At 47.0% G+C, this 286,253-nt stretch overlaps 4 protein-coding genes and 4 long non-coding RNA genes across 21 annotated transcripts; 6 read left to right on the top strand and 2 right to left on the bottom strand.

The window, feature by feature from the left end:
- Positions 1-28,985: 28,985 nt before the first annotated feature.
- Positions 28,986-43,681, top strand: LOC122219219. Its single transcript, XR_006202312.1, has 3 exons — positions 28,986-29,044; positions 33,318-33,500; positions 43,557-43,681. It is a non-coding gene; the product is annotated as an uncharacterized LOC122219219 (long non-coding RNA).
- A 2,805-nt stretch (positions 43,682-46,486) lies between these two features.
- LOC122219218 lies at positions 46,487-55,208 on the top strand. 4 transcript variants are annotated; one of them, XR_006202310.1, is made up of 3 exons: positions 46,487-46,636; positions 52,009-52,330; positions 54,317-55,208. It is a non-coding gene; the product is annotated as an uncharacterized LOC122219218 (long non-coding RNA). The 4 variants fall into 4 exon arrangements; XR_006202308.1 differs by having other exon boundaries at positions 46,488-46,636; positions 54,320-55,208; XR_006202309.1 differs by having other exon boundaries at positions 46,489-46,636; positions 52,009-52,271.
- Positions 55,209-70,175: 14,967 nt separating this feature from the next.
- On the top strand, positions 70,176-121,134 carry EZR (ezrin). 2 transcript variants are annotated; one of them, XM_042940206.1, is made up of 14 exons: positions 70,176-70,324; positions 71,211-71,298; positions 95,869-95,952; positions 100,625-100,720; positions 101,647-101,921; positions 102,513-102,596; positions 103,559-103,705; positions 111,022-111,118; positions 115,987-116,150; positions 116,472-116,602; positions 117,253-117,413; positions 117,765-117,857; positions 119,435-119,686; positions 119,801-121,134. In XM_042940206.1, the coding sequence occupies exons 2-14, from the start codon at positions 71,287-71,289 to the stop codon at positions 119,963-119,965; spliced, it is 1,761 nt and encodes a 586-aa protein (XP_042796140.1). In that variant the 5' UTR covers positions 70,176-70,324; positions 71,211-71,286; the 3' UTR covers positions 119,966-121,134. The 2 variants fall into 2 exon arrangements, with proteins under 2 accessions (XP_042796140.1, XP_042796141.1); XM_042940207.1 differs by lacking the exons at positions 70,176-70,324; positions 71,211-71,298; positions 100,625-100,720; positions 101,647-101,921 and having other exon boundaries at positions 95,894-95,952.
- Positions 121,135-121,410: 276 nt separating this feature from the next.
- On the bottom strand, positions 121,411-217,880 carry SYTL3 (synaptotagmin like 3). Of its 6 annotated transcripts, none has more exons than XM_042940204.1 (17): positions 217,524-217,880; positions 204,760-205,038; positions 202,360-203,010; positions 199,587-199,805; positions 181,535-181,599; positions 163,214-163,265; positions 162,108-162,177; positions 159,883-159,961; positions 155,530-155,654; positions 148,208-148,339; positions 136,652-136,830; positions 131,307-131,409; positions 127,217-127,387; positions 125,327-125,432; positions 124,213-124,318; positions 123,105-123,325; positions 121,411-121,740 (listed from the first exon to the last, which is right to left on the bottom strand). In XM_042940204.1, the coding sequence occupies exons 3-17, from the start codon at positions 202,467-202,469 to the stop codon at positions 121,631-121,633; spliced, it is 1,848 nt and encodes a 615-aa protein (XP_042796138.1). In that variant the 5' UTR covers positions 202,470-203,010; positions 204,760-205,038; positions 217,524-217,880; the 3' UTR covers positions 121,411-121,630. The 6 variants fall into 6 exon arrangements, with proteins under 6 accessions (XP_042796138.1, XP_042796134.1, XP_042796139.1 ...); XM_042940200.1 differs by having other exon boundaries at positions 148,208-148,342; positions 217,524-217,877; XM_042940205.1 differs by having other exon boundaries at positions 123,120-123,325; positions 148,208-148,342; positions 217,524-217,877.
- On the top strand, positions 211,193-213,944 carry LOC122220547. The gene is made up of 2 exons (XR_006202928.1): positions 211,193-211,542; positions 213,157-213,944. It is a non-coding gene; the product is annotated as an uncharacterized LOC122220547 (long non-coding RNA).
- Positions 217,881-220,659: 2,779 nt separating the features above from the next.
- Positions 220,660-228,619, top strand: DYNLT1 (dynein light chain Tctex-type 1). Its single transcript, XM_042940198.1, has 5 exons — positions 220,660-220,765; positions 223,650-223,691; positions 227,124-227,247; positions 227,626-227,703; positions 228,217-228,619. Exons 1-5 carry the CDS (start codon positions 220,739-220,741, stop codon positions 228,285-228,287), a joined length of 342 nt encoding a protein of 113 aa, XP_042796132.1. The 5' UTR covers positions 220,660-220,738; the 3' UTR covers positions 228,288-228,619.
- On the bottom strand, positions 222,768-281,770 carry TMEM181 (transmembrane protein 181). Of its 5 annotated transcripts, none has more exons than XM_042940194.1 (17): positions 271,172-271,318; positions 269,357-269,460; positions 262,758-262,813; positions 260,880-260,970; positions 259,090-259,211; positions 255,770-255,880; positions 244,980-245,060; positions 243,131-243,230; positions 242,423-242,553; positions 242,125-242,216; positions 240,868-240,925; positions 238,468-238,570; positions 237,812-237,863; positions 235,555-235,637; positions 234,373-234,462; positions 232,955-233,021; positions 222,768-222,807 (listed from the first exon to the last, which is right to left on the bottom strand). In XM_042940194.1, exons 1-17 carry the CDS (start codon positions 271,240-271,242, stop codon positions 222,783-222,785), a joined length of 1,437 nt encoding a protein of 478 aa, XP_042796128.1. In that variant the 5' UTR covers positions 271,243-271,318; the 3' UTR covers positions 222,768-222,782. The 5 variants fall into 5 exon arrangements, with proteins under 5 accessions (XP_042796128.1, XP_042796129.1, XP_042796130.1 ...); XM_042940195.1 differs by lacking the exons at positions 222,768-222,807; positions 271,172-271,318 and adding exons at positions 229,215-232,533; positions 281,628-281,770; XM_042940196.1 differs by lacking the exons at positions 222,768-222,807; positions 271,172-271,318 and adding exons at positions 229,215-232,533; positions 280,721-281,192.
- Positions 235,916-237,815, top strand: LOC122220544. The gene is made up of 4 exons (XR_006202927.1): positions 235,916-236,037; positions 236,483-236,757; positions 237,007-237,377; positions 237,613-237,815. It is a non-coding gene; the product is annotated as an uncharacterized LOC122220544 (long non-coding RNA).
- Positions 281,771-286,253: the final 4,483 nt, after the last annotated feature.

Raw genomic sequence — 286,253 nt, 5'->3', positions numbered from 1 at the left:
TAGGATTACTGACTGCTTTGGAGATTCTTTAAGACCCAAGACTGTTCCAGTAAAACCAAGACAGCGCATTGAATTTGTATATTAGGAAGCCGATAACTATCTATAGAAAAAAACTGGTTTGAGCAGTACACCAGGCCAAGTCCCATGAATCCTAGTCACTAGTTGTGGGAGGAGGGTAGCACCCATGGGGTGGGGGAAAGTATCTGCAGAATGAGAGCAACTGCAGCAACATCCTTAGAGTAGAAGTCACCACATTTTTCATCTCATATCTCTATCAGTAGGTTTTCCTAAGTAATGTTTTCCTTTATTTGTAAATGGTACCAAAAGATGGTTTATCCTCATTGAGAATATTAATAGTATACGTAATATAATAGTAATAGTATATATAATACTAATAATATTATAGAGGCAGCAATGTGATTTAAAATGTTTCATAATTTTCTTTTTTTTAAAGTTTATTTATTCATTTTGAGAGAGAGAGAGAGAGAGAGAGAGAGAGAGAGAACCAGTGGGGGAAGGGCAGAGAGAGAAGGGGACAGAAGATCCGAAGTGGGGTCTGTGCTCACAGCAGAGAGCGCCATATAGGGGTCAAACTCACGAACTGCGAGATCATGACCCGAGCCAAAGTCGGACATTTAATGGACTGAGCCATCCAGGTGCCCCTGAAATGTTTTATAATTTTAAAAAATATCCATTTAATACTTTAATTCAAAAGTCTGGTTTTAAGTTCATTTTATTTCATTACTTGCATTTGATGGGTGCCTATAGCTCAAAAGATGAATAGAACCAAATGGCAGATATCATTAACTATGTTTGATTTACCATACTCATGTATCAGTCCCATTCACCAATTACACAAAGGTTTTTTTGTTGAAATTCTGCTACTAAATGTGAATCCTCTCTGGTACCCATCAGTTATTCTTGCAAACCAATCAGAGTGTGTTCCACTTTTATAATTTTAGCAAATAGTTTGAAAGCCTGAAGTTTTCATTTGGGACATTTTAAGCAGGTTAGAAATTTCTGTTTCCAACTTCTGAAATGGGAAAATATGAAAATTTTAAAAAGTGCCACACATCATTTTCAATAACAAAATCACATATTGTAAGGGTAGGGCTAACCTGTAGCCTTAAGAGATAACATCTTTGTTTTAACATTATAGGTTAAGAGACAACAGCCTTATCCTATCGATCAAGGGATGGATTAGCGCTTGATTGGATTGGGGCAAGGGCCTGCTTGAACTGTTTCCACCTGGGAACTATTCCTTTGTTCTGTTCCCAAGTGATAATAAGATGATGTGGTCGGCTATAAAAACTCTGTACTCTGGCTGTTCAAGACCTCACTCTGGTCAAGAGTTTCGGTCCGATCAATCGGTTTGCCTTGCCTCTCATTGCAATAAACTTTGTTGTGACTGTCACTGGTGCCCGTAGCATTCTGTTTCAGGAGTCGTGTGGATGCAACAATATGACAGAAATAGTTCCAAACATATTTTGAAAATGTTCTCTAGGGGCCCCTGGGTGGTTCAGTCGATTGAGCGTCTGGCTTCAGCTCAGGTCATGATCTCACAGTCCGTGAGTTCGAGCCCCGTGTCAGGCTCTGCACTGACAGCTCAGAGCCTGGAGCCTGCTTCAGATTCTATGTCTCCCCCTCTCTCTGCCCCTCCCTTGCTCATGCTCTGTCTCTGTCTCAAAAAAAATAAATGAAAACATTTTGAAAAACCATTTAAAAAAAAAGAAAATGTTCTCTAAACTTTTACTTATTTTTTTTAATGTTTATTTATTTTGAAGAGAGAGAAAGAGAGAGACAGAGGGTGAGTGGGGGGCGGTGGGCAGAGAGAGAGGGAGACACAGAATCCGAAGCAGGCTCCAGGCTGGGAGCTATCAGCACAGAGCCTGACACAGGGCTCGAACTCACAAACCATGAGATCATGACCTGAGCCGAAGTCAGAGCCTCAACCGACTGAGTCACCAGGCACCCAACTTTCTTTTACTTATTTTTGTTAACGTTTATTTATTTTTGAGAGAGAGAGAGAGAGGGAGAGCACAAGCAGGGTAGGGGCACAGAGAGAGGGAGACAGAGGATCTAAAACAGGCTCCACACTGTCAGCACAGAGCCCGACACGGGCTTTGAACTCACAAACCGTGAAATGAAATCAAAACCGTGAGCTGAAATCAAGTCAGAGGCTTAAATGACTAAGCCACCCAAGTGCCCCTAAACTTTCTTTTAGAAAGCAATTACTGACATACTCAATGTTAAAATATCTCCTTTAATTATAAAGGATCAGATCAAGCATTTTTTTTCTCTTGGTTTTCAAAAATAGCCTCCAGGAATTGTATCTTTGAGAACAATTTGTCGTGTCAGTAAACATTAGCAAATATCGAATACTGCCTCTTACCGAAGAAATTTGTGTAACTCATCTGCAATTTCCATAACTCTTTTATGAGAGCTAGTGTGCATCCATCCACAGGGTACAACAGATTTTCATAGTCATTTCCTGGGTCATCAAAAACCTCTGCAGATAACCCCAGTTTAGAGGGTTTTTTTTTTTTTTTTTGCTTATACATCTTTATGGAGGCATAACTGACATACAATAAATAGCACATAATTAAGAGAGACAATTTGATGAGTTTGGACATATGTATATGCCCACGGAATCATCACCTGAATTAAGATAATGAACACATCTATCACCCTCAAAAGGTTTCTCCCGCCCCTTTGTCATCCATACACATAGCTCATCCTCAGGCAACCACCGATCTGCTTTCTGACTCGGCAGATGTGTCTGCATCGTCTAAAATTTTATACAAATTGAGCCACACAGTATACACTTGTTTTGTTTGGCCTCTTTCACTCAGCCTACTTATGTCGGGGCTCATCCATATTGTATGTGCAAGAGTTGACTCTCCTATCGGCAACACCGGTGCATTGCAGTAATGGCCACCTCTCAATTCGTTTCTGTGTTCGCCAGCTGAAGGGCCATAACCTCGTGGTCCAACCCCTACTTGGGATGTGAGCTTCTGATTCCTGTTACATGAGTGAGTCAAGATGGGAAAGATAACTTATCTCCTCCAAGGGGCTGGGGGAATGCTCACATCCAGGAAGTGGGGTGGGAGACATGCCAATATGTAGGCCTGATGTCAAGTGTGGCATAATATTTCTACAGACTCCCCACTTCAGCAGAAGGGGAACAAGCAGCCTGGACGTTCCCACATGAAGGAGAGCGTTCTCTGGGAAGTGATGAGCCATCTTTGTATCTGTGACCGATCCAAGCTCAGGTGTGAATTTCTGTGGTCCTCTGTGAAGTCGAGCTATTATGTCTTCTAAAACATCCTTATACCCTGAAGGGGGGAAAAAAAGTGTGTGTGTGTGTGACAAAAATGCGAGGTCTTTGCTTCATGAGATTCTTATCAAGAAATGGCTGGCTGGCAAAGTTCACGTGAACATGCCCATACTTGATTTCGCATGGCCTGTCATGGAATAACCTCTGGGCCCCACGGAACGGACCTAGGATTGGTTCATAATTCAAATGGGTAATTCGATGAAGATGTTTAATGGTCTACCACAATAAAAGAGTAATCCTAACAGCTCCAAGCTATTTCTAGCACTGATCCTTACCCTAGAGGACTCGACCAACTACATCTACGTGTTTCCTGAGGAAAGAGCACAATTGGAAGAGGGCAGTCTCTCCATTCGTTTTTACCTCTCTGACCTAAGACGAATCTCCTTATCAGAAGTCTGGTGGGTAAGCCACAGAAGCTTCTCCTTTCCCCGGGCAGGGAATGACACAGCGGCTGAGTAGCCTGCACTCTCACTACCCAGACCTTCTGGCCAGGCTCCGTACCGGGGGAGGGGGAATGAAGAGAAGTGGGGGCAGGGGGGAAGAGAGGGAGAAAGGCTTCAAATGACTTTTTCAAAAATATTTTTTAATGTTTATTTTTGACAGAGAGCAAGAACATGAATGGGGGAGGGGCAGGGAGAGAGGGAGACACAGAGAATCCAAATCAGGCTCCACATTGTCATCGCAGAGCCTGATGTGGGGCTCGAACCCACGAACCACGAGATCATGACCTGAGCCTCAGTCAGACGCTCAACCGAGTCACCCAGAAGCCCCTTCCAATAACTTTAAATGCAAACCTAGTCATCTTCTGGCCCAGTTTCTTTCTTTGGACCAAGAACTTACTGCAAAAGAATTCTAAGGCTAACTGAGTATATATTCTAGAGTTCCTACCACTGTGCCCTCATCAAAGTGACTGGAGTGGGGATGACTGGTCAGAGATGAAGGCACAGCCCACTTGTTTGTCTGTCTGTTTGTTTTTAAGTAGGCTTCGTGCCCGGCTAAGAGCCCAACCTGGGGCCCAAACTCACAGCCCTGAGATCAAGACCTGAGCTGAGATCAAGAGTCAGACGCTTAACTGACTGGGCCACCCAGGCGCCCCTGCACACTCACTTTAAACACCCATTTGAACCACAACAGCCTTCCCCCTGTGTGTGCAGGTTGCGTGTCGGAAACATCTAAGGAGAGGTGCTCAGCCTGAGGCCACCTTCAAGTCTCTATTAAACAACAACCCCCAGGGTGGGCTGCGGGACCAAATCCCTTTCCTGTGCTAACGTTCTGCCAGGTGCTAGGAAGAGACTTGGAGAAACCGGAAACAATTCTGCAAAGGCAATCTTTTTAAAGATGTTTCTCAACATTTGTTCCATTTCTACCTTGAAATCCACACCCAGATCGTGTCATCACGCTTTCTTCCCTCTTCACACATGCACGGTGTGGCCATTTGAACGTCCTGCTGCTGCTCAACTGAGGGCCACGGGCCGTCTTGTTCGCCCGAGTGTCCCTGGGGCCCACTGCAGCACCCGCAGCCAGGAGGAACACGAGAAGAAGTTATAAATGAGTGACTGAAGAAATTCACTGGATAGAGGTGCCTAACTGGCTCAGTCAGAAGAGCGGGAGACTCTTGATCTCATGGTCATGAGTTCCACTTATTTATTAAATAAATAAAACTTAAAAAAAAAAAAGAAACTTGATGGATGGGTGGATGGATGAGTGGATGGGAGGATGGACAGTGTCTGATCAGGAGGTGCTATGACTTAGGAAGATAGCATGGCCCTTTGGGAGGCAGGATAGGAAAACTACTAGAATCCAAAGAAAAATCAAGAAGACTCTGGCAGAGGGACTGAAGTGTAAGTTCCCCACTGCAATCACTCAGGGGTCTGCCCTGGGTAAGGTGCCTTTAAAGCTAGTAATTATTAATTTTTTATTTTATTATTTTTGAGAGAGAGAGTGTCGCTCCAAGCTGTCAGCATAGAACCTGCCGGGGGAGGGAGGGGGGTTGTGCAGATTGCCAAACCCAGGAATGGGGAGATCATGACCTGAACCGACGTCGGACACTTAACCACCTGAGCCACCCAGGTGCCCCTAAAGCTCATGCTTTTTAACAACAAGACCTGTTATCTGCTAGTCTGAGGCATCTACCGTGTCTCCGACTTCCAGCGCTCAGCTGAGTTACCCTCTAGGACCACCGGGCTCCATGTGGGCAGGAATCTCTGTTTTGAGTAGCTTCTATATTTTGCCCACATATTTATTATGAATACAACATATTTCGAGCGTCTAGCACAGTGCCCAGCACATAACACATCCCCATTGTATGTTTTTTGAATAAGTGAATGCAGTCAGAATGAGGAAGTCACCACGGCTGTGGTGAGAGCCCTTATTCTCTGAGCAACCTGATATTTTTTGTGGTGGAAAGTAGATGCAGATTTTGAAAACACAAGGCTTTCCTGTGACTTAGGTGAACGAATGACTGCAAACAGGGTCTACAAAGGAAAGCAGTAGAGTGGTTGGACCCGCTGCCTGGGCACCAGGCCCAGCTTTGCCCCTCAGGAGCCTGAGGGGCCTGTGTCCCCGACCGCCATGTGGGCCTAATGGCAGCACCTTCCTCTCAGCGTTTTTATGCGGATGAAGGAAGTCAGCTGGTTACAAGCACTTAGAAAAGGGCCCGGTGCATCCCACTAAATACTATGTGCCGTGTTTATGAGTGTTTTTCGGGATCCCATGAATTTGCAGAAATCGTATGCAATTATTACATGAAAGAAGAATGCTGCATTCTGTCACCTCACAACTCCCTCCGCTTGTACTAACAAGGTCAGAGTCCCAGGTGGCATCTTGGTGAGAGTGACTGCCTTGTCCCAGCCCGCAGTCCTCGGGGTCACCTGCGTGGTCCACGTGAGGCAGTTGGGACATTAGTCCATCACCTCTGTACTTAAAGCCAGCCCGACGTTTGGACTGTTAAGAGGGAACACCCTATAAAAAATAACACAAAGGCAAAAGGGGTGATTCACCTGGATGACAATATAGACGTTGAGCAAGGGGCCAGGTTGTTCCCAAGTGGCAAGTGAAAATGCCAGAAAGGCAGCCTGCGTGGAGCTTACCATGTTAACCTTGATCTGTTTTAGGCATTATCGAAGAAAGGAGCTCTGAGGGCACATGGCAGCTTTAATCAATAGCTCACTGTTCCATATTAGAGATGTTTTTTCCTTCTTTAGTGGAATTTTCCATTAGACTCACTGACAATGTTTCATGTCAAATAAGTAATGAATTGAGCTGAACAGTCAAGGCTGCGATGGGGCGATCCAGTAAGAAAGGCCACAAGCAAGTGCCAAAGGCACAGGTCAACACGCTATTACATCCCTGGCATATTCAGTTCCTAAAATGCAGTCACAAACATAAGGACTCAAATGAAGGTAAACTCTGAAACTCACAATTCAAGAAAATCCGGACATTCCTGGCCCTTATTTAATTGCTACATCTCAGGAGAACAACCCCAGCCACTAAGAGGCAACGCCCTCGAATTGCCTTCGGAGGAACCTTTCCAAAGCCCTAAATTCAAACAGCTGGAATTACCATTCCAGAACCATCCGCTCAGGCTTTGAAAATGAGAGATGTGCCTCCTCCTAGGAAATGTACATTTTGTTTCACGGATGGGACACAGTGTTCTGGACCTCGTTTATTCTCCATATAAACAGGATTTTTTGAGAATCACATGTTAGCCTTCACCGCGGACACAAGTTACTGCAAATTCATTCCCATCGCAAAAGGTTCTGAGTGTGCAGAGGAAGTTAAGAATAAAAGCCTTATAACCAAACAACCTCTGCTCCCAAAGTTCCCAAAATTCCAAATAAAGAAGATTTTGGTGTGAAAACATCACTAAATTCCATTTTAAACATCCGAAATTCTTAAGAAGAGACTCAGCTGGGGGAGATGAAGTATTATAAGATAAATGACAGAGCAATGAAAACTTGGTGGCTCAGGTAGCAGAGGGCAGGTAAGTCAGCAGTGTGTTTGCACAGGACGAGGAGGCACCTGCCCGGTTTCCTAAGTTCTGCTCACATGCAGAAAGTGATATGGACGTCCCTAGCATTTCTAACAACTACAGGTAGATTTTTTAATTTATTAATGTTTATTTATTTTTGAGAGAGAGAGCATGAACAGGGGAGGGGCAGAGAGAGAGGGAGAGAGAAAGAATCCCAAGCAGGCTCCAAGCTGTCAGCACAGAGCCTGACAAGGGGCTCAAACCCATGACCATGAGATCATGACCCGAGCTGAAATCGAGTCAGACACTTAACCCACGGAGCCACCCAGGTGCCCCTACAGGTAGTTTTAAAGGAGGAGGAAATCTTTGCAGAGTGAAGCCTTGACTCTCAGGCAGCCACATCTTCAAAACTCTCGGGGTTCCAAGCTGGGCCCCAAACAAGAGATATTATGCACACACATACTGGCATACAAAGATACCTGGCATATATTTGCATCTCTATTTTCTAAACCAATTAAATATGTCTTGGCCTTGAACCACCAACCTGGCAGAAAATCCTGCCTGAGCTGTGCTTTGGGGATTCCCCTCTCTCTGAGCCTTTAGGCTCGTGCAGGAACCCCTGGGCCCCAGCAGTCCAGAGAACTGGAAAAAAGGCCACGTGGATGTCACGAAGGCCGGTTGCACATGCTCCTTTCTGACTGAGGATCAGCATGAAGATCTAAGCCAAGGCTTGCAGGTCAGGCTGGCTACTCTCCAAGGGCACGTGACTCAGGGGACCCATCCAACACCCTGTGGATATGCAGGGCATAGTTTTGGAAACTCCTATGGGCCTAAACTCAAGCCATCCCCCGCTGCCCACCCCTCCTCTTCCTGTCCAAGAAGCAGCCTTCTTCCTCTGTACTCGTGGTGGAGGAGGTGTGGGAGCAATTTCAGCCTCCTAACTGCCCTCCCTCAACTAGAGGGGTAACAAGATATTACAAACCACATGCCTGAAAGCAAAATTTTGGGGTGTTTTGTCCCTACTGTGTTTGTTTGCTTTTGTTACTTGCCAACACTTAAAAAAACCTAGAATTTTCATGTAGATATCCAGCTTCCTATTTTCTATTTAAAAATCAGGTGCTCTGGTAATAGTGGGGTGCCTGGGTAGCTGAGTCGGTTGAGCATCCAACTCTTGATTTCAGCTCAAGTCATGATCCCAGGGTCATGGGCTAGAGTCCTGTGGGATTCTCTCTCTCTCTCTCTCTCTCTCTCTCTCTCTCTGCCCTTTTCCCCTGCTCGCACACTCTCTATCTCTAAAATTAAAAAAAAATTTAATGTTTATTTATTTTTGAGAGAGAGAGACAGACAGACAGACAGAATGTGCATGGGGGAGGGGCAGAGATCGAGGGACACACAGAATCTGAAGCAGGCTCCAGGCTCGGAGCTGTCAGCACAGAGCCCGACGCGGGGCTTGAACTCACGAACCGTGAGATCGTGACCTGAGCTGAAGTCAGACGCTTAACCGACTGAGCCACCCAGGAGCCCCAAATAAAAAAAAATTTTTAAACAAAAAGGTAAAAATAAAAGTCAGGTGCTCTGGAAATAGCAGGTGCACATTCGCACATGCCATGGCTGGTGGGAGCTTTGCTTTGGGACAAGAGTTCCCTGCTTGCCACAATCTCCACCACTCTCTATTGCCGCACTGGGGCTACGTCACAAACTTACATTACCTACTTGTGAGAATTGAATTTTACAATTCTTGATCCAGGCCTTAGGACATAAACGCTTGGCTGCCTTTCTGAGAACAGGAAAAGGAACAATTACATATTCCTATCTGGGAATCAGAAAAGGAACTCTCAGATTTCCCAAAAGACAAGACAAAACATAATGTCTCAATAGCTTATCCTGTCATTTACACACAAATATGACTCCTCTGATGGCAAAGCACAGGAAGGCCTAAGCGCCAGCAACCACGAACTTGCCCATTGCACATGGCACGCAGCAACTGATTCGTCCAACCGTTAAGAAAAAAAAAATCATTCTGATACTTAAAGTGATAAGATGGACTTTGTTAGGGACCATCTCAATATGTGTGGGGATCGCTGCAATGGGCTTTTGCAGTAATACAACAAGAAAAGTGGGGATTTATAGCCAAGGGCCAGTGGGGGTCCGTGGATGGAAAGCTGACCAGGTGGAAACATCAGAAGTGAGGAAGATTTGGTTAAAAGGAGCCAACCGGATCGTTGCTGAAGGCAGGCTAGGTGAGCAGGCATCCATTGCCTGGGGGCTGGGGGGTGAGGAATCTGGTCACACAGGACTCCACACATCACTGCAGGGGAGGGGGTTGCTGGCTAAGCTAACCTAGGCTGGCAGGCCCAAGGGCCAGGCCTACTTGAAAAAGAGAGGAGCCAGATGCGTACCCCCTTATAGATAGTCCTCTCCCCGGAAGACCAGAAGGGTCATCACCAGCCGGCAATGTCTATAAAATGGCAGCCTTTTTCTGCCCCAACTCAAGGAGCCACGACTGAAGAAAAGACTGAAGAAAAGACGGGAGAATGTGAAGAGCAGGACAAATTCCCAAAACAGCAGGGTGGGGTTTGTGAAAGGCGGCACTAGAAGTGACCAATATCCAAGCAACCTGGCTGGCTCCCGCAGGAGAGCATGTGACTCTTGATCTTGGAGTCATGAGTTTGAGCCCCACCTTGGAGGTAGAGTTGACTTAAAAAATAATAAATAATTTTTAAGAAAATGACCAACATTAACAGTGTAACCCACAGTAGAAAGAGAAAAGCTAGCCTAGAAGTGACAGGGGACATGGGCTCGCACTGCCACTGTCCACCGAGGGAGGCTATGCAGCCCATACAAGTGTGATATCACAACACAACAGTTGAAGTCAGGAGATTGCGTCGCACATTACAGGAAAATATTAGAATGCAGAAAGTTAAAAGGTTGTTGGGTAACCTCCCAATATCCATCTCATCCCCTTAACCAGAGTGACAAAGTCCCAGAAGTTCTTGGGAGTGAGTTTTCCAATGCACCTGAATCTCGAGGAAGACTTGAAAGAGGAAGAGGCCCCCTTCCCTGGGCACCCAGGCCACCGGATATAACCCAGCGTGGAGCTCACCCTGGTGCCCCAATACAGTGAACCATAACCAGCGTTGTTTGTCCCTTTTATTGGACAGGCTGGCAGAGATGTGCCACTGAGGGCAGGAACCAGGGGTCTGCCTCGCCTGGAGGACTTCCATCTGTCCAAGGAAGACATTCTCTGTAGACACACTGCATGAGCAATGCACTTTGGCCTTTGAAACATCTTTCAGATTTACAAATCTCATCCTCCAGACCCTTGAGCTGCAGTGTTAGTCTTTAGAATGCAGCTACTCTTGACAAAATGCACACCCAAAAATGAATAGCTACCTACCTTCTAGAACCCCACCCCACCCCACCCGACCCCCCAGCCTAGCCTGGCTCCTCTCCACCTCCTTCACTTTCTAAGCTGCAGGTTTTGGCAGGACTGTTACGGAGACCACGATCCATCACAAAGTCAGGGAAAAGAGAAATGTGATTTATTCTCTCCACCCACCCCCCTCATCAGGGTTACCTGAATTTCTACAGGTAGACGTAGAGGGGCCAAATATGCAAGAAAACTCAGTCATCAGAAGTCCTGTTAGTAATAAATGACTAAAGAAGAGCTTTCCTTTCTTCAATCCTCAGAGCCCTCTTCCCCTCAGAGAAGTCCACAGAACTGGAAAGATACAGGAGACAAAAGAGGTAAAGAAAAATCTAGGGCAAAAAAACAAAGAAGTGGAAAATGGCAGGACAATGTTCTTGAATGCTAAACCAAGCCCCGATTAATCAAACGCTTTGAATGTGAATCCCCAAGTCAATCTTTTCTTTTTCATTAAAAAGAAAATGTCTACAGTCTAACAGTTTAGAGAACAGGTCTAAAATAGAATTGAAAATGTAAATTCAAAAATTTGTTACACCTAACTGAAGCAATAAAAAAAAAAAAAAAAATGCGGGGAAGTGAAAGTAACTAAAATTGGCTTCCCTCCTGCTTTGTTTAAACATTTGTTGATGTCTGCTTAGAACCGAGCCAGAGAAAGGATGAACAGGGAGGGGGGCGGGGTGCCCGCTAATCAACTGTGCACTGGAACAGAGAGGGGGCAGGGGGAGGGCCGGGAGGGTTGGGGCTCTGGCCTAGGGTACTACTGCTCCCTCCCCCCACCGCCTCCCGGGCCTGGGCACCTCCACCTCTGAGCAGCCGCCTTCTTTCCACCTGCAAAGCTGCCTCCCGAGCCAAACTGCCCTTAGGAAGGTCTGTTACCGCGCGGCCTATCAAGCCCACAGCCTTCCGGGTTCAGTGGCTGCTAAGTCTTTTTAGATGTTAATTTTATGATTCGCTCAAAGGCTTTCCAGAGAAAGAGGCTTTTTAAGTAACGAAAGAATCTAGTGGGTTTTAAAGCCTTGGCAAGCTGATTCAGATCGGTCTCTGGAAAGGTACAAAAGCATGCTGCAGAACTGGTCTGGCTTGGAACTGAAACCTCACTTAGGAGAAAAAGCGTCCCACACGGGGAGGCGCCGCTTCCAGGAGGGAACTTAGCAAGGGGCCCGTTTCCCAGCGTGGCTTTTTTATCTCAGGAGATTTCCTCCCTGTCCTGAGACACTGGGAAGAATCACCAAATGAAAACTCCTAGATCTCAATACATAAGATGCGTCTCAACGCAGTACAAGTGCCTATGGCTGGATTGAATTCGATGAAAAACCATTTTTCACCAGTCTTGTCCAAGACTCAAACCTGGGACGACTTTTAACTTGCCGTGGAATTTTCTTTCCATTTGCAAGACTTAAGTGTGCAGCAAGTATGTGCTGGTGAAGGGGCTAACACAGCCCTGAAAAACCACACGAGACCGCCGGCACCGGGAGCTGCAGGGGTGGGGGGAAGTGCAGAGGGGCGCATGCTCTCCCCCTGCCCCCTCCCACCGCAGTCACCACGGAAGCCCAGCTGACCCATCCCCCACACAGGCAGCGAGGGGCTTAAGTGGCTTCTTTTCTTTCTTCCCCCTTTTTTTAAATTTTATGAAATATTTCAAACATACACAAAGGCATAAAAAAGTAATGCAATCAGTGCCTTTTATCCTCCACCACACAGCTCAAGGAATAAAACATTTCAAGACGAGTTCCCAACGTAATTCTAACCCTAACCTAATTCTCTCCCTTCAAGAAGCAACTCCCACCTTGAACTGAATTCTGCAGGGGCCCTGTCTACATAAATAATTTGAGTTGCCCATATTCATGTGTCAGCACCACACTGGCAGCCCCGTCTTGCTCTGCGCCGTGAAAGAGAAAGGGCAGCAGCCAGCTGGAACGGTCTGCTGACAGCCCTTGCTGGAACCTAGCTTGGCACAGAAAGGCACAGTCTAGAGCTCCTCTGACATCTGAGCAACAACGTGTGCTGTGCAGGGGGCTGTGAAGACGGAGGTCCACGCAGGTCTCTGTCCAAGCGCTGACCTCCCTGCCCACAGGGCAGGCAGCCCCAGTCCCAGGCACTGGTGGGGGAGGTAAACCATGCCAAGGAAGGTGATCGAAAGTACAGGGACTCCTAGACAGGGGGACCCAGGACGGGGGTCCCATATTCCCCAGTCGAAGACTGGGACTGGTATATATGTCTGGGACAGTATGTATTCTTCTGCAGTTTACATTTCCACGCAGTATTGTGAGATTTATCCATTCAGTATTCCACGATCTATCCATTCTCCAGATGATGGTAATTTCATGTTTGCAATTTTCCACTGTAAAAGAGTGATATTTTAGATAGTCCTGTACATGTCTCCTTGTCATGTGCAAGGGCTTGTCTAGGCTATGTACCCAAGCGAAGAATTACTGGGATCTCGTCATCTCTGTATTTTTTCAATTGGTTACATATTTAAATATTACTCTACCAAGCGGTCAGCAGATTACATTCTGGACGGTTTGCGTCTCATCCACGCCAGTAGTTGATCCCATCGAGAGTTGGAATTTGCATCGATCTGAAGGGTATAAAAGATTTCATTGTGGTTTTAATGTTCTTTTGCCTGATTACCAGGAACTTTCTCTATTAGTTTTCCATTTTGTTTTTGTCTTGAGCGAATTGCCTGTCTTTTTCCACTGGGTTGTTCATCTTCCTGATTAACAGTTCTGCATGTATCCTGTCTATTAACCTTTTGCTGCTGGTACTTGTAGATAAAATACGTTGCACGTAACTTCTCAGAGTCGATGACTTATCTTTTTATTCCTGAATTTTGTCATGGGATGAAGTTTTGAAATTTAATACCAGGAAGTTCTCAATCTTGTTATTTATGCTTTTTTTTTGTGATTTGTAAGAAGTCTTACCATTTTTTCTTAAAGGTGGAAATTTTTGTCTTTCCTATTAGGATCTTTAATCTACCCTGGGACTGATTTTTATTTATAATGTGAAGATGTGAAGATTCAATCTTTTTTTTTTTAATATGTGTAAAACTTACACTTTTTTTAAAGATTTTATTTTTAAGTAACTTCTACACCTAACATGGGGCTCAAACTCACAATCCTGAGATCAAGAGTCGCATGCTCTTCTGACTGAGCCAGCCAGGCGCCTCTGAAGATTCAATCTTATTTTTTCCCATCTGATTAACCAATTGTCTGCACACCATTCTTTCCCCACTGATCTTCCATGCCTTTGGAGGTTTATCAAATTTCCATGTACACATGGGTATTTTTCTGTGCTTTCCACTCTACACCATTCATCTACTTGTCTGTGTCTTCACCAATGCCACTCTGGACCACTTATCCTAGTAAACAATGCTAAACCTGTGTTTCTTCTAATCTAGTTATCCTGGCACTTTGTTTTTCTACAAAATTGTAAAATCAGCTTGTCAAGATCCCAGAAAACCCTGGTTTAGAATTTTTTTTAATGTTATTTATTTTTGAGAGAGAGAGAGAGAGAGAGAGACAGAGCGCAAGTGGGGGAGGGGCAGAAAGAGAGAGGCACAGAATCTGAAGCAAGCTCCAGGCTCTGAGCTGTCAGCACAGAGCCCGACGTGGGGCTAGAACCGTGAGATCATGACCTGAGCCAAAGTTGGATGCCCAACAAACTGAGCCACCCAGGCGCCCCTGGTTTAGAATTTTATTAGGATTCAATTAGAATTGAATTTAGATAGATTTAGAATGGACAACTTTGTGAAATCATGTTTTCCTATTTTCCTTACATATATTTTTTCATTTTTTTACTTTCAATTTTTTCATGTCTCTTATAAACAGCATATAGATTTGTCAAAAATCAATCTAAAATTCTGTCTTAAGAGGCAAATTTGGTCTATCAATATTTTTTATTAGTAGTACTAGTATTAGTATTGATATACTTGGGATTGTTTCTATTTTGCCCTTTCCCCTGCTCATTTTATGCTACCATTTTTTTTTTTTCTCCTTCTCTACCTTATTTTGGATTAAGAAGTTTGACTTAGGGGGTGTCTGGGTGGCTCAGTCAGTTAAGTGTCCATTTTGGTTCAGGTCAGGTCATGATCTCACAGTTCGTGGGCTCGAGCCCAGCATGGACCTCTCTGCTGTCAGAACAGAGCCAGCTTCAGATCCTCTGTCCCGTTCTCTCTCTGCCCCTCCCCTCTCATGCTCTCAAAAATAAATAAGCATTAAAAAAAAAAAAAAAAAAGAAGTTTGACTTAGTTGTTTTCCCTCCACTGGGTTCAAACGTATATAGTTAATTCCATGGTTCTCAAATGTTAGTGGCATCAGAACCACCTGAGGACCTTGTTGAAACACAGATTGCTGGTCTCCAAACGAGCACTTCTGATTTAGATTTCTGGGACAGAACCCGATAATTTTCATTTCTAAAAAATGTTTCTCTGTGCTGCTGATAATACTGGCCCAGGGAGCACACTTTGAGGAACACTGCTCAAATTCTATTCTTTTAGTGCTCAGCCTTTGATTTCTAACATTCATAATTAACAAAGCATAGAACTAATAAGTATCTAGGCTATTCTTCCCAAAAATATGAGGACTTTAAAATATTTGAAGTCTAATTTTCCTCTCCCATCACACATGTTTTTGTGATCCAGGATTTTAATCTGACCTTGTCTTTTAACTCCCAAATCAGATCTTATTGTAGGCTGAGGTTACAAAGACCTTCACATATGCTTACCAGTTTTGTTCACTCAGTTTTGCTTCTTGCATTTAAGAACTTCCTTCTGGAATTATTTTCCTTCTTGTGGATCACATGCTTTAGAAGTTCTCTCAGTGAAGCTGTGCAGGCAGTAAATGCTCAATAGTTTTTGCTGCCTTTGTTTGTTGTTTTTGTATTTGTCTGTTTTGTTTGTGGGGGTGTTGGGGGGGAGGTCTGAAAACATCTTCTTTGCACCCACATTCTTGAAGGATAAATTAGCCAAACGTATAATTCTATTTACCAGCTACTACTGTGTCTCTGCATTTGGAAGGCACCGCCCCTCTCCTGCCTCCACTTCCACTGTTACCTTTGAGGAATCTGGTGTTGAACTCACTGCTCTGCCTTCATAAGGCACCTGTCTTTTCCGTGGCTGCATGTGGTTCTGGTTTTCTTCAGTGATCTCTGTACCATGGTGCTGAGTCAAGGTGTTTGTTTTATTTATTCTGCTTGGGACTCGCTACTATTCACGAATCTAAAGACTCATAGCTTTTAGCAATTATGAAAAATTGCCAGAAATTCTCTTGTTGAAAAAAAAAACACCTTTTACCTGTTCTCTCCACTGTTCTTCTGGAAGTTTTATTGGAAACATATCTGGTAACTCCTGCCTTTTCTCCATTATTTTGTTTCTCTGTGCTGTGTTCTGGAAAATTCTTCAGCTCTAATTCGATTAATTCCCTAAATCTTTCTTTAGATATATCAAATCTATTTAATGCATTTGGTGATTTGTTTTTTGAATTTCATTGACTATACTTTCAAGCTCTTATTTTATTTGGTGCTTTTTCAAATCAGCCTAAAACTAATCTGTGCTATTATAAGTCAGGATAGTAGTTATCCTTAGGAGAGGTATGGGTAATGACTACAGGAAATATGGGAGATGTTCAGATTGTGAAATTTCACCAAGCTATACACTTACAATTTGTGTACTTTTTGGCATGCATATTATACTATTATATAGTATCTCTTGTTCCTTTCTTGTGTATAGTTCACTTTATTTTTATTTTATATTTTTAAATTTTTTAAAATGCCTATTTATTTTGAGAGAGAGAGACCGCAAGCAGAAGAGGGGCAGAGAGAAAAGGAGAGAGAGCATCTCAAGCAGGCTCTGCACTGGTAGCTATCAGTGCAGAGCCTGATGCAGGGCTCAAACTCAGCAACAGAGAGATCATGACCTGAGCAGAAATCAAGAATTGGTCACTTAACCGACTGAGCCACTCAGGCACTCCTCTTGTGTGTATTTTAAATTTAATGAAACATTTTAGACATTCTTGTCTTATAGTCTGGATTTGATAAATCCAGAATCATAAGTTTTTAGGAGTTTCTGTTAATTTTAATTTATGGCAGGTTGTTTCTTCATCTTTTTAATTTTGGAGCGAGACAGTATATTCAGCTGGAGTTTTCCTATAAGGCCTAGATTGAGGCTGTGTCTCCCCAGAAAGATCTGCACAGCCTCTGTGACATATCCTAAATTGTTACCAACTCAGTGTAGATTCAAACCTCAAGCCCAAAACCCATACAAGTGGCAATGTATGGTTATGAATTCTCAGAAGCTCCTTCCCCGCCCCAGGACACCCCGCCTCCGCACCCCCCCACCCCGCCCGGCCCAGCATGGGCAAAGACAAATTTCGTTATTTCTCTTTGCTAAAAGTCAGATTTTTTTTTTTTTATTCAGTCCATTCTTTCCCAGGGACATAGCCCTTGGGGCGGGGGTGGGGTGGGGGGGGGGGTCTTCAAACCCTCAGTTTCATCCCCCTAACGAGGCATAGGCTCTCAAACCCACGCACCATCCAAGCACCTAGGTTACCAGACTAAGCACCCGCGCAAGGCCTTAGCGTTTGATTTCAAACCCCCGTTTCCTACTCTCTTTCCATTTGTGGCCCCAGGGAGTCTCCACGACCTCCTCCTGACCTCATATATACTTGATAGGATGTTTGTTGCATTAACTTAGCATTTCTAGGTATTTTGTGACTTGGGTTGTTTTCACTCTGTTGCTGTTGTCTGTTCCGATGGCAGAATTAGCAGCGGTCCCGGCCTACTTCACAGCGCGGTGTGTGTTGGGAACAGGACCCAAGGCTTCATTCTCAGAGTTGTTTCTGGAAGCCTAGCGCAGGATTCCTGCTCCTCCAGCCCTTCCAGGGATTCTGTAAGAAGCTAATTCCCTTTGTCTAGCTCTTCCTCCTTAACCTAGAAGGAGTGCTGGGGCACCTGGGTGGCTCAGTGGGATAAGTGTGTGACTTCAACTCAGGTCATGATCTCACAGTTTGTGGGTTTGAGCCCGCGTGGGGCTCTGTGCTGACAACACGCAGCCTGCTTAGGATTCTCTCTCCTCTCTCTTTGCCCCTCCCCCTGCTCATGCTCTCTCTCCCTTCTCTCAGAAATAAACATTAAGAAAAAAAGAAAGGAAAACAATAGAAAGAGTGGTTTCTGTTATCTACAGCTGAGCCCTGCCTGACAGACATCAAGAGTCTCAAGACAGAAGAGGAGGTTAATAAATACACAAGGGTTTGACCACATTTGTAATTGAAGAAACGCAAATTAAAATGAGATACTTTAAATTTTTTAAATTACTTTTCAAAAAGGTCCATTTCACCTATATATTGGCAACTATTCAAAACAAAATGCCCGGGATGGTAAAGATTTGAGGAGACAGAGGCCCTCTCATTCACTGCTGCTGCTAATGGAAAATTAGTACAACCTTTCTGGGTAACAGAGCTTTAAAAACGTATACAACCTTTGACAGAGTGATTCTACTTCTGAGTTGATCCTCGAGGAATAATTAAGTAGGTGCACAAAGACTTAATTGCAAGAGTGTCCAATGAATTATTGTCTGTAATTTTTTAAAAAGGACATGATCTCCTGTGGAACAATGGAGGGCCGGCCAAATAAATTACGGCACATACATCATACAGAACATCATCCGGACTTTGAAAAATCTGCAGCACAAGAATGCTAAAGACCAGGGAAACTGTTGCCAATATGCTAAATGGGGAGACCGGTGACAAACAATATGCACAAGATGATTCCTTTTTGGCAAAATAAGAAGCTGATAAGATTTTCAACATATCTGCAAACAATATGCATCTCAGACATTATTTTGAACAAAAGGAGTCAGATATGAAAACTTCATCTTAAAAGAAGCCCAAATCATGTTTGCCTTTTTGTGTCTGGGGAGGAGAGGAGTCAGGGAAAAATGGATATTGACTGGAAATGAACATAGAGACATTTCTGTGCTGGAAATGTTTCGTACCTTGAGCTCAAATGTAGTCATACAGGTACCCACAAATGTAAAACTGTATTGAGCTATGCGCTTAAGACAAGTGTGTTTCGTGCACCTTACTGTGTGTGTGTTAAAACATGAAGTAAATCTTTCTGCCAGTGCATCCCTGCCCCCAAACACCACTACCGCACGCTGGAGCCTATGGTCAGTCACGTGTTGACTGTATGGAGAGAGGTGTGACAAAGAGATAGTCTGTGTGGCGGTGGCTTCTGTCAGGCCACATTCCTCCCCGAGCTGCCCCTAGAGCTATACCAGCTGCCTTGCCTGTAGAGTCCAGTTAGAACCTTCCTTAGCCATTGGATATGCCCATCTTCATGCTGAGGTTTGCCCTGGTCTCTGCCCGTACCCATGCGGATGACCCCAGCTGAAATCCTCTGAGGGCAAGAAAAAGGCAGAGAGAAGGAGGATGTGCCCCAGGAGAGGAGGGGGTTGAGGGTGAGAGGTGGGGAGCACAGACACTGAAAGGGGTCTAATTCTAGGAATTACCAAGCAGGCACGGTGGTTAAACACCTCCCATTGCAAAGGAAGGAAGGAAGGAAGGAAGGAAGGAAGGAAGGAAGGAAGGAAGGAAGGAAGGATGGAAGGAAGGAAGGAAGGAAGGGTAAAGGAAGGAGAGAAGGAGAGAGGGAGAGAGGGAGGGAGGCAAGGAGCATAAAAGATTTCGGTGATGTGCACTAAAATAGAGTTACGGATGATTTTAATTTTTTGCTTGTCTGTATTATCTAATTTTTTTCAGCAAATGTATGTTATTTTTGCAATAAAAAGAAGAGGGTGTTTTGTTTGTGCTTTCCAGTACTTAAACAATATGCCACAGTAGGAAGTGGATAATATGTATCAGTTCCCAAAAGGTCCTGTTCAATTTTGATCAAACGTCAATGTGCCCTGATCTCGATCTCAGGTCAACCCACTCTGGTGTCTGATCATCCTGGGCAATTTATCACCTTTAGGATTGTGCAAGAAACATGATTTTGCCGGGAGCCTTTTTCTCGATAACAAATTACTAAAGATAGAGCCAAGAAAAAACGTTGTCTGGCACACAAATGATCAGACTGTGCATTACTCCAGCACTACACACAGCGTGGATCCTGGCACAGAGCTGTGAAGCCAGCTTTCCCGGCTTTCCATGCTTTCTCCCTTTCAACACTTGTTCCCAGGAAAGGCTCTACAGACTCTTTAAAAGCACTTGGAGACCGCTCAGGATGCTCAGAATCTAAGGAGACATTCTCTGGAGATTTCTGCAAAATAAGTCAACTGCTGCACAGGTGTCTTAAGGATGGCACAGGAAGTCTCTGTGATGCCTTTAAGGTCAGCCCATACAAGCTCCGCCCACTCTGCCACTCAAAGACCCTGATCCAACTCCATTCCCCACTTATTGTTCTTACTTCTCTGTTCCTGACCCGGATAGCCTGGTTGTTGTGGGGGGTTGTTGCCACAATTTAAAATCACGTAGATGTTAGGGTGCTTGGGGGGCTCAGTCGCTTCCCTCTCAGGTCATGATCTCATGGGTTTGCGAATTTGTGCCCCACATCAGGCTTGCTGTTGTCAGCAGAGCCAGGATCCTCTGACCCCCCCCCCCTGCCCCTCCCCCACTCACACACACACACACTCTCTCTCTCTCTCTCTCTCAAAAAATAAATTAAAAAAACATAAAATCATGTCAATGTTGACATAACGCCATTCTACACTCTGTTTGGTGATTATGTGCTTCTGAAAAGCAAGTCTGAGGTGACCTGGGATGCCCAAGGGGCTTCTTTGCAGGAGGTGGGCTTACCAAGTCCTAGAAAGGTGCACGTAGTTGGAACAGGCCAGGAGATAGTTTGCAAGGGCTTGGAGGCAGGACTATGATGAAACCCCATCTAGCTGGAGCAGAGAATTTAGGTGGAGCTCCTCCCCAGAGGCCAGATAGAAGCTCAAGCCACATTTAATGATAGGACGGAAGGGAGGGTAGGATCTAGGAGAGCAGCTGATTAATTTGGATTTTACTCTGAGCAGCCCAGTGATAAGCTGGAAATGTACTTTAGGCAGATAGATATGTGTGGGACAGATAAGGAAGGGAGAAGTGGCAAGGAAGAAGCTGGGCTGGAGGCTAACCTCCCAGAAGAGGGAGGACTTGGGGAAGCAGTCATAAAAACAGACATTGCAAAATAAGAATCATTGGATTTTAGTGCCTAACTGGATGCAAAGGGTCCCAAGCAGGAAAGAATCAGTCAGTGCTGACATATAAACCTAGGGAAATTTGATTCACTCTCTTGCCTCCTTCCCATTCATTCATTCATTCACTGCTCATCAATTGAGCATTTACTATGTAGCAGGCCCCGTGCAAAAGACGGAAAGGAAAAAGATGGATAAGAGAGATAGCGTCTGCTCCAGAAGTTTATAGCCTAGTGCAGGAAAAGATAGAACATAGTTATAAAAATGATGTGCAGGGCCACATGCCCAGGGTATTGCAGAGCATGGAGAAGGGTCTTTAACCCCTTATGACAGGTTGCCATCTGCGTCAACACCTCTCCCCACGCTGGCTCACTGCCAGGACTTTAGATGAAGGCAAAAGATGCAAATTCCGAAAGGGCTAAGGGTGGAGTCTCTCAGACCTCTGGGAAGGAGGAGTAAACGGGAAGGAACTCAAGAAGCCTGGCTTCCTTTTCTGAGCACCCGGTGTGGTGGGTGGATCCCAACCGTACCAGGTAACCACGTATTTGGTTAGATCCCTGCTTAGCTTTTCATCTACCTTCCTCCCACTATTCTGAAGATAATGCTGAGAATACTGGATATTGGAGTTGGAAAAGAACATCTGATATACACAACCTTATTTTGTAGATGAAGAAACTCCCCTGGCAATTTCAACCATAGCCAATTTCAAACCCCATGGCCAATTTCATATGGCTTTTTACACCTCTCCACTTGCTCTCACCAACAAAACTTAACTATATTGATTGGGTCATTAGAAAGCTAGGTGATGAATACACAATACTGTATTAATGAATCACAGAATGGTATTAAGACCTATAATGACTTTTTCCTTCTAGGTTCATTTATATTTTGTAAGAGAAAGTTCTTAAATGCCCTTAACAAAAGACAGGTAAAGAAATGCATGCCCCCAGGTAAATACAATCAGGTAGGAGCAGAAGAGGTAAATAGGCTATCAGCAGAAGGGAGTGAGAGCTTCTCTGATTTCACCCTCCACACCCAAGTCACTGCCTCCTTGGATTTCTATGAATGCAGCTAATCCTATACATTCAAATTCTCACATGGACCAAGCTGATGGTGGTATGATCTAATCAGGAGAAAGGGCAGGCGGAAGATAACAGTCGGGAAGGCAAGAGGACACTGAAGAAACAAGACAGGAGTGATGCTACATCCCTAAATTGGGATTTGAAACTATTTCACAAAGTAAGGTATGTAATGTCAGTTGCATATGAGAGATTTAGATCAATGATTTGGGGTCAGAACCCCTTGGAAGCATCAAAAGATGGGCCCTCTCCTCCTAGTGCTGACAATGATGAGCTGGGACCCACCTCCCCAGGGCAGGTTGACTCTGTTCTCCAGTCCTCTGGCCTATCTTCCTCTCCAAACAGTGCACAATGTTTGTGCTGCACCAAGGCCCAGCCAAAGGGACAGAAAGGCTGAAATCCAGCTCAGGCTCAGCTCACCAATCCCTATGTCATGGCCAGGTCTTTATCAGTCCAGAGAAAAGAGTAACTTTTCTTTTAGTGATCTAACCAAAGAAGTGTCTGTTTCTAATTTGAACGAAGGTATATACAGATCAGGGGCATCTATCGATCTCTTGCCTCACTGGAGCCTACAAAAGACTAAACTGATGTCTTTGGAAATAAGTAAGGTAACCTCAGTCACTCCCAGGACCCATGACAGACCATGCCAAACAAAAAACAGTTCTGAATTAAAAACACACTGGAGAGTAATCTCCTTCATCACTCCAAGTCTCTTGGAAGGTGTCCACTATCACCACCGCCATTCAACATTGTACTGAAGGTCTCAAATAATGCAATAAGGCAAGAAAAAGAAATAAAAGGCATAAATATTGGACAGGGAGAAGTAAAACTATATGTATTTGTAGACGACATGATTATAAACATAGAAAAACTAAAATAAAATGATAATTAATAAATTCATCAAAGTCACTGTCTATAAGGTTAATACACAAAAATCAACCATATTTCTGTATATCTACAACCAAAAATTTGGAAATAAAAAAATTGAATACCATTTACAAGAGTATCAAAACTATAAATACCTAGGATTAAATCTAACAACAACAAAAATTGCCAGATCTCTATACTGAGAACTGCAACACATTTCTGAGAGAGATTAAAGAAAACCCGAATAAATAGATATTCCAACATGAAGGAAGAAGGGATCTATACAGTAGATAGATGTATCTTTGACTTGAAGTGATATTAGTTCTAATTAGGCTGTGAAATGTTAAGACTGTGAAATGTACATTACAATTCCTAAAGCCACCACTAAAAACATATACAAAGACATATAATGAAAAATTCAACAGAAAATTAATATGGAATATTAGAAATTATTCCAATAATCCAAAATAAGGCAGGAGAGAGGAAATAAAGATTGAAAAACAGGGAAAAAACAAAAAGAAATAAAATTTTTTAAAAAAATAATCTAAATCCAGACATGTCATGTCAATAACTACATTAAACACAAATAATCTAGAGGAGCCTGGGTGGTTCACTCAGTTGAGTGTCCAACTCTGGATTTTGGCTTGGGTCATGATCCCAGGTTCATGGGATTGAGCCCCGCTTTGGCCCCTGCACTAAGCACAGAACCTGCTTGGGATTCATTCTCTCTCTCTCTCTCTCTTTCTGCCCCTCTCCCCTGCTCCTGCTCTTTCTCTTGAAAAAAAATTTTTTTAGTTAAAAAAAAGAAGAAACCATAAGTAATCTAAACCAGGGTCTGCAAATTTTTTCCAGAGAGTGCCAAAGAGTAAATATTTGGGGATTTCTGAGTCATATGGTCTCTGTTGCAACTACTCAATTCTGCTTTTGTAAAGGAAAAGCAGCCAAAGAAAAGCTATAAATGAATGAGCACAGCGATGTTTCAATAAAACTTTAGTTACAAAAACAGGCAGCTAACCAGATCTGACTCACAGGCATAATTTGCCAGCTCCTGATCTAAATATGCAAATTAGGAAATAAGAGATTTTCAGGGTAGTAAAAAAACAAGACCAAACAATACGCTGTCTACAAAACAAAACACACACACACACACACACACACACACACACACACACAACACCTCATCTTAAATATAATGATAGAGGTAGGTTAAAAATGAAAAGATGGAGGGGCACCTAGGTGGCTCAGCTGGTTGAGCATCCGACTTCGACTCAGGTCATGATCTCTGGTTTGTGGGTTCAAGCCCCATGTTGGGCTCTGTACTGACAGCTCAGAGCCTGGAGCCTGCTTAGGATTCTGTGTCTCCCTCTCCCTGCCCCTCCCCCGTTTGTGTTCTGTCTCTCTCTCTCTCTCAAAAATAAATAAACATTAAAAAATCTTTTTAATGAAAAGATGGAAACCAATGTGCCATGCAAACACTAACCAATAGAAAGTTGGAGTGGCTAGGCTAATATCAGACAAAGTAGACTTCAGAGCAAGAAAAATTACCAGGGATAAGAGGGACATTATTGCTGAAAGACAATTCTCTAAAGACTCTCTGAACACCTTGTGAGCAGATCTGACCCAGAGGCAACGACTGTCTTGGATCTAGATTATCTTTTCAAGGATGTTTGTATACAGTCAACAGCACTGGGAACAGAAACAGTGCTTCCCTCTCAAGTAAGACAGCGGCTAGTTTGCTTCCAGTCCGGGATAATAGCGATAGTATCTCCCTTTGGTGCAAAGGTCAGGAAAATTGCAAAGATTTGGGTTCCCTAATCACAGGGATCTTCTGCTGTGATTCAAGGAACAGCCTGTGCGGGTGCCATCTGGACGATGGCTGCTTCATCCCCTGAGAAATGGGGCTTAAGGAAGCAGCACAAATGCTGAGTGTGGCTACTGCTCGTGGCTAATAGCATCCTGTGTCTTCTGCCAGCATCCATGAAACTGTGGCAGGCTAACGCAGTAGCTTGCAAGTGGGGTAAAACCTCGTAGCCTTCACTGTCCTTGCAAATGATAAAACGGTCACCAAGATAGCACAGCCATTCTAATATATGCACCTGACAACAGAGCTTCAAAGTACCTGCAGCAAAAATCGATAAAATGAAGGAGAAATGGACAAATCCAGAATTATAGGTGAAAAGTCCAACACTCCTCTCAATAATCAACCAAACAAGTAGACAGAAAATCCGGAAGGATACAGAACTGAAAAACACCATCAACCAACTAATGTAATTGATACTTGAAGAACAGTTTGTTTAATATGTTCTTCCTGAGGAACACTGACCAAAAGAGAGATATCCAGGGTTATAAGACAAGACCTGACACAGTTAAAAGAACTGAAATAATATAAAATACGTTTTATGCCCACCATGGAAATCAGATATCAGTAAGAGAAAGATAACTGGAAAATCTTTGTACTTAAAATTAATCAACAGAACTTCTGGTTTCAGGTCTCCTGGAGGTCCAGTCTTAAAGGGTCCTCACATTTTCCTGGACTTTATCTCCAGAAGCCCCACTATGCTTTTAGGCAGGAAAATTAACCATTTTGAAAAACACCCAAAGATGTCTCCAAGTAACAAAGGCCTGCCCTCTTAGGGAAACTACCAGAGTCTTATCTGATTTGAAGGAATGGCAATTGTCCAATTCTAGGCCCCTCAAGCCTTCATGTCTCAGGTAAGGAGAGAGGAAAAAAAAAAAGGTTAAGAACTGCTTCTAAAGGTCACAACCCAAGGACTCAGGCCCACTAAAAACAGATTTGATTATATGATTACAGAACACCTCCCTCCCCTCACATCTTACCACCATATCCACAGGGCTCCGGATACATTCAGGGATTACAATGGACAGAGCTAGCTGCAAAACAGTGTCTATTCAAGGAGTTCTTAGGGAAACCCAAAGACAACAGGGAAGCACAGAAAAATAAGGAAACTAGAGGAAGCGTCTCGTACCTACAACTATAGCAAACTAAACGTAGGCAACTCCTGGCCAGATTAACATAAAACTTTACTCTAAAAGCCTGATCACCCCAGTTCCTCTTACCTAATACATTATGTCTAGCATTCAGCAAAAAATTACCAGGCATGTTAAAAGGTAAGAAAAAATATAGTTTGAAAAGACAAAGGGAGCATCAGAACCTGACTTAGAGATGACACAGAGTTTGGAGTTGTCAGATAGGGACTTTTTAATAATTATGATGAGTAAATTGAGGACAACAAGGAAAAAGTAAACATGTAAGAATGATGGTAATAAGCACACAATATGGCCAATGATTGTTCACACAGATGCAAAGTCAATTCAGTAGAAGAAAGTCTTTGAAAGGACCTGTATCCAGAATACATAAATAATTCTCAAAATTCAATAGTAAAAAAATAACCTGTTTTTCTTTTAATGGGAAAAAGGCTTGAATAGACCTTTCACCAATGAGAATAAATGCATCTCAAACAAGCCCATAAAATAATGCTCGACATTATTAGCCTTTATAAAATGGCACATTAAAACCACAATGATATACCACCATCTCCTGTTAGAATCACTAAAATAAAACGTGACAATAACAAGTGCTGATGAGGATGCAGAGCAACTGGAACTCTGACATTGCTGATGGGAACACAAAATGGTTCTCTCTGGGAAACAGTTTGGCAGATTTGTATAAAGTTAAATATATATTTCCCAAGTCACCCAGTAATGCTCTCCTGGGTATTTAAACGTAAAGAAGCCAGACTCAAAAGGCTATTCACTGTATCATTCCATTCATATGCTATTTTGGAAAAGGCAAAACTATAACAAAGAACAGATTCATGATTCCCAGAGATAACAGGTGGCAGTAGGATATGACTACAAAGGGAGTTTTCTGGGTGATGGAACAGTCTGGATCCCGATTATGGTGGTGGTTACACTATTTACACATGTGTCAAACCTCACAGAAGTGTCAATTTTTAAAAATTCAATGTTATTGTACGTTCATTTAAAAAAAGTAAAATAAAGATACCATAAAAAACTAAATAGCAGGCACCTGGGTAGCTCAGCAGTTAGGCATCCAAATTCGGCTCAAGTCATGATCTCACGGTTTGTGAGCCCATGTGGGGTTCTGTGCTGACAGCTCAGAGCCTGGAGCTTGCTTCAGATTCTGTGTCTCCCTCTCTCTCTGCCCCTTCCCTGCTCGTGCTCTGTCTCTCTCTCCCTTAAAAATAAACATTAAAAAATATTAAAAGAAAAAAAACTAAATAGACAAGGCAGACTAGGAGAATATATTCATGATACACAATGCTTAACAAAAGACTCATATTCAGAAAATACAAAGCATTCCTAGGAATCCTAGGGAAAAGACAGACAAGTCTATTTTTCATGAAAAAATGTTACCCAAATGGCTAATAAGTTATAAAAGGGGCTCGACATCATCATTCATTTGGAAATACAAATGAAAACCACAAGAAAATACTGCTACATACTCAGGAAGGATTTAGAAGACTGTTAATGCCAACTGTTGGCAAGGATATTAAGTAACTAACTTTCAAAAACTGATTCAACCTTTTGGGGAAACTGCTAGGCAGTGTCTATTAAAACTAAACACACACCTATCCTATGACAGAAATTACATACCTGCTGCTACATACCCAATAAAATCGAGTGCATTTATTCACCAAAAGACTGTAAGAATGTTCACAGCAGCTTCTTAATAGCCCAAAACTGAAAACAACCAAATTAACCATCAATGATAGAATTGGATAAATTAATTGAAGTGTATTCATACAAAAGAACACTGCCCAACAATAAACAAACTATTGATATATGCAATACCATGCATCAATCTTACAGACATTATGTTGGGTGAAATAAACCAGACAGGAAAAAAAAGCACACTTCTTGATTGCCAATTATATAAAATTTAAGAACAGGCAAATTAATATATATTAATAGATTGCAAATAGTGATTACCTCTGGGGTGATAAGCATTGGCTGGGAAGGAGCAGGTGGAAACCTGGGGTGACTGAAACGTCCTACAACTTGATCTGGGAGTTGATTTCTTGTGTATACATACATAAAAGTTCACCTACGTGTCCTCTTAAGTTCTGTGCAGGTTATTATGTGTAGGTTATACCTCAATTAGAAAAAAGAAAAATGAGGGATGAAGGAGAAAAGAAAGAAAATGGAAAGAATGAAAGGAAGAGACTGAGGAAAGAAGAGAGGGAGTAAAATTGAGGGAGAAATTAACATGATCACCCGGGCGGGCTGGGGAGGGAGGGGCTCCTGAAAAATGTTACTGGGCATCTACTGCTATCTGCATCTTAAAGATGGAAACGCTCTGAGCTTTGCTGATGTGTTCAGGGTTCACAGAGCGGATGTGTGACCCGTGCAGAGGCTGGAACCCTGATGTGTACGACGTCAAAGCCTTTTTGTTTCCACTTAATAGCTCAAAAGTCACCTCCTCCTAGAAAGGTGACCTGGAGAAATGCCTTCCACCCTGCACTGACCTCTTCCTCCAGGGAAGGACGTCTATCTTACTACCATAGGCCTCGGCTGGGCGTGGACCCTCTATCTCCCACCCACAATTGTGAGCCTGCACCCAGAGGGTAGAGCCGCGCCCCTTCATCTAAGACTTCTTGCAGGGCTCAGCGCCGGCTAAATTAACGTGTTCTCGGGTGGGCCCAGGAGTCGCCCCTGGAAACTCGGTTGCGGTCTGCTCTTTAAACATGCCCTTTGATTACGCAAGCCGCAGGTTGCGGTCGGCGCTTCTTTCCGACTTGGAACCCAGTCAGGAGAGCAGCCACGACTTGTATTGAACGAGAGCCCAGAGTCGGGGTTACACGGACCGCAGGTTCCGCGACCTCGGGAGAAGCGGCCGACTGCCTTTCCGGCACACGTCCTGCGGAAGCAGGTGCGCGCCGGCCCCGCCCCGCTCACCTGCGCGCGCAACCCCACCCCAGCGCGCGGCTCGGAGACTCCGGCTCCGGCACGCACGCCTTTATATGGCGCTATTTTTGTCACGCGCCCCGATTGGCCGGTTGCGAGTGACGACACGCTCGCGCGCCGCGGGGCGGAGCCGAGATCCAGGGGAGGGGCGCTTCCGGCGGGACCGGCGCCCCCTGAGGGTGTGTGTTCCCGTCCCAGGCTTCGGCAGTCTGTAGGGATACTCCGTGCCCACTCCGCAATCTGTCGGGTGCGTTATGTTTTAGTGAAAAAGGCTGTGTGGCCTAAAGGGCTACTGAGAACCGCACTAACTCATGCTTCTGGGAGGGAGTTGCCAGATGGCATTATACTTTACTTCTTACAAACCACATGGTAGAAACAGCACGAACCTTACCAGATGCCAGCCCGACGCTGCTCCCGTGTCATTTCCTGTCTAGAATCGCTTGTCAGCCCCATCTGCAGACCTGTCTTTGCCATCCTTACCTCTCCCTTTGCTGAAACAGCCCTCTGAGGCCTCTGTGCTTCCTCTGACAGTCGCTAGGCCTCACGTCTTCTCTTTCCTCAGCGCTGTCATCTGTCATCTGTCTGTCTCTGAAGCCAGAGGAACAAAACACTTCTTAGAAGTCTCAGAAGGCTCTCATTTCCACCGTATTCACGTCCCATATCGTGATCAGAGCCACGTCTGGCCTTTCCTGCTTTTCTGGCTGTCCATCGATCAGGCCGCATTACTTAGTTCTGAGTCTCCAGGTTTTTCTGTTTATTTTTGGTGACTGGTTTTGAGCTTCTTTGGTAAAAGTTACTGAATAAATGCCAACTGTGGTTCACCGAAAATCCTTTTAATACTACATAAGCAGAAAGGACCATTCGAAGCCACTACTCCCTGTTGGATGATAACTAAGCTTGAAAGAGTTTCTGTTGATGAGTCCTGATCCTCCTTAGAATCACCTACCCTCACCTCTGGGTATAAAGCCCATAAAGGCTCTGTGATTTCCTTAGCTTACAGCCTTGATTGTCATTTGCAGTTGGGTGTAGAAAGAACATAACTTAGTGACAATTGAACATGAACAACATCACTAAAAATTGTCATTCATTAATTTCAATGTGCCAGGCATTGCCAGTGCTTCAGAGGTGTTTCCTTTAATCCTAACAAAATCGCCACCCATGGCTTAGATACCATTATTATTATACCCATTTTACAGAAAAGGAAACAAAGGCCCAGAGAAGGTAGAATAATTTGATCGAAGTCACATGTTAGTATAAAGGCAGTGCCAGGATTCTTACCCAAGTTTGTCTGACTCCAGTGTTTGTGCCCTGAATTACTAAATTCTGTGGTTCTTTTATCCTTGTCATATCTAATTAGAAATCCAGTCTTAGGCTGGCACAGAACTGAATTGAGATCAGTTCGTAAGTGTTATAAATCCTTATTAAGATGTGCGTACTGCTGCTGGCTTCAGAAAAGAATTACTACTGAGGGAAAATAATGGTGCCAGGGGTCTTAAAAATCTCCGCTTCCCTGGAAAACAGATCATATGAAACCCGCAGCACAAAGTTTTTTAAAAAGATTCTGGATCCTGCTGTGCTCATTAATACGGAGACCGGACTGTTTACAAAGTGGTTCACTTAGATCCACTTCGCTGGTTAGGAACCAAGAAGCAAACTGGTTAGAAGAATGACTTTCAGGTCGTCTGGGTTGCTCCATTGATTGAGTTTCTGACTCTTGATTTCGGCTCAGGTCATGATCTCAGGGTCATGGGATTGAGCCCCATGCTTAAGATTGTCTGTCTCTTTCCCTCTGCCTCTCTCCCCAACTTATGCTCTCTCTTTCTCTCTCTAAAACAACAGAAGAAGGAGAAGAAAAATGCTGTTCAAACATTTTTCTACACTTTACCCTATACAACTACCAGAACTACCTAATGGAAGTTCCAAATACAGCAGACAGTCAGTGGGGACTCCCCCCAGGACTGGAGATGATCCCCAGACTATCACTCACCCTCTCTGGTTAATGCTGTGTGAATTTCCCAGTTTCTCTGAAACTCATTTTCCTTATCTGTAACCTATTTTGCTGAAAGGATGAAGTGAAATATATGAAGTTCCTGGATTCTTTTGTGGTGTATATAGATATTCAAAAATATTAGTCCTCTTTCTTGCCCCTTCCCCTGAGTGTTTAAGAAGGAAAGCACAAAACTGTGATGATTATGCCTTTATTGTTTCTTCTAGAGAGCTACATTTACCGTACTGAATGTTACAGTCAGGTGGTAATTTACATTAAGACCAGTTTTACCATCCATAAGTTTATTTTTTTTTAATGTTTATTTTTATTTTTGAGAGAGAGACAGAACATGAGCGGGGAAGGGGCAGAGAGAGAGGGAGACAGAATTTGAGGCAGGCTCCAGGCTCTGAGCTAACAGCACAGAGCCCAACGCAGGGCTTGAACTCACGAAACATGAGATCATGACCTGAGCCACCCAGGCGCCCCAACCATCCATAACTTTAAATGTCCTTATTGAAACTTCAGTAACATCATTTTCAAATATCAGCTTCAGCTTTAATTGTGTCTGCCATTCATTTAACAGTTACTGAAAATCTATTAAGTAGAAAACATCAGTTTCTTTAGTAAAGCTTTCTGAAATATTTCAGCAGAATAGCCTGTTTCACAAATAGGCATTAGGCATACTTTTACGGTAATAATGACCTGTTCTTTCTAACTGGTCCCAAGCTCCAACTCTGACTATAATTCTTAATGAAAATGATTTGGTCTGGTAAGACCAAAAAGAAAACAAACACAAAGAACTAAAAACAGCACGAGGCATTAAGAAAAATTAAAGGTTTTCTAAAATATGTATATAATTTAGAGGATGTTGTTCTCTTTGAAAGTCATTCATTTTGTTAATTGATCTTGCATAATCATTGTTTTCATCACTGCCAGTCAAAGGGAGACTTTTACAGCCTCTTCTCAAGTTTAAAGCTATAAAATGTACTGCGCGTGTGTACATGTGTGTGTTGCACAGTGAGGTAGCAGTGAATATAACTTCAAAACTGAAAACTGCAAAGCATTACACATCCAAATAGGTTTTAAGTGAACTGAGTTTCCAGAAACTCACAAAGCATTAAGTTTAACTAAAGGATTTAAGGGTGAGCGGAGCTATTTTTTCCTAACTCAAAAATGTGTGACTTAGGCAGCATGTTCTTGACATCGAATATCTTTTTGGATTATTTGATTCAGTCAGATGAGCAGCCAATTCAATAGAAAAGAAATTAGACGAACCCGCTTTGTTAGACTACATTAACCCATATTTTTAGATGTAGCAGTCTTGGGGCACCTGGGTGGCTCAGTCAGTTGAGCAACCAACTTTGGCCCAGGTCATGATCTCACAGTTAGTGAGTTCAAGCCCATGTTGTGCTCTTTGTTGACAGCTCAGACCCTGGAGCCTCTTTGGATTCTGTGTCTCCCTCTCATTCTGCCCCTCCCTGACTTGTGCTCTGTCTCTCTCTCAAAAACAAATAAACATTAAAAAAAAAATTTTTTTAGATGTAGCGGTCTTCAATAGAACTTGTACTTTAAGTATGAGAAATTAACATACAATTATATGTAATATGATATGAGAAATTAATATATAACATGTAATATACAAGATCAGTTATGGCAAAAAAAACCCTGATGCTATTAGCTACAAAAATAGTAATATGAACTGAGCGTGTAATGTAATAGATGCTGGCTGCCAATGTGCTTTAATATAATGGTTTTGATTCATTTTTTTTTAATGTTTATTTTTGAGAAAGAGAGACAGAGGGCGAGTGGGGGACGGGCAGAGAGAGAGGGAGACAGAATCCGAAGCAGATTTTCAAACTCATGAACCCAGAGATCATGACCTGAGCCAAAGTGGGATACTTAACCAACTGAGCCACCTAGGAGCCCCTGATTCATTCTTTTAACTCCTTTCATTGCCAGCAAGAGTGATTTAAGGTGTGATTCACTCAGATTATTGTTTGCTCCAGTAAAGGACTGCTTTTGAAAACCTGTCTATGCCCTAATGCTTTACTGTTGCCCCAATACAACATCCTCTGTTGACAAAACCAAGGAACCAAGCAGTAGCAGGTAATGGAAGTGTTTCCTACTATTGCTAAGCAAGTGAACACAACCCCCACACTGGAACCTGAGCCCATGAGAATCTACATTTTCAATGACACCTTTGAAGCATGCAAGCATTCATTCATTCCCTATTTTATTCATTCAACAAATAAGTCTCGATCTCTGTATATATCGCAAGCACACAAATAAATCTGAGTAGGTCATGGTACCTGTTACTACTGGCTTGCAGTCTAGAGGAGATAAGAGATGAATAAGCAAATAATACAGCTGAGAACTAATTGGTACAATGGAGGAATGTGAGTATGTGTGCAAGGACATAGAAATGGAGATCATAGGCGCAAGGGCTCCGGATGCGGGGGGGGTTGAGAAATGAAGGTGGCCAGAACGCAGCAGCCTGACAGCCACACAAAAGCATCTGCCCACCATTTTGCAGGTAGTGTGGAGCCTAAGGAAGTGAAGAAGATATCAGGAAAGCAGCTCCCCGGGGTCTGCAGACTGGCTTTCCATGCTGTAGTACAGACGGGAAGAAAAGTGGAGGACTCAGATCCGGAATACAGTTCTTTTGCCATGGCAAGGTGTTTCACTGTTTCTGCCTTACCCAAGGTGACAACTTCAGGTGAACTTTTGGGGGTATTTTTAGGGAAATTATTTTGCCAGACATCAATCATTGTTCTCCAATAGTAAAAAAAAAAAAAAAAAAAAAAAAAAAAGAAAAAGAGCTCCAGTAGCCTGGGGGTAATTACCAGTTTTATTATTTTATTTTATTTTATTTTATTTTATTTTATTTTATTTTATTTTATTTATTTTAAAGGAGACAGAAGTTTATTGAATACACCACAAGAGAGCAGCAGGCAAGACAGCACAGGAGAAGCTGTCTACCTACTTACCACATTTAATACATACAGTATTATAATATATTTAGGGGCGCCTGGATGGCCCAGTCTGCTCAGAATCTGGAGCCTGCTTTGGATTCTGCTTCTCCCTCTTCTCTCTGCCCCTCTCTTGCTCATGCTCTTTCTCTCTCTCTCTCTCAAAAATAAATAAACATTTAAAAAAATTTTTTTAATAATATATTTAGACGTGGCCTTTTGTTTAAAAACTACAAGTTTGAGGCTTACTGACATTGCTCACTTTACTGTGAAATACACGATGATGCTTTCTGCTGGCACACACTTGGGAGTCTATAATGGCTTGTTCAAGGCCTTAGCCAGCAAGGCTACATTACGGAATGCCACGGTCGTTAAAGGGACACATTCTTTTTTTTTCTTATTGAATGTTTACTCATTTTTGAGAGACAGAGAGAGACAGAGCCCAAGTGGAGGAGGGGCAGAGAGAAAGGGAGACACAGAACCCGAAGCAGGCTCCAGGCTCTGAGCTGTCGCACAGAGCCCGACGCAGGGCTCCAACTCACAAAGAGAGTTCGTGACTGTGAGATCACGACCTGAGCTAAAGTCAGACGCTTAACGGACTGAACCACCCAGGCGCCCCTTAAGGGACACATTCTAACATAAAAACAATTGCCATTGGTAAGATTAAGGCTGAGTATTCCTGCCAAGAGAATCGGTAGAACACAAGAAATGCATGCCATGGAATGAACACCTGAGACCAGTTTAGAGGTACATGTGAGCTGGGAAAGATGCTGGTTACTGATTCTACAAGAATGGCTGTGTCCAAAAACTATGTAACTCAAAATCCAATAGGATGGAATATAGAAATGTTCCCAGCCATTTGCTGTGCCTGGCACTGGGGAATCTTAATTATTCTCTTGATGCCAAAACTAAAGAATTATATCACATTGGATGGATCTGGGCAGAATGGTTCATGACAATAGCAGTTTATACCAGGAATCTTAAAAATGCCTGGAATGCAAGATAAACCCTTCCCTGGTTAAAGTCAGCAATCATTAGATATATTCACACAGTCCTTAGCCACCAAGCCCTTTTCCAAAGTTCACTTCAGATGACAAGAGATCAATGTCTGAAACATTGTGGTGATTGCCATGGGACTCTTGGCTAATGGGATGGATGGATAGATAGGTAGATAGATAGATAGGCAACAGACAAGTAGGGCAGCTTCACCAAGTAAATGAAAGGCCTTTTAAGAAGGAGCTGGTTCACACCACTAGAAATAGGTTGTTAAAAAAAAAAAAAAAAGAGGGGCGCCTGGATGGCTCAGTCGGTTAAGCGTCCGACTTCAGCTCAGGTCATGATCTCGCAGTCCGTGAGTTCGAGCCCTACGTCAGGCTCTGTGCTGACAGCTCAGAGTCTGGAGCCTGTTTCGGATTCTGTGTCTCCCTCTCTCTCTGACCCTCCACCATCCATGCTCTGTCTCTCTCTGTCTCAAAACTAAATAAACGCTTAAAAAAAAGAAAAAAAGAAAAAAAAAAGAGTCAAGATAGGCAGACTTTGAAAAAGCCTGATGTCCGGCTGCTGTCTAGAGTTTTCCTAAGCATACTCCAAGAATTGGAAGTTTCCAAGGGGGAGCCAGTGACATTCATTCTAGACCTGGCCACATGACAATTCACTTGCCAGTAGAAGGGTACTTTTCTGAGTAATTACTCAATTAAAATAATTTCAAACTAGGTGTTCAGGACTGAAGTTTCTGGTAGCAAGTTGGACAGTCGAATTTGAAAACATTTTCACCACAAAACACCTACAAATTCTAGTTAAAATAAAGCAAACTTCTCTTTAAATGCATATCTAAACTAGCAAGACATGATTATCTCAGGGCTTGGGGATATTAGGATGTCCTATTTTATCCCTATAGATAAAGTTTGTCACAGAGTTTGTGAAAAGTGAAAGACACAAAATCAAAATTTCTGAAGTCACCTTCTTCTTCTTTTTTTAAAATATTTTATTTTTAGGTAATCTCTACACCCACCCTGGGGCTTGAGCTCAGGGCTTGAACCTGAGATCAAGAGTCACAGGTTCCACTGACTAAGCCAACCAAGTGTCCCTGAAGTCACCTTCTTAACCTGTTCCCTGTTGTTGATGTTGCTTATCGTCAAATATAAAGTATATACAATCCATAATATTCTCATTCTAAAAATAAAGCAAAGCTCTTCCTTCCTTAAAAATTCAGTTGCAAAGTCCTTGGGATCAGTGGCCCATACAAAGGTGTGTTGTGCAGGGCAGTGGCCTGGCAGAGTCAGGAGATTGGCTTCATACAAAGAGATTGAGCAAATAAGCAAATATATAGAGGATAATGGGGGTGAAGTTTCTCACTGTTGAAAAGAGGAGTTACAAATGTGGAAAGGGGAGAAGCTAGAATGAACCATGTGGTATTGCACTGGAATTGGAAGTATTAATAGGTACTGGTAGTTATGTGTGTGTGTGCGTGCGTGTGTGTGTGAGAGAGAGAGAGAGAGAGAGAGAGAGAGAGAGAAGGAGATTATACAGATATTTTCTACTTCTGACTATGGAGAAAGCCTAAAGCAGTAAGACCCCAATAGAAATGAACATCCCTAGCACCAAAATCTTGGTTTCTAAAGCCCATTCGCCACTAAAAGCAACCAGGGTTCCCTGATTCCAGGGCTGAGTCAGGGAAAGTATAAGATGAACCTTTTGTTGGAACATTTTGTTGGTCTAGAAAGTAAAGCACTCAAAGTAGGATGAAGGTAAGTAAAAAAGACACGGAGGCTAATTTGAATAGAGCCTCACTAGCCGAATCTGGGACAATTCAGGCATCAAAACATATAATGGTAATAAGAGAATTATAATTGATTAAAATAAGAAACCCATTGAATAAAATAGGCAACCATGATTCTATACTGAGATAGATAGATGATAGATAGAGAAGAGACAACTTAAAATTATTGTAGCATGCCAACACATAAATGTAGATGGCATGATACAATTCTGGTAGAATTTTGGTAACCATCATCATAATAATTTAAGCAACAAACTTCGATGGATGTTAAGCCAAGTGAATGAAAGTTTGAGAAGGAATGAGATATTTGCATAGTCTCAAATAAGTTCTTATTAGAAACAAGGAGCAAATACATAAGTTAATGGTGGAAAAACCCAACAGATACCACCTGAATCAAGTCATCAAAGTTAACCTCATTTGGTGGCTATAGAGCAGACATGCCAAGTCTAAGAACCACACTGCACACAGTCAGTCCCAAGAATGGTGCAAGAAACTATAAAGATAATGAATATGTTAGTGGGATAGACCCCAAATTCTTTGCCAAGAAGCACAAGAAGAGCTTCAGGAAAATGCAGGCCAACAATGTCAAGGCCATGAGTGTGCATGGTCCGAGCCTGTCAAGGTCCTTGTAAAGCCCAAGGAGGTCAAGTCCAAGATCCCAAAAAGCATCAGCCCCAAGTTCAGCTAATTTACCTACACTGGCCATGTCATGCTTAGGAAGCATGCTGATGCCCACAGCACCAAGGGTCTCAGACTCTGCTGGACAGAGGCCAAGGCCAAGGCTCAAACCAAGCTCCCAGTTCTAGCTCTGGCTCTAGCTCAGGCCCCCTAAAGGTGCCTACACCCCACAAAGGCCCTGCAGTAGAGGCTTCCATGTATCAGCGTGAGGAAAGAAGGACTGGTGTCTTCGTAGGCTGCAGTCCTCCTGTGCCATTTGTACAAATAACCAGAGGCGGGAGCTGTCAAGAAATAATTAATATCATTGATAATGGGGCAAATAAAATCATGTGCCACCTGACAGGATGCAGTGTGGACACGAATCGCTTTTTTGAAATTCCTATCAAAAACGCCTAACTTGAATCTGATTATGAGAAAACATTAGACATACCCAAATTAAGGAACATTCTACAAATTTAATTGGCCTGTAATTTTCAAAATGTCAGTGTTTTGAGAGAAGAGGAAAGACAGAGCAACCATTCCAGATTGAAAGAGATTAAAGACCCCTGACGGCTGAACGTACCACCTACTCCTGGCTTGGACCATTTGACTATAAAGAACAGTATTCAGTTGGTGAAGCCTCAATGACATTGATCGTAGTTGTAATGTTCCAGTGCTGATCTCCTCATCTTGATGGGTCGGTTGCGGTTACACCGAACACTGTCTTTGTAGGCAACGTACGCTAACGTTTTTAGGAGTAAGGGGAAATCCAGCCTGCCACTTACTCTGAAATTGTTCAAGAGCTAAAAAGTTCTCGGAGTTATTCCCGCGACACTTTTGTATTTTTGAAAGTATTAAAAAAACACAAAAACCCAAGGACTTCAAACATGTAATAAGTTTTTACTGCAATGGCTCCCATTCGTTCATTAAAGCTGTAGTAGGCACCCCCTAGGCGCTAGCTACATACAGTGCGTATGGTCACCCTTACTTATCTGATCTCTGCCCCCCTGAAGAAAAGGATTCTGAAAAGTTGGGCCTGGCAGCAAAAATTGACTTTTGAGATCAAGTGTCTAAGTCAGAATCTGCAGCACACTGAACGCAAACCATTCATTCTCTCCATTGAAGCATTTCTCTCGAGATAAATCCAAGGCTTTATTTGGGCTATCCCTTTAGGTACCCTTTTGGTATCAACTGCACCCACTTTTGAAGGAGAACATACTCTGTAGAGCGCTAGAGTTCCAAAGGGTGTATGCACCAGGCAAACACATTTGTTTAGAGCCATGCTTCACATGCAGAGATCTTATAATAAGGCCCCAGAGAACAACTGTGGGCTTTACAATGCACTCTGGAAAATGGTACAAGGTTGTTTTCTTGGTTTGTAAAAAAAGTTTATTTATTTATTTTGAGAGAGACAAAGATAGCTCGAGTGGGGTGGGGCAGAGGGAGAGGGAGACAGAGAATCCCAAGTAGGCTCTCCATTGTCATTGTGGAGCCCTATGTGAGGCTTGAACGCAGGAAACCATGAGATCATGACCTGAGCCCAAAGCAAGAGTCTGACACTTAGCCAACTCAGCCACCCAGGCACCCCCAAAATGGTACCAGCTTGTTAAGCCTAGTAACGACTTACTGCAATATTTCCCTCACCTATCTATGCCTTGTAGGGAACATCCCCTGTATAAAATCTACTAAGTGGGCACATGTAGGTACTTCTCCAGATACTGCTGACGTTCCCGACAGGGACCCCCTAAGTCTCCTCTTCACTCCATCCTCCACAGCACCACCCACCTCCTGCCAATCTCGAGGTCTCATCGGTGGAAACACCACAGTCCTCAAAAGGTCACTCTTCTATTTAGGTCCTCCCTGGCCTTCCCTCCCCTCAGGCTTGTTCCATCCCCACTCCAGTCAAAGTGAACTGCTGTCCCTGAAGAGGGCACACGCTTTCATGGCCACCTTTTTCCTCCACATCCTTCTTTCACAGCCTGGCGTGTCTTCTCCCCTCTTCTCCCTGTGGCAAACTTCTCCTCTGCCCTCAAAAAACAGCCTGACTTCGTCCATTTGGGCTGCTGTAACAAAACACCACAGACTGGGTGGCTTACAAACAACAGAATTGTATTTCTCAGAGTTCTGGAGGCTGGAGGTCCAAGGTCAGGGCACCGGCGTGGTCATGTTCTGATGAGAGCCCACTTCTGGCACGTTCCTGCTGTGTCCTCACGTGATAGAAGGGGTGACGGAGCTCCCTGGGGCCTCTTTTATAAGGGCACCAGTCCCCTTCATCAGGCTCTACCCTCACAACCCAATGATTGCTCACATGTTCCACTTCTAGTACCGTTATCTTTGGGGTTTGAGAGTTTAGCATAGTGAACTGAGGGAGGCCCGTTTAGATCATAGCCCCGCCCAAATGTCACCTCCTCAGACCATAGCACAGCCCAAATGTCACCTCCTCTGTGAGGTTTTCTCACCTCTCAGAGGTAGACTCACCCACTTCCTCACATGCATCTGGGGCACTGAGCACTCTGTTCTCACTTCTACCCTCATGGCCTTCAGTGTGTCCATCATCCCCAGTGGCTTGGAAACAGCCAGAGGCAGGGGACACATTCTGCTCATCTCTGTAGAGCCAACATCCTTACATCCGTGCCTGGTGTATGGTTGGCGCTCAATTATTTCAATAAGCCTTAACTATTAATAACAATAAAAATATCAACAAGTATCTATTTACTGGATCCTCTGCCAGGTGATTTCCTAAATAAACCAATAAAGGCAGCGGCTAAAATGCATATAGGACCCAGGGAAGGGTAGGGGGGCTTCTGGGAGACTTCCTCCCTGAAGTAAATGTGAGTGACATAACTGAATTGTCGCCTTGGACTGAGACCTGGCAAAAGGAAGTCCCTGGGTGGGAGGGGCTCCCAGCTGGTAAACTTTGGTCAGCCAGAGGCCACTGTGGGAGCCTCCTGGGGTGGGTGTGGGGGTGGGGGTGAGGGTGGGGGTGGGCGTGGGGCCCCTCAGGAGGATGGGGCAAGGAGACCCAGCCTTGGTGCTAGGCAGGAGAGGGGACACACAGCTTAGTGAGGATGGGTTGCCTTGTGTCTCTTTACCTCTAACACTGGGAAACCTCTTTGCATGTGAGCTCAGTCCTGGAAAGAGCAGATAAAGAGCTGAAGTAACCAGAGGCCCCGATGGCCAGGTAAAAACTTCACGGGTTCACATGCAAATCCATCTGAGGAAAACACAGAGCATGGCCATTTGGCCTTCAGATGGTTTGCCCTGCCCTGTTAAAGAGAAGAGGAGGAGAAGAAAATTGAGGATGAAAAACTGCCAGAGACTTTGGAAAATAAATCATTGCTGTTTAGACTCTGCCCATTTTCATCAACATTCGCAGTTGCTCTCCAGAGGTCTGGCCTAACTGGGGCAAGCATTGCCTGATACCTACCATTTATCTCTTGCTTTAACTCTCAAAGGGAAATATTTGGAAAAGGTGAGGCTTTCTGCCCAAAGAGCCTTAGTGGCTGCCTCCAGCCCTTGGCTTGGAGCAGAGGGTCAGGGCATGGGGTACAGGGGGCCCTGGAGATACCTGGCATCAGGAAACCTGGGACTAGTGAATCCCCATCCTGAATCTGGGGCACCTGGGGTTAGAACATGTCCTGCTATCCTGTGGCTGAAACAGAATCTGCCATTTGGTGACATTTCAATGACATAACAGGCTTTTGAATAACTTTTTTCCACTAATAAATTAGTCTTGAGAACCCTGAATCATTTCCCCTGTTTATGCCCAGGGTCAGGGACAGTCTTGGTCCTTCCTAGACCCTGGGCGTGAGGCTTTCTGCCTCCTGTTAAGCGGTCCACTTCTCCAGTCCATTCCAGCATCACTGGCCAACCTGCACCTGGGGACACGAATGGGGAAGAAGGGAGTGCCTGCCTCAACCAGGAGCAATCCGTTTGGGATATGTTGGCCCAAGGCTCAGAGGTAAATAGGAAGTCACTTTCACTGTTAATAATAATAATAATAGTAATAATATCGGGGCACCTGGGTGGCTTAGTCAGTTCAGTGTCTGACTTCGGCTCAGGTCATGATCTCATGGTTAGTGAATTCCAGTTCATCGGGTTGTCCGCTGTGAGCACAGAGCCCGCTTCAGATCCTCTGTCCCCTTGTGTCTCTGCCTCTCTCAAAAATAAATAAAACATTAAAAAAATTAATAATAAGGGGCACCCGGGTGGCTCGGTCAGTTAAGCGTCCGACTTCGGCTCAGGTCATGATCTCGTGTTTCATGGGTTCGAGCCCTGTGTCTGGCTCTGTGCTGACAGCTCAGAGCCTGGAGCCTGCTTCAGATTCTGCGTCTCCCTCTCTGACTGCCCCTCGCCCATTCACACTCTGTCTCTCTCAAAAAATAAATAAATGTTAAAAAATGTTTAATTTTAAAATAATAATGATATCAACAAGTGTTCTATTTGCTGACTGCTTATGCTGTGCCAGGCCCTGAACTAAGCCTCTTATATACCATCTCATCTAATTACTATCCCCATCTTTCAGACCTGCCTAGTCTCCCGGCTACTGAATGGCAGAGTCCGGTTTCCAAGCTCCTAACTGCCCGAACCCTTCAACTTCCCCAAGAGCACCTGGCCAGCTAATCCTGGTCCTTACACAAGGGGCCATTGCCATTCTCCCTGGAGTTCATCGGGTCACCCACCGCCTTACCAGGGAGATCTGGGGTATCTTTCCTCTCCATCCAATCTCACCACCAAGACCCGTCTCAAACCTCATGCCCCAGGTCCCCCCGACTCTCCCAGGGTTGATCTCCACCGAACACCCCTCTCGCATGTTGTCTGGCATCCCAGTGCTTGAAGTGTGGTCCACGGGCAGGCAGCCTGCGTTCTGACAAACACAAATGCAGAGTCTCAGACCCTACCCTAAATCCACATTTTAACGAGGCCCCGGGTGACGGCATGCACCCAGGCTCTCTGTAGTTTAGGTCTTCCTCATTTATCAGTGGTTTTGTATGGTCCCAGAGCTGTTTGTTGGGTGGCATCTTTGTCATTTTGGAGAAATGACAAGTGGAATGTTGGTTTGACCCAATCACTGACGACTACCCAGATTGCATACTGGGAATAGAACTGGTGACGTGGGGTTCTTGCTCCCAGAGTGATCACGTCGTAAGCCCCTTGAATGGCAGCCTAACCGTCAGTATTATCCCAAGGCCTCCAGTCGTCTCTCAGACACTACCTCCCCCTGACCTTTGTTTGGGTCCCGGAGGTGCCGAAACAAGCACTTGTTTATGGAGGGGCTTATAGGGGCCTGCCAGAAGGTTCATGAAAGAATTGACACTTTGATTTTTTTAATGCTAAAAGAGCATTCTCTCCTAGGGCTCTGACCCCACATCTCAGGTGTCCCAATTGCCCCAATCCTGGGTACATTCTTGGTGGCATAGCAGCGCTGAGTCACAGAAGGAGCCACCTCCTGCGGGCTCTGGAATTTCAGAGCCCTGTTTATAAAAGAGTTTATAGGAATCCTGTGGTCTCCGCCCAGCTACTGCCACAGTCCCCTGACTCATTGTTCTTCTCCAGAGCTGTCACTGCCTCTTAAATAGCTCTCGATTTTTAAAATCACCTATTTAACAGTGTGCCAGCCCTTAGAGAACAACTATATATTTACTCTTTCCCGCTTCCTGTGGGAAGGGTGGGGCCCACCGCTGACTGCTCTTCAGCAGTTGCTATGATTCATCCTGGGAGTGAGCGCCTTGCAGCGGGGCGGGAAGTGATTTGTGTGGTCTTTGGAATGCAGGTAGGGCCTTACCTTCTGAAGTGTTTGCTGATAAAGGAGAGATGTGGGAAGGCAAACCTGTTATATAAGAGCACTTGAGTGTTTGTGTGTAGCTGCCCCCCAGCCCCCACCCCACTGGAGGAGAGGGCAGTCTTTTCTGACAGCCTTTGGCAGGGTCAGAGCACCAGAATGTTCTCTCTGTCATGAGAGTCAATGCCTCTCCTTGGGTGCAGCCCCAGGCCTGCCCTTGTGGGAAATGAATCTCCTCCAGGCACATGTGTTTGGAGTCAGAGGGCCTTGCCTGGCTCCCCACGAAGGGCTTTCAGGGAGCAGGTCTGGAGGGTTAAGCCTCAAGGCAAGCCCCGGGGGAGGCTGGGCTCAGGTGCAGCACAGGCCTAGGCCTAGTGCAAGGACGGGGAGCTCTGGGGCTGAGCCACGCTTGCACTCACTCACATTTGCAAGACCCTTAGGCCTTGGTGTGAGCGAGCCCCCGACCAGCCCGGAACAAGGCCAAGGAGAGTGTACTGTGAGAGGCAGCAGGTGGGTGGAGAGTCCACACCCGGCATGGTGACAATCCCAGTGTCAGGACTTGCTTTTCCCTTCTCTGTTTCACAGGTGGCTCAGAGCAGGGTCGAGAGAGTGAAGTCTGGGATTAGCCTGTCGGTTCCAAACTCAGTTCTGCCACATGCTGGATGCAGAGTCCTAAGGCAAGTGACTTAACCTCTCTGTGCCTCAGTTCCTTCCTCTATAAAAAGGACAATAATAGGGGTGCCCGGGTGGCTCTGTCGGTTGACTGGCCGACTTTGGCTCGGGTCATTATCTCACGGTTCGTGAGTTCAAGCCCTGCATCAGGCTCTGTGCTGACAGCTCAGAGCCTGGAGCCTGCTTCGGATCCTGTGTCTCCCTCTCTCTCTGCCCCTCCCCCACTGGTGCTCTGTCTCTCAAAAATAAATAAAAACATTCAAAAAACTTTTTTTTTTTAAAAAAAAAAGGACAATAATAGCACCCACCTCACAGGATTGTTGTGAGGATTAAGGGATTAATCCATGTAAAGAGCTTAGAAGAGTGGTTAGCACATAGCAAGCACTTGATGAAATTAACCATTATTCTTTGGGAACAAAAATCAGTGTTCCAGAGTGTGGCAGGGATGGGGTAGGGGAAATATTTTAATCTTCTCAACCCAGGAGACAAAGTTCATCCAAAGATTTTTCTTTTTTAAGTGTATTTATTTATTATTTTATTTTTGAAAGAGAGAGAGAGAGAGACAGAGACAGAGCACAAGTGGGGGAGGGTCAGAGAGAGAGAGGGAGAACACAGAATCCAAAGAATCCAAAGCAGGCTCCAAGCTCTGAGCTGTCAGCACAGAGCCTGACACGGGGCTCAAACCCACAGACCATGAGATCATGACCTGAGCCAAAGTCAGACATCCAACTGACTGAGCCATCCAGGTGCCCCAGTTTATTTATTTATTTTGAGAGAGAGAGAGAGAGCACGTATGTGAGGATGGCAGAGAGAGAGAGAGAGAGAGAGAGAGAGAGAGAGAGAGAGAGAGAATCCCAAGCAAGCTCCACACTGTCAGCACAGAGCCCAGCGCGAGGCTTAATCTCATGAACCAGGAGATCACGACCTGAGCTGAAACCAAAAGTCTGACACTTAACCCACTGAGCCACCCAGGTGCCCCTCATCCACGGTCAAAAAGAAAAGAATGCCCGGGACACGTCACTTCCTATTAGTGGGGAAACATTTTCAGAGTACGTTGTAGTGTGGTAGCAAAGGCCTAACTTTGCTCTAGGAGAATACAATATCTTGGGAAAAGATATTGAACCTGTGGGCTGGTTCTCAAGTCTATGTACTTTCCATTTTTCAAAGTATCTCAGTGGTCTCCTAAGATTAAAAGAGTATCAGCGTTCTAGCGTTCTGAATCTATACCCAAGCGTGTCTGATTGCTATTTCTATATTAAACATATGACTTTTACATTCGGAGGAAGGACACGTCTCTAAATTAAGGGCATCTAAATTTTTGTCTCTTTTTGTAATACCTATAAGGCCAATCACCACTTCATTTGCAGAACCTGCCTTGAATCTATTTGAAATCCATATATTAGGAAAATGCAATGCTATATTAATCTTTGTGCTTCCATCCATTCTTCCATTCAATGAGCATTTATTAAGCATCTACTACATGCCAAGTTCTATGTCAGATGCTTTAAGGCTGTAAGGATGCAAGAGATCTAGGGCCCTATCTTGGGAAGACTGTAACCAGTACACAACCTACACGTGCTATATTCAGAATCAATAAAAGAAGAAGAAATAGAGAAGATACCGTAACATGTTCGCGTCAGGATTAGCTAACTAGTTTGAAATTATAACATCAAATCCAATAACATTTCCAAATGTGAAGATGTTCTCTCGATTGAGAAGCTCAGAGGCCCATTCACTATTCACCTGGGGGAGTTTAGAGGCTTGGAGAGAATGGCAATCACACAAACCACATCCAGACAAACCAGACAAGGGTCCTCAGCTGAGAAAAGGAAAGACTCGTGTCTCCCTGAAGCAAGTGATTTCTCAGGTGGCAATGGGAAACAAATCAAAGAATTCAAAAGTAGATTCGCATTCCCTTTCGTAAACACTATCATGACAAATTAGTGTAAACTCCACATGTACTTCTTTTTTTTTAATGTTTATTTGTGTTTGAGAGAGACAGAGACAGAGACAGAGTGTGAGCGGGGGAGGGCCAGAGAGAGAGAGACACACACAGAATCCGAAGCAGGCTCTGGGCTCTGAGCTATCAGTACAGAGCCTGACGTGGGGCTCGAACCCACGAGATGTGAGATCATGACCAGAGCCGAAGTTGGAGGCTTAACCAACTGAGCCACCCAGGCACCGCCACGTGTACTTCTTGTACCAAGAAAATGCACGGCTTTCATGAAACCAAAAAGAGCACCCCAGTTGTTCAGAGAAAAGGAATTGTTGTCACATAAAGCCTATTGCCTAGCAACAAAACAGCACACCTTTCTTCCAGCCATGGACACACACAGCCTCGCCCTCTTGCCTGCTCATTCCTCCTGACTGACAAATACAGGGCTCTTTTGATAGGATCTGGGGTTGGGAGAACTGAGTTTTAAGGTTCTGGCTTAAAAACACCAATCAGTATGAAGTTTTGAAAATAGCTAAGAATTTAATCATGCAGTCAGAGCCTCTGAAAAAGCCACAATACAATAAAACAAGAGGACCATTGGGCTGAGTTCCTTTTCTGTTTTGTTTTGTTTTGTTTTGTTTTGTTTTGTTTTGTTTTGTTTTGTTTTCCATACTGACAGTTTCCCAGGAGAGTCACTCTTCTCCCCCGTAGCCACAGGCACCAAAGTCCTTCTCTGACTTTCATGCTTAGAGTGAAAATGGAGGCTTGCAACCCAGCACTTCTCTTCAGACCTTAAATCCATTGGTGAAAACCCATGCCCATCAATGCCAGCTTTATTTCATTGCCAAATGCTAAGTCACAATGAGCAACTTACCTCCTTTCATACGTAGTGTATAACAGAACCATTGGACAGAATGTTTGGAAGCAAGTTGTTAACCAACATTCTATAGAACAGAGTGTATTCAGTGATGACTCACAGATAAATTACTTCACCCTCACGGACCTCAAACTGGGTGTGCCATTTGCTGTAGATTGACTCAACGCTTAACCCTTCCAGGTATGGAGAAATCCCACTTGCCTTCTTTCCCCCACGATACCTCAAGTGCCTCTGAGTGGTGGCAGACACTGCTGGGTAGGAACAATAGCTGTTCACAAGGGCTATCTCATCACAGAGCACGATTACTTGTTTCTCAATACATGTTTCAGCTATCAGTGGGGCATTGATTGTGGGAAAATGCAAATTCCAGCAGTTCAGCAATTAGATGCAAAAAACAGGAGTAAAGCATCTCTAGCAATGTAAGCGGTTTTACATTCAAGAAAAGCTCAATATTCTCCAACATGTTACCCCATCCCACTTGTTATCTGTTCTGAAAGACATTTAACATGTCTTTTTCCCATCAGCATCCAAGGTCTTCGAGGTCTTCAACTTTTTTTTTTAAGTTTATCTATTTGTTTGAGAGAGACCGACATGGTGTGAGTGGGGGATGGGCAGAGAGCAAGAGGGAGCAAGAGAGAGAATCCCATGTAGGCTCCTTGCTGTCAGCACAGCACCTGATGCGGGTCTCAAACCCACAAACCATGAGATCATGGACCGTGAGATCAGGACCTGAGCCAAAACCAAGAGTCTGACACTCAGACCACTGAACCATCCAGGCACCCCAACGGACATTTATTAAATGAGCCACCCAGGCACCCCAGGTCTTCAACATCTGATGCCAACTGATGACCTGAGTAGGAGGGATAGGTCTGTATATCTCACTCAGGTTATGCTCCTTCTTTTTGTAAATGTTCTCTTGTGTAAAAAAAAAAAAACCAGGGACACCACTGTGGCATTAATATGAATACATGCAGCTTTAGTCATGAAAGACATACTCCCCCAATTTCTTTGTGATTTTATGACTTGTCATTTTCTTCCAATCTTCTTTCCTCTGCTTAAGATCAGTAATAATAGGAGTCTAATGACTTGTGATAATAGCAAAGGCAAAATATTTAATCCCAGCCCTGAAATGTTGGTATAGTCTTAAGACTGTTCATGGAGGGCTGATGATTTCTGCAAGAACTAAGAATGATCTAGAGTCACAAGCTGACCCAAAAGGCTAGGGGAGTACTTTTTTCTCTTTTTTTAAGATGTTAGTTTTTAGAGCAGTTGTAGGCTCACAGAAAAATTGAGGTGAATGCACAGAGAATTCCTATATACCCTTTGCCCACACATACACACAGCCTCCCCCGTTGTCAGCAACCCCCACCAGAATGGGACATTTGTTGCAGCGGATGAACCTACATGGGCACACTGTCATCATCCAAAGTCCATAGTTTACATCAGGGTTCACTCTTGGTGTGGTACATTTTATGGGTTCGGATAAATGTATAATGACATGTATCCACCATTATAGTAGCATACAGAGCAGTCTCGCTGCTCTAAAAGTCCTCTGTGCTCTACTTATTCATCCCTCCCTCCCTCCAACCCCGGGCAACCACTAATCCTTTTACTGCCTCTATAGTTTTGCCTTTTCCAAAATGTCATATAGTTGGAATCATATAGTATGTAGCCTTTTCAGATTATCTTATTTCACTTAGTAATATGCTTTAACATTTTCTCTACATCCTTTCATGGTTTGATGGCTGATTTATTTTTAGTGCTGTATAATATTCTATTGCCTCATTGTACTAACCTTTATTCACCTACTGAAGGACATCTCGGTTGCTTCCACATTGTGCCAATTTGAATAAACCTGCTATAAATGTTCATGTAATGGGCTTTGTGTAGACACGAGTTTACAGCTCATTGGGGTAAATATCAAGGAATATGATTGCTGAACCATATGGTAAAAGTATGTTTAGTTTTCTAAGAAACTGCCTAGCTGTCTTCCAAAGTAGTTGTACCATTTTGCATACCCACCAGCAATGACTCAGAGTTCCTGTCGCTCCATAGCCTCACCAGCATTTGGTGTTGTCAATGTTTTGGATTTTGGCCATTCTAACAGGAGTGTAGTGGTCCTCATTTTTATTTTAATCTGCTGCGTTTTCCTGATGACAGAGGATATGCAGTATCTTTTCACATGCTTATATCTTCTTTGTGAGATGTCTGTAAAGGTTTTGGCCGATGTTTCAATCAGGTTGTTTATTTTCTTATTAATGAGGGAAAGTAGTTGTAAGGGGTAATTCACTCTCTTCATCAGCTAAACACCCAGATGTCTCAGCTGTGCCTGTAAACTCTATGGTGCAGTGAAGCTCTACCTCCTTCCAGAATGGTCCTCAGGTTGGCACAAAGTGCTCAGAGGCTAAGGGCACAGTCTTGGAGACCCCAGACTCTGTACCCTTCCTACTGGATAACCTCAGGCAAGTTACTTGATCTCTTTTATGCTCAGGTTCCTTCTGCATACAAATTAAGATCATAATAGTTCTCATGTCTAGGGGTTTGTACAGATTAAATAAGATAACATTGACAGCACTCCAGCATAGTGCCTGACACACCAGGTAAGCACTCAGGAAACACTACTTGTTATTAATAAGAAGTGAATCATGGGAAGGAGTTATCAAGTGAAACTGGGTCTTGAGAATCCCCGTTGGCCGGTTTGGTTTGTGTGTCGGTTGCTAGAAACACCATAACAAAATCCACAGATGAGGTGGCTTCCATAACAGAAATTTATTTTCTCACCATCCTGGAGGATTGAAGCCCCAAATCAAAGTGTCAACAGTGCTGGCTTCTCCTGAGGCCTCTCTCGTCGGCTGGCAGATGGCCTCCTTCTCCCCATGTCTTCCTTGGTCTTCCTTCCGTGCATGTCTGTGTCCAAATTTCCTCTTCTTGTAAGGACACTGGTCATACTGGATTAGGTCCACACTAATGACTTCATTTTAACTTATTTACCTCTTTAAAGACCCTATCTCCAAATACAATCACATTCAGATGTCCTGAGGGTTAGGACTTTAGTATACGAATTTGAGGTGGAGGGGCACAATTCAACAGATAATGGTTTGGAAAATCTATCTGCTTTGGTCGGGCTTTTTCAAGAAAATGGCATAAGCTTTGAAGGGACCAGGAAAAGGCAATCTCCCTGCTTTGCTCTACCGAGTCTGAAGTCTGCTTTCTGGAGCCTGGCACATGAAGGAGTCAGCACTATTAAATGGAACAAGCAAAAGGTGCCTTGATAAATGGAGTCCTCTAGAACACAGGCCAGCTACCAAATCCCACAGCCCCATGTGTTATCAGTTGAGTTGCATTACCCCAAATGTGACCTTATTTGGAGGTAGGGTCCTTATAAAGGTAACCAAGTTTAAAATGAGGTGTTTAGGGTGGTCTCTAATCCAATATAACTGTGTTGTAAAAGGGGGAAATTTGGACCCAGAGACACACGCAAAGGAAGATGGTGTAAAGACACATTTACAAGCCATGAGGGAGGCCTAGAATAGGTCCTTCCTTCAGCCCTCAGAAGGAACCAATTCCACTGACACCTTAAGCTAAGACTTCTAGCCTCCAGAATTGTGGGAAAATAAATGTCTGTTGGGGCGCCTGGGTGGTTCCGTGGTTGAGTGTCGGACTCTTGATTTCAGTTCGGGTCAAGCCCCCAGGGTCGTGGGATCAAGCCCCACATCAGGCTCTGTGCTGAGTGTGGAGCCTGCTTAAGATTCTCTCTCTCCCTTTCTCTCTCCCCTCCCCGCCCCCTGCCCTCCTCCACTCCCGCTCTCTCTCAAAACAAATAACATTAAAAAATAAATAAATAGGGGCGCCTGGGCGGCTCAGTCGGTTGAGCGCCGACTTCGGCTCAGGTCATGATCTTGCGGTCCTTGAGTTCGAGCCCCGCATCGGGCCCCTGTGCTGACAGCTCAGAGCCCGGAGCCTGTTTCAGATTCTGTGTCTCCCTCTCTCTGACCCTCCCCCATTCATGCTCTGTCTCTCTCTGTCTCAAAAATAAATAAACGTTAAAAAAATTAAAAAAAAAAAATAAATAAATAAATAAATAAATAAATAAATGTCTGTCACTTAAGCAGGTAGTTTGTCACAGTAGCCCTAGCAAGCTATCGTGCCATGCTTCCTTTCTGTACCTGACAGCTATATGTTGATGGTATTTAGGCCTTAAGATACAATGATGAATAATTTACATTTCCTGTCCTTAAGAAGCTCAAAGGCTTTGGAGGGGTAACAATTACATTAAAAAATCATTTGGGTTGGGGTGCCTGGCTGGCTCAGTCCATAGAGCACGTGACTCTTGATCACAGGGTCATGAGTTCAAGCTCCACATTGGGTGTGGAGCCTACTTTAAAAATCAGACAATCAGGGGTACTTGACTGGCTCAGTTGGTAGAGCCTGTGACTGACTCTTGATCTCAGCATTGTGAGGGATTATGAGTATGAGCCCCATGTTGGGGGTAGAGTTTACTTTAAAAAAAAAAAAAACTTAAAAACACCATCTAGGTTCAGTGTGGCTGGTGTTCCATTTCCTTGTTGGTCAGGAAATAGGTTTTCAGGTTTATTTTAATTTGGTGTCAGAACCCTGACTCTGGCTAAGGAGGAGTCGTTCTCTGTGGGGTGAGGGGCAACATTAGACCTCCTTTAGCATCCTGCCAACTGCCCTCCTCACCTAACTCCCCATCCAGTCTAGCCACCCTCCAATCCTTCCGGCACACAGGATCAGAGTCTTTGGGAAGACAAATCAGGTCTTACCACAGCTCGAACCATCTCACTCCTCTCTGGCTTAAAGCATTTCAGTGATTTCCCGTTTTCCAAACATGAGCATACCCCCCTAAAATGGCGTATACGCTGGCATGGCCTCCTGGGTCAGCTATGCTGACCTTACTCCCCCACAAGAACCTGGGTTTGCTGCTCCTTCTGCCTGAACCCCCCTTCCCTCCTCTCTTGACCTGGTCAATCTACCTCCCTCCAGATCTTGTTCATTCATCCATCATCGCTCCTAGAGAACTTTCCTTGAATACCCAACTTAGGGCAAATCTCACATGGTCCTCTCCAGCACCGGGTACATCTACCTCCTTATCATAGTTGAGATTTTTTAATTTATTGGTGCAGTTTTAAGCGCTATGAAAGCATGTCTATATCCATTCACTATAATATCTTCGGCACTTGGGTACATGATTGGGGCTCAATAAATATTGTCTGAATGAATCAATGAATAAGTGAGTGAGTAGGTCAGTACTGACCCCTAGAATTTCCAATTTGGGAAGCAAGCTATCGTATTTGAAAAATAGTAAAGTATTAGTGAATATGAACACAGTACAGATTTGAGCATCATTGTAGAAACAAACTTTTTGCAAAGTTGGTTAGTATTAAAAAGCTCCTTATCTCTGGAAATCAGCTTCCTCCTATGGCTTTGAGTACATTTTCTGAATATTTACTTAATTGTCTATTCGCTAAAAAAATCTCTCACACATGTTTAGAGAGATTTTAAGTAATTCTAATCCCCTCATTTTTAAACAGTCAGACACCAGGCACCAAGTTAATTGATTTCATTGCCAGACTGAGAATTCTCCAAGCCTTCTGAATTTAATTTAAACTGATTGCATACTGAATGAGTTTGAAGGACTGTAAAGCAAAAGTGCATCTGCTCCAGAACTGATCTACCAAACGTTCATTGGGTTGTGCTGGTGCGAAGAGCATTCTGCGTCTAGCGGCCCAGCCCCGGAGGACGTGGTGATCTACTGCGCGCACACGGGTATAAACGAGAGTCACCGTGCAGCAACGTAAGTGCTACCCAAGGAGGGTTCAAGATGCTATCAACCTCTCACAGCAAATGGAAAATGTTAGACTTAACACAATCACCCCAACCCTCTACATTTGAATGAGAATCACGATTGGAGAAGGAAACACCCTGAAAAAAACCAAGATTGAATTACAGTTTACCTAACAGCAGAACAAATAGTTGGGCATTCGTCTTTCCTCACCTTTAGAAAACGTGAGCTAACTGCTTCCTTTGTCAGCTTGCCTGAGAATGCCCCTTCCACTCTTGTCATTTCTTTGTATTTCCCTCCCTTCCTCCCTTGGCCAGGGCCTTTCTCCCGGGATGTAATTATGTTTTTACTTTGTAGTTGGTCTTTGGCCACTGAGTTCCCTCAGGAGAGGAACTCATATTCCCTAAATCACCTGACTTTTCAGTATATCCTCCTTGATTCCTGGCTTTCTTAAAAATACAAATAAACCAATTCCCTATTAAAATACTTAAGAACTTGGAGTGGACAGGGAATTCAGAATCCTAAAATACAGGTTCAACCTTTCAGCTATTTTGGAGTATTTATAATGCAGCTCTCTAAACAACATGGAAATTGGGATGGAAATCAAAACTGTTAGCCCGTTCAAGGCAGACTTTCTAACTGTGAGATCATGACCTGAGCCGAAGTCAGACACTTAACCGGCTGAGCCACCCAGGCGCCCCTATAAGCATAATTTATTACTACCTACTTCTCTTCTGACCCCATTGGACAAAATGGCTCAGGTTAGTCAAAATGTTTTCCTCTGATATATTTTTAAACTGTCAGGTCCAATTAAGTTCTCGGTATATTAGCAAGTAAAGCTATTTTATGGTATCTGCTTTCTTTCTTTCTTTTTAAAGTTTATTTATTTATTTTTGAGTGGCAGGGAGGGGCAGAAAGAGAGGGGGAGAGAGAGTCCTAAACAAGCTCCTTGCTGTCAGTGCAGAGACTGACTCTGGGCTCAATCCCATGAACTGTGAGATCATGACCTGAGCCAAAGTCAGATGTTCAACCGACTGCACCACCCAGGCACCCCTTCCTTCCTTCCTTCCTTCCTTCCTTCCTTCCTTCCTTCCTTCCTTCTTATTTTTGTTTTTTAGTAGGCTTCACACCCAGCATGGAGTCCAACTTGGGGCTTGAGCTCATGACCATGAGCTCAACACCTGAGCTGAGATCAAAAGTCAGATGCTTGACCAACTAAGCCACCCAGGTGGCTCATTCAATCACCCACTGCATTCAGAATTTATAGAAAGTAGAGTTTCTTGTTATGTAATTAGCTAACAAGAGATGTCCCTTCCTGAGAGGAGAGGTGGCTATGCAGGTGGCCTGCTAGTGGACAGTAGTCTCTTTTGCTCTCTAGGTCACTGTTTGTTTGGACCCCAGCAATTGACTCCAGAGCTAATCATATAGGGAGAATGATATGATAAGCCAAAGTCACTCACTCATGCATTCGTTCATTCAACTGATATTTATAGTTGGTGCCAGGCACTGTCCTTGACCTTGGGGAAACAGCAGAGCACACCGCAGGCCAAGTGCCTGCCTTTATGGAGTTTACATTCTAGCAAGTGAAACAGACCATAAATATATAAACAAGTAATGATGTACTTTTATGTCCAGTAACATTAAGTGGGACAAAGAAATTAAGGCAGATGAAGGGGTCAGAGCTGATGACAGGTGATATGAGGGACCTATTACTGACATATCCCAGTTTTGAATTAAAAAGAGGCCTGCAGAAATGCTCTGTATGTCTTGATGTTTCAGGGCCTGTTTGATACTCCAGATTCACATCCAGGTTACGGTCAGTCACAAGGATCTACAATTAGCTGAATTGTAAAGGTACACCACTCTGAGTGTCGCTTGTGAGTGACAGAAAACCCAACTCAAACAGGTGTGGGAAAGAAAAGAGAATCTCTTGGTTTGCTTAACTGAAAACTTCAGGGGGGTTGGCCAAGCTGGACCCAGGAGTTCAAATAATGTCATTTGGACCCCAACCTCTCTTCTCTTGGGTATGCTTTCTTCTATTTTTACTTCATTTTCAGCAGGGTCGAGCAGATATCTGAATAGCTGAAGTCCATCTCTGTCTCCCAAGAGTTAAATCGACAAACAAAAAATGGAATTGAGTCCCACTGAAAGAATTGAAGATCTCTGCTGAAACCAGTCACTGTGGACAGGGGGATTCCACCTCCTCACTGGCCATTCTGAGACACGTGTCCAAACTCAGAGCTAGGGTTCAAGGCAGCTCAGCAAACCACATGGGCCAATGATGGAACAAGGCAAGCGCTGGTTCTGTTACTGGAAGAACGGGGAAAGGATGTTGGGGAATTGAAATCAAGAAACGTCCATGATCGCATATAGAAACTCTACTCTTTTACATCCTCTCCAACACCAATTTCGTTACTGATGTCACAAATAACATCTTTTTATATTTTGTATCCATTAACATGGGGGTATAGTTTGTATTTTGGGCTTTTATCCTTTGAATCCTACACCAAAATTAAAAGTGATTTATACACCTCCATTCCAATATTACGGGATTATGTATTTGTCTATGTATTTACCTTTATCAGAGAACTTTATATTTTCATGTGCTTTGTGTTGCCATACAAGTCATTTTCTTAAGAGGAAAGTGTGTATACACATACACACACACACACACACACACACACACAAATATATTTCTCATTTTGGCAAAGTCCTTGTCCTTCAGTTACCTCGGGGTTTGTTATTGTTCTGTCTTATGGATTTTTTAAAAATAATTTATGATCTTTTCCTTTAAGCTTGAATAATTTTCAAGGTGCTTTCAGTCTCTTGTTGCTTTTCCAGAATCTTAGGTCACCCAAACCTAGTCTCTGAACTTAGCAGAGGTAAATAATCTCCTTGCCTTAGAAAAACTTAACCGCAAAGAGTCTCAAATAAATTGTTTTCTCCTCAGTGTGTTTCTCTCATTGATTGCACGGCTCAGAACCCCACCAAAATGTAACATCGTCTGAGATCCATGCATGGTGAGCATTTAGCGGGACCATGCCCAGTGTGGTCCTCTGCAGTGACATGTCCTGTTGCGGAAAGCAGAGGTCCCAGAACCCTAGAGATTTTCTGCAGAGAAACTTTACAACATCACTTCCTGGAAAGATCCCTGGCTGGGATCTTTTAACGCACCTTGTGGAACTCAAGTGGGAAATCCAACTTTCTGAAAGTCTAAAGCAGTTGTGTTATTCAAACAATTAGGGATTTAAACAATTTGAGCTATTTTTAGTTTGTGCAGACCACAAAGTTGTAAATAACAAACGTAAAGGCTTCATGCTGGGCATATAATATGGTTTTCTAAAAGAAGTTGCCGTGTTCGTTACCACTGTGGGGTTAGAGGTATGGGAACCTGCCAACAGTGGTATGTTTCCTGGATGTCATACAAGCTACACCTGAAGTTTTAGGTACCTTTTACGGCAAATTAAGTGCTCTCCAATAGTCTCTGCATTGAAGCCTGTTCATATGGTTTGTTGGTGAAATTATTGGGCAGCTTTTGCTGATAATTATGAGGCTTCTGAACTTAGAATCCACTTTGACAACATTCTGCTGAGACTGCATAGGTCCCTAGACACGCCAATTGCATGCCCTGTATTGCAGAGTTTCCTTACCTGGGTAAATGCAAATGTGATCAATAAATACAGAACCGGAATGGAAACTGAATGTGGTAATCAACATACCAACTGGGATCCAGGCCATAACTTTTAGAGCTTGCTTTTCTACCTGTGGATCACCTGCTTCCCACAGTTTTCTCCCTTCTCTTTATCTGACCCTGATCTCTCTCGCATTAGAAAAAAAAGACACCAGGCATTCTTCTTATCGCCCCAAAGAATGTGAGCTCTTTATTCTTTGACCTCACCACACGTTGTAACTTTCGCGGAAGTTCCTTAGATCTGCGCAGTGTTCCAGTTATCTATGCACATCGTATCCTTGCCCTCACTGGCTAGACTGAAGGATGTAAATTTAATCATGAAACTTCCCACGTTTGCAGCGTGTGTCGGTGTTGTGCAGCGCATATGTTGTCTGGTGCGATGATGTCCGACTCTTTTTTTTTTTTTAATTTTTTAATATTTTACTTATTTCTGAGAGAGAGAGCTCGCACAAGCGGGGGAGGGGCAGAGAGAGAGGGAGACAGAAGATCAGAAGCAGGCTCCATGCTGACAGCTCAGTGAGCCCAATGTGGGGTTTGAGCTCAGGGACCGTGAGATCATGACCTGAGTGGAAGTTGGATGCTTAACCGACTGAACCACCTAGGCACCACCTTTTTTTTTTTTTTTAATTTATTTATTTATTTTTGAGAGGTGGGGAGGGGCAGGGAGAGGGAGAGAAAGAATCCCAAGCAGGCTCAGCAGTGTCAGCACAGAGCCCAACGCAGGGCTCGATGTCATGAACCCTGAGATCATGACCTGAGCCGAAATCAAGAGTCGGACCCTCAACCAACTGAGCTGCCCAGGCACCCCTAATGATGTCTGACTCTTAAATGTGTGGTTCCTGGATGAAACTCCATCATTATCTTCTTTCCTGAAAATGTGCTTCCCACTTTGGTACATCTCCTTGAAACAATTTTTCAAGAAATTTCAAGGAGTTGGTGATTAGTCTACAGTGGAAATATTTGTCTAGTATGGAGTCTAGGGAGGCCAGACGCCAGGTCAGCATTTTTCCTGAGGAAAAGGAACCCCCTTGAAACAGAAGCATACAATCTTGGGTGTTCATGAAATAGAGAAAGAATGAGGGATGCCAAGTTTCATCCTATGGCAGATGGATGTTGAGCCTCAGACATATTTTCTTCTTTCTAAGAGTAATTAATGGATTTTTCACTTCTGGTTGTGAAAATGAAAATAAAAACAAAGCAAAGCTGTGATGGTCCTCTGCAAATTTGGATACGCTCTGGAAATGTCCTTTCAAGGGTTGGCAACCTCAGGACATAAACAGCTGGCATTTGAATCATGTTCTTATTTGATAGGGCAGATTTTACCAGCCCCACCTGATACAAGAGAAGACTGCAATCATGGAGGTCACCCCAGCTACTCCAATGTAGAGTTTTCTTTCAGCCCCAAGTCTCTGATTCCATCTCCTGTGCTATGCCCACTACCCACCCTCATCCTGTAGAAGAATCTGATTCTTCACAGAAATCATGGAGGGTCCCAGAGCAGGAGGTCAAGCTCTGGTTGCTTGCTTTTCATTCCAGCCTGAATGTCTCTTTCAGGACGATGCTGGGCCCCTCTGGTCCCTGTCTTCCAGGCCCCCATTCCCCAGAACATGTGCGCACGTGCGCACACACACACACACACGCACACACACGCACACCAGCTAGAGAACAAAAAACAGGGTGTAGGGTCCTGCCTGCTCCACCTTCACATTCTCACAGAGCCAGCCAGGATTCCCCACTGTGAGGACGGGAGCCAGAATCTCCTGCCATCCAAGCAGGGACAGGCAGTGGCCACCATGTCACCTCAGCAATTCCCACGATGCCAGGGGTCGGCCTAGAGTCTCCAGGGCTTGCTGGCCACTGCCTCTCCCTCCCTCTGGAGAAGCTCATCAGTTCAGGTATTCTGCAGGCCTGCCAATTTAGTAAATATTTATTAGAGACAGTGACTCACATTTATTTATTGAGTCTCTACCCTGTTCAACACACAGCAGTACTACCTACTAATTAAAATTTGCCGGGCGCTCACTGAGCACATGAACGGACATTAATATCACAATAGCTCTAGGTGTTGTGGTTATTTTACAGACGAGAAAAGACAAATGGCTTAAGGATCTTGCTCAGGTTTTACAAGAGGGTGAGTGACAAACCCAGGGCTGTTTCTCTCCACAACTACCCGGCTGTAGGCAAGGAGCTGAGGATATAGAAGATGGCGGCCTAGATACCATTGTCATACCAGGCGTGATGGGTTGAATTGCATCCTCCAAAAAGACATGTTGAAGTCCTGCTCCCCCATACCTCAGAATATGAGCTTATTTGGAAGTGGGGTAATTACGGATTAATTAGTTACAGTAAGATGAGGTCAGATTGAAGCAGGGTGAACCCTTAATCCAATATGACTGGGTTCTTATAGGAAGAAAAGAGACACGGAAAGAAGGGGGCCATGTGATGACTAGGCAGAGACTGGATAATGTGGCCACAAGCCAAGGAATGCCCAGGGCTACTGAAAGCCAGAAGAATGGGGAAATCACTGGGAGGTGGTTTCTGAGGGAGCACGGCCCTGCTGACATCATGATTTCAGCCTCCTGGCCTCCAGAACCGTGGGACAATAAATTTCTGTTGTTTTAAGCCACGAAGCATGTGATGCTCTGTTATGGCAGCCCCAGGAAGCTAATAAACCAGGTTAAATGAAGAGTGTTTTAATAGGGGTATGCAGCAAGTAATATAAGACTGAGTCTGTTGGGGCACCTGGGTGGCTCAGTCGGTTAAACATCCGACTCTTGATTTTGGCTCAGGTCACGATCTCACAGTTCATGGGATTGAGCCCAGCATCAGGCTCTGAGCTGACAGCACAGAGCCTGCTTGGGATTCTCTCTCCCTCTCTCTCTGCCCCTCCCCTGCTTGTGCACTCTCTCTCTCTCTCAAAATAAATAAACATTAAAAAAAAAAAAAGACTTAGTCTGTTATGTAAGAAAACAGAGTGGGAAGGCCTGAAAAGAGAAAAAAAGCATGCTCGTTTGCACTTAGTCTTTTTTTTTTAATGATTTAAATATTTTTCTAATATTTATTTTTGAGAGAGAGTGAGCACAGGGGAGGCACAGAGAGAGAGAGAGAGAGAGAGAGGGAGACATAGAATCGAAAAGCAGGCTCTGTGCTGACAGCAGAGAGCCTGATGTGGGGCTCATGCTCACAAGATCATGACCTGAGCTGAAGTTGGCTGCTTAACCAACTGAGCCACCCCAGCACCCTGTACTTGCTCCTGAAGGGTAAGTAGGCTTCAGGAAGTGAATAGATGGGGCAGAGCGCTGAGCACCACAGCCAGGCCACGGAAAGGCACAAGCCCAGGCACAGAGGAGGCGGCCTCTGACCCGCCTGGAAGGGGAGAAGGCCTGTGTCAGTGCAGTAAGGGGGTGGGGAGTGGTTGTCAGGCTGTTGTCCCCAGCCTTGTCTGGCACCCCTTCCTCAATGAGGGGTCCAAGTTGTCTCCTCTGGGCCCAGGACCCATCTTGCCCTGAAGCAGCTTTACTCTGCGGGACACAACACCAAGCTAGCCAAGGTCTGCCCCCTTTCCTGCTTGTTTTTATGACACCTTCAGGTTCCCCAGTCTCCTTGTGCTGCTCAGTCTAGTAACCAGGTTACTCCATTCATTTGCAGGTCCCCTCCCTGGGAATCGAGTCCTTCCTCTGTTGCCTGGGCCCTGGACCTTCCCGGAGCCTGGTGACTCCTTCCAGGACCTTCTACCCATGATCACGCCCACTGAGCTGCCTGGTTGTGCCCTCTGCCCAGCTGGGCCAGCCTGTCTGGCCCCACAGATGGCCTGGTTCCAAGTCCCAGTTCCTCGCAGCCACTCCAGCAGACCCTGCCTTGAGCTAGAGCCCTGAAGGTTTGCGAGCAGGAGTGTGACATGATCCAAACCATAGCTCCAGCTGCCGTGTCAATGTTGCGCTGAAAAATGGATCATGTGGAAGCCGTATCTGGCAGGAACAGGGTGCTTAATGAGTATTTGTTGGCTCACCTAACAGATTAAAAGGCAACAACATGAAGATTGTTGTGATTGTCCAGGGCAGAGGTACTGAGCACCTCAATGTGGCCTTGTTTCATTTCATTTTATTTTATTTTTGTAAAAGTTTATTTATTTACTTTTGAAAGAGAGAGAAAGAGAGGGAGGGAGAGAGTGGGGTAGGGGTAGAGAGAGAGAGAGAAAGAGAGAGAGAATCCCAAGCAGGCTCCATGCTGCCAGTACAGAGCCTGACTCGGGGCTCAAACCCACGAACTGTGAGATTGTGACCTGAGCTGAAATCAAGAGATGCTTAACCGACTGAGTCCCTCAGGCACCCTGGCTTTGTCCCATTTTAGAGACAGATGACAGCAGGACAAGGGACTAGGGGCCTTGGGCTCTATGATGTAGAGGGGAGAGTGAGGGCTTTGCTGTTCAATCGTCTGGCTCCAGTCCTGGCTCTGCTGCCATGGGGAAGTGACTTCGCCCCTGGGCCTCAGTTTCCTCTCATGGCACATGTCATGTGAACACCCACCTGTCAGAAGGACTGGAAGAGTGAGTGTGGAGCTTGTGACTGTTGACGTATGTGGTGGTCTCTGCCGTGGGAAACGGGTCAAGGGGTGGTAGACCCTCACCCCAGCCTCTAATTGCTTGGAAGAAGAATCCAAAGAATAAGGCATCACCGAGGTTCTTAAGGGTCTGGGGCACCTGGAGAAGGGGGTTACCTGGCAGGCACGCAGACTCAGAAAATAAAACTAAGGCGGTTGAGAAAACATAGACCAATTACACACATGACTGGATCTGGGTGCAACAAGAGAATAAGAAGTAGAAGCCCAGGGGTGCCTGGGTGGCTCAGTCGGTTAGGCGTCTGACTTTGGCTCAGGTCATGATCTAGCGGTTTGTGGGTTTGAGCCCCGCGTCGGGCTCTGTGCTGACAGCTCAGAGCCTGGAGCCTGCTTTGGATTCTGTGTCTCCCTCTCTCTCTCTGCCCCTCCCCTGCTCATGCTCTGTCTCTCTCTCTCTCTGTGTCTCAAAGTTAAATAAGCATTAAAAAAAAAAAAAAAAAAAAGTAGAAGCCCAAAGCCAGCCGGACTGCCCTGACGCACATCGTGGTGCCAAGTCCCAGAGTGTTCGGTCCACACAGACCCTTGGGGCTGGCAGACGGCTGGTGTGGACCGAGTGGCTCTAGCTGGGGGAGAGAAGGGCTGGATGCCAGGCTGAGAAAATAGATGCGGGAGTCAGGCCAGAAAAGAAGAGGTGGATATGAGTGGAATTGTCCAGATCCGTCCAGAGGGTGTGGATGGGCAGAAGATAAGGAGCTGAGAATGAGACAGATATTTACACCCAGTCTGACTGCCAAGCGGGTGCTGAGCCCCTCCAGGGGCGATGTGGCCCGCAGCCTGCCTGGCACAGCCGTGGAGTGGAGCCGTGGACTCCCAGAGCACCTGGCTGTGGACAGGGCCAGGCTGCTCTGCCAGTTATCCTCTCAACTGGCAAGCCGGGCACAGTCCTGGCCACATGCCCAGGTCCCTTCTCAGCAAAGGGGCCCCGACACAGCGTGCTGCATTCACTTTTTCAGAGGTTTGTGCTCCAAAGCTTCGTAACAATTATAATTGAGTAGAAATGAAATACCACTCTGAGTTCTACAACCAAAATTTTAAATTTGTAAACAGAGAGAGAGAGAGAGAGAGAGAGAGAGAGAGCAAGCAAGTAGGGGAGGGGCAGAGAGAGAGGGAGACACAGAATCTGAAGCAGGCTCTGGGCTCTGAGCTGTCAGCACAGAGCCCGACGCGGGCCTCGAACTCATGACCTGCGAGATCCCGAGCTGAGCCTAAGTCGGACGCTCAGCTGACTGAGCCACCCAGGTGCCCCATTGAAGTCTTTAATGAGGAAAGGTTTCGTTGTCTCAGGAGGCATTGGGAGAGTCCAAGCAGGAAGTTTCTGGCAGTCTGATGGCACTGGAGGGACGGCCATTGCTTTCCGCTTGTGTGGAGCAGCCTGGGGGAGAGACTAGGGGTGCCTTTATAGTGTGAAGCCACCTAATACAGAACGCTCCTCTTTCCCACCCTGGTTTCAAAACAGTGGAGAAACACCGGAAAGCTCTCCTGTGCTAAAGCAGCTGATGGGAATGTGGCCTACATCTGCGGGCAGGTGGACATCCTAGAACCACAGAATTAGAGGGGTATGCCGCCCTCCCAGAGGTGGCCCTGCACCACGTGGGCCTCCCAGCTGGGGCCCGAAGGGGCAGAGCCCCCCTCTTGGCCGGTGAGCTGGCCCCAAGAGAGACAGAGACAGGCTTCACATGACCAGGTTCTCCTTCCAAATGAAAGCCTTCTCCATCGAGGGGACAGGGGAGGCCAGACGCATTACCCTCGTGGAGCTCCCTCAGAGGGAAGGAAAGAGTCTGTCTTCCACACGGAAGTGAGGTAGGTGTTCCTTAGTTATGGGATCTTCTCAGTTGCAAGTTCCAGAAGGCACGGCCAGGCTTTGGGATAAAGGAAAGAGGACGGATAACACCAGAATTCTGAACTTTGGGAGAGTCACAAAACTCAGTTTGTCAGCGTCTCTACCCATTTGATCACTACCGGCTGGCTAGCACCCGGCCCAAAGTCATGAAACCCGGGACGGAAACCCCAGCAAACTCGGCTCTAAGACTTAACATAGCTTTGGGATCCAGGGTAGGCTGCTTTGCTTTCTTTCGTAAACAATTTCAAAATAAAGGCAAGTCTCGGGAGACGCATGCCTAACATCCCAGGTGTGTGGTAGGTGGGTCCAGGAGGAGAAGCACGTTCTAGGAGGGCTGGACATCTTGAGAAAAAGAGGGCTGCCTGGAACAGCGGCTCTGCACCGAGTACCCACATGGCGTGCTAGGTCGTCTCTGTGGCCTCCCCGGGGGAGGTTTTGTGGTGACAGAGATCAACCAGCGGAGGAGCTGGCCAATGACAAGGTTGTGAGCCATTGCTAGTCTAGGTGCAAAATGGGCTGTTCTGGCAAGGAGATGTGCAGAAACCCAGAAGCTCCTCTAGCTTGGTGGGTGCATATGCAGGGCAAGGGGCCGGGCAGACAGCTCGGACGGCACCATAGCAGCCATCGCGGGGAGGACCTGCCAGGGAGGACCGGCACACAAATGAGGAGATCCCTTCCCTGAACATCCCTCAAGTCTAAGCCCTTGAGTTATCAGCCGTGCCAGACAATCCCCAAAACAGAAAGTATGACCAGAAGAAGTATGTGCAGAACGGAAAGACTGGATAGCAAGGCCTGGGGACCACCTGTTTTCTACCACATCCTGACGTGTGGAGAACAGCCTCTCCCGGCTGCTGCCCACAGGGCAAGAGCATGTCTGCAATGACAGCACTCTGGAGCCGGGGGGCATGGGGGGGGAATACTACATGCACGGCATTGAACCCATGTGCACCACAGATAATCAAGCCGGTCTGTAGGGCACAAGGCAGTGGATGTACACACCCAGTCTACAGACATATTTTGTTTGGCTTGCAGCGTGTTTTGGAAAAAAAAAATTTAACTCACTGCCAAATGTAAGAATTGGGAAATTTCGTGTCAAAATCAGGATTTCAAGCTTTTCTTGAAAGGGTAGACATGTGGCAGGATAGGCTCACATTCTAGCCTGGCAATAGCCATCAGCAGAAACCGAGGGGTGGCTGGTCCTCTAGACGGTCCTGCTTCTCCAGTGACCACCATTCCTTCAGTCTGGCTGCTTCCCCCCTGTAGCATTCTCGTCTATAGTGGGGTCTGCGGTGGTGTGCCAACAATCCCAGATAACGGCGGGTTGGCACCCGCTCCAGATCTTACAGTTGTCTTTGGATGTCCAGCCATCCACGCATTCCTGAATCCAATTGGTGTGTGTGGGGGGGGGTCCGTTGAGGACCAAGTCCCAGGAGGTGGCTTGGAATTGCAGACTGGCCAAGTGACAATGCCAATTTCATGGGAATTCACAGGAAGTCTGCTAAACCCCCAACAGCCAAAGGCCAAGTTTTATTAAGTGTGATCTTTAGGGGTTTCATCTGTCTTGCTCCCCCCTGTAACCCACTGCATGACGAGAAGCAGGAACTCAATAAACATTTGCTGAATGACGTACATGGTCCATGTTTCATCCTAAAAGCATTGCTCAAGATGTTATAAAGATGAGTTCATTCCGTAGATATTCAGTAAGATCCAGCCAGGTCAGGTAACCTTCATCACCTGCTACAGAAATTTGTCTGCCCTGTTACCAACCAGGTTTTGCTGTTGTTGTTTGTTTGTTGTTGTTGTTTATTTTAAGTGCCAAATCTTCAGTGTATGTTCAAATCTCTAGGATCCACACATTTCAATGCTTAGTGAGATAATATAGTCACTACAAATGCGCAGGGCTCTGTGTTTGATTCAGCCCAATAAATATTAACTGAGCTCCCTTTATCTGCAGGGTTCTGTTCTAGGTACATGAGCTACTAAGAGAGCAGACTCTGGCTTTCCCTTCAAGGAGCTCATGGTCTGAGTAGACAGCAATCCAAACAAATGCTAAAGCTACCTCTGTCATGCCGGACATTTCCAGCTCATTAACCGCTTTATTAACTTAGCTTTTGTGAAACCAAAAAAAAAAAAAAAAGAAAGAAAGAAAGAAAAAGAAAGAAAGAAAGAGTCATGATAAAAATGTTTATGGTTGATTATATTCTGCAACCAAGCACCTGATTAATAATAAGTAATTTATTCGGGACCTAGTCAGCTTTCACATTAAGTGTATTTTTTTTTCCATGTAAAGCATTAAACCAGGAATGGAAGAGACACATCAACTTTAGAACAGGGGCTTCTCCAGGGGAGGGCTAGGTGGGCTTCAGTGCTTTCTTTTTTTCATGAAATGTGAAGATAATGTGATAAAATATTACCATTTGTTAAATTTGGATAGCAGGTACATAGTTGTATATTGAATTATTTTTTGAAGATGAAAACATCTTGGGGCGCCTGGGTGGCTCCGTTGGTTGAGTGTCCGACTTTGGCTCAGGTCATGATCTCATGGTGAGTTCCAGCCCTGCATCGGGCTCTGTGCTGACAGCTCAGAGCCCGGAGCCTGCTTCGTATTCTGTGTCTCCCTCTCTCTCTGCCCCTCCCCCGCTCATGCTCTGTCTGTCTCTCTCTCTCTCTCTCTCTCTCTGGCAAAAATAAATAAACATTAAAAAAATTTAAAAAAAAAGAAAACATTTTATAATTTTTACAAATTATAAAACAACATGCTTCCTGATAATACAGAGGAGACACAAATCCGTTTCCTGGGAAAACTATCGTTAGGAACAGCATGGGTTCCACTTTGTGCCCTTGGGGCCCCTGAAGGATGTGGCCCTGTCTGTCTCTGGCCTATGTGACCCTAGTCGGCTATATTTGGGTTATTGTCTGTTCTTTGTAATATTTCTGCCTCTTTGCCATCAGGCAAAGGCGTCAGGCGTTGCGTCTTACTGCTGTCAGGGTGTCTGCTCATACCTTGCCGCCTCCTTTCTAATCTGCTGTGTCCTGGGAAAAGAGCTCATCAAACTTGTTAGAACCCCAACTAAAACTGGAATGAAGGGAAACACAGAAAGAGTCTTAATAGATGAATTGTTTAAACAGTTTTCCCCCACCATCATCTGCTTTTCAAGGGTGTTTGGGGATCTAAGGAAGTCAAGCGTTTTCCAGGGCACAGCAGTAAGGCGTGTTGGAGAGAAAACTAACCTGACTCCTGTGACTTCGATACTAACTAGCAGTGTTCATTCATTTGTTTATTCAACAAATACACATTGAACGCCAACTAGGCGCCAGGCACTGTTCTAGCTGCTGAGGGCAGAGCAGCGAACAGACAGACAGGAGGAGCTTCAATTCTTGTAGGGGAGGCAGAAAACAGCCGCAAACAAGCAAGACACAGCAGAGAGCGTGAGGTGCTCTGAACACAGCACATGAGGTGAAGGAGCAGGGAGCGACCTGGGAGGTGGCACTTCTTGTGGAAAGGTTGGGAAGTGCTCTCGCAGAAGGCAGTATTCGGATAAAGGCCAAGTTGGCAGAGATGGGGGAAGGGCATTCTAGGCAGAGGGAGTGTCACATGTGAGGTCCCTGAGGCAGGAATAGGTTTGCTACATTCACGGAACAGAAACTCTGGACAGCTGGGCACAGTTAGCACAGCACCAAGGAGACCAACAGCAGGTGCAGGTGGAGAAGCAGGCAGGCAGGGATCCTGAGGGGCCGAGGAAGGGGTGTGAATGTCATGCTAAAACCCACTGGCTGGGGAGATACCAACGGGGCACATTCTGCGAAGCCGCTGGTAGGTCTGCTGGATCGGAGGCAAGACAGATGAAGGATGAAGTGGGGTCAGGGGATGGAGAGGAACTCAGGCTGGCTTCTAGGTTTGGGACCAAGCAACAGGGCTTGGATGCGCCTGCTGTTTGCCAAGAAGGGGAAGGTTGGGAGACGGGAGACACCGAGTAGAGAGTTGTTCCTGGTGGGGGAGGTCGGGGCTGGGAATGCTATGTTAGCCTTGGGACTGGATAACATGGCCTAGGAAGTAGCTGCACACAGGTAAGGGCCCAGAAATGAGCTCTGGGCTAAGCCTGTGGTAGGAGGTTGGGGAGAGGGCCCTGGAGACGGGAGAGCGGAAAAAACAAACCCTAAGAACAGAATGCTCCCGGGGACTGTTATGTGTGGGGAAGGCTGCTCAGGAGAGGGGTAAGATGAGGCAGAGAAGTTTGGCCCCTGGATTTAGCAAGACGAAAGTCACTGGCTATCTTGACAAGAGAAGTTTGGGTGCAGAAGTTAGGGCAATTAACTTAATTTCTGTAGGGCTATTTCCTCTTTGAAGTGTGGGTAATGGAATAAATGACATCTGAGGTCCTGTCCACTACCTCATTGTACAATTTGTAAGCTGGATTAAAAAAAAAAAAAACTCATAAAATGATCAGAGATAAGAAAAATGAGAAAAGATGCTATACTAAAATTTTAGGGCATTTATTAGTTAAAAAGTTGTGTGGTCATTAATACGCTTCTACATAAAACCCAGTAAGGCTATTTATGCAATGTTTTAAATAAGCTAAGGAAACTTTAAAATAGAACACGGAGTGGCCAGAATTCTTAGCAGACCCGAAGTATAGAAGCTGTTCGATCAAAACTACCAAGAGACTCCTTCTAGCTTATTGGCTGAGAAGTCCCTTAAACATGATCTCTAGACACAAGGCAGTGGCCACCTGTCGGGCTGCCTGAGTTCTTACCCCTCCTTTGCTCTTTCACCCACCGTCCTGAATTTTCACACAAGGTTATTGAGTCCTGAGAAATAACCCCAATTCTTGTTTGGCCAAGGGCACCCTACAGTCTTTCCTATTGCCTGTTGCCTATTCTTTTGAAGTGAGAGAGACTAGAGACTGTCATACTATTTGTGAACTTTGGTCGAGATAATTCAGCACCAGTGCGGAGACAGGCTCGGAGGTGATCTCGGAGGAAACCTGCCCTCGAGGGATGTGCCTGCTCTTGTCCTTGCTGTTGTGTCTAAAGCCACCTTGAGCTGCCCTGACTTTAGTATAAACTTGCCTGAAGAACTCCAAGCGATTTACCAACGGCCTTTCACCAGGTTCAGGGGGAGACATAGGATTTCCCTCATCTAGCTAAAAAACGGAAGCCCTGAAATGAGGAGAGAGTCAGCCGTTCAAGGTGATGGGCAGGTTCAACGAGAGCAAGGAATGGAATCCAAGACTCTCAGCTCCCAGTCTCCTCACTTCTTTCCGTGACATGGGGTACCAAATGTGAACAAAATCATGATTTACAAATACAGGGGGATAACTTTACAAAAGAAGCATGAAGGGAGGGGTAAGTAGTATTTGTCAGGATCCTAACACATCCTAAGTCAGCTGTTCTCAAATTCTGGTATACATCAGACTCACCTGTGAGCTTGTTAAAGCCATAGATCCCAGGGTTCACCTGAGGCTTACTGACCTGTCATTCCTAGAGGGGCTCTTTGGATGATTCTAATAATGCACACTGAAGTTTTAGTACCACCGTCCTAAGCAATTCTCATAGATGCCTTGGAATTCAGTCTTCTGTGTGTCCTGGGGCCACAGGAGGGAGAGTGGGAAGGGGTTTAGGTCCGAATGTCAGATGAAAATAAATTTCTCCTGGTAAATCCTCTGAAAGCACTCATAAGATACAGCACAAATGTTTTTTGTGGGGGCGGAAAACCCTGTACATGTTAGTATAATGCTTACAGTTAAGATGTGAATACGTATGCAAACCATGCCTCTATGCTATTTTAACTCACACAGGAAATTATGCCTACAAGTCAAAACTAAATGCTCCACTCTATGACTCAGTGACCCAAGAACACCATGGAATATGTATTATTATCTCCATTCTGCACATGAAGAGCTGGGAGCTCGTCACTTTAAAAGACTCGCCCCAAATGACCGGGACCAGAATTCAGACTTAGCTCTATTTGCTTCTGATCTTTTCTTTTCATTAAACTTTTTGAGATTATCTGTAGATTCACATGATGTAAGAATGTGATCTTTTCATTTGGACCACGTTGCCACAGGCCAGTTCATTTTTAAGCATTTCCCTGAAGGGCAAAGTTCGGAAATGCTCCAGAAGGTCTTAGGGCCACTGCTATTTCAAACATCCAATTTAAAAGACGATAAACTGGGTAAGATTAAAAAAAAAAAAAAAAAAAGATTAGAGGCCTATCCTATGAGAAGAGTTGGGGACCAAACATGGCTAATGAGACTCCAGACGGTGATAATGAGCTAGAGATAGCGTGCTAGGAGTGACCAGTTCCATCCAAACTATTATCACTGGAGGGTATTTAAATCTCTTTTCATAGTTCCTACCACCTTTACATCTCATTTTAATATAAAAGAAAGTCTCTCTTCAGGAACACACTTGTCAGAATACAGGACAAAATCTCAGAAAAGGCCTCTGGCCACACCTGTGCCCCTGCAACGCTGTGGGCCTGCAGCTTTGGGGGGGTTACCCCGTGAGCCATCTGTCCCTGTGACAGGTTAGGCCTTACGGGGAGGTTGGCACTGTGCGAGGCACTTTGCATGCATTATCTCATTTAACCCCTACCTGTCCTTGCAGGAGGTGCTAGTCGCATCCCCGGTCGACAGACGGGGAAACTGGGCCTTAGAGTATGGTGCTTTGCCCAAAGTCACCGGTTACTGTCTGTGCCAGGATAGATTTGAGCACTGTTTTAGGCATCCTCCACATATCACCTCTAATCCTCATAACGACCCCATGAAATAGGTGCCATAACTGTGCCATTTTACAAATGTGAAAGCACAAACTAGCTCAATAACTCGCTCAACTCACGTAGGGAGTTAGTGGTGAGCCCAGCAAAGGAATTCAGGAGAGGCTCTGCTCTCAAGCATTGAGCCAGCATCACAATCACCTGGAGGGCCGGGAGACACAGATTGCTGGGCCCTAGTCCTAGTTTGTGCTTCCGGGGGGCGGTACCTGTGACTTTCCATTTCTGCAAGTTCAGAGGTGAGGTCGACGCTGCTGGCCTGGGAAGCACGCTTAGAAAACCACTGCCTTAGAGTTAGCTGTCTTGATCACTGAGTGACAAATCCTACTGGCCACCAAAGTCCATGTGTGTGTGTTTTTAAAATGTCCTCTGGAGAACCATCTGCAAAAAAAAAAATATTTAAAACAATCCCTAGAATTCCTGCCTATGGAGATTTTACCGTAGCTCTGAGTTAGTCAAGTCAAATTAGACCACAATGTGCCTGCCCTTTAACCGGAGCGTTCAGCCGTGGAGCGTCTTCTATGCTTGTGTCCTCAGCCGAATCCGAAGGCAGGAGCTCCGACCACGTGCACGAGAACGGCGGCCCGCGGGTCTCTGAACCCGGCCTCGTCCTGGTGCAAGAACTACAAAATGACCTGACCACAGGGGCTGCCCCACTCTAAAACGGCCCAGGCTCCCCTGGGGCCGCCGGCTCCTTTGGGTTTACGTTTTTCCCCCCCTCTGTCCGCTGTGGAGCGAACGATCTCACACCCCTACATCTGCCATTAGGACTCGAACCCTAAATCCGGCAAAGTCCTCCGCAAGGCAAGGGGACAGGCAGCGAGAAGGGAAGGGTCTTTACGACACAGGCGGCGGGGGACGCGCCCACCGGGTCCCCGCGCCCCTCGGGAGGCGCCCGGCGGGGTGGGCGTGGCGTGGTTGGGGGGCTCCGGGCGGCGTGGGCGGGAGGCGCCCCGGGGCGCGGGCAGCGGCCGCAGCCATCTTGCGCGCCGGGTGCGCCTCGCAGGTCCGGCGGGCGGGGCAGTTAGGGGCGCGGCCCCGGGACCCCGCCCCGCCGAGGACTCTCGGGAGCGCGGGCCGCGGGCTCACTTCGCCGACACACCGACAGCCGGGAGCGCAGCGGTCTCCTGCAGGCGCCGCGGGTGAGCCGGGAGCGCAGCCGAGGCCGGGGGGCGGAGGGCCGGGGCCGGGGGGTCCGCGCCCCACGGAGGGGGATCGTGGCCCGGACTCGCCGGCAGGTGTGGCGGGGCCCGCCCGGCGGAGGGGGCGGGGGACTTGCGCGGGAGCCCGGAGCCGGTGGTGCCCGGGAGGAGCCGGCGTGGTCCCCGGGCCGGTGGGGTCCCTCGTCCGGCCCTTGGCGCACGGTTCTCTCTTTCGGCCCAAGTAAGAGGCAGGTGAAGCCGAACCTTCCGGCGTGGCCGCCCCTGGTGCTCCAGACCTTCCTCTTTCGACTCTGTCCCCGGGGGTGCCCCACCCAAAGTGCCCGCGGAGCCCGGGCTGCGCGGACGCGCGTCCTGTCCGCGCCCCTCCCGCCTCGCTCGGCCCGTGGCCCTCTGGCCGCTCCGGGGCGGGGACCATTTTTTAAAAAGTGTTTCTCAAAGGCTTGACGGTTGCGGTTTCAGCCCTGGGGCAAACGGTTGCTTCACAAAGTGAAACTTGCTGTCGGCTGCGTTCCCGCCTGGCTTCCTGGAAGTCCGAGAACTACCCCGGTGTACCCCCCCACCCCCACCCCCACCCCCACCCCGCCCCGCTTCCGCGTCCCCGAGCGGGACCCCGCGCCCCCTCCCCGCCGCGCACGTCCCCCGCCGGGGTCCCCCGCGCCCCCCTCCCCCGCGCGGCCCGCCCCCCCTCCCCGCAGGGCCCGCCCGGCCCGCCGTAATTGCAGGTTGGGCGGTGACTCACGCCGGCGCCCGCCCGGCCGGTTCTTAAGCAGCAGCGCGCGGGGCGGGCGCCGAGTGTCGGGCGCGGCGGCGGGAGGAGGCGGCGGCGGGCGGCTGCGCGCTCTGAAGGGCTCTCCTCTGCCTGCAGGTCGGGAGCGCGGTCTCAGCTGCTGCGGCAGAGTCGAGTTTCCAGGGGCTTGAGGAGAACCCGCCAGGAACCGAAGATGCCGAAACCAGTAAGTGACCCAGCGTCGGGGCGGGTCGGACGCTGCGGGCGTTCTCGCCGGGCGGCGCTGCCTGGGCGAGGTGCTGGGGCTCTTCTTTGTGCCACCGGGGTTCTCGTGCAAACGGCGAGACGGCCGGAGTGGGGAATTGTCTCCCCTCTTCGGGATTCCTTGGTCCTTTTGTGTGGAACTCTTGGGAAGTCCACTGTGCTGCCTCTCTTTCTACCGCCTTTTTGTTTTGTGAACGCCCCCCTGCCCGCCCGGGTACTTTATGCTCTTTTGTAAAAGAAAGTTTGGTCTGCTTAAAAAAAAGAAAAAAGTGTATTCTAATGCAACTTGGGAGTTTTTTTTTTAAAAAGAAAAGTCGGGTGGCTTCCGAAGGCACATCAACTCCGAGTCCCTTTAAGCACCGGAACCCAATTCACCCCAAGTCTGCCTTTGGTGCTTTAAAGGGCGTCCAGCTTCGAAGACCCCGTCTTTCTGGCGGGCAGCTTCCTGCCAGGCCTGTGAAGTTGTGCTCTCTTAACCTGGGAATTTGCTGCTGGCAGCAGGATTCCTATCTCTGAAAGCGGTTTAGTAATGAACTTGAATTGCAGGTGGAGGAAGGTTCGTTCCCCTGTGCTCCTGGTCGTGCGCTCCTGGGCTACATCATGAACGTCAGCTGATTCTGGTGCCCGCACCTCTGTCCCCTGAATCTGATTAGGCCGCTATCAGGGTTAGATTGCTGGCCAGGCCTGGGGTGAATCACTTTCACTGAAGTTGTGGCAGCAAACAAGGCAGGTGCTTTGTGACCGGAGTTTCTTGGAAAGTTGTATAGATTTACCTGCTTTAACACAGGTGAACGGTGACCAGATGCTGCAGAGAGGCTTTAACTTTTTTTTTTTTTAATGGTTTTAAATCATGATGAAGAAAATTTCTGGATTCATGAAAAATTGCAGTAAAAGATACATGTGGGATTTTTCTAGTTTTCCAAACAATTTGGTTCTGTAGTCGATGTTTATGTGCTTTTCCTACCATGAAGTCGTAGATTCTTAATAAAAGGAGCTCTTTCTTAATAAAGTCTGTACTGTTAGGTTAAATAAATTACTATGTTAATATGCTATCAGAGTCAGAAGTCAATATAGTTTTGCCTGAATTACATGATTAAAATCATTCATGATGTAGAAATTTTTTTTCCTGCACAAATTTATTTTTTCTATTTAAAAAAATTTAGAGAGCACAAGTGGTGGGATGGGTGGGGGGTGGGGGAGAGAGAATCTCAAGCAGGCTCCAGGCTCAGTGCAGAGCTGAAGCAGGTTCCATCCCACGATCTGGGATCATGGCCTGAGCCAAAATCAAGTCAGGCTCAACCGAGTGACCCACTCAGGGGCCCCACAAAATTCTTTTCATTTCCACTTGCACATAACATCCAGGCCTTACAATGCCTGTGATATAAAAAGTGACCTAAAAACACAACCTTACTCGGGGCACAGCCCCCATGCAGCCTTTTGAGCTGTGGTCAAGATATTACTGTAGGTATGGTTTTCTTTATTTCACTAAAAGAAAAGATGCAGAGTTCAGCTTTGAAGATCTCACTCTGAAAAACGTCAGTAAACCAGTTTCCTGTTACTGCTTTTCTTTCTCATTTCTCAAAGTGAACCGTAATTTCTTTTGTTCTGTTTTTTTGTTGTTGTTGCAGTAAAATAATACATAATATGCAATTTGCTGTCTTAACCATTTTTTTCAGTGGCATTAAGTACATTCATCCATCTGTAGAACTTTTACATCTTTCGAAACTGAAACACTGTACCCATTAAACACTAACTCCCCATCCCCTCCTCCAGCCCCTGGCACCCACCCTTCACTTCCTTTTTCTATGACTTCGACTGCTCTGGGTCTCTAAGTGGAATCACACAGTATGTGTCTACTTGAGACTGGCTCATTTTAGTTTAATGACCTCAGGGTTCATCCATGTGGTAGTATGTATTAGAATTTCCTTCCTTTTTAAGGCTCTTTGTATTTCTTATGGCAGGCATATTTTAATTGTATGTGTAAATATAGAAACATCTGAGTAGTTGGGGTTTGAGGCTTCTTCCTGATCCTTTGAATTTAGTATTTTTGATTGATATCTAAACTGAGTAGACAACTTTATAAAAACAGTGTAAATGAAATATGTATTTGCTGCTTTCCCTCTTAATACTGCTTCTCGAATTACTACTTGCTAGAAAGATTGAGTGTTCTCTCTGGCAAGCATCTGTCCTGCAAGCTGCGTGTGCAAAGTGTGGGTGGGTGAGGCAGCTTGTCTTCAGGGAGCTTATAGTCTGGGACCTGAGCCCAGACACATGCAAATGCTAAAATAGAAGCTGGGTCACTCTGAGTGCCACCAAAGAGGGAAAGAGGCTTAAGTCAAGTGCAGCACAATTAAGAGGAAAATCATCCGATGGGGAAATGGGTGGACTTCATTGAGAACCCTTCAGCTGAGTCTTGCTCAAGGCCTGTGGGTAGGATTTGATCGGCCTGGGCACTCAGAAGGAGAGCTGTTGTCTGGTTTTACTTTTCCCACAACTGCTTTGGGGCTCTACTCATGTGTGACTTGTAGACAGACTTCCAGGGAGAATGATCTGAGGCCTAGAAGGCACTACGTACGCCCTCTGCTCAGCTGATATGTTTGGCCTTGTGGGTCCTTCTTAATTTGGAGAGAGCCGCGGTGGGGGGGGGGGGGGCGGGTTGTGCCCAGGGAGCGGTCTCAGGAAGCAGTCTTTGTGCCTGTGGTTCAGCCACGGGTGACCTGTGGTATCCTTCCTCCTTACTTCTTACTACCATAGTTGCTCTCTTCATCATGATAGGAAGGAGGCATAGGGCGGTAGGAAGGAAAACCACAGCAGTCAAGCTTAGGAATGAAAAAGGTGTTGCATTTAAGGCTAAGCTCTCAGAATCTGTTTTCTGAGTTTAGCCGTGAGCTGTCTTAAGTGGTACTGGCAGATGCCGTAGATGTTCCTTTCTAAAGTTTTGATCTGGAAGTTTCTGATATAAAAGCAAATATTCTCTTCAGTAGGAAAACTGTGAAAACAGGTTCAAGATTCCGCCTTTTGCCAAAATTTGAAGATAATTTCTCAAATTGCCTTGTCTCTCTGGGAGTATATTTTTTTCCCCTTGGGTAGATACCCAGTATGGAATAAGTCCTTGTTTCTTAGCTTGTTTCTGCAGGTTCATTGTCTATAAAATGGGACTGCCAGCGTCCTTAATTCATATTGTTGTGCGAGACAATTAATGTCCACTAAATATTTCAACAGGCACGGGATTTACTGAATATACACTGATAACATTTTCCATCCCCTCCATCAATTGAGAAGCACACATGGGATATGTTTTGTGTATCCCTCCATCTTCAAAATGGGCAGATGGTGAATTAGCTAAGATTTTCCCATGTGGTGGTGGGAAGTGCTGGCTAGGATTAGTCATTTGTCATCATCACACTGTCTGTAAGGCACAATGAGTCTATTTGTACATTCATCCATTAGTTCAGTCATTTATGCGTTACTATGGTAGATGTTGAGGTTACCAAGATGAGCAGGCACAGAAATAGTCCTTGTCATCATGGATTTACAGTCTGTTGAGGGGAACAGACAACAATCCTAGAATAACTTGATTGTGTACCATGGCATGCATGTGGTGGTGGTGGTTGGGGGGGAGAGTTAATCGGGCAGGACAGGAAGGCACTCCCAAGAGGCAATGACTATTCTGAGCAATGTAAAGAATGCAGGGCCATTCACTAGGTGAAAGAGGGAGGCAAGGAGTGTACCAGGCAGAGGGAACCCACTTGTGCAAAGGTCCTGTGGTAGAAAGGGGGGGGGGGGGTAGGATGAGTTCAGGGTTCCAAATATGGACGAGTATAGCTAGGGAGAAAAACAGGCCAGCTGTGCCTAGCCTAGTAGGTCTTAAGAGGGCATTTTTTCAGGGCTTAACTCAGGGGGAAGCACTTATGGGTGTTGATTGGAAGGAAGTGACCTGATCAGATTGGCTTCTGAAAGGTCACTGCACCTGCAACATGAGAATCAGTAGGAGGTGAGAGGTGGAGACTGTAGACTGTTGGAACAGCCCAGGTGAGGGGTGGTAATAGGATCGACCAAGGCAGTGTGATGCAAGTGGAGAGAGGTGGGTGTTAGGGAGCTCCTTGGGAGGTATATGTGATAGGACTTAGTGATGGATTGGATGTGCAGGGGCAGAGGGCGGGTAGAAGGCCGACTTCTGGCTCCTGGCTTGCATAACTGGACGGATGGTAGTGCCATTCACTGAGATAAGGAACCTGGAAAAGGACTGGGTGTGGGAGGGAGGGTTGAGTTTGGTTTGTACTTGCTAATAAATTCGTGACTGTAAATGATGAAAGGAGTCCCTTTGACTTCTCATTATTATAACCGCTACCTCCTGAAATACAATATAGATGTCAGTGTTTTTCTTAAGCTACAGTTTTTTAAGTCCACATAAAGTAAAAGTAATCCACCGGCTTCTAATTTTTCTTCTGAGTGCGTGTACACATTACACATAAAGTTAAAGGTGAGGATTAATTTAGTGCCGTGTTCTCCGACTTTAGTATAGGTAATTATCTGGAGATCTGAAGATTCTGGAGTCTCTCACAGTTCTACTGAATCCCCATCTCTAGGGCCAGGTAGGATGTGCTTTCTAGTAAGCTCTCCAGATGGTTCTGAAGTGCCCCCAGATTTTGGGAATTGCTGATTTCATAAGAAAGGGACAGTTTTTACATAGTTCTCCCTTTGGAACCCCACCAGTGCGGTGAGGCCCTCTTGATACTGGTGGTTGTGTGTGAGCAGAGACCAGAGCCTGTGGTGTGTTTGGGGGGGGGGGGGGCAGCAAAATCCAGTGTGATTCCAGAGCACCCATTCAGGCAGATGTTCTTGTAGGGAACATCTGTGTAGGAGTGGATACACAATCACCTTCTTAAAGTTCCAGCTTAAATGCCTTGGGTGCCATCATTGGTATTTGGAATGCGGCTGGGGTGGGGATAAAGGAGATAGCTGGATGGTTATCAAACTCCAGAAAGACTAGCTAAGATGTCCAATTGAATCTCTCTGATTTGAACTTCTCTCTGTGGGGGTTTGGTTGTGGAGCTTAATTTGGCCGCGACTGGTGCGCTGTCTCAAATTTTGGCTGTCTTTGTTTTTAAAGGGGAAGAAAAGCCAGCCGTTTTCCATTAAATGGCAGGGAAGAAAGAGATCCCATTCTTAGGTTCCTCTTTGCTCTTCAGGCCTTCCACACTGGCCTCACTTAGTTACTGGTTTTTTGGTTTTTTTTTTTAATGTTTTATTTATTTTTGAGAGAGAGACAGGTAGTGCAAGCAGGCGAGGGTCAGAGAGCGAGGGAGACACAGAATCTGAAGCAGGCATTAGGCTCCAGGCTGCGAGCTGTCAGCACAGAGTCCGATGGTGCGGCTCAAACTCACGAACCCTGAGATCACCACCTGCGCCGAAGTTGGATGCTCAACCGACTAAGCCACCCAGGTGCCCCTCCTTAGTTACTATTCTAAGTAGTAATGTGATTTCTAACAAAAATTTCATAAACTTACAAATGCTTACAGGTTGGGTAAGGAAAACATTACTATTCTTACTGAATTACCATAATTTCTTTATTTTACTTAAACTTCTGTTTAAGTGTCTTTGATAATTTGAAGATTCTTAGGATGATTCAATATATGCCTGCTTTCTTAAAGTATTTAGATGTTTTACCTGCAGTCTTAAGCAATAAAATTCAGTCTGCTTTCAGAATCACTGAATGCATATTTTATGCATTATATTTTATTTCATTTCAGTAGTAACTGCATTTGGGATTCCCCAGCTACTCCAATTAGTTTTTAGTTTAAGCACTAAATGTTTGGTTGCCACTGCTAATTACATGTGAGTATTTATTGAAGAGACCAGAAGGTTGCATTATTTTCCTTCTAAGAGACTTACCATCTGTGCCTGTGGACATAAGGAAGATCTTATTCTAGATGTCTTTTTAAAGTTTACTTATTTTGAGAGAGAGAGAGGGAGCACAAGTGGGGAGGGGCAGAGAGCAGGAGAGAGCGAGAATCCTAAGCAGCTCAGAGCCCTATGCAGGGTTTGAACTCAACAAACCTCTAGATCATGACCTAAGCTGAAGTCAGAGGCTCAGCCGACTGAACCACCCAGGCGCCCATAGACTTCTATAAATGTTTTTTTGTTGTTTTGTCTTTGGTTTTTTTGTTTTTTAAAATTTTTAACCTTTATTTATTTTTTTGAGACAGAGACAGAGCATGAATGGGGAAGGGTTAGAGAGAGGGAGACACAGAATCCGAAACAGGCTCCAGGCTCTGAGCTGTCGGCACAGAGCCCGACGCAGGGCTTGAACTCACAGACTATGAGATCATGACCTGAGCCGAAGTCGGACACTCAACCGACTGAGCCACCCAGGCGCCCCTGTTGTTTTGATTTTTAAAACAACTATGCTATAATGTGAGTTGGGGCGTTATGGCTAAAAATGCTTAATATAGCTATTATACATATTTTTTCCAAGTAAAAATGCACAGCCATATAAAGAAGAGTTTCATAATTAATTTGGTATTTTACTTGTACTTTGGCAAGCTTCTAGGAACCTCAATTTTGTCCTCTGTAAAATGGAAGTGAAGTTTTTACATGAAAAGAATGTTACATAAACAGACAAAGCTTCTATGAAATCCAAATAATTTTATCTCCAGGTGCTGTTTCTTGTGTACATTTTTTCCTGGAAACGAGCTTTACAAACTTTTCGGTGTAACAGGGAGCTAAAACTAAGGGTTTTAGTTTCCAAGTTGCTATTAACCAGGTAAAGTCTGTCACTAGGCCTTCTAAGAAAAACAACGATATGAAGTGTTTGGGTTGTGTAGTAAAAGGGAACATTCTTTCTCATCCTCTTGTAGTTGTGCAAATTCCCTGGGAGGTCATATGGGCTCCTTCCTTACCCCATTGAAGGCCTGTTGTATGCCATTACATTCTGAGTGCCAGAACTATGAAAAGAAATAAGCTAGATTGTTGCCTTTAAGGGATTCTCAGTCTAATAGGGGAGTCCAATATGTAAGCAAAGAATTCTAGTGCAGCGTAGTATGATGATAGAGACACCTACAGAAGAGCAAGTGTGCCCTGGAGGGCTAGGGAAAGCCTCTCAGCTGGTGAGATGCTGGGGGTGGGTGTTGACGGATGCCTAGGAGCTCACCAGTACACAGGAGCAGAAGGGAATTTAAGGCAGCAGCACTGGGCAGTTCTATTTTCCTTCGGTTGTGAGTCACTTTTCATTCTCTAAGCTGTTTTTAATACCGACAGGTAAATGGTAATACGGTTCAAAGAACGGGGAAGGCTGCATTAACATAGTAATTACCTTTTTAATCTAATGTATTTGAGAAAACCTTAAAAGCAGAATGAAAATTTCCTGACCCTGACCCAACTTTTATTGTCAGCAGAAAGGAACAAATACCACCGAGGATCAAACTATAATAGCCAAGCATAGTAGATTTTGCTTACCTTTTTGTTAACTATGAAGACACTTTCCACGTCCTATTTTTTTTTCTATTTTTGCCTGAAAGCCAGTTTTAAGCTTTCTATATCAAAATCATCGTGTCAGATATTGTCACAAATAATTGCTTTTACTTTAGGTGGAATAGTAGGCCAAGGCCAAATCTGGCTGTGACGGTTTTGGTAGGGGATACCAGCTAGGAATGGTTTTTACATTTTTATTTTTTTTTATTTTTTTTTATTTTTATTTATTTATTTTTTTTAAGTTTATTTATTTTTGAGACAGAGAGAGACAGAGCATGAACGGGAGAGGGTCAGAGAGAGAGGGAGACACAGAATCGGAAGCAGGCTCCAGGCTCTGAGCCGTCAGCCCAGAGCCCGACGCGGGGCTCGAACTCACAGACCGTGAGATCGCGACCTGAGCTGAAGTCGGACGCTCAACCGACTGAGCCACCCAGGCGCCCCGGTTTTTACATTTTTAAAGGGTTGTTTAAAACAAAAGAACAGCAATCTGCACCAGATACCAAAATGGCCCGCAAAGCGTAAAATACTTATCTGACCCTTCACGGAGAGATTTCACCAACCCCTGCTTTCGGATAAAAAGAATTACTGTTAAATATGTTATCCTTGTATATATTTTATGACTAAGCTAATGTTTTGAAGCAGACCCACACCAATTATTCCAGTTTTTAAAAATTTCTTCTCAGAGAGCAAATAATCTGCTTTCTTAGCCAGTATTAGGTGTATCACAGGCTCTGTGCCTGGACAGGTATTGGGAAAGCTGTCATCACCTAGAAGCAGGCATGGTTGGTGTTGAGGTGATACTTTAAACAAGGCTGGTCCCCCAGCAGGTCTTTTGTTCTGTGGAGAAAGTGCTAGTATCTTGTGTCACACTTGCTAAGCCATTGTATAATGACAGATTTCTGGCGTACACTAAAAGAACACAATTTGTATCTGATATTTGAGTCGAAAGCAGAATATTATATAAATGAGTTTTTTTTTTTATCACTGACAGTTTGAAATTAACTTTTGAAATTACTATCGCCTATGTGAATTTCTGGCTATAGAAGGTTTTATAATTCAATCCCTAATTTAGACCACTCTAAAATAGAACCTTCTCACTGTCCACCCTTTAGCCCACTTTATTTTACTTAATAGAACTTAGTTCTATCTATAACAATGTTAGATACTTGGGGTGGGGGGTGTTTTTTATTTTTTGTGTTTTTTCTTTCCTGGCCATGAAGCAAGATGCAAAGTGGCTGGAAAAAAAAAAAAAAAAGGCATTGTTACCTGCTTCAAGAACAAACTTTAAATTCCTACTTTATTGGCTGACCGACTAGATAAACATGCCTGCCTCTGACAGGGTGTTCTGCGGTGAGCTTGTCAACCTCCCTGTGCCCTGCCCCCTCACCTGTGAGACACTATCCAGGGACCTACCTCCCAGGTTCTGATGAGGCAGGACAGGAGAGCCTAGCACCGGAAGCTTCTGGCCCCGTGCCTGGCACCTGGGCACCGTCTCTTCTCACCATAGAGAACGGAGTAAATGGCAGAGGAACTCTACTTTACTAAATTCTAATCTGATTAAAAGCTTTTGTAACTCATGATGGGCATTCTTTTTCTGACTTAGCCTAATAATGCAATATATTTTCCTTTTGCTACAATGAACATCACCCCCCTCCCCCCTTCTGTAACCTCCACTTGTTCATTAACAAGTAGAGCACCTACTATGTGCCAGGTTCTTAGCTTCTAGGGATACACTGATGAACAAAAAGGGGAAAATCCCTGCTTCCAGGGGCGCCTGGGTGGCTCGGTCATTGAAGCCTCTGACTTTGGCTCAGGTCATGATCTCATGGTTGCCTGGATTCAGGCCCCACGTTGGGATCTGTGCTGTCAGCAGAGCCCGATTTGGATCCTCTGCCCCTTCTTTGCCCCACCCCCTCTCGTGCGGGCTCTTAAAAATATTAAGAAAAACCCTGCTTCCAAACCTCTAACATAAAGTCAGGGAGTGATAGCAGCACTGCTGTTTGTTGGTTTTCATCCAGGCTTTGCTGAGAGCCAGAGGTGCTTTTCTTCTCTCACTGACTCTTTGTTGGGTGACCAGTTAAAACGACTGGGCAGAGTGTGGTTTGTTTTTGTCTGTTTTGTTGTTGTTTGGTAAATCACTCTTGCATTGGGCAGTGAGCCAAGATACTTGTCTAAGAACTTGTTTTCAAGTAGGTTTGATGATAAGCATGTCATCATTTGCCATGCCCTTGTAGATTCTTCCATCATTTCTCAGGCATTGAGGTTCAGGGAAAATTAATTCTTTTTGAATAATATTTGGACTTTTGCACCATTACTGCATCCATAGGTTTCTTGTAAAATATGTCTTAGAGGGAGAGCCAGCCATGGTTATTAAAGAGAAAATTGAACCACGGATCGCTTGGTAAAAGCTTAGAACATAAATATTATTTTGGAACCACCTCTTTATGAAAATACGTTATGTATATTAGTGTAGTGTTCTTGTTAAGGTGTTTCATTGCCTTGGTTAAATAATTACGGATGTTGCTTCTTCTTGTTCAAGTATCTGCTTACATAAGTGGGACTTAGATGGGGAGATAGGGTGGGGAAAACTGGATGTTTGTTAAGAAACTGGCCAAACAGGGCAGCTTGGAAATACAGTATGATGACAAGGCTGCAGAGTGCATGACACAATTCGAGGAATTCAACTGTAAAAAGTTTTTGAGACAATGGATAATTGAATATTAACTGAATTTTAAATATTAAGGAATAGTTTTGAATTATGTTGGAAGTGATAGTGGTCTGGTGGGTAACACATATACACACATGTATGTACTCAGAGTCCTTTAGAGCTACATACTGAAGCTTTTACGATTGAAATGATCCTGTGGCAGCCTAAAAAATGCCAGCAAAAAAAAAAAAATTTATCTTAAACTGGAAGAATATTTGAATCGAGAATGTTAGAAAGTTAATGGCATCCAGCTGGGTGACGGTACATGAGGGGAGGGGGGAGTCCTTGTACTGTTCTATTTTTGTGAATGTTTCAGATTTTCCAAAGTAAAGTTTGTTTTTTAAAAGCACATAGGGGTGAAAGGGAAAGATGCTGTCACTTTTACAAACCCGCCAAACGCTGGAGTGGTTGGAGGGCAAGCAGGAAGGGACGTCTCTGCCCTGGGATCTGGAGTCCCAGGCGGGTCCTGCTGAGCGTCTCTCCACAGACCCCCAAGTGGATGCGGTTTCTTGGGAGACCTTGGGTGTTCTGATCAGATGAGTGACTGACCTAACCCCATCTGGACCCTCTCACCTCCCACATACATATTTTATTCAAGGGGGACCTCCAGTCCACATTGCAGTTGATTTGAAAACACACAGAAGTGTTTGTTCCCAGCTAGTTCCACTTACTCTGTATTCCCACAATCTTGGGGGTGGGGTGGGGGTGGGTTGTGCTGTGTTCTGAGCCCTGGCTGGAAATAGGTCATTGTCTCAATGGCAGCATTTGCGCAGCTGAAAATTGGAAGTGAGCGTAAAGCGTGGGGCATTCCGGGGCAGGGTTTTGGAGCACTGGGACCATGGGTAGGGGTAGGGGCGGGACGAAGCAGCACAGACCTCCCCCGCCCCCTTCCCCTCCACTAGTTATGTGCATAGGTGTAATCCATCCTGGACCTGACAGACCAGATTGTGACCAAGTATAAATTGAAGGCTTTTGTTTTTGTTTTTCCCCGACACTTAGTGTAATTTCAGAAACGCTGGGCCGTTTAAAGTAAGTTTGGTTGAAATGTGCTTATGCAGGCAAATTTTGTAAGGTTTCTGATTTCATATGGAGTTTTAAAAAAGCTAATGGGGTCTTGCTCTCTGTTTTTGAAGATGTCAAAAGTAAGGGCTTCTTGGTCAAGTTCAAATGTATTTTGCCTAAGCTTCTTACAAGGGAAATGTTCTGTACCCCAAAATATTACGGCATATGTGGTTTTAACACTTTTTATTTTTGAAATACTCTTTACACCCAGCATGGGGCTTGAACTCACAAACTCAAGATCAAGAGTTGCATGCTTAACCAGCTGAGCCATCCAGACACCCCTACTGCACATGGGATCTTTAAGCAGGGGCAAAGATTTGTCAAAGAAATGGCACAAGATTTAAGTACAATTTATCTTTTATGTCCTTGCCTAAAACAACAGGTTAGTGAAAAGAATTCTGCTTGGATACTTCTATTTTTTCATAGGCTTCCCCCCCACATCACCCCCCCTCCCCAGTAGGTTAGATAGGAGAAACCCTTCAGAGACTTGTAACTTTACAGAGAAAACATTCCAGGTGGGTAGTGAAGTTTAATCTATAGGCCTTTAATTTCCTGTATTTTATGAGCCTAGACTTAAAAATCATTGCAGCAAGTGATGGCCATCCTGGCCCTGTCCCTTTTCTTCTTTTATGGGATCCTCAGTTTGTGGATATAATTAACCTTCCTTTTCAGTGGACTAAATTGATGCTGAAGTATGTATGACACATCTAGCAAAACTGAAATCACGTGTTACAGAATCAAGACTTCACAAGCTTATTAGGTAAAGAGAAAGTGACCTTTGAGTGGGGAGAAAAGGATGTAGACAGCATCTGTGTTTCTGGAAAGAAAGAGTTTCTTTTGTGGAACGTGACATTCTTTGATCATTGCCTCCCCTTTCCTAGGTCAGGTGTCCAAGCATTGTAGCCAGTTTAGTGCCCATATTTAATCTACACACACAGTGTATGTCATTCCTACTTACAGACTCTCACAAAGAAGCTTCTTTAAAACGCACAGCTGTGGGGCGCCTGGGTGGGTCGGTCGGTTAAGCGTCCGACTTCGGCTCAGGTCATGATCTCGCGGTCCGTGAGTTCGAGCCCCGCGTCGGGCTCTGTGCTGACGGCTTAGAGCCTGGAGCCCATTTCGGATTCTGTGTCTCCCTCTCTCTCTGCCCCTCCCCTGTTCATGCTCTGTCTCTCTCTGTCTCAAAAATAAATTTAAAATGCACAGCTAGTAGGCGTCAGGAAAATGATTTTTATGTGCCCTCAAGCTGATAAGAAAATGTCCACCAGTATTCCTCTGCAGCACAGGTCATTGGAACTTGGGTGAGAGGGACGATCCTTTCATTTTGTCAGATGTCTGGAAAGCAGTGTCTTCCTGCCTCTGTTTCCTCCTTCTAGAAGCGGTGCCTGAGCCCGTGAACAGAGGGGAGCACGCAATGTTCCCAGCTCAGTTTTCAAGTAGTGGGAACTGACCTTCTTTTTAGTGGGGCTGCTCAGAAAGTTCCCTTCTAGCTCTAAGGTTGTGATTTTCTCTGGTTATAATGAGTACAAACAAGACTGGTTTGTCTGCTTTTTGTATTGCAGCTCTGCTTGACAGGAAGTGGGTCTGGGGGCAGGAAGTGGCTTATTTTCAGAAGCAAAAGGAGCCATTTAGAAAGACTTGGGGTTTCGTTACGTGCTCTTGAAATTATGCGATGGTTGATCTGGGCTCTTCCTTTTTGTATATCTATAATTTTACATAATTTTATCCTGGAATTTGGAAATATAAACTTTTCAGAATTGAAAACGATTGAGTTATTGGAAGATACAACTTTAGCAATAACATTTAGAAGCCCTATAGATACAAATAAGTATTTTTAGTAGCTGATTATCAAGTTGAGGAAGTTGCATACACTTTTCTGGGCCTCAGTTTCCTCAGCCTTTCAAAGAAAGTAGTTGGACAAGGATAACTTTTCACCTCTCACCAAGCAGTACCCATTTAGAATCTCCCTACAAGATAGTTTTACCTTGTCACTACTTTTGTTGTTCCACTTACAATGTATGCATTTATGTAACATAAAAATATGATACAAAATATAATGTGTAGAGATACCTGAAACATGAAAGTTCTTTGGAAATCCCAAGACCCAGCTGTGATGTTAACACTTGCCCTATTGTCCACTGCACATTAAAAATTTGACTTTTCTAAAGTTAAGAAAGGAGGTAAAGGGTAGATAGTGTTAACTCTTATTATGATTAAGTTACCCTCAAAATTCCTTAAGTGATATCAAATTCTTAGCTAAAATGATGTTGGTGCCCACCTCATGGTGTCAAAACGCTCTTGGGGTAGGAGGCAGGGGCCTGGCACACCCACCCCTGTATTTCCATGGTCAAAAAAAATTTTTTAAGTGTTTACTTTTTAGAGAGTGTGCGCACACGTGCGCGCAGAGGGGGGTGGGGACAGAGGGTGTGAAATGGGCTCTGCGCTGACAGCAGAGAACCTGATGTGGGGCTCAAACTCGAGCCGTGAGATCATGATGTGAGCTGAAGTCAGACACTTAACCTGCTGAGCCACCCAGGCACCCCATCCAGGTTAAAATTTAAACTCCCATTCCCTAATACTAAGGACTGTGCTTAACCTGAACTGAGAAACTCTACTTACAGCTACTTGGTAGATAATGGAGTTGAGCTGGCTATTTGTCATTGAACTCTGTGATTGTGACCTTACTTTTCATTAGTAATTAGCACCTGGGCAGATGTTAACCGACCACTGCTTTTTTTTTTTTTACACCCCCACCTAGAAGGAATAGGAGGGGAGGGCACAGGATTGCTTTAATCCAGAAGGATAGTGGCCCATCCTGAGGCACTAGATTGTGGCAGGTTAATTTGGTTTCTTGATAGATACTCCCTCCCTATGGGACATTCTCAGGCTCCCATGAGCTGTTAGCATCAGTTCACATGTAGCCAAGCTTGAATTGTCCAGGGGAAATGACTACCATCACCAGGAATGGAGTATCTGGAGCCCCGTGATGGGCACCATGAGACGGGAGGACAGCCATCAGCAGCGTCGCCCAGTCCTTCTCTGTGACTTTCAGTGCTTCCTATTCTCTGGAATAGTGGGACCACCCGCCCATGGTTCCTGGGAAGGTTCCAGGAATTACTGAGAACCGAAGATCAGCACTTTGACCTCTGTAGAATTGCTGTATATTGGTTATCAGAGCTGTCAACATGGACTCTTGGTCAGCCTTAACATTTGATGATTTTATTATTCCTGTTACAAGGCAATAAAAGACTGGAAAAGACCAGTATGTTGTCCTAGTTTTGTATAACTATTTGAAAACTATCAGAACATGAGTTTTATATCTATTCTGCCCTTCTGTCTTCAATGGTTTGTTGTGCTGCAGATAAAACGATGATGCATAGAAGAATTTTTACTGAATTCCCTGACCATTTTTGTTATAATCCAGCCTCTACATTTGCAAAGGTGGTTGACCGGTTCTCTTTGGCATCTGAAAATGTTCCTGCCCCAATCAACCAATTTGTTCACTGCTACTCAGTTTCTTTAATCTTGAAATAGAAGAACATATAAAATGATGTGATTGGGTATAATTTAAATGTAAGATACACAGGAGCTCATGGGGCGCCTGGGTGGCTCGGTCGGTTAAGCGTCCGACTTCGGCTCAGGTCATCCTCTCACGGTCCGTGGGTTCGAGCCCCGCGTCGGGCTCTGTGCTGACAGCTCAGAGCCTGGAGCCTGTTTCAGATTCTGTGTCTCCCTCTCTCTGTGACCCTCCCCCATTCATGCTCTGTCTCTCTCTGTCTCAAATAAATAAACGTTAAAAAAAAAAAATTAAAAAAAAAAGATACACAGGAGCTCAAAAGAAAGGAATGGCAGTATTGTGAGTCATTATCCATTGATTTGCAGGTTTGCTGTTATTGTTATTTAATTAGTAAAATGTATTTATACTGCTTTTTCCATCTTCTCTGAAGGTCTGGTGTTAAGAGCTAGCACAAAACGTGTATCTCTGGAATTTTAAACTTTGAGCCCAGCCTGCTTTGGGCGTGTGGTGACATGTGGCTCTGCTGGTGGTGGGAAATTTCAGGAGGGACTGCTGCCTCCCCAGCTCTGACCGACTGTGGTGCTGGTGTCGGGTCATTATGGACTTGGCTCTGTTTGATGCACAATCGTATTTTAAGGACCACATTTCTATTTTACTTGTCTTCTCTCTGTACATCAGTGTTGTGCTATTGTGGTAAATACCTCCCCATAGCGATGTACCGGTTTTTCTTTTGGCCTCTCTATCCTTAAAAGAATGGTATATGACAGCAGGGTGGTTTCTGGACTGGCTTTCTTCAATAAAAGCCGGGCTCATCTAATTATATGCTTATTAGAAACTATAACAATGTAGAATATGGTCACTGGATTTTCAGTGGCAACTACTTCTCTATAATTTTGTTGTTATATAAACAGTGTTACTGGGAGCGGCGATGTCCATTTGAAACAAACATTTTATATCCTAGGTAGAAAAAAGTTATCTTTTAAGTAGTAGTCATTACCATGATCCCCTAAAAAGGGCTGATGATCTAGAGGGAGAAAAGCTAAAAAATCTACTTGCCTTTGGGGCTTGGCTGAATTCATGCGTCAGCATTTCTACGCTAAGCTGATTAAGGTTTGCTAAGTTAACAGTGAAGTTTACGGAGCTTGGTCATTTGTTAGCGTTTGTGAAAAATGACCACTGTGTGTCATAGCTAAATGTTAGGATTATTTATTGAGTTGGAGTATTGCTCATAAGGACTTGATCTTTATCTCAAAGGTCAGGATCCAGAGAGATGACCAAAATAGGGCGTCCATCTGTTGGGATATGGAGTATGCGGGATGGGAGAGCATAGGTCTGTAACTGTTTTTAGTTCTAATGAATGAAAATTTAGTGAAGATATTTTTACGTAGTGGATTATAAATAACAGCAATAAATGCATTAATTTGGCCAAGAGGTGTTGTGGCTTCTCGTATGTTCGGGATAGTAACCTCTTGCCCTGAGAGCAGTGGCTGTCTGGGGTGGCTCACCTGTGAGTTTGGTAGAGCGGTGTCGACTTATGGGCTCCATCCCAACTTACTGAGTCAGACTCTCTGGGCCCGGGGCCCGGAAAGCTGTGTCAACAAGCTCTTCAGGTGAGTCTTTTGCGTGTGCAGGTTTGTGGAGCACTGAGGACCCAAGGAGTAGCTTATAAGGTGCAGCTGGCTGTATTTCTTAAACGATTACCAAGGGACACCAGATTTCCTACAACATGTCTGATGTGGCCACGTCCTTTGGGCAGCAGTGGACAGGGCTCTGGAGGTGTTTGTGTTAAGTAGCTGTAGCATGCCCGGCACCATCTGAGCTCAGTGTCGAACAGAAGACTCGGCCTCCTGCCTAAAAGTTAGAGCAGGAACACGATTTCCTTGGGAGAACCCTGAACAAGAGCCTGGGTTCTCCCCTCCTCTCCTTGGTGGTGAACGCCCAGTTGTCTTCCCTCATGTGTAAGGGGAAGGAGTTGACTAGAATTCACGATGCTAGAAATACTGCTGACTTCAGAGAGTAAGTGTGGGAACGTAGGATTCAGAGTGTCTTCTACTGTGTTCACATCAGTTTGGCAGCTTGGACCGTCTTCCTGTGAGCACATAGAATATTTTCATTTACAACTTACAGCAGTAAACTTAAATTGAATTTTAGTTTTTAAAAATTCATTTTTCTGAGTTGCTGGGCTGGCTCAGTCGGCGGAGCACGTGACTCTTGATCTCAGGGTTGTGGTTTCAAGCCCCACATCCGGTGTAGAGATTACTTAAAAATAAAATCTTTTAAATAAGTACATACATAAAAATTCATTTTTCTTTCGTCTTTATTTTCCCCTAAAGATTTTTTATTCTTATCATTTTGAATGCCAAACTGACAGTAGTTAGTATAGTTCATATTTGCAATCACTAAAGCAACATGGAGCTAGTTAATAAGATACTCAACCCAAATGTCCCAAATGGTGAATGGATGGACAGCAGTGATGTATCCATACACTGGAATGTTCCTTGGCGATAAAGAGGGAAGCCCCAGTACAGGCTACATCATGGATGAACCTCGAAAACATTACACTGAGTGATGGAAGGCAGAGTGTTTATACGCCCTGTTGAGAACAGGGAAATCTATGGAGACAAAAAGTAGATGAGTGTTTCTCAGGGCTGGGGAGGCAGGGGTGACTGCTAATGGGCACCAGGTTTCTTTTAAGGGAATGAGATGCTCTAAAATTAGATAGTGGTGCTGGTTGCATAACTCTGCTGAAAACCACTGAATTGCATGTTTTAGATGGGCGAATTGTGTGTAAGTTATATTTCAACAAAGCTGTTATTAAAAAAGAACACATAATGACTCAACATGAAAATCAAAATACAATAGTCTCTAATTATTGAATTACATGAACCAAAATAGCATCTCAGAAAACTGTTATAAATCATTTATTATCTGTTGTGAGAATTTTTCCTTGTTCCACTTCCCTGCTTCCCCCATTTGTGGGAGAAAGTTTACTGTATCTACTTCCTATCGGAGCATTTCTAAGTATTTGAAAGGTCTTATCCAAATATTTGAAAGCTGTTAGAAGTTGCTGAAGTGGCACCTTCAGAAGAAGGCTGGAATGTTGGAAAACAGCACTGACATTTTTAAGTGATTATGAAAGGTCAAGCTCTCGATGTAATCTTGGTGGTGCTTGGATGGTTCTACTGAGGCTAATTTTTGAGTAAATGCAGGTGTGATAGTATAGGGATTAATCTGGTACCACTGAATCCACTGCCTGAAATTCAAACATTCAACTGTTACGGTTTGTATTTCGCTTTGTATTTTAAATGGTTTTCCTGCTTAAGTAGGTAGAAAATCACTGCCAACTTTCTTCCCCCACCCGCCGACTAGAATGAAGTCTGACTGCCTTGCCCAAGAAGACAAACGAGTGCTTGCCTGTAAAGACTGTAGAGGAATTGATTGATCTTGAATGTTTCCTTCTTGGTCTTTAGTGCACTATGAATTTATTCTGTAAAAAGTGTGATTAGAGAGGTAATTTTTTTTTTTTTTTAAGAGAGGTAATCTTAAACCAAATTCATTGTATTTCAGAAGGAAATGGGCACTTCCCAAAGGAAACATTGCGGTACTAGATTTATTTACCAAAACAAGGGAAAGAACTGGCAGATAATATGACAGCCATATGTGGGTTAGAAGTAAAATACAGTATTTCATTGTCAATATCATTTTTATGCCTCTCAGACTCTTAGAAGGCATTTTAGATACCATTTTGATCAAATAAACTGGGAAGACTTAGAAACCATGTTTTCCAGAGTACATTCTGAAACATACCAGTCCTTTGGGATATTCCATGGAAGAAACTTCTGTAGGTAGAACATTCCTGGGGAACTTTGACTAGGACACTGTCCTGGGGTTTTGCACCAAAGATATTAACACAACAAAGACACTCAAGCCTTTCCATTAAAGAAAGAAAAAGAAAACAGAAACCACCTTAACATATGTGATCTCCAGATAGCCCCCCCATTTGTATCACCTCTTTGTCTCCCTATGAAGTCAGATAATGTTCTACAGAACTGCACCGCCCCTGACTTGGGTGGTGTCAGAAGCCGTTCAGATAGTTTTTTAAGTTACAGAATGTTACAGTTGGGAGATCCCTCGTAGATAAAACGTTTCCAGTCACAGGACTTCATATTACAAATGAGGGGAAGGGGCTTTCTTCAGGATGTGGACCACTGGGCAGGGATTGGCCGGGATGCCTAGGGAAGCGGGTCTTGGCCCCCTACCTGCTGTCAGGCCTGTGCTTGTGGTTTCTCAGCTTTCTGGGGGAGTGAGCAAAGGGAACAATGGATTTCTTTCTTTTTTTTTTTTTTTTTTTTTTTTAAGTTTATTTATTATTCTGAGAGAGCAGGTGGGGAGGGGCAGAGAGAGAGAAGCCCAAGCAGGCTGTGTCAGACTTGGGGCTCAAACTCCTGAACCATGAAATCATGACGCAAGACAGAATCAAGAATCAGACGTTTTGACTGAGCTACCCAGGTGCCCCAATTTATTTTTGTTTTAATAGGGTAAATTGTTAATTGAGTTTATTTAAAAAAAAAAATTTGTGGTTTAACACACTTATATTCTCCTCTTGGAAAAAGAGGTCAGTTGCATCAGAGCAATAAAACGTGTACTACTCTGTGTCCAGCCAGAGAGTTGCATTTTCCTTCCTGGAAATGTGAAATCAGGTATGAGCTTTCCTTTTGCCCATGAAAACCATCTCCTGGCCAGCTTTTAGTAGCGTCACAGTTGGCTATTTTTCTCTCATCAATCTTTCTGGTCCGTCCACACAGCTTTCCTAAGAAGAAGTCAACCCACCTGTTTTCACAGCTCCAGCCTTCATTGCACTCCTGCACCTCCCTGATGCTGTTGGACTTCAGACCTGGCATTTCTGAGGCGGAAGGGACCTCGGGACTTCTAGTCCAAAACTTCAGCTTGCAGACAAAGCGGGGTGTGAGGCCCAGTGGGAGGAAGTTCTCAGGCTACAACACCAGCTCTCAAACCCGGGCCCCCTGGCTGCTGTTCTCTTGCCCGTGTTTCAGTGATCCCCGAATTCAGCTGGTTTTCTTGGGCCGAGGCTGAGAAACTCAGGCTGCACTGGGGATTCTGATAGTTGGACCCATTTGGAAATAACTGTGAATGGGTGCTACTTGAGACCCATCTCTATCGATCATGTTGTAAGTGACAGAAGGGCGAGAGAAGTCTGACTCCTCTGTCTGCAGTGCCCATGGCACCCAGTAGGCACCCAGGCACCCAGTGAGCGAGCCTCCAGGGCATGCCATGTGCCCGCTAGCTGGGGTGGGTTGCCAACAGTGAGATAAAACCACTATGGTTCATTGGCATGTAGTGTCACAGTTTTGAGCTGAGCTAATCCGTTAGAGCAGCAAATAGAATTTTTTTAGAGTAGATTATTAAGCAGAGGGAGGACAGAGACAGCATTACAGTTAGGTTTTCATTGACTTCATTAACTAAGGCAAAGATAGGTCTGTGTGTTAAATTCCCTATCAGATAACCTATTCGTTATCTAGTCAAGAGGCGTGGCTCATACACCTGTGAAACAGCAGTCATTTCATAAAAACTAAACATGCATGGCATTTTGCTTAGATTTAGAGAACTTTTACTGGCCAGATTTGTTCTTGTTTTAGAAATAAAACTTTTCATTCCTATTTTTGTTTTTATAGCCTTTGTCTCTTTCAAATACAGACCTGCGGCATATACTAACATTCTAGTAATCAAAAACTCGCCTGTCTTACTGAAATGAGAACACAAGTTCCCCACTAAGCTAGGCTGCTGGGGCAAAAAGAAGAAAGATTTTTCTGCTAAATATGGCCAGTGTGGAAAATCTGCATTATACTCATTAGAGCCTCATTTTTTTGGATGTGTTCGGGCATCTTCATTAACATGTTTTCTTGACTTGTGTCTAAGCAAGTCCTCTTACTCTAAAATTTATGACATGGCATAGAGCAGCAGAAAGACCTCATTATTTTTAATCTGTGGAGTTTAAAATGCTTTTGCTAACTTAACTCCATTATCTAAAGTTATTTATGAATTCCCATTATACGTAGTGGGGTATGGTTAAGTCTAGTTCCTTCTATGTTGTAACATTTTAGAACTCTCAGTATGGCTTTGTTTCTTCGTTTCAGTTGGAGTAGCACGGGGAGGGAGACATGAATTGTTGAGCTGCCATCTACACCGTCCACGGCATGGGGCATGTGTGTGTCTGTGTGCACGTGAGGGGGAACTCGAGCAAAACTCAACTTGAATCACTGTCATCACCCCTAAACAGAGCAGAATGTTTAAAAGGCTTTCAGTATTGTGTCAAGCCTGAGAGAATCCCTGCCTTTTGGGGTTAGACTTTCAGTGACTGACTGCATGCTGTCTATACACACGTATCCCACACATTACTATGGGATTTTGCTGCCTTCAGCAGATGTTGCCTTTGATAAGAAAAACTTAACCTGGGGGTAATTACCAGGACAATAAAAGTTGCAAACCGTGCATTCTTTCCCCCGACGTTTGCACACAGTTTGGGTTTGTGTGATGGTGTGTTTTAAGCCTGTGGAACCATGCTCACATTGATCATGCAGGACCACACAAGCCCACTTTATTTCTGTGGCACCGTTGCAGATACGAGCATCAGCTTCCATCCCAGTACTGAAAAGAATTGCTTACCGTGGAAACTCAAGACAAAGAGAATTAAAAAGGAGAGTTGGGATTTAGACATGTTTCCTTAATTGCTAAAGTCTGATTTCTTTCAAAGGTACTGGATAAGTGGATCAAAATATGTATATAAATGGTCTTGTCATCTGAGTAAGTGCTTCGTTTTAAACTTGGATACAAGTTTGTGCCATATTTCAGTATTTCATTATTAAAGATCTATAAAATTGAAAATAATCTTAACAGGCTTTGTAAACCCGGAGCTCTATATCCTGCTTCTGATGAAGACAGCGCCTCTCTGTGGCCCTCAGTCTGGGTAGCAGCCTCCCGTTTCCTCAGCATCTGGAAATGATGGGAGCACTTTTAGATTGTCCCAGGGACTGGGGACGCTTGTGTTTAAGTAGGTGGGCTCAGACCTGCACTGGAGATAGTCTTGGCAGAGCGAGCACCTGTGCCCGGAATGCCATTCATGCCCCCATGAGAAACACTAGTGGGGCAGTGACCTCGTCCAGGAACACGCACCTGTGACGCAGAGCCGCTCGGCCACCGGTCATCATGTATTGTTCGTTCACGTGTTGTTTAGGGTTCCTGAGATATCTCGTCCCAGCCTCCGATCAATATTGTAGAGCATGCACTATATATGAATATACACGTATGTTGATAAAATTCATTTGATTTATAATTTGGGGGAGGGAGATTGAAAATAAGAAAAATTCTGTTGTGTCCCCAAATCAGAACTGGAAATTACTCCTTTTGACAGGGCCAGGAGACCAAACGATGGAGGAAAGCCTATTTGTTTCCTGTTATTTGTCCCAATTTTATTTGCTACTGCAATGCCAGAAAAACTTAACCTGATCTTTAGGCTCACTGTCTTTGTTGGAGATTCTGTACCACACTTCATGCTTGCCGGTGGGTGTTGGGCCTCACAGAAAGAATTCTCTGGAAAGACCAGACCGACTAAAACTTGGCAGAATGGCTGTGTTGGAGCTGTGGACGGCAGAGTAGGTCCTTGTGGTGGTTCGTGTACTTTGTGGAGGTTATGCAGACCTTCTCTTCATGCTTCATTTTTAAGAAGTTTACTTTCTACGGACTACTGGTCTGTTACCCCCATCCTCAGTAAAACTACTCATTTTACTGGATATTTGCTTTTTCGAAGAGTTGTGTGAACTTGGAATCAAATGTAGATCTGATTTAAACCTTAAAATCATTTTCTTTTAATATTCCTGGTAATCAGTTTGCAATCAGTGAATCAGAAAAGCAGATCGAAGACCCCGTATTTGTGGGCCTCCGCCTTAGTTTTGGGTGTGATGTATCCTTGTGGGCTTATGAGTGTGTAATTGGAGCGGCATTCGTCTACTGGAATGTTTGACTTGGGGCTGCTTTTTCATCTCTAATATGTGCATTTGGAACCATAATTGAGAAAGGTACTTTTATCTTCTGCTTCATAATGGCCGTTTTGTAATTATTAAAAAAATAAATTATTGCCAGCAGGAAAAGAAACTTAGGTTTTTATGTTTTAATATAGTTGAAGAATTTACAGTATGTTTCCTTTTGCTTCTCAGTAAACTCGAGTTTTTTAACTTGTACACTTGAGATTGAAAGGGAGACTTTTCTTGAAATCCTGGAAAATTTGTGCCTCCCTTCTCTTTACTATCAACCAGAGAACCTTTAAGACACAGTGCATTGTATCAAAGTATCTCTCCACTATCAGTCTTCAGGGTTAGGGGAAAAAAAACATCCCTAAAGACTGGTTTTGTTCCTAAAGAGACAACCAGAGTGGTGCCTGCTAAGCATGTGTAGTGTGCCAGCTCTCCTTAGACCTTTGTCAGCAAAGCGTTAGTCCTGTTGCTGTGTCCCCGTGATATTTACATCTGAGGAAGGAGGGGTTTAGGGTACACGTCTATCCAGCTACTTACGTATGTCACTCGAAAAATGGTGAAAAGCAAGCGTTTCCTAACATTGAGCATTCCGGGGTGCCTGGATGAGGCACTGGTTGAGCGTCTGACTCCATTTCGGCTCAGGTTGCGATCACTGGGTCGTGGGATTGAGCCCCACGTCGGGTTCTGTGCTGAGTGTGGAGCCTGCTTGGGGTTCGGTCTCTCCCCTTCTGCCCCTCTGTCTCTCCTGCTCACATGCGCTTGTGCTCTCTCTTGGTTAAAACATAAATAAATAAAAAATAAAAAAGATAATCAAGCTTTACTCTTGCTGTGTGGTGGTGTTTTTCTTTAGGACAGTCACATAAAGTAGTATGTTGTCTGTTTCATACGCTAGTAAATTTGGGTTTTCTCGAGTGATATATTTGAAAACTACTTGGAAATGAGTTTTTTAAACAAAACACTCCATGGGAATGTTAGAGACCTCGTTAAGGCCCCTCATCGCCCCCACCTCAGTTCCTTGTGCTCCGACCATCTTGTGATCTGTCCGTCCCCATGTCGTACTTCTGTCCTCTGCTGGATGGCTCTCACAGGTTTGTATTGATGGGATGTGTGCCGTTTTGCTTGTCATGGCTTTCATTTCTGAAGCGGTTTTCCACGTTTCTACCATCTTCTTAATTAGCATTTCAGTTACTGCACAGTATCCTCTTTTGATGTATCATTAGTCATCTGACCGTTTCTCTTTTCACTATTCAGTTTCTGGTGTTTCTAAACCTTCTGGTATATTGCTTGCTCCTTCTCTGTTCCTTTCACTTACTGTCTTGGTCTGACTTCTCAAGGAGGCTGGCCAGCCCACTGGTGCCTTCCTTGGCTGTTGTGAGGGTCAGTGCGAGCTGGTGCACAGAGAAACGTTAAATGTTTATCAAGGTATTTTTGTAGAGAACCAGCTTAGACCTAAGTGCGAATGTGCTTTAGTAAAGCAAAGGAGGCCTGCGTTTGAGTCCAAACTGTGCACACACTGAGACTCAGCAGCTGTCCACTGTGCGTGGACACTCGCAGCGTGTGAGTGTGTGCGCATGCGTGTGTCATGACAGCACGAGAATGGATGTCAGTGAGGAATTTACTCTTGCCATGTTGCTAAGTAGCTTTGAGTTTATGCCGACGGCTCAGAAGATCATTACAAAAAAGGAGCACCCAGTTAAGTGTAATTCATTTCGTTCTGTTTTCTAGATCAACGTCCGAGTTACCACCATGGATGCGGAGCTGGAGTTTGCCATCCAGCCAAATACAACAGGAAAACAGCTTTTTGATCAGGTTGGTCTTTGAGCTTAGGAGGGAGAATCCCCATTTAGAAAGTTATTTTTTGCAGATCTGAATAATTTTGCTGAGCATATTGGTTTGCGGCTTACTTCTTTTTGTAGAGGGGAACATTTCTCCTTCTTCCAGGGGGTTCACACTGTTGTAAACACCCTGCATGAGTAGCCCCTGTTCACAGCCCTGTGACAGGAAATTTGGGGATGCTCTGAAGTCTTCATCAGCACGGCCCGTGAGCTAGGCAAGGCAGAGCACGTCCACATCCCTGCATATTTATTTCTTCTTGAGACCTGAAGGTGGATGCGGAACGCTGATCATAGTGAGCCTCCCAGAAAGCGGTGGTAATTCTGCCATGGAACAGTTCCAGGTTTTGGAACAAGATCTGCTTCTCTGGGCTAAGTAAAGTCTGCTCTGGGGCCAGGGCTCCAGGAGGGCAACGGGCGCAGACATGAGTTTACAGGTCCCTTGAGCTATAGCCTGCCTGGCTGAGAGGCCCCGCTGATGGGACAAGTGATGTTCTGAACCCTAGCACTAAGTCCAGAAATTGGAGTGGGTGGTGATCAGGAGATGAGGGAGGGTGGGTGACTTCTAGCAAATTTAGAAGGTGTAGGGGACTCCCTCCTGCATCTGGTCATATCTCCTTCTTGTCCCCAAAAGTGAGCACCCGGTAGGTTCATCCCCACTATGTGCTGGGCCAGCACTGGTGTGTGTGCCGGGCTTCGTGGGGTGGGCAGGGACACCTCCGTTCTGCCTGTGCTGCTCGTGTGAGGTCATTGCCTGGCTCTGCCCATACCCAGTAAGGACAGAGGCATTTACTCTTCGCGGTCAGGCTGGACTTGGGGCAAAAACCTAAAGGTTTCTTCTGAAAGAGAATCCTGAAGTAAATTAAGTGGAGCCAGCCGAGCCCTGTGTGGGTTGGGTCAGTGGTTCGAACGTGGGCCATACCAGAGTCCTTGTCTGTAAATGAGCGGTGGGGCTGTCCTCAAGTGACTGTTCTAAAGCGGAGACGGAAACTGGGGGTTTTAGTTACAGAATTTTGACGCCTCGGCCGTTTACCTGCCCGGCCTCCATCTGCCTTGTTTGTTCGCGTGTCGCTTCTCCGACATCACGTGAGGAGTCCGCGGTGACACCGCTGCCAGTGTCCGAGACATCCGTGTCTGCCCGTGGGACCCTTTGGAAGCGGAGGGAGCGGAGCGAGCAGCGAGGCCTGCCCTGCTCCCTGAGATAGTCCGCTTGGGTGGTCCGGTTCCACGGACGTTTTTAACCGCACGCTCGTGTGCTAGGCGTGAATGGAGCTGCGTACCGCTCGGGCCTCCCCCCGCTTCCTGGTCCAGGGTGCCACGTTGACAGAACTCGGCACGCTCCTACATGTTGAGCGATTGTGCTCATTTGGTGTTTGCGTTGGTTTGGCTTTTTTCCCTGCGTTGGTTTAAAAACGGGTATTTTTATTAGATTATCTGCTTAACAGAGGCATGGAGCTGTGGATTAATAGGTATACAAAAGATGGACCCTGAACTCGGTCGGTAGGTGTGGGTTATTTTAAAAACGTATTTAATAAATCCAGTCAGCATGCCAAGTCTGGATAAATTCAGTATCTAAATTGTTCCAGAGCTCGTTAGCCCCATCAGCCACATGCAAGCGCGATGATACTGTTCCCCTCCCCTGAAAGTCAAGTCCCCAGATCTGTGTGCTAAACAGAAAACAAGGCCACATCCCACTTGAACCTCTGTTCCCAAATCATGTTTCCTGCCTGAATCTCAGCCAACCTCCAAGACGGGTAGTGAGATTCTACCACCAGTCAGTTATCAGAAAGGGAAGTAGCGGGAGACAGAAAGATCCCGAACTCCGCCTTCAACGGTAGGACCTGGGTCACAAAGAACTCTGATGACAGAGTTCATATTTAATTTCTTTTCAGTTTGGTGTGTCCCTAAAGAAACATGCGATATAATCTGAGGGTGCTGAGGTTGGAGCTGACCTGGAAGGCGACTGACTGTGTGTGTACATGGACACATGGAAGGACATGGAAGTTAGAGAAGAGAGTTGCCTGAGGTCATAGTGCTCACCAGGGCCCGGGCAGGTTCTGGCTGTGTGGCATCGTAAGCCTGCTCACACTTGTCTTTTTGAAGATCCGTTTGTTTATCCTTCCGTGTCTTTCCAAGGCAGCACATGACACTGCGAAGGTCCCGCCTTCCCGTGAGTAGGTCATCAGGGGTGCCCTGGGTGCTTTCCGGGGCTCCTTCCCGCACCCCAGCCAGGCTGCGCGTGTTTTCTTCTCGATGCCTTTGGAGTCTGTGTCCTTTTCTCAGTTACTCCACCTGATTCTAGGTTTGGGCCAAACTACCAGGCACTAGAATATGGTCCTTAAGTAGAAGGGGTTGAAAGACACTTGAGAGGTAAGCTCGTCCGAAGCCTTCTCTCCCACCGCATGAGCAACATGAGTCTCTTCTGTGGGGCCCGGCCCGTCCCCGTCCCCGTCCCCGTCCCCAGTGCTCTTGCTGGGTCTGCCTGGATTCTAGTCCAGGGGCCTGACTTGACGGGGGGCCTCCCAGGCCAGCACCGCACAGCCAGGCGAGATCCTACGGTTCCGGAGGCAGTGAGAGAGCTGTGACTCTGGGTGCCCTTTGTTTCCATCATCACAACCTGTGTTCAGCTGTCACTTGAGGTGGAGTCAAGTAGACTTGTCCCTGCATTTTCCATTCCAAACTGCCATGTAAAACACTGCTGAAGCAGAAATGAAGGAATATTCTCCACCCCTGTTCAAATTCCGCTTCTGTGTTGCGTATCTGCTTTAGTAAGCCAAGGATATTCGAGGGGAAGGGTGAAGTGTGTTTTTTCAGGAATATTGGATTTCCCTTGTAAGGAGGACTTACGGGTTGGTTTTTGGAATGGACTGAAGGAAAGCAGGTTAATTCAAGTGTGCCATTTTGGGGAAGCCATAGAAATAGAAGTAAGGCTCTAAAATATACTCTGCGGGCAGTTACCCTGGAGTGAGAAGATTCGTGCCGCAGAGACGTGTGGCAGATCGGGGTACCCAGGGTCAGGCGTTTCATTGTGCAAGGGTTCTGTCCACAGTGTGGTTCTGGAGTCTGTGATCTGCTTTGCCAAGGGGGCTGGCTGCCTCATAGCAGAGGGGAAGAGAAGTCTGAGCTGTGGCTGCGGCTATCAGCAGGGGTCTGACCCGGTGGGAAGGGAGGTGGAGCAGACAGAATCCTCTCACACTGGTTGGCACCCAGGCTAAGGCTCCAGTTTGGTGCATGGAGTGGAAAGACCAGATGCTTCTGTATGTGGACCTTTCATAGGTCGCTCTGAGACCACCCGAAGAGGAAGGCAAGGCAGGTTTTATATCCAGATGCTGAGACGGAGGTTTATAGAGAGTGTGAAATTAGCAGGATTGGGTATGGAAAACCTGGTCTTCAGATCAGCGTTCCCTGCACTTAGCTACCCTGACAGGACTTAGGCAGGGTTCCCAAGAGACTTGGGAGTCAGCACAGAACCATCCAGGTTCTTCCACATCGTGCCATAATGGGGCCCCGCCCCCCTCCCCCCATGGGAGAGTGGAACGAGTGGGATGGGAACAGGTCCCTCCTGGGGGTATGATGACCAGGCTCCTGGAGCCCCAGCAAGTATCTGGTCCCCCAGCAGAGGAGAAGACACGCTCCCAAGCAGGAGTCTATTTGGAATTTCCAATTTTATTTTAAGCAAATGCTCCAGATACCTGATTTGTCATTTCTCATGCGTTTGGGTCTCTTTCGCTTTATGACATTTGAAGAATGGTAACCTTTTTATATAGAGGCTGAGCATTGTATGTCATGGGACTCAGCATTTAAACTGCAGCAAAGCCCTGGGACTCAGTTGTGATGATGTGTAACAGGTGTCCCCAGGAAGTTGCTTTTCTGTTCCTAAGACAAAAGAATAACCAGGATGGGATTCTGTCTGTAGTGGACCACAGGAGACTTTTTCTAGTGCTGTGGAGAATTTTAAAATGTGAAATCCTTATGATGACCTAGGGTTGAATTACACCTTCCTATATCAGAATTCCAAATTTCTGGAGGTTGAAGGAATGCTAGTCATCCCTTGGTGTATGAAGCATAACTCCCCCGTCCCCCCTTTCCCTGGAAGTTTGCCCCCATCTTTCTCCTGCCTCTCTGGGGACTGCTGTTGCCCTGTTTCCAGTTAAGCAGAGGCCTGGGCCACTGAGAAGCAGAGACAGGCAGCCAGGGAAGACCCAAGTATTCCTTTGCTTCACATTAGTGACTTTCAGCCCCTTTTTCATGGGAGCACACCTGACAGGGGCATTCACACTGGGCCACACACTCTCCCTGGTGTTCCCTGGTGGGGTCCGGCTGTGTGTGCTCGCTCCACCCCAGCTGGTTGTCTTTACTTGGCAAAGCGTGGGTGGGGTAAGAGGAGGGGGGGCAAGAGTTTACAAGGTCTTACGATTTTCTGAGATTTAAAGTTAACCCTGAATCTGCTCAAACGTATGTTAAAAATAAGCCATTCATGGCTTTGGAGGAGCAGCCTCTGTTGGTAACAGGTTCCCTGGGATGGTGCAGGAGAGGTGTGTGCAGTGGGACCTGACACCCGGCACCTGGCTCTCCTGGCGACCCTGCTGTGCCGTGTGCCTCCTGCCCTTCCAGACGTCAGCCTCTGCCCCTCTGTCTCATTCACGCAGGTGGTCAAGACCATCGGCCTTAGGGAAGTGTGGTACTTTGGCCTCCAGTATGTGGATAATAAAGGATTTCCTACCTGGTTGAAACTAGATAAAAAGGTAAGTCAGAGTTAACTATTCACAGGATATTTGGGTGTTGGTCTGCTCTGCTAACTTTGAAACTGGAACACCTTCTTCTGTCTTTTGTTTTTTGTTCTTTTTATTTGTGTAAAAGTTTCTATAGACAAAAAGGTTACAGGTTTCCAGTAAATGGGGATATTGGTTGGAAATTAGATCCTGGGATTTCTCCTTACTGCCCACTCATTGGAGCATATGATAGTTAATTGCTTAGCTTTTAGTTGACCTTAGTTTTTTTTCCCCAATGAGATTGTTAATCTTCTAGACCATGAATCATTCACTGTTTTGTAAGAACCTGTTGTTGCTTTGTTTGAACCTGTGATAGATTATCTTTCAACTCGAAAGACTGGATAATTCCATTAACAACTGTAAAGAAAAGCAGGAAGCTTAAATGTGTTTTCCCCACACAGTTTGAAAATGTCCCTTTTCCCAAACCTGTGTCTTCCTCCCATATTACTATGGCAAGCCTGAGGGCAATTAGAGATGGCAATAGGCAGGGGGGTACATGAGCAGTTATTAAACATAAGTTCCGTGGTCCATGGCTCGACTGGCCGCGCGGGCAGATGCCAGGTTCACAGGTCACTAGGCAGGCCTTTCTGAATTTGAGTTCTCTGGAATTGGTAACATTGTTCCCAGAAGTTGGGGCTGGTTCTAGTGGCTTGGTGAGTCCCTAACTGGCTGCTGCTAGACTTCCAGCTAAGTATGGGAGGGCGATAGGACTTTAACTGGCCCTTTCTCGTCTTACGTGCTAAAAAGGTGACTTTCGGAGTGAACGCTATCTCCTGAAAACTGGCCTGCATGATCCTTTTGAGCCGGTGGTTATGACCTGTGTTTAGGGAGCTGGGGTGGGGGGGGGGGCGGTCTCATCCTCTACACTTGGCAGAGGGCATTTGGCTTTTGTCGTCCAGGTGTCTGCACAGGAGGTCAGAAAGGAGAATCCTCTCCAATTCAAGTTCCGGGCAAAGTTCTACCCCGAAGATGTGTCTGAGGAGCTCATCCAGGACATCACACAGAAGCTTTTCTTCCTCCAAGTGAAGGAGGGAATTCTCAGCGATGAGATTTACTGCCCTCCTGAGACCGCGGTGCTCCTGGGCTCCTATGCTGTGCAAGCCAAGTTCGGAGACTATAACAAAGAAACGCACAAGTCTGGGTACCTCAGCTCTGAGCGGCTGATCCCCCAAAGGTGAGCACAGGGTGGCCAGGCCCGGACGAGAGTGGCGGGTTGCACCCTTGAAGGGCATAGGTAGTGTGTGTGAGCAGAAGCAGTCGGCAAGCACGAGGGTAAATGCTTCTTGAGGCTGGGGCTCTAGCACCCGCTAATCTGCGTGCTGGCCCGCGTGTGCTCTGGCCGGTGTAGGCACTGACCCGCCATGGCCTCCCCTCAGGCACTGATCCACCTGTACAGGGTCTGTGATAAAGAAACGTAGCAGGATGGGGACCATTCCTAGCTCTCCCTAGCGTATAATGATTTGGCCCCATTAAATCTGTCTGTATTCACTGATGGTCACATAAATTACCCCTTTTGGAAGAAGAGGCCCCTGAAAATATAAAATACCTTTTTAAAATTCTCCAGCGAGACTGGGTATGTCTCATTCCAGGTTCTAAGTCTTTCAGGTCGTTAATGGTCAGAAATGCTACGCATCAGGAAGTAGAAACACTCCGTGTGGTCTTATTTGAAAGAAAACTCTAGGTTTGCAGGTGAGCGGTGGCCTGCTGCTTGCCTTCTGTGGCCCTTTGTGGTGACAGTTCTGTGCCCTCTTCCTTTGCAACCCAGAGTCATGGACCAGCACAAGCTCACCAGGGACCAGTGGGAGGACCGGATCCAGGTGTGGCACGCGGAGCACCGCGGGATGCTCAAGTGAGTGCTGGGCGGCCCCTCCCTCCCGCCCGGCTCCTTTGCATGGAGTTCAGTTGGGGTCCCCAGGGTGGTGCTTCAGGAACCCCGCGGGGCTGCAGCCTGGGTGCCACAGAGCAGTGAAAGGTAACGGTTGCACAGGAGGTTTTCCCTAAATAAAGCCGGGTGTTCCTGACTGGGGTAAGAAGCAATTTGGTTCAAGCTTAAGGCCCTAAAGTCTTCTCCCTTGTTTGTTTTAGAGGAGAGACCGTCTCGTGTCTAAAACACTGTTCTAGTCAAGGGGGAAAGAGCATTATTTTTCTTTCCTGTCATAGAGGTGCTGGCTTGTTCATTGTCTGTAAGGTGTTTCCTTTCAAAAGTGTATAAATGGGAAAAAATTGATCCCAAGTGAGAACCCCTTGCTATTCAGGGAACATGAAGGAGGGACATGATGTGACATGTGGCTATTAGGTGTAAGAAGCGGCCACATTCTGTTGCCCTGGATTCTTCATCTCGGGCGTCACGAGCAATTCTCTGTCCCCCCCCCAGCCTCAGAAGCTCATTTACAGTTTGGGCCTCACAGCCGTTGTGTCCTTCGAGTATCCTCTGTCCCGGGCATCTCTTGTTGGAGGGAAGGGACTCAAAGCCTAAGTGGCAAGTGCTGGTGAAATAGACAGTGGGAGTCCCTGCAGCAGTGTGTGGGCAAGAGAAAGATCGTGCCTACCGATACAATTTAAAAGGAAGATCTTTGTGTCCAGAGAAAGTAGCATGAGTCCGTTCAGTCCTTTCAGAATGTCTGAAGTGCATTGGTGGTCAGCATCCAGGACAGCTTGGGGCGCAGGCCTGGATAGTCAGCAGAGGGGCAGCCGCTAAGCCACAGCTGTGAGCCCACCCTGCACAGCCTGCCTGAGGCTGAAGACCCTGGTAGCAGATTCATGGCTCGGGATGCGGCTCTAATGACCACGCTTGTTTGTTCCGCCCGCTAGAGACAGTGCCATGTTGGAGTATCTGAAGATTGCCCAGGACCTGGAAATGTATGGGATCAATTACTTTGAGATCAAAAACAAGAAGGGAACAGACCTTTGGCTTGGAGTTGATGCTCTCGGACTGAATATTTATGAGAAAGATGATAAGTGAGTTGAACTTTGTAATTATCTTCGGTGGGTGGGGTATCGGGGCTGGAAACGGTGGAGAAAATGGCATCTGTGTGTGTAGTGTGTTTTGACACATTTGTCTAGCGCATGACTCTCTAAGGGCTTTTCAGCTGTGATGTGCCCACGTTGTGTCCGAGGTCAGCTCGAGGTGTATGCCGTTTCTCTTCCGTCACTGTAGCCTGTTCACTAGCCCTGGTGTGTGCTGACCCGTGACCCCACATGCCGGAGCTGCAGGAAGGCCTCCTCTGCCCATCTGCTGAGGCCCAGCCACCAGCTGCCCATAGGCACCAGCACACCCACAGATACCACCCAGGCAGCCCTAGCTGTGCTGGTGGCTTAAGGCTTGTGCTAATCCAACCAGGGATGGTTACAGTGCTATCAGAGACCTTAAGGTTCTGTAAACAGTGGCTTATGTACAGACAGTTTAGCTAAATCCTCTGAGCCTGTGAGAGGTATCTAATTGCCCCGTGCTAGCTGTGTGCATTGAGTAAGGTCTGCAAGAGCCAGAGCCAGTGTGGAGCCAGCTGGGACCTGCGGCTTCCTTTGCCCTTCCCTGTGGTTACAGACACTGCACATGGGTGTCTGCTTTCCGCCAGGGAGCTAGATACACAGAGAAAAAGATCTGAGTCAGCGGGGGCAAGGTCTCCATGGTGTCTGTGGAGAACACATCTCCTCCCGTCGCAGCTCTTCTCCATGTCCGGGCTCTCGGACCCCCCCCCCCCGCCAAAACCCTCTCTCTGGCCTCCATGAAGGGCATGCTGCTGCCCACGACTGGTGATGTGGTGATGTCACGTGAAGAATCGGTCTTCTTGCCAGAACCCAGGGTACGGATACCTTTGACTTGGGTCAGGCAGAGGCCCATGGCAGCCCTTCCCAGACCCTCCCGAGTGCCAGAATTGGAGGAGGACGGTCACTCTTACTGGAAGTTATGGTTCCAGTCAGGGAGGACTCTGGTTATGGTGTAGGACCTGATACGCTTATCAGAGAATGGCAGGAACTCCCCCAAGAATCTAGAAGTGAGTTATTGAGGACTCCTGGTGTGCTGCTTCCCCAAGTGTGCTGGCAGCAGTGTTGTAGGGAAACGTCAACGGTCCGGGAGACTCCAGAAACCAGCGCCTGGTCCTTCCGGAGGCGCCTCAGTTGGAGCATGGTGGCTGGTAGCGGGCGGTGCACACACAGTGAGAACGCGGTGCCCTTGTGGGAACGTGTGTGGGAAACTGCCTGTGTCTCTGCACTCATTTCTTGAATGAGCAGATTTTGTAACATAGCTGTGGCCGGGGCTGTCCGGACAGGTTTTTCCAGCTGCAGGAAACAGCCACGGGCAGGAACTTGCTGATGTCAGCTGGTAACTACCTCCAGCCCACGTTAAATGTTAATTTTTCCCCAAGTAAAAATTAGAGTTGCACGGCTCATTCAGTCGATCCCTGCTCTCCTCCCTCTGCCCCCACCCCCAGTTTACCAGTGAAACTGACAGTCCTCTCAAAGGGGTCTTCTCCCCAACAAAGACTGGGGCGTAGGGCGACCTCACTTCTGCCTCGGAGGGCACCCCTCTTTTCAGTTAGGAAGAAACACTTCGCCAGACATTCGGTCACCAGCGGGCCCAGGTGGTTCTCCTCGCCAGCAAGGATGGACAGCTTGCTTACCAGCGCCAGCAGGACCCTGCCTCGAGCCTGAGCTGCGCCGGGACAAGTCCTGGCTGTGGCGGGTGTTGGGTTACCCCCCTCGGTGCAGGGCCAGCAGTGAGAACTGATGTTCATGGAGCACTGTTCATGTGAGAAATTGGATCTTTTGAGTATGTAAGTTGGGTGATGAGAGACTTAGTGCACCTGCAGATAAACAAATATACCTTTATTATCCCTTTTTAGAACTAAATATATCCTGGTTGGGAAATGTCTCTTGAGGTCCCTTTTCAGTGTGTACGTAACCACGGAGTGGGAACGCGTGGGACGGAAAGCATCTTAGTCTTTTTCATTCTGTAAACCGTAGATGAAGAGGGAACAGAGGAAGTTCCCATTAGTGTGTCATGTGATCCTACCTGGCATCGTCAGACCCAAAACAGAACCGTGAGAGGAGTGCGCCCTTGCCCCCGCGTTTTTCAGTCCTGCGAGAGCACCTCTGTGCTCCCAGGGCTCACCCTCCCCCACCCTCCTCTCCTTGCAGCCTTCCTGGTCCTCCCAGGGGCAGGAGTCTGCGCCGTGTGACTCTCTGGGCCCTTGAAGGGAGCGAATGCTGCAGAGGGCTGTAGACAAGCTGGGGCCAAACAAGGACCAGTGTCTTTCTCCCTTAAATCTCTCGCTCAGAGTGGTAAATCACACACACTAATCTATACTTGTTTTGTTAGCTTTATTATGTATATAGTAAGCCAGTGGTTATTGTTAGGTTCTATAGCATACTGGTTATATACGGCATACGTACACTACAGCGTATAGTATATGCAGTACAGGATCGTAAAACTGTAATACAGTATATATAGTATTTTATGTATCATGTAGATACTTAAGAAATTATTTCCAGTTTCTAAAATTACGCTCATAGACACAATATGTTAATTTCGCCTCCACCCCCAACCCCCCTTTTTGTGTGTATGTTACATCTTTGTGCCTTAGTGCTAACAGGTTACCTATATAAGAGAGGAGAGCAAAAGGCAGTTCTTTGGATTTGTGGGACTTTTCTTTTACCAGATATGCAATTGTCAGCTACTTCTCTCCTTTCTGGTCTTTGGAGCCCCAACTTGAACGTGGAACAGAATTTCCGGAAAAACCTCCTAGTCTCTTACAGAGACCGTTGAAGGGAATACAGCTAATACACTGAGAGTACAGAGTTTAAAAGTTCCCCTCAGACTGGCGGAGAGGAGGGTTTGGCCTCTGCGTGTCTGGATGTGCATGAGGGCCGAGGGAGAAGCGGTAGGACCTGGTTAGGAGTGGCTGGCAGGAGGTGGGCACAAGGGACGCGTGGGGACAGTTCCTTGACACACCTGCCCTGCCAAGAGGTGGCGGCACGCCTGGATCGGCCCCTGCTGGTTCAGATCAGGATGTTTGCTTCTGTTGTAGGAGTGCCCGCAGAGCCGTCTGTGGAGCCCACAGTGACCTCCAGCCCCTTCCAACACCCCAGACCTTTTCTGAATGTTTTCAATGAAAAATTTCAAGCAAACCACAACATGGAGAGGGTTTTATTGTAATGTCCCATGCCTGCAGAGATTCTGTCCTTAGCGCTTCACTGCTCAGCCTCACGTCACTGCAACCTCGGGCCCCTTTCTTCCAGATACATTTCAGAGTAAATTGCAGGCATCTGTGTGCCTTCCCCAAATGCATGTTGTTTACTAGAGCTCTTGCTTGTCTTCTGATGTAATATTCAAGTACATTGAAATGCACACTTCTTAAGTGTTCATTTGTTGAGTTTATTTTTTTTAAGTTTGTTTATTTTGAGAGAGAGAGAGAGAGCAAGCAAGCAAGAATGGAGGAGGGGCGAGAGAGAGGGAGAGAATTCCAGGCAGGCTCTGCACTGTCATTGCAGAGCGCAACGTAGGGCCCGAAGTCACAAAACGATGAGATTGGACACTTAATGTACTGAGCTACCCAGGCAGCCCCATTTGCTGAGTTTGAACAGACATGTGCCTGAAAAATTCAGACTCTTGTCAAGATACAGAAGAATAGTATCATCACCCCCCACCTCCACCTGCATACTTTGAATTTAAATTTTTTAGCCATTTATTTTTTTTCATTTGACATCATTTCAGACTTTAAAATTGTTCCAAAAGTAGCAGGTATGAAGAATTCCCGTATGCTCCATGTGCTAACATCTTACATAACCACAGTCCAGGTCAGTGTTGACACGATGCTTTTCACATATACAGACCCTATTTCCATTTTGCCCAGTTGTCACTAACGTTCCTTTTTCTACCCCAGGATCCTGCCCAGACTCACACCTGCACTTAGTTGCCTCCTCCCCAGTCTTGACCTTGACACTTTGGAAGACTACTGGCCATTAACTCTTTAGAAAGTCCCTCAGCTTGGATCTGTGTCGTGTTTTCTCAGTTAGATTTGAGTTTTGCCTTCCCGGGGCCTCTCACGAGGCAGTGCGTGGTGTGGGAATATTTTACCACTGCTGGTGGTGTTAACTTTGGTGTCTGGTCAGGGTGCTGTCTGCCAGGCTTCTTTGTGAAGTTACTGTCCTTCCCTTTGTGGTCAGTAAGTACATTTCAGGCAGACACTTGGGAACTATGTAAATACCCTGTTTCTCATTATACTTTAATCTTTTCTAGCATCCATTCGCAAGTCTTAAACAATTATTACTGTGGTTTTGAGGAAACAGTGATCCCCCCCACAAAAAAAAAAACAAACCAGAACATTTCTTTTACATGTATGGTTTCTGAACAGAGTCCGTTTTCTACTCATGGATATTTTATTCTACAGGCTATAATCTATTACTATTATTATTTTGTTCAAATTAAGATTTGCCTTTAGGATCCCTTTTGAGTTGGCTCCTGTGCCCTTTTGATATGACCCCATTTTTAATTTTTTTTTTTGTTTATTCATCTTGAGAGAGAAATTTGTGGGGGAGGAGCAGAGAGAGGGAGGGAGAGAGCAAATCCCAAGCAGGCTCCACTCTGTCAGCACAGGGCCCGATGTGGGGCCTGAACCCACACAACTGCAAGATCATGACCTGAGCCGAAACCAAGAGTCCCAAGAGTCAGTCGCTCAACCAGCTGAGCCACCCAGGCACCCCAGACAGACCCCGTTATTTTTTTGAGCACTTCTTTACTTCCTGGCTCCTCAAGATGTTCCAGGATCATCTTGTACTTTTCCTCCTCCAGCCCTGGAATCAGCTGTTTCTCTAAAGAGCTCTGGTCCCTGTTTGGAGAATCCCATTTTTTAAAAAAATATATAGTCCTATCTCTGATCCTACAGTTAGGTTTCTGAACGGCTGTAAACTGTTATATGAGGTTCCAGAGTCTTAAAAAGACCGACTTTACAGACACCGCAGAAAGCAAGCAGAGGGCTGGAGGGCATGGTGACCGGACGCCTGCCCAATCCTTAAAATTAAAAGAAAGATGCCTGTCTAACCTGAAGGTCCAGGTTTTCTAGGATTAGAACTGTTTTGAGAACCCCATATAAAGCTAGGAGCCTCAGGGCTGCCTGGGCGGCTCAGTCAGTTAGGTCAACTCTTGATTTCGGCTCAGGTCATAAACCCCACAGTTTGAGGGTTTGAGCCCCGCATCAGGCTCCACACTGATAGCCCAGAGCCTGCTTGGGATTCTGTCTCTGTACCTCCCCCACTCACACATGTATGCACACTCTCTCTCAAAATAAACTTAAAAAGAAGAGGCAGAATCTTAAAAAAAAAAAAAAAAAAAAAAAAAAAAAAGAAAAAAAGCTGAGCACCTGAGATCCTTACCTCCTTGGCATTCTGAGTGTTGGAAATCTGGCTGCAGTGGTGACTGCACAGGTGAGAAATGAGAGCCCTCGTGCTGTGGAGCGGGTGCTACGAAGCAGCAGATGTCTACCTGTTGTCCCCCTTACAGCCATGTAAGGACCTGGGTTAAAGCCAGCAGTGGGACTAGGTGGTATCCTGAGTTCCTTTCCGGTGCTCAGAGGCCTACAAACAACGTCACCTCTTTGCTCAGTAGCAGAGTGAACGTCTTGCGTGTCTGACTGTGTGAGGCATGTTGGCCAGATACGTTTTAGCAGGCATTGGTGACCCTGGAGGACAGAGCTGTAAGAAGGCGAATGCCAAAAAGGACTGGCCAGTGCCCTGACCTCATTCCTCCAGGTGTGTGGAACTGCTGTGTCCCAGAAGAGCCATCTGTGAGGCTTGGTGTCCTCTCTTGGCCATCAGAAGCCACCCTGCCACCTTGACCTGGCTTGTCATAGCAAACCTACATTGCCCATCAGTTTTTATTTAAACGTGTCGGTAGGCAATTGGTTTCTCTCCATCTCTGCTTATTTTCTAAATTGAAAGTTTTTATGAACTGGGGGAAAGGTTGGGTTTTGATGGTAGGATCTTTGGATGGTGGTTTGAGGGTCTGTCATTCTAGATGGTGTCCATGGTAATATGTTGAAAGCATGGGGCGAAAGAGATGAAGAACGGGCGGGTCGTGTGGTAAGAGCCATGTGGTTGGTCTTAACCCTCTGGAGAACTTCTCCTGGGAATGCTAAAGAGCCAGAGTTTGAGCCAGTGGTGGGCTAGTAACGACCAAGCAGGGAAGTGCTGGGGCTTTCCTCAGGGGGTTGTGGGCCTCGTGCTGTCGTAGAAGTTGGAGGAGGACACGGGAGGGTGTCTGGCCAGCCGGGTGAACATGCCATGCGCCCCTAAGATGAGACCCAGAAGAGCAGAGTCCATACCAAGTCCTCATCAGGGACCTCAAACAACTGTAAATACATGCAACCCAGCCCTGGAGCACCTAATACAATGAGCAAGTCCTGACACATGAAGGGGAAATAGACAACAATAGGTAAGAGTAGGGACTTCAGTACCCCCCTTGCAGCCACGGACAGATGATCCCCACAGAAAATGAGCAAGGCACTCTTGGAGTGGAAGCACACCAGGCACTTTTCTGTTTCCATCAGCAAGCAGCCGCTCTGAGTACAGCATGCCTAGAAAACCTAAGACATGAACTTTGACATCAGAAAGCTTACCTGCCTGGTCTTCAAAGAGCTCAATAAAAACGGAGGAATTGGGAAAACACGAAGAGAATAGTTGATGTAGCACAAGAGACTACAGGGCAAGAAGAGGCAAGGCTGTTGAAGGAGGCCGAGCTGGCCTGAGGGTGTATGTTTGTGGTGTAGAGCGGGGAGCTCTACTGGCCAGGTGGGCCGTGGGACGGGTGTTGAGGGCCTGAGTGTGAATCAGGAGCTCCATCGGAAGCCTCTTGGATGCTAAGTCGAGGCCCCTGGATTCCATCCTGTGGAAACAGGATTCCTGTGTTGGCAGTTTAGAGGAGAATGGATTGACTGTAAGGGAAATGAATCAGACCCAGTGGCTAGAAGTGGGGTTCTGGGCACAAGGACCCAGTTAGGCTACAGGAGATGGCTGTGCAAGCTGTCACAGGGTGAAAGGGTGCACCGGGTTGGGAATCCGAGTTGACCTGGAGCTTACTGGCTGGGGTGGCCCGGTGCAGGTCTGCTGGAGCCTGGACCTGACCTCACCTAGCACAGGTAGGAACTCTGGTAACAACGTGTGTTATATACTGTGCTTCCTGGGCTTTATACTTTTTCAAATTGAAATAAAAATTCTAAGAATAGATTTGCAATCCAAATACACATCTAACTATCCCCTTCCCTCTTTTTTAACCTCAGGTTGACCCCAAAGATTGGCTTTCCGTGGAGTGAAATCAGGAACATCTCTTTCAATGACAAAAAGTTTGTCATTAAGCCCATCGACAAGAAGGCTCCCGTAAGTTTCTATGGATTCTAGGCGAGGGGTTATGGTTTTCTTATAGCCAACTATGTTTTCCGGGTAACAGTCTGATTTCTCTGGGACAAGGAGCTGGTGATATTCAGGATCCCTTGTGTGGTACAGGGTAAACAAACTGCCAGCAGGTTACACTGAGGGTCAGGGACCCCTTGCATCATGTGACTGACTGCTACAGGAGAGGTGTGCTGGGGCCCAGGTGTCTGTCAAAAGCTAGCTGACTGTATCCCCTAAGTTTTCAAATGGTCTTCGTTCCTTATGAAGAAAAGGAGAGTTCTGAGTCATTGACCAAATGATAAGCATTTCACGAAATGTTGCGTTTCTGGGCTTGTGAAATGTTCGTTTTCCTGTGGGAAAACCAACCTGCCTCCAGATGGTGTACTTGGGGTGGGGGCTCTCGTCGGCACCTCCTTGGAAGCCAGCTGGGGCACGAGTCTCAAGGGCCTGAGTTGGCTTTCTGAGCCATCTTTGCAATTTACCGCATTACGAAAAGTCACACCTGCATCCAGAGCACCGCGGGTCCTCCTGTCCCCCACCTACATTCTCTTCCGGGACTGTGCCCCTCTGCTTTTCTCCAAGCACCTTCTGCCCCCTCCAGTGCGCTTTACGCAGGTGCCTTCGCGTTGGAGCTGATGTGGGAAGTGGGTCCTCGCAGAGATGAGGCTGGTGGGACACTCTTCCTGGGAGGACTTAGCTAGAAAAGGGACTTCATTTCCTGCAGTCTGAAGAGCGTAGACTGTTAACTAACAACCGCAAAGACCGGTGTGTGCGGGAAACGCATTCGGTTTTATCGGTGATTCTGCTAATGTGTAAGCTTTCAGCTATTTGGTGAGAAGATTTGAGACGTACATGCTGTAGTGTGACGGAATGAGTGAGGATTTTGTCTTCTAATCAGAAATCTGGTTCTTAAAACTGTCACTTAAAGGATTCTCTCATCCCGTGAGCCTGTTAATGATTTTTACAGAACTGTAGATCGTAAAGGACTTTGTGTCTTGGTTACAGTGTTGGGCTTAGAGAGGCCAACATGGGCTGTGGTCCAGGCCAGGGCGTCGGGAGCCTTTCTGGGCCGGGGCCCCGCTGGGCAACGAGTGACCCACGTGGAACAGTGAGCCGCGTTATTGTCCAACTGCCCCTCCCCACGTATCAGTTAGTCTGGCGTAAGTGAAAAACAGACGTCCTGACGCTGTTTGTGAAAGTATTTTCTCCTTTATTGAAAACGTTTCCTGCTGTTTGTAAACTCTTGACCCCCTACTCTGTGGGTAGTTGCCCAGTTATTTACAATTAAAACAGCATTTAATACAGAGTTGCGAGCTCCATGGTAACAGGCCACGTTAACATGCAGCATCGCAGCCCAAGGGTCACAGTGTCCCCATGTTACCATGGGCCCTGAGGTGGGGCAGTTGGGACAGTGAGAAGACCCTCAAGTCCTTGGGTAGGCTGCCGTCTGCCCACAGGGTGGTGCTCAGTTTTCAAAACTGTTTAAAGAAGTTTGGCAGAAGCAAGAATACTGGACTGGACTACTTAAGGATTAGTGTGTGTGTGTGTGTGTGTGTGTGTGTGTGTGTGTGTGTGTGTGTGCGCGCGCGTGTGTGCGCGCGTGCACGCGCGCGTTTCTTAATTCGGCTTAAGTTTAGCTTTTGAAAACCTGAAGAATATTTCCTTTTTTTTTTTATTAAACTTATTGTCAAATTGCTTTCCATACAATACCCAGTGCTTATCCCAGCGGGTGCCCCCCTCAATGCCCACCACCCACTTTCCCTTCTCCCCCACCCCCATCAACCCTCAGTTCTCATTAGTTGAGTCTCTTATGGTTTGCCTCCCTCCTGAATATTTCCTGATCTTAAAATTCCAAGCAAAGGTTGAATCAGCTGAGCATACTTTTACTATATACTAGTTCTGTGTGGGGCCGCTGATTAAAGAAAAGGCGAGAGAAGCACTGGTTGGTGGCATACTGCGAGCAGGCTCTTGTAGGATTGTGCACACAGCATGGGGTTCCCGTCCTCATGGTCCACGTTCTAGTGCAAGAGACGGATGAAAACAAGTACCGTGCTTTCCGGCTGTGAATTCGACAGTGCGGTTATATTTAGTAACAAATCAGGGTGAGGGGACGGGGGACGGTGTGACCGCTCCAGGTGGTTGGGACTGCCTCACCAAGAAGGTCGACCTTGTCAGGCTCCTGTCCGGGGGGCGGGGGGGGGGGGGGGGGGGCAGGGGTTCCAGGTGAGGAGCTGGTTTGAGGGGACGCGTCCCCGTCCCCCTCTGCACCTCGCCAGGGTCGCTCTGCTCCTTCCTGCCTCTGCGGCACTGCCCGGCTTCTGGCCCCGTACTCAGGGCCGTAGAAAATCCCGTCGGCCCAAAAGACAGACAAGGAAACGCCAGAGGTCCGGGCTGGCTCGCTGGTGTGGCTTAGGATTCCTTTGCTGAGGCTGACTCGTGGGGGGCAGTTTCCGTGGCAGGCTCACAGACGAGCCACTGTCGCCCGGGCTCCTGGCGACCAGGCGTGTCCCTTCTAAAAAAGCTGGCTCTCCTCCTGCCGGCTGGGACACTGCAACGAGCACGAGAGTGCTCGGAGCCTGCCCCCTGCCCGGTCATCCTGCGGGGGCAGAGACCGGCTCTGCCTCCTTCAAAAAGGGCTTTTTGTCCCTGTGGCCTCATGGAAGAGTGAGGGCTCCGGCAGCTACCTGTTTAACTTAGGAAAACCGCCGTTTGCCCGGCCTCCTGGAGGCTCCTGGGGCTCCTCGCTTCACAGCTTTCCGGCTGCGTTTCCATCTCCTTCTCTTGTATCCTTAGGGACTTGGATCCGTTCCCTTGAACTCGCCTCATGCCTCGAGTTTCAGGTTTAGGACGTCCGTTCTCTCCAGGGTTGGGAAAGTCCGCCCCAGGTCTAGTTGGTGTTGTGGTTTTGCATGAGGAGGCATGGGCTGGGTACTTGGATTTAGAAATCCTTAAATAAATACTGGTTTCAGTTTTTGTTTTTAACTTGAAGTCGGAAACCAGCCTCCTTCAAAGGCAGCGTAGGAAATTTCCTCTGCTCTCAGGCTGTGTGCAGAGCTTGACTCAGGGTCACCTGCCGCCATGACGCTACCGCAGTTTCTGTCCCTTGACGTCTTTGTAAGGAGGAGTTGGTGCTAATCGGAGCTCCTTTGCAACGCTTAGCCACAGTCGACATCTTTTTGGGTAGCATGCCCGCGCGGCCCTAACAGAAGATCGTTTTCTCTTGTGTAACAGAGATAGGTGCGCGGTGAACACACCTGCTTCTCCCAGCTCTGCAGACACTCCCTGGGAAACCCGATGACTTCGTCACAAGTGTGTGGAAGCCCGAGGAGAGCCCCCCACCCCCGGGAACTCCGTGGGCTCTCGGGTTCAACATTACTGTCTTTCCAGCATTTCTGGCACAGATGAAAAAACAGAGAGGCTACATAGGGCCTTCGGGGGCGTGTTGCTCAGCTCAGTGGCATGTCCCTTCGGGTTGCAGAAGCTGCTGTGTCTTTGTTTCATCTACCCTTCCCCTGTTCCCCTTCCCCTGGTCAGAATCTGGATGCCAGGAGCCCCGTACTGAGAAGAGAAAGGGGAAAAAAGCGGAAGCAGACTGGCATTTAAAAACAACTTCTCACCGGAGTTTCTAAACCCTCTCTCCCCTCCCATCCCCTGCATTAATCACAGCAGTAGCTGGAGCTAGGAGGCAAAGTCGTGTGTCCTCCCTGTGGCACATCCCAGACTTCTGTGCTCATAGTCCTAACGTTCTTGGATGCTTTGTTTGGTCTGTTCTCTTCAAAAAGGTTCCGCTTTCATAAGGCAACCAGCACTCTGTCTGAGCCTCTCAACTGCCAGACCCCGTTCTGAGTCCTGACAAACAGGATCTGAGTTAATCATCTCAGCAGTCCAGTTAGATTACTGTCCTCCCCACTGTGCAGCTGACAGTGTTCAGCCTCAGAGGAAATGACTCACTCAAGGTCATAGGCTCAGCCGTGGCAGCGCTGTGTAAACTTTAGCACCTGGTAAATATAGGGTATTAGTTGGGTCCTTGAGACAGAGATGGATGAACACAGGCCTGCTGGCAAGGGAGGTGCCTGTCCAGTGGAAGATGGAGACCAATACAAGTCAGCCGAGGAAAGTGTGGATGACCCCCTCAAGTGCAGGGGGCACGGGAGGGGTCGCAGAGACCGGAGATGATGGCTTCATGCCGTCTCCTGATGTGCCGGTACCCCTGGGTTTATGGGATTGGACAGTACTTCCCAAGTAGCAGAGATGCTTTGAGCAAATCTGTTTGGGGCACGAAAGTGCAGTTCAGGTGAACAAGGGGTAGGCTGGAGCCAGAGCCAGAAGCCTCCACACACGCGTGCCCGGCCACGGCATTTGTACCTGGTCCTGGAGCTAAACAGGCTGGCGTCAGGCGTCCGGTAGTGACCCGATTGACAGCTGGTGGCAGTGTAGGAGGTGACGGTTGAGGCAGGGAGACAAGCCGCACCCCAGGCAAGACTTGGAGATGGTGGCTCTGGGGTTGCTGGGGATGGGTGTTACCTGCAGACCAGGCAGCACGGGAACCGGGGTGCTGGGTTTCCCAAGGCCGTAAGACCCTGCCCTAGAGAGGGGCTTCGTAGTCCAGCCAGAGGGGTTTCAGTGCGCGTGTACACCCGCAAAGACCACGCACACTTGCTCCCTTTGTTCCGGAGAATCCAAATCCGGTGACACTTGTCTGGCCACTTGTCCCTGGCTTTTCCTTGAAGCCCCATTGTGGCCCCATTTGTCCTTTTGGAAAAGGTTATCCGGAACTTTGTGAAGTCGGGTGTGGAAGAAGACAGCCAGAGGAGGGAGCTCCCCCTGAGGGTCGGCCCTGTTCTGTTCTGTAGGACTTCGTGTTCTATGCCCCCCGCCTGCGAATTAACAAGCGGATCCTGCAGCTGTGCATGGGCAATCACGAGCTGTACATGCGCCGCAGGAAGCCCGACACCATCGAGGTGCAACAGATGAAGGCTCAGGCGCGGGAGGAGAAGCACCAGAAGCAGCTGGAACGGTGAGCGGGAGGGAGGCCAGCCGGGCGGGGCGGCGTCTGCCTGGGCTCACTGCCCGCGGGACACCCGGGCCCTTCCCCATCGGAGGAGCCGCGGGCACCTCACCTCACGCGGGCCAACGAGGGTGGAGCCGCCTCGCTGCGGGCCGGGCAGCGGGAGGGCCCCGGGGCGGTAGCGCCGGGGGTCGCTGCTGCCACGGCGGAGTCCCTTCCATTGGAGGGCGGTCCTGGACTGGGCACTGGTGACATGGCAAGTGCCTGCCAGCTCCTAGCCTTCCCGTGCCCCCCCCCCCCCCCCCCCCGCCCCCCCCCGCCCCCCAACAGGCAGCAGCTGGAAACCGAGAAGAAGAGGAGAGAAACCGTGGAGAGAGAGAAGGAGCAGATGATGCGGGAGAAGGAGGAGCTGATGCTCAGGCTGCAGGACTTCGAGCAGAAAACCAAGAAGGCAGAGAAAGGTGGGTGTGTGCTGGGCACTTTTGCCGTAGGCCAGCGTCCCCACGGCGAGGGCCAGGTGGCCGGGCAGTACGCTCACAGCCAGGATGGTCTCCGGTGAACACGGCACCCACAGTAGAGGCTCGCGGACCAGAGCCGATGACGAGGGGTTGGATCGGATGGTTCTGTACGGTTCTAAGTGCTTTCTGCACATCATCCGTTTAAATTTCCATTCCTCACTCCTTTGGGGTTAGTACTGAGTTACCCCATTTTCCTGTTGAGGATGTTAAAGTTTAGCGGGTAAAACAGTTTGCCCAAGGTCACACGGCTAGTGACTGCCCAAACCATGCCACGTGGCCCTGGCCTGTCTTAGAAACTAAAACTTGGGCAGGCGGTGCGGTTTCTCCATTTGCCAGGAGAGCCTGGCCCTGGCCGGGAGGGAGAAACCCTGCGCAGCAGTTTCTGACCACGGTGAAGATGCCGACGTGCGCAGCAGGAACGCGCCCCAGGGTGCTTTTCCCTTCGGTGTCCGTGGAAGCAGAGGCCCCGGTGCAGTGCTTTGTAGTCCGTGGGGTGGTTCCCGCCCCGGCCCCCATCCCGTGCCTCTGGGCTGGGAATTCGGGGCCCCTGGCCGAAGCCGTCGAGCAGTCCTGGGTCTGTGCCCTCTCTCCAGAACTCTCGGACCAGATTCAGAGAGCCCTGCAGCTGGAGGAGGAGAGGAAGCGTGCACAGGAGGAGGCAGAGCGCCTGGAGGCTGACCGCGTGGCCGCTCTGCGGGCCAAGGAGGAGCTGGAGCGGCAGGCGGCGGATCAGATAAAGAGCCAGGAGCAGCTGGTACGAGCTCCCTGAGTTGCACGAGGCTGAAGCACGGAGAGGCCGCCTCTGGGGATGACACAGTGACACCCGCTGTGTCATCCGTCCTTTGTGTCCGTGGCCGGAAAACCCACCTGCTCGAGGGCTTTCAGCCCGGTGGGAGAGGCCGTCCCGGTGGGTGGACCTCGGGTGGTTCCACCGTGGTCGTCCGAGCGAGGCCTCGAGGACACAGTGGGCAGCAGCGGCCGGGGAGGAGGCGGGGACGAGGCTGAGTTGCCCACGGGGCCAGTTGCCAAAACGCGTGGCCGTCCGTCGGCAAGAGGGCTCTGGCCACAGGCCCCGCGGTAACCGGAGCTTCGTGCGCCCCGCCAGGCCGCGGAGCTGGCCGAGTACACCGCCAAGATCGCGCTCCTGGAGGAGGCCCGGCGGCGCAAGGAGGACGAGGTGGAGGAGTGGCAGCACAGGGTGAGTGTGCGTGCGCCAGGCTGGGGCTGGCGGCACACGGGGTCCCCCGCCGACACCAGCCCCGCCGTCGTGAGCCAGACCCCACACCCCGGGGGCGGGCTCGGTCTGCCCGGCAGGGAGCCTCGGGTTCACTTCCGCCCACCTTGCCGTGCCCCCGCCCCCCGCCTCAGACCGTTCGGCCCCATCAGGCGCCAGCTTCAGACACAGCTGCGTGGGTGCCCCTGGCAACGGGCCACCCAAGGCCTCCTGCCCTAGCGTATGCAGCGTGGCACCATGCAAAGGCCCAGGCTCGAGGTCTCAGGATGCAGGCAAGGGTCTCCACTCTGTTCCTCCCTGTGTGATAGGACAGGGGCCTGACCTCTCCAAGCCTCAGTTTCCTCGTTGCAGATCAGGACTAATAGCCAACCTGTAAGGTTGCTCTGAGGACCAGCCTGCAGGGGGTTGAATGAATTGTAGCTGTAACAGTAAGAACCATGTTCCGCTGCAGTGTCCGGGGAGCCGGTCTCTCCAGCTGGGAGTCCCCCACACCCAGCGGAAAAGCATGGTCCCCGGGGGAGCTTTGGATGTGGTTCCGTGTAGTCATCTGCTGAGCTGTGACAGCCCCCCACACGGACCTCCCACTGTCCTTCCCTGGTGCCTCCCTCACCATTCGGCCCCCACGCCCCGAACCCAAGTTGCATGCAGATCTCCGGTCTTTAGGTTTTGGAGAAAGCACTCATTATAAGGTATTAAGTGGCAAAAGCTGATTTCGAACTAAGCTCATCTCCAGGGCTGGAGTGGCAGCAAGGTAGGCATGATTATTTGTACCGCCAAGAAGTTGCCGGAAGGTTTAGGGGTAATGGCAGGTAGGAAAGTGCTTGAACACAGTGCAGGCAGGCAGTGAGGAGCTTAATGAAGAGTGGCCACACCAGGAAGGAGAACAAAGCTGCACTCTAAAACACTATAGTGGCTTTTTCTGGTGGCTACAGGGTTTCTTGTTTAGTAAGTTCCCTTTCAGAAACCTATACAATGAACATATTCTAGAATTAGGCACAGAAGAAAAGTATGGGGTTTTTAAAAAAAATTTTTTTAGTATTAATTTTAAGAGCGAGAATGCAAGTGGGGGAGGGGCAGAGAGAGGGAGACACAGAATCCGAAGCAGGCTCCAGGTTCTGAGCTGTCAGCACAGAGCCCGATGTGGGGCTCAAACTCATGAACCGTGAGATCGTGACCTGAGCCAAAGCCGGATGCTCAACCAACTGAGCTACTTAGGCGCCCTAAGAAGCTATGGTTCTTAAAGTCGACCCCCTGGCATCAGTTTTTTTTGTGCCCTGGGCACGATTGAGAACTGCTCAGAGGATCTGGAGCCCCAGACTCGGGAAGAGGCTGGTCAGACCCTGCACAGGGACACGTGGTCCCCTCCTCCGCTCCGTGCCGCTTAGGCTCATGCACCCAGCCCGCCAGGGGAAGGGGAGGCGAGTGGCGAGACGAGGTGCAGAAGCCTTCGTTGGCTTAAGAAAAGGGGATTCTTCCAAAGATGGTCTAAACACGTGGTTCCACGTGACGAGTGGTCACCTGTGTCCCGACTGCTTTCAAAGGCCAAAGAAGCCCAGGATGACTTGGTGAAGACCAAGGAGGAGCTGCACCTGGTGATGACCGCCCCCCCGCCCCCGCCCCCCCCTGTCTACGAGCCGGTGAGCTACCACGTCCAGGACAGCCTGCAGGACGAGGGCGCAGAGCACACGGGCTACAGCGCCGAGCTCTCGAGCGAGGGCATCTTGGATGACCGCAACGAGGAGAAGCGCATCACCGAGGCCGAGAAGAACGAGCGGGTGCAGCGGCAGCTGATGGTGAGGGCAGCGGGCCGGGGGGCGCCCCTCCTCCTGTCTCCCAGGGTGGCGCTGGGGCTGTCCCCGCACCCACCTCTCCTGGTCGTGCCTGACCTGTGCTGCTTCACATTGTAGACCCTGACCAACGAGCTGTCCCAGGCCAGGGACGAGAACAAGAGGACCCACAACGACATCATCCACAACGAGAACATGAGGCAAGGCCGGGACAAGTACAAGACGCTGCGTCAGATCCGGCAGGGCAACACCAAGCAGCGGATCGACGAGTTCGAGGCCATGTGAGGCCAGGACTGGGGTGGGGTGGGGCACAGGGGTGGGGCCTCACATCTGGGCTTTGTGGGGGGATCGCTGGCAGACTCCAGAGCTTGCATTTGTAGTTCTTTAAATCTAGAATTCTCCCCCACCCCCATCGAAGTCCAGTTAGTAGTTATGTCAGCGGGAATATTCTGGGGCTGGGATCAGTGGAAGCTTCCCTGGTTTATTTTTCCCAATTGTATCATTGTGCCAAACAGGCCTGGTTTCATTATTACTGTTATTGAATCACCTCCTGGTCTTTGCCTACAGCAGGACTGAATTAAGGAAAGATGCCTGTAAAGACAATGCTGGCATGTGTGATACGAGATTCCCTGTAATTAAAACCACATCGTGGCTTATATTCTGTGCCATACTTTTTTCTGTATTTGAAATTAGCTCAAGTTGATTTCTGATTTCTGTGAAGGATCCATCTTTGTATATTTGTTTTTTGAGGGGTGAAAATTATCTTGAAAACCGAGTCTAAAGCACTCACACACAGTGCACACACTGATTTTTCTTCCTCCCCTCCTCCAGTTCAGGATCAACAGGGAGGACGCTCCAGTCTTAGATGAACTTTTGTTTTCTTGCTTAACAGAGGGCTACCCTGTTGGACTCACACCAATTAATGATCAGCTGTCGAGAATAGTATTTATATATGTGACAATATGGGTTTGTAACATTAGTTTTACAAAGGGAAAGTTTCATTCTGTATATTTTGTTACCTTTTACAGAATAAAAGAATTACACATTAAAAACCATGCAACCATGGCAGGTGATGTGACGTGAGGGCAGTGATGAGGTTGATTAACTGCTATAATCACATCTGTGAACATGACTTTTCACTCTGCTCTCTGTGCACGTAACGGACTATGCACGGCTCGGTTTTCTGTCCGAGCTTCTTGTTTGAAACCATGCACACATGCTGTTCAGATAATTCAGGCCCCAGCTATGAAGGGACTCTTCCAACCTGGTCCGGTCTCCGTTCCCACAAGGAGAACCTGTTCTGACCTACCGCTTCCTCGAAAAGTTGTTGAAATGCCAGGTCTCGCCACCGGTGCCCTGTCACGCTCAGCTGTGTCCTTTGCCTTTCCGGGCAAGAGTCCTGTGCAGATGAACCCCGCACCACAGATTGAGAAATAAAAAGATGTGCAAGGCAAGACATGGCCATGGGTGTGTACTTATGTGTCGGGGTGGGAGGGCCCTCGTCGGACTCTGCATCCGAGCAGCCCCGGGGGCCGTGCTCTCCAGACCTGCTGCTGCCCCTCGGGTGGACCCTGGCACTTACCGAGCCGAAACGGGGGTCCCCTCGGCACTCCCTGGGGCAGCCTGATCTGCCTCCGCGAGGGACCTAACACCCGCCAGGGCTCTTAAAGTTTCTTTCAAATGCATAGGCCATAAGTTTCACTCTTTGATAAGCACCGGGGGACAGAGGGGAGTGTTGACCATTTATTGAAATCGGACCATTTCCACACATCAGCACAAAACCAACCCGAGACTCATGTTTATACCATCAGCCGTTGAACATAAATACACGTGGGGGTGTGGAGGAATGTTCTCCCTACAGCTGCAGCCGGCGAGTGTCCACAGCCACGCGTCCAGCCACCTTCTGGCATGCGGCACTCGAGACTCCCACTGCAGACTGGAACCTTGGCTTCAGTGAAGAATGAGTGTCAGGTCTGTCCACAGATTGGGGCTGGAAAGAACTTGCTGCCATTGAAGCTCTGACTGAGAGCATGAGTCCACACCGCCAGCTGCGTCTTCCTCTGCGATGGCAGTGAGGTGACAAATCAGTAATGGGGGGGGAACGAGACATGCCACCTTCCCAGCCCTTTCCTCGGCTTTATTATTTTTGAGAGCGCGAGTGGGGGGGGGGGGGGGGGAGAGCCCCAAGCAAGCTCCGTGCTGCCAGCGCAGAGCCCAGCGTGGGGCTCGAACCCATGAACCGTGAGATCGTGACCTGAGCCAAAATCAAGAGCCAGACGCTTTACCGACTGACCCACCCAGGCGCCTCACCTTGGCTTTTTAAAAAGGAGGACAATCGAGGCACCTGGGTGGCTCAGTCAGTTAAGCATTCGACTGGCTGTCAGCACAGAGCCCGCTTCAGATTCTCTGTACCCTTCCCTGCCCCTCCCCCGCCCCTCCCCCATTCAGGCTCTTACTCTAAAAAGTATTTTAAAAAGCCGAAGACAAACCTCTTAAAGCGTTTTTCACCTCAAGACCATATGAAAATGCCAACCACTGGTGAGGAAGGGCAAGACCACCTCTGCCCCGATACGAAACTCGGAACAGAACGCGCTCGGGCCTCCCTTCCTAAATCCTGTGCGGACTTCAGAGCCCAAAGCTGCTTTCTTTCCCATAGTTTGAAAGGAGGGGGCGCGTTTGGTGGGTTGGCTCTTCGAGGTGAGTGGACGGTCCTAATACATTACTGTGGCTGTGGATCGAGGGGAGGGGGTGTCCCAGACTGGGAGCCAGGTTTGCAGACAGAAAGGAATCCCAACGGGAAGGGGGTGTGCCTTGAACAATGTTCCTTTCAAAACAGTAATCGATCGAACGATGATTCTGGTTTGTCTTCAGAGGGCCTCAGGGGGAGGGGGGGCTCTGGAGATGGGTGCAGGTGTCTCTGGTTGGCACAGTGTTTGAGGGGCACTACTTACTGGTGGGCAGGGGCCAGGGTGTGTGAGCCCTCTGCACCAAGGGCCGCCTCCCCCACAAAGCCAGCAGCACCCCAGCCCAGCAACACCGAGGAGCATCACCCTTTCGTCCCACTCTTCCTGAGCTACTTTGAGTCGCCATTTGTTTGGATTAAGGTATTTTCCCGTAAGAAAATAATCCTTTTATGATGGACACCACAAACAAAAGCCAGTACTGTACCCAGCCCATTTTGAAGCCTATCATTTTTTGTGTCGTTAGCACATCTACATCTGATCTAAATTGTTGAAATGCTTCTCTATCAGAGCTCAGTTGTAGAGTAAGAACTAGACGTGGCCATCTCCTTAATTATGGTGAGTTAGGCCATTTCCAAGTCCGTCAAATCACCTGTCATCATGGAAGCACGATTGCCCTTTCAGTGGTAACCACATAAGACAGTCGCTAAGGATAAACCGTGCTGCTTAGGCCCAATAAATACCTCGGACGGACTTATTGGAACCAAGCCTGGCTGCCCCCAGCAAGCGGTCGTTCACACCAAAGATGGCCTGGTCCCAGACGGTTAACTCCAGGCTGGACTGCCTCAGCTGAGAAGGGCTTACGCCACTGAACGTGAAGGAGTGCTTCCACTGGGGGCAAGCTTGCTTCTTGACGACTGGGGACTTGAGCTTCAGCTTGTGTTGGTCTGGCAGAGTGAGGCAGCTGCAGGAGAGAGAGAGAGAGACCCTGACTCTGCAGTTCCTGTCCTGCCCGGCTTCCGCCCCTAGTGCCCTCCGGAAGGGCTAAATCCACCACAAAAGAAAAATCCAAGCCGGGAACCCGGATGGGAATCGCAAGATTGGCCATGTGACCTCTTGTTAGGATGTTCCGGATTTAGGGCTAAAGTCTGCTCCAGACGCTAAGGGTAATTGGGATTCCAGGCCACTCGGCCCCTCATCGTAATCCCCCCTCCTCGGTAATGCCTACCACCAGGCAAAGCAGGGCTTTAGACCTGCTACCCAGGGACGGGGACTCCGCGCACACATTCTCTCCCCTTAACCCTGTTCTCAGGAAGTAAATGCAGAAGGGCCACATAAGTCGCCCAAGGCCATATGTTATGTGGCAGCCTGAGGATAGGAACTCAGCGCTGTCTTGAAGCCCCCATTTTTCCATTATGTCACTGGGGACGAAGCAATTCTGTATAGTAATTAATGGTGTTGCTTTACTTTTAGAGACACCGGCACACCTGTAGTGGGTAAGGATGAAATAAACAGACTCCATCTTCTTGTTAATCCAGGAGGAGACGCTAAGCTGAGGGAATGTGTGTCAAACGCACTGCTTTTTTCCAAGCTCTGTTTCAGCCAGGAAAGGCTGACTTTCTGATGCAATTATATGAACCAGTAAGATCTGGGTTTGGGGTTAAAATGCAGTGTTCCAGATCTAGCCTCCACACGGCCAGATCCCCTGAGTTCTGGCAATCGGAGTCTTGAACACAGTGTCGGGTTTTCCCAGGAAAGCTCAAATACAAATTCAAAATGGCTTGCCCTTTCTGGTGTTTCCTGCAGCTTCCGGAAATCGGTAAATGATGGTTGATTAAATAGAATACTTACCCCTTAACAAAGGAGTTTAGGGTACCATCTGACCGCACGGGTAAATTCTTGGCTCCCAGCACGACCAGACAAAGCTGACCATTAGGGGATGGCCCATCTCCCGTCCCTGGAAGGAAAGCAGCATTTGCTGTGAGCCCCACTTCTGCACGTGGCACACAATACCACGTAGCACCCCAAAACCGACAGCAAGAGGACGTTAGAGCCCTGAGGCCCCAAGGGAGCAGACGGGAAGAGGAGGACATCCACTGGGGGAAGGCTCTGCTGGCCTTGTTCACATGCTGTCCCACTGCAAGGCCAGCGTGGCAACAGGATGGAGGGATCACCCAAATCCAAGAATGGAAGCTGCAAAGATAGTAAAGAGGGACCCAAGGAGAGGAAGGCTGTAGGGGTTTCGGTCCAGCTGCAGGGGGTGGTTTGGGGGGGATGTGGGGGCCCCAAGACCTCTCTTCTAGGGGGTTGGCCTGCTGGTGGCCCTGTGAGCTCTGGCCACAGACCTTCCTCTTCCAGGCAAGTAAGAGGTCACTAAACGCATCATGGGATCACGCGTTCCCTCGTCCCCCTCACCCTCCTCTCTTCCATAAGCCCCACTTTATTTCACTTAAATCTCCTGTAAGCACCTCAAGCGCCTGCCCTTGATCCCTTATCTTGCTGGGCAATAGCTCCCTGCTTGGGAGCCGGTGTGCATTCACGCAGAGCCTTGTAGGCCCCAGCGCCTTGAGATGTGCTCTTGGTTCTCCTAAGGAGCCACACTCCCAACCTACGTGCAGGCTGTCAGGGGAACATTCCCTGTTCCAGACAGCTGGCAGCGGGGTGGTTTGCACCAGGGGGACTGTCCAGACCACCAGCCCCCTGGGAGGAAAGCCCCAGGGCTGGTGTCCTCAGAGCCTCGCAAAGTGGACATCAAAGGCGTGGTGGCCTCTTTGGCCCCTCATTTCCGTTCCAAGTCATAGGTTCCAAGAACCCACTCCCCAGGCTGAGCTTCCCAGATCCTGGAAAGTCACTGGAGCATTGCAGGCTCAGCGGGTGGCAGAAAAGGAAATCGTCACCCCACCTGTTGCTCTGGAGACAGTGACACAGTGACAGATGAACATTCGTGGGGCTGGAGGCCACCTACCTTCTTGGGCCTCTTTGAGCTTTCTGGGCCCCGCAGGGAAGACCAGTTTGGCCCGGACTGCAAGTTCTCCATTATTTGGAAGAATGCTGTCTTCATGTTTCTCTGCCTGGGGCGAGAGACAGAAGCACAGGCAGGATTCCTCAGCCCCCAGAACTTTCTGGGCTTCTCTAATTATCCCCCTTCCCCACTAGCCTCACCCCTGCAAAGCCTCTGCAGGTTGGGGAGTGCCCTGGGGTGGAGTGGACATGCCCATGGCGGGACTGGTCCTTCCTGCCTTTGTGGGGACTCTCCATTCCCACTCCACTGCCCTGAGCACACTCCCCTGCATACCCGGTGGCTTCTCTGGAGTGATTTTGCCAGACTACAAGCCAATCCTATCTTTAACCCTGAGGGGCAGAGGAAGGGTCTAGATTCATCCCGCTGCAAGAGGAACGGTTGCCCAGGACAAGGACTCCTAGGACAGGGTGGGGCCAGCCCCTGTCTACACTGGCCTCTAGGTCTCCTGGCTGCCTCACGAGCAGGCAGCTGGCCCTCGGGTGCCAAATGAGATAAAGCTGCCTCCACCCTCACTTTCCGGAAACCTGCACTAACGGGGCAGGCCTGTGAGCAGGACCCTCCCAATCCAGCAGGGTGAGCTGGGGTGGGGGGAGGGGTGGCACTATTAGCTGGTATTAGGAGGGACGTCTTTTAGCCTGGCACCTTCTCTTCCCACCAGCCTTGGTGGCGGCTAGTCTTGTCCCTAAGCAAGGGGTCCTAGAGGGAAAAGACAGGCAGGGCACCCAAGTACAGGATCCTGGGGGAAAGCATGTCTGGCAGGGAGAATCAAGGAAGCCTTCATGGAGGAGGTGGGATTTCAGCTAAGTCTTAGGCAGACCTTGGACAGGAGAAAGCATTCCAAGCAGACCTCCCAAGTGGATGTCTGAGGACAAACTAGGCTCTGAGAAGGGTGAGCGTAAGGTGCCAGGATGTAGATACCAAGCTGAGCAGAGCAGCACAGGGAGCAGGTGGCTGGAGACCCTTGCGGTTTGACCGGACTGAAGCCGGGAATCAGAGAGATGGCGAATCAGCCTCCCTGGCTTCTGAGAGGAAACAGCACACAGGACCTGCCCCGGCCTGGTAGAAACTCAGCCTCACTGCCAGACTTTGGGGCAATTGGCACACCTGTTGTCATTTCTTAGATGACAGGGCCCCACACTCCTCCCCTATGACCTCATCCGTACCCTCTCCCAACCTTGGATCTTGGCACAGAAAGTAAAAAGCAGCTGCCCGGAAAGGTGAACCTCTCTCCCCTGGCTCTCCTCTTACCTGCGTGGCCTGTGAGCAGACCCCTAAATCTATCAGCTCCTCCTCTCCTGGCCTCCCCGGCACCCCGCCCTGAAATCCCGGCTGGTCAGGGCAGCCCTGGCCCTGCCGAGAGCATCTGGCCCAGCTTTTTTCAGCTATTACTGTTCTGGGAGTTCCTGGGTCGGGCATCTAGAAACAATACCTCACAGCCTACATGACAGGGGGCGGTCTGACTGGTGCAGGCAGTGGACTCTGGCTACAGCAGCAGGGAGCCAAGGGCTCCCCTGCTGAAACCAAGTGATCCCGAATTCAGGGGCAGCATGTGGCCCGCAGGGGAGGCCTCAACCCCGAGACCTGACCCAGGCTGCTGTTTGGGCTACTCTGAGGAAGGGGTTCTCGGGTACTTGGCACAAACCTGAGCAGGTAAAGATCCCTCAGCCCAACCCCACCCCGGAGATCGCAGTATGAAGCCTCTCCTCCGTGGGACGTTCCTATCTAAGAGTCACAGCCAAGGTTTCTTGGTAGGTTTTCTCTTCTCCAATCCCCTTGAATGGGTTTCGTTTTCACAGTGGGAGTGGGGTAGCTCAGTCCCAAACCACACATCACCTTGGCCCTCAGCGGATACCAGCAGAAACACTGTGTCGAGCTGTCTTCAAAGTCCCATGTGGCCAGAGGAATGGTCACCTCTCCAAGAAACACCCTCCGGGTGAGCGTGCCCAGGTGCCACACGGAGACCTGCAGCCGCCGGGTCACCAGCTGAGCGGGCTCCATCCGGTACTGTGGAGGCAGAACAGAGGCGGTCAGTGTGCCCCTCCCCTCCCCCGGGCCACAGGGGCCTTCCTCCCACAGGCTAGAGCTGGGGTCCTGATGGGGTCAGGATGTGCTGAGCAGCTTGGAGCGGGGGTGAGGGGTGTCTCTGCTTTCTCAAGCACTCCTCCCCTCCCCAGCTAAGTGGCCTGTGCTCAGCCCCGGGCGGGGCGGGGGGGGGGGGGGCGGGGCGGGAAGAGTGGGCTGCTAAGTCCTCTCTCGCTGTCAAGTTCTGTCCCCAAGGCAAGGATGAAAGTCCCCATCCAGCTCAAGTCGAGATCTGTCCCAGCTTAGGATCTGAACTTGCCTGGCCAGGATTGTCCAAAAAATACTGAAAACAAGGTTTTTGGGTTTTGCTGTTGTTGGTTTTTTTAATGTAAAGCATGAGTTTTTAGCATGGGCATTTGCCTAGACAGGCCCATGTCAGCACTCAGGGTCACACGGTATTTCTTGACCATCCTCCCCTTGCCCCCCCCCCCCCCCCAGAAGCCTCAGCCCAGACGGAGGCCAAGAAAGCTTGTGCCTCCCCTCCAGTGAGGGTGGGCTTCTGCCCCCACGGGGACTAGAGGCCAAAGGCCCTGTGTGAGGGTGCCCTGTGCCCCTTCCCGAAGGCCAGGGACACGGCCAGGCTTCCCAAGAGCCGCTGACTCCACTCAGCCTCTGACAGCCTGTTCCAAGCTTCTTTGTTGGATTTTCTCAATAACAACAAAAGTCAAACTTTACTGAACCCTTGTGTGGCACCAGACTCTTAGCTACATTGCTCCTTACCCCTCGGGAGCACCCGAGGTGAGTATTGCCATTCACCAATTTACAGGGGCAACAGCCAGTCTTAGGGCTTCCTCATTGGGGGCCCAGCAGGCCAGACCTCGGATCTGCCCTGCAGACCTCGGGAGCCTGCTCTCTGCCCCGTGCTGCCCCCGCGACAGCGTGTTGAGGGTGTGCTCCTGTCACACTGTGGGGCGGGACCCTCACACCCACTTACAGCAGCCGCGCACGTTTCCCTGAGTCGCGTCTCCTGACCACCCTTAGTGCCCTTCCAGGTAGATGATGGACGAGAGGGAGGGGAAGTGGGCCCAGGCCGGTGAACAGCCCCCACTCAGGCCGGGCTGCCTTCCGCCCTCGCCCCCCCTTTTCTTCCCTCTGGGATTATCAGCGCCCATTGTGGTCAGAAGCCACATCCCTCTACTGCCTTGGGCTGATTCTCGGTCTGTCTTCCCTCAAGTCCATGGTCCGTTTCTGACTCTGCCCTGCACTCCTTCCCCAGTCTGTCCTTAAACTCTAAGTTAACCTGGTTATTCCCTTCACGGCCACACGTCCAGCCGGTCACGGTCAGCACCTGCTCCCTCTGAGAAAGAATCGTCCCAGGGAGGGCAGGTGACTGTCCCCCATGTGATCTCCATCCACCCTGTGTGCGGAAAGCCCTGTCCTCCACTCCCTCGGGAACGCAGACCTGCTTCTCAGGTGCTCACACACGAGCGCCCCTCCTCCCCAGCGACCAACGCGACTGCTCCCTTTGGTCCACTAAGTCGCTTTTGCAAACAAGACCTGTTCCCATCGCCATGGTACATCCACGAGGAGGTCCTGGCAGACCGTGGGGTTGCTACAGCCTCCCCTGGGCGCCCAGCCCCACGAACGCAGACCGCCGCTGTCCGGGGGCACCCAACACCTCCCAGATTAGGGGTCGTATTCCATCCTTCCCCGGCCCCCTACACTGGTCTTCAGGTGGGGTGCAGGACGGCTTCCCTTCTGCTTAGAAAACCTTGAGGATCAGCTTCTAGATCCTCAGTTTGCACAGGAATGTTCTTGAAACTGGCGGAGGACAGTTCTCACACCCCAGGCTCTCTCGGTGTCTTGCCCACGGTTGGATGAACCTCCCGAGTGCTAAACACAGAGATCATCCGAAACACTGATTTCTGAAAACTCTCAATGATTGCTCCGCTTCTCTTCCCCCCCATCTTTGCTGCCTCACATGCCTTTCTGTGAAAAGTAAGGCTTGGCCCGTGTCAGGATGCTCTGATTTGAGACAGATGAGGGACACGGATTCTCTTCAGTGTATCCGGAAAGTTTTCCAGGACAACCGAAACATTTACCATCTACTGGGTAGAACCAACGGATACAAATTTTAGGTGTTTTCTTTGAGATTCTGCATGCATTTTATTTATTTTAATGTTTATTTCTGAGACAGAGACAGAGCATGAGTGGGGGAGGGGCAGAGAGAGAGGGGGACACAGAATCTGAAGCAGGCTCCAGGCTCCAAGCTGTCAGCACAGAGCCTGACGCGGGACTTGAACTCATAGACCGCAAGATCATGACCTGAGCCGAAGTCGGATGCTCAACCGACTGAGCCACCCAGGCGCGCCCCCTGTGTGCATTTTGAATAAGGTGGCTAAAAATTTGAAAATCAAACTATATATTTATCTAAAATATAGTCAATCCTCCTCTGTCTCATTTCATGAAATGTGAAATATTTATCTGTTTAGTACAAAACACCTTAAACTTATAACACGTGGTTTTAGATAAGAACTTACAATGTGTGAGGTGGTACGTAGCTGTTCAAAACTCTGTCAGCAGATATGTGAGCAAAACCACCTGAAGACCAGTCTCTAGCGACTTGGTACCAGAGGGGTCCTAGACCGGTGATCCGTTAGGCCCCACCCACACCTGCTGAACCATAGGCTACTTTAAAAAAAACATCCTTTGGCGGGGTGCCTGGGTGGCTCAGTTAAGCTTCCGATTTTGGCTCAGGTCATGATCTCACAGTTTGTGGGTTCGAGCCCCCTGTCGGGCTCTGTCAGATTCTGTGTCTCCCTCTCTCTCTCTCTGCCCCTCCCCCACTCACATTCTGTCTCTCTCTCTCTCAAAAATAAATAAAAACATTAAAAAAAATTTTTAAAACCATCCTTTGGGGAGTCCTATGAACATAAATCTTGTGGAGGTCTGCTAGTCCCTTGTGAGTTAGAGTTGTCCTTCTGAGTACTCTCTATGCCTCGGTTTCCCCACTGGGAAACGAGGATTGCGATACCTAGCTCAGGGGGTATAGAAAATACTTGGCCACAGCAGGGACACAGAAAACAGTGGCTTTTATTACTTAACAAATGGGACTCATGTCAGCTGGCCAGATGGTTCCTGGCTGGGCATTCACAAGTGTCCCTACTTGCCAAGGAAGGCAAATCAGGCCCTCTCCTGGTTCAGGCTTAACAACGGGGTCCCTGGGATGCCCAGCGCTGACTGGGTATGGCCCAGCGCATCTGGACTGTTCTTCTAGCACGGAGCCTCCCACATCTAGCTCTCAGCCGATGCCGGACGTCATCTCCACCTGTCGACCCCAAATCCCAGAGTCACTTTCTAGCTCTGCCCCACATCACAACTCGTGATTTCTCAGCACCAAAGTGAAAATCCAAACAATTCCTCTGTACGATGTTTTTCCTAAGATGACTATGTTTTGTTTTTTTTTTTTTCCATAAGAGAAGCTGCCTGGGGTTGCCAAGTGATTACAATAAAGGAGCACTTTGATGAAGATTGTAACTCAGCAGAGGAATACACAGGGTCCCCGGCCTAGAAGTCCCTCTCTGAGAGTCATAAAAATTCAATAGGACAAACCAGTTTTAGAGCTTGGGAGGCAGCCAGGTTCTTTTCCACCATTTTCTCAGAAATCATTAATCAAATGCCTTCTCAAGTCCAGCAGACTCTGCACTTTTCCTGTACAAAGGCTGCCATTTAGTTTCTACGGACCTGTCACTGATTGACAGAGGCCTGCAGAAACGTACAAGTGTCTGTTACTTATGTTTAACTGACTCAAGAGTTTCGAAGAACACTCTGCTGAACTCTGGCCCCATGTGCCCAGCCTGGGACGGGGGACTTAGCATGTGAATATTTGTCCAGCAAGTACCTTCAAGGTCTCTTGGAAGGTTGGGTCCACGGTGTTCCTTTGGACTGCAGTCTTGCGTTTTCCCTGGGAGGATCTGTCAGGCAGCAGGTAGGTCTTCACGTACCTGGTGGCCAAACGCAGACAGGACAGGGTGAAAGCTCAACCAGGGGGTGGGGGTGGGGGACAAAGGGATCAGGAGGAGGAGAATCACACATCAGCATATTCTGTACCCTGCTTCTCGGTGGATTTGAGGTTGACAGGGCTTGGTGGCCTCCCCTGACAGGGAACAATGATAGTGCTGGGTATACAGCTTCTGGTTTACACAGTCTTTGGCCATAATCCTCTGGAATGTTCCTGGGGGTGGGAAGCTCCCCTGCTTTCCTCACGCCCTACCCCTAGAATCTACATCGCTCATTCCTCGCCATTTGGTAACAATCCTGGAACCAGAGGCTGGGCTGCTGAGGCTACACGAGTGACAGATTCTCTAATCCGCCTGGGTGTGGAAGCCCCGTGCCAGCTCGTCCTCCCTCCACTGATTGCTTCCTCCAACCCGCCAAAAAAAAAAAAAAAAAAAAGTGGAAATAGAAAGTACATGCCTCACACTTTACTTTTCCCTTGTGGGGCCTCTCCACCCGCATTCTGCCCATCCCCTGAAATCCTGTCTAGAAGGACCCCTCCCTCCAGGGAGGTCCCGAGACTGTCCTGGTGTTGCTCTGGCAGTTTTGGTAACAGCAAGGACCCTTCCATCCCCAGGCGCGCTCCCCACAGGCTTGACTCTCCCGAAGCAAAACAGACCAGTCACATCTTGCCGTACTGAACCTCTTATTAGCATATAACATCCTTTATCTTTTATGATCTTTGTTGCTTTAAAGTCTATTTTGTGTAGGGCACCTAGGTGGCTCAGTCGGTTGAGTGACCAACTTTGGCTCTGGTCACGAGCTCACTGTTCGTGGGTTGGAGCCCCACATCGGGCTCGCTGCTCGCTGCTGTGGATCCTCTGTCCCCTTCTCTCTCTTTGCCCCTCCCCCGGCTCATGCTCTCTCAAAAATAAGTAAAAAAAAATTTTGAAAAAAAGTCTATTTTGTGTGATATTAGCACAGCCCCTCCTGTTCTCTTCTGGTTACTATTTACATGGAAGATCTTCTGTTTCTGTCTTTGGATCCGAGGGAGTCTCTTGTAGAGGGCACAGAGCTGTGAGACACTGAGGGTCCCTGGGAACTAGCCCCAAGCAAAAGATTGTGCACCTCGGGCACTTTCTGTCAGCTGCAATTGTTTTTGTTTTTTTGATGTTTATTTTTGAGATAGACAGAGTGTGAGCGGGAAGGGGCAGAGAGAGAGGGAGACACAGAATCCGAAGCAGGCTCCAGGCTCTGAGCTGTCAGCACAGAGCCCGATGTGGGGCTCGAACTCACGAACCATGAGGATCATGACCTGAGCTGAAGTCGGATGCTTAACCGGCTGAGCCACCCACGTTCCCCTGTCAGCTGCAATTGTTAAACTGCTTCCCTTGCAAAGTGGAGCCAGGATGTGGCCCCATGTACAAGCTGGACTTAAAGCAGAGGACCCCAGCTCCAAAAAGCACCAACAAGCAGCCTGAGTTGCCTTCCAACCAATCAGGATGAGGTTACTTTCTCTGTAGAAAGGGGCCTCCCCTGCTCCCCCCTCCTCCTGTTTCGTGAGGCCAGCCTCTTCCCTGCACAAGGCCATCAGCCCAACTGCTCTGTTAGTGCCGTCTCTCTCTTCAGCTCGAGCTGCGGCCCCAATAAAGCCTTGCCTGTACTTTGATTGTGGGGTCCAGCCTTGTTTCTATTGTTGTCGGGCCCAAGAACCTGATCCTGGCAACCTTTGGCTCCTATGTTTTTATCCATTCTGACAATTTCTGTCTCTAAATCATTGACATTTGAAAGTAACTCTGATAAGGAGGGACTTCCTTCTGTCACTTGCCATTTGTTTCTATCTTCTAGCATCAGTGTCCCTCACTACCTGCATTATTGTATTCATTCTTTGTATTTAGCTCAATTTTGTGGTGAAATGTTTAAATTCCATTCTCATTTCTTTTTGTAGATGTTCTTTTTTTTTAATGTTTATTTTTGAGAGAGAAAGAGTGGGGGGTAGGACAGAGAAAGAGGGGGGCAGAGGATCAGAAGCGGGCTCTGCACTGTCAGCAGTAAGCCCTACCCGGGGCTCAAATCCACGAACCACGAGATCATGACCTGAGCCGAAGTCGATGCTCAAGGGACTGAGCCATCCAGGCGCCCCCCTCGGTTTCTTTATAGTGCCAGCCCCACCTCTGTGCATTGCCGAGGTCACAGAATCGCACCTTTCTACACTGCGTGACCAAAGTCACCAACTAATCATTCCTTTAAATGCATTCCACTCTTAGTTTAAAAACAGTGTGGAATTACAAACGAAAGTTACAGCAACAGTGAGAGATGAATAATTAAAAATATATATATTAGTCTCTTAAGTCTTGTGGAAAACAAACAGTGGAAGCACATGCCACGGTTAAATAATACTTGCTTTTATAATTGCCTGTGTATTTGCTTTTCCTGAGGTCTTTGTTTCTTTGTAGGTCTTTGAGTTACTGCCTGGTATCCTGCAGGGCCCCTTAGAGCATTTCTTGCAAGACAGAAATTTCTAGTGTTAACAAAGTCCCTTGGCTTTTGTTTATCCAAGAATGTCTTAGTATCTGCTTCAGAACAGAAACCTGAAGAACAGCTTTGCTGGCTATCGGGTTCTTGGTTGACAGCTTTTTTTTTTTTTTTTCCTTTTAGTACTTTGAATATACTTCCTTACTGCCTTCTGGCCTCTATAGTAGCTGATGAAAAATCTGTGGGTAACCCCCCTGAGGACCCCCTTTGGATCCCAGTAACTGGAGGAGATACAGTAATGGCTGCCCACCTCTGTGTCTGTGCCTCTGTGATCAGAAGCGGCAACCTGCAGTCAGAGCACAGATCCTTGATATGTGGAGGACAGATATCCCACGTGGACTCCTGTGAGAGATGTGTGAGCTGCTCCAGGAACACTGGCATGGCTGTGGCTGCGAGTGAGGGATGGATAGCTGCTATCCTGCTAAGAACTGACATTGACTGAACTTGACCTCGATGTCCCATCCAAGGCTTCCCCTGGAAGTTGCCAGCCTTCACTAGACTCCAGAGTTCCAAAATAGTTACATCGGACAGATGGTACCAGAGCGATTGTTGTCTGCAAAGGGAGACCAATTCCTGGTGCTTCCCACCCTGCCGCTGTCCCAGAATCCTCTCTGGGCTATTTTTCCTTGAAAAAGCATGGAGTTTTGTTCTGGCAGGCATTTCACTGATGGGCAAGTCAGTTTGCCCCTGGCAAGGTTTGATTTTGCTCAGCTGGGGTGAGTTACAGTAGCCCTTACTCCGGGGCTGGACAGGTCCTACTGCTGTGTCTCCCTGACTGCCCTGGGTGTTTAGCAGTCTCCACTCTGGCTGCTCAGAGCTCCCATCTTCCCCAGCACTGAGCCACACCCAGTGGCTCACCAGCAGCCACTCTGTGACAGACCTCATGAAATCTTGTCCTGTGTGTCAACAGCTGAGTATTTGGCCCAAACCTCAAGGGGGTCCCTATTGTGGATTTTTAGATCTACTTGTCTGTGTACTTCATGTCTCACTTGCTTCCTATCTGTTGAGTGTTCATCATGTTCTAGACATTGTTCTGAAGGCTCAGTACGGGCAAATTCAGGGAAACACCACAACAATCCTTTGAAGTAGGTGCTATTATTATTCCCATGTTACAGTGAGGGAACTGAGGTATCGAGAGGTTGAGTGGCTTGTCCAAGGTCAAACTGCATACATGGTGGACCGGGGTTCAATGCCCATCCTCTCAACCACCTCACTATAGTCCTTTTGAGAATTACAGCAGAGGCCCAGCATGCATGCATAGTCAAGGGCTGAGTAAATGTCTCTGACTGGACTGGAGTCTGAAAAACAGACAGGATTAGGGTTGCTACTTGTAGCAGTGGCATTGGGAAGGCAGTCCCAGAACAAACATGAGGAATGCCTCTGTTTGGAAAAGTCAGGGCGATAGCTTTGAAACCACGACTATTCCAGGTTTCCTAAGCATAAGGTATAAGTTGGGGGGTAACAGAAGACACCAGCAAGACAAGAAGGACCCTGTTTTGGAGAACCATGAGTGCAACAGTGATGTACTTCATCTGTGCTTCGTGTCTACCCTGAAAGTTTCAGAGCAGAGGAGAGTCTGGTTGGACCAACAATCTATCCCCCCCTCCCTAACTGGTTATCAAAAAACTGTGCTCAAAGTTTCCCATGAAGGCAAGAGAAAGACAAAGATGTGGTCCTTAACCTTAAACCATACACAGAAAATCAATTCCAGTTGTAATGTGAAGGGATCTAAGTATGAAAACATTCTAATAGATGAAAATAGAGAAGAAGAGATTTATAACCTTCAGTGTTTCTGCAGACTCAACAGGCAGACATTTTAAAGGAAAAGACTGATAAATTGGACATCAAATTCTCTGCATGGAAAGCTATCATAAACAATGTTAGAAAACAAGTAACAAGTAGAAGATATGCAAAATACACATAACCAATGAAGAATGGGTTTAAAAAAACTCCCACCCTCCTGTAAATAAATGACAAAAATGACAACCCAATAGAAAAATGGCAGAAGATAGGAATGGGAAGCTCACAGAAGGTGACCCCTAAGTGTCTAAGTTGCTCATCTTTCTTAGTAATCAGGGAAATGCACCCTAAAAATTAATGTGATATCCTTTCATAGCAATTGGGAAAAAAAACCCACCTTTTTTTAAAGAAAGAGAGCACCACAGGGGAGAGGGGCAAAGGGAGAGAGAGAATCTTAAACAGGCTCCAGGCTCAGCACAAAGCCCAATGCATGGCTCGATCCCATGACCTTGGATTCATGACCTGAGCCGAAATCAAGAGTCAGACGCTCAACTGACTGAGCCACCCAGGTGCCCTGGAAAAAATCTTTAATCTGTTTCCAGATTGTGTGAGACAGGTTTTTGGTTTGGTTTTTACTGTATGGGAAGTCAAATTTCCCAAAAGCATGCATTGACATTCATCTTTTCCACACTGATTTCTAATAGCCCCTTGATCCTAGAAACTCCCAAATATAGCTTAGGTCTGCATCTGGACCTCTGATTCTGCTCAGTTGACCTACTTATCTATCATTGCATCAATAGCACATTGTTTGAATTAGTGCAGCCTTAAAATAATTCTTGTTATGGCTTTTTAGTTTAGTTTTTGTTTTTGTTTTTTACAATTGTCTTGGTTTATTTTCGACTTTTACTTTTCTATATAAACTTTAGACCCAATATGCCTATCATCTAATGTCAAAACTTAGAAAAAGAAACTTACGGATTGCACTTTTTCTTCTTTTCCTCTCCATAGGCTAGATTCTTACAGGCCTTGATGCATATTTCTAAAGAGCAGGTTTCGAAGCAATAACGAATGGCAAACTCTATTTCTCCAGTGACATTAGCATTGTCAAAATTTCCCATCTCTGTACAAGTGCTGTTAATGCTAAGTAGACTTGCCTGAAATCAAGAATGACAGATACAATAAATTAGTTCACAATTAATCCTTTTGTTGTTGTTGTTGGCAGTTCTGTCTTCAAGATCTCAAAAAAAAAAAAAAAAAAAATCACACAAAACAAGCATCCTGACTCACAGTAAGTTAATAATACACCAGTTTGTACTTTGCCAAAATAAGTTGCCACACATTCTTTCCTAAGGAGATGAGAAATCCTCAGAAAGTCTGGTCTTGCCCAGCTTACACAATCTCATTCTTTAACACAAATCAATTGGGATGAAGTGGCTGATCTCCTCCGTAATTCTGCAAAGATAAGTCTCAGGAGAGCAGATAATACCCATGGCAGGAACAGCCACGCGGAGAGCCAGAGAGCAGGCCTGCCAAGCACCATGACTGGGAGTCCCACAGGGCTAGATTCAAAGGCTGGTTCTGCTAAGGGAGCGACATCCAAGTCTAAATGGAAAAATTAATACTAGTCTCCTTGGGTTACGGTAAGGAGTAAATGGAATGAAACGTGTGAAGTATGTAGTCAAGAACAAGAGTAATTGTGTTTCGATTTTTATGGGTACCTAAAATGAGAAGCAAAACTGCCACCATAAGTGAGGACGCTGTGAGCTTACATAACATAGACAGGTAGCGTGGGACGCCTGTGCCTAAAAGACAAACGAACTGCTGTATCACTGTTAAATTCACTGTTAAATTCAATATTTGCCCCATTCACATGCAAAATCTCAGTGCTGACTATGAAAATAGAGGGGGAAAAAAATGATTCCCACTTCTAATTCCCAACAAGTTCCTCCACACCGTCAAACATCCCAAAAAGAAACGAAGAAGAAAGTCCGGGGCTTTCTCGCCCGCTAGAGAGAGCGCCGAGCCAAACCAAACGAAACCAACAGCTCATCGGAGGACCCGAACCTGAGTTAACTAACGTCAAGAACACAACCAACTTCGCCGCACCCCGTCACCGGCTCTGGAGGGCAGCTGGGTGCTCAGCCGCCCACATCCACACCATTGTTGGAATGGAACACAATCTTGAAATCTCGTATCCAGACAGGCAGGGAGTGGGGAGACAGCATGAAGCAATGAGGCGCACAGCAGCGAAGAGAGACAGGTCGGGACGCTCGGCGGAAGGCGGGCTCCGCTGGTGAGCAGAACAGGGGTGTGGATCGCAGGTGCTAAAAAGTTCTGACAATTAAAATGGCATTCGTCCCGTGGCTCACTTTGGGCCACGTCAGACTAAGTTGTATTATAGCAACAGACAGAAAACTGAATTAAATCACAAGCGGCCTCCTGGCCATTGTAGAGTTACCAAGACAGCCAGGGAGAGGGGTCCACGCTACTAGAGAAGGGCAGTGTGGCCGTGAGCCTGACCTTCTGAGCGGTCGGTCTCCCTTTGAGGCATTTGTCCCTTTGCAAGCAGAGCAGGAAGACAGGGAAGTCAAGCGAAACACAGCAGCCACGGGGCTCAGGAGCCAAGCAAAGGGTTGAGAGACACACACCGGTGTCCAGGGCCCTGAAAGGCACACAGAACTTGAGCTGGGTTCACAGAGAAAGGGGAACCGCACCTAAGCGAGACACAGCGAGACGGACTCTAGATGCTTCTCTTCCCCTCAAGGGCTTTGCTGATTTGGAAGGGCTCACTGAGCAGCTGAGAAGCTTAAAAATGCTTTGAGAAGTTCATCTTTCTGGAGAAGACCACCACAGAGGAGGGGCTTGGAGACCTCCAGACTTTCCGTGGGGACTCCCCCACCGGCTTCCTTCCCAGGAGGAAGAATCAACTCGAAATGGAGCAGTCCTCACAAAGACTGAAACCCAGCTTCAAACGAGCTGGACACCAGATGGATAAAGACTGTTGACCTTCACTCTGTGTGCTGGAAGCAAAAGTACATTCTCTCTGGAGGCGGGTCACACCCACTGAAAGCCACTGGAAGCTCCTAGCACGTGGGGCTCTGCACGTTCCTGCCCTCCGCCGTATCTCCAGCACCCAGCTCGGGGCCTGGCTCACCAAAGAGTCCCCAGTAAATATTTATGGAGGGGATAGAGAAAGCACTTGGAGTACTTTGATTTAAAAGTGCTCTACGTAAATATTCTGGCACGATGGGGTAGGCGGTCTTGTGCCTGAAAGAGCCATATGTAGAACTAAGTAAGACGACTCACTCGGTTGGTTGGGTAGTCGTCGTAATCTTGTAGAACTTCCTTAAGTCACTTCACTGCAGATGCCAGAGGAAAAATATTTTTAAATAAAACTACATGTCGGCACATAACAAACTTGCTGAAAATCAAAGACGAAGACAAAAATCGCTAAGACAGAGAACGAAAAGACATGCTATCTTTAATGGAAGAAACAGTAACGGGCAAGAGAGAAGGGGCCCCAAGATACTGCCGGGTGGCTGGCTTCTTCCATTCGGGAGGGAAAGGAGAGTAGGTTGGGCACAGACACAGTGAGGTTAATTTTGGTATCAGGAGAATTAGGCAATTCTGAACAGATTCTTTTTTTTCTTTTTTTCATGTTTATTTTTGAGAGAGAGCATGGAGAGAGGGAGACAGGATCTGAAGTGGCTCCCCAATGACGGCAGAGAGCCCGATGCGGGGCTCGTACCCACGAACCACGAAATCCTGACCTGAGCTGAAATTGGACGCTCCGCCGACAGAGCCACCCAGACCCATCTCCCCACCCCCCCTTCTTTTTTTTTTTTTTTTTTTTTTTTTTTTAAGTAAAAAGGGATATTTGCTCAAAATGAGGAAGTAAAGCAGGGTGGAATATCTGAAAGAGTCTTGAAAAAAACTGGAGAAGGCATGAAATGGTCTATCTGAGTCGGTAACTGAGCTACCCAGAGAAACACCTCGGGCCCAGGGGACAAAACAGGGCAGACCTGATCCCTGCACACTCACAGCAGCCGTGAGGCCCGCCCTGCTGTGTGTGCAGCTGTTCAGGAACAGGTCCGGAGAGGGCTGCCCCTGGCTCACCCAGCTCGGTGCCCAGAGTGATAACGCATCCAGGAAGCTTTAGAATGACTCCTCCTCCATTTCATAAGTACATTCACGGAGGTCAAAGCCGGCTGGGACGCACCCAAAGGTTGCCCAGGAAATCAGAGGTAGGACTGGAAGTGGACTGGGGGGCCTAACTCCTTGGGCCACCAGCTTCTGGTAGGATCTCTGAGCAAGTCAGCTGCTGTGCCTGCTTCAGGAGGAAACGTGCAGTCTCAGATCGTGAGAAGACAGCAGAGCACATCCTCTGGTCAACCACATCCCTGACATAATTTACGTCTTTGCCACTGTTGCCTCGGGAGGGCTTTCTGGTTCTCTTTCCCTTGCCAGCCAGAACGGGAGCTAAGAACAGCAGATGGAGTCCACCAAGAAGTCCGGGCCCAGAAGAGCAACTACGAGCTCAGCCTGACTTTTCCTGGAGCCATTAGTGCTGTTGGGCCTCGACAGGAAAGGAAATCTGAGCGAAAGCAAAGGAGAACTACTCCAGCCGGGCAGGGAACATTCAGTGGTTTTCTCTGAAGGGCACACGTTATCTACCGTGACCTCGAGCAAGGCTCCGTGCCCTCTTATTTTACCAAGTTAAGACGGGAGGGGTCAAGTGAAACCACAGCTACAGCTGACCCTTGAGCAACATGGGTTTGAACGAGGCAGATCTTTCCAGTAAGCACAGGACGGTACGACAGATGTGATTTCTCTTCCTTATGATTTTCCTAACGTTTACCTTTCTCTAGTTTACAGTACATTAAAAAATTTCTTTTTAATGTTTATTTTTGAGAAAGAGTGAGAGAGAGAGAGAACGAGCAGGGAAGGCCCAGAGAGAAAGGGAGACACAGAATCCGAAGCAGGCTCCAGGCTCTGAGCTGTCAGCACAGAGCCCGAGGCGGGGCTCAAATCCACGGACTGTGAGATCATGACCTGAGCCAAAGTCGGACGTTTTTGTTTTTGTTTTTTTTAACATTTATTTATTTTTGAGACAGAGAGAGACAGAGCATGAACAGGGGAGGGGCAGAGAGAGAGGGAGACACAGAATCTGAAACAGGCCCCAGGCTCTGAGCTGTCAGCACAGAGCCCGACGCGGGGCTCGAACTCACGGACCATGAGATCATGACCTGAGCCGAAGTCGGACGCTTAACCGACCAAGCCACCCAGGCGCCCCTGAAGTTGGACGTTTTAACTGACTGAGCCACCCAGGCGCCCTCTAGTTTACAGTAATTACACATATAACATCCAAAATAGGTGTCAATTGACCATTTGTGTTATCAGTAAGGCTTCTGGTCAACAGTGGGCTATTAAGTTTTGGGGGAGTTGAAGGTTATACACTAATTCTCGACTGCACAGGGGGTCAATGCCCCTAAGGTTCACATTGTTGAAGAGCCAACCGTATACTTTAGAAAGAAAAAGTCCTGATCACCGAGAACACGCTGAGAGCATTACTGCAGAGTGGTCCAAATGGTGGCAATGAAGCCTGACAGGCTTTCATTCAGCTCCTGGCCCTGACACTTAGTGGCTGTGTGATCTTGAACCATATTCGTAACCTCTCTAGTCTCCGTTTCCTCATGTGTAAAATGGGGATCTATTCCATAAGACTTGGATGAGGCTCAACTAGTCAATGCGTCTAAAGAGACTTAGAGGGGCACTTGGTGGCTCAGTCAGTTAAACGTCTGACTGCGGCTCAGGTCATGATCTCGCGATTGTGGGTTCGAGCCCTGCGTCAGGCTCTGTGCTGACAGCTCAGATCCTGGAGCCTGCTTCGGATTCTATGTTTCCCTCTCTCTCTGCTCCTCCCCTGCTCACATTCTGTCTCTGTCGCTCTCTCTCAAAAGTAAACATTAAATATATATATATATATTAAAAAATAAATACATAAGGAGACTTAGAACCATCCCCACGCATAGTAAGTATAGAACATTCGTTACCATTTGGAAAATGCCAGACAATGTGGCTGCCCTTTGTAAGCAGGATAAATCATCTCCTTTTCTTTTCTCTTTTCTTCCTTCTTTATTGTAAAACTATATCAAAAAGTACATATAATTGATATAGTTAAATAATAATTATGAAATGAACATCCATGTACCCACCACTCAGCTGGAGTAAAACAACATAACCAGGACCTCAGAAGTGCCCCGGGGCCCTACCTTTGTCCAGTGCCTCTTTTCTGTCCCTGAGTAAATGCTGTTTCGAAGTCTCCTGTTAATCATCCTCGTTTCTCTTTATGGTTTTAGTACAGATGTATTAGATCCCCCCAAACAATATATTGGTTAGTTTTGCCTGAGCTTGGAATGTATATAATTAGAATCCTACTGGGTACCTATTCCTCTATAACTGACTTTCTCTTGATACTCTGCTTTTTAAATTCATCCATGTGGTCGTTGTGGTTTGAGTTCATTCACTATCGCTTCCAAACAGTATTCCACTGTCACGCCTGCCAATCACAACACCTTCTGGCAGGAAAAGTGTAAGCTGTTTGAAAACACTGATATAAATGCATTCCTTTTTAGCTTTTTTTAAACATAAGTATAAACAAAATTAAAAACCAGACAGGAACTCTGGTAGGATTTGTTTTCCCGTGGGAATGCTAAAATGTTAACGTATTTCTTCACCAAGTTCTACTTCTGATAACTGAACTTATTTTTTTAATTTTTAAAAAATATTTATTTATTTTTGAGAGAGAGAGAGAGAGAGAGAGAGAGAGACAGAATATGAGCAGAGGAGGAGCAGAGAGAGAGGGAGACACAGAATCCAAAAACAGGCTCCAGGCTCCGAGCTATCAGCACAGAGCCCAGCGCAGGGCTCGAACCCATGAACCATGTGATCATGACCTGAGCCAAAGTTAGACGCTTAATGGACTGAGCCACCCAGGCACCCCTGAACTTATTTTTTTTTAACAACTTATTTTTTTCCTCCCAAAATATTACATGTTTATAGGAAAAATACAGAAAACACACATGAGCCCCCAAAAAATTTTTAAGAAAAAAGCATAACCCCATCATTCCAGGGTCAAATTTGGGTATAATCCTCCCACTTGGTTTGCAAAGTCTATAGCAGAATCATGTTGCTTTTATAAAGATGTGCTGCTATCATACTATTTTATAACCTTATATTTTCATTTGTCAGCATATATTTTCTATATTAATATTCTTCAACATTCTTTTTAATAGCTACAAAGTATTCCTCTGAATCAATATACCATAATTCATTTAACCATTGCCCTATTTTGAATATTTTGGTTGTTTCCAATTCTTCAAAATTAAAAGTTATAAACAAGGCTCCCTGGACATCCACGTACACACATTTTGGGCAACATTCATGATAATTTTTCAAGAATATTTCCTGTAACTGAATTGTTTGATTGAAGAGAACAGGCATTTTCAAGGCTTTTGATACACATAGGTAAATGCCCTCCCGCAGACCCCAGGAGTTTATAAAGATGCCTGCAGCTAGCTCCATACCCCTGCCAACATGGACCTGTATCACTTCTAAAATTTGCTGAAATGACCCGAAAGCAGAGCTTGCTTTCATTTTGCACTGATTTAACTACCTGGGAGGTTGAGTGTTTCCCCCTATTTACTGCCCCTTTGGCTTTCTCCTTTTGTAGTAAGTAGAGATTTGGTAAGCTTTATCCAAACTTCCTGGCTCTTAGCCTCAAGGTCTGTCGGAAGAACAGGCAACATCTCTGGGCAAGAAGCAATAATCAGTATTTGCTTTGTGGGAGTTTCGTTTCCTCAAACACTGCTTCAGCCTAAAGGAACAGGTTTAATCACATAATTCAACTCCACGAGGAGAACCTGAAGGGCACACATCCGAGCCCACTAGAAGAAAGGACGAAGGGGAGCCCAGTTGAATTTGCAGTGTAGTTTGAAGGACAGAGAGAGACAAACACACTCACCCGCGTCTCCTTGCCACAGCATCATTTCCTAGCAGTCCGAGAGGTTTTCTAGGTGCGGGTCGGCCCCAGGCCAGTGCAGCTGAACCAGGGACTGAGGGCAGGAAACCCACTCCATCGGAGAGCCCAACGGAACCCCAGGGCTTTGACTCGCGCGGGGGCTCAGCGGTTACCGTCTGACCTCAGTGAGCCGCCTTAACCTCTGGGAACCTGTCTTCCCATTTGTGAAGTGGGACAATAGCATCCACCTGACCAGATGGTTGTGGGAACGACTGCCAGAGGAGACACCTGGCTCGGTCGTTAGCACACAGTAGGCTTTCAGGAAACCAGAGCTCCGGGTAGGAGTGACACGGTCATTCTGCACGTGTTTACCGAGTGCTGCTTCAGGGTCAGGCACTGCTTGGGCACGTGGGACTTACAGGAGACAACAAACAACAGATAAACCAATTACACAGCTATAGAAGGTGATAAGAATATGGGTAACAGAGAGAAGGTAAGGGCGATGGAGGGCAGGACAGGGCAGGGGGTAGACCCCGCCTACAATGTGACCTTGGAGCAAAGATTTAAAGGAAGGGAGTGAATGGGTGTGGTGCCACATGGGAGAGGGCAGAAATGCCCCCAGGGCAGGCTTGCGTCTTGCGTGTTCAACGACCAGTGCGGCTGTGTGGAACGAGCAAGGGGGCAGGTGGGGCGTGTGTGGGAAATCGTGTGGGGCCTCGTGGACCACATGGGGTGGATCCTAGCTCATGTCCGTGCCTATGTGTTAGTTTCTGGGCACCCAAAGACATGATTCTGGCCCCTGGAGGAGCTTAGAGTTTAGTCTGTGGGACCCTGGGCAGTTCTGGGGAAGCTGCCCCTTGGACTCTCCCAGAAGCCTAGCGTCACCCTCAGGACCAGCCTTTTTAAAAAAGCTCAAGCTAGCTGGCATCCTTCCATCGGCTGGAGTAGGGGCAAACCTTGCAGAGAATCTTGGAAAAGCTCTTCCTGTCTCAGACCCACCGCAGGGTTGAACCCAATGAGAGAATGTTCTGGAACCATCCTCGCCTATCTCACCCTCAGAGAAGCGTTTCCTCTGCTCTTCCACCTCGCTGAACTGTTCTCCAGCACCTACAACACCCAGCTGTGAAGAAAGGGGCTAACCCACCCTCAAGCATAGCTTTCTGAGGCCTCCTGGCCCGGCCAGCCGAGGCTCTCACCACCTCAGTCTCTGGAACGAAAAGGCACCAAGAAGCAGAGGGCCAGGGCGCAGGGTCGTTTCTTCCCCGGGGGCAGGTGCTTACACCCCCCGCTGGGACTCGGAGGCTCCCGGGAAGAACTTGTGTGAACCGAGTTTGCTTTTCACTCCCGGTCCTTGACCAGTGTGGGTGTGCAGACCTGTCTGAGAACTGATGGAAACACGAACCTTCTTCCCAGGAAGCGCACAGAGGCACATGACGCCACATTTGGGTAATTCCACGTTAGATCATCCCAGGTGCCACTGAACGCACAATCACGGTACCCAGACCGGTGCTGTTCCACGGAACTAGAATGTGAGCCGAATCTGTCATTTAAAATTCTCCAGGGGCACCTGGAGTGGCTCATTCAGTTAAGTGTCTGACCCTTGATCTCAGCTCAGGTCATCCTCTCATAGTTTGTGGGATCGAGCCCTGCGTCGGGCTCTGTGCCCACACCCTGTTTGGGATTCTCTCTCTCTCTCTCTCTCTCTCTCTCTCTGTGCCCCTCCCCTGCCTGTTTGTGTGTGTGCTTTCTCTCTCTCAAAATAAATAAACTTAAAAAATATTTAAAATTCCCCAGTGGCCGATTTTTTAAAAACAGGTGAGATTAATTTTAATAATACAGGCATCCCTGGTTTTATTGCATTTCACAGATGTTGTGTGTTTTGCAAACTGAGGGTCTGTTTCCAGCCAATCTATCACTGCCGTTCTAACCACGGCGTTTGCTCACTTCGTGCCTGTGTCACATTTTGGTAATTTTCACGATCTTTCGAACGGTTTCATTATTACTATATTTGTTATGGAGATCTGTGATCAATGATTACAACTCAAAACTCAAAGGATGATGGGTAGCATTTTTTAGCAATAAGGTATTTTTTAATTAAGGCATGTACATCGTTTTTTTTAGACATAATGTCATTGCACACTGAAACCAACTAGGGTGTAGGGTGAACATAACTTTTATATGCACTGGAAACAAACATTCATTTGACTTTATTATGATCTTCACCTTACTGAGGTGGCCTGGAAGTGACAGTATCTAGGAGGTATGCCTGTACATTTTATTAATGTCATATATCCAAAATACTATCATTTCAACATATGTCAATATAAAAATTATTGACACCTTTTATATTTTTTCCTACATAAGTCTTTAAAACCCAGTGTGTGTTTTATTTATTTAGATATAATTGACAAAAAACATTATAATCAGCTCCTGGGCAGTGTGTATTTTATATACTCATTTCGGACTAGCCATAATTCAAGTGCTCGACAGTCACATGTGACTAATGGCTACTGTAGTGGACAGCATGGCCCTTGACTGTTAAGAAATCCTTAACAAATGACATACTTTACTCAGGTTTGAAACTGCTAGAGCTCAAGCAGTGTTTCTCAAACTTCATGGTGCATATGAATCACCTGGGGCTCTTGTTAAATTGCAGATTCTGACCCAGTAGGTCTGGGATGGGGCCAGAGACTCTGATTTCTGGAAGGTCCCAGGTGATGCCAGGGCTGCTGGCCCCACATTTTGAGTAGTGAGGGTATACAGCAGTGGTTCCGAAAGAGGCAGGACCACTCAGTGAAGGGCTGGTTTGGGAGCTGCCAGCATTTAGCAGATTGAGTCTAGGATGTTACCTATTCAGCACACGGGTCTGGCCTGCTTTTACCATGACTTTGTAATGTTCTACCAGATATTCATGTAGATAGGATGGGGGTAAGTTAATTGTTTTCTAAAGTGAATATCATTTTCCATAAAAACACAACCACCCCAATGCACAGAGAGGTTAAGGGACTTGCTCTGGGTCACACTATAGGAGCTAGAATGTGAACCAAGAAGGTGGTTTCTAGGAGCTGAGTTCTTTTTATTTTTTTAAGTTTATTTATTTTGAGAGAGAGAGAGAGTGCGCAAGCAAGCATGAGCAGGGATGGGGCAGAGAGAGAGAATCCCAAGCAGGTTCTGCACCATCAGTGTGGAGCCCAACGTAGGGCTCGAACCCATAAGACGTGAGATTATGACCCGAGTCAAAATCAAGAGTCGGATCCTCAACTGACTGAGCCACCCAGATGGCCCTGGAAGCTGAGTTCATAACCACTATAATACAGCATGGAATGAGTGCATTTTGATTCTCAAGACAATCCAGTGAAATAAAAAGAACAGGCTTGATACCCATTTCTTGATGAGGACACAGAAGTTTGGAGAGTTTCTGCCATTGTCTAAGATTATTATTATTTTTTATTTTTTTTAATGTTTATTCATTATTGAGAGACAGAGACAGAGTATAAGCATGGGAGGGGCACAGAGAGGAGACGCAGAATCGGAAGCAGGCTCCAGGCTCCGAGCTGTCAGCACAGAGCCCGACATGGGGCTCGAACTCACAAACCGCAAGATCATGACCTGAGCCAAAGTCGGACACCCAACTGAATGAGCCACCCAGGCGCCCGTCTAAGATTATTTAATAAGGTAAAGAGCTATCACAGTGATCGAGGCCTTGTGACCTGTCACCCAAGGCTCTGTCACACCACATATCACAATTTGAGGCTAACGTAAGCATTCCGTCAGTGTTTTTGAAGCCACAAAGGAATGAATAAAAGGCTTGCCTAGCAACAGAGCCAACCTTTAAAACATCTTGAAAAAGAAGAGCACAGTTGAAGGACTTAGGAAACTTGACTTCATGACTTCCTGCAGTAATCAGGACGGTGTGGTCTGGGCTAGAGCACAGAGATGAGAGGAACAGAGTGAAGAGTCCCAAAAAAGACCCACTCCTGCACGGTTACTTGATTTTCAACAAAGATACCAAAGTCAATGGGGAAATGAGAGTCGTTTTGTGAACAAAGGGTGCCGGAATAACTGGGTGTCCACGTGGAAAGAATGAACCTCAACCGATACTATTCACAAACAGTAATGATCAGGGGCACAGACCTACACAAAACAATGAAATTTTTCTAAAGTTTCTAGAAGAGAACAAGAGAATGTCTTCATGACTTGTGGGTAGACAAGACACAGAAATAATTGTAAGAGAAATATTTGATACGTTGACCTCATTGAAAGTAAAAACTGCTCATCCAAATATGCCGTTATTTATTATTCATTGCTATCTGTATGAAAGAAAAACCATCAAAGTATATAGCCCGTTTCCCCAGCTCCCAGTCTGAGTAAAATATTACCTCCAAGTTCTGTTGTCACGTTCCAGTTTATGCCACAAGACAACACTTCCCTCCTACCCCCGCCTACCAACCCCGTCCGACATCATGGCGACAGCCACACATCAGGTGTCCAGAGTGTTAGATGAGACTCACGTGTCTCAAGCCTCCTGAGAACAAAGTGCTGGGCGTTGGCCTGGATGAGACGTCCTCGTGCTTCGAAACAGGGTTAGTAAGGTGTTTGGGACTCTCTTGGTTGAGAGGTTTCAGAATATCTGGTGTGCTTGGCTTCTGGAAAAGGAAACACGGAATTAACAACAGAGTCTGTATCCTAGTGTGATTTTGTTCAAAGGTGGTGACTTCAATGAGCAGAGCCTGCATCTCTGACCTGACGGCACTCATATGCAAACTTCTGGGTGCTGAGTAAGAGAGCACGCTTCCGTTTGAATAAATGCATACACACACACCCGCAGGGCCCCGGGCAGGCATCAGCAAGCACTGGGATATTCATGAACGGTGGTGGGTGGGTCACTTATGGATTAGTAAGTCTTAAAGAAAAATCAAGTCCACATGTTGGCCTTAATAGCGATCCCTGCATTTAATCACATGAAATACGATATTTAGCCTATCAGAGTTTTAGTTGTAATGTGCTCATTAAAAAAAAGGGGAAAATTAAAATATGTCTCTAAATTTTATAAAATAGTCAGTACCCTTTATCATGTATAGAGCTGTGCTTTCCAATGTGCTAGTCGCTAGCTACATGTGGCTATAGAAGTTTAAATTCTCATTGGTTAAAAGCAACTAAAATTAAAAAAATTTAACTCCTCAGTTGCACGAGACACATTTCAGGTGCCCAGCAGCCACATGTGGCCGTGATTAGAAGCTTCTATTGGACAGGGCTAGCACAGAGCCAAAAACACAATGCCCAAGGTAGGAAACCTCTTCCTGGCTGAAAGTACAAAGTTTATGAATCCAGACTTTACATTTTGATGCTGGAAGTGGAACTTGGAAATATAACAAATGTAACATTTGCATCATAGCTGTAATTCTCAGGAACGAAAGACTGAGAATATTAGAGAATAAGTGTTGGAAATGATTAGTTCCCAATTACTGTTCATGCTCTCGATCCCCAGAACGCCAGCTCAGCTCCATCAGACATTTGTTAAGCGATCCTATCTTTGACCCACTGCTCTAAGTCCTGGGGCAGAAAGAGGGGGGCAGAGGAGAAGGGAGGGGGGAGAAGAAGCATCATCCGCTCTCCAGGGGCTCACCTGGCTGGTAGGAAATAGACCCACCACTGAAATGGAGGCACAAGCCAAGTCCATGGGAAAGAGGGGGTGGAGAGCTTATGCAGAAGGGGGTGTCAGGATGATCTTTAGTGGAAGTAGGACCTGAGTGGGAGGTTCAAGGCTGGCTGTGGAGAGACTCAAAGGAGGGGCATCGTGAGTGGTGGGCCTATGCTGATGGTCAAGTACCGAGCATGTTCCTAGACTTGCTGATGACCCACGCAACCAAAGAGACTCAAGAGGCCAGATTCCTGCTGTGTCAGGCTTTCCAGAGAACAGGTAGCTTGGTGGAGGAGGGTCACCAAAGAGCCGGCCCAGGGGAGGAGACAGCCAGAAGAATCGCAGATCCAAGGGGAGGATTTCGGGCATGAAGGATGTTCAAAAAGGAGAAGAGTATGAGAAAAGGCTCACCTGAAACTAAAGAAATGGAGATTTTTAAAACTGGCCTATCAAATTAGCAAATATTAAAATAGAAAGTATAACATTTGGGGGCACCCGGGTGGCTCAGTCGGTTAAGCTGCCGACTTCAGCCCAGGTCATGATCTTGTGGTTCATGGGTTCGAGCCCTGCGTTGGGCTCTGTGCTGACAGCTCAGAGCCTGGAGCCTGCTTCAGATTCTGTGTCTCCTTCTCTCTCTCTGTCCGCCCCCCTCTCTCTCAAAAATAAATACACATTCAAAAATATTTTTTTAAAAAAGTATAACATTTGGTGCCAGCAGGGGTGCTGAAAAGCGGGCTACTCCCCCTCTGGTGGTCGGTAAACTGAGTCAACCTCAGAGGAGGGCAATCTCGCAGCATGAATTAAAAGTCCTACGGGCGCCCGGGTGGCTCCCGTCATGATCTCACTGTTCATGAGTTCGAGCCCCGCATCGGGCTACACACTGACACTGGGGAACCTGCTTGGGATTCTCTCTCTCCCCCCCTCTCTCTGCCCCTCCCCCGCTCATGCTCTCTCTCCAAATAAATAATCACTTTTAAAAAGCCCTAAAAAATAGCTGTAAAACAATGACAATATGTATGTATTGACAGGGAAGAAATCAAAATATAAAGTTAGAGATTCTCGAGAAAGCAAATAACAGAAGTGGGTGTGCAGCATGGCATCGTGTTTGCAAAGTGAGTGTACCTGTGTGCTCCAAGTGACTGGCCCGGCTCAGCGCTTGCTTGATTTTTCTCCTCTCCTGCCTCCTCCCCCTCCTCCTCCTCGTCTGTGTTTTCTAAACTTTCATCAGTGTGTAGGCCTAGGTTTTATTACACATACAAGCAATAAAGCCATTTTTGTAATTAAAGAAAAGAGTGGAATTCTGGTCAACTGTGTCAAAGGTGACAAAGTCATTGATGAGGGTGATGCTCAAATGGGCCAGCAGGCTTTTCAATCAGGGGTGCCTGGCGGCGCCGCAGGGAGCAGTGTCGCACTGGCACAGGGAACCGACTGCACGGAAGGTAGGAGTGAACAGGAGGGAGGGCGATGGGGGGCAAGGGCAGAGGACGTTTTTGTGGACTTGGGCTGAGATGAAGAAGTGGAAGAGCAGCTTGAAGGGGATCCTTCAGAAGATGCTGTTTTTCTTTTTTAAGGGGGGGGTGGATCAGGGCTAACTTGCAGGTTGAGGAGAAACAGAAGCGGGGGAAGCGGTGAGCTGATGGAGCAGGTCCCAGAAGAGAGCGAGGAGAATGAACCCAGCCCCCAGGGGAGGGCTCCATCTCGGGAAGGAACGTCCATTCCTGAGGCAGGAGGAAAGGCGGCTAAAGATCCAGAGAAACTGAGCGGGAGGAAGTAGTCAGAGGGCTCTCCTACGGCAAGGCCTCTACCTTCTGACTGTGTCCGGGGCGGGGCGGGGGGGCCTTGGAGGAGGTGGAAGATTCCATTTGGAACGGCCTGTAAGGCAGCAGTCGGAATGGGACAGAAAGAATAAAATGGGCTAAATATTAATATACAGCTTTGTAACACGTAGGCGTTCAATATATAACCACCTAATCCAGTTTTAAGGCAACACAGTTTTTAAATCATAAAAAAAAAAAAAGTCGATGACAGGGGCGCCTGGGTGGCTCAGTCAGTTAAGTGTCCGACTCTTGATTTAGTCTCAGGTCATGATCTCACGGTTTGTGGGACTGAGCCCCACATCCAGCTCCACGCCTAGAGTATGGAGCCTGCTTGGGATTCTCTCTCTCTCTCTCTCTCTCTCTCTCTCTCTCTCTCTGCCCCTTCCCCCTTCCCTCTCACACAATAAATAAACATTTTTTTTAAACTGATGACAGAAGTTTCCGAAAAGGGACAAAGAACTATCTTTATAAGAGCGATCATGTGGCATGTCAAATTCGTAGCCAGGAAAAAAAAATTCATAGCCAGGGAAGACTGTTTCCAAATATGTTAGGATTCCAAAAAAACGTTAATGAAACATAAGTGCCAATATAAATATTTTGAAATCATTAGAAAAGCCGACACTGTTCTGAAGAACATCCCTATTTCGACTAAGGAATCCACATGAACTTTGGCGTTCACCTCTTCCCTGGTAAATTCTGAAGGATCTAAATGACTCTGTCAGACTCAGTGCCCTGTGAAAGGGCATCGAGATTCAGATGGAAGCCTATCGAGGACATTGAGAAAGGCATTTATTTCCCCTGTGATTTTTAATGTATTTCAGTAGCTATCTAGTTTGGGTCAGATTACAGAGAAAAATGATCGCCCTGAATGAGGTCTACTCTGTACAGAGTTATTAAGTTTCATATTATAACGCTGAAAGATCAATAAACATTAGGCTCGATTTGATCAAATTATGGACTCCCTGGAACCATACAATTCATGCGTGTGGGACTGTTTGTTTTAGCTGATCTTAAATGTGAAAAGGGAGAGCACCTGTTGCCACCAAGCCTGCATTCGAGGGTCTCAGACAATCACCGGGGCTGGGCTCGGCCAACAATCGTGCTCTGAGCAACGTCCTGTCCCGGCCGAGAGGTAGGCCGCCTCTCCTGGGACCATCAAGGGGGTCAACAGCCCTCAAGTCTAAGACCAAGTGTTTTCATCCTTGAACTCAATGCCATTGCCTCCCTTTTCTCTGGCTGCTCAGCCTTTACGTGTGGCCAGCAGGTGGGGGAAAGAAGGATGCAGAAACGCCATGCCCTGGGGGCGGATGGTTTCTTCAGATTTCACAGGACGTGGGAAAACTTCACATAAAGGGGCACCGAATGAAAGGAAGGGTTTCTTCCCCGCCTCCGTCCTTGTCCCACTCCTCGGAGACAGCCCCTCCCAACAGCTTCTCGTGTTTCCTTCCTGGTTAACAGGGTCTTTACGGCCAATATAGATCAGCCACACATTAATACGATGCACAATAAAATCCCACGGGGATGCACAGGAAGTCTCAAAGGACAGGGGAGAGAGTTCACCTCTTAAAGAATCCCGGCCCACATGGGTAAATGAGGGTCTTTACGGGAGCATTTCCAGAACATGCGGTGCATGCTTAATGGTCAGAGAAGTGGCATAGAAGCCGTCCTGAGCCGTTTTCTCAGTTATCATCTCAGAGTCACCACGCGGTCCTAAGAAAGTTATCTCCTATTTCTGTGCCTCAGTCTAGCCACCTGCAAAGTGGGCACTGACACCCCCTGCCTCCAAAGGGCACCGCGTGGTGTGCTTAAGGTTGGCAGAATGCTCCGAGGTGTTCCGATGGAAATGTGAGTGTAAGTTTTATGAGCTCACCAACGAGGGCATGTGTAATTGCAGTCTGACAAACGTCCTATTTAAAGATGTACTCTTTATATGTCAACCCTGTGATTATTTAGCATTTATAGATCATGCCATGATTGCTGAGTACTTTATAAACATTTGGCTACATTGATCCAAAACAGCCATATCCTCAAGGAAGGTGGGGAGACAGAATGCCTGCAAAAAGTAGAAAGCGTGTTGCTTCAAGAGCATGGCAGTCAACGGGATGCAAGTGGCAGAGCGTCTAGGTGGCGGGGGCTGTCTCGCCATGGCCTCCCCTGCTCCTCCTCGCTTCGACCCTCAAGCTCCCTTGTCCCATCAGACAACCCTGCAATTACCCAGCAGGCTCGTTCCCCATGCACATGCAGTAGGGGAGGCCAGAAACTAAGCCTGGGAAACCTGGGATGCCCTATCACATGGCACAGGCATCGGAAGCAGAAACATGCCGTCCACAAACCCTGTTGGCATTTTTTCCCGCAGGCGTCACAGGTGTGGTGTCTGGGACAGACTCTGCCTCGCCCTGACACTTCCGACCACATTACCCCCTTGGTCGTCTCTTTCCTCTTTGTCCCTCATCTTTCATAGGGACAGTGATAGCCCAGACCTCACAGGGTTGTCGTAAGGATTTAGTATCTATAAGGGCTTTACACGAAGAACAGTGCCTGGTAACCTTAGTGAGTGTTAGCATCCGAGGGGCTCCATCCCAAGGATTTGGGCCCTCATTTGTCCTCCTTATGTGGGGCATATAATGAGGAAGTTCCAAGTTTAGGATTCAGAACCTACAAACCTGGACTCTACTCCCAGCTCCACATTGTATTAGTTATGTGACATTAGGCAGGTTGGTTACCCTCTCGCTGAAACTCAGATCCTGGATCTTCATCATGGGAGTGACAATATCCACCTCAGTATTTCTGCAAGAACTAAACGTGGCTAGTACGTAATAACCACCACCGTGCCTGGAACATAGTGGTTCCTAAATGCACGTGAACCTCTCCTCCGTCTGTTGACTCAGGGATGGTGTCTGGAACGGTGTTTGTGTAGACCCTGGGGAGCCAACAGGAACGAACGCCTGTTGGCCCTTTGGCGTCTCAAAGGCCTTCCAAATGCATCTCACACACTCTAGACGCCTCCTCCTAAATCTAGCGAGGTCCCAGGGGCCAGGAGCTGCAACCTGCTCACCCAAGAGCTCCTCAGAAACTCACTGGAGATGCCACATCTCACACCTGCCCCAGATCTACTGAGTCAGACTTTGCATGTCAACAACATTCCCAAGTGACTCACACACACACACACACACTGAGAACAGCTGCTCCAGAATTCAGCCTCCAAGCCAAGACCGCCCACTGCTTTCGGGTTATGTAACCGCGGGCACTGACATCATTCTCTAAGCCTCAGTTTCCCTAAATGGACAACAGGGCCAAATGCAATACATAGTTCACGAGGTAGTGTGAGGATAGAATGAGATGGCCCGGGTAAAGCCCTGAGTGGAGTCTGGCACATAATTAGGAAGACCGGCAATTTAGATAGTATACGTAGATGGCTCAGGTAGCAATTTAGATACTATATTATCTCGGGGATCTTTATAAGCAGCCTGTGCCTTTGGGCGGAACAGGTATCATAACCTTCATTTCCACCAAGGGCATAGTGACGTTCCGGGAGTTGACGTGACGTGCCCAAGGCAGAGGGTCATGGATGGAGGCAGAATTTGAAACCTCGAGAGTGGGTGTCTGGAAGTTCCAGCAGGAGGGTGGGGCTAACCTCATCTCCTTGCCTAAAGGAATCTGTCTGGGGACATTTCCAGCAGAGCCCACAGTGGCAGAGAAGGGACACCTGTCCTATCCAGGCACCCAGCGCAGTCCTGTTGACCAGGTGATGGCATCTGCCCTAGCCAGGTCACCTCCGCTGGACTAGAACCTAGGTGTCCTGATTGTAAAGTCATTTTCTCTCCTGTCCCAGTGCATCTGCTTCAGACTTGGTTAATCCTGGTGGAAAGCCAGAGTAATTATTTCCTTAAAAGCCTTTATTAGGTGAGCTCTCTCTCTTGTGATTTAGATACCGGGAGGGAGCCTCCCTGGTGATTGCCCTCAGTCAGGCGGCACGTAGGTTTTTAGTGGGTTTCTATCAGACTCGAACTGGAGGTTGTTGGAAATAAGAAGGCCTCTTGACCCTCCATGAGGTATTCGGACCCCAGGAGTAACGTGGCACATCTCAGCCCTGCAGGTGGCCACTCTGCCTTTGGTGTGGCCTTGAGACCAGCAAGGCATTCCCGTGGACACCTGGGACCCCAGGGGCTCAGAATTAGGCTGAAGCTTTTCCCTGCTCTGAACTATTTTCCGAACCGACCCTGGAATTTGACCTTCATTTGGCCAGGCCTCCCCAACAGAGAAGGGTTTAGAATTATGTTTTCTTCAGACTGCTTAGTGTTGTGCAATAAAAGAAAAGGAAAACGAAATGGACTAGAAGCAGCTCTGGTGGCGGCCCGGCGGCCTCAGGGAATACCCTGGTGGTGACGTTGATGGCAGTGTCAGACTGGCTCCTCCTCTCCGTCCGGCTAGCACACTGCCTGGGACCCGCGGCTAGGAGTTGCTTGTCAGAGGTCATGTCGTTCTGGGACTTGGAAAGCTCTAGAAAACAAATACAAGGGATGACAGGTGGGAGCACACAGCTTTGACAGACTCGTGGGGCCCTCCTCTGAGATGCCCTGCAACCACACCCCTGAGGAGCCTCAAGGTCGCTGAGGCTAGGCTCACAGCGTGGGGACGACGGCTCTGAGCTCTGGGCTCAGGGGGAGCCACCCCCAGAGGCCACATGCTGGACGCAGGGCACACGGCGCCCTGCACAGGACAGAGGAGCCAGATTCCCAGAAGGTGACAGTGTGGCCATGTGCCTCTGTAGGCAGACAGCCATCGTCAGGGCGAGAGTGAAAGGAAGGACTTCCAGCCAGCTTACTCTGTATCCCAGGCCACCCGTCATAAGCATGCAGTTGTCCAAACACGAAAAAGGCAGCCTAACAAACCAGCTAGCTTTTTTAGGGCTCCTCACAAAGATTTATAACTAAATACCATCTCTTGGGACACTTTGAAGAGAGGCGGAAGATTCAGGGTAAGCTTATAACTATTTTAATAGACAAAGCCTGAAAATACACCTCCCCCCCCCCCCCCCCCCCAGCATACCAGTGGTCCAGAAGAAATGAATAAAGTGGGAAGGAAGGAAGGCACACAAAGAAGTGAGAGAGCCACCTCAAAGGTGATTTTGTCTTTCGGGCCGCCTGGGTGGCTCAGTCGGTTAAGCGTCCGACTTCAGCTCAGGTCACGATCTCGCGGTCCATGAGTTTGAGCCCCGCATCGGGCTCTGTGCTGATGGCTCAGAGCCTGGAGCCTGCTTCCGATTCTGTGTCTCCCCCTCTCTCTGACCCTCCCCCGTTCATGCTCTGTCTCTCTCTGTCTCAAAAATAAATAAACATTAAAAAAATATATATATAAAAAAAAAGGTGATTTTGTCTTTCAAAAATGTCTTCCCTTTTCCATGGGGTCCTTGTTTCTCCCAAAGATGACCTTGAAGCCACCTTTAGAGTGGCATTCTCTGATGGCTGTCATGTGGCTCACATATGCCATCTCAAATTTTCTAGTTGCCACATTTAAAACAGAGGTAAGGGGTGCCTGGGTGGCTCAGTCTGTTAAGTGGCTGACTCTTGATTTTGGCTGAGGCCATGATCTCATGGTTAGTGAGATCCAGTCCCATGTTGGGCTCCAGTCCACCCCGGCAGCTCGGAGCCTACTTGGGATTCTCTCTCTCCCTCTCTGTCTCCCCCTCCCTCTCCCCCGCCACCTCTTTCTCAAAATAAATAAATAAACATAAAAAGAGGTAAAATTAATTTTAACACTATTTTTCATTTACCACAGTATATCTAAAATACTGTTAAAATATATGATCAATATTAAAATCAATGACATTATTTACTGGGTAATTGACATACAGTCCTTACTAGTTTCTGGTGCACATTACAAAATGATCACATCAAGTGTAGTTACCATCCATCACCAGGTAAGACTGTTCCAATATTACTATCAGTATTCCCTATGCTGTGTGATTAATTAGCTTTTTAATTTCGCTTTTTTAAATACTAAGTTTCCAGAATCTAGTGTGCATTTTACTCTCCCCCACCCCGCCCCCGCCCCCCAGCAGGCCACTCTTCAAGAGCCACCTGTGGTTAGCATATTGGACAGCCCAGCTCCAGGGTGTAAATAATCCTCACTTGTTGCTCTTTATTAGGTATTCCTGCATGTACTGCCAAGGGTACATCTGCAGAGTGTCTCTTTTCTCTGGAGGAGAAGGTTGCCTGCCCCCCCAAACCCCAGGGCATTCTCCTTCCCACCAGGATGTGTGGAACCTCTCCTCTCTGAGAGCGCTGCTGTCCACACTGGCCACGGGTCTACCCTCTGGAAACCGTGGGGCAACTTTCTGCTCCTGGAAGTGAGCAAGCTCCCGGCACACCAGGCCCTCCAGGTTGACAGTGAACATGGGCTCCTCATACAGCTAAATTCCAGCCCAGCTATGAAGGGGGTGAGGCCCTTGGGGCAGGGGGAGGGGGTGTCCCCTCACCACCATCTGTTTGGCATTCACCCCAAAGCCTGTGCCTTCATCTGGTCCATTTATGTCCACAGACGAGGCAGGTGGGGGTGTCTCCTAAGTATCCAGCTTCTAACAAGTAGGCTTGTGATCAGCATCATCGGGTGAAAAGGAAAAGTAACAGCGAGAAGCACAGAATGGTCCTGAAATGAAAATCAACGATTTGCTCCTCCCCTTCTGAGCAGGGGTGGGTGGTGTGGGGCTATAGTGCTGGAATCTCCTAGACATGCAAAGATAATAAAAAGGGCTGGAAATCGCTTTCTTCCAACTGGATCGGCTTCACAGGGCAACATGGGCCGCCAGAGGTCGTAGCTCTGGGGCAGCTTCCCAAACTCTTGAGGCTAATGCCCCCTCCAGCCATCCCCCCAGACCCCAGGCACCCTCAGAATGAGGCCGTCCTCTGTACCCACTTCTGTAGGAAACACACAGCAAAAAGGATCAAGAGGGACCTGTGCATGACAGCTCAGGACCTGAAGAAGCAGGAATCAGCCCCACCCCTGCTACGTGCCCTGAGGCAGAGACAGGGTGAAGGGTGTAGAGCCTGTGCCCTGCCCCGTGGAAGCAGCGGGGAGCACCTGAGAGAGGCCCCCCGGCAGACCGCCCTGGCGGGGGGGGGGGGGGGGGGGGGCGCAGAAAGCTGGGTGTTTCCACCCCTGCCTCTGGGCTGAGGTCTTGGCGTCCCACGAAGCACCAGTGTCTGAACAAGCAGGGAGGGGACCTGGGGGGGTGCTTCAGTCCATATTCCATGGCAGAGACAGGATGCTGCTTTGCTTTTTTGAATCCCCCCTGCCACCCCCTGCCACCCCCTGCCACCGGGGATTAGCCCCAGCTGTCCACCTGGGTCTGCTGCTCTATACTGATGCCATCTCCATAACACTCGAGGTATTGACACGGCAAGTCTCCAACATGTGAGCAAGGGTACAGGCGAGGCTATGGGTACGAAAGCACGCTCCAATGTACCCGTGCGTGGGTCCCAGCATGTGTAGGAGGGCGAGTGGGACATGGGACAAGATGAAACGTGCGTCCTGCCTCTCTGGGCGTCTGGCTGAGGGGTTACCAGGCCAGAGTTAATGCTGAGACATGATTCCAAAATACAGTGGTGGGAGGGAGTTCACATAAGCCGCATGGATTTGGGTAGAGGCCGTGCTTCTAGAAAGAGACGCTCAGAAGTTTCGACAAGAGCAGCGTCAGCAGGAACGGGGCCAGCCGCTCAGAGTTCAGGCCGCCGTTCCAGTTGGAAACCCGCGTCCAAGGCTCGTGCACACGGAGGGCGGATGTGGTCCGCAAGCCCGGCAGACTAACGGGGTGGTTTTAAACCTCTGAGCTCTATTAGCAAACAGGTGGCATGAGATTTGGCTGCTTCGCCCTTCTGAATCAGAGGGGGACAGACGGTCTCGTGAGACGGTCACTTCCCTGTTTAGCTAAAAAGGGTGCTTTGATTTCAGTTGTCACGATACAGCTCGGAAGCGCTTGTGGGGGAACTCAGAGGACTAATTAAAATCAAATAATAAGACTGTCTCAGAGCCAAGGCACAAGCCCGACCCCATCCACAGGCATTGGCATGGGCAGAAACCAAACAGAAGCACCGTGAGAGAGAACGGATGCCCAAGACCCCCCGATCCCACTCGGGACCTTCTCTAAATGCCTGGCCTGCTCTGGGCACCTTACCAGGTCTAAGTGGGGGCTATTCTCTGGGACTTGCAGCTTAAGATCCACAGGGGGAAATAACTGAGTGGAAACAACATCGAAAGAGGCAAGATTCTGAGCAGTGGTAGTTCTGGGTTCCTTGCATCTGCAAATCATAGGGTTACTGCTAATTGAAGAAGATAAATTTACCAAGGAGGAAAGGACAAGTAGTTCCACGCAAGCAACAGATGCTGGGCCCTGCCTGGCCTGAAAGCTCCCAGTTTTCATTCATTGGAACCCTCTGTCTCCGCTGTCCTTGGGAGAGGCTGTGATGGGTGCCAGGACCGGCTGCCAGGTCTGTGCTGAGCCCTGGCAGGTTTGGGTAGCAGTAGGGGTAAACTGAGCCACTCCAGTGGCCTGAAGGGTGTCTCCTCTTCCCCCGGGAAACCAGAGGCCTGCTCTGCACGGGAGGGGTGAAGGGCCGGCACTGTGGCTTTCCCCAGGGCCTGGAGATAGAGGTCCCTGGCCGTGCCTCGGCCAATGGGCTTGGCTGGCCCGGGGGGTGGTGGGAGGAACACATCAGAGGCATCCACTTACTTTTCATGTGGGTGGTAACAGACAGAAACAAATTTTCCATGGACTTATTAAATCCTTTAAACTGACCAAGTTCCTGTAACTAAAACAGAGACAGAGGAGAGATAATGAGAGTTATATTTGAAGACCCGTGTCTGCCCCAGCAGCCTCCAGGTCGCCAACCCCCAAACACTGGCAGGTGTGAGTGGAGTCGGGGTGCTCCGGGTGCGTGCAGGTGTGTGTGCATGCATGTCTGGAGAGGGGAGGGCACTATCCTCTCAGGAGGTAGGGACCCTCTTACTCAGCTTCTTTCCTCTGAGGTTTGACACGCACATCTAAAGAAGGGGCATCAGCAAGGGGCGTTGACAGCAACTACCTCTTGGAAAGAATAACCGACGTTTCACTGGCTCAGACTGCAGTCAAGTACACTCCTGCTTCTTTAACCTGCTCTTGTATGACCCCACCCCAGCTCCAGGCGGAGGGGATGGCAACACAACAGCCAACACAACAATGACACAGGGGCCAATGGTGGTACCAGGCTCAGGGGACCAGCCTGGAGCCAGGAGTTAGTTCCACCCCTCCAAGCAGGAGAGAGAAGAAAAAGCAAAAATGACAGAAAGGAGATCACTTCCCCTTCAAGTCCCATCCATCTATCCACCCCTCCATCTATCCTTCCCTCCATCCCTCTGTCTCCCCCTCCATCCATCCCTCCATGCCTCCACCCTTCCAGCCACCCATCTACTCATCCCTCCTTCCCTGTTTCCATCCATCCCTCCATCCATCTATCCATCTATCCCTCCATCCCTCCATCCACTCATCCCTCCATCCCTCCTTCCCTGTTTCCATTCATCCATCTATCCATCCATCCATCCCTCTATGCCTCCATCCATCCCTCCATCCCTCCATCCATCTATCCTTCCATCCCTCCTTCCCTCCATCTCTCCTTCCCTGTTTCCATCCCTCCCTCCATCCCTCCCTCCCTCCATCCATCCACTCATCCCTCCTTCCCTGTTTCCATCCACCCATCCACCTATCCCTCCATCCCTCCTTCCCTGCTTCCATTCATCCTTCACTCCATCTCTCTGTCCCTCCCTCCATCCCTCCCTTCCTCCTTCCCTGTTCCATCCATCCGTCCATCCATCCATCTGTCCATCCATTCAGGAAATACATCTGTGCTGGAACAAGTTGGGAGGATTTAGAATCTCAAGTAGAAAGTGGACAACAGAATTTTGAAGTTCATTCCAGGGTCTCAGTTTGAAACTGGAAAAAGAATGAATATACTCTCTCTCTCTCACTAGCATATGAATGTGCCTTTCTATGTACAGCTATAGTTACTCTCTTTAATTTGCAGAATGGTAATAATGAAAATAATCAAGACCGTGTGTTTTCATGGCACTTTACAGTTTCTTTTTTTTATTTTTTTATTATTTTTTTTTTACTTTACAGTTTCCAAGTACCAGTACAGACATTATTTTGTTAATTTCTCACACCAGCCATGAGAAACAAGCCAGAGGAGTATAATTATTTCCACCTCCCAAGTGGGAACACAGGTAACTCCAAGATCATACCACTAATTTCTGTAGACAGAAATGCTCCTGGTCTACTTTATATTAGCATCTAAAAACACACAAAAGTACACACACACACACACACACACACCCCAGGCACTCCCATACGTATAAATCACACACCTGTGAATCGACATGTATTTCTTTCTTTTTACACCCCCAGAGGCCCCCAACACACTGCAGCCTATTCAGAACCCCACACTCAAGAGCACAGTGCACAGTTAGGGAAGACAGCCAGCAAAATGACAAGAGTAAAGTGGTGGGGATGTGGGGTGCAGCCAAGGATGTGGGGTACAGGCCGGGATGCAGGGCACAGGTGAGGACACGGGGTGCAGGTGGGGATGTGGGGTGCAGGTGAGGACAGGGGGCACAGGCAAGGATGTGGGGCGCAGGTGAGGACGTGGGGTATAGGCGGGGATATGGGGCATACATGAGGTTGTGGGGTGCAGGCAGATGAGTCACTGTTATGCAGATGATCCCATGGCCCCCAAAGCATAGTGGACACACAGACACTGGGCAGGCCCAGCCCTTCTGGCCTCTATTCTCTGCCTCCCTCCACGGCCAGCTTCAGCCACAATTGGATCCCTTTGCTCTGGGGGTCTTGGTCCAACCTCTCAGACCCCCTTTCTTCCTCCATTTCTCTCCCACGTCCCCTTCCCCAGGGAGGCACAGACACATTACCCTGTGGGAGCTGCTGGTGCACTGGCTTTCACTCAGAGGAGGTGGGGTAGGAGGAACCACAGAAATGTTGCTGCCAAGGAAAAACACAGGGATAAGAAACAGGTCATGGATGATCCAACTATTAGGCTTACAAATACACAAGACTCGCCATCACCCTACAGTTCATGTTCTCTGATTTTTTTTTTTTTTTCCTTTCCTTCCTCGCATTTTAGAAGAGGAGCCCGCAGCCCTGCCTGGATCTGCTCCTCCCGACAGGGCATTACTTCCCGGTATCGGAACGCGGCCAAGGAGCACCACGCTGCCGGTGTCCCGGCCTCGCACCCCACCCGTGTCGCCTAAAGGAGCCCAGCTGCTCTGGGACCCAGACTCCACGCACGTGTCCGATATGGACGTGCGCGTTCTCTCGGCCCAAACCGCGCCAGCAGAAGTGCCCAAAATTCCGTGGATGTCATAAATCATTAAATCAAGCATGAGAGGAATAAGAAGTTTGTGATGGGGGAGTAAAAGAAATGAAGAGGTCCCAAGATTGGAAAATCTCATTATGGGCCAAAAAAAAAAAAAAAAAAAAAAAAAAAGCTGCTGGTGGGAAGCTTTCAGCAACACTTCAATAAATTCGGTGCAATCAGGTGTGTGAATTGTTGCCAGCTTCAAGAACGCTGGGTGTTTAGGATGTGCATCAAGAAGTTAGCATCTCGCAGTCTCCACTTCCATTTCCATTGGATTACGCAGATGTCTGAGGCGTCAGGCACTGGGCATGATGTTGGAGACAGGAGTGATTCGTAAAACAAACGCTCGGTTTAGAGTTTCATTTAAGATGCCATCAAAAATAATATTTCGTTTCCTGACAACATTTCGGAAGAATGTAAGCAATAAAACCTGTCGTGAGAAAATGCTCTGCGAGCTGCTAAGAAGGCTTTTCATAAGAATCTGGAAATATCTCTGTTTAAATCTTTTCCAGGCACTTTATCATTAAAAAAAAAAAAAAAAAAAGTCACATTCCAAAGCAGCCAGGTCTGAAAGTCAAGAGATCTAGAAGTTCTTTCAGCGAGTCCTTGGTGCTCCAGGCCTAGAGGGGCCAGGACGGTCTGGCCTGGTATAGCACTCACCTCAGTTCCTGATAAGATTGCAAGAGCTTTGCTCCAGCTCTGTCGTGTTTGCCTGGAAGAGATACCAGGAAAGGTCACTCATTAGTAAGAAGACAACCTTGGGGAGGCAAACACAGAAAGTAATCGATTAGAATTCTTATTTTTCTAATGCCACTTCTTGCAATTAAAAAGTAAAAAACCATCTTGGGGGTGACAGAAAGGCCCTAGGGGGCGCCTGGGCGGCACAGTCAGTTAAGCGTCCGACTTCAGCTCAGGTCACGATCTCACCGTTCGTGGGTTTGAGCCCCGCGTCAGACTCTGCGCTGACAGCTCAGAGCCTGGAGCCTGCTTCGGGTTCTATGTCTCCCTCTCTCTGTCTGCCCCTCTCCTGCTTGCACTCCCCCTCTCTCTCTCTCTCTCTCTCTCTCTCAAAAATAAATAAATAAACTTAAAAACAAAAAAAAAGAAAGGCTCTAAACTTCTATTGTGGTGATGGTCACATCAATAAATTGACTAAAAAAAATTATGGACTTAAAACAAATGAAGTGTATGTTCTATAAACTACATTCTGCTAAAGCTGTTGTTAAAAACATGCACATACACCCACGCTAAGAGACCACAATTGCTAGGAAAGGCTGCTTTTATTAAAAGTTGACGTTGGGTTAGATTTTCTAAATCTGGAAAATTTGAAAAGTAGTCCTAAGCTTCCAAGCTTCCATTTGTCTGTTGGAAACATTTCATAATTGAATGACTATATTCCTCTAAACGTTCCTTGTTATGGAGATTAAATTAATCTGTTAAAAAATGTAATCTGCTTATTTCTAGTTATGGAGGCTAATAATTTCCTAAATAAGACTGCATCTGATATAGTACTCTTTTTGTTTCAAATAAAGGGGATTTTATGATGTATTACGTCCCCCAAAATAGAATTCTACATGTTCATAGTTCTGTGAACACAATGTTTCCTGGCCCAATGCATAGGAAGAGGTTAGTCTGCCCAGCTGGTAAGCCTTCTAGCAGATTCTCTTGCTCAGGGACGTTCCCCATTGGGCTTCACGCTGCTCAACACACAGCTGAGAACCACCGGACCTGGCATCCTAGGAGGTCTGTCTAGCTCCTGTGTTGTGTGTCTGAAAGTTTTAATCCATTCCAAAGAAAGGCTTACATACCTACATCATCTCCGTAAGACATGGAGAAGGGCAGGGAGGAGCTTGGGAGGGAGAAGGCAAGCGTCTCTGATGTCGAGCCCCAAACCTTAAAGCCAGGAGGCAGCTGGCGCCCAGCTGACCCTAAGCCGTGCAGCCCCCAGGGCAGGGGCCCTTAACAGGAGCTGGCCTCAGGGAGTGCATGAGCCCTGACATCACAGGTCAGACTTTGGGTCTCCCTGGTTGTGTACATTTGGGGGGAGGTTCATGACGGTGTTCACCAGATTCTAAAAGGAGTCTGTGAGCCCTCCCCATCCCCCGTTAAGAAACGCTTCTGGGGGTATCCGGGTGGCTCAGTCGGTTGAGCTTACAACTTCGGCTCAGGTCATGATCTCGCAGTTTGTGAGTTCGAGCCCCACATTGGGCTGTCTGCTGTCAGTGCAGAGCCCGCTTTGGATTGTCTGTCCCCTCGCTCTGCCCCTCCCCCTCTTACGCTCTCCCAAAAATAAATATTAAAAAAATAATAATAAGGAAATGCTTCTCCAAGGCAGAACAGAAAGGCGGCCCCCAAAGGCTGAGAGCTGCGCTAGTAATGGATGAAATCCCACATCTGCAGGAGCCACTAGAAAGAAAAGAGCGCGGCCAGAAGGAAAAGAGAACCACCCCAACTGCAACACGGTCGGTTGTCATGAAAGCAGAGAAAAACAAGGCAAAGAAAGAGAAAAGTTAGTGATGCTGTTTACCCACGGTGTCCTGGTAAAGACGCAGGACCCAAGAGAGAGTGAGTTCTGAGCCCTCTTGTGGGTTGGCTGGTTCGCTCACTCTGGCTGCTGGCTCCTTTCCCGGCTGCCCGCCCTCAGCAGACCCTCAACATCTTGTCCCCAGATTGTTGTGACAGCGTCCCCATGGCACCAGAGTTACAGTCTCCCCGCCCCCCAAACAGTGCTGTCCTTCCACCGCCTAAAGCTAAAGCGCTGCAGTGACTCCGTATTGCCGTCGCCCAAAGTCCGAGCCCCACGCGGCATCCCTGGGCCTCCACACCTGCTCTGGGCCCACCTCTCCTGCCAGCCCCAGCAGCATCTCTTCTTATTACTTCTTTCAGCCCTGCTTCCCCAGACGTTGTCTACTTACTCCCACCTCATCTCCTAGTGCCCTGAGCTCCATCCTTAGCTTCAGTTTAGTCCCCCTACACCGCATTTCCAAATACCCCTCCCCAGGTCCCAGGGAAGGCCTGGCCACAAACGGCTCTCTGCTGCCCCCTGCTGGCCTCATCGGGCCTGGCCGGCCACGCCATGGGCTCGGCAAACCCTTTCTGTAAGGACCAAGTAAGTATTCCAGGTTCCGCGCAGGCTCTGTCCTCTGCCCCTGTGACAGCAGCCAGACACAATACGAAAGAGTGGGCTGTGATAAGATATGATGAACACTGAAATTTGAATTTCATGTTTTTTTTCTAACGTGATACAAACATTCTTCTGGCCATTCAAAAATGTAAAACTCATTCTTCACTCACAGGACATACAGACACAGACAGAGGGACAGGCTTGGCCCTTGAGACCTGCTGCACCCCATGTCCTAGCTACCCCAGGTGTGGGCAGTGCGGCCCGCCGCATCACAGCCAGAAGCTTGTCGGCAATGCAGAGCCCTAGGCCCATCCCCGAAGTCCGTTCACTGGAGTTTGGGAAGCGCTGCCCTGGGGCTGTGTCCCGTTCACTGTGTATGTCCATTTTATTTCCTCTCCCATCCTTCAGTTGTTTCTTACCAGGGGCTTCCTTAAGAAGCACTATCTACTGTTTGTTAATACTTACTTATTTATTTATTTTTACATTTATTTATTTTTGAGAGAGTGAGAAAGAGTGTGAGCGGAGGAGGGGCAGAGAGAGAAGGAGACACAGAATGTGAAGCAAGCAGCAGCAAAGAGCCTGAGGCAGGGCTTGAACCCTTGAATGTGAGATCATGACCTGAGCCAAAGATCTGACACTTAGCAGACTGAGCCACCCAGGCACCCCTATTTATTTATGTTTAAGAGAGAGAATTTATTTCTTTTGAGAGAGAAACCTCGAGTCTGCGAGTCGGGGGAGGGGGAGGGAGAGAGAGAGAGAGAAAGAGAGAGAGAGAGAGAGAGAGAGAGGGAATCCCAAGAAGGCTCCACACTGTCAGTGTAGAGCCTGATGCAAGGCTCGATCCCACAAACCATGAGATCCCTGACCTGAGCTGAAATCAAGAGTCAGACGCTTAACCCACTGAGCCCCCCAGGGGCCGGGTGAGATTTCTTATTTTAGAAATGCTTTCTATTTGTCCTGTGTATCTTACCCTGCTTAAGTCAAGAAACAAAGCTGGTGCACGTGGGTTGGGACATCCGGCCTTGGGTGTGAGGGCCCTGAGGGGAGGCACGGGCCTGGCAGTGTGCGTGCCAACAGCGCCCTCCATGCACCCCCTCGGCTCCCCCTTGGGTCCTAGCCCTGCCCCCTCCCCCTCCAACACACCTTCCAGAGGGGGAGGTGCTGTCCTTTGCGTGCAGTGCCCCGTGTGGATCCGACAGCCAATGAACTTCCTCCACCGCATCCAAGGCTGCTCTGGGCTGAGTTGCACCCCCTGAAAAGACATGCTGAATCTAACCCTTAGCACCTGCCACTGTGACCTTATTTGGAGATAGAGTCTTTGCAGATCAAGTTAAGGTGAGGTCATTAAGATGGGCCTAATCCAACATGACTGGTGTCCTTATAAACAAGGGGAAAATGGGGGGCTCCTGGGGGGCTCAGTCCGACTCTTGATTTCGCCTCAGGTCATGATCTCACGGTTGGTGAATTCAAGCCCCGCATCAGGCTCTGCGCTGACGGCATGGAGCCTGCTTGGGATTCTCTCTCTCCCTTGCTCTCTGCCCCCCCCCCCACCATGCTGTCCCTCACTCTCTCTCTCTCTCAAAATAAATAAACAAACTTTATTTTTAAAAAAAAGAAAAATTTAGTCACAGAGAGAGACATGCACACAGAGAAGACGACAATGTGACACCTTGACTTTGGACTCCCAGCCCCCAGAACAGTGAGCCAGCAACACATTCTAGCTTTGTTCTAGCTCAGAGGTCCTTTGTGATCCAGTCCCTCCTGCCTCCCAGGATCACCTTCTGCCATATGGATCACCCGTCCCCTTCGAGGGTCCTGGTGAAGGTGGATTTCCCAGATGCCGGCGCCTCACTAGACTGTGCTTCTCCCGTGTTCCTGGCTCACGTGGCTCTCTGCCCCTGCCAGGGGATTATTCCCCGGGATCCGGTGCCTGTCCTCACCAGGCTGGCCTCTTCATGCTTGCCCTGCACACTTCATTAACACTGCCGCCTGCTCTGTGATGGTGCACCTCTGTGTCGGTCTCCCCGACTGGACGGTGGACTCTTTGAGGACACGGGTCCCATCTTATGCATCTTGGTGTCACCGGCATCAGCAAAGGGTTTGTCATGCGGGGGTGGGGAGGGGTGGCTATAAATACAACAGCAACCAGCACTGTTTTACCAAGAAGCGTTACCTCCTCGTTTGAGCCATACGACCAAATACACGTGAAAAGACGGTCATCGTGTTTTCACAGCTCAGCTTACGTGTAACTCATCCGCTCATTCACACTCATCGTGTAGAATCCACAGGGGCACTTTTACGGGGACAAGGATAAGGAGGATGCAGCTCTGCTCACAAGTAAGAGCATATGGTGCTGGAAGGGTCCATTCAAGCTACAGAACACAGCCGAGGTTTCTAGAGCAAAATCCAGGTCTGCAGCTGGCACAAGCGTGCCTACGACAAATCACCTGCCATCTCTGCACTACTTCTCCATGCAAGGGGCGCCTGGGTGGCCCAGTTGGTTGAGCGTCTGACTCTTCATCTCGCACGTCGTGATCTCACGATTCATGAATTCGAGCCCCACGTGGGGCTCTGTGCTGCACTGACAGCTGCTTCGGATTCTCTCTCTCTTCCTTTCTCTGTGCCCTCTTCCACTTGTGCGTGTGCACCCCCCCCCCCACACACACACGCTCTCTCTCAATATAAACTTTAAAAAAGAAAAAATAAATACAGGTACGGCACCCTATTTCACGTGCTCACAGAAACTCCCATAGAACGGATGTCCCTCCTGGCTGGGCTCCATCGTCATGCCGGTCAAGCACACTAGCCGCCAGCCTACCAGCACCCTGGACCCCAGGCCCTGCGGCAGGTGCCATGCCCCGCTACCCCAACACTCTTCCCGCTTGGGTGACATGTTCACAGCAAAGAGGGCGCGGAGCAGACTCTCTGTAATGTCCCAGTGCAATTCAGCCAGCCCGGCAAATCACGCTGTCGTGGTGGCCAAGTGGCCTCCCGTCCTCAACTGCGGGATCTGTGTGGGTTATTCTTCTTGCAAGACATCACCCCTAACTTCTCCTGCTACACTGTAAGGCCCCACAGCAGCCCTTTGTTAGAACAGTTATACACACCCAGACAGCCATGTGGGATCCAGCTGTAGAGCTAACAGACCGTCAAGTGGAAGGATGGCCTGGCCCACAACCACCTCTCTGTTGGTGCCCACAGAGGGGAGCAGCGCCCTATGTAGGAACCCACAGCCTGAATTCCATGTATGACGCAAAGCAAAAGGCAGGTGGGGCTATCCCATGTGGAGCCATCCTGGGAACAATGCAAATGTGCCCCTTCCTCAAGACACTTTGGTCTACCCTTAGGAATTGGTCGTAATATACGGATTTTGTTAGAACAACGCATCGTGCTGATTCTTCCAGAAAAGTCATCACAATAAGCACACAATTTTTGGTTGTCGTGAACTGTACCCCTTTAGTGGTGGCTCCCTAGTACGGCATTCAACCTGTACAACTGTATGTGACAGGCCTGATGGTCGGTCCACACCTCTAAATTTTAGAAAAGGTGAATAAGCCCAAAGGTTGGAGGGGGTATTGCACAATCACAGTGTGTTTTAGGACTTTTTTTCTTTAGTAGGAAAGAAAGTGCCTAGAACAATAAAGTTTTAAACCAATTTTTGGCTCACATATGCAAAATGGAAAATGTCTCAAAAAACTTGGCCTATAAACCCCTCAGCATATAAAGAATCACGATATCCTGTCATAAATGATTTTGGAGGTGGATTCCAGAAAAATTTTTAAATATATTTTAGTCCTTAGAGAAGCTTTGAGTTTAAATAGCACTGGGGCCAAGCCACTAGCCCAATATGAAAGAAGATGAAGTGTACAACTGTGAATCAGCAACTAATGCCTCCAGGGGAACAAAAATTAATAACAGTAGATTTATGACCCTGTTGGCAGAAAATATCTCTCATCCAGTATCCTTCTGCCACTAGACATTACTCTTCTGCTTAGTTGCAAGAGAGGAAAATAATTTTTGCTCCTTACTTAAGCTCCCTATATTCTGTCAGCAGAAATCCTGGATGGCTTTCATGTTAACAATAATCACCAAGCGCTGGGCAATAACTCTTCCCCAAAGATACACTTCAGGTTGGTAGTAACTGGCCTAGGTTTGAGGACGTGGGGACTAGAGTATGGACTGCCTTCCTGGGTCTCTTGATTTTCTCTAAAAATGGAATGTAGGTTTCAGGAGTTCTCTATTCTAAAGAATTTGGGTATTAATCCTTTATCAGATATGTGATTTTGCAAATACTTTCTCCCATTCTGTGGGTTGCCTTCTTACTCTCTTTACGGTGTCCTTTGATGCACAAGTTTTTCATCAGGATGTAGTCCCATTAGTCCTTTTTTTTTTCTGTTGCCTGGGCCATCTAAAAAAATCATTGTCAAAGCCAATGGCATCTTTCCCTCTATATTTTTTCTTCTTCTTCTTTTTTTAAATGTTTATTTATTTTGGAGAGAGAGAGAGAGAGAGACAGAGCATGAAGGGGGAGGGGCAGAGAGGGAGATAGGATCTGAAGCAAGCTCCAGGCTCTGAGCTGTCAGCACAGAGCCAGACGCGGGGCTCGAACTCATGAACCGTGAGATTGTGACCTGAGCTGAAGTCGGATGCTTAGCCAACTGAGCCACCCAGAAGCCCCTATATTTTTTTTTTACAACCTTTATAGTTTTAGGTCTGTTTGCACTGTCCATTTGTACTGTGTTAGGTAGGGATCCAACTTTGTTCTTTTACATGTGAGTATCCAGTTTTCCCAGCACCATTTATTAAAGCCTGGCCCTTCCGCCTTGAACGATATCGCCATGTTGAAAGTCATTTGACCACGTATGCAAGAGTTTTTCTCTGGGTTTTCTAGGCTATTCTATTCCGCTTTTCTCTGCTTGTCCTTATGCCAGTGTCACATTGTTTGGATCACTGCAGCTTTGTAGTAAGTTTTGAAATTGGGAAGCATGAGTCTTCTAACTTTCTTCTTCCTTTTCAGGAAACAAACAGGGGCACTTGGGTGGCTTAGTCGGTTAAGTGGGCTCTTGATCTCAGCTCAGGTCATGATCTCACGGTTCTTGGGATCAAGCCCCGAGGTGGGCTCTATGCTGATAGCATAGAGCCTACTTGGGATTCTCTCTCTCTCTCTCTCTCTCTCTCTCTCTCTCTCTCTCTCTCTCTCCCCCTGTCCCTTCCCTGCTTATGTGCACTCTCTTTCAAAATAAATAATTATTTTTTTAAAAAGAAACAAACAAAATGATCCAATTTTTTAAATGGGCACAGGACTTCAATAGTCAAGAAAATATACAAATGGCCAATGAGTACATGAAAATGAAAAGATGTTCAACATCACTCATCATTAGGGAAATGCAAATCAAAACACAACAATGCAGCCACTATGGAAAATAGCACAGAAGTGTCTCAGAAAAATTAAAAACGGAACTACGATATGACCTAGCAATCCCACACTGGGTATATATCCAAAGGATATGAAATCACTACTGAACAGACATTTACACTCCATTCACTGCAACATTGTGCACAACAGCCAAGACATAGAAACAACTTAAGTGTCCTTCAACTGATGAACAGTTAAAGAAAATGTGGGATATATTAAAACAGAATATTTTCAACCATAAGAAGGAAGAAATCCTGGGGCGCGTGGGTGGCTCAGTCGGTTAAGCAACCAACTCTTGATATTGGCTCAGGTCCTGGTCTCATGGTTCATGAGTTCAAGCCCCACATCTGGCTCGATGCTGATGGCACAGAGCCTGCTTGGGACTTTCCCTCTCCCCCTCTCTCTCCCTCTTCCCTGCTCACACGGTCCCCCTCTCTCAAAATAAATATTTTTTTCTAAAAAAAAATGAAGAAATCCTGCCATTTGTAACAACATGGATAGACCTTGAAGGCATTATGCTAAGTGAATAAGTCTGACAGAAAAAGATCAATACTATATGATGTCACTTATATGTGGAATCTAAAAACATGAAACTCAGGACAGAGAGTAGAATGGTGGTCGTCAGGGGCGGGGGGCAGGGTAAATGGGGAGATATTGGTTAAAGGGTACAAACTTTCAGTTATAAGGTAAGTTCTGGGAATCTAGTATATAGTCACCATGGCGACTACAGTGAATAGGACTGTGTTGTGACTTCAAAGTTGCTGTGAGAGCAGTGTTAATGTTCTCACCATAACAACAATGGCAAATGGTAATTGTGGGAGATGAAAAGATGTGTTATCAAACCTTATTGTGATACATTTTTTTTGCAATATATACATCTATCAACTATCCAAAAAATCCATACGCAGAATGGAATAAATGTCAGGCTAGAAGATACGTAACACATACTGAGGGAATGACTTAAAGAAATACACAATGGAATACCACCTCATGCCCGTCAGAATGGCTATTATGAAGGAAAGAGAGAAAGAAAGAGAATCACAAGAAGGATATGGAGAAACCGGAACTTTGGGCACTACTAGTGGGAACATAAAATGGCGCAGCTGCTGTGGAAAATAGTATGGTGGTCCCTCAAAAACTGAAACATAGAATTACTGTTTGATCCAGTAATACCACGTCTGGGTATAAACACAAAAGAAGGGAAAACAGGAACTTGAACAGGTATTTGCGCACCCATGTTCATAGCAAGCACTGTTCCCGATCGCCAAAACGTAGAAGCAAGCCAAACGCCCACTGGGATGAATGGTAGACAAAATGCAGTATATATAACCAACAGAATTTTGTTTGGTCTTAAAAAGGAGTAAAAGTCTGACACATGCTACAACATGGATGGACCTTGAAGACGTCATGGTAAGTAAGAAAGACACAAGAGGACAAATATACTGATTCCATTTACATGAGGTAACTAGCGTCGTCAATTCATAGAACCAGAAGGCAGAATGGTGGTCACAGGGAGCTGGTTGGGAGGGCGGAATGGACGGTTTGTGTTTAATGGGAAAGAGAGTTTGGGTTTTGCAACATGAAAAAGCCCTGCAGTCAGATGGTGGTGTTGGTTGCACAAAACTGTGAACGTGCTTAATGCTGAATTCTGCACCTAAAAATGGTGACAGTGGTAAATTTTATGTCTATTTTACTGCAATAAAACAATGAACATGCAGTTCTTAAATAGAAAATGATTTCCTTAGTTAAGTATGTATGTGTCTGTTCTTTCCAAAGATGTATTCATATAAGGAGATAGCTCAATGTCCAATTGTCAGGGTGCTCCCTACAAACTACCCTGATCGATAATTTGGTCTAAACATATGAACACATGAATTCTTAATTCAGAAATCCTATTCAGTTCAGTGATATCACCTTGGTTTCTTTTTTTTTTTTTAATATTTTTTTGAGAGAGAGAGAGAGAAAAAAAGGGGGAAGGGCAGAGAGAGAGGGAGACACAGAATCCAAAGTGGGCTCCTCACTGTCCACACGGTCAGCTCAAAGCCCGATGCAAGGCTCAAACCCATGAACTGTGAGATAGTGACCGAAATCAGATGCTCAATCAACTGGGCCACCCAGGCACCCCTCACTTTGGTTTCTCATTCTGTTCATAAACAGGAAAATAATGATGGTCACCAAAATGCGGTAGCATCATCAGCCTATCATGTAGAGCAGAGGGAGGCAAACTTTCTGCAAAGGGTCAGGTTAAAAAAGTATAGGCTTTGCCAGCCATAGGATCCCTGTTGTAACCTCAACCATTGTATTGCAAAGCTGGCCACAGACAGAAAGGAGTGAGCATGGCTGTGTTCCAACAAAACTTTACATAAACAGATGGTGGGCTACATTTGGTCTACGTGCTATAGTTTGCTGACCCCCAGTGGAGCGGGGAGTATTGAGCAAACTAAAATACTGCTAGCCTAATAACTAGCCCATTTAATCATGGTTTCCCCTTCATGTTAAAAGCAATGGATCAAAACCCAAAAGGAGATAGGGAGGTAGTCATGACAATTCGGGACCAAATATGTAAACTGCCTAGGGTGGCCTCATCATCAAGGGGCAGTAGACAGGGCACAAAGGACAGTGGCAGAGGCAGAGACACAAAAATAATCCTGGTAGGAAATCTGGCACCCAGAAACCAGCAGGAATACTCTAGTGGCCTGGGGAGATATCTGAGATATAATACAGAAAAAAAAATCTGGGTTGACTTGATGTATTCAAAGCACCTTGGACAATGTAAGCACTTCCATTTTTGAATTGCTCCTCTGAACAAAGCCAAAGGCGTCATGAAATCAAAGATGACTAAACTCAAGAACCTGTCTCCAGAAGACTATTACCTAGAAACACTGGGTCAGAACAAAAGGTTTGAAGGTCAAGGCATTACTTCATACGGTAATCATCCAATCTGACTTGACAGTCTCTGTTCTAACTAATTTAGAAGAACTGGTCTGAAAATCTGTCAGGGACGTGACAAGCAATCCGGAAAATCACTTCTAGGACACACACTGCCCATTGTGGGCTTGTGTTCGTTTCGTCTTTCCTCTTAAGGAGAGCAATGAGAAAGAAATATTCGAGAGAGTAAGACACCACATCCTCTTTAAAAGAAGACAAAAGCATATACAAAATTATGTATCTGGTAAATAAACCTGATTTCATAAAGACACCCTCTTGTGAACGTAAGCATATGAACTAGGCACTTGGTCTGCAACCTCTAGGAAGCTTTATTGAATCATCCTTGCAGACCCCACTTGCTGAATTGCACGGGTCAAAGGTCTTTCCTGAGCCAAATAACAAAGAGGCCATAAAGGCAGAGTTTTGCAATAGAGTCACCCCTATTTACTCATACCTACTTCTTTTAATCCACGGGCCCAAGTTTTCTAACCGCACACAGCCAGTCCTGACAGCTGTTCTCATAGCCCTGCAATCAGATGGGCCATATCTGAGCTGCCCGTGTAGAAGAATAAAACTCTAAAAAGTCACATGAAGAATTAAATCACAGTTACTACTAGGAGGGGGTGATAAAAATTCTTTTCCTTCATGATAGTGAAACATAATATGGTCTTGGTTAGTTATATAAGTGAGACCATCATCAGAGGCTATATTAAGGTACAGCCTTCCTAAATTATTTTATTTTTGCATTACTAACAACAAAATGAAAGTCACAACAGATTGTTTATAGGTAACATTTAACTATTCTTAAACTTTGAAATATATTAGTATTAATAGTATTAGTATTGTCATCTTTCCCCTCTTAAACTGAAACATCGAGCAAGAAAATGTCATACTTAAAAAAAATTTTTTTTTAATTAAAAAAAAAAAAACACACGCATTCACAGCAAGGAGCCAGAAGAGGGCGCTATCTCTATAAGCTTAGCAGATGCCAAAAAAAAAAAATAAATAAGATCGGGTTTTCAGTTCATTTTCTAAGTTATTAGTGATCTAGAAAAGGTCCATCATAATTGTTTATTATATTTGCTACTTTGCCAGGGGCTTTCAAACTTAAAATGCATAAAAGATTATTTGGGGACTTGTTAAATACACACTGTTGAGTCTCCCCTGGTCCCATAGCATCAGGAGATTTGAATTTGAAACAGATCAGAGCTGATCCTGGAGCAGAGTTCCCAGAAGCCACAGTAAAAACCTTCAATGCAGAGATTGTCAAGTGCCCCACGGTGAGGGGCAGGAGGTGACAATACCCAAAAGGCTGGGTAGCTGCCTACAGAAACACTGGAGACCCCATGAAGGTCTGTATGTTTTGATCATTCTGAGGCACCCCAGATGGACCGCAACTATGGCATACAAGGAACTATTTTCAGACAGTAAAGCTAAATATCAAACTATGAAATCTTGGACAGGGAACAAAAGCCAGTTTATAATCAGAAAAAAAATTTTAAGTAAAGCAAAGTATTTAAAATATTTTTTGTACCATCTACCCGCAAAATAAAAAAAATGGAGTTCATCTTTTCTTGCTTTTAAATCTTTACAAGGGTTGGGAAAGTAGCACAAAAAACTGCTACAATATCTATTATTCTTCATTGTATTACTACTTATACCTTATCTACTTTCAAGGAAATTTGGGGAGAATTTACCATAAACAGCACATATCTAATAGAACCATTAAAAGAGGCACATAAAAAAGAAATTGGGTGACAATGGGCATAATTATTGCTGGAATTACTTCCATTGGACATTAAATTTGGCTCACGGTTTCTGGATGCTAAAAAGGAAACGGACGCCTAACTTTTCATCTGTAGGTACCTTCTTGGTATCTGACTGTATACCCACAAGAAAAGACTTCCGTATGTCAAAAAACATAACACTGTGGGCGTAGCTGACAGAAAAGAGCTAAGAGCCTGAGCGTATACAGAAAGGACAGCTGCAGAAGTTCACACAGGTGGGAAATACTCAACTCTGCGAGTAATTAGACGAATTTGATGAAAACCACAGGAAGCCACTTGAGACTACCAATGTGGTTTGGCCAAACTGACAAAGTTGTGTTTGCTTTTCAGGATAATTCCTACTGGTGAGGAGGGCACACGCTTCCCGGAAGCGATGTTCCCCACGTTTCACCTTATCCTTTTCTTTCTAGAAATATTCAGAGATGTGCTAAAGATTTATCTACAAAGAAGTCCGCTGTACTTTATTATTTTAGTAATACTATAAACTTCCAAAAATGTAACAGCAAAACTGGAAATTCCCTCACTGTGCAATAGCGATTTGGTTCAATAAATGAAGTCACATTCCAATGATGGAATGAGATGCGGTTATCAGAAATTATATAGCTGATGACAGTTAAGGATATGGAAGAATGTTCTCTGTGAATTATTATGTAAAGAAATAGTATAAAACCATATATATGATTTGATCCCAGTTATGTAAATCTATTAGCTTGGCTCATACAAAATTGCCTTTATTTAATCATTTTTACCTAAAAACATCAATTTCTTATGGTTTGATGTCAGTACTCTTAAAAATGTATGTGTGTAGTTATGTGCGTTTATGTGTATATTTATATACACACACAGGGGCACCTGGGTGGTTCAGTCAGTTAAGTGTCCAACTTCAGCTCAGGTCATGATCTCACAGTTTATGGGTTCGAGCCCCGCATCGGGCTCTGTGCTGACAGCTCAGAGCCTGGAGCCTGCTTCGGATTCTGTCTCTCTCTCTCTCTGCTCCTCCCCCACTAGTGTTCTGTCTCTCTGTCTCTCAAAAATAAACATTAAAAAAAAAGAACTATATACACACATATATGTGTGTATACACTCACAAACATACATACATTTCCTCACCAAATAATAGAAATAATGTATATCAAAATGTTAACAAAACATTTCAGGGTGAAGTCATTGTATTTTTAACATTATTTGGTATGCTTTTCTTCACTTCTTTTTTTAATGAAAATATATTACTTTTACACTCAGAACAAATGTAATTTGAAGTCACGTTTCAAGAGATAGGAGGTAATGGGGCCAGAGTGTGGTAGGACAGCTCACGTACCCTGCCAAGGTCGTGTAAATGAGCACACACTTCCCAGGGGGCAATTGGGCAAAACATATCAAAGCCTTTTAAGTGTTCACACATTTGATTACTCATTCTTCTTCTAAGAATCTATCTAGAGGAAATAAAGAGATGCCAAGATAGTATAGGATGTTCATCACAGAGTTATCTGTAATATGAAATTCTGAATACCTTGATGCACTCACTGACAAGAAGGAACAGGTTGCATAAAAGATAATTCATCCATCTGATATATTTTATGCAGTGGTCAGGAAGTGTCTTAATAGCATAAGAAAATGTGCTAAATTGAATTTTAAAAGCGACATTTTAGTCTATGTGCTGCTGAAGCAAGCACTAAAAGCCAGAGTAAAACCTACATATAGTCTGATCATATATTCGTTTAAAAAATTATCAAGTCTGTACATGCACACACATACGTACAACATCACACAGAAAGAAGACTGGAAGAGTATGTGTGTGCATGTGTGTGTGTGGAATTAACAGTGGCTTGTTGAGCGGTGGGATTTTTATTGCCTTCTGTGCACCCTTCTGTATTTCCCAAATATTCTGCAATAAGTATGCATCCCTTCTATGATCAGATGAACAATTCATTTTTAAAGAGAAAAGAAAACTCTCTTTACAAAATGGGAGGAGGGATTGTGGGGGAAGCAGGTGGAGTCATGAGGACCAGCTAGGAGCTACTACACTGTAGGTGGGAATGAGGAGCAGGGAAGATTCTAGGACTGGGGAGGCAGAAATGTCAGGATTTGCTGACTGACCGGATGCAGGGAGGGAGTCAGGTATGATTCTCAGGTGCGTGGATTAAGATTAGGATTAGGATAAGGACGAGGATAAGGAATACGGGCTATGGTAGCCTGCTTCCTGATGGGCTCCAGGGCCCCTTGCCTCCTGACACCCCTGTGCCATCCCCTTCCACCCTGAATCGAGCAGACCTGTGTCACCACAGGATAGAGCGGCAATGACAGGGAGAGCTTTCTGAAGCTAGGCCATAAAAGAGATGGAAAGAGACAGAAAGTAGGAAGCAGAATAGAAGTTCCCAGGGGTTCTGTGGAGGTGAGGGAAGGGGAGAGCGTGGGAAGATGAAAAATTTCTGAGTATGGATGGTAGTGACGGCTAGACAGCAGGGCGAACGCACCCAATGCCACTGAACTGTGTGGTTAAAAACGGTTAAAATGGTAAATTTTATGCCGTGGGTATTTTACCATAATAATTTTTTTTTTTTTTAAATATAAAAGGGTAGGATTCTGCCTTTGTCTCTCTTGGCCCACGAGCCTGGGGGAGGCCGGCCACCACGTTGTTGTGAACACACTCGAGCAGCCGCGTGGGGAGGCCCAGGTGTGGAGGGACCCAGGGTTCCCGCGACAGCGGCACTAGCTTGCCAGGTGCGTGCGTGAGCCCCGGAGAAAGCAGATCCTCCAGCCCCGGGCAAGCCCCCAGCTGGAGACAGAAACCATGTAAAATAATACTGTTTAACCCACTACACTTTGGAGGAATTTCCTACCCAGAAATAGAAAGAGGTACAGATCTGAGCTGTCTCATACTTTCTCGTGGTTTAAACCACCATCTCGTTTCTCTGGCTTCGGATTAGGATGTGGGAGGCTGGGAAGAGCCGTGTTCACACCATTACAGCAAACACTGGATAATACGCAGAATCGGAGTCTGGAACACATCACAGAGCAGGGATTGTCGCGGGCTCCCCATCAGGGCCCACCAGGGGGTGCCAGAGAGACCGGAAAGCAGAGGGCTCCCCATCAGGGCCCACCAGGGGTGCCAGAGAGACCGGAAGGTGGGAGGTTCCTGGGAGCATCCGCTGAGAAGAGGCCCACCTGGTACCCACTTCCTACAGTTACCATCACTGTGTTCCCACAGGGCTCCCTTTTTGCCTTTCTTCCTCCAATAATACCTGTCTAACCAATTCCCTAAATTAAATTCTCTTTGCTCAAAGCCCCACGTGGTTTCCATTTTCCTAACTGGTCCTCAGAGCATACCGCGCGTGGGTTCAAGTCAACTCCTCAACTACTGTGCCAGCTTCTCTACCAGGGGGCACAGATGTAAGTGAGGTAGAGTTCCCACCTGTCCAGACAAGCCTTCATCACCTCACCCCCACTGCCCTTCCCGACGCCCGCCTGCCAACCCCCACCTACCCCTGGTTTAGCTCACAGAACCATGTGTGCTCCCCCAGCACGGCACTTTTCTGGGTCTTTCCACGCATTTTGAGCGCATCTCGCCCCAAATTGGACAATAAGAAATGAGACACCTCAGCACTGGACGAAGCAAGAGTAGAGGAGGAAGGAATTGGGGTTTTTTCTTTTTTTGTTGTTTGTTACTTTCACACCTTGGGAGAAACAATAAAAGGATGATTTTGTCTCAGGCTGCCTTTCACTGTCTGATTTTTCTTATCTTACTGATATTTTCATGCTGGTGGAAAGTCAGTGGACAAAAAAGAGAGACCCAGGAGTTCAGTTTCAGTCCTTAGCTCAGGTGGCCGCCACGCTGGTTGCTTCTATTCACTTCTACTCACTGGGAGAGTGCCAGAAAGACGATGAAAAGATAATGAGCATGCACGCGCACACACGCACGTGCACACGCATGCACGCATGCACACACCTGTGTTCCGGCCTGCAAATCAACTTCCCTGATTCAAATAATGATACTAAAACTTTCAACAGTGCATAAAATAGTTGCCAGGAGAGGTCTTCCCAGACTTGTTATTGAGAAATTACAGGAATTTCACTCCCTACAGTCTTACTGTTTGTGAAGTAGAAACTGAGTGAAAAAAAAATGAGAATCTACCACCTGAAGAAGACCCCAGCCCCCCAACAAGAAAATTATTTTTTTAAGTACAGTCTACTCCCCAACATGGGGCTTGAACTCACGACCCCAAGATCAAGAGCCACAGGTTTACCGACTGAGCCAGCCAGGTGTCCCCCCCCCCCAAAAAAAAGTATTTTAAAGTCACAAAACAAAGCCTAAAACTTAGACTTCACGCTGCCAAGCCCGCCTAGATTATGCCCTAAATGGGGACGATGGGCCCGAGGGGCCAGAGAAAGGAGTTTGTGGAAGAAGCAAATCCTAGTGTGCTCCAGAAGGCCTCGGTACACAAACAGATATGTACCTGAGATATGATACTTTCACGGACGGGTAGTATTTAGGAAACAGTGTTAACAAGGCTGCTTGGGATAGAAGGGGGGGGGCGGTGAGGAAAAGGGTTGAGAAACGGTGTCCCAGGTGAGATCACACGCACTCGCTCACCCTTTTGCTTCAGCCTGCCCGTTAGCACTGTGCTTCCTTCCAAATTTCTGATCAACTTGGCAGAAACATCGTTTTTTCTCGAGTAAGGAAAGTCAGGAATATGATCCAGCAGAGAATTTAATGCCGACTGAATGTCAACTTCAGCCGACCGTGCCTTTTACAAAAGCGGAGTGTCAACACTCCAACAAATGGCTTCCTTTCCTCACAACGCATCTGGGGTTGTGGCTACATAGCTTCTTTCCGGCAGAAAAAAGGTTTCAAGCCGCCCCATTCCCTCTAGGTCAGCCTGGGCTCCTTGTGTGCAGCCCCCGCTGTCACACACGTCAGAGGATGTGTGTTACCACCATGGACGAATGTGATTCACAGAGCATGTGAGCTCTGCTTTATTTTGATGACACGTGCGTGCGCTTTTGTCTGAAAAGTTGTCTTCCTGCCCATGCAGCTCACATCCTCTGATGTGGGCACCTCTGTTACCGAGGCAAAATTAGTTCTCCCCCTGGTTTCCAGTCCCAGCTACCAATTATACCACTACATCAGCTTTGCAAAGACTCTGTAAGATATTCTTGTGGTACCCAGACCATATGCGCATTCACGCTCCTACAATCACGACATGTGCTCGCTTCCTAATCATCAACATCTGCTAAATTCTAATCCTGCTCACTCTCCGTGGCCTTCAGTTATTCAGTCATTTTGGCCAAGTCTCAGGAACAAGGTATTGTGCTTAGTGCTGTAAGGGACTAGATTTTCAAAGCATAGTTTCTGCTTATGGAGAGAAAGGGAAGTATGCAAATAGTAATACCACGTAAGGCACTTGCCACAAATTTTGGAAAAGATGGGACAACCCAGAGCTGCCCGTGTTTCGGAGGAGGGAGACCTCACTCCCACACGCAGGGAAAAGCAGGCGGATTTCAGCAGTTAGAACTGAGCTAGAGAGGAGTGGTCTGCAGTCAAAGGCGCTGAGCAGGGTGGGCCAGGGGGCAGGTGGGGGAAAGCATAACCGAGCAGAACTAGAGGTCAGAAAGGAAAGGCCTGTCTACCAGGACCTGTAAAGTCTTGTGTATTCAACTCTTAACTCCAAATATTTTAAAACTGGGAATGTATCGTTTTACTTTAGTAAAAACTTAAGGGCATTTACCTTCAGTTGGAAATTTCTTGGCTCGTTCCTCAAAGAACCATTCTCCAGTTTTTATTTTCACATTTCTGAAAAACAAGCAGACAGGAAGCCTCAGATAGCGATGTGGTCGGTGCCGTATTTGGCTCATAAGGGGGAGGTAGATAGTCTCACAAAAGATTAGTCTCGCAAGGTTCCTCAGAGTTCATGTTTCTGATCTCCCCCTGCTAACTTTACAGATCCCCTAGAGAGGTTAAGCAACCTGACTAGTTAAGTGATCTGACTAGTTAAGCAATCTGACTGGTTAAGCAATCTGACTAGTTAAGTGATCTGACTAGTTAGCAGCAAGGCTGGAAGACTATGCTTGGGTATATTTTACCCTACATGTAATAGGTACATGTAATGTTTGCATACTAACATATGTGTATGACCAACACATATTAAGTACTTAATGTTTTCTGAAGAAATATACAATGAGAAACAAAATTGCCACCAAAATGGTCAATTTATGGGGTGCCTGGGTGGCTCAGTCAGTCGAGTATCTGACTCTTGATTTTGGCTCAGGTCATAATCTCACAGTTCATGGATTCAAGCCCTGTGTTTGTGGAGCCTGCTTGGGATTCTCTCTCATTCCCTATCTCTCTGCTCCTCCTCTGCTTTCTCTCTCATGCATATGCACATGCTCTCTCAAAAGTAAATAAATAAACTTTAAAAAATGATCAATTTATTATGTTTACAGCAGCAAACAGTGGCGTGAAGGATAGTCAACACAAAATCCAACGCTGCCTATTTGGCTAAGAGGGAACTCATCCCTAGGTTAGGTTAAGGTTAGTTTGTGTTAACCACGACGTTTACTAAGAGCTAACAGAGTAGCTGAGAAGTTTCCTGGAAGGCCCTGAAGTCTGGAATATGGGATCAGTGTACTTCATGGAGATCCGGGACCTGGGTCCGAGTGGACCACCTGAGAAACAGGGGAAATGACCTGTTCTTGCCCAGCTGCTCGGCCAACACCCGCTAGGGTACGTCTACACCCCTACACCTCCAGTCTTGGTCACATGTGGAACAGGATGCAGGGCCCTTTATATGCTCACTGACTGAAACCAAAGTCCCCAAATGCATTGTGCTCTTCAACAGTTCCCAAATTTCTGGAGAAGCCACTGTCAACCTCAAAAAACCTTGGAAATGTAGAATTGTTAACATCCTTTTAGGATACAAAAAAGTAAACACACAGATATTACAAGTTATCCACACCCTTAAAATGATGTGCCACAAAACTTGCCAATTCCTGGGTTATGAAAGTTTAAGAAAAATTAAAACTGTACCTTACAAATTCTCGTCTATGTTTACCGAAATAAGTGTTCTCCACTGGGTTCTTTTAGGCTATATATGAACTCAAATGCGTTTTTCTGAATGAATGCTTACAATTGCTGTAAATGTAAGCAAATTCACAAATATATGTCCATCTACATGTTTTTAAAAGAAATACCCTCTTTCTCTACGGAGTTCTAGTAATTGTTAGAAGATACTAACCATCTTTCCCCCTTTGTCTAGTTAGAAACTATTATGTTCTCTGATTAGTAAGTAAACCATGATTCCCAATGCTTAGCGACTAGAACAAGAGAAAAATACACGGGGCATTTATAAATTGTGATAGAAGAATTTTGATAATCAGTCACTACCGTTCAGAGCCAAAATATATAAAATGTTCAACTGTGATATGTGTCTAGAGAGACAGAGAAAAGTTTGCACCATAAAATTGAATATCTAGTCTTTGAGAACTCAGCACCTCGAAAGGGCCCCCTCTGGCGCAAGAAAGCAAGCAAGGGATCAACCACCAGGGGAAGTTTGGAGAGATAAACGGGCCAGTGGTGAATTCACGCCCCTCGAAGGGCCACACCCACCAATTTCTCCATGCCTGTGGGGGCCTCCTCCATCTTTATCAGCAGGGCAAGGTCTAAGTATCAGATGAGGAGAGTCAAAGAGCAAAATCAAATGTGGAACCAGGAGGCTTCCATCGAATGGATGAACTCCACTTCCTGGATTTCTTTTCCTGGTGGTGGTGACCCTTTCAGCTAATCAGGGCTGTCACGCTTTGCAGCCATTATCCTTGTGTCCAAAAGCATCCGTATACAAGCCGGGGCCGGGAATGGGGCAAGGGCTCAGACCGGAAGGAGGTCGGAGCTGAGAATTCATCAGTGAGTCAAACCACCACCCCCTACAGTCAGCAGTGGCTAGCCAGACACAGGTGCCTGGCTGAGAAGTAAGCGCCCAGGTGCATGGCCAGGAAAGGAGAGCTCAGTGGAGGGAGGGGGGAAGCTGAAGGCACCCGAGTAAGTCAGTGTTTTATTACCAAGTCCTCCTCTAGCCTAGTGCTCTAGGTTTCAGACAGAATTAAAATATACGTCGCCTGGTGCCAGTCATCTAATTGAACATCCCAACTGAGTACTTGTGAAGTTCAACAGGAGCTTATTTGGCAGGACAGATTTGGACACAAACTTGCACAAATTTGGTCTCTCGGGCTTGTCTGTGTTTAAATAATAGAAGGATAAAAATGCCACAGTCCTAAACCACATGCCAAACAGCACTTTTTTACTTTGAGGCTGTTTGCTTCGAGAACAGATTTGAGCCGGATCTCCCTAAACACTTCTTGCAGAACCAGCCGTTCCTAAGCAATGATTCCCTAAGACCCTTAATAAAGGCTCCCTGTGCACACCAATCCCAAGCTGCAAAGGGATTTGTCTTATCGTCTAAGACAGAGGTGAGCAGATCTTGCAGTGATGACACCATCACATCTGTCCTCAGTAGGGCCAGCGCAGGGTAGACTGACTCACAGTAACCAGAAGAAGCGTTTATTATTTCTTCCCAGATGATTGATCAGAATCTGCCTATGAAAGCTTCTTGGAATGAAATATGGCCCTTTGTAGCAACGTGGATGGAACTGGAGAGTGTGATGCTAAGTGAAATAAGCCATACAGAGAAAGACAGATACCATATGTTTTCACTCTTATGTGGATCCTGAGAAACTTAACAGAAACCCATGGGGGAGGGGAAGGAAAAAAAAAAAAAGAGGCTAGAGTGGGAGAGAGCCAAAGCATAAGAGACTGTTAAAAACTGAGAACAAACTGAGGGTTGATGGGGGGTGGGAGGGCGGGGAGGGTGGGTGATGGGTATTGAGGAGGGCACCTTTTGGGATGAGCACTGGGTGTTGTATGGAAACCAATTTGACAATAAATTTCATATGTTGAAAAAAATAAAAAAAATTAAAAAAATTTTTTAAAAAAGCTTCTTGGAACATTTTCTGAGCTCAGCAATAGGCTAATGCTTTTACATTCCTCAGAATGGAGACTTGCGTCTTTCAAACTTCTTCAATCAATTGCCAAATACATCTCAAAAAGCAGAAGCCGAGGGTTGTGGGGACAGCAGAAGATGCAGAACTAGGAGACCTGAATTCCGTGCCTGACCTTGTCAGTAACACTGCATGAGGATCACTATCATCATAAATGCCAAGCTCGTGGTGCATAGCCAGCTCTTACTACACTTCTGGAGGTTCCAGCGTCCGTTTTCATAGCCTTGACCTCTGCTAATGCTGTCATTTCATCAGTAAACAGGAAATAACAGTTGGAAAGCCCTTTGCAAATTCCAGCATACACACTTGTTCAATGATACAATGAACGGATGACCCTAACAGAAAGACAGTCTGACCTGTTACTCTCAGCGAGCAGTGAGCCCAACAGGCCTGTTGGAAGGCAGTGTTATTTTGCATTTAATTACTTGCATCTGCAGATGGCTAGCTGTCCCATCCACGCTGGATGCTCTTCAGAAAGTCAGCATGATGTCCCTGGAGTTGCTTAATGTATCTTCCACCATGCAAAGGACAAGAAGTGGAAAGTCGGTCTGCAGAGTCAGGATTCCTAGAAGGCCTACAGAAGCACGTTTCTCTGGGCAGATCTGTTCTCCACCCAACGTCCTGATGGCCAGGGTGCCTCAAGAGTGCCCTGGTGGCTCATCAGACAAACAGGCTTCAAAAAGCCCAAGTGAAGAAGCCTAATATTGTAAAACTGAGATCAACCTAACCGCTTTGCATGAGCTTGTCCACCTGCATGGTCATTCCCAGCCAGAGCAACCTTGTGCATGCAGACAGCTGATTTTTTTTTTTTTTTTTTTACTTCAAATAATCTTGCATCTAAGATGGTTTTTAGTTACAAAGCAAAACAGGTTTTTTTTTTTTCCTGCCAGCTCAGTAGATTGGCTTTCAACATTTTTACAGGAAAAAAAAGACTGATCATTGTGATTAAATCCTCGGTAACTAGGGGAGGGCTCGGGGAATCGAGATGAAGATACAGAAATGACTGTATCGAGCTGTCACCACCACTTCTTGTGAAACATTAATAACTCTGCCTCACTGGACCGCAGAGAGAAGGCAGGTCCCCTCTGTGTCACTCTCAGGGCTGTATCCACAGCCCCAAGCGTGACTGAGGAGCAGGGCAGGGGCCAGTGAATGCAAGCAGCTTGGTGAATGAGTAAAAATGCCCAGCTCTGTGGGGAGCACCCTGGGGACTGAAGAGATAGGATGGGACCCTGCTGGCGGTAAGCACTGAGGTCTAATGTGTGTCAGACTCAGGCACCCGGCAGAAACCGTAAATGAGGAAAGCGGGCCATTGTGAGACAGTAAGGAAGAGTGGGCGCCACGGTGAACGGGAGAACCCACGGCCCATTTTAAGACATTAAAACGATAAATATTAGACCCAGGCCCCAAATATTAGACGCAGGCCCCAAAATAAACAAGGCCTGTGGGCTTATGCAGCCTGTTGGCCACAAGTTTGTGACTCTTGGTTTGTTACATCGGATAACTAATTGACAAAAGTGAGAAAAATTCCACTGTGGCCGCACAGAGCTGCGCTTAAGACCTCAACAATAAAAATCAGATTAGAGGGACGCCTGGGTGGCTCAGTTGGTTAAGCATCTGACTTTGGCTCAGGTCATGATCTCACAGTTTGTGAGTTTACGCCCCACATTGGGCTCTCTGCTGTCATCACAGAGCCCACTTTGGATCCTCTGTCTCCTATCTCTGCTCCTCCCCTGCTTGCATGCTCTCTCTCAAAATAAATAAGTAAACTTCAAAACAAATCGGGTTAGATGCTGCACATCACCCTGTCTTCCCCAGAGATTGAAGGGGGGCTTCCCCATCACTCCCCTGCACCACCACATGAATGGCGAGAGATAGGGAGCACGTAATAACTGAAGAGACAATGGAGAGCCTCTGACAAAATGCCAGCCGGCAGGAGAAACAGAGTCCCGAAGACCAGAGAAGTGGCCTTCTCAGAAGGTGCACCACAGGGGAATCCAGGGCACATTCCAGAAAGCACTTGGTTTTCAAAAGTACCTAAGCCCAGCCTCCAGGAGAAGGAAACAGAAAGACATAAGGACAAGCCAGGCTGACATGAAGAGACATCAGACTCTTTTCGGAAAGAAAAATCTAGGAAACTAACAACACAAAAGCGGAGTGACTGGTGACCAACCAGAAGGAACAGAACTAAGGGCCTAGGAAATGGAATCAGTGACACAGACTCAGTAGAGGCGCTGTTCTAGAACATGAACTGAAAAGAAAAGACATTAAATGTTGCAGGAGAAGATAACACAAATGGGGGATACAGAACAAAGCCAACCTACATATTAAAAGGTATTTTTTAAGAAGCAAGGGCAAGGGGCATAAAAGATCATCAGAATAGTCACATCCAACTGAAGAAAATGTTACTGAGTCAAAAAACAAGCTGACCTTCACCCCCCCCCCCACCTCCGTTAGGATGACTATTATCAAAAACAGGGACGCCTGGGTGGTGCAGCTGGTTAAGCGTCCAACTCTTGATCTAGGCTCAGGTCATGATCTCACGGTTTGTGGGTTTGAGCCCCTCGTTGGGCTCTGCACTGATGTGCAGAGCCTGCTTGAGATTCTGTCTCTTTTTCTCTCTGACCCTCTCCTGCTGGTTCTCTCTCTCTCTGTCTCTCTCAACATAAATAAATAAACATCAAAAAATAAAAACCAACCAACCAACCCCTGAAAATAACAAGTGTTAACGAAGACGTGGAGAAGCGGGAGTCCTTGTACACTCTTGGTGGGATTATAAAATGGTGCAGCTACTACAGGAAAGAGTATAAAAAAATTAAACATGTGAGGACCATATGAGCCTGCAATATGTCCCAAAGAACTGAAAGTAGGGTCTCAGAGATATTTGCACACCCATGTTCACAGCAGCATTTTTTACAACAGCCAAAATGTAGAAGCGACTCAAGTGTCCATCAACAAACTAATGGCCAAACAAAATGTGACATACTCGCCCTATGGAATGTACAGCCTTAGAAAGGAAGGAAACCTGCAATATCGCTGCAACACGGAGGAGGCTTGAGGACATCACGCTCAGTAAAATGAGCCGGTCATAAAAAGACAAGTACTGTACGATTCTACGTCTAGGAGTACCTAGGATATGCAAATTTACAGAGACAGAAAATAGAATGCTGGTTTTCAGCGGGAGGAAGAAATAAGGTGTTGTTTAATGGGTACGAAGTTTCAGTTTTGCGAGATGAAGAAGTTCTGGAAACAGATGGTGGTGATGGTCATACAACATGAACAGACTTAATGCCACTGAACTGTAGACTTAAAATCGCTAAGTAGTAAATTTTATGTTGTATATATTTTACCATGATTTAAAAATATATACATATATATATTTTTTAATCATGGTAAAATATACATATATATATATATATATGTATATATATATATAAACAAGCGGGGCACATGGGTGACTCAGTCAGCTGAGCGTCCAACTCTTGATCTCAGGTCAGGTCCTGATGCTGGGATTGTGGGATGGCTCCATGCTGAGCGTGGAACCTACTTCAGATTCTACCCCCCCTTCTCTCTCTCTCTCTCTCTCTCTCTCTCTCTCTCTCTCTCTCCCTCTGCCCCTGCCCACTCCCACTTGCACAACACTACAACACTCTCTCTCTCTCAAAACAAAACAAAACAAACAAAACAAAACAAAAAACAAAAGCAAGAAATCCAAGGGATAACTCAAAGGAGCTTGAGGGAGGGCTACTGATATCATCCTCAAATATGCCATGACTCAGACAATATGCCACCCACTTGCTCTTCTGGGGCAAAAAATCCTTCAAGAGGCACTTTAGTTTATTGAAAAATGAATCAAAGTGAAGAACTTGCACATTGGCAAATCATGGTCTCAAAAGATTGGCAACTAGTGCCTGAATCTATTAAAATTTAGACTTAGTTTACTAATTGTAAATATAATCCTAAAACCGTGCAGGTGACAAACATAATTACTGAGGGAGATATTATAAAACATAAAAGTAATAATTTATAACAATATAGATACTTCAAAATATTTGACAAAATGAATAAAATTTATAAAACATTTCTGTCTCTGTGGATTCCTGTCTCTACTCTGGATACCGCATGTGAGTAGAATCATACATTTTTCCTTCTAGCTTATTTCACTTAGCATAATATTTGCAAGGTTCATTCACATTTTAGCATGTGTTAAATTTTCATTCTTTTTTATAGCTGAATGATATTCCATAGCATGTTTATGCCACATTTTTTTTTATCCCTTCATCTGTGGATGGACACTGGGTTGTTTCCCCCTTGTGACTATTCTGAATAATGCTGCCATGAACACCAGCTTATTATCTGAATATGTGAAAGCTACAGATTGTTGTCAAAACCAGCATTAATATTTTCATTTTGCTATTTCAGGTGGCAGAAGGCTTTACAATACACTAGCTCTTAGGATCTGTCAGCATTCATTCATTCATTCATCCATTTATTTTAAGTAGGCTTTATGCCCAACATGGGCTTGAACTCACGAGCCTGAGATCAAGAGTCACATGCTCAGGGTGCCTGGGTGGCTCAGTTGGTTAAGCATCCACCTTCAGCTCAGGTCATGATCTCATGGTTTGTGGGTTCAAGCCCCACGTCGGGGTCTGTGCTGACAGACAGCTCAGAGCCTGGAGCCTGCTTCAGATTCTGTCTCCCTCTCTCTCTGCCTCTCTCTCTCTCTCTCTCTCTCTCTCTCTCTCTCTGCTTCTCTCTCTCTCTCTCAAAAATAAATAAACATTAAAAAAAATTTTTTTAAGTCACATGCTCAACTGAGCCAACCAGACACCCCAGGATTTATCAGCATTTATAAGATTCAAATTTTAAATACTTGCAGTTCCTAAATCGAACTGAAAATGAACTCAGATACCTTTAACACATAAGATTATACATTATCTAGGATGTTATGTGCATTCTACCACCCTTTCCCAAGCATAAGGCAACATAAATTTACTGCCCCTAGATTATGGAGCCTTAAATATAAAGTAACCATTGAAAGAGGGCTCTGTTCAAGTTAACAGTTTCACTGCCTTATTAGCAAGTTTTTACAATTTTCAAAGGGGAAGAAATAATTGATTTCTTATCTGATGACTTCATTTCTGTTGTTATAAAAGTATTCTTCATATGGGTAGCAAAGTACATAGCAGAATTAGGCAGACATATTTCTTTCCATTTGTTTATTTGTTGTTTATTAAATTTATTTTAGAGGGGGAGAGAGTATACAAGCGGGGGAGAAGGGCAAAGAGAGAGAGAGCATCCTAAGCAGGCTCCATGGTCAGCACAGAACAGATGTGGGGCTTGATCCCAGGACCCTGGGATCATGACCTGAACCAAAATTAAGAGCCAATGCCCAACTAATTGGCTGAACCACCCAGGCACCCCTCTTCCCTTTTAAAGAAATAGTTTTGTTAATTTCTTTAAAAAAAACATTAAGTGTAAGTTTGAATCTGACAAAGATATCACAAAAGTGAATCCCATCATTACCAAAGCATTCTAAAGATAGAAGAAGGTGTTTCAGATCTCATACAGAGGTCAGCTTTAACATTAGCGAGAAACCCGTGGGCAACTTTCTTTCAACAAAATACTGATTCTTAAATATCTGCATTAATGGAACGGTACAGGAGTTGAAACATCTAAAATCGCCAAATCCACACATGACTTCTCTCTGGCGTTGGAATGTGCTTTGGTCTGACCTAAGGGCATGGGTAGGCTGTTGTGGAAATTCCCATGAAGACATGACTTCAAAGGACCCACCAGCCTGCCCGGCATCCCTACGCCTGCCAGTACCCTTAACTCTAGCTCAGAGTGTTAACTGAGGCAACACTTCCCTACCAGGCAAAGTGCCAGCTGGGATGGCAGCCTCCTCGCTCTGACCTTCCCTGTCGGGTGAAAAGTTTCAGCTCAGCTGAGTGAGGTGACAATGTCAAGTATGAATAAGAGAATTAATGGTACAGAAAGCTTACTAATCTCAAAGAAAGGTTTTAAAAGCAAGAGCCTGCCATGACTAATCAAGCACTGATCGCAGAAGAAATTTCAGCCTCGACAAAAGGAATGATAGTCAAACTACTGTGAAGGTATTCCCTTTGGTACGCACAAAATACTTTTCAAAATAAAATTTTTCTCAAAATGTCCTATAAATGTCTACCTTTTTACTGTATGTTTTAGTAGCATAAGACTTCAAAGAATATTAAACAGTCATTACTTCCATCTGGTCAATGGATTAGAAAGGACGTCATGATCCTATATCTGATTACCATCTATCGCATTCCTAGAGAAAGCAATATACACAAGCCGTGTGAAACAGCCATGCTGTCGTGAGGACCAAAGCAGATGCCATCTGTAAGTCAGAACTGACAGGAAAAAAACACTTCATTTTCAAAGAACAAAAGGCTTTTCCCTTGTGAAATTAGATTCAGTGGCTAATCTCTCAAAAATGTGCAAGAGGGGCACCTGGGTGGCTCAGTTGGTTAAGCGTCCGACTTCAGTTCAGGTCATGATCTCACGGTTCGTGGTTTCCAGTCCCGCATCTGGCTCTGTGCTGACAGCTCAGAGCCTGGAGCCTGCTTCAGATTCTGTGTCTCCCTCTTCCTCTGTCCCTCCCCCACTTGCACTCCATCTCTCTCTCTCTCTCTCTCTCTCTCTCTCTCTCTCTCTCTCTCTCTCTCTCTCAAAAAGAAATAAACATTAAAAAAAAATTTTAAGAAAGAAAGAAAATGTGCAAACATACAACTATGTGAAATATTTTACTCAATATATTTAACTTGTGTATACTTTTTGGTGTGAAACACATGAGCATAGTCTCCATCAGCAATGTTCAAAACCAGATTAGAAAAATTGCTTCTTGGCCTTTCGGCTGAGATCAAGTATTAAAATGAGATTAGAAAAAAAAATCAGGTCTTGAAATAGAAGACAGGCAGCAAAGAAATGTCACTTTAACCCTGGCATCAAACTAAACTCCTTCTTTTCCAGCTCTCCCATACCACACCCAGCATTCAATTTCTTTTCAATATTTCGTAGAGTTAGACCTTTTACTCACACGAAGAGCAGAAGTGTTTACAATAATGACCGCAAATTATTCCATTCTCATACATTGGCTATTTCCCTTGATGGGGATAAAGTGGGGATTCAGTATTTTATCAAAACATGGGATTAGGAAAACACCGGGGGTAGCAGTCTGAAAGTTCAAAGATTATATTTTCCAAACTCTGGGAAGTTTAACTTTAAACAGGAAATACAATTGTTAGAGAACTTGTCTTGAAATGTCACTTGATTTTCAACAACAATTATTTTACGCGTTGCAAAAAATACGTCATCCTCTAATGATATCTTTACATCTAAATCCCAATCTAAAATGTATTTGGACGACAACAACAAAAATCCCCTTTAATAAATTCCAAAATCGTATTTAACCCTTACTGCTCTGCAGCATTAATGCAAATCCCAACCTGAGAACTAAGAACGTGACAATAAATGCCAACGTCTGTATCAGTTTGGAACGGGACACGCTTAGGTTTCTGTCCGTTAGCCTCAGGCATAGTTCATCACAGGAATGTGAGCAGCCCATACTCTGAAATCAACAGTACTGCCCCCTACCATCTGAAACCCTAACTCTAAAATCTCTGCTCTAGTTATTTTATAAATAGCAAATGTGCCTAATGAAACCGAGAAAGCATTCCAACAAAGCTCTGAGGCTAAAGAATGAATGAATGATTGTTTATGGTCACAGCCGATTACGAAGCAAGAGAAACGATCACAGTTTGAAGAGAAAATGTCTTGAACACGTGTAAGTCCTCAGCAATCTACTTCAGGGAGATGAGCAGGTTTTTTCTAGACACGTGGAATTTGATGCTATTGCACAGTAAATAATTTTGAAGGGAAAACAATCAGTGTGAACCTAAGCCATCAACCTCAATCTTATTTTTTAAAACAAAAGCTAAAACAAACAAGTAAATATAAAGCTTAGTCTCCTTGACCTATTTCAACATGGTTGTTAACCTCGTGCCATTTCATCGCGGAAACTGTCTGTATACTTGAGGGTGGGGGGTTGTGGTAATCAACCAAAGAAGCAAGGATATTTATGTCTCTTTCTCTTCTTTCCTTCTCCTAAATCAGCCTCTTTGGATGGCTCCTGCTAAGGACAATATACGTCTCCTCACGACTGGAAGCAACTTTCAACCAACTTTGTTCTCCCAAGTCCTTTCCAACTTGTCTTTGTTTCCTGGGGTCTTTTCTTACTGCTTCTCTTTTACTCCCAAGTTCTTTTCGCCTCCAGCCTCATCACTTCATAGCCCCTTCACCGCAAAGACTCTCTTGGATCATTGGCCTTCATCTTCCTGTCCCCTGGGTTGCCCTGCAGAACGCTGGTCCACTTTGGTATGGCTTTCTTTTGGCAATGGTTCACACCCCATTTCCTATGGTCCAATATCCAAGGTCTTCTCTCTCTCTTTTTTTTAATGTTTATTTATTTTTGAGAGAGAGAGAGAGAGAGAGAGAGAGAGAGAGAGCCCAAGCAGGCTCTGTGCTGATACAGGGCTCAACCCCACGAACTGTGAGATCATGACCAGAGCCAAGATCAACAGTTAGACACTTAACTGGCTGAGCCACCCAGGTGCCCCCAAGATCCAAAGTCTTTTGAGTGGCTTTTCTCCCTTCAGGTAGGACGGGGCAGAGATCTAGGAGGGATGGAATTCAGGAGACCAGGGTTTTCATCTAACTGACTCCCTGACCTTGGGCTAACTTTCTTATGTCTCTTAGCCTCTGTTTCTTCACCTGTAAAATTAGAATAATAGTTGAAGCTGCCCCATAAAAGTGTTTTAAGGTTTAAATGAAACATGCAGTGTAAAGAAATGCTAGACACTCATTCCCACACTGTCCTCTCTCCCTGAGGATGCCTGTCTCCCTCTCTCCCACTGACCCTCTTCCAGAAATACTCCAACCACAGATACTCTGAAAGTCCCCTCGAACCAGCTCAGCCCTCCATCCTCTGAGCTCCTCGTGACCTTTAGCAGCTCTTGGAGAGAAAACCTGCCTGTAGCAGAAACCTCAAAGGTCTCCTGGAACCTCCACAGAACCCCAAGGCACATTCCATAGGCCTTTTGCGCCAATTTGTAAGTTGGTTTTATTTATTTATTTATTTATTTATTTATTTATTTATTTTAATGTTCATTTATTTTTGAGAGAGAGAAAGACAGAATCTGAAGGAGGCTCCAGGTTCCGAGCTGTCAGCACAGAGCCTGACATGGGGCTCGAACTCACAAGCTATGAGATCATGACCTGAGTCAAAGTCGGACACTTAACCAACTGAGCCACCCAGGCACCCCTGGTTTTACTTTTTTAAAACTGCTAGCTTACTCCTTCTTCTTTCTGGATTTAAAAAACCTCCTTCCCTCCTCCTGGTTCCATGATGGATCCACTTCTTCCCAAGGACTGAGTCTCCAGCTGAAGGTGACCCAGGGAGAGGAAAACATGGGGCTCAATCACCCCTCTAGGACCCAGCTCAGTTATGACTGTCAAATACTCTAAAGTTTTACCAGGCTCTGCTTTGGCCCTGAAATAGGATAGCAGGGCAGGGTGACAAAACCAGAGAGAGGACATAGGGCTGCAAAGAAAGGAAAACGAGAAAGTGTGTGTTGTTATAAATTATTTCCTTCTCTCCCCATACAATTTCCTGGGGCAATGGACTCCTAGTAATGCAATTATCTTAGGTATTTTGAAAAGCAACCTGATTTCAAAATAAGGAAGCCAGGGTTTTAGAAATCACACTCTGTGTCCTTCGCGGGTAGAGTTACAAGAGCCAGGACATGACGCCCTCTCGGGTGGAGAGATTTCAACACCACCGGCTTCCCGGGAGATTGCCTCAGCCTTGTCCTTTTGTTTTGATTTTTAACTTATAGTTAACTACTAGAAGACAAAAAAAAAAAAAAAAATGCTGAATTTAATCCCTTGGCGGGCAATGTTTACCATTAGACTTCAAATACATATGGCTGATTGAAACGAGGGAAGAAAATCTTAAGACCTTTCCAGACATTCTTTGGAATTGTTTCCCACTCTCTCTAGAGCCCGGGCCTACGTGAGCACAGTGTGGCCGGCTCACAGCAAATCTCCGTCTTTCCTTCTCAAGGTAAGAAAAGCCTGCAGGGCTTGAGCAGGGAGCACTAGCAAAAGGAGAAAAGAAAAGCCTGAAGGACACTGGCCTCCACAAACCAAGGAGCACATATAAAATGTGCAGACTCAGCTGACTGAAGTCTGTGATTCGGCAGCTGCCACAGAAGTAAAGGAGCGAAGCAAAAGCTGGTCAAACCACTTCTCTCTGGATGAGGGATTGAAATGAAGCCTCGAGAAGGGACAGGAGGTTTGAGGCGATTAATGGCAGGCGCCCAATAAACACAAGCTTCCAGTTTAGGGGGAGAGAAAACCCGGCCAGCGCACGCACACCGCGTGATCTCTGTCCAGGGCCCTCGCACTTCTGCAGCAATTTTTAGAAGTTGTTTTCAAATCTCAAAGTCTCCGATGATTCTCCTAAACTCACACCAAGCAAACATTTCTCCCTCCCTCTGCGTTCTGCGATGCCCTCGTGCACGCTGACCCCAGCAGACAGAAACGCCGCCTCTTGCGTTTTCAAGGAATCGATGACCAGCACGTGCTTGCTTTGAAAAGCGGGAACCCGGGGCGCCTGGGTGGTTTGGTCGGTTAAGCGTCCGACTTCGGCTCAGGTCATGATCTCACGGTCCGTGAGTTCGAGCCCCGCATCGGGCTTTGTGCTGACAGCTCAGAGCCTGGAGCCTGTTTCAGATTCTGTGTTTCCCTCTCTCTCTCTGACCCTCCCCCATTCATGCTCTGTCTCTCTCTGTCTCAAAAATAAATAAACGTTAAAAAAAAAAATCAAAAAAAAAAAAAAAAAGAAAAGCGGGAACCCAAGCCAAACACCCTCTTTATCGTGTTCAAAATGGGTGGTTGAAAATACCAACTCTGTGGCAAAAAATGGTTAAAGACCTCACAACTTCTCTATCACGCATTTCTTCATTTCAAGTATCCGATAGAAGTCAGCTTGCCCCCTTCCAAAAGGCCTTATCTAGAGCTGCATGGGAACATGGTGGTGTGGGAAGAACCCGCCTCCGCCCACGGGCACCCCAAATCTGCAGCCTCGTGGAACAGCTTCCTCTGAGGAAGCCCTCAAAGCCGCCTCACCTGCTCCTCAACGGCAAAGGATAAGGAGACCACACTGAGGTGGGTCGGAAGGGCCCAGATGCAGTCTCAACAAAAACCCTGCCCCGGCACAGAGATCCACGACAGGGAGGGATCTTATAATCACGGGCTTTCTCCTAGAGGAGCGAGGGGTTCATGCCCCATGCCAGGAACACCAACCCGTGGGACCTGCCGCAGAGAGATGTGCCCTGAAAGGTCTGGCTTAGAGAAACGATGAGGCTTATGTGCAAAGGGGCTTGTGGTCTCACTCCCATGGAGACCCGGGACCAAAGCAAGTGTGAAAAGCATCAAGACTCTATGTGAAGGAGGTTCATTTGCTAGTATTAAAGCGCCTGTCAGAGGGGCAAGGGGCAGTTGGGACCCTCTCCAGAGACGAGCACCATTTTTGCACTGGCTCTCTACCCTGGTAGTGCAGACGTCGCACTGTCCCACTGCCTGGCTAAGGCCAGCGGGGTGAGAGGTCACGGCGTCCTCCCCCTGCCTTGCTGAAGCCAGTAGGCACGCTCCAACCTCCGCACTCCCCAGCTGCACCGCAAAGCCAGCAGGTGCGCACAGCCCACACAGAGGACACCCATTGGTCACCTGGCCCTGGCAGCCAGAGAGCTCGTGTTCCTGGGCACCACGGGACTGTAACAATCGTAAAGACGGTTCTTGGTGGGCTGCAAGCCCCAGGGCTGCACAGACAGTAGACTGAAGCACGTCCCCAGACTCCCTGTGAAAAAGATCCATTTACTTGTCCTGGAGCTTTAGCCTGAGGGACAGACTTCACGTTTGCCATAAAACTGGAGGTTATGAGCTGTTTCAGTGAACATATGCAGGGAGACACAATCCTTACACTCTCCCCTGACTTCACTACGGCTCTCTGGTACCTCCTAGGAAGGAGCTTATACACTTGTCTGGAGCCCTGAGTTTTGTAACCTCCACCCAAAGGGCACCTTCAGATCTCCTGGTCTAGAGGCCAGCTCAGTTTACGATTGTGGTCCCACAGGACTGGATATGTTTGCATACTTTAAAAGCTGCTGCCTACAGATCTGGCTTCCAATCAGCCCGAAACTAGGTTCTAACAGATCTTTCCTTTTGGAACGCTGACAGGTCTTAGCACACCAACAGAGCCCTATCGAGAATTTGGGGGGTGGGGGGCTCAGTCGGTTAAGCATCCAACTTTGGATCAGGTCATGGTCTCACAGCTCATGAGTTTGAGCTCTGCACTGGGCTCTGTGCTGACAGCTCAGAGCCTGGAGCCTGCTTTGGATTCTGTGTCTCCCTCTCTCTCTGTCCCTCCCTCACTCATGCTCTGTGTGTGTGTCTCTCTCTCCTTCAAAAATAAACATTAAAAAATTGAAAAAAGAGGAATAAATCAGGCTGCTTGGGCAATCACAAGGGTTGGGGAAGACAAGAAAGAGCTAGGGCAAGGTTGAACAACAAGGTTCATCACCCATACGAGTCCACTCCTTCAAGATGGGGAGAGGTTGCTGTTTGTCCTAATGTATAGAAACAGACAGAGAGAGTCAAGCCAAATGAAGACACAGAGAAGTACATTCCAAATGCAAGAAGAAGACGAAATCTCAGAAAAAGGCCTTAATTTAACAGAGATAAAGATAAATCTGTCTGATAAAGAAGTCAAAGTAACGGTCATAAAGATGCTGGGCAGACTCAGGAGAAGACCAGATGAATGTGGTGAGACCATCAACAAAGAGAGAAAAGATCAGCACATGCCAAACAGAAGTCACAGAGCTGAGGCATAACTAAGGGGGTTCACCAACAGACCAGACGAAGCAGAAGAACAGATCAACAATCTGGAAGACACAGCAGTGGAGCTCACCCAAACAGCAGCAAAGTGAAAAAAAAAAAAAAAAATGAAGACAACCTATGAGCCCCATGGGACAACATCAAGTGGAATAATTAACACTCACACGACAGGGTCCAGAAGGAGAAGAGAGAGAAAGGAGCAGAAAATTATTTGAAGAAATAATGGCTGAAAAGTTCCCTAGCCTGGGAAGAAAAACAGCCAGCCAGGTCCAGGAATACCAGAGAGTTCCACGTAAGACGAATCCAAAGAGATTGCACCAAGCCCAGTATAATTAAATGTCAAAAGTTAAAGATAAAAAGAGAATCTTAAGAGCAACAAGAGAAAAACAACTTGCGACATACAAGGAACCCCCATAAGATGATCAGCAGATTTTTTCATTAGAATTTGCAGGCCAGGAGAGAGTGGGAAAGGAAGTACTGAAAGGAAAAAAGCTTCCAACCAAGAATACTCTACCCGGCAAGGTTATCATGCAGAATTGAAGCAGAGATTAAGAGGATGGTAGTAAGATGTACTGTGCCAATCACCTTGCAATGCATACAAATACCTAGACATTATGTTGCACACCTGAAATCAATATAACGTTATATGTCAATTATACCTCAAAAAGATATTTTTAAAAATAACATGAGGCATATGAGTGGTTCAGTTGGTTGAGCATCCAACTTTTGATTTTGGCTCAGGTCATGATCCCAGGGTCATGGGATTGAGTCCGCTTAAGGCTCCACACTGAGCATCAAGCCTGCTCAAGATTCTCTTTCTCTGTCTCTTTCTTTCTTTCTCTCTCTCTCTCTCTCTCTCTCTCTCGGCACCTGGGTGGTTTGGTCAGTTAAGTGTCCAACTCTTGATTTTGGCTCAGGTCATGATCTCACAGTTCAAGGGGTCAAGCCCCATGTTGGGCTCTGAACTGATAGTGCAGAGCCTGCTTGGGATTCCCTCTCTCCCTCTCTCTGCCTCTCCCCCTGCTCGTGCACTCGCTCCCTCTCTCTCAAAATAAATAAATAAACATTTTTTTTAAAAAAAAATTCTCTGTCTCTGCCCCTCCCCTGCTCGCGTGTACACACACACACACTCTCTCTTTGTTTTAAGTTTATTTATCTTAAGAGAGAGGGAGAAAGTGCAAGCTGGGGAGTGGCCGAAAGAGAGGGAGAGAGAAAATCCCAAGCAGGTTCTGCATTGTCAGCACAGAGCCCGATGCGGGGCTTGAACCCATAAACCACAAGATCATAACCTGAGCTGAAGTTAGACATTTAACCAACTGAGCCACCCAGGCACCCCTCCTCTTAAATAAATAACTAACTAAATAAATAAATAAATAAAGCTACACAGAATCACTCTAATATTCCCTAGGTTAAAATTCACTCCACTTTCTCTGAAAGAGATAAATTAAGCTCTGAGAAAACTTAGGCACCTAGTTACAAAATCCAAATGGATCTTAACTCCTGGGTTAGCCCATCCTCAGCCATTACAAACAAACGTTTGCAAATTTAAAAATATCTTTTTTATTTAATAAAATTTATTTTTAAATTACTAAAATTTCCAAGTCTAGAAAGGTAGCTTTGTATTAAGCACTCTATGAACCTTTGAGGAGGGACAGCTCTCTCTGTCGGGGGTGTGTCTGGGACCGTCTCCAGGGCTGAGTCCACGGGAGGAAGTGAACACCCGGGCAATCTCACCTGTCCTCAAAGCACACGGTGCACTTCCAGGCGTGGGTCCTCTGCAGGAAGACTCGGCACTCGGAGCACACGCGGTGGCTGCAGCCCTTGCACACGGCCCCCCGGTTCAGCAGAAGCCCGAGCTGGCACTGGCAGCGTGCGCAGGACTTCTCTTTGTATTCCGGGCTCACGCTCCTTGTTCCTTTCCACCTGAGATGCTGCAGGTGCGTCTTCAGTTTCCTGCGACTCAAAGAGTCAAACGATGAGACAGGACTGAATGGAAGGACAGGTGCGAGGCACACTCCTACGCGGCAAGAGCCCCAATGCTGCCGCTCACAGCACGAGAAGGCAGACGGCGCTTTGGCATCCGACACCCCCAGGCGACAACATGGCCCTGAAAGCGAGGGGTCTCACTCAACCTTCCAAAAAGAGGCTCAGAGATTTTCTCAACTGTGAAACAGAGATGAGAAAAAGGTGATCTCCCAGGGATGCTGAGAAGACCAAATGGCAAAGCATAACAAATTCCTGGCACAGATGAGTTAGCTACTCACTTTGTTCTAGGCTCATCCCTCCACGCCCAAAGGGCGTCATAATGGTTAGCAAGAACAGTGGGAGAAGAAAACAAAACAAAACAAAGCAAAACAAAACAAAACACACACACACAGAGCATGGCATCAATTTTAATACAGAAGGCATGGAAAGAACTATAAAGATAGAACATACACACTTGCTATTGTCATAAGTTATTCAACACAATTATTCAACTGATGCTATGCTTTTGCTACTGTTCTTGTTTGTTTGTTTGTTTTTGTTTTTTTATGGGTGGTCAGTTCACCCCCAATACCTATTTCCCCTAGACAATAGCACAAGTGCAAAGGGACCTTACACTGGACCCCAGAGAGGTGTCATTAACCAGAATACTCTTTTATGAAATGTCTCTGCCACCTACTTTTAGAAGAGAGAAGCCAGTCCCAAAGAAATAGCTTACATTCAACTTGCAGGATTTGCCCTACAATCAGGGCAAATGTCCCTTTGTCCCTCTGGAACAAAGCTTCCTTTCCACGGTGTCCATGTTACTTTGTTGATATTCAAAATGACGTTTCTAAATCACTGAAAGACCTCCAATCATCAAAGACAATTCCATTTTGTTCAGTGTATTCTATTTTTTAGTGGAAGAAAGTATAAGTACATTTAGAGAGCTTTGGGATAACCGAGGAGTACAGAAAAAACATTGTACCTTTCAGTTAACCAGCAAATTTCTCTCATTTCTCAAGCATTTGGTTGCCCAAAGTTTTATTTTATATGTGCATTTTTCTTGGCAAACTCTGAAGGAGTTCTGTCATTAAAAACAAAACAAAATACAGGGCACCTGAGTGGCTCAGGTGGTTGAACATCTGACTCTTGATTTCAGCTTAGGTCATGATCTCACAGTTCATGAGACTGAGCCCCACATCGGGCTCTGAGCTAACAGCACAGAGCCTGCTTGGGATTTGCCCTGTCTGTCTGTCTCTCTCTCTCTCAAAATAAATAAACTTTAAAAAATGTTTAGTCCCCCCACTCGTCCTCTTTCTCTCTCAAAAATAAATAAACATTAAAAAAAATTTTAAAAGAGGAGCCTGGGTGATTCAGTCAGTTAAGCGTCGGACTTTGGCTCTGGTTATGATTTCACGGTTCGTGGGTTCAAACCCCGTGTTGGGCTCTGTGGCGTCAGCCCAGAGCCTGGAGCCTGCTCTTGATTCTGTGTCTCCCTCTTTATCTGCCCCTCTCCCACTCACACTCTGTCTCTCTCTCTCTCTCAAAAATAAGTAAACATTAAAAAAAATTTTTTTAATGTTAAAAACAGGGGACCCTGGGTGGCTCAGTCAGTTAAGTGTCCAACTTCAGCTCAGGTCATGATCTCATGGTTCGTGGGTTCGAGCCCCACGTCGGGCTCTGTGCTGACAGCTCGGAGCCTGGAGCCTGTTTCGGATTCTGTGTCTTCTCTCTCTCTCTGCCCCTCCCCTGTTCATGCTCTGTCTCTCTCTGTCTCAAAAATAAATAAAACATTAAAAAAAATAAAAATTAAATTAAAAAAAGAATAAATAAACATTAAAAAAAAAGTTTAAAAACAAAACAAAATAAAAAAGCCTATTCCATGTACTTATTTTCTAGACTTCATATCCTTTATAAACATTGATAAACAAGGCATCACCATTTCTAAAGGTGGATCTTGACCGCTATCGGTGGGCGGTTTTGATACGGTGCTTTAGTAAGCGTTAACTACTACCAAACAGCCGGTGCAGCTTCAAGACAGACAAGGAAAGAAACTGCCTGTTGCAGATCAGTCAGGGAACTGGCTGAGCAGGTTCATATTTTACACTCTCCTCCCCTCAAAGCCAACTTGTTAGCAAAAGCACACAAAGAAAAAGACGGGGAAGGATCGCACCAGATCTGCCGCAGGATCGCACAACGGAGGCGGCCCTTCCCTGGAGGTCTTTCCCTTGAGAGGTATAGTAGAGGCCTGAACATCTTCCTTTGAGTTATTCCCAGGAAGTAGCAAAGCGACAGGCAGCAGACAACACACTTATCACAGAAAGGCATAATTTTAAGTGAATGACAAAAGCAGCCTCCCTCCTCCCTCAGGGAAGCTCAGTCACACGGCAGGGCCACCTGGCCTCCAGCCCTCACTGGGACACTTGCGGACGGGACGCCCCGTGGGCAGCAGGAAGCCAGCAGCCAGCCAAGTGGCATCGGCTGTGCTGTGCGCAGGAAAAGCCCAGCACCCAGGGAATCGCGCGGCCCGGGGACAGCATACCGGATCCTCTCCTCCTCGATGTTTTGAACCGCCTGGTCTCGGTACAGGACCTGGAGGATGACCTCGCGTTCCAGTTCCTGGAGGGAATTCAGACTGACTTCCCCGGCCATTCCGTCTCTCGTCCTCTCGTGCGCGGACCCGTGTTGAGTGTCGCTCCACGACCGAGCCCCCTGGCTGGGGGTGGGTGAGCTCAGAGCCTCCAGGAGCGGCTCGGTGGCTTAAAAGCGCTCCCTCTCCTATGTCATTGGCAACTCTTTGGCTTGTGGCTCTTTTCTTTTTTTTTTTTTTTCTCCTTTTTAACTGCGTCACGCTCCTCAGGGAGAAGAAAGCCCCAAGAGGCTGTCCCTCAGCTGGACTGGTGGCTCCCAGAGCCTCAGGCCTCCGGAAGACCCTTTCCACCGGGTCCCGCTGCCGCCTCCGAGGTCCGTCGAAGACAAGAGTGTTATCTTTTTTCTGGGGTTTTGCCAGAGATTGTTATAAATCAGGCAGGGCTCTAAGCAGATAATTTCTGCAAAGCGGAAGCGAGCCCCGGTGGGAGGAAACTTACAAAAGGCGGTGAGAAGAATATCGAGGACGTTTAGAAAATAACCTTCGCCTCCAATGCTTTCAGGTCAGCAGTAATGGTAATTAAAAGCCCAGCCAGGTCAACACCTGTAGAAAAGACAGCAACAAAAGTGGCATCATTTTCCTGGCTTGCGTTCGCCCGCGGCATTATTTCGGAAACACCGAGTGTTCCACACAGACCCTTGCACTTTCTGCCACGGCGATAACGTAAGAATTTAACTTTTATTAAATTGGCCTTCTCATGTTTCTCAAAGCCAAAACTTCTAAACTTGAATTGTTCTTTTGTTGTTGTTTTTTTTTTTTTTAACTTTATTTATTTATTTTGAGAGAGAGTATGTGGGAGGGGCAGAGAGCCAGGGGTCAGAGGATCCAAAGCCGGCTCTGTGCTGACAGCAAAGAGCCCAACGTGGGGCTTGAACACACGAACTGGGAGATCATGACCTGAGCCTAAGTCAGACGCTCAACCGACTGAGCCACTCTGAACTTTAATTGTTCTAATAGGAATCCAGTATCTCCATGATTAGAGGCATAAAGGTCCATGATTAATGTACCTCATCCTAACTGACAATACACTAGAAGAACAATGTGCTCAACGCATAGCTATTATTTTTACAATTAACTTCAAAACTCAAAAAAAAAAAAAAACCTCTTAATCAATTGGGGAGGTGTGAAGGGACATCATCACAACCTCAATATAGCAATTATTTGTTTTTTAATGGTTTTCATGGACTGCCTTATGCATGGGGTCTCGTTTCTGTTTAATGCTGATTGAAAGGTTCTGTATACATTCTCCCTGCCTTTACCCACCATTGGTGACACTGGACTCACATGACCTTCCATTTGTTCCTCTCCCCAACCAAGAAGATGGCATTGAATTGATAAAACACTGGCTAGATGCATATCAGTGAAATGCAGAACGTGTAGATCAAATCAATATACTTTCTGTAAATGCCATTTTGTTATCAAATCTACATGATTTCCTTAGTAATAAGACTTCCTTTCGATGCTTCAGAACCTAAACTCCTTTTGTTGGGCTTCAACAGAAACTCACATTATATTATGATTCATAACAAATCACTGAATAAGAGGTTAATAGAGCCCTAAGGGATCATTTCCTTTTTTTTTTTTTTTAGTTTTTTTTTAATGTTTATTTTTGAGAGAGACAGAGACAGAATGTGAGTGGGTTAGGGGCAGAGAGAGAGGGAGACACAGAAGCCGAAGCAGGCTCCAGACTCTGAGCTGTCAGCACAGAGCCCAATGCGGGGCTCGAAACTCACAAACCGCGAGATCATGACCTGAGCCCAAGTCGGAGGCTCAACCGACTGAGCCACCCAGGCGCCCCAGGAATCATTTTCTTTAAGCAGAGATTCTTATTCTTTTTTTCTTAATCTTTGGTAGTCTAGTGAAGCCTGTGTACTTAAATGCATAAAATAAAATACAATTGAATTACAAAGGGAATCAATTATACTGAAATGTTTTAATATAGGAATATATATGTTCATTGACGCATGAAGTCATGAGTATAACAACTACTATAATTTCAAAGTAGTGGTGATTATAAATCATATTTTGAGATATCTGTAACATGCCTTGTGGTATGAAAATATCTATGATTTCTACTGGTGACAGTCAACAGGTCCTGCTAGTTCTTCTGTGGTTTGATGCCTATATTCACAATGGAAGGAAATGCTATATTGTAGTTAGAGGTAAATAAATAAAGGTGGAATCCCTTCCCCATCCAAGTTCATGGCCCTGTAGGCTAAGGACCCGTGGCTCAAGGGAGTCTAGATTTGTCATTTCCTCTGTCATGAGACAAAGTTAAAACACATCGCTCACCCAAATGCACTGGTTGCATGACAAATAGGGTGTCGCAGAGCTCTGCAAAGGCGCACACTTGGCCTCTAGTGTTCAGTAAGGTTCTCGCCAGTGCCTGCGCTCAAAAGGCATCCGATCTAGATGGTGGGAAAATGACAAATCAACAAGGACTCTGGGCTCTGGCCCAGCCTGGCTGGTAATCGCTGCATGGCTGTGGCAAAGCCTCGATTCTCCTTGGTCCCCACTTTCCAGATGAATGGATGGAACTTGTAGATCTTAGTTCCCCAAGAATCTGAGTTTCTGGAAAAGAGGAAAGTAATGTGGAATAAAGTATCATCAAGTGACAAGAGGTAAGGCGCAAATTGGCCCAATAAGTCGCCAACCTTATGAGCCTATTTCTTCTCAACTTGCCCCTTGGTTCTTCTTTCTTTCATCTTATTTCTAATCATTAACCATACCATTGGACCAAGAACTATATCAGTGGTCTGATTCTCAAGTCTTTAAATTTTATTTATTTATTTATTTTTTAAGTTTCTTTATTTATTTTGGTGGGGAAAGGGGCAGAGAGAGAGAGGGAGAGAGAGAGAGAGAGAGAGAGAGAAAATCCCAAGCAGGCTCTGCATGGTCAATACAGAGCCCAACGTGAGGCTCTAACTCACCAACCATGAGAGCATGACCTGAGTCGAAATCAAGAGTCAGACGTTTAACCGACTGAGCCACCCAGACGCCCCTCAAGTCTTTCAAATGAAGAGGTTTGCACTTGGCTCAAAACACATGATTTGTGTGCACTGAGCTTTCTTTTCAGGTGGTTTTTGTACTCCACCCTCTAGCTCTAGTCGTGCAGTGCTAGGCTAGAAATGACATGACCAATGAACTCACTGGGGGAATCCTGGAACATGTAAATGTTCACTCGTTCAGATGGCAGGGTTTTACAGAAATACAGGATACAGTTATCATTTAACAACATTCCTCATCCTCTATCCAATCCATGGCTGCGGGCCTCCAGTGGGAAGTGCCCTTTTCATGGATGAGAGGGAGCTAACCCTCCCCTCAGTGGCCATTCACTCCTGGCTATAGAAAAGTGAAATTCAGTTTGTTTCTAGGAGCCGTCCATCCATCCATCCATCCACCCATCCACCCATCCAGCAAATACTTACTGAACACCTGCCAAGTGCCAACACTGTTCAAGTGCTTGAGCACACGACTTGATTGGTGATTTACACCCTATCCCCTGTCTAACAAGAATATGATGCTACTTACAATAAAAGCACAGAGGACAATTAAGATAAAGTCAGAGACATATCAGCAGTCAGAGTGGCAAGAGGAGATCATTCTAGCAGGAACCTGCAGTGAAACAGTCATTGTACTTGAGCATGGACGTATTTCTGACCTTCTTAGTAGCAAGGCAAAACCAAATAAAGAAACAAAACAAAAGAAAAATCAAGGTAGTGTAAGGGCACCTGGCTGACTCAGTCGGTAGAGCATGTGACTCTTGATCTTGGGATTGCAAGTTCAAGCCCCTCATTGGGTGTAGAGATTACGTAAAATTCAAATCTTAAAAAAAAATCAAGGTGGAGTATATCATTCTGATAAACTGAAAGAACACAAGAAGGACATCCTTGAGGTATAAAGGGCATAGACTAAGAAAACAATCAATTATTTGAGCAGTGGTTTGGCAGAAAGTAGCAAAGTTGTGCTTGAGGTATCGTTACTATATCGGTTTTAAAGCTAAGAATATAGAACCAAATCACAATTCATTGAATGCATTTCAAATAGAGAGCCAAACGTGGTGGTTTCTGGTATTCCAAATTGATGCTGGCATAAGCTTAGAAAACTAGAGGTATAGGTGTTCTGTATCCATCCCACTGTGTTTTTTTATCCTTGACTTTCAGAAATTTGATTCTAACTTCTGTAAACCTTCAGTCACACAAGCACTTGGCTAATATTTATTAGGAGTAAAGCCTTCTATTGTTAGATGGAAATGTGCTTTTTTCTTTGACCTGAAGGATCTGTCTCCAGAGCCTGTCTAACCAAGGGGTGACTTTTGAAGTGATGCCCTCAGCACTGCAGACAGCATCACTCCAGAGTCATAAATCGGTACTGTTCATAGGGCATCACCCCAGGATCGGTCACATCAAGATTTAACAGAAGTGGAGGAAGATGTTTTCTCTTTGGTCTCCAGTGTCCTCCTAGTGTCCTGCCTAGCCTGGTGGCTTGGACTTTCCACGTAACAGGTTTGAGCCATGGTTGCTTCATGGTTGTTTCCTAGGACTCATTCAGGATTTTCAATGGGGGCAGTAACACCCTTACATCTTTAGAAATTTGTGGGGTGCTTCTGGTTGGCAGAGTGACAAAGAACTGTCTCGCACTCCTATGCAAATGTTGACTATCTTACCAGACCATGTAATTGGGGAAAAAATTACAATTATCTGATAAAATTTAACTCTTTTATAAACACAGAGTGTATCTTCAAGGTTTTTAATATGTTCTGAATTTTCCAGATTGCGAATTACAATATATTTCATATAATGAGTAAGCATTGAATTTCATAGTTTTAAAAACCACTGAATTAGAAGATCCAACAATTTCTAAGGTCACTTACAAATTAAATTGTATAATTCTCTTGTTCATGTTGCAACACATTATTGGGTTTGTAGGAGAATGGGGTAAGGGAAATTCAGAATTGGTTGGTGGTGGTGGTCGTTTTGTGTTTTGGTCTGGGAACTTTAGTTTGTGAATTTGCACATGTAATTTCAGGTCTGATTTCCAGGTTATAATTGAGAGCTCAGAGTTCTTCTTTCAAGATGCAAATTATTTGAATTATTTCAGCTGCATTTTTTTCCCATCCTCTTGAAGAGAAGTTCTGGGGCTCTTTCTGCACTGGGATTTGAATTCTTAGTTTTGTATCAACTGCTAACTTGAAGATTCTACTCTGTGACCCATTTTGCAAATCACTCCACAATGATTCACTAAAACTGTTCTTAGCTCGTGCTGTATTTCTGCAAGACAAAGTGCCCCCAGAACCGTGGTAACAATTCATTTTTAATTTTTAAAGTTGCTTGTGGTTGTTTTTTAGCGAACTTCCCAGTAAGCAGCACAGGCCCATGGTAAACACCAAGAAAGCCAGAGAGAATCTCAACCACCTCCTGGCGTTAGCAGGGGGAGGTACACCTTTACAGATTCTAGTCCCCTGTAGTAGAAACCATACTGGAATATGTTTCATAGTCTTTGAAACACGGATAAAACAAACCTACTTCTCTTGCGGATGTTTTGATTGATGCGATGTTTTGGAGCAGAACACAGAGGTAGTAAAAGAATTACATGAAATCTATCAAAATCAGTTTGCATGCTCCTTGCACTGTGCTACGTGCTACTGTCTAGGATGACAGAGTAAGAGAGGAGAGTAACATCTGTAACCCTCACAAGGTGTCTTCGTGGCAAAGTGGAGACCCACCGAGCCTGGGGGACGAGGAGGAGCTGGTCTGAGGCATGGAGAGGGCATCTCTCAGGTGGGAACAGTGTATTTACCGACCCTGAGGCGGGAATGTGACATTCTTCCTCCAGCACGGGAGTCCAGCTTCTCCACAGCCTATAAACAAATTCCGGAGCACGAACATGGCCTTCCTGACATCCTGGGGTATTCCTACTTCTGCATCCTCACTCCCACTAAGTGCTCCACTGCTCCCATAGTGGACTCCTTCGAGACTATTCCCTCGAGCCCACTGGGCCCTTTTCCTTTTCTGTGCATTGATTGGCACCTACTCTTCCCTCCGTCGACCAAAATCTAAATTACTCAGAGACAGTGAGGGAACAGTCAGGAAAGCAGGCTTGGAGCCTGACTATGTGGGCGAGTAGCTCAGCTCTGCCTCTAACTGCTGAGATGCTGGACAAGTTACATAAACCCACTGGGATTTAACTTCCTTGTCTATACAGAGAACGACCGTGCCTACTTCATAGAGTAGTTGTGAGGATTAACTGTGTTGCTACCTATCGAGCACTTAGATCACAGTGGCAAGCACATAATAAGCAGTTGATAAATGTTCGCTGTAATTACTAGCGGTAGTGACAGTATCACCATCATCATTTTTAATCTTTCAAGGTCCGGCTTAATTGCTACCCAATTTTCCTTATTTGCAGTCGAAGGTAATCACTCCTTCTTCATTGTAACACCTTTCCACTTCGTATATTTCTCTATTGGGACACTGACTTCATGCTGGCTTGTAGTCAAGAATCCTTTCTAGTGGTGACATTGAGTTTTAGTGATCCCTCACCTCCCAGCAAGTAGTATTTGGCATGTGTTGAGAAACCCAGTAAATATTGTGTCACGCGGGTTTGCTTGCAAAGCAGGAAGCACAAATTCAAGTTGAGTAGGAAGTAAGGAGAGTCAGGTGGGCAAGCACCCAATTCTGAAAGCTTCAGCCTTCAGAAATGTGAAAAGCACAGGAGAATCGGAGTCATTTCAGAATTTGAGAAGCATACTAACAAGCGTTTTAACGATCTCATGCAGAAATTCACAGCCCCACAGCCGGAGAGATGAAATCTCCCAGATCCATTTTTCTGAGATGCTCCTTTTTCAATCACTCTCTCACCCACCTGACAGATTCTTAAATTGTATTTATTTTGTCCCAAGCAAAGAAGCCAGGCTCCATTTTCATCCATGGGATGCCCCAACCTCCTTTCTCCACTGCACGTTTGTAATTTTGCAACCGTGACTGCCTTGGCTTTACAGCACTCCCCGACCTGTCCGTTTGTATGTAACAATTAAAACAGAAAACCAATACCGCAGCACCATTTTGAAGGAAAAATCTCCCACAGCCGCTTAGAGAAGCACTCTACCAAACTGTACCATCCCCACGTCAGTGGGGATACAGGGCGATCTGAGATCAAGCATAGCCACGTGCTCTCGGGCCAGTTGTTCAATCTCTGCCACACCCCCCTTCCTTCTCTGCCTCCTCTGTGACCTCCTCTGTGACCCTGCTTCACAGGGTGGATTTGGGGATGAAATAAATCACCCAGGTGGAGACCTAGAGCAATGGCTGGAACGAAGCAAGCAACGCTCAAACATTCCTCCCTGCAATCCGTCCCCCACGTAGGAAGCCCCCAAAGTAGGAGAAGAAGCCGTTTCTCAGGGACTGATAGGGACAGAGGCAGCGGGGTCCCCTCCTAAACGCAGCATGGTACTTCAATCCGTGTATTTCCATTTTGTCTGTATCCAGTCAGGCTGCATCCTGGTGCAACTCTGGCCTCCAGACAAACACAGCTGGGTTATGGTGTTTGGGGGCATGGGTTCAACAACATGGATTTCCAGGCCTTCTGTGTGCCAAGCATATGCCAGGTATTAAGGATGTACAATAAGGAAGACCCAAGTCCTGCCTTCAAGAAGTTCACATTCCAGCCAGAAAATTTACTTGCAAGCAAATAAATTATAACACGGTGGGTTGAGTGTAAAGACGCCAGAATCTATCAACAGTAGCCAAGTTACGGAAAGAGTCCAAATGTCCATTGATGGATGAATGAATAAAGAAGATGTGGTGTATATTTACAATGGAATATTACTCAGCGATCAAAAAGAAGGAAATCTTGCCATTTGCAACAACACGGATGGAACTAGTGGGTATGATGCTAAGCGAAATAGAGAAAGAGAAATATCATACAATTCCACTCATATGTGCAATTTAAGAAACAAAACAGATGAACATAGGGGAAGGGAAGGAAAAATAAGATAAAAACAGACAGGGAGGCAAACTATAAGAGACTCTTTTTTTTGAAAGAGAGAGAGAATGGGGAAGGGGCAGAGAGAGAAGGGGACAGAGGATCTGCAAATGGGCTCTGCGCTGACAGCAACTAGCCCAGTGCGGGGTTTGAACTCACAAACCATGAGATCATGGCCTGAGCTGCAGTCGGACGCTTAACTGACTGAGCCACCCAGGTGCCCCATGAGAGAGACTCTTAAATACAGAGAACAAACTGAGAGGTGCTGGAGGGGTGCTGGGTGGGGAGCACGGGCTAAATGGTGATGAGCACTGGGCATTGTATATAAACGATGAATCACTAAATTCTACTCCTAAAGCCATTATTACACTACATGTTAACTTACTTGGCTTTAAATAAAATTTTAAAAATCAAATAAAAAAATGGAATTCTGGAAATGGTCCTTGAGTTAAAAAATAATAATAAAGTGCAAGAAGCTACAGAGAAGGAGAATGCTCGGAGGAAGGTGGGATTCTCCTTATGGAGGGAGCAGAGATGGCTGGGGGAGGGGGGACAACCCTGTGGGCCAAACATGTGGGGACAACCTTGCCGCGGGGACAAAACAGTCAATGGTGTGTTGAAATGCTGCCCGCTTTCCTTCCTCGGCCTCACAGCAAAGCTGGCCTGGCTTTTAGACCTGACAAGGGGGAAGCACGAGAATCACGGAACTGAGGCAAAAGAACGAGGAGGACAGGAAAGGAGACGTTCTTTGCTTGCCGGCAGGTGTCCCCGGTTCTTTCACCCGATCCCGTGTCATCTCTGAGCAGCTGGTCATCAGATCCTAGGCAGGAAAGCTCCCCCGCCCGACCGTGACGCAGGGGACGGGGACAGTGGAAATGCGGCCAACCGCAGGGGCGTGCGTGCGCGTGGCCGGACGGTCGGCGCTGCTGGGGGGTGTTCGAGGGCAACTACAGAATGTTCTCAAAGCCCGAAAGCCACAGCCGCGCAACGGCGGGTCGTTTCGGGGGGCCTCAGCCTCCGCCGCTCTGCTTCTACCACAGCTGTTTCCTGGAAGGGCCGCAGTCTGAGAACGTGACCCCAGCCCTCTGCCTGGTACGGGGGGGGGGAGGAGGGGGGGGGGGGACTGAGCGTGGGAACGCTGACCCCCAAACTTCACCCGAAGTGCCGTCCCTTTTCGCTGGCGTATGGCACAGCCACAGAGGACACCGGGTCCACGTAAGGCCGGAGGTGGGCGAATAACAGCTCTTGCCTCTGTGGTTCCGGCCCAAACGGGGCCGGTTCGTTTTTACAAAGGCCAGGTGACGCGCATGCGTGTCCACCAGAAAGCCCGAAAGGGGAACGGAGGGGCGTGGCTACGGATCCTTCGCCTCCCCGGTCCCTTAACCAGACGTGCGTTTTCCGGGAAGCTGGCGAAGCTCACGCTTTGGCGTCCCTCACTCGCGTGGCCCCGTCCGGGGCCCCGACCTCGTGTTGCATTCGTTCTCTTAAAAAAGTCTCCACAAGTTGTATGCACTTCAAGTCCTTACGGTAGGAAGTTGCGCATACATGGGCTTAACTCAAGAAGACGCAAAGCCCACCTGACATGGGAGAAAGGGAAATGAGCCTTTGTCCTGAAAGGTCGCTGCAGTTCACTGCTGATTCTACCGGTTCTTTCTCGTTCAGGTAGGTATCTTGCCACGAGAAAACCCCAAAAGTTGAGATCACGGTGCTAAGCGTATAACACGCAGTTGATAAACGTTAGTTTTAGAATCAAAGTTAAACACTGAAATAGAAACCCACAACTTCCAAGGCTTACACTTGACCTCTTCTCAAGGAAGAGTAAAGAAATGAGAATTAAAATTATTACCTTGTCACAGACACTGCTCATAATTGTTGTTATACTTTTTGTTGGACCAAAAGCAACTGTTCATTTAGCACTTACTCGGGGCCAGTCTGACAAGGGCTCTGCATACATTACCTCTACCTTCATTACAACACTATGAAGTAAGTACACCCATTTCACAGATGAGGAGTGTGAGGCTGGGAGCGATTAAGTAATTTACCTAAAATCACACTCCAATTTGGGTCTGTTGAACTTCAAAGCCTTATGCTTTATTTAGGCAGAAAAGTTCAGAAGCTAGAGTCTCCCGTTCAGCTAAGTCTTCAGTCTTAGCTGAATAATCTTTTTCTTACATCGATTCTAACTTCATAGTGGATCCTTAATACCTAACGCACATGTCTCCCTCATCATCTCTCCTCTTGCCAAGAAATGCATTTGGAGGTTAAGGCAGCTTACCCGAAAGAAGTTAAAATTAGACCCAGCTAACTGACTTTCTTTTTTTATTTTAAAAGTATATTTGTGTTCTATCTCCAAACTAGAGATTATGGGTGATGGAAACAATCTGAATCTATGAATCCACAGCAAGGCAATAATAAACTGTATGTACACTAATTTACAAGCCACAGAAGAAGTCCAACGTATGCAATAACCACAGTACGAAAACAATATAAATACAATCAAAACAAGCACCACCTTAAAAAAAAATTCACACCATATAACTTTTAGATAGAGTTGTTTGGTTTGGTGTGGTTTTCAACTAACTCTCAAGTATTTCCTCCATTCCATTTAAATCATTATTACCCTACCGTTTAAGTGTATGCTATTCAATAAAATTAGAAGTCATCCTCTGGCTAATTTATCACTGTTTTTGTCTCCCACCTTCTCAGTGTCATTAATTCAGGAAAAGTTACAATCACCATACTCTCTACCCACCTCACTCTCAGCACAACCTCCCCACATGGCTGGATGTGGATACTCACCTACCTTGGCATCTGCTTCAAGAGAGGAGACAGGGGGGCCTGTTCTGGAGAGAAGGAAGTCAACTTTTCTTCACTTTGGAACAACTGACGCATTTCTCTTTCCTTCCTGTCGGGCCAGTGCTGAAGCAGGGCAGCCTCTGCGCCCGCCCAGACAGCTTCTGTGGTTGCCCCCACATCGCCAAGGACCTCAGGAGCGAGGCCACCCAAAGCCACACCCAGGGGCTCTTGTAGGCCAACAGTCCACGGTCTTCAGCTGGAGGACAGACGAAGCTGACGTTCCTGAAACTTTCACCCCTACCAGGGAAACCCCAAGACAGACTAGAAGCTTCAAATATTCAAACGTTTTCACATTTGCAAGGGGTTTCACATTGACCTCAAGTGTAAATGCCTGATCACATTGTGAAGAATGGTTACAAACGCAAGAATAACAAGACTGGCATAAGCTTCAGAGGGGGGAGGGTGCACCGCGGGGCTGGGGGGATTTCACTGAGGTATCCCATTCAAATACAATACGATAAAATCACAAGCAGGGGGAACACACCCCTATCAAGAAACTACAACGGCACCCTGGAAGCCCCTTTGTCTGCCCTTCCAGTTACTACCTTCTCCCCAAAGATAACTGTTTTCCTGATCTCTAACACCACTGAGTCGCTTTCCTGTTTTTGCACTTTGTGTCAATGAACGTATATAATATGTTCTGCGTCTGGCTTCTTTTGTTCAGCATGCTTGAGGCTCAACCGTACTATTGCAGGTGTTGGAGAAAACAGACCTCCGTGCTTTGGAGACAAAACGTAATGCCAAGACAGAGTTCGGGATGGAGAGGAACCACAGCTTTAGTGCTGTGTGGGCCCGGGAGGCTGCTGCAGGCTGAGGCTTTCAAGAACCTGCAAGCCCGCCTGGAGGAAGAGTGGGGAGGGTGTAGGGAAATGCAGGATGGGGCCGGTTTCCACAGGAAGAGGATACTTTCTGCCAGCCTCTTCAGTCACGTTTTCCGGGTGGTGCCGGGTTCCTGAAACAAAAGGCTGACGAGGCAGGAGGTGAGGTTTTGCCAAAGAGAGGAAAAAGGTGACTTTAAAATCAAGCTTCTCTGAAGCGTTAGTGCAGCCATTTTGATTTTTTGTTCAACTTTATGCTTTTAAGGGGTTTCACATGTGGTTATAGTTTACTCATTCTCGTTGTGGCATTATATCCTATGAATACATAACAAGCTTATCTATAGCACTAGCGATGGCCATTTGTGCGATCCGTCGTTTGGGCTGGTCTGAACAGTGCTGTTACGAACATTCTGGTATAGTGTCTGGGCGAATTCTTGTCCGTGTTTCTGTTGGCTATGTGCCAGATATGGAACGTTCAACACTAGTAGCTGCTGCCAGTCTTTCAAAGTGGTTATGCTAATTTGCACACCTATCAGAACCATGTTCCCCCAACACTTACTATTTGCCTTTCTTATTTTATCCATGCTGGTCAGTGTGTGTTGGAATCACATTCTGGTTTTGATTTTCATTCCCCTGATATTTAAGGTAGCTGAGCAATTTGAACATTATTTTTTCGGTTTATTCATCATTTAGCTAGCTACTTTGCTGCAGGGCCTGCTCAAGTCTTTTGCCTATCTTACGATTGGGTTATCTGTCTTTCTGTGATTGATTTATAGAAGTTCTTTATATATTCAGGATATGAGTCCTTTGTCAGGTATTTACATTACATATATCTTCTCCCACTCTGTGGACTTGTTTTTCCATTCCCTTAGTGGGCTCTTTTGAGGGTCTCAGACTCACCTTTGGGGATGAAGTAGTGTGAACTCTAACTGAATGATCAGGCAAGTCAGATGATCCCTGAAAATAGGGTGCACTGTGTGGCCTTGGGAGTCACTAGATACCTCTGAACACTACTGGGCCTCAGCTTCCTCAACTGTAAATGAGGTTCACTTTGATCATCTCTCCGGCTCCTCAGTTCTGAAATCTCATTCTTCTGCGGCCTGAGGATGATGACCTGAGATGGTACATTCCATCAGGGGAGGAGCAGGGCTGGGAGGGTGGGTGGTAACGGGCCGTGAAGGATAGTGGGCTGCGACAAGAGGCAAGAGTGAATTAAGAGGGCAAGCTCTGGGGTGAGACAGACAGATCAGAGTGACCTTGAGCAAACCATCTGGCCTTCCAGAGCCATTTCCTGGTGAAGGCCACAGGCTTCCCTCTTCGTTTTACAGTTCATTCTGTTCATTCACAGATATTTATTATGTATTTGTTATATCAGGCCCTGCCATAGTGACTGTGGTTGAGGACCGCTGGCCTAAGAAGATCTTTAGTAAATAATAACTGTTATCTGTTTAATAGTAATTTTACTATTTGTAGCATAAGACACTAAGTGAATCCATTTAGGAATATTTGGAAGAAAATGTTTTTGGAATGAGGGTACCCTATGATATTTATTTCCAAAGTAGGTGTATTACTTAGCTAGGGGCTGCTGTAACAAATACTTGTGTGGCTTAAACAACAGAAATTCATCTTCTCATAATTCTGGAGTCTAGAAGTTTAAGATCAAGGTTTTGGTAGGATTGGTTTTTTTCTGGAAGCCTCTATCCTTGGCCTGTAGTTGGCCGTCTTGTCTTTGTGTCTTCACAAGAGCTCTCTGTGCCTGTCTGTGTCCTAATTTCTTCTTTTCTTTAATGTTTTTTATTTATTTTTGAGAGAGAGAGTGAGAGAGCAAGAAAGAGTGCTCAAGTTGGGGAGGGGCACAGAGACAGGGGACAGAAGATCCACAGCAGGCTCTGCACTGACAGCAGGGATGGAACTCACAAACAGTGAGATCGTGACCTGAGCCAAAGTCAGACACTCAACCGACTGAGCCACCCAGGCACCCCCTAATCTCTTCTTCTTAAAAGGACACAGTCATATTGGATTAAGGCCCACCCATATGACCTCATTTTAACTTGACTACTTATTTAAGGACCCCATCTCCAAATATACCTTATTTCCAAATACAGAATGTCACATTCTGAGGTACTGGGGGATTAGGGCTTCAACATATGATTTTGAGGAAGGACACTTCAGACCATAACAGCAGGATATAGTAAGAAAATACTAGAACTTCTATTTATATTTAATTTTTAAAGCTAAAACTTAGACTGGATGGATGTTTAATGAATGGATTCACCATTGAATATATCACCATGGGAATAAACATAACTTTGAGATACAAGATCAAAAATTGTTCTTGCTAGGGGGGCAAAATTAGAGAAGTCTGGAGACCACTGGCCTAAGGCCTTGGGCTGCAGTGGACAGCAGGGAAGGGTGGAGAAAGGTGGGTGTTGAGAGGCACCTGACTGGCTTGGTTGGTGGCGCATGCAACTCTTGATCTTGCAGTTGTAAGTTCGAGCCCCACATTGGGTATAGAGATTACTTAAAAATAAAATCTTTTAAAAAACAAAAATATGGGTGTGGAAATTGAGCAGGTATTGATTAGATCACATCTAAAAAAAGAGCGAGGTGACACAGGGCTGGCCTGGGGCTTAGACCAGAGTAGCCCTGGAAGGGGACAGTGCCAGGATTGGTGCGTGGGCAGGAGTCAGGCAAAGAGAGTGAACATGATAAATCATCAAGACATAACTCCCGAAGGCTCCGTGTGGTGGGTTGTAGCCCTCTTCTTCTGTAAGTGTCTGCCTGTAAACTCAGGCTGGTCGAGAGACTTGCTCTGGATGATGAAACGTGTGCAAAGGTGACCCCTGCCTCCTATGAGCCGCACCGTCCTAGCCAACACACGGGGTCACTGTTCCCTGTCCCTTCCCCTTCCCTCAATGATTCTGGCATCAGGCTGCTCCATCAGTCTGGTCCCAGTGTGGAGAAGACATAGGACAGAGCCATAACAGACCCCTAATGGTCACATAGTGTGGGTGACAAACACATCTTCGTTGTTATCAACCACCAAGAGTCTGGGGTCATTTGTTTCTGCAGCTAACCTAGCCTGTGCTGATATGGTGTAATTTTTCATACACACAGAACTGATCAAATATTTAAGAACTACTATAGCATAAAAATCAACCAGTCAGAGAAATGCCCGCTGGAGGCCCCTGCTATGCCCCAAGTTATCCTTTAGTTGTTGGATCTTGGGTATGGGGTCTCAAGGATGGGGTGGAGGGAGCCAGGATCAGGGGGAAGAAGGAGCCAAGGGGCCCGGAGCAGCAGCCATTTCCAGGTACGGAGGAATTTCAGTCCCACTTGCCTGTGCTTCCCCGCTGACAGCAGATCTAAGTATAGGTATCTCTCAAGTAATCTTGTTACCACATAATTTCTCAGCACAGGACTCTCACTTCAGGTATGTGTCAGCCACAAGTTTCTTTTCTTCTCCGTTACGGCATCAAATTCCTCAGGCCCGAGTGTTTTGGCATTATCATCTTTGTCATCAAATGGGTATGATTCTCACTGGCCTGGCACGACTCCGTGGTCCATCTGAGTAACACACTCCTGGGCACAGAGAAAGGCAGGAAAACTCGAACATCCACGAGATTGGATGGTGAGGGGCTGCAGATCACACACAGCACTGCAAGACCCAACTGTGCCTGTTAATATTCTTTTTTTTTCAGGTGACACGGCTAAGATTAGGAGGTCAGCACTTGCTAAATAAAGGCGCTGGCAAGGCCAATCCCTACTTTAAAGAGTTTGTGTTTAAGGGACTTGACTCGAGGGGCCCCTGGATGGCTCAGTTGGTTAAGCGTCGACTTCGGCTCAGGTCATGATCGCACTGTGGGTTTGTCTGAGCCCCGCGTCGGGCTCTGTGCTGACAGCTCAGACTCTGGAGCCTGCTTCGGATTCTGTGTCTCCTTCTCTCTCTGCTCCTCCCCTGCTCGTGCTTTGTCGCTCTCCCTCTCTCAAAAAAATAAACGTTAAAAAAAGTTTTTTTAAAGGGCCTGGTTCACAGGAAGAGAGCACGCGGCATCTGCAAGCCCACAGCTAATCCCCACATTGAGAAACAAACCAGAGATTCGTTCACTGGCTTGCTGCACAGAAGCTAAACATTCTAAGCTACGGCTGAATACCAGAGATGAATGAGCATCTATGAGCCGGTGTGCTTATACTTCAGTACTTACGATGGACACTCTTCGCAGATTGAGGGTGCTGGACACGGCAGCTAGTGAACGGCCAATGCCGTAGTGATTTTATTCCTCGGCCCTACGGCCTGTCTGCCAATTGGGCGGCATATAATAGCATAGCACATAGCATTTTTCAAAGCACTGCAACACCACTGAGCACAGAGAACTCACGTCCTCCTGTTTACAGAAAATGTTCTTAACATTTTCCCAGAGATCATATCTTAGTAAACTCTGTAGCCTCGACTCCAGCTCAGAGGCTGACACAAAGTGAATGTTCAATGTACGTGTGTTGAACAGGTGAACGAACTGCTCTAAAGAGAAACAGCCCAACTTACCCATTTCTGAGGCACAATGTGCACATGGCAAGATCGTTTAATGAATGTTCTTTGATAGTTAAAATTGGAGAGCAGTACCCAGTGCATATGAGATAAAGTCATGTAAAGTTTTTTTAAAATTCAGGGGTGCCTGGGTGGCTCAGTCGGTTAAGGGTCTGACTCTTCCGCTCAGGTCATGATCTCGTGGTTTGTGGGTTCGAGCCCTGCATGTCAGCACAGAGACCGCTTGGGATTCTGTCTCCCTCTCTCTCAGCACCTCCCCTGCTTGCTCTCTATCTCTCTCTCAAAATAAATAAAAATAAAGTCAAAAAACTTTTTAAATTCGCCTGTACATGTTTTCTGTGGATTTCTGCACGTGCTGAGTTTCAATGACACTGTAACTTAAAGTCTAGGCATTACTAATGCACCATCCCAGCAGCCATTTAGAACACTCCGTTGAATTAGGAAGTTCCTAAAGGGCTGTGGAGCAACCTCTAGAAGATGCCCCAAACCACACAGCACTCAAATACAGATGTCCACTCAGAACCTGTTCACTCTGCTTTGCACAGGATTCTAAGACACTCACCTGATTTCAAGGACGTAGCAAGACCAGAAAAAGACCTGGTCTCCAGGTCCACAGCAGAGCAGCGAGAGCCAATCGGGAAACAGTGAAGAGACCCGTTTGGCTGAGGAGCGTGGCGGCGCTAAGGGCCCAGAACCCGGCAGGCAGAAGGACTCCTAAAATGGGATCTCAGGTGAAGCTGGGAATGCCGGGAAGCCAGATAAAGACATGTCAGAATTAGAACCACGTGTGAGGCACAAAGGCTGAAACACTGGGACAGGTGACTCGAAGCCAGATAATAGGAAGGGAATGAATAGCAAAGGAAAATACAGTTAGCTGAGGTCAGGTGTCTAGGGCAGAGCAGCCTTGCGTGTCTCACCGCTGGGATCTCTGCTCACCAGCCCTCTGCCTCCCGCAAGGGAGCAGATAATCGCATCTTTTTTCACTCCGCAGCCCTCTGCAGTGGCCGTGAGGCAAAACGGATGACCCTGGGGAAATCATTCGTTCGTTCGTTCATTTATTCATTCAGTCAATTGTAATTATATACCTACTTGTGCCAGGCATAATGGAAGGGGTAGGGGGTAGTGCATCAGTGAATAAAATGGCTTCTGCCTGCCTGGAACTTAGATTCATAGGGTAGAAACAAAGGTTTCTGATGGATTGAAAGTGAGCTCTGTAGCTTAATTCTACTATATCTCAAGGGCTTGTGGTCAGTGCTTCCTGGGGGGATGGAAAGTGGGTTTCAGCAACTGCACTTTAGAGAGGTAAGAAGTGATAGCCTGATTTCCAGGACATAGCAAGACCAGAAAAAACAGCCCCCCAAATCAAAGATCTTAGCCACAAAGTACATGCAAACAAGTGCCCAAACACTCCAGTCTTTCTTGGAAAGTACTGTACAATTACTAATTTTCAGAAAGACCCCTGTATACAAGTGTCTATTTAGGTCAGTTTGGTTAAAGCAGCCAGGAAGTGTGCAGCATTTCACAAAATTTTCCACCCAGAATGGCTTTTTTTTTTTTTTTAATTGGTACTTAAAAAAAAAAACAACTCATTTATATGGAAAATTTACCTCCCTAAAACAGGGTTTCGTTCAGAGCTGAAGTTTCCTAATCCTGGATCTCCAGGAAGAATGTAACTAGTTTCTCAGCTGCTCATCATTCATACTCAGAAATCCCTTTGCAGTGTATTACAGGATGTCCGAATCCATTTGAACATTAAAATTAATCCATACAGCACAAGCTGGAGGGAAGGTCCGGACGACTCTTCCTCTCGGAATGGCTTTTGTACATTTGTTTTGTTGTAGTTGCTGCCAGGCTACCTCGCGGGTTCCCACGGAAACCACCCTGGGGAAGACGGGAGGAGGGGCCGATCCCGAGTCCCCAGCCCCGCTAGCCGGGCGTGGGAGGGGCCCTGGAGCTGAGCGGGCCGGCAGGGAAGGCGGGGCGAGGCGCGAGCCTGAGGGGCGGAGCCTGAGTGCGCCTGCGCGGTGCGCGCTACTCAGGGAGGCGGAGGCGACGTGCAGGAGGAAAGATGGAAGACTACCAGGCTGCCGAGGAGGTAACCGCCGGGTCAGCAACAGGAAGGGTGGAGGCCGAGAGCCCCGGGCGCGGGTGGGCGGCGGCAGCCAAGGGCGTGTGTGGGCACCCGGGCCGCGTCTGGACGTGGGCAGCGGCAGTCCGAGGTGCAGGCTGACGGCACCGGCCCCCTGCCGAGCGCTTCGCGGTGACCCCCGGCCCGGCCTGCTCTGGGCGTCGTCACCCTGCCCGGGGGGCGGGGCGCGGCAGGGGCTCCCCGCGCGGCGGCGTGAGCCCCGTCGTTCTTCCGGGAGGGGCCCGCAGCCCTGGGACTTCTCCCTGCGGCCGGGAACACCCCGCCGCGCCTCTCCCGTCTCGGGGCGTCCCCGGGTGTCCCCGGGGCGCGTCCCACGCCCGCCCCACGTCCCGGGCCAGCCCGGTGCCCGCCGCGCCCCTGGCCCAGCCCCGCCCCGAACCTGGCCCCGCGCCGGCCCACCACGCCCCCGAACCGCTCCACGCCCGCGGCCCAGCCGTGCCCCCAGACCTTGCTCCACGCCGGCAGGGCCGCCGGGAGAGTGGTATCACTAGCTCCCTTTATTCCGTGGTGCAGACCCCCCACCCTAGATTAGGTGCTCCACGTCCATGGGTGGGGAAGGCTGAAGGCCGCCGCGTGTGCGTCTGCTGTTGTAACTGAAGACTACAGAGTGACATATATGCGTGACACGCACGTCCAGTCACATCTTCTAAGTCCCTTCAGTAATGGATTTGATGCACCTGCAAAATGCGGAAGCGCACAGGAGGAGAGCCTGCCTTTGTCTTCCGTTCCGCACCTTGTTCTTCAGTGTGGTGCTTACATCCACCGTGGCCACCATCCCTTAGGTTTCATTTTGAGTTTGAGATGTCAGTATGATAACTCCTACTTGGGAAAAATAATCTCTTCTTGCCTCAATGAAGAAGCAGCAGGGTAAAGCACACAATTATTTGCCAAGCAGAAGACATTCTAACAGCGGGCTGGTAACATGGCTTTCCTTCAGTTTAACATGCATTCAGGGACTATAGCTGATGGATGCTACTATTATAGAAAAATATTTGCCCATTTTCTTCCTGCTAAGTAATAATTCTTGCTGCCCATTTTCTCCTTGCTAAGTAGTAATTCTTGTTGAAATAGAGTCCTACAGATTATGCAGCCTGTCAAAAATAAAAACGATAGATGAATTTGGTAAGGTTTGCTATTTTACCATTTTTGAAACTTAGTTTAAGCAGGGATGTTTAGAGGGGGAAAAAATTCTAATGCTTGTACCATGCGACTTGGCAGCACAATCCTGTGTTTCAGTGCTGGTAAAAAACCAAGTGGATCCATGGTGCGTAAGCAGCTAGCAAAGGAAAAGCTTTTCCCTGTAAACTCATGTAGGAAAATGGCTCATATTATAGGAATATCTATAAAACTTTAAAAACGGAAATGACCCTGTAAGAGAAATCTCTTAATACTGGCATTTCAATTCTGGCTCTCCCACCAATGAGGTGGCTAAGTGACTTCATTATTCCAGATCTCACTTACAGATCTGAGGATTGAAGGGGCTGAACAGAGCATGTGTTTTACAGGAGATAAAGCCCTAGGCCCTTGCATGATAAGAGGGCAACTTCTTCCTAGTAGGCGTGCCTTAGGTATTTACTAATGGATGCCAGTCCTAACAGCTTCTGAACTAAGCCTTTTCTGCATATCCTCTAATTTCATGTAAATATCTGGACCTTTGTAAGACTATTCTCAACTCCTTGTTCCTATTTCTTGTAGAAGTTGAAATTGCCCAGTGGATTCTGTACAACTGCTCTACTTTTCCACTAAATCTCCACTGAAATGCCCCTCAACCTTTTCCATATTTTAGCAATGTGGATAGTCACACAGGGATTTTCCTGTATGGTTTAGGATCACTGAAGTCCCCTGGAAGACTTTTTAAATCTCAAGAAGTCATTTAACCTGTAAGATAGTGCAAATTTTCATCATTTGGTGAGTTGGCTTTGTCTCCCAAGTATGCCTTCTGAGCAGAGCAAGTGAGAGGGCTTCAAGGCAGTCTGCTCGTGATCCTCCTGGAAAGAAAGGGGCATTGCTCAGACGGGGCCACAGTGGACAGCGTCCCAGCTGGGAGGGAAACTCACTGCCAAAAGCAGGGTGCTCTGACTTTATTCCACCAGGATTCACAATGACTAAGGGCCTCGAGCTGCCCTCTAGAAGGAATGTCCAGAGCTCAGTGTTGTTCCCAGGATTCAGACAGAACCTTGTACCCATCCAAATGTACAGTATGTGTAAAGAAAACCCATTTGTAAACTCTGCCTCTAGATTACTGCAGCAGCCCAGCTCATCCTGACACACCTGTGGAAAACAGCTGTGCTAGCAGCTGGTTTTGTGGTCTTGAGGTAGGACAGCATTGAGAAGAAAACATAATTATCAGAAATAGTTTAATCATTGTACTTTATCACTAATGGTGGTTAAAAACAGAAACAGAAATGTCTTAAGTGTCAAACCTCCTAATGAGTTTGATCAGGCAGAGTGTTCACTAATGTAAACAAAAATCAAGTCAGTAAACTTTTGTATTTGTTAATGATCCCAGCAGCCAGTTGAAATGGCTAGAGAGACTGAATCTAAAGTGGAGTCAGTCTTTTGGACCATGGCATGATTAAAACAAAGCAAAAACCTTTAAATTATATACATTGTCTAGACTCCTGACTGTACCAGCTCTGCGATTCTAGAAGAGCCACTTGGTGTTTCTGAGCCTCATTGTAGTGTTTTCCTTGGTAAAATGAACAATCTAGTTCAGTTATTTCTAAGTCTTCATTTCTAAATTATGTTCATTACCTAAATTTGCATTAATCAGTGCAGTGGAAACAGATCTTTTAAAGCCATGAAACTTAACTAATTTTCTTCCTTACAGACTGCTTTTGTTGTTGATGAAGTGAGCAACATTGTAAAAGAGGTAAGAGGAAAGATGCTTATTTTTTAAATGTTGATTAACGGCTTTATGAGTAAAATAACGTGTTTTAAATACTGTCTTGGAATTGTTTCAGCTGAGCCTGTGTGTTTTGGCATTTAAAATAACAGTTTTTACGTCAGTGAATATGTAGATCAGAATTACTCCCATATTATGTAAATTATATATTTTAAACCAGACAGGAAACTGTATGTACTGACATTATTATTGAATGTTACTAAGGTTTGATTCTATAACCTTTTAGCATAAAAGACTCCTGTCATGGTATACAAATAAATGTTTCTGGTGTTGAATAAAGAGTATGTAAAAAAAAATGAGTAACTTCCGGTTACTTAAGACCTGGTGATCCAGTTGGGGCTTACCTGCTTATTTTTCGTATATTCCTAAACTACCTATTTTATCATTATTGACCATGCCCCAGTGGATGCATGGAAGACAGTGGATGACAGTGGAAGACAAAATAGGGTATTTGTTCTTCATTCATTTAAAAAATACATTGCAAGGGGGCATTAGGGACCGACCTTCAAGGACTTTACAGTATGGGGCAGGGGAAGGCAGGCACCTGTCAATCATACTGGGAATTGTAAACTTGCATTCCCTGTGTGGTAACTGCTATAGCAAGTGGTGCTCTGAAGGATTTGACCCATCTGGTGAGTTCGGAGCTAGAATCTGGAGAATGAGTAGGAGTGGTGTTAACTCTGCAAGAAGAGGGGGTAGACGTTCCAGGCATTACACGTGTTCAAAGGCCCTGTGGTGGGACTGTGCTTGGTATGTTTGAGGGACTGAAGTGAGGCTGATGGGGCTGTAGTGCAGAGCACTGGGGGAGCCTGGGGCAGGAATGAGGCCAGAAAGCTATTCCTAGTCTCCTTCCCTTCCTGTGTAAATTGAGACCAGACTGAAGCCATTGGCCAGGAGAAAGCCATTAGATGATTGACGTTTAACAGTCTCAGTTGAGGGGTGCCTGTGTGGCTCAGTTGGTTGGATGGCCAACTTCGGCCCAGGTCATGGTCACGCTTCGTGGGTTCGAGCCCCGCATCGGGCTCTGTAGCTCAGAGCCTGGAGCCTGCTTCAGATTCTGTGTCTCCCTCTCTCTCTGCCCTCCCACCCTCCCCCCAATACTCTGTCTCTTTCTCTCAAAAGTAAATATTAAAAAAAAAAAATTTAAAAATAGTACCAGTTGAGATAGTGTAATGGGGAATTGACTCTAATGCAAACAGATTACTAACGAACGCCAGAATAATGAAGAATCACAACCTATTTTCGTGACCCAACACCAAAAAGCAGAATGTCGTCGTCCTACCATGTACATTATTCACCGTCCCACGTGATCTCCTGGTGGTCGTGCAGGATCTGTAGTGGTGTGCTTTTCACGGTTTTCCTACACATGATGTTTCTTACGGAACACGGGTGGGGGGAGCCACACCAGACCTGTGACACGTGGGGCTGGCTTGTTGTGAAGTCCCCTTTGCTCTCGCTGGTTTTTGGCCTCCTCTTAGACTCTACTGCCTGCAGCAGGTATGGTTAAAAGTAGACCTTCCCAGGCCCCGTGGAGGCCTGAAGTAATATCCTGTAGTACCTTCATGTGGTCACCGGCCCCGACAGCTTTTTCACCCCTGGCAGTAGGTTAATTCTTCACTTGAGCTATTTTAAGGATTGGGTAGTAATAAATTTGGGTGCGTCCAAAAGTGGGAGTTTTCCTCCTCCCTGAAAAACACTGAATTCCAAAGGGTATGTGGACAGTTGCCAGAGTTGAGCTTGAGTGGTGCCTCCCCCTTTCTTTGACCAATGTCCAGATCTTCTAACAACCGGGTCCCCTTAAACCAGGAGTGCCTATCTCCCAGTCCCATTTTATGCTACGAGCTGGGGAGGGGGGCAGAACATGTCAGGATGAGAAGGAGTTAGGACAATGGTGGGGGCAAGATGTAGAGGAAGGCCGGGTGCTACATGTGGGGTGTTTCATGTCACCAGAGTCCCGGGACAGACAGGTAGAAACCAGGGTGGGACTTAGGTAGCTCTTTGTTCCTCAAAAGCAAGATCACTGAGCTTATGTTCCAGACAATAGACCCTATTCCGTCTCCAATGTGCACAGCTCTGAGCCCAGGACTGTTTTTTTCTGCTTCTCTGAGGACAGAACTGGGCCCTCGCCAAATGTTTACATTCTATCTAGGTCACAACTGTCATCAGAACTCGGGTTTCTGGTTTCCAGCACAGCAAAGTTAGAAAAGGGGTAGAGAAGGAAGTGGCTTAGAGGCAGGCACACTGGCAACCAACGTAAAAGGCCCAGAAAATCTTCAGAGGTAATAGCCTGACTACAGACTTGGAGCCTCACTACACAGCAAGAGTAGGGGCAAGCGGCCATATGTATTCCTGAATACAGACATACGTACATAACATGAGCCCGCACCGGGATGCAACACAGAAAAAGACCAGGAATTTCAGATAGAGAAATTCATCATAAACTTAAAATAATTTTTATAATATATAGGGGTCTTTCTTTTGTAATCTGAAAAGTGTACTTCTGTGTTAATATAGTTCCAGAAGATGCTGGATAAAGGAAGTTTTTTTTTAAATTTTTTTTAACGTTTATTTATTTTTGAGACAGAGAGAGACAGAGCATGAACAGGGGAGGGGCAGAGAGAGAGGGAGACACAGAATCTGAAACAGGCTCCAGGCTCTGAGCTGTCAGCACAGAGCCCGACGTGGGGCTTGAACTCACGGACCGTGAGATCATGACCTGAGCCGAAGTCGGACGCTCAACCAACCGAGCCACCCAGGTGCCCCTAAAGGAAGTATTTTTGAATACATGATTATTTGGATAGGTTTGTGCATTGAGTTGTACAGACAACCCATATAAAGTCTTATATCTACTATATTTTTAAGAAACGAACAGGCAAGGGCCCCTGGGTGGCTCAGTTGGTTGTGCATCCGACTCTTTGATTTTGGCTCAGGTCATGATCCCAGGGTTGTGGGATCGAGCCCCACTTCAGGCTCTGTGCTGAGTGTGGAGCCTGATTTTCTCTCACTCTGCCCCTATCCCCCGTTTGCATGCTCGCTCGCTCACTCTCTCAAAAAAAAAAAAAAAAAAAGGACAAAGGGAAATATTTTCTAGCCTCAGTAGGAAAAGTATTGATTATCTCCAAGTACTAACTGCAACAGTAAACATTAAATTCAGTCAAAATGTGTTTAAAATTTGACAGACTCTATATAAGTGTGGATTTTTAAAAATGAATATAAACCTTAATGAAATAGAACACTGATAAGCAAAGGATGTATTTGCACAAGAGTCCTCATGGTGATGAATAAGCTTACGTTTCAGGTAGATTGTATTTTAGCAGTTCTTAGGGTGATGAACTCAGTACTACCTGGAAGGTGTTGGCTGTGTTCTGCCAGCAGTGACCTCTGTCCTTTGTGTTCTAGGCTATAGAAAGTGCAATCGGTGGCAACGCCTATCAGCACAGCAAAGTGAACCAGTGGACCACAAACGTAGTCGAACAGACTTTAAGCCAACTCACCAAGCTGGGCAAGCCATTTAAATACATCGGTAATGCATTTTTGCTTCTCATATATATTGTCGGTGGTTCTTTAAATACTGATGAGAGGCACGTGTGGCAGTGTGGTGTCTGACCTCGAAGTTCCCAGTAGCAGTTGGTCGCGGTGTCGTGTGCATTACCACCCGCCTGGCTGGAACAGTTGCAGGGCGCATGGCACAGGATTTCCCAGCATTGCAGATCAGCTACTTTAGAACAGGCATGTGGTGAAGGAATGGGAAGGGTGTGATGTGTCACTGTCATAGGACCAATCTACCCTGATAATATTTTATCGTGCACATCAACCACGTGATCTGCATGTATATGCCCAGAGTAGGCTAAAGTAGGGTTGCCAAGTGTATCTCTCTAATAAAAGTTTGTTTTAATTGAAGTGACCTGTGTAATTATGCAGAAGAATGGAGCAGGGTTACACACGGCAAGTTCCTGCTTCTGGGACAGCTCTACGGACGGTATGGTTTTCCCTGTGTTTTGTGAAGGCTTGTCGTGGGCTTTTCTTTTCCCTGAAGGCCTTGAGGCGCCTCCTTGATCCTGTTGAGATCTAGATCATTCAGAGCAGTATTTTGTGAAATGTGTGCTTGGACATTTCCCGTGTTTGAATGCATGCTTATTAGTGGCGCCTGGGTGACTCAGTCAGTTAAGCATCGGACATCGGCTCAGGTCATGATCTCGTGGCTCGTGAATTCGAGCCCCACGTCGGGCTCTGTGCTGACAGCTCAGAGCCTGGAGCCTGTTTCAGATTCTGTGTCTCCCTCTCTCTCTGCCCCTCCCCTGCTTGCGTTCTGTCTGTCTCTCTCAAAACAAATTTTTTGAATGCATGCTTATGATTAGACTCACCTTTAACACATTTCCTAGAAGAGACTTACTGGCTTTCTTTCTTTGTGTGCCGTGAAGAAAGGTGACAAGTCAGACTAGCGAGCCCCCGTCTTCCTGAGTTGAGTGACGCTGTGCCTTCTTCCCCACAGGCAGCTGCACTGTGCGGTGGGAGAACAAGACCATGTACTGCATCGTCAGCGCCTTCGGGCTGTCCATCTGAGCCGCGGCCGACCCTCCGCTCCGCTCCCGGCCCTCCGGGAGGCCGGTGAACGCCTTTCTCGTCCTCCTTCAGCGTGGTTCTTGGGGCGCTCTCCAGATGGAGAGAAAAGCCAAAGGCTGGCCCTGTTCTGCGAACAGCACCCCCAGGTCCGAGGACTTGCCATCCCAGGCAGTCAGGCCTCTGCTGCCACTCGTCTTAACTATTTCTTTTCAAAGGTGCTAAAAACTGAAATCTGCTAGTTTGAAACTTTCTCTACTCTTCTGAATGATTCAGATACACTAATTTTCCACACTTTGTACTTTGGTTAGAGTAATAAATTATTCCAATTTAAAGTCTGTGTTTTTCTTCATAGTCTAAATAACACCACAAATGAATTCTTTCAATGTCATTAGTGACTTTAGAGTCTAAAACTGCAAAAACAAAAAAGGAAAAGTTACAGTTTGGCTTTAGTCTTCTCAGTACAATGATTTGCTGCTTTTACCCACAGGACCAGGATTCCACTGGCTTCTGGGAGTGGGTGAGCTGGTTCCTACTCCAGCCAGAGAGCTCTGGTCCCCACATGCTGCCCAGTCTCCATTTTTCAGTAGCAATCAATCACCAAAAACATGTTTTAGTACATCCAGGCTTCCAAGATGCTTTCATAACATTCATTTTGTGTCCACAATTAGACCATTATTTATAAGTCAGTAAACGTGTTTGGAGATTATCTGATTTAAAATCTTATCCAAGTAAGGGGAGGGGTGGGCCCCAAGCCTTAGTCTGTGACCTCCTCTCAGTGCTCATCCACAGGCACATTCGCACTGTAATAAAGACAGGCTTCTATATCTGCTTGCTGAAATGAAAAAAGCTCTCCTTTTGTCCCTGAAGCACTCATGTCTGAATGGCCAAATTAAGTCCACACACAAGAGCAAATACATCACATATAAATAAGGACCGAATGTTTCAAATTTATTAACATTTACCAGAAAGGCAGTCTCAGAATGAAGCCATTCCCAAAGTGTAAGTTTGCCATAAACAAACATTTATTCACTTTTGATTGATTACAATGATCATTCTGTGATCAGGTGTTACTGTGCTCACTGACACAGTTCCAAGACCTAATACATAGTTCGTTCTTCTGAGCTTAAAGTTGTTTTTATTTTATAAATATTTACAGGCTTTTTGTAAAAAGGCAGTTTTCAGTAGCAGAAAATTCTGTGTTTCATTGTGTGGTATTATAGTTACCAGTATATCTAAAACCTGTCAGGTCGACATGAACAGGATAACAAGATGTCACAGACGAAAGCGACTTCCCTTTGGCCTGGGGAAAAGATTAACATCTTTTTTTTCCAAAAGTCTAACCTCTAAGGCAACTGGTTTCTAAAATCCTCAAAATACATAAATATTCTCTAGTGACTTAAGTATGTACTAGCTATCTCTTATCATCCTGTCTATGAGCTCCCGTGGTTTACCCTGTGAGAAGGATTCCAGGAAACCAGTCACTGACCACACCGTAACCCATTTAACAACTGTACCTTCAGTAAATAGTTCAGGAAATACTTGAGGCTGGTGACATTTGTCTTGTAACCTGCCCATTTAGTGGGCTGGGTTTACATAGTGTATCTTAACTTTTATTGCAATCTGTAATTATGTACAGGAACAATCTTACAAACCTTGAATATATTTTATATATCCCCTTCTCTAGCCTTTCAAATGGGGCTTAAGAGAGAGAAAACTGCATCACTTCACTGCTGTAATGATTTAATAATAAATCAAGCAGACCTATTACCCACATGGATAATGATGCTCTCCCTAGGGAAACTGAAATACCAACAGGCACCTTCCAGATTCCCCTAGACTGGACCAGTATAAAAAATTATCCCAAAGATGATGTTATACAAGCCATTACCATGCAAGAACTGAAGTCAGCCCTCTGAATTTATAATTTAAGTTTGCAAAACTTTGATACTCTCCAAAGAAAAAAAAAATTTTTTCTTGCTACTGCCGAAAGTTTCCGGCAGACTTTAGTGTTTGAACCTAATATCTACGGCATATATAATACATGCTAAATGCTATATACTTTAAGCAAATTTTTACATGGAGTGTGTAATTTGTTGATAGATATGATGCACCAGAGATCCAAAATGCACGATTTAACAAAGAACCATTTTCCCTTTAAGTACTTACTTTTATACCTTTTTTGTCTCCAACTTAGTTATAAAAAGTAAATAAATACTCCCATATTTTCATCTCATTGACTTGATACCATGAAGACTCAAGTATGAAGATATCAGTCATCAGTTTATAATTATACTACAGGACAATGACAAGGTTTAAAAAGTTCTAACGTGTATGGCTAAATGCCTCAAGTAGTTTACTGATAAATAACAGCATTCCAAATTATGGACAGTTATTTTATAATGATTAAAACCTGTAAACTATATCACATACTAGAATACATTAATCAGTCCAAGTAAGTTTTCATCAATTTACATAAAATTATTTATAGTTAGTAGAAGAAAAATTTGGTAACAGAAAAGTTTTTCCAATACCACTGAATACAATAAAAAAAAAAAGAAATCACACCATTGAAAATGTAAAAACCATGTAAACTCGAATTACCCTTGCAATAATACAGTTGTTTTAATTCAAACTTTCATATTTACAGGGTTTTAAAAACAAATTTAAATGGAATCCATATTAAAGGTACGTTATCACTAAAGTTTAAATTAAACACAAAGAGGTAAAGTCATAATGAATAGTCTCTCATGAACCTCTATAAGGTTCCAGCATTGTCTAAAGTGAAATCCGATTTTTAGCTTGGTAATCTAAGAGTTAATGCATAGATGAAGAAAATGTAGGTACTGTTTGCAGAGCCGAACAATCCTATCCTGTGCCATGCCATCAATCAGGATGTTAGCAATGATCGTATGTCAACAGTTCAAGACAGACGTTATTGTGCGTGTCAAAGGAAAAGCAAAGGAGGTATCTGTACCAGACTTCTACACTTAGTCTCTGACAAAAAGGAACTGGCAACTCTCCAGGGCCTTCTGCGATGCCACAGATTCAGACAACTTTTCTTTTCCAGAGCAAGCCATCATCTTCCCAGGCCACTGTATGAGGCCGAGAGGGTGGGGCATGATTCCCATCAAGTGACCTTCTACCCAAAGATGTGCTTCCTTCCACAAGTCATCAGAAATGTTTTACTTTCTTTCATCTAGGTTCCAAATGAGGAACTGAAAAACCTTTTTTCAGTAAAGAAACTATAATATTTTATCCATCCTTTGTTTAGCTTTTATGAAAAAAATAAAGTTCCACAGGGTGTCATCTTTAATGGAGTTGTAGAAACTACAGCCCATGGGAACTGTAATGGATACCCTCTTCCCCACCCCAATCACAGCAACATCCGTTCATATACATGTAACCCTCACATACACACACGTGTGTACACAGGCCCTTGGAAAACTGTATGGTAGCAAGACCTCTCCCAACAAGAGCTGGCACTTGTCAATTTTCTTACCCTTTCCTTATGAAGCTCACCCAGTCCTCCTCAGAAGCCCACAATGCCAGTTCCGCCCCCGGGGGGCAGGGTGGGGGGCGGGCAGTGAAGGGCTAGAACCGGCTCGCCCACCATTTCTCTAGTGAGACATGACACAAATTTCACACAACAGACAAGTTACGAGTCACTTAACATGCGTGGTTATCCAGAGCGCTGGCCACTCAGGCTGCCCTCATGAGACAGGCACAAAAATAGGTTTCCCTTAGAGTTTAAAGGGTCGAAACTGGTACAGGGCAGAGAAAAAAGGGAGAGAGAACGTCACCATGTTGACAACTTCATTCATAAGGGCTTTCCGTGGACTTGGAGTTAGCAAATTATTAAAAAAAAAAAAAACCTACTAAAAACAGGAGTAATTTCCTCCTCACTACTAAAAACAAACCCTTTCTCATCTGAAACCCTTGAAAAAGGATTTGCCTGTTTACACTTTTCATCAGCACCTCTCTTCCCAAACAAATGTAGCCACTCTAACAATAAATTTGGCCCAATGTTTAAATTTATCCTTGGTTTTGGTTTTCCTTTCAAAAATACGTAAACAAGTAAGGACCGGGAAATCTCTGCTCACGACACAAGCCTGAACACCAGCAGGAGCACGGAGGGCCAGGAAGCGGTGCTGCAGGACAGCCCGAGGCTCAGTCACTCTCAGACCCCTCCTTGTACTGCGCCCGGATGGCCTGGCCGTTCTGCAGAGGCATCTCTTCATAGTCACTCCTGTCACAAAAGAGACCTTTGAAGCCACTCGGCTTTTGACAGCTCCTCATTTATTCTCCTCTTCCACACTGACATGCCATTCTAGCAAGAACACATTCATAGTTCTGTGCTCCCCATTTCTATAGCCAACTGCCCCCACCTGCTCCTCCCCCCCCCCCCCCCCCCATCAAGCACCAGGGCTCAACGTCAGAACGAACTGTTCCTCCTGTGGTCACCACTCGTGGTAAGTGTTCAAAAAAAGGAATGCCACTCCATCTAGTCAGAACAATGTGAAAACAGAAAACCATGGAATCACATGACACTCCCAGGTAAAAGAAAGGTCATAATGCCTTGAAAATCATTTTAGGATTGTTAACACCTGTTCCGTACACCCAGGCCGAGTGCTCACTATAGCCCAGCTTTCAGAGAGGCAGTGACTTACCCGTAGATCACATCATCGTCGGAGTCATTCAGCATGGAGAATGCAGGGTTGTCTTTCAGCTGGGACTCTGAAAACCAACAAAGAGCATTTTCATGCATGAGCCTAGGGAGGCAGGATGCTACAGAAAAAGGACAGGAGTAGAAAGGGCTGGATTCAAATCCCAGCTTCCAACATTTATTATCTATGTGACCTGAACAAATCTCGCCTCCCCAGCGTGCTTTCTCATGTACAAGCCAGGGGCAGCATCGCCACTGGGCAGGCCACCGGGCAGACCGACTGGTGGAAGCACCGGGAGAAAAGAGGCACCAGGGGAGCCCTCGGACAGGAGCTGCAACCCGGCTACTTTCTCCCAAGTCCGCACAGGGAGCAGGGGCGGAAAATGCCCAGGAGACCAGAGGTGCCTGTCCTCCCTCCCGCCCTTGGGAAGCAAGCCTCTGTCTGGTTTCTTCACCTCAAATGGGAGTAACTGCATCTTCATCATAAAGATGCTGTGAGGCTCAAACAAGACATTTTCATGAAGGCGCTTTGAGAGCTCACACAACATGAAAGTCAGGTGGTGGTCCCGAAAGGCTATCTCCCTGCCCACATTCCAGGAGGTTCTCATCCTTCTCATTGCCTGTGTGAGAGTTTAGTTCTTCTTTGGGGCGGGGGGGAACTGGCACCTTGGCTTTCCTTGAATGGCCATGGCACTGGTCTCCAACAGACTTGACTTCATATGTGCTAAGACCCACTAACTATGTAATAATAACACAGCACATACCATGTTCTAACGCCTCAGAGCTCACGCTGCAACTGACCTCGTGTCTCTCTCTGCCAAACAGTCATGGTGCCCATCCCAATGTTTACAGCAACACTATCAGCAACAAAGTATGGAAAGAGCCCAAATGTCCATCGATGGATGAATGAAGAAGATGTGGTGTCTATATATACAATGCAGTATTACTCAGCAAACAAAAAGAATGAAATCTTGCCATTTGCAACTATGTGGATGGAACTAGAGAGTATTATGCTAAGCGAAATAAGTCAGTCAGATAAAGACCAATATCATACAGTTTCACTCATATGAGGACTTTAAGATACAAAACAGATGAACATAAGGGAAGGGAAGCATAAATAATATAAAACAGGGAGGGGGATAAAACATGAGACTATTAAACATAGAGAACAAATAGAGGGTTGCTGGAGGGGTTTGGCGGGGGATAGGCCAAATGGGCTTAAGGAATCTAGTCCTGAAATCATTGTTGCACCATGTGCTAACTAACTTGGATTAAATTATAAAAAATAAATAAATTACAGAATGAATGAATGAATGAATAAATAAGAGTCCCAGTGCCCAGCACTAACAGGGGACCCAGGAGGTGGGTCCTGAACTTCTGTGACGCTATCTGGCCAGCGTCCTGGCCCCAGGGGAGGCTTACCATACAGGGCGTTCTTCGATGGAGAATACACGAAAGCCAAAGTGTAGAGGTAAAAGTTCAACAAGCCATAGAAAGATAAGAATTCAGCTGGTGATACCGGTTAAGGGAAATAAGCAGCCCCGAACACTGCGTATTCAGTTGGCGTCTTTGCTTTCAGTCTGGCTGCCTCCGTCCAACCACCCGCAGTCCTTGCTACTGCTAACCAGCAGTGAGTACCTCAGTGCTGCACAGCCCAGACGGCAGGAAGCCACAGGGCAAGCCCACAGCTGGACGTTACAATAACCTTTCAAGGTCACCTGTGAACAACAGGTGCACTGTGCTGTCTTCTTTCCATGGAAACCTCTGGAGGTGGCAGGACCAAAGGGCAGGAAGGCCACGCATGCATATGGGTAAACCAAGACTGAAAGGAAGAACGGGAAACAGTTTCTCGAACCAGTTTCTCTTCGCCTTCTCTGCATTACGGACTCCTCTGATAAAACTTTAGTGTGAAATTCGGTCACTGAAGTTTGACAAACCCTGCATGAACTCTAAGGATGTACAAAGGCCCAGGGGAAGAACCTGAGATACAAGGGATGAAAACTCCAAAGCGCCCCCTGATGGATGCCATCACAGAAAGGGAGGGGAGGGTGCGGCAAGAACACTAAAGCTGCCAGACAGCCGAAGGGTTTAGCTCGGAGCCCAGGAGCCCACCCCACTGGCCCCAGGCACATTGGGAGCCGGGACTTCTGAGCCCTTTCTGGGGACACAGGCTTAAACCGCCCTAATCTCCACCACCTGTGGACACTGCAGCTGGACACACCCCAGTGATGGGGACAGAGGACTCTCCCATCAGGCTCAGTCTCCCTCAGTGCTCTGCGGGCAGAAGCGGGCACCGGGATTGAGGCGAGGCTCTGGATGGAGCCTGGGTTCCTAAAGAATCCCCAGCAGGCGGACAGGAGAGCAGGGTGGCGGGGAGAGCAGCTGGGGAGCGGGAGTCCCTTGGGACAGCTTGGCCCTGCTGGGCCTGGGCCGCTGCAGGGGAGGGCAGGGGAGGGCAGGGGAGGGCGGTGGCGGGGCCGCAGCACACAGGGCACCACAGCGCAGGGGCCCTCCTCTTCTTCACGTTTGCAGACCTAACACGCCAACCACTCCACGCTGAGCGTGTTCCTGAAGGCCGGCGACCGCCTCCCATTGAAAGGATATAATTCTGGTAGTGAGTTGACAGTTCAGCTACAAAATTGTCTTGTAATACTTGCGCTCCAAACCTTAAATAAAGGATGACGATGCTGGAAAAAAGGGGGTAGGGACAGTAAGTAAAAACACACGAGGAAGTGGCACTAGCTTCCCAGAGCTCCTTCCACTCACCCAATTCACACCGTCCATTCGCTACAAGGTCTGCACGGCCCGAGTGCGCGCGCACGCACGCGCCCACACGCACCCGAACACGCGCACGCGCACGCGCACGCGCACACCAACCCTGCCTTGGCTGGGGTAGAAGCGGCTAACGTCGACACAGGCCGCGTTGCAGCCTCGCCTCGGGGTCGGAAGCGCCCGCCGCGTCCTCCTTCCCTTCTCGAGCCGCCTTCGAGGACGCTTCCCAGACGGGTCCCCACAGCAGACGACAGCGCCCGGAGGGGAGCCCACGGCTCCGCAGCACGCACCCCTCCTCCGCGCGGGGTTCTCACAGTGAGGCGGCGCCGCACCCCTGTGCGCACACCCCACACCCCACACCCGCCTTCGGCCGCGCGCGCCACCACCGAAGGTCCTGACACGGAGCTCCGCAGCCTCCGAACCCGCTCCCCTGCGCTCGTCTCCCCTCCCCGCGGCCCGTCCTCCACAGGGAGCCTGACTGATCGCTGACAATCTAAGCCTTCACCTCAGGGCTTCCACCCTTCCAAAGGGTTCCCATCACCGAGAACAAACTGGGACTCCTCATGGCGGCCCGCGGACCCTGCCCTGACCTCTCCGTCTCCGGTGGCCTCTTTCCCTCCCGGCCTCCCCTCTTGCGATATCTCCTCTCCTTCTCCTCCCCAAGCCACTGGCTGTCCCCAGCGCCCATGTATTTCCAGGGCTCATCGTCAGGCCTCCGTCACCTCCTCAGAGAGACGTTCTCTCCCCTCCCCACCTGCAGCACAGCCTCTCCTGCCATCATCACATCTGTTTTCACGACGGGACTGCTATTTACTTGTCACCGTCTTCCTCCCCTGGAGTAGAACCACCACCATCGGGAGGAACATGTCTGCCCGCTGACCAGGGAGCAGACACTCGGTACAGGTCTGCTGGGCAAATAAACGAATCCCCTTGAACCTGTATGAAGAAAGACCATGAGGGCATAACAACTTCTAAGTCTCCTCGGAGGGCACTGCAAGTATCCCACTCCTGACCTGTGGACTGGGTAGCAGGAGGGTAAGGATTGGGGGGCGGGGGCAAGGGTGTGTGTGTGAGAGGGTGAGAGTGTGTGTGAGAGTGTGTGTGTGACTGTGTGAGAGGTGTGTGAGGAGTATGGGTAGGTGTTGAAGGACGTGAGGGTGTGTGAGAGAGCGCGTGTGTGAGACAGGGGTTGTGTGAGAGGAGGCATGTGAGAGGTGGGAGACAACACACGCACCAAGAGATGAAGAGGGCCCGCCTGCGTGATACGGGCACTGCTGTTTTCAGGCAAACGCAAATTCTGAAGGATCTCACTTGGAAGCCCACGCTGAGTTCACGCAGTGTGATGAGTGACGTGCACAACCCGGGAAAGGGAAGGGACGCAGGTGCCCACAGGAGTCTGCCTGCTCAAGCAGCCGGGGACCTCAGCGCCTCCTTGCAAAGCTGGCCTCTCAGAGCCCATGTGGCTCGGGCCAAAGAAGAGGGCTGGCTGCCATTTATTTGCCACCCAAACAACCAAGAGAGAAAAGCAGGTAACTAGATTTCTTTCCCTCTGGATTTTGATTTTAGCAGAAAGAGACAAACCACAAACGACCGAACAATGATCTGGCATTGATTCACACGGACAACTGGGTCACCTGGGCCTTCGTAGTCTCCAGGTACAGCATCCCTTCCTGTCGGGGCCACCACATGGGGTTCAAGGACACCTATGGTACTCAGTCCTCTACTTAGAGCACCAAAAGGATGCCAGGTGCCAAGTACATGCGTGGTGTTCTAATTCTTTAACCTGAGTTGCTCTGTGGCTGATCCACCTACATGGTGACATCAGAGCAAGTAGTGAGCTCCCCCAGCACTGGACCGGCTGGGTTCAAGTCAACGTTCTTCATTCCCCAGGGCACAATCAACACAACTGTACTCGCTCCACCACTGTGCACACTCAGCGCCTGCCCTGGGCAAGAGGCTCTCTGACCCAGTGAATATGTTTGGCTAGAAATGCCCTAAAGTTAACTTTGTAAAAGGGGGAGAAAGATATTCATGGTAGGAAAATAAAATTCACGGTTTTGTTTCTTTCAAAAAAATAAAGTCTTCTTACCTAATGACAAGTACTACAAAAGTCAATGCAGTCAAAAATTTTAACCTGAGATCTGAAAAAGAAATAAATACCCCATTAAACCACATTGGAAGTAAATTTCATTTTCAGCTCAGAGACCTTAAAAATAAAAACAAAAATAAACAAAGCCTCCTGAACAAAACCTCTCCTCCATCTGGACTTTAAGCCTGTGTGTACCTGAAGCCCAGAAGAAATGCTATCCCACCTCCCAGAGAGACCATGGCCATTATTATTTGGTTGTGACAGATTGAAGGAAAGGATCCTATGAGATCAGGTGAGTTGCCCGGATTCAGGACCAGGAAAACCACAATGGCCACCTCCTCTATATAGGTATGATTCTGGAAGGATCCAGGCAGCTCCAAAGCCACAATGGCACCCAGGGCCCCAGGTGGCTTCTACCCCACAGGCCTCCCTTCAGTGCTGGCCTAAGGCACTGTCCAAAAGGCTCACAGTTACCCAGTCAGCCCTGATACCAGACCTCCCCAGGGACCAAAGGCACTGGTCTCTAGCCTGAGGGAATGCGATGGGTCCCCATGCAGGTCAGGCCTCCTGCTGGGTGGACTCTGGCCACTCCTCCCACCATGTGAGGTCAACTCCTGGCTCACCTTGCCCTGGGCAATTTGTGATGTGGCACTTACCTACATAAGGCATGTGACGTAGCTCGGAACAGGCCCGCACTATCAAGAACAAAAGGTATAAAATATACATAGCTGCCACCACCATGAAGAAAACTTTCATTCCCTAGAACGACACAAGATGGGCAATCGAATAAGAACAGGGTGCTCAGTGCTGCTCCTCTTTCCAATACCACCACAAGCAGGAAAACCAAACATTTTTAAAAGGAGCCTAGAATCCTGAAGGTCACTCCGTAACACAGAACAAGGATGTGTTCCCACCACTGTGACTTCCTTATCCAGACCCAGCCTCTCACCCTATCTGTGAGCACGGGTGGCTCACCTGGGTGGGCATCCCCAGCCCTCGTTCATCAGATGAGCAAGAATCCAAGCTCCTTCCATGACACATGGAAAGCTCCTAGCACAGGGCCTGGGACGTAGCAGGTGCTCAATACACTAGTGCTGGGTCTTCAGCTTTTTTCAGCTTCCTAGAACTAGGTCTCTGGTTTCCAGTGTTTTCTCTAGTAACAGACGTAGGTCACTGATTGAGAAGGGGACAGGTGACAGCTGCCTTGCTCAAGTCGTTCTAAGTGCTGGCCATGTGCTTTGAATTCCTGGTCAATTCAACCCACACAACAACTCTTTAAGACTGCAGCATTGCCCCCTTTTACAGAGGGAAACAGGCTGGGATGCTGCCCCCAGGACACAGGTTTTACCCCGAAGGCCATCCAGGGAGCTGGGCACACTGGCCCAGGTACTGACCCCAAGTGACCTCAGGCAAGACCTTTCACCGCCCTCAGTTTCCTCATATGAAAAATGAGGGGATTGGACCAGACAAAAGCTCCAATAACAGATTAGCATGAATTTATATTATTTCATCTAAATCTGGGGAATTATGCTCAACCTACAGCCCAGTATGTGATCCATCACTGGGGTCTGTAGAATCTTCATGAGAATGTGTCAAAGCTGCTCCTCCCTGTCCCTTCCTTTAGTGCCCTGCCCTCAGGGAGAAAAGGCTTCTCTGAAGCCCAGCCCCTCATACACAGGACCTCAAGCCTTCCTAGGGTGTGGGTGCCCTTCTCGAGCACAGCCCCCATTGAGTCTGCCCTGACTCAGGTCTCCTGCATGGCCTCCTCCCCCTGTGGCCCCACACAAGTCTGGAACAATTCCTCCCTTCCCTGGCCCAGAATGCCTCCCCTACTCTCCACTCCAGGTGCAGCCCCTCCCCACAAAAAACTTATTAAAGCATTATAAGGCTAAATAAAAGACAAAGAAAAAGGACAAAACACAAATAACTTGTAACTTGGGCCCACTGTATGTAAGGATACAGCTGTCAGGACACTGCACACTTGTCAATACTGGTCTGTACTTATTTCTAAGCTTTTTCTCCCTCACAAGGTCATGCATTCTTTGAGAGCAAGAATCATGGCACGTTGCTCAAAAGGCATTCGTTGACTGACCTTCAAAACTCCTCAAACTTCTAAATAATGGAATGGAAAGGCTACTGGCACTTCCTTGCTGAAATTCGATTAAGAATCAGGGCTTATTCTGTTTGCTATGACAAGTGTAGTCTCAACACACATTATACATCTTTCAAGATACCATCATTCACTAAACCTCCCTCTTTCTCAGAGGCCATTCCCATAAAGAGCCACAGATTTTATCACTTCACAGGAAGCTCTGCAAAGCATCAGAGAAATGCTGGCTGTCACCAAGCTCAGAATCCAACTCTGTGCCTCTGGGATTGCCCTGCTGGAAACATCCCTCCTAGACTCCTCCCAGGGCTCCCTCTGCGGTGCTCTCCCCCCCCCCCCCCCCCCCAGCCCTATGCACATCCATACCCGGGCTGAGCAGCCAGCTGCGTCTGACAGGGGCTGCCCTGCAAGACATGAGGGATGCAGATAAACCTGGAGACTCAAGGGAAAGCCGCACTCAGGGCTGACTGCCATTTGTGAACCTCTGTGTAAAATAAAAACATAGGACCCCTTGTTCGAAAGTATAAAGAATTCTGGGTTGGCAAGAGCAGAGCATCACCCAGGGCGCTGGGCCCTGTGACTGCCCGGGTTGCACGCCTACAGAGCCAGCCTGGCCACATCATTCATTAGCTGGAAACCTTCCTCTATTTTAGAGAATTAAACAAACAAAAATGTCTTCTTAATTGTTCTACAATGCTCTTAAATCTGACACCTCTTCTGTGCCTCAACCATATACCAAGCAATGGAAGCAACAACTGTGTTTTTAAAAGCTTATTTTTTATACTATTCAAATACCTTTTTCCAAATTTTGCACCCATGAACCTTCTGCATTCTCCCCCAAAGTGCCAGCCAATGAGCTCATGTCCCCAACACAATTTAAGTTATGAAGTTCAGTAATTTTGAAAAACGGCATTTAAAAAAAACACCAGGCATCATTAATAATTCTTACCTGAAAATTTCCTGTGTCAACTCGATATTGGTACATTGGATCGTGTAATTCATTAACTCTGAAAATACAATATTATAAAAAATATCATAGATTAATAACTAGTACTTTCCATTTTATACTTTCACTTGGCTTTTTAAGAAACTTATTAACATAAACTCCTTGCTAACCAACAGTAAAAGATTTTTAAAAATAATCCTAAATTTATAAGAAACCCTAAATTTCACAATGAAAATGCATCTGGTGCTACTAAACTTAATTGTTTTCCCATAGTCATTAGTACTATGAGGCTGCAGTATTTTTCATTTCAAAGAAATCCCTATACTATTTCTCTTGCAAGGCCAAAAACTGTTTTAAGGCACCTTTTCAATGGCATTCATGGGCACTGAGAATAGCTGAGTACACAAAGAAAGTTATAAAAGTAAATACCAACTTCCATGCAACTCATTTTTTTTAAGTGTTTACTTATGTTTGAGAGTGAGAGTGTGCACAAGTAGGGAAGCGGGCAGAGAGATGGGGACAGAGGATCCAAAGCTGGCTCTGCACTGAGAGCAGAGAGCCTGATGTGGGCTCAAACTCATGAAATGTAAGATCGTGACCTCAGCTGAAGTCGGACGCTTAACCGACAGAGTCCCCTAGGCACCCCACCACGCAACTCATTTTAAAATGAAACTAGGTAGCTGAGGTGGCAGGCAGGGACGGGGAAGGGAGACGAGGTGGGCTGAGTGCTGTCATGGGCCATGAAGTCAGACGTGCCAAGTGCCAAAATCATACCCCTGAAATGGAACTCATTTCTATAGAAAATCCTACTTGGATGCATCAGGCTGTGCCCACATCAGGCTTCTACAGTGGTCCCAGTTTACAGGACAAAACTACTAATATCAACAAGCCTTGGGAGCTGGTGCAGGGATGGGAGTTTACAGATGTAAGCCCAAGGAGAAACTAAAGCTTCTGGCGGGCAGGGATGAGCCAGGACCCCTGAACGTCATTCCTAAAGACAATGTCTTTGCCACTTTGAAGGGGCAAGCTAAAATGACACATACTTTTTCATTTTCCAAACTAGACTATAAGGACTGTGTTACCTGACGTGACATTCAAGCAAAAATGAATCCTCAGGTCAAATCACACTATCCAGTCTTGATACCCTGGTGACAGATTCCTTTCCAGATGAGTTCACAAAATATAGTGAGACTGTGGACCTTTCCACCTTTGTCAAATGCTTCTCATGCCTGAAGTTTCACACATAACAAAATTACTCACGTCTGCCATATTCCTAGTGTAACAGAAGCCAACCACAATAGTCCAACAATGAAGAATTTAGGTAAATAGAAAGTCAAACACTTCCTTTCTCCCTAAAAATCAAAAAAAGTAAGAAATAAGTTAGTAATTCGACCAAACCATTAGCGTCTAGCAGACCATACTAGATCATAGATAAAAGCATTTCCACATAGCATGCAAGCTTCTGCTGACTGAGGCTGAAGACAGATTCTCAAGGAGAAGTTTACCTCAAGGACTATTGCCAAAGTCTGGACTGGCAGCACTGAGGGCTGGTGCTCACCTGAACCCGTATCCCATGGTACACGCACAGCCAGAAGAGCAGCAAGGCACACAGGAACACAGACTGAAAGAGATCGTCCAGCATGCCTGGAAACCAGCTGTTCACCAGAAAGGAGAGGGGGAAGAACGGATCTGGAATGCAACAGGCAGAAAGGCCTGATGAAGGCAGGCTCACCCCACCCCGCACAGGGCTTCGGGTCCCCTCTGTGAGGGCAGAACTCACAATCACCTTCTCCTCAGGCAGAGCCAAAGGGAGGTAGTAAACTAAAGGCTGTTTTGTTTTTCAAAAAACCTGAAAGCCATTGAACAGATTGCTCCAGTGATCATTACAGAGTGCCGTCTGCTCCCGCCATCCGCTCCTCCCCACAGGCCTGGGAATCCCAGTGCTGCGGCTCTGGAAGCAAATGCTTTCTGAAGCAGGGGAAGAGGAACAGACGGCAGTGTTTGCCGCCTTCAGCCAAGTTCCAAGACGGCTGTGTCTGTAGCCCTTCCAGGTTTTAACTACCAAAGCGATCACTTATTTGTGAAAGCAGCCAGGCATCTGCCACATCCCCGTGCAACAGCGCTCATGCACTCTGGGGGATGCTGCTACCTGTTCCTTCAGAGGCTCCCACGCTCTTCTAGAGACTCTGGGGCCAGACTCTCTCTAGGACACCTTCCAGCTTTAAGCCTTAAAGCTGAAAGCTCCAAAATAAAAACGGGCACCTACCATTGTAAAGCAGCAGCAGAGGCAAAAGAATGGACATCCACTTCTGCTCCATCCCCCAGTCTCTCATGGAAAACTTCCGGAGGGAATGGGCAAACAGGCACTGCAGACCAAATCAGGCACTTGAGTTACTGTTTTTGCGTATACCTTGCTTAATATCGTGGTAAGCCATCCCAAATTGATGGTCAGCCAAACCTCGAAGTTGACCCCTTGTTGCACTGCCTGCTGAGACCATCAGTGTCAACTGAGAGGAGATGGTAAATGTCTGCCAAGGGGCCATGGGTAAGATGGCCACAAGCTGTTCTCGTAGTGGCAGGTGGGGACAGAGAACATATACCGGCCATAACCCCTCTGCAAAAGGGAAGAGCACCCACCCTCCCCTTCCCGGACAGGCTACTTCTATAAGGCCGGCCCCACAGAGCCACACAGAGGACCTCCCTGGGGACAGGCCACACGCTCCCAGCCATGCAACATCTGAGGATGACTATAGCTTGTAAGGAGGGCACTGGGGGGTCCCCGAACAAAAACCAAGAGAATGAGGCTAATAACTATGGTCACTAGATGTGTATGTTTTCAAACACGTCCCTGAAGAAGGTGTACTGATTGAGCCGTAGAAGTTTCTTTCAAGTACTTTAACACATTACACAATCTGTATAAAAAGACCTGGAGTTTTTTGTTTTGTTTTTCTGTAATCTACATATGCCAATGATTTTCTGAGCAATCTGGACTTCCTGGGCCAATGGGCCATTTCTCCTGGTCTGTTAGGCTGAGGCTCATGTCTCTGGTTTATGAACATAGTGCCCTGGGTGCCAGCTCTTTGGGCCCCAGAGTGTGGCAGCAGCAACTCAGACATTAGAGATGCTTCAAGAAACAGCAAAGATTTCTGCTGACCAAATATAAATGGCACTTCTCCACTTTCCTTTAGTAGTTCACTTGGGGAGCCCAGAGCATGGCTGGGAACGCAATACAATCCCCAGCTCTCTGCATATTCTACTATACTGCAGAGGCCATGTCCCACCCTCCATCCACACCCAGGTCCCATGTCACCACCATCTGGCACTTTTCTCACGTGCCTACCCCCCACGAGCCTATGTCCTGCTGTGTACCGTCAGACTGTAAAGCACCAAGTGATCCTTGGGTGGCAACTGGAGTGGCCACCACCGCAAACACTCAACAGATCTCTTGAATGTCACACCCTCTGCATCAGCAAGTGGCAAGCAGCTGATGGGCAGAACACCATCCTTTGGATGGCACTAAGTACCAAGGCACACCCCCTCCTCCTCCAGTTTTAAATTCTCATCAGCACTGATGGGGGCTTTGTGGGGAACGCTTGTGCTTTAAGGGTAAGCATTTTCCCCAAAGTCACAGGGTGCTTGTGGACGCTGAACTCAGACCGCAAATGAGACAGAAGCTTGCACTTCCAAACCCACTCATCTGAGGCCTGCCTCCTGAAAACACCCAAAGACTGAAAGGTCTCATACGATTTCCCACATGTAAAAACCAAAGAATGTCCCTGCTGTATCTGCCTACATGCAAAGAAGATGATTCAAACAAGTTAGGTTAAATGGCATACAGGTTAAATGACATGGTCTTTGCATTCTGATGAGCATTTACTTAAATGTCAGCGATCTGTAATCACTATTACATGGAAGTTCTTCCATCGTTCTTTTTGCCCTGCAGCATCCCAGCAGACATACAGGATATTTGGTAATATCAGGTTGGCCCACTGGATGGAGCGTCTCAGAGTTCAGATAAATCTCCTGTTTGGGTCATACGTCAGTAATCATCATTCATAAAGTAACTCTGCCCTTGTTAGGATCCTGACATGGTCTGTCGGACAAACAGGACTTACAGTGACAATGAAGGTAAGCACCACAAAGACGAATCGGAACCAAATTTCCAATTGGGAAAATGCAGGGTCATAAGTCTTCCACTAAAATGCAAAGTAGGAAAATAATTTGAAAAGATATATGCATCTAAAAGGAAGTACACCAGATTATTAATAATAGTTCTGTCTTGATATGAGGCTTTAATTTTAAATGTTCTCTTTCCTTATACTTTCTCATATGTTCTAAAATTTTAACAGTACATTTTTATGTTAAAGAGCACAGACTTAAGAAAATCTTAATTATCAAACATTGAAAATAGTTTTAAATGGTTTGCACTAATGATAAATCTGGCAGACAAATCATTCTGTAATCACAAGAGCATTTTGCTTTTAAACCTGATATTGAAAATTAACACTGTCAATCCCTTTATTAGAAAAAGCTACGCTTTCCATTAAAAGAAACAGATTCTTAAAAGATGTGAAAATGTGAGTAGGTAGGATGTTCTAAAAAAAAAGATTAAGTGAAACATACAAATATGAATCTGAAACCAAAAGCACAATGGAATTACAGGTGTCAGCTCTCCTGCTGAGTAGATTCACCCCTATCAAGTGTACACCTCACACAGCTGAGGATGCAGGCAGCACATGCCAATGGCAGGCAGAAGGCAGCCCTTCCAACCTCATTCACCAGCCAGATTTATCACCAGACCCCAGGGCACCGCACTGGGCCAATGAGCCCTAGTGTATTAATGCATGGAATTCAAATCATCTGAGCAATTAAAAAAAAATCTACTTCAGAACAGAGTTACAGACACGAGATTTACCTTACTTACCTGAAACATTTAAAATACACACATACACACACAGGTAAGTAAACACACACACAACCTAAAACCCTGGACAGATATAATGAAGGACAATAATCTCTGGCTGATAAGAGCGGTACACCCTACAGCTGCCCCAAGCCATGGCAGGGAGGGAGCCCAAGCAGAGCATCACGAACACACCTGCTGGGAGTCCAGGGAGACAATCCACCGGCTGCGATTCAAAGGACAGAGTACAGAGAGGAGAGCTGTAAGAGAGAGACCTGGATACCTGCTAAAGACTGTCCTTGTCACATCTCCACCTGAACACTGATCAGGGCATGAGTGTGAGTAAACCACCTTCGGCTGGGAGAAAAAAATCTCTGAAATGGATCACTGGCACTCACAGAGGGCCAGTAATAGTGCCTGCTCTCACAGAAAAAAACACACAAAGGGGCACAAATGCTCTCACCCCAGTGGTGAGAAAAAAAGTACCCTTAGATTTCATGCTGCTTTGGCCCTATTTCGTGAAGTTTAAAAGACCTAAAAAAAAAAAAAAATCAATCCATTTCCAAGTAACTTGACAATATCCCAGAACAAAGCTCAAGGATTATTTATAAGAATACAAAATCTAACATCAATAATGTCTGGCATTAAATAAAAAATACCACACATGTAACACTGTGTCAACTGTACTCAAAAAAAGAAAGGAAAAAGAAAAATACTAAACATGTGAAAAAACAAGAAAAATGGAACCATAACGAGGAAAAAACTAATCAATCAAAATTGCCCCAGGTATCACAGATGATATAGAATTAGCAGATAAAGACAGTGAGAAGCTGGAGGAAAGTCTGAACATGTGAGGGAGAAACCTGGAAATGGAACAAGAGCAGAATAGACATTGCAGAGATGAGAGAATGTGGAGACATGACGAGAAGTGATTTTAAATGAACTGGAGCAAAAAATAAACAGAACACCAGTAAGTATGAGACGACTTCAAATGGCCTAAAAGATGTATATTTGAATTTCTCAGGGGGGGTGGTAAACAAGAGGACAAAACAAAATATGTGAAGAAGTAATGAGCAAAACTTTTCCAAATTTAATGAAAACTATGAAATCACAAATCCAAGAACTCAATGAACCCTAAGTAAGAAAAACATGAAGAAAAGTACACCAAGGAACACCAAAATCAAATTGTTTAAATCAGTAAAAGAGAAACATTTTAAAAGCGGGGGTAGAGGGGGAGGAGAGGAGCACCAGCACAGGGGTCAAAGATACGGACAGCATATTTCTTGCCAGAAAAACGTAAGCTAGAAGACATTCTCAAAGTGCTGCAGATTAAAATCACAATGCAATACCACTATACACCTATTAGAATGGCCAAAATTAAAAACACAACCATACCAAGTATTGATGAGGATATGACGCAACTGGAGCATTCTCATACACAGCTGGCAGAATGTAAAACAATATAACCACTTTGGAAAAAGTCTGTCAGTTTCTTAAACAAACATACCCCTACCATATGACCCAGCCACTCTGATCCTAGGAATTCATCCAAGAGAAATGAAAGCACACGTCCATACAGAGATTTATACACCGATGTTCACAGCAGCTTTATTTATAAGAGTCCTAAACTGGAGACAATCTAAGTGTCCATTAGTGGGTGAATGGATGAAGAAATTCTGCTGTGTCCACATACCAGAATATTACCCAGCAACAAAAAGGAATGAACTGATACACCCAACATCATCAATTAATCTCAAAATAATTATGCTGGATGAAAAGTAAGATTGTGTTTATATAAAATTCTAAAAAAATACAAATGAATCTGTAAGGAAAACAGATCAGTGGTGGCCAGGGGACAGAAGGTAAGAGGAGGAAGAGACATGAGGGAACTTTTAGGAAGTGAGGGGGTATGCATATTATCTTGATTTTGGTGACTTTTTCCCAGGTATGTATGTATGTTAAAAGGGATCCAATCTGGGGCGCCTGGGTGGCTAGGTCGGTTAGGCGTCCAACTTCAGCTCAAGTCACAATCTCGCAGTCCATGAGTTCGAGCCCCGCGTCAGGCTCTGGGCTGATGGCTCAGAGCCTGGAGCCTGCTTCCGATTCTGAGTCTCCCTCTCTCTCTGCCCCTCCCCCGTTCATGCTCTGTCTCTCTTTGTCTCAAAAATAAATAAAAACGTTAAAAAAAATTTTTTTTAAAGAGATCAAATCTTATATTTTAAATATGTGCACTACCTTGTATGTCAATTATGCTTCAGTAAAGCCATCAAACAAAAACCAACAATTAACAACCAATGTTAATGAGAAAGTAGCAATTATGAGCACTGATGGGGGTATCAATGTGAACAGAATATTCAAATAGAAAAAATACAATACGTATCTTAGCTGAAAAAAGATTTAAGACATAATCAAGAAGAGAAAGAAAAAGTGTTAACGTTAGGCAAAAAGTCACAAAATACATTTAAAGTTAACAGTGAAGAAAGTAAGTTTTTCACCTTCAGGAGACTGTAACTCTTCAGAAAGGAAGTAACTATGGACCCCCACTGAAGGAGGGAAATTCTGTTTTAAAGATTGTCAAAACAGTATAAAACTCACTCACTTTCAAAATTAACACTAGAAAACAATGCATTATCCAATAAATAGAACTAAACATAAAACATGCACTTTAGTTCTAAGCTAAGAGTTCAGAGGAAGGAGGAAGAGGAGGAAGGTGAGGTAGAACAAAGACGGCACTAAATTATGGCTTCACAGTTGTGCCCCGAGCACTGGGCTGACAGCTGATGCACGGTGGATACTCAAAACTGTACTGCACTCAATCCAGTCTTCCTTTGCTCCTGCTGTACCTTTCCCTGTCCTTCCCGATCCAGGGAAACCATGTTCACGTAGCATTTATCTCTGGGAGGATGCCTTCACTAGCAGCAGCTGAGTTCCTCGGAGACCGACCAGCCTCACGGCTCAGTCTGGCATTCACTTGTGCCAAGGGCTCGAAAAGTCTTTCTTTTCCTTCAAGTGAGCCAAGAAGAATGCAGGAAGTTCAGAGAACATGGCCCTGGCCCCTCCACCTCAAACAATGGATCCAGTGATGCCAGGCCCACTGGGATTCTGTCAATCAGTTGGCCAGTGCCTGTGCCAGTGCCATGATTAGGACCACAGCCACTGCATGGACCTCATTCTATGGAATTAGGGAGTTTTGTCTTTGTGTTTTCTTTTAAGTGTGAATATGTATATTTGAAATTAAAAAGGAAATAAATAAAAGAAAATAAACAGAAAACACTCAGGCTCTAGACATTTACTGTGAAATCTTCAGAGCCATCAATCCATTCACTGGCATGTGTGTTAAGGTCCTTTGGCCTTCACAAAGCCGCCTTTGTCCTTTCAGAGATTGGGCTCACCCTGCAATACCACAAACTGACTTTGGAACAAGTATCCATTTTATGCCCTAGGCCACTTCTCCCTAATCAGAATCTAGAGAGTTTTGGTCCAGTTTCTCCATTCATCCATTCAACATTTGTTGAGCACCTATTCTGACTATATGCAAGCAAATACGATGTCAAATATGGTACAGACAGGAAACACTAACAAACAAAATCAGAAAAATGCCTCCATGAGCTAATGTTCTGGCAGAGAACATATACTCTATGATAACCTTCAAGCCCTTTGACTAGGAAAGCCACAGGAACACACAGGGGTGGGGGCACATTGGGGTACAGGCTGCTCAGGTAGGTGGTATTCCCAGAAACCTAATGGAACTGGTTCACAGCCCAGGTTTCCAACACTTGAAAACCAATATAAAAGATTATACACAGAAATATCTGGAGGGGAAGAACTTTTGTAATGTCCTATTAGAACAACATATCAAGAGTGATCCAAGAATCCAGTCAGTGCTTATCAAAGTGCTGCCTGCTGCCAGACCTCTCAATTCACATGAAAACTGGAGGGTGTCCACTGGATGGAAAACTGAAGGACTTGGGAACATTAGCTGTTGTTTTCATCTCATCTCCCAGTGAAAGGCTGTGGCTTAGGAAGAAAAAGAAGGAAATGAGAACAGCTGGCTGCAGTGTCGCTCAAGAATCAACCAGAAGGTATTTAATTAGAGGGGAAAATGCCCAGCTTGGCCCTGAAGACAGGGAGCTGATGTGATGTGGGTGGAGGTGTTCACAAAGCTCAGGAGAAAATGACAGGCAAGTGAGTAAAAGCAATCTCCACCATGTCTAAAGTCTACACTCCACTGCATATGCAGAGCATGGCCAATAGAACAAACCTTTTTAAAAAACAACAGAGATAAGCGCTATCTCCCACATACCTTAAGGCCTGCAGGGTGGTCTTGACTTGAACATGGTAATGGGATGTGGGCAAGAGGTACTCAGAAGAACAGCTGATAGAAGAAGCAGAGATGGAAGGACTGCCACTCTACTTCAAGCAGATATGAATGTAAGTGGAAATCAATGAACCAGATGTTCACAGAGTATGGGAATGAAAACGAAAGGAGCGAAATCAAGCTTCTCAAAGTAAGGGTACATAGCCTCAACAACCACACCAGATGGAAGATAAAACCCACACAGCAGGCAAGACAGGAAAAGGGCATCAACCATCTAGGTGTCTGCTTAAGGACAGACGTCTTCTGCCAAAAACATAGCATGTGAATACTTGGGGCCTGCCCTCGTGACGATTCTCTCTCCCAGTAGGCTGGAGTAGCAACCAGGGTAATTTTCACCCTGAACACGACTTCTATCAATGAGAAAGAACTGGGGAAGCCCAGGGGAAGATGCCCACATGGTCCTGCAGCTCTTGAGGAAGAGCCACAGCCACCACCCCACACAGGGAGAACACAGAACTCAAGTCTCCAAATGCCAAAGATTTCCTAGAAAACACCAAACAACAGGAATAGAATAATACATCAAATTCTGTCAAAGAAGCAAGGACAGTCTAAAGAAGGCGGTTAAACAGGCACCAACCTGCTGAGTTCTGATTTTAATCACATATCTTGTTAAGTTTTTACTGAAAGGTAACATACCTATGAAAACCTGTATGCATACCCTAAGTGTACAACTCAATGAACTGTCACAAATGGAACACACCAGTGTGGACAGCATTCCGATCAAGAAACAGCATCACAGCACCCCAGAAGTCCCTTCCCATATGCCCCTTCAAGTCACTAACCTACCCGAGTAACACTAATCCTGATTTAACGGCACAGATTCATTTGCCTGTTCATATAACTTATATAAATGGAATCACACACTGTGTGCTATTGTGTTCATCATTATGCTTGTGAAAGTCATCCCTAAGGCTGCACGTAGCTGTAACCACTCCTCCTCATAGCCATACATACTCCATTACAGGAAAGGACGTGCCACTATGAGCATTCCTTTTATTAATGGGTACAGTTTGGAGCTATTAAGAACCATGTTGCTAAGACATGAACAATGAAATGCATGTCTTCTGGTTGATGTTTGTGCATTTCTGGTGTATCAGTTTACACTTCCACTAGTGGAGCACAGGAGATCTGGCTGCTAGGCGGCCTGGCCAGCTTTGGCATCTTTTTGACTTTGTTATGTTAGCCATTTGGTGCATGTATCATAGCATCACTGACATACTTTTTAAATGTATTTCATTTGTTACACTTCGTTTACTTCTGAGAAGGAAATGAAGTCAGCTTATAATAAAAAGACAGATTAGACAGGAACAAGTTTTAAAGTTTTTTAAATGGCAAAACTGTAAAGAAAGAGGGCAAATAATCATACCAGAAACCTATATCAGCATATTAGTAATTGTCACAATTCAGCATAAAACTGGTATTTCTGAAATTTCCAGCAGCTAATAGCAAAAGTGAAATGTGACAAGCTATATACCTTTCAGTCTCTAGTAAAAGGAGTTTATAACAAATGGTCAAAAGGAATCCTATATGGAGGTTTAGATCAGTGTTCACAACATAATGGATATTTTTCAACAGCAGTTTTATAAAGATACAGAAGTACTTTGGGTAAGGTTCTCTGATTTCTCAATGCATCTCTGTATGAGGTTTAGACATAACAGTAAATTGTGATTTACTGAGGTAGCTCTTCAATAACTAAGCTTCTTAGAGTGAATTGCCAGAGATAGGTATCTTGGACTTCCTCTTTTAAATATCAGTTGTCTCAGGAGCCTTTTAAAAAAAACAATTTTCACATCTGATTATAAAGGTAATAAAAAGCTCATTATTAACACACACACACACACACACACACACACACACACACACACACACACAGGGGCACCTGGGTGGCTCAGCTGGTAAAGCATCCAACTTTAGCTCAGGTCATGATCTCAAGGTTCAGGAATTTGAGCCCCACATCGGGCTCTGTGCTGATGGCTTGGAACCTGGAGCCTGCTTTGAATTCTGTGTCTCCCTCTCTCTCTGCCCCACCCTCCCCACCTTTCTCTCTCTCTCAGAGATAAATAAACATATTTTAAAAAAAGAAAAGAAGAGGGACGCCTGGGTGGCTCAGTCGGTTAAGCGTCTGACTTCGGCTCAGGTCATGATCTCACGGTCTGTGAGTTCGAGCCCCGCGTCAGGCTCTGTGCTGACAGCTCAGAGCCTGGAGCCTGTTTCAGATTCTGTGTCTCCCTCTCTCTCTGCCCCTCCCCTGTTCACGCTCTGTCTCTCTCTGTCTTAAAAATAAATAAACGTTAAAAAAAAAATTTTTTTAAAAAGAAAAGAAGAAATCAAACAGTAAACCCACCACCCAAAGATAGCTTTCTAGAGTTTTCTATAATAAAAAATATTAATCAATACTTTTAATTCATACACTTTTTCTTTTCCTTTTTTAAATCAATAGCAGTTTGTGGTATTTAATATATTTTGTGACTAGTTCATTATTTTAACAGCTACAGAAAAACTAATCTATTTATTTAACCAGAACTCTACTGAAATACAGATTACCCACAACTTCCTGCTACGAAAAACAGAAATCTTTGTGTACATTTCTAATTATTTCCTTAGAATAAATTCACAGAAGTAGAATTACTATGGTTAAAAAAGAACATGCACATAAAGGCTTTGCTACACCACCTAGCTGCCCCCAACACTGAAATCAATTTACACCATTAAACTGTACGAGAGAATGTATGTCCTTGCATCTCACTGACCTTAGATGTTATTTTTCTTGTGGGTATTTTCACCACTTTCCAGGTTAAAATAAGACATTTCTAGGGGCACATGGGTGGCTCAGTTGGTTAGGCATCCGACTTCGGCTCAGGTCATGATTTCAGTTTGTGAGTTTGAGCCCCATGTCAGGCTCTGTGATAACAGCTCAGAGCCTGTAGCCTGCTTCAAGTTCTGTGTCTCCCTCTCTCTCTGCCCCTCCCATGCTCTCTCTCTCTCTCTCTCTCTCTCAAAAATAAACAAACATTCAAAAAATTTTAAAAAAAGACATTTCTTTCTGAATTCTCTGACCCTTGGGTTTATAAGCAAGGATAAAAACCGAAGTCCGCTGGCCATCTGAATTTCTTAATTTGTGAAGTGCTATGGTGTTATCCTTCAATTCAACCCAGATATATTTATTTCAAGCTTAACTGTTTCCAGGCACACTGTTGGGTACTGGGAATACAGAAATGTACAAAAATGTAGAAAACTTTTAGGTGACATCCCTCACAAATCCCAAGGGTCTTATGTATTAGCATTCTGGACTTCCTGAAGAGCGCCACCCAAAACAAAGCTCTGCCTATTGGCATTCAAGGTGAGCTGTTCTGACGGCAACTTCCTCATTGACTCCCCCAGTGAGATCACATCACCTGCCTTCTTTAGCAACAGTGGAATGACATGTACCAAGTTTATCTGAGATATGTATCAAATTATTTGGGAAGAAGTCCCAGAGAAAATAAAATAGATACAAAAGATGAAAGGAGAGAACCTCAATCAAAAACAAACAAAAGAAGAGTCCAAACCCATGTAACAGGGTCAGGGTGAACTAAGCCTGGGGGAGAGCTGCTGAGAACTTTGGTAAAGGCCTTCAGGGGGTGATGCTCCTATAAAGATGAAAAGGAGAGGTCCCCTATCTGAGAAACATGGTGCTCTTTGTTTTCTGCATTCTTGATTCCAGGTAATTCTGAAATAGCAAAGTCTAAAGCACAGATGATTAGCACAGGACAGGATCAGCAAGGCTGAGCTTGGGGCATCTGTCTCAGACCCTGTGAACTTGAGGACACAGGCAGAATGCTGGCCAGACTTTCTGAGGACAAAGCTCTAGGAAATCTTCATACGACAAAGAACAGAATCCAGATTCAAACTCAAAAGATCAGGAGAGGCTAGACCAAGAAGTCAAAGCTGCTGAAAAGAAATTCAAGAGCAAAGTGTTAAGCTCTGAGCAGAGTCTAAGAATTGTTACAAACCAACCAAAGAAGCAGAGAATGAAAAAGGCCAGACTCAACAGCAGTTACGGTGGAAAAAGTCCAAGGAGTCCTTACCAGCAGGCAGCACACAAGCCGACAGGTGAGGAGGCTGCCAGAGGAGCCAGCTGTCTGGTTCCAGCAGCACCTGGAGGGCCACCTACTCCTTCTGCCTGACAAGCAGCCGTCCCCTCGGCCAGGCTGACACGGGCAGCCACAGAAAGGAAACCCAGGAGCCCGAGGGGCACAGAAGCCACCCGAGGGCCATGTCAAGGAAGAACCCCAGAGGGACCGAGACAACATTTTTAAATATCTGCAAAGCTATCACATAAGTACAGAATAAAAGTCACTTCGAGGTAGTCTGGAGACAGAAAGTGAAAAAATAAGTAATATGAACGCTAACAGGTGCCATCTGTTGAGTGCCTACGATGAACAGGCACTATGAATGATTCCGAGCCTGGCTGACCTCCAGAGGCCCCCCGGGAAAATGGGGACCACAGGCACCAGTACAGAGGTGGGGCGGGTGAGGCCGTGCATGTCAAGACCGCAGAAGAGGGCCTACACGTCAAACCTCTCAGGAGAGGGTGCCCGTCAGTCCACATAAAAGCCCTCACATGAACGTTCACAGCAGCATTATTCATAAAAGCCCCAAATGGAAATATCCCAAATGCCCATCAAGCAATGAGCAGACACACAAGATGCAGTCCACCCACACAGTGAACCGTCACGCAGCAGAGAGAGGATGAAGTGCTTGACATCCTCAAGAGCACAGATGAACTCTTGAAAATACTATGCTTCAGGAGAGAAGTCAGTCACAAAAGACCACACATGGTAAGAATCCAGTCACATGAAATGTCCCCGACAGGCTAATCCACAGAGACAGAAAGAAGGTGAGTGACTTCTCAGTCCCTCAGGGACGGGGGAGGGAGGAATGGGGAGTGGCTGCCCCCAGGCTGCTTCTAGGGGATGTGAGGTCTGGCTCAATAAAAGGCTGCTTTTCAAAAGGAACCCATTACCACCTTCATTTGATCCACAGGCTTTGTGAGGCAGCTAGTTTACAGATAAGAAACAGAGGAAACAGAACCTGCTCATGGTGCCAGGATCTAAACCAGCTCAAAGCCATACTCCTGGTCACTGTGCTGGTTATACCGTGGAACAAACGAACGGAAGGAACAAAGAGGTTGATTCCAGCAGGGCACAAGACCGGGAAGTCTAACCCTGCAAGCTGCACACCGGGTGGGCCCTGTGAGAGCAGTGCCCGAGCCTCACCACAGGTCCCAGCGGAACCCGAGGGCAGACCACAAGCAAGGTGAAGGGGGTCCCATGTGTTCGGCTACCAGGAGGGTACACCTGACAACCTCTTCCTGACCTTCCAACTGGAAGGCTACTCTCTATTCTCTCTGTTCTGAATCTCAAAACACCACAAAGGCTTTCTAACTTCATGTTGTTACTTTAAGCTATTCTTGGTTCCGTATATTTAAGAAATTATGGTTTCTCTATAGTTTTTAAAAACTGTGCGTGTCTGCCCTTGTCCCAAATAACAGGATTTCAAAGCTGACATTTATTTCAATCATTTGGCAGAAGGCTGGGAACTAAACAAGCCACGGAGACACTGAGGGCAGCTGGCATACTTACTGTAAAGTTCATTTCCTTGATGGCTAGCGTCAGGTGTTCGAATCCCACAGTCACGGTATACTGAGTGTAATTCAAGTAGCCGAGGTGAGCCACAATAATTTCTGCACACTTCTGCAAAGACACAAGGAAGAGCTGTGTTTTTAAAGCAAGCAAGGTCGGCTCCCCCAGCAATTGACCCATGAAGTAACACACGACAACGACACAGGAGCACAATGAACCACCTCCAGGGAACTTGCCAGAGCCCAGAAAAATTCAGACATCAGCCAAAAACAATTCTTAGAAAGAAAAGAACCAAATGGGTATTTTTGGAAACAAACAAATATATGGTTTATAATCATTAGAATCTTTCTACTTTGGATGATTCAGAACAGTGTCACCCGCATAAAAAAGGTAACTACACAATGCAAACCTGACGTTCACACAAATACAATAGGGTGGGGTGGGGGGTGGTGTAAGCCAAGACACAACAAATCAGACCCCCCACCCTCACTCTCCTCCCTGCTCACTCCCACAGCTGCTGCACAATATACAGAGTGGACTGCATGCCCCCTCGCCCCAATGTCTGGTCCTTCCTACGCAGAGCCCCTGTAGTCTCTGTTAGGAGGTCAGGCCCACACCTAAGACAAAGGCTGTGGGAACAATGGCTAGTGTGATCACACAGGTGTGTGTGCTCATCTGTCGGCCAAGAGCCCCATCTTCTGTCTTGTACAATTAGGAACCGGCTCCCCTCTATTCACTGGGGGTGGTGGAGCCCTCACTCCGGATGGGGATGTTTACTCGGTGGCCAGGCAGGCAGTGACCTTGGCACAGCCACGCCGCCTGGCACACCCCCTCAGAAGTTCTCTCCGTGTCTGACAGCCCAGTCTCTGGGTGGCACCTGTGACGGCTGTGGCTTTGAACAGGGCAGTCACCCCTACCACTGATCAGAGGCTCCCCGAGCTAGGAATGTCTGAGGTCAGGGTAGGAAAACAGATCTGGGTGTTTGTAAGAAGCCTTCAAAAGATACGAGGACAATCTGAAGGCAGGGGTGCTGACCTCAGGGCCAGGGAAGAAGTCAGAAGAAGGTGGTGTGCATGCCTTCCCTGGTCTCAGCAAACCCAAATCCACCTTTTGTTCCTCAAAGTCAGGTCACAGGAGGACGTATGGAAAGAGGGGCAGCTAAGTCCTGGGTGTGATCAGGAATGGAGAGGATCGCACTCGTGAAGGTATTCATGTAGCACAGGTGACCACTTCTTACAAATCTGGACTTTCAGGGGACGTTTACGTTAACAACACGGTTATACCTCAGGCTGTACATATCTTCAGGTTTAAAAAAGCTGTAGTGAGTCCACCTGACGATCTGGGAGGGAGGGGAGGGGGTCTGAGTTCAAGCTGTGGTTCGAGCACCGATTACGATGTGCTTGTGCGATCACTTGATGAAAGCACAGCAGCCTGTCACCCGCCCGGTGCGGACCACTTGCTACCCGAGGCAGACAGCGTTTTCTCTTCACATCAAAACAAAGGCAGCGTAAAGGGTGGTTGATATCTCTACAACATAAAAAATCCCATCTTTTTTTAAGTCAGGGCAATGCTCCTGGGAGAGCTAGGGTGGGACCTGCACAGACAGAACAGAAGAGAGAAGTCCCCAAGGCGACACAGCGTAAACTGAAGTAGGGCCACCGACAGGAGAGGGGAGACACTGCGGCGAGGCACAAAGGGCCACTGTCAAGGTGCACAGTGTGGCGGGCAGTGCCACAGCAGTGCAGGCAAGCAGCCTCGCAGGCGGCCTGGCACTATACAAGGTGCCCGAGTCTTCCTAGTTGGCCTGACACCTTCCCCAGTTTCAAAGGGAAAGTCCCCCATCCTGGGAACTCCTCAGTCCTCGCAAACCAGAAAGATTAGTCACACCAGCCTTAGGACGAAGTCACTGACCGCCTGCTCGGTACGAGAAAGAGCAAGGCCAGCTGAGGGCGGACTCCAGCCTGCCCGGGGGTGGAGGCAGGGCCGCGGCCTGAGCAGAGGCCCTTTCAGACCCCGCATCCATCATCCCTCCCGTGTACTGGGAGCTAACACAGCACCTACTGGACACAGACACGGCAGGTGCAGGGCCCCCATGGGCACCGACCCGCAGGCGCTCACATATGATATTCGACTTGATCCTCGCCACTTTATGAGGACGGTCAGGGAAGGCGTAACCCCACCCTGCAGTCAAGGAGAACACGTTACAGGCCGGCCCAGCCCTGCTCCAGTGGGTGATTACAGAGGAGGCAGAACGAGGGTCTGGTCACTTGTGTTTCCGGAGCAGCACCTGCCAGGCCCATGAGGCCGACCCAGCGGGCAGAGCTGCCACGCGGTCCCAGGGAGCAGGCCCTGGCAGGGAGGAACCATAGATGCGGGCCAGGGAACCACAGACGGGGGCCAGCCATCCAACAGGAGCCCTGCCATCTGAATCCTTTCCTGCCAGGACAAACAGTCCTGCTCTTCACTCTTCTCAACCGGGCGGTGCGTGGTTGCTAAGGATACACGCTGCACAATAACAAACCACGAGCTGAAATCCTGGCGCCCCCCCCCCCCCCCCCCCCCGTCACTAGTGTCACCTCAGGCAAGTACTCTGACCTTTCAGAGCCTCAGTTTCTTACATAATTTGGGGCTCTGGTAACAGTGCCTGCTCCGTGGGCCTGCTCTGGGGACTCAATGAAACCTGACTGCATGGAAAGCCAGGCATGAGGCCTGTTGGGGAAACCACTTTCCTAACCCTACACTCCAATGCATTCTCTTTTCTGATGTTCCCCATGTTCTCCAGGCCACCTGCTGAGTCCTAGGGAGCTTCCCAGCTCTATACAGAGGGGTTCTGGCTCTGATTCTTGGGATTCCAACAGAATATGGTGCCAAAAAATAATCGAGAGTGAGGGTTCCTTTCTCACTTTGGACCACCAGGTTTCCTAACCCATAACCACACAGTACGTCCGAAAGTAGACACTCAAGCAAGCAGGCTGCTCTTCCTAAGGGGCCTGGGCCTCAGCCCCCACAGGTGGATCAGGGTGTTCATCACAGGGCTGACGCCCGAGACCCCGGCAATTCGGAATGACCACGAACAACGGCAGACTTCAGAGATGACAAGCAGCCCGTAAAGAGTCACCTGTAGACACCAGGCATCATATGTGGGTTCACGTATCATGTGTACATGTGTGTAAGTTTGTAAGAATTTCTAAGGGTATCAATGTATAAAGTTAGGTGCGTTTTCCACACCCCATTGGTATGACTCAATGCTTTTACTTCAGAGAGCACATATGTAATAGTGCAGCATGATGAATAATCACTGACCAATCAAATGCACTCACCCCTGCACAGGTAAGGGTCCTTGTCCGATTGTGAACTTTGTTATGAATGAACATGGTGGTTCCATCTTGAGCTACACCATCAACTTTAACAGTCATGAGGAAGCTTGTCTGAATAGATGTTTCTACAAAAGAAAGAAAGTCAGCATCAGAGACCATGTCAGGCACATCATACTTGCAAAGGTAAGAGCCCAGGAGGGTCCTTTGACCACCTCAGACTTGGCACATTTGAAAACCTCACACTTGTCAGTGAAGTAAAACCTTTCCATTAGGTTCTACTTCCAACCCATTGTCCAGGAGCCTATGTGAAAACCTTCATTCCAGATCCATCATTTTTGATTCACAAAAGGGCAAGTATTTGATGGCTAATGAAATTTTATTTTTTATTTCTCCACATAAATGTTTAACTTCACTTTACACCAAAATAAAGCTAGATTTATTTTTCTGTTTATATAATTTATTATTTTGTTTTTATGTCCACTGTTAAAAAATCAAGGAACAAAAAATACTAATCCTGGGGCACCTGGGTGGCTCAGTTGGTTAAGCATCTGACTTTGGCTCAGGTCATGATCTCATGGTTCTGTGCTGACAGCTCAGAGCCTGGAGTCTACTTCAGATTCTGTGTCTCCCCGTCTCGGCCCCTTCCCTGCTCATGCTCGCTAGCTCACTCTCTCTCAAAAATAAACATTAAAAAGAAATAAAACACTTATAATCCCATCGCCAAGAGATAACCATAATTAACATGTTGTGTCCATCCTTCCAGACCATTTTCTAGACATAAAAATACACAGTGATGCCAAATTTATTTTTGTTTTTTAAAATGTTATAAAAACTGTGGCACCTGGGTGCCTCAGCCGGTTAAGCTTCTGACTTTTCGGCTCAGGTCATGATCTCATGGTTTCGTGAGTTCCAGCTCCACGTCGGGCTCTGTGCTGACAGTGTAGAGCCTGCTTGGGATTCTCTGTCTCCCTCTCTCTCTGCCCCTCCCCCACTTGCGCTCTCTCAAAATAAATAAACTTTAAAAAAATAATGAAATGTTATAAAAAAGGATTAAATTTTTTGTAATATACATTTTTTTTTCATTTAATTTACTGCAGTCATGGGGTTATCTTTTCAAATTCTTTCTCAACCAAATTCTTTCTCGCCTGATCACAGAACATGGAAAATAATGTGGGTGGTCATTTCTTCAGTTCCCCCCGGATGGTATGTAACTAGTGCCACTCTAGACGAACAGAGCCGATGCATTATAAACCGTGGGTGCTGCAGGGCAGGGCTTCTCAGCCTCAGCAGCACTGATATTTTGAGGCCAGACAATCCTTTGTCATGGGACAGCCCCGTGCACTACAGGCTGTTTAGAAGCATCCCTGGCCTCCTCCCTCTAGATACTGGTAACATCCCTCCTCCCCAGTGGTGACAACCAAAATGTCACAATGTTCCTAGACACTGCCAACTTTCCCTGGGGGACAGAACCATTGGCTCAGGGCATCAGAACTTAATTCTCTCCCAGAACGCCAAGGCAAAAGCCTGCTGTAGCAGCACCTACGCTTTGCAGCCACTTAGCTAAGCTGATCGGTGCTCCCTGAGAGCTGACCAATGCTGACTTACTTCTAACTTACTCTGGAAGACACTGGCAGACTTTTGAGGGGCTTTCAATTTGTTGCCATTATAAAGAATAATGACCATCCTTGTGATCCACCTCTGAGAACTTGTTCAAAGATTCTAAAGCTCCCTCCATCTTTCAAATATGGTGCTTGGTACAAAGAAAAATCATTCCAAAATGCCAGACTTCATACCTTTTGATTGATCCAACTCAACAACACATGTCAGCCACAGTTGCTGATTATATGTAGACAGTGGATTTGAAAGTATTTGAATTGGCTTCAGCTAAGGCAAAAAGAAAAAAAAAAGTTAAGGAATCCATATGACCTTTTCATTCAGTCTGTCTTAATATACAAAAATTTACATTTAGCAAAAAAGGTTGGAGTGTTAGCTCTGAAACAGAAATGTGCAGCTTTCATTTAGACAATACAGTGAAATTCTGCCTCCAGAAAAAGAAAGGACTTTCTACTGCAGTCACCTCTGTCTTACAAACACCTCTAAGCAGGCGATTTCCACCACCTGCAGCCTTGGGATCACATTCCTACTTAAATACCAAAAGGCCATCTTGGAGAAAAAAACTAAAAGTACATATAATGAGATGTGTTGTTAAGATAATAAAGGACATCAAAGACGTATTTCCGTATTCACAGGAATCGTTCCCCAGTACCAGTGTGCCAGACCTGTTGCTGGGTGAGGTTGGTTGTCTTCAGCTTTAGCGAAGTCTTAACACCCCTGGAGAGAAAAATTAGAGGGGACCAGGTTGCCAATAATACTTCTGCCAATGACACTTTGAGCAGTGTCTGCTGAAAACCACAATACTGGCTTCTGGCAGCCCGGAATACAGAGAACACTGTGTAAGTGTTTGAAAACCACCCAGGGTTCCAAAGAAACACATTATTAGAATGTGTAGTCTCTGCATGTAAATATATCATTTCTGTGTTTTAGCCCCGCGGAAACTCCCTGTGCCCGAAGGCATGCCCGAAGCCACCGAGGCAATGATGCCTACCAGCGGGTGGTCTAGCATCTTGCAGAAGTGAGCGTGAGCTCTTGCAAGCAAGTCAGTTTGGTGGGACGGCTGTTATTTTCAGTGTCAAAAAAGGACTTACGTTCTGAGACAGAAATTGTAAAAGACCAAACTATGGTTAGGAAGCTCCATGGCGGCACCTCTTAGATCAGATCCTCAGGGCAAGAAATAAATAAAATAAACACACATGCTAGCGGGCTAACCAGAGGGCCCTTTGAAACTAGGAATAGGAAGAAAAAGGATTACAAGGTAAGCTTTAGGACATTTTTGTCCTTTTGCTTTTTTGAAAATCTTAAGGGTGAAAACCCACCAGGGAGCTAAGAGAAGGAAGACAAGAGGATATTTGGGGGCAAATAATCCAATTTAAACTTGTTATGATGCCATGAGAATGTAGGACAACTGAATTCAGTTTACAGATAAAGATACTATGTCTGATATGCAGAAAAATAAAGGGGTTTCGTTGTTTGGGCTCTCACAAGTTAGCATTTATTAAAGAGTACTGAAATTCTCCAACTGGAAGGACCTTTGTTTTTCTCTAAAGATGGTGAAGAATCAACCACATGAAAGAAAGAAAAGAAAAAGGATTTTTCACTTAAACCGAGTTCATACAAGGAATGACCAAACAATCGTCAGAAAGACCTGTGCCTGTTAGAAACCCGACATGGAGACGGCATCTTCACTTGCATAAAAATAATAAAAAATAGTCAGATGCCTGAGTGAGCACTATTAGAACTTACAATCTAGTAAGACTCATGGGCGGGAGGAATCAGGGGGAGTTAACCAGCATTTGGAAAGGAACCGCTGCTCCCTCACAGGTAACACCACCGGCCTCTCACAGTGCTGCGGTATTCACTGCAGCAGAAAAGGACCTTTCGGCAAACAGAGCCCAGGGCCCAGCGGCTGACAGCGCTGCAAGAAATGCGTGCTGCCGAAGAAGGGAGCTGCAGGGCAAGGGTGGTGCGCGGACCCTCCACGCAGAACAGGACCGTGTCTGAGTCACCGGGAAGTTTCTAGGGCCCCTCCAGCTGCCACTTCGACCCAGTCTTACCTTTTTACTATTACTTAGTGAAAAATTAGCTGCGGAAGTCTGGATCACTTTGGGCCCTAAAAATGTAACAGAGAAGGAAAAAACCAGGTTATATCTATATCAATAATTAATTTATTGTTTTTCACTTAAAAAATTTTTTAACGTGTATTTCTCAGAGAGACAGAGACAGAGCCCAAGCGAGGGAGGGGCAGAGAAAGAGGCAGACAGAATCTGAAGCAGGGTGCAGGCTCTGAGCCGTCAGTCAGCACAGAGCCCAAAATGGGGCTCGAACTCACAGACCGCGAGATCATAACCTGAGCTGAAGTGCTGAAGGTGAACACTTAACTGGCCACCCAGGCGCCCCTATCGATTGTTTTTCAAATGCCAAGAAAGACTCGCATTATGTAGAGGTGGCCCCATTTTCCTGGTCTGTCCTTAGGGGACATATAAACATACAAACAGACACACAACATCGCAGACCAGGCGAACATCACGTGACCACCACACAATGTGTGTGACTTCCACAGGATCTAGACATGCAAAACCTCTCCTTTGCTTTCAATGAGGGCTCACTCAGTAGTGCTCCGATCCAAGAAACCGTTAATGACACGGACACTGTCTATAGATTTTATAAAGTATAACAATTTCTGCTAAAAAACTAAGCCACATTTATCACTTCATCCAATTAATCCAGTCTTCCAAAAATATGTATTGAGTTCAGGATATAAAAAAACATAAAATATTTTAATGCATACTCAAGGCTTTTCCTGAAATAACAGATCTATAAGCTTCATGGAATCCTACAATGTAACTGTTCGGAGTTTTGGCCTTAAAAGAAGCAATCAAACGAGACAGTGTGAAGCAGATTTTAATTTAATTTGTTCTACAATAAATCACACTCAGCTGGGATGCCAGTTTTCTGGGCTGCCTGGGTGACCATCCCCAGCCTGCTGCCCAGGAACCGCCACGTACAGAAGGAAATACTCGAGTACGTACAGCAAGTATGTAAGTGACATAGCAACATGTGTGTGGAACCGTTATGAATGCTGACAGGCTGTCCCTATGTGGGAAGGAGGCTTTCGCCCACAGTGAGGCTTATTTTAAATAGACTCACAATCTCAGTAAATCCCTGTTCCAGGAAATAAGGCAATCTGCTTTCTCAGAAAGAATTAAGAACTGGGAGTCGCAAAGTCCAGACTCTAGTCTTAGCCAACTTGGCTTTTTGAATCTGTTTTCACATCTGCAAAACGAGGGGTGACAAACCCACTGGTCACTAGCACACTCTTAATCTGAAATCCTAACAATGTTACCACAGGACGTAGGATGGTGATTTTTGTGTCAACTGACTGGGTCCTGGGGTGCCCAGATACTTGGATAAACATGATTCTGGCGAATCAGTGGACAGATGAGAAAAAAGATGGTCCTCCCCAATGTGGGTGGGCCTCATCCAAATGGTTGAAGGCCTGAACAGAGCAAAAGGCTGAATGGGGGAGAATCTGCTCTCTGCCCGGTCTTGTCCTCGGTCTTCAAGCTGGCACATAGGTCTTCATCTGTTTCCAGACACAAGCTGGAACTTAACCAGCTCTGCTATGCCTCCATATCTTGGAACTTCTCAGCCTCCATTATCATGTGAGCCAGTTCCTTACAGTAAATCTCTCTTTCTTCTCTACCCCTGCCCCTCTCTCTCCCTGTCTCCCTGTCCCTCCCTCCCCCCTCCTATGCATATGTGTGTCTGAGTATATACATATATATGTATCTCCCCTTTGGTTCCATTTCTCTGGAGAACCTTGACTAATACAGAGTTTGGCACTGAGAGTGGTTAAAGAGGAACAAGATATTAATAATGAGCTTTTTTAATACTGGTTCTGGGGTTTCTGGAATTGGCTCTCTAATCTGATTAGATTTAAAGATGCTAATGATTGGGGTGCCTGGCTGGCTTACTCAGTTAAGTGTCCCACTTGCTTTCAGCTCAGGTCATGATCTCACGGTTCGTGGGATCAAGACCCATGTCAGGCTCTATGCTGACAGTGCAGAGCCTGCTTGGGATTCTCTGTTTCCTTCTGTCTCTGCCCCTCCCCTGCTGTCTATCTCTCTCTCAAAATAGATGGATAAACTTAAAAAAAAAATTTTTTTTATAACAAACAAATAGAATGAGGTTGACTGGTTGTTCCTAATGTCCCTGGATAACGTGGTAAAAGAAAAGGCGAGGTCAGGGGTTTGAATTCCCAGCTCCAGAGCTGCATAAATGATCTGACAGCTTCTGTGCGCCCTGACAGAGACCCTTATCACCTGTAGCCATAGGGGCTGAGTGCTGAAAATCAAGCTCAGAATCTCATCCTGCAACTGGCAGAATTACAATGCAAGTTGGACACCGGCCTCACAGGCTCACTGCTGAAGCGAGGGCACTGACTGGGGAGCAGTGGGGTCCTGGTCTGGGGATGTGGGATCCTGGTCTGGAGACGCACAGGAGGATCCGGAGGAAGCTGGGGGTGTGGAGCTACTACGTTTCAATGCATCTTCTTTGCCACTAGACGAGTTCTCTCCATTCCCAGTAGAAACAGCCCTCCCACCTCCTTCCTAGACGAAGACCCTGCATTACCTACGCAAGTGATCCCTGAGGATCAGGCAAGACGATGCAGATTCTGCTGAGCAACCTTCCCTCTTTGCTTCTAGAACAATAACTAGACTCAAGTCCCAACAGGCCCCTGAAGGTGAGGCACCAAATATGACCCACGAGGAGATGCACTACACTCTCAAAGAATACTTGAGTTTTCGGATTTATACAGAGAGAAATCTGGGGAACGTGTATGGGAACGACTACTAAGGGTGTGGGGAACACGGTGGAAGGAATGTAAATTGGATCAGGCTGGATTTGTGGACATGGGCTCACTCAGCAGAGATACTGCGTTGCGTGCTAGAGCTCAGGGAGTTAGGAGGGGCTCTAACAGTTCGGTTGGCTGGTTAAAACTTGGACCAAAAGGTGGTCCCCAGTGAGCAAATCAGAAATGCCACACCTGCCTTGGCTTAATGGAGAGGAGGGGATTGGGAGACTTGGGGAGACTAGAACATTGGGGCGGATTTGTCATTTAAGACCTGCTGGAAGGCCCAGAAGACAGACCTTTCACCACTACTGTGAGGAATAAATGTGTGAGGGGAGCCCCAGCATCCTGAAAGAGCTCTGTGACGGCCCTGCTCGGCAGGCCACCCAGAGAGCAGGAGCCATGACCACTGAACGGGGGGAAACCAAACGCGATGGGAGTCGCTGAATCCTAGCAGCGGTGGGGCCAAGCAGAGGGACTCAGCCACCAAAAGCAAGGTGGGTATGGTCACTGTAACGAACAGGAGAGTCAAAGCAGCAATCCGACCATCTGATTCACACAGACCTGTGGTGCTGGCTAGTTGACTATGGTGTTTCCAGAAGTGAAATACACAGGAAGCCCACTATAGTGTTACCTGATCTGTGTAAGCAGAAAATTCTAAGTGAACAAAAGTGTAACCTGAATCATAAACACAGGAAGTTGCAGCCCATCAGTAGATTCCAGATTTGAGCCGGGTTACAGACTCAAACCTTGAGTGAAGAGGAGACAGGGTCCCCTTAAGAAAGCACCCCAGTACACTGCCAAAAATGTGTACTATTAATCATTCTCCCAAAGGAACCTACAACCTTTTACCAAGATGACCGCACACTGGGGAAAAGGAAATACATTTTGGGGACCCCCGGACACCGGCTCTGAACTGACCCTAATTTCAGGAGACCCAAAACATCAGTGCGGTCCACCAGTCAGAGCAGGGACTCACGGAGGTCACGCAATCAGTGGGGTTTTAGCTCAGGTACATGTCACAATGGGCCCAGTGGGTCCCCAGTTCCAGAACGCAGAACTGCACTAGATACACTCAGGGCCTGGCAGAATCCCCACCCTGCAGGGAGCCTCTACTTACAACAATATAATCAAAAGCAGTATCGCAAGCCTGGAGGGACTGCAGCCGTGAGTTCTCCCATCCCCCAACCTGAAAGGTTCCCACCACACGGCCGTTCAACTCGCCTATCTGGCCTGGGCAGAAGGTGGGTGGCTCTTGGAGGCGACAGCAGATCGCCACTAAGCATCACCGGGTGTGGTTCGAACCGCAGCTGCTGTTGCAGGCAGGGTTTCATTGCTTGAGCAAATTCACACATCCTCTGGGACCTGACAGGCAGCTGCTGATCTGGCAAACGTCATTTTCTTCATCGCTGAGAGCGAGGCTCACCAGAAGCCAGGCCAGCAATACACCTTCACGGTCCTCCCTCAAAGGAATGTCAAATCTCCAGCCCTACATCCTAATTTGGTTCTCACGGACCTTGGTCACCTCTCCCTCCCACAAGCCGCCGTGAGCAAGAAGCAGCGAGTACTGTAAACTTCCTGGTAAGACACTCGCACGTGGGAGAACGGAAAGAAATCTGGTCAAGATACACGTGCGCCACGTAGAGCCATCCCTTCTGAGGTGAAAGATAAACCGTTGTATTTGGCTCCCCTACAACCAAAGCAGAGGCACGATGCCTAGCGGGCCTCGCCTCTTAGCATTTTGGAGGCAACGTGTTCCTCGCTTGGGTGTCATACTCTGGCCCATTTACCTCGTGAACCAAAAAGCTGCAAGTTTTGAGTGGGGGCCAGGACAAGAGAAGGCTCTCCACCAGCTCCAGGCTGCCGTGCGGGCTGCCTGCTGCTGGGGTCACATGATCCGGCAGATGAAAAGGTGTCAGAAATGTCAGGAGACAAGGATGTCATTTGGAGCCTTTGGCATGGCCCATAGATGAATCTTCGCGCAGACCCTTGGGACTCTGGAGCAAAGCCTTGCCTTCCTCCACAGATAACCACTCCCCTCGTGACACACAGCTCTTGCCTTCCTACCGGGCCTTAGGAGAGACTAAATGCTTACCTGTGGGCCACCAAGTTACCAGGAGACTGCCCATCATGAGCTGCCCATCATGAGCTGGGTGTTAGCTGACCCATCAGGACATGGCTCTGGACACACACAGCAGCACTCCATCATCCGACGGAAGGGGGGCATATACGATCGGGCCCGAGCAGGCCCCGAAGGCACAATAAATCCATCTATATCGGTATCTACGTATATCCTATTGGTGTGTTTCTCTGAAGAACCCTAATACCAGCACTCACTGGGAAGAAGGAAAGGGACATGGAAATCCTGACATCGCTCTTCTCGTCTCAGCCCAGGTGTATCACTTTTCATTTATGCAAGAGTGGAAAAGGTTGAATATAATCACGGATGTTGCAGCCAACAGTGGCTTAAGGAAACGAGTTGGCTGAGGTCCCATGAGACGGCAGTTCAGGAGAATATGAATGCCTCTCCTACCAATCTTAAAAGGACAGTTATGAAAATCAAGTAAGATGACTGATATGTCCTGTGCTGTGATTAATATAGCTTATTCCTTGGGGACTTCACGGGCAGGAAAAGAGGAGGCTACAGTTACTTGTCACCATCATTTTCGTCACCAGCAGGCAAACAGCACATAAACGACCTCCCTCTCCCCAGCTTCCTTGGGCCATTCACCCAGCCCACATCCAGTGTAGGTTAAGAAACTAGCCTCTGAGGGGCACCTGGGCGGCTCAGTTGGCTGAGCGTTTGACAACGGCCCAGGTCATGATCTCGCAGTTGGTGAGTTCAGGTCCCGCGTCGGGCTCTGTGCTGACAGCTCGGAGCCCGGAGCCTGCTTTGGATTCTATGTCTCCCTCTTTCTCTGCCCCTCCCCTGCTCACGCTCTGTCTCTCCCTCTCTCTCAAAAATAAATAAACATAAAAAAAGTTTAAGAAACTAGCCTTTGGAGGCCCAGCCGCCTCTGGGACAGGCTAAGCCTAAGTGTCATTTGTAGGAAATGCCGTAATCAAACACCTATCAGAGACCACCCTCAGTAAAAAATATATTTAAGAAAGAAAGAAGAAACAACCACATAGGCTCCTGGTCTCCTACCCCCCAGACAAGGCTGAAGAGACCAGGTTTCTGGGAACCTGAAAACAGGCCAGCTTCTCTGGTTCTGTTTTCCATCTGTGCAAAATGGGGTTGGACTGGATGATTTCAAAGGCATTTCTGAAGCTAAAAGCATTATGGTGTGGCTCTGGAACCCCAGGGCACCTGGTGCCCTGAACACAAGGCAAAAGCCAACCTGCAGGCTCCCTCCTGCCAAGAGCTTGGGGCGTCACTGGAGCACCCTCCCGGGTCCCCTCGGTCACCCCAGCCCCATGCTCACATCTATCTCATGCCCTCCCTGGAATCTGCTGCGCCGGGACGTTTACATGGCCTGTGGCCCCCATCGGCCAGCATGTCCTGGACTCGGCAGCACCCAGGCTGGGTTCCGAGCACAGCAGACTGCAGAAATGTTGGACCGTCTGCTAAAAGGTACGCCATCGAGGCCTCCCGGTGCTGCCAGGCTAAACTCAAGCCCTGGCTGCTGTGTGGGGCAAGGCCAGGGTTACCCCTCACCCAGTGGGTTCAGAAGAAGTGGCACTTCACCCTCTATAACAGGGCTCTTAGCGGGTGACAGCGAGTGGGGACAGCTCAGCTGGGCTGAAAAGCGGGTACTGAGGTAACTGTAAATGATAAAACGATCAAAAACTGCGGCTTACCTCTGATCCCAACGAAGACGGTCAGGCCGAAACAGACGAAGAAGACGACGAACACGAGGACAAAGTGGCGCTTGGAGAGCGTGTACAGCCGCATGGGCGCCAGCCTGCAGAGAAGCCAGCGGGTGAGGGTCACACAGGGGTGGCCGAGGCCGCATCGAGCCATCCCCTCCCCACCTCGGGAGCGGGCCTCCCCAAGACCCAGGTCGCCCGCCTGACCAAAACACCTCGGGGGCCACCAGAGGGTGGGGGACTGTCCGCTAAGCCCTGGGTCAAGCGCTCCGGGGAGAGGGCTGCTCCGCATGCAGCCAAACCCCACTCCTCGTGGCGCGAGAACGTGCTGCGGCTTCGACGCCCACTCAGGGCGTGTTTCACCACCCCACCCACGTGGTGGCTCAGCCCTTCTACACAGCCCGACTTTCAGCAGCCAGAGCAGAGCCCGGGTGCAGGGAAGACCCCAACCCACACGGGCACGCGGCTCTGTCTGCTGGCGCAGTCAAGCCCAGACCGGGAACTGCAGGTGCCTCCAGCACGCATCTTCCTACCTGGCCCTCCAGGAAGCCCACGGCCTCACGTTTCCTGTCCAGGGCTCCGCACAGCCCCGCACCTGCACCCACCCGCACGGTGAAGCTCAGCCTGGCCTTTGCTGAGCAGGCCGCCCACGGTCCTCTGTGACTTACTCCAACGCGGAGAGCAGCTCAGTGGATCCATCCCACCCCCCGTCAGGAGGTCCCTGCCTATGCAGTCCTGTTTTCTGCTCTGGAAGAAGACGGCAGTGGGGAGGGATCAGTTCTCCTTTCGAATGCCCTACCTCAGGCGTCAGAAGAAAATCCATGAAGGACCACACTTCAAATGTGTGAGGCCCGGCCAGCCACACGGCCTCTAGTCCTCGCTGCTGCCTCTACACGCAGGCAGGCGTGATGAACACGCGTGTGCGTGGCTGTGTTTCAGTTCAACCTGACTGCAAAGAGGTGGCAGGCCAGGTCTGGCCCGCAAGCGGCCGACCGCTACCAAATAACCTAACGAGGAGACCCATAAACCTAAAGAGATGAGCGACGGGGGTGGGGGGCTGTTTTGCTTTGCTTTTTACATTCTTTTTATTCCCATAGCATTTCCTGGTCTTGGGAGCTGGGACAGGAGGAACTTCTCACACCTCAGAACAGTGCACACACGCCTGGGACAGGGAGAACCAGGCTGAGAACTGAAACGGAAGGAAAAGTTATTTGCTTTTACGGTACTGTGTGCACACATACAACCTCTCCTTTACGTGGCTGACGATTCCAGTTCCTGAGCAGGAAATCAGCCAGATGGTATCTCGGGGCAAAGGTGGGGCCCAGAAGCCACCTTGGCTCAGACGTGGCTCGGCTGATACCAAGCCCAGCTCTCTCCAGCAGGACCCACCAGACCTTTGGACGAATGAACTCTGAGGTCAGTGTCACCGTGTTTCATTGAATGACGGCACCAGTGAAGAAATAAAGGAATGAGTAGTAACTCTGTCTCTTCCTTCTGGACTCAAGTCCAAAGGCTGACCCACAAGCGACCCTGCTGTGCATGAAAACGAGGGCCAGTGAATTAAATAGTCTGACCCCAACTCTGATTTTGCATCCTAATGATTATAAGAGGCCTGAAAGTCTTAAAATATTAGAGCCAGAAATGACCTCAGGGAGGAAGTCTAACCCCTTCGACTGACACACGGGGACACTGGGGCCTAGACACTGCAGAACAGTTGCCTGAGATGTCACAGCTCTGCCCCTTGGCAGTAACTGCCGCTCCCTAGGAAGGAGGCTCAGGGAAGCAGGGAGAGCTGAGGGGACCCACCTCCGTGAGTGCCCTTCTGGAGAAAGCCCTGTGGAGGCGGGGCGGCATGCGAACAAGGTCCTCTTTGTCATTTCTCTGCCATCCCCAGGTGTCGAGGCTAATAATGCAGATCCTTAGCACAGTCTGCAGAAGGAAAGATTTCTGTGCAGCTGCACGGGGCATTTTCACTTGGAAAAAACACTACACAAAGCTAAATGGACTAGATGCTGGGAAAATGCAAATAGTCTGTAGTTCACAGGGCTGCACCGATGTCGCTCTCTTAGCTCTGATAAACGTGGCGCGACGCTGAGACGCTAGCAAGAGGGGAAGCTGCGTGAAGGGTGTGCAGAGACACTTTGTACTATCTTTGCCACTCTTCCATAAACCTAAGGTTGTGTAAAAAATTAGAGTCACTTGTGGCACCCCACTCTGCTGCTCTCAGGGCGACCTGTTTCCACCCCCTCCCCCCGCCCCGTCCACCCTGTGCTGAGGCTCTGAGGGGCGCTGAGGGCTCTGAGCACAGGCGAGAGCCCAAAGGACATTAGTTAGAAGCAGAGAAAAACAGAGTAATAATAATTACATTTAAATGTTGATATTTAAAACCTATCATTAAGACACATTATCAATCATTTGCTAGAAAAGCCCAGTTACTTAGCAGACGAGAGGGTATGGGGAGAAAAGAGATCAGCAGGGCAACGGGAGCACAAGGCCGAGTTCCTGCAGCAAACACCTGCCCAGGGACGCTGTGCCAATTTCCTCCTCCAGGGCTGAATACAAATCTAGTGCTTCCCTTCCTTAACCCTGCTACTTAAGGGGTGCCTGGGTGGCTCAGCCAGTTAAGCATCCAACTTCGGCTCAGGTCATGATCTCACGGCTCATGGGTTCGAGTCCGTTTGAGCAACGGACTCTGTGCTGACAGCTCGGAGCCTGGAGCCTGCTTCGGGTTCTGTGTCTCCCTCTTTCTCTCTGCCCCTCCCCCACTCACACGCACCTGTGCATGCACTCTCAAAAATAAACACTAAACATTAAAAAAAATTTTAAACCCTGCTACTTAATTCCAATTTATTACAGATTTTCCTGGTTCAGAAATCAGGCCTCACCCAAGTCAATGGAAAAAAGACACAGAGAAAGCGGAATAAGCCCCCTGCTTGAGAAAATGTGATCGGGCACAATCGCGGCCATGACCTCAGCTTGCTGGGGACAGGCTGGGCACGGAGCCACATTTCTGCTGTCTTCCAGCGGTAAACCTTTCTAGGCATCCTCACCCTGGGGGCCTGGGGTCTGAGGACCCCCTCCAGCCACAGGGTGCTGCGGGCCAGCACCAGCACCAAGATGGCTCAGTTCCGCACGACGGTGCGTCCTCTCCAGGGTTCCTTTTGCTCTCGGCTTTGTGTCTAAAAACTCCACAGCAGTTCGCTCAAAATCAAGGGACTTCCTAAGCCTCAGAAACACCTTCCTATTCGAGACGAATCACAGTTCTGCACTGTTGCTCAATCAAAGTAGAGGCGTTGTGAGTGGCAGCAGCGGGGAGTCGAGGCCACTCCCCAGAGGGTCTCCTTTCACGTCTCCTCCCGCCCTGCCAGCCGCCCCACAACCACTTTCTGCCTGACCCAGGCCTTCTCTGCCTACCTCCCACTTCACCTCCCAGCTGAAACACCAACGTGTTTCTGACCATCAAGCTAGCCGATGGCCCAGGCAAGTCTCAGTGAGCAGGCAACCTGTATTCCCTAGGATCCGGCCACCAATGGAAGGAATATTCCCTAAGTGCTCAGAGGCAAGGCTGTGATGTAGGCAATACACACAGCATGACACCAAGAGGCCTCCGATCCAGGAGCCTAATCCGCTCGGCCTCTGCTGTCACCCATGCCCCTGCACTGCATGGACTCTCCGATGCCGGACCATCTCCTGCTTCCTCTCTCCTGCTTCCTCTCTCACACTCCTTCCCACCTCCAGGAACCATCTCAACCCCCTCCCTGCCCCTGATCCCACCCTGAGACAGTGTCCCCGAAGACATTTTCACTAAGGAGTCTACACCACTTTATGGTCAATAAGTTTAAAACCGAACCCATTAAAAAACAAAATAACAAATGAAAAAGCTGCTTCCACTGCCCATTTCCTGCCTCTCCCCTTTCTGCATCCCACATCCTGCAACCTTGGAGTCACTTCTGAGGATGCCTATCTCTCATTCACCCCACGCCTGCAGCCAGCCAGGAGGAGGGGTGCTTTGCTTCCTAACTTCTCGTTCCCCATGCGGGGTCTCGCGGCCCAGGCCCTGGCCACGCCCAGCACGGTCACTGCAACAGCCTGTCAGATGCCTCCCCTGGGTGCCGTGCCACGGCTCAGCAGGTAACCTGCCCTAGACCAGCGAGCTACTAAGCGGCTGAGGCGGTGTTCAAACCCAAGCATCAGCATCCAGAGCTTAATTTCTTTAATGTTTCCCACCATGGTGGAGCCAGACTCTAGACCAGCCCCTTCACACACTGCTCTCCTGACGTGAAATGCTCTCTCTTCTCCACACCAAACCATCGAAATCTGCCTCACAGGGCTCACCTGCAGGTCCCACCTTCTCCAGGAAGCTTCCCCTCCCTCCCATCTCTCGTAACTTTAACCTATTACAACACACGTGGCCTGCACGACACGGCCGAGGGCCTGAAGACAAAGTACCCATCTATCTGCCATGGACGCTGGACACAAGAAAACACCTGCCCAACTTTCATTAGTTATCTCAAAAGTGTTCACGTACTTCCCTTGAATTGGTGTAAGATACTAGGGAGCAGGGAGAGGACTCCCCACTTCCCCAGACACCCTGGCCAAGTCAAGCACCGCATGTGGTGGGATCTTCAACCCAGATAACCAGAGCAGGAAGGCCCCGGACAAAACCCTGCCAGCTCAGGACAGCTGTCCCTCCTTTTTCTCTTCTGGATGGGACCCAGACGCCAGTCTTCCTCTCCAGGCCCATGTCTCTTTTCACACTCAGGCATTTAACACACACACTCTAAAATGCAGACCTCCCTGGAGCCCCTGGAGCCTTGGAAGACCTTTCAAATTCAATGGAACAGATTGTCCCCTTAGCTTTGGCTTGGACCGTTTAGGTCCCTTCTAAATTAATCTCAGTTTCATGGGTGACTTAAAATAGCACCCAGACTTATTTCCTAGAGAAACTAAAAACACCTTTACTGGAAAGCCAGTCCCCCAAACTGCAGCCATCATCCAAATGTCTGCAAGCCGCGCCTGCCCTTCGTTGTGCATATTCATAACCATCTCCCAAGGGACTGCTTCCAGGTACCATGAAGTCTGTGCAGCCATCAATACCCACAACGAAACAGCAGGAAAACCATCCCGCAGGACCCTCTGCAGCCAGACGTCGCCGCTGTCCTGCCGGGACACATTGGCACGTGCTGCCCTTTGCCCTCTTCCCTTGTCAGCTTTCCGCAGCGATCTCACCCTGTTCCAGGCGAACAATTCCACATTCACGGCCCGGCCCAGCTGAGCCCCAGGCTGACAGCGAACACCTGTTTGACCCTCCGCTTGCACATCCGGTGGGCGGCTGGTGTGATGCGTCCAAAGCCAGACTCCGGATCTTCCCCCACCCTGTCCTGCAGAGTTCCCCACCCCAGGATGTGGTAGCCCCAGCCTTCCAGGGGCTCAGGCCGAGAGCTGGGCGGTCACCTTCGACACCTGTCTTCTGCTCACTCCCCGCATCTAATGCAACAACACAGCCTTCAACGTATACCGTGTCGCGGCCCTTCTCAGTCCCCCAGTCAGGCCCTGCCATCTTTCACTGCACCGCAGGCCTCCCCCGGTCCTCCCGCTTATGGGCTGAGCACCCACCCTCTGCTCTCCGCCTTGCTGCTCTGAAAGCCAGGTGCGTTCACTCTCAGTCCGCCGGAACTCTCCAGTGGCTTCCCTATCACGGTGAGTGACAGCCAAACACTCCACAACCAACAGTCGCTGGCACGCCTGTGACATGGTCACATGGGTTTCTTTGGAAACAACTCACCCACCATAATCCCCACTTCGTTCTAAAGGAGGAACAGGAGCCATGGTTGACGAAGGGACTTCTTCGGGGGCAGGGCAGAAGCACCACTGCTGTCTGCCCGGAGCCACACTCTGCCTCCTCCTCCCCTGGTTCCCTGCCCTCCAGAGACCAGCCTCACTTGCCCAGTCTCCCCCCCCCACCCCCCCACCCCCCCGCCACACTGGGGCCCAGAACCTGTGGGAAACCAGCCAGGCGCTGCTAGACAAGGTTTCCCTGCTTCACAAAGAGATGTGTGAGAAGAGCCTCCTCTGTCCCCGTGGGGAGAGCCGTGCAGGGGAGCGCTGCCTGCATGGCCACAGCCACACGGCACGTCAGAAGGTGCACACAGCCGACAGGCCCAGACTGAGAGCCAGAGACAGAAACTACCTAGGCCACACAGAGACACAGAGCTGCCGAAGCGGCCCTGGAGATGCCCCCTTCAACTTCTCGATGCTCCTGTTCTTTAAGCCACTTTTCATGCGTATTCGATTCGAACCAGAAGCTTCCCGGGGCACCCGGGTAGCTCAGTCAGTTAAACATCCAACTCCTGATTTCGGCTCAGGTTGCGATCTCAGGGACTGTGGGATCAAGCCCCGAGCTGGGCTCTGCACTGAGAGTGCAGAGCTTGCTTGGGATTCGTGCTCTCTCTCTCTCTCTGACCCTCCCCTGGCTCACAAGCTCTTTCTCTCTCTCAAAATAAACATTAAAAAAAAAACAAAAAACAAAGCTTCCCTTCAATATACATACCAAAAAAAGAAAAAAAAAAAAACCACAATTAAAAATGAAACTCAAGACACTAAGTCACATAAGTATAGAAACCTCCCTGTTCAAGGCACCTGGAACTGTCCTGTCAGAATGTGAAACAGTCACCAACCATCCTTGTCGCCTGCCCTTCCTATTTCCATTGATGATTAGTCACCGAGTCCTTCCTCTCCCTCCAGGCCCGACACACCCTTCCTTCCCCCTTCCTTCCCAGCCCAGCTGAGTCCTGCCTCCTCTGAGGTCGCCCCCCAACCACACTGACAAGGCAACTGTCTCCTCCAATGGAGGACAGGAGGCACGTGCCCATTTCCAGATTTCACTGTGGGTAGCAACTGTTCACAGACTTCCATGCCTCTCCCAGCCTGGAGCTCCCCCTTGGCCTCTCTAGGCCCAGTGGTCCAGCGCTGAGCCTTATAAATGACAGGCCATGAACTAGAGATTCCTTAGTCCAATAACTATTGATTTCTTCCATTTCTATGCATTCCTCCCTGGTTTTACTCTGGTTTCCTCCATGTTCTAATTTCTTTGCGATAATCAAGTATAAACCACTGAATTGTAAAATTGAACGTTTTCTCTCACTGTTATCTTGTAATTTTTTTGTATGGTTGTGGCCTTTGCTAGGTCTGGGAACTGGCCAGAACAGCTCCAAGAAAGTGCCTTCCCCTCGGCACACACCTTCAGTCAGGTCCCTGCTCAGCCGCCTGGAAAGCCAGTGTCCCCATTAGGGCCACCGAGAACTCCAGAACTGCTTGAGCCAACATTACTTTCCCACTGGACGCTTCTCCCTCCCACACAGGCCCTATAAGAGTTATTAAAACACCACTGGAGAGAAACCATGGGAGAGGCACACACTCAACGAGTCCCTTTATGGGCCTGGGGCAGAATGACCATGACACAGACAGAACTTGGCTGAGCAGAGAAAGCGAGAAGACACCTGAAGGCACTGCCTTCTAGTGACGCGGCAAGAGGAGACCAGCAGCAGTCTCTGCCTTTGACAGAACCCTAAATGATATAGTCAGCACACACAGGGAGGCAGGAGAAAACAGCATCCAGGAGGCCGAAGCGTTCTTATAAATACGTATTTCATCTGGTCTCATAAAGTCACAATACAGTAGGTAAGTAAGACTGAAAATATTTCAGTATCACAAATCTCGCTACTTGTTCAACTCCTTCCCAGATTTCCCACTGGAGAATTAAAAAATGACATCTGGGCAGTGGGAAGGGCCTTTCAGTCTCAGTACGTGGGCATGCTTTAAGCAAAGATTTTGTTTTTCTCATCATGTGTATAAAAGTAATCTCTTCTCCCGTGGTCCAAAGCGCTGGCCTGGTATCTGCAGCCTGGCTTCAAATCCTGCCCACCCACCCCCACTTGCTAGGCAGACAACTAAGTAACTCTCAGGGCCCCAGTATCCTCCTCTGTACATCAGAGACACGTGGAAAACCCCCAGGGTCATTGGCGGGCATAGATAAAGAATGAAGGATCCAGGACAGTGCAGGAAGCATATAGGAAGAACTCAATCAGGTTTGCTATAGTAGTAAGAGTTGTGCTTTTGTCCCCATCCCCTACTTTTTCTTTTTTAAAAATCTGTTTTTGGGACGCCTGGGTGGCTCAGTCAGTTGGGCGTCCGACTTTGGCTCAGGTCATGAGCTCACGGTTCGTGGGTTCGAGCCCCACGTCAGGCTCTGTGCTGACGGCTCGGAGCCTGGAGCCTGCTTCGGATTCTGTGTCTCCCTCTCTCTCTCTGCCCCTCCCCTGCTCACTCTCTCTCTATCTCTCTCTCAAAAAATAAACATTAAAGAATTTTTTTTCTAAAAATGTTTCCATCTTACCATTATCCCTGATGATCCACTCTGTAATACCTCCCCTCCTCCAGCTCAGAACCCAGCCAACTGAAGAAAAGGGCAGGGCCGTCATTCCCTAAGCACCTATTTGGTACTAGGCTAGGTGCTTCCCTGTGAGGCAGGTACTATCAGCCCTTTCACAGACGGGACATTAGAGGCTAGGGTTGGCATACACTGCTGAGGTCTCAGTCCACATGAGGGGGGCGGGATTTGAACCCCCAAGGTCAGCGGCAGAAAGGAGGCCCACCGCTCCCTCACTCTCGCTCTTTGGCCCCCTCACCAAAATCTCCCCTTTTTAAACCTACCGTTCAACGGGTTTTGAGAAGAACAAACTCTAAGGGGAAGAACAGAATAAGAACTCCGAAATTTCTATCAGGGACATATATTGAATACAGCCAAATATATTCAAATTTCAAACTTGACTATATTATAAATAATCTATGGCTACCTAGTCAAAAAAGCCATTATACCAACATTCAAGGCCCAACAACCTCAAAGTGTATCTTAATGAACAGCACACTCATCGACACTCCTCAAGGAACTATGAATCCTTGTGTATCCTCGCCAGGCTGCAAGCCCAGTGACTCACACCCAGGAGCGTGTTAGGTAACTGAATAGCCTTCCCGGGGCAAAGACAACAAGGAAGCAGGCCACACGCTGGTCAGCGCAGGCAGTGCGCCAGCCAGGGGGCAGCACCCAAGCCCGGGCCCAGACAGCGCGTCCGGGGGTGAAGAACCCAGGATCTGAAGGCAGACCGCCCGGGCTAGAAGGCCTCTCCGCCACGACCCGCAGGGCGACCTGGGGCGAGCCACTCTCCTTCTTGGCACCTCCAGTCCCCGAACTGTAAAATTCAGAAAATGGACATGCCCCACCGCCGAGGGGAGCCGGGGTAATTAAACGAGTCATTCGTTACACGAAAGCCCTCGTGAGCACTCGTTCATCGCCAGCTGCTACCGAGAGATGTCACTAATGTGGGCTCGGGAGCCAACCACTCAGGCTTCAGCCTCAGCTCTGCGACATACTGTGACCTTGAGAACCTCGGACCGGACTTCTCTGCACCTCAGTGTTGCCATCTGTAACAACGGGAATGGTCACGGGGCGAGTAGCTGAGAGGATGGCACGAAATGACACACAGAAGGGGCTCACAGCAGTATCTGGTACAGAGGAAACAGCGTTATTTTTTATTAGCTCCAGAGATCATTTGGGTTCAGGGGGGAAAACAAAAGATTCCTAAGAGGCACAATCCTAAAAAACTCTGTAGTTGCAAGACAAGGATACTGACACAGGCCTGCTGTCCCCTCGAGCACTGGGACACTCGGAAGGCCTGGGACACAGAAACCCCAACAAGGTCTGTGTTCATCTGTCTGAGCCACGCCTTCACTGCTGGCAGAGGAGGAGTCCACTTAATACAATTCCACTCTGAAATGCATGCAGAATGAAACAGACATGTGAAACATACTCTCCAAAAACTGGTTGTAAGTATCAAACACCACACACACGCACACAACAACAACAACAACAACAACCTTATCTACCTCTTCAGGAAATGCTACTGCGAGAGCAAAGCAACACACGAACCTGAGACACCTCAACTGTGTGTAGAGCTGTGACGGCTATGCTCAAACAGGAAGTCAGGGCAACAACTGTTTGAGACGCCCACGGTCCTTGCCTCCTGAACCCCCGGCACCTGTCACTTCCCGGGCATTTTCAGAAAAGGAAGGAGTTTGCAGGAATTTTAAGCTTAAAACTTTAAGACGGGGAAACTATTTATCCTGACTGGTTTTGACAGCAATCCCTCCTGCCCTTTTAAGAGTAGGCAGGGCTGCATGTGAGCAGGGAGCTCACAGTCCTGCAGACCCTGCATCAGCCCCGGGCCCCCAAGCTGAGCTCCTCCACCACGCTGCTCTCTTCTCTTCCGTCCCCCCCCCCCCCAATCCCCCCGCCCCGGCACTCTTTCTCCGGCTCCTCTTCCTGCTCCTGTCACTTCTCACCACGGGGCTCTGTCACATCTGGCAACAAGAGCACTTTGACCTTCCCGGGGCCTGAAGCAGGACACGCTTCGGGCTTGTTTCCTCGTAAGATTCTGATGCGCACCAAAGACTTTTTCTGACTCCCACTGCTTTCGTGTCCTCTTGAATGAGACGATGGTGGCTGGCTGACCTCCCGATACCTCCAACATCCCCCAACCCCAGCCCCTTGCTCCACAGAGCCCGGCATGGCTTCTAGGAGAGCGTCGGGCTGCCGACCGCTCCATGGCAGGAGACATACTCCGCTGAAATCCTTCGCTCACACTGTGGTTTGCGAGTCTCGCTTTAGTTAACAGCCCCCACTTGGTCTAGTTCCCTATCACGTGACAGACAGCCCCCGACTTCCCCCAGGAGACCCAGACTGCAGTCCTGGCCAACGCCCACACCGCTTCAAGCTCTCTGCTCCTCTGGCCCAAGTAAACGGGAGGACACCCCACACACCACCCAGGGCTGCTGTGCTGCGTGGACCCAAGGACGTCCGCTACGGAGGAGAAGCTCCCAAACCTTCTGGGAGTTGTCACTCTGCCGCAGGGTCACAGCTTTGCACGACCCCAGAAGGCATCTTCGCGCGGCATCCCAAGTACACTATTCACACAGGTCACAAACGAACGGTGTCCCTGGAGTTGTGCGAAGGCACCACCGGTAACCCACCTCTGCCCGGGGTTTAGTTAAAAGAAAGACCTTTCAAACATCCATGTAGGGCTACCATTTTAGGCTGGCCCGGTTTCCTATGCTGCGCTAAAGTAATTAACCGCAGTCGGAAACTTCGGAGGAGGTGGAGGAAAACCTTTCCCTCCATCACATAGGTCTGCATTCTGGCAACACCCTCCGATCTTCTCTAGGTCCACAGTCAAGGACTCGGCAGCCGTCCAATGCAAACCCTCCCAGCCCCGACGACCCCAAACACACAGAGAAACTCACACAGTCCTGTCTGAAGGTTGCCTTCAACTGCCCAAGGGGCCCTCCCAACCTCCTGCCACAGACACTGCTCCACACAGCAGACAGACTCTGGGCACTCCTTCTCTGGGACTTCTGACTTTTTGCAACTCAAGCACAAAACTTGTTAGTTTTCTCTCCTCTTCCCCGATGTCCCCTGGGAGGTACCCAGGTGACTCTGCTGCGTCAAAGGCAAGCTTTAGGGCTGGCGTCTGTGGGGCCCTGGACAGGTTTTTCCTCCTTAAAATCCCTGAACTTCACAGAGGTAATAAGGCCCAAAGTCAGCAGATTAAAACTCATAAAACTCGGTGTCCCGGAGATCTAAAAGGGCTGTGGCAGGCTCCCAACGTGCCACCATCATCAAAAAGCCACTGGAAAGCACCTCTCTTTAGTCTCAGCTGGGCTAGGTCACAAAGAGCTGAGTGGGGTGCTCTGGGCGCTTTTAACAGAGACGTGACAGATAGGGCCACTGTCGGGGCAGGGGGCCACCGCCCTTCCAGCGGGGAGGCTGGGCCCCGGGCTGCCCCAGGGAAGGCGGTGAGGGACTCCCGGGAGGGCCGCTCCTTAGCCATCCAAACCTGGGGAGCACGGGTCTCCGGAGACAGCAGGGCCAGAGCTGGCCTCCGAGGGTCCTCCCGGGGCGCCTCTGGCCGAGACCCGTCCCGGAACGCCGCCCCCATCCCCACCGCCTGCAGGCCGCCGGGGGGGTGGGGGGGTTACTGCGCCGAGCCGCCCCCGCGAAGCCCCCGGCGTCGCGCCCTCCCCCCGGGGCCCGGGCTCCACGTGGGCGGAGGGCCCGGCGTCAGGGCTCGCGGGACCCGGACGCGGGGCCCGGGCGCCCAGGGAGGGGAGACCCCGGCCCTCGTCGCCCGCCCTGCCGACCGGCACTCACGGTTCCATCTCGGCGCCCCGGCCCTCGGCCCCGGCCCGCGCCCCGAGCCCGCCCGGCGCCGCAAGGTAGCCGCGGCAGCCACAGCCACAGCCGCAGCCGGAGGGACAGCGGCCCGGGAGCAGAGCAGCCGGCTCCGTGGAACTCGTCAGAGCGCGACGCGCCGCGGGGTCACGTGCGCGGAAGCGACCGCGCGGCGGCGGGAGGGGCGGGGGGGCGGCGCGGCCGGGGCGAAGGTGGGGGTAGGGGCGAAGGTGAGGGGGGGCGGGGGCGGGGGTGACAGTGGGGGCGGGGCCCGGGTGAAGGTGGGGTGCAGCCCGGAGCCGAGCAGGGGCGGGAGAGGGGGCGCAGGACCCCGCCCAGACCCCCCTCCCCCCGTCACTGGCCCCACGGGAGGGGGTCCCGCGGCGCGCCCACCTCCCAAATTTCTGTAATCAAGAACAGAGGAGGGGCGCCTGGGTGGCCCAGTCGGTTAAGCTCCAACTCTAGGTGTCAGCTCAGGTCTTGACCTCACAGTGGGAAGATACAGCCCTACATTGGGCTAGGTGCTGAGCATGAGCCTGCTCGGGTGTCTCTTTCTCGCTCTCTCGCTCTCTGCCCCTCCCTGCTTCTCTTTCTCTCTCTCTCAAAATAAATAAACTTAAAAGAGCCACAGTTTTGGATATTTCCAAGATTCTCTTTGGAACATTTGTCAGAATGTCCCTTTATTGCTATGGGCTTCAAGTCAATCTGAATGAGGAAAAGAAAAGACTCGAGCTTTCTTCCCGCCAACAAGTGTGGTGTTGGCAGGAAGAGACCAACACGGATAGGATTCCCTTCCTGCCCTCAGCAAACTTACAGGCAAAGTAAGTTACCAAAACTAAGTATGAGGAGCACAGATTGCTACAGTGGCCCTGAGGAAGGGCACCGAACTCACCTGAGGCGGGGTTGACCGGGATAGGAAAGCAAGTGCTCCATGTTTGGGCTGATCTCAAGATGGGAGGGGCTTAAGAAGTTGGAGGGAAGAGAGGGCACCAGGCAAAGAAACAGACTGAACACCGACTAATAATGATAAATTCCATTACCACTCTGAATCCTAAACCACAACTTTTAAAGAATGATAACAAAAGATTACCCCTCGAATTCTTTCCACAGACACTTGGAGGAAAAGGGGTCTTGATGACAAGACCAGGGAATATAAACACCAGTACCTGAGGGACAGGCAGGTAACAGGCACGGGCCAGGTGGGTGCTGTGCACCTGAGCATGCATTGTCTAAAGGGGCCGCACTCAGCCCTTAAGACACTCTAACTTTGGGGGCGCCTGGGTGGCTCAGTTGGTTGAGCATCTGACTCTTGATTTTGGCTCAGATGGTGATCCCAGGGGTCGTCAACCAAGACCTACATCGGGCTCCGTGCTGGGGGTGGAGCCTGCTTAAGATTCTCTCCCTCCCTCTCCCTCTGCCCCTCATTGTCTCTCTCTCTCTGTCTCTCTCTCTCTTAAAAAATTAAAAAATAAATGAGAGATTCTAACTTCAAATACGACTTTTCATGTGACACCTTCCATTTCTAAGGTATTGGACACTAAAAAAATACTTTGAACTTCAAGAGGACTAAACAAAACATTTCCTGGCTGCTTTGCTCAGGGACAGCCAGTTTTCCCCTCTAATCTGAGGCAGGCTTGTCTGGTACAGAAATGCCTGCTCCAGGGACTGTGCTAGCTGCCTGGCCTCTCCTGAGACACGGACCCCTTGCTGTTATCATACGGTCCCAGGTTTTAAAAAGAGTTGACATCCGGACGCCTGGATGTCTCAGTCAGTTAAGTGTCTGACTTTGGCTCAGGTCATGATCTCCCGCTTTGTGAATTCGAGCCCCGCATCGGGCTCTCTGCTGTCAGCACAGAGCCTGCTTGGGATCCTCTGTCTCCCTCTCCCTGCCCCTCCCCTGCCCCTCTCCTGCTCACTCACAAGCTGTCTCTCAAGAATAAATAAACATTAAAAAGAAAAAAAGAGTTGACATCTTTGACACCGAAACTCGCTCCTGGTAACTTCTCCAACTTCTCCTCCCTTGGTCTGCTGTCCAACATCACCTAGATTCCCTCTTTTTCTCACGTATGTGTTCCAGCATTAACCAAGTGCTCAGTGTAACCAAGTGCTACACACTTCCCTCAGCCCTGGAAACACCACTCGAATACATGGACAATCCCTGTCCTCCTGGGACTTATCTTCTGGTGAAGGACGCAGCCAGGAAACAATAACCGAATAATGACATAATGACAACTGTGATGGAAAAGGAAATAGAAGGGTGCATGATAGTGTATATGATGAGGGGAAAGGTACCCATCATCTCCTGGGCTCCAAGAAAGCTTATCTAAGCCATCAAGCATTGCTCACAGGTGACTCTGTGTTCACCTCCAGTTCACCTCCAGGTCCCTTCTCTGAGCGTGTTTCTATTCAGCAAGTTTCCTCTCTAAGCTCAGAATGGAACACAATTCAGATGAGGTCTGTGTCACTCTGATAATGAGTTGCTATTCTGGCAGCATTAGCCCATTCATCTCATTACTGGGTTCTTATAACGCCTCCTGGGCTCTCCATTCAGGGTCATGCTATCCTGTGAGAAGAACCAGTAATTACTGATCCCCTGCAAAGCCTAGGGCCTGAACCAAAGAATTCTCTTAACAACTTGATGAGTTATTCACGGTCACTATCCTCATTTCACAGATAGGAAACTGAGGCCTTAAAGAGATTGATTTTCTCAGGGACTATTGATCAGAACCTAGGACCACCTGACTCAAGCCCATGCTCTTCCAGTGTTGGTGTCCCAAGCATTGAAGAATGTGAGAGGGTCAGAGTGACTAGCACAGACCTGAAGCAAACAGCCTATTAGTATGTATCATCTCTCTAACCTCAGAGGCACTCAGCCCACATTTATCAACATTGTTCTTATTTTAAAAAGCCTTCTAAAGTCCATATACATGACGTGTCACAGCACTCCACAGTAGTCCCATTTAATTGGGGGATCGGACCCGTAGGTAAGTGAGTGCATCCCAGCTTTGTTTCAAAAAGAGTCAAAATAGGGCGGAGCTTCCAGGGTGTGGCCATCACGGGGCCTCCTCCTGAGTGGCTCCTGGCCCCCCTGCTGCAAGTCTGCCTTTCACCCACCATCCAGCCAGCTTCCCAGCCAAGGCTGAGCAGGAGCTCAAGTTCATTGCCATCAAGCCCGAAGGTGTGCAGCGTGGCCTAGTGGGTGAGATCATCAAGCGCTTAAGGCCGAAGGGGTTCCGCCTCGTGGCCGTGAAGCTCCTACAGGTGTCTGAGGACTCCTGAAGCAGCACTACATTGACCTGCAGGGCCTCCTGTTCCTCCCCGGGCAGGTGAAGTACATGAAGTCAGGCCGACTGGGGCCATGGTCTGGGAGGGCCAGAATTCGATGCTTGGGGAGGCCAACCAAGCAGATTCTAAGCCACACACCATCCGTGGGGACTTCTGCCTTCAAGTTGGCAGGAATGCCATTCATGGCGGTGATTCAGTAAAAAGTGCAGAGAGGGGTGCCTGGGTGGCTCAGTTGGTTTGTGGGGTGGAGCCCTGCTTCTGGCTCTGCACTGACAGCCGGAGCCTGCTTGTGCACATGCGCTCTCTCCCAAAATATCCCTCTCTCTCTGCCCCTCCGCTGCTTGTGCACATGCGCTCTCTCCCAAAATAAATATTTTTTTTAAGTGAGGAGAAAGAAATCAGCCTATGGTTTAAGCCTAAAGAATTGGTTGACTACAAGTCTTGGGCTTTTGACTAGATCTGTGAATAAAAAAGGTGGACAAAGCATCAGTCCCCTTTGGCACCATGTGATGTGGCCCTGGACACAACTCTTCATTCCACTGACTTGGAAGTAATAGAATCAATCTTTCTCTTCTAAAACATATTTACCAATTAAGCCTTTGGAAACTGGAAAAAAAAAACACAAGAACAAAAAAGATCAAAATGTCAGAAATTAGATTTGTCTGATACCACGTATTCTTAGAAAAACCCTTACTCATACCTAATGTCCATATTCATTTTCTAAGGTCCAAAAAGCCATCCTTTAAAGTCATTTCCTCTAGAATTGGGCCAAAGTCGAGTCCACCAGTCTGTAGTTTGCTGACTCCCACTCACTGCTATTTTTCAAGGCTAATGGCAACAACTCAAGGGGCTCATCTGCAAATACTCTTGATACCCTAGGAAATTCATGGTCTGCTGTCAAATTTACTTCCTAATTTAACAACACTTGTCTAACATTTTGTAGATACACTGCAGTGATCTCCTTACCTATCTTATTAATATAATCAATAATGGGGCACCTGGGTGGCTCATCAGTTAAGCCTCCCAACTCCTGATTTCAGGTCAGGTCATGATCTTACCATCATGAGATGAAGCCCCTCGTAGGGCTCCGTGTTGGGATTCTCTGTCCCTCTCCCTCTGCTCCTTCCCCTCAAATGCTTCCCCTACCTCCTCTCTCTCAAAATCATCATCATCATCATCATCATCATCATCATCATCAGTAATGGCTAACATCAAGTGCTCATGCTCTAGTGGGGCCCTGAGTTAAATAGGAAGGAAACAGAAATGGCTGATTCCAATTCTCTCCAACCCATTGTGTTAGTTGCTTGGGCCACTGTAACA

Source organism: Panthera leo, chromosome B2 (genome assembly GCF_018350215.1).
Source record: "Panthera leo isolate Ple1 chromosome B2, P.leo_Ple1_pat1.1, whole genome shotgun sequence".
In the NCBI taxonomy this organism is placed as follows: Eukaryota; Metazoa; Chordata; class Mammalia; order Carnivora; family Felidae; genus Panthera; species Panthera leo.
Note: the sequence above shows the minus strand (reverse complement) of the source record. Positions and strands in the feature narration are given on the sequence as shown.

What these genes read in the sequence shown, in the direction of transcription:
- EZR (XM_042940206.1), top strand. An exon ending in GAGCACCGCGGGATGCTCAA is followed by an intron (nt 102,597 to 103,558) that starts GTGAGTGCTGGG and finishes TCCGCCCGCTAG; the next exon opens with AGACAGTGCCATGTTGGAGT. An exon ending in CACCAGAAGCAGCTGGAACG is followed by an intron (nt 116,151 to 116,471) that starts GTGAGCGGGAGG and finishes GCCCCCCAACAG; the next exon opens with GCAGCAGCTGGAAACCGAGA.
- SYTL3 (XM_042940200.1), bottom strand. Translation starts at nt 202,469, where the DNA reads ATGGCCGGGGAAGTCAGTCTGAATTCCCTCCAGGAACTGGAACGCGAG. An exon ending in CAAGAAATTTCCAACTGAAG is followed by an intron (nt 163,266 to 181,534) that starts GTAAATGCCCTT and finishes TATCTCTTCCAG; the next exon opens with GCAAACACGACAGAGCTGGA. An exon ending in CCTTCCAAGAGACCTTGAAG is followed by an intron (nt 127,388 to 131,306) that starts GTACTTGCTGGA and finishes CTGCCTCCACAG; the next exon opens with TACCGGATGGAGCCCGCTCA.
- DYNLT1 (XM_042940198.1), top strand. Translation starts at nt 220,739, where the DNA reads ATGGAAGACTACCAGGCTGCCGAGGAG. An exon ending in TGAGCAACATTGTAAAAGAG is followed by an intron (nt 223,692 to 227,123) that starts GTAAGAGGAAAG and finishes TTTGTGTTCTAG; the next exon opens with GCTATAGAAAGTGCAATCGG. An exon ending in CTGGGACAGCTCTACGGACG is followed by an intron (nt 227,704 to 228,216) that starts GTATGGTTTTCC and finishes TCTTCCCCACAG; the next exon opens with GCAGCTGCACTGTGCGGTGG.
- TMEM181 (XM_042940193.1), bottom strand. Translation starts at nt 271,242, where the DNA reads ATGACAAAGAGGACCTTGTTCGCATGCCGCCCCGCCTCCACAGGGCTT. An exon ending in CCAGAAGGGCACTCACGGAG is followed by an intron (nt 269,461 to 271,171) that starts GTGGGTCCCCTC and finishes GCTTCTCTGCAG; the next exon opens with GCTGGCGCCCATGCGGCTGT. An exon ending in TTTGTAGTACTTGTCATTAG is followed by an intron (nt 235,638 to 237,811) that starts GTAAGAAGACTT and finishes CCTTTTTTCCAG; the next exon opens with CATCGTCATCCTTTATTTAA.